The 288,358-nt window shown below is 40.8% G+C and overlaps 4 protein-coding genes across 8 annotated transcripts; 2 read left to right on the forward strand and 2 right to left on the reverse strand.

The window, feature by feature from the left end:
* Positions 1-14,804: 14,804 nt before the first annotated feature.
* On the forward strand, positions 14,805-16,578 carry TMEM252 (transmembrane protein 252; the record flags this gene model as incomplete). Its single annotated transcript, XM_082074563.1, has 2 exons — positions 14,805-15,133; positions 16,218-16,578. The coding sequence occupies exons 1-2, from the start codon at positions 14,838-14,840 to the stop codon at positions 16,576-16,578; spliced, it is 657 nt and encodes a 218-aa protein (XP_081930689.1). The 5' UTR covers positions 14,805-14,837.
* Positions 16,579-22,532: 5,954 nt separating this feature from the next.
* Positions 22,533-94,402, reverse strand: PGM5 (phosphoglucomutase 5). The gene is made up of 11 exons (XM_082074885.1): positions 93,947-94,402; positions 87,161-87,323; positions 84,479-84,625; positions 82,240-82,365; positions 79,189-79,379; positions 78,127-78,281; positions 55,509-55,624; positions 44,381-44,516; positions 43,204-43,387; positions 36,884-37,018; positions 22,533-24,107 (listed from the first exon to the last, which is right to left on the reverse strand). Exons 1-11 carry the CDS (start codon positions 94,205-94,207, stop codon positions 24,018-24,020), a joined length of 1,704 nt encoding a protein of 567 aa, XP_081931011.1. The 5' UTR covers positions 94,208-94,402; the 3' UTR covers positions 22,533-24,017.
* A 13,404-nt stretch (positions 94,403-107,806) lies between these two features.
* On the reverse strand, positions 107,807-132,115 carry LOC309451710 (zinc-regulated GTPase metalloprotein activator 1A-like). Of its 3 annotated transcripts, none has more exons than XR_014186313.1 (15): positions 131,866-132,115; positions 130,659-130,745; positions 129,732-129,828; positions 128,446-128,537; positions 125,103-125,162; positions 123,987-124,024; positions 121,154-121,200; positions 120,255-120,341; positions 119,452-119,496; positions 117,728-117,784; positions 115,119-115,170; positions 111,580-111,648; positions 111,415-111,480; positions 109,434-109,544; positions 107,807-108,326 (listed from the first exon to the last, which is right to left on the reverse strand). XR_014186313.1 is itself a non-coding variant. In XM_082075711.1 (15 exons), exons 1-15 carry the CDS (start codon positions 131,975-131,977, stop codon positions 108,253-108,255), a joined length of 1,113 nt encoding a protein of 370 aa, XP_081931837.1. In that variant the 5' UTR covers positions 131,978-132,107; the 3' UTR covers positions 107,807-108,252. The 3 variants fall into 3 exon arrangements, 2 of the variants coding, with proteins under 2 accessions (XP_081931837.1, XP_081931838.1); XM_082075711.1 differs by having other exon boundaries at positions 109,434-109,563; positions 131,866-132,107; XM_082075712.1 differs by lacking the exon at positions 120,255-120,341 and having other exon boundaries at positions 109,434-109,563; positions 131,866-132,109.
* A 4,149-nt stretch (positions 132,116-136,264) lies between these two features.
* On the forward strand, positions 136,265-234,625 carry DOCK8 (dedicator of cytokinesis 8). 3 transcript variants are annotated; one of them, XM_082075458.1, is made up of 48 exons: positions 136,265-140,849; positions 159,425-159,527; positions 163,775-163,950; positions 167,668-167,739; positions 171,001-171,124; positions 171,260-171,472; positions 171,986-172,071; positions 172,636-172,702; positions 172,953-173,102; positions 173,728-173,808; positions 174,630-174,789; positions 175,386-175,525; positions 175,762-175,855; positions 177,778-177,940; positions 187,639-187,756; positions 189,438-189,508; positions 190,213-190,351; positions 191,376-191,477; positions 192,146-192,241; positions 193,318-193,552; positions 194,472-194,636; positions 195,238-195,413; positions 196,996-197,091; positions 198,421-198,516; positions 199,315-199,461; positions 202,957-203,070; positions 204,105-204,260; positions 207,246-207,385; positions 207,976-208,145; positions 209,733-209,878; positions 210,563-210,745; positions 211,387-211,522; positions 212,101-212,188; positions 214,805-214,901; positions 215,262-215,396; positions 217,195-217,347; positions 218,405-218,563; positions 219,343-219,443; positions 219,893-220,085; positions 224,751-224,894; positions 226,506-226,637; positions 227,383-227,517; positions 228,032-228,121; positions 228,526-228,762; positions 229,369-229,512; positions 230,498-230,604; positions 231,458-231,625; positions 232,269-234,625. In XM_082075458.1, exons 1-48 carry the CDS (start codon positions 140,797-140,799, stop codon positions 232,381-232,383), a joined length of 6,366 nt encoding a protein of 2,121 aa, XP_081931584.1. In that variant the 5' UTR covers positions 136,265-140,796; the 3' UTR covers positions 232,384-234,625. The 3 variants fall into 3 exon arrangements, with proteins under 3 accessions (XP_081931584.1, XP_081931585.1, XP_081931586.1); XM_082075459.1 differs by lacking the exon at positions 204,105-204,260; XM_082075460.1 differs by lacking the exons at positions 136,265-140,849; positions 159,425-159,527 and adding an exon at positions 160,508-160,575.
* The last annotated feature ends 53,733 nt before the right edge of the window (positions 234,626-288,358 follow it).

A 288,358-nucleotide genomic window follows, 5' to 3' on the forward strand; every position in this document is an offset into this window, starting at 1 on the left:
AAAGCAAAAATCTGTGTTAGACCCTACAGTCTCACTAGTACTGACCGTGTCTCCAGCATCACCAACAGCTCTTATTCTACCCAGATTTCCTAGTACCAGCCCCATCATCTGTACTGTTTAAAATCTCCCTAGACTTTATATCTCAAAGAATAAAGGGGGCTTTACTACATTCTTCCACTGTGGCTGTAGATCCCAGCAAGGGATAAACAGTGGGGTGCTGGACCATAAGCACAGTTTCTACCTCCTTTATGAAGCCATCAAGGCCAAACTGATAGCAACTGGAGCTGTTGATGCATTTGAACCTCCCTGCTGCTGCAGATCAGGCTGTGTCTTAGGTATACATAGATCAATCTGTATCATCTCCTTGACCAGAAGTAGTGTTCCCTCTGTTTTTCCACACCTGATGGAAGAGATTAGCCAGTGACTTCAAAAGAGCTCCATACCTTTCTTGTAGACCATTGCTGACCATCCTAACAGATGCCTCTTCTGAGTTGGGAAGTGCCCATTAGTCTTCCCTCAGTGTAAGGCTGCTGATCTACAGAGAAGTCTGAGTCTGCATGTGCATTCTGTGGAGCTGGAGGTGTTCCTGTGTCATATAAGGGAGGGTATCCTCAAATCATGACAACCAATATCAGTACTGTTTGCTGTATCAGCCTGCAAGGAGAACAGAGATCCTTTCCAGAGGTATGAAGTTAGTCAGTTTTTGCGATTGGACTGTCAACATCTACATGCACCTACTGGTGGTGCATTTCAGATTTTGCAGTCCTAACAGACATTTGTCACTGAATCATCAGGAGTACATCAGTCTCCCGTAATCCTTTTTCCCATATAACAGCCATCTAGATGTAGGCCTCCTTGCTTCACGCACTGATGACGAGTGTTATGTAGCTACTGCCTGCCAGTATCAGCAGCTCTGGTTTCTGAACTGAAAATCGAAGAGCACTAGGGCTCTGCTGACACTCTGCTGATGTTGCTAGGTCCACCCACCAAAATGCAGACCTTCATCTTTTATCTCTGCCTGCTAGGACTCTCCGCATTATTCTGGTTTCTTTTCTTTCTTCTGAATATGGTTGACAAATTCTCCCTCAAGCATGTCTGTTCATTTGCACAAAAGTGTGAAAACTTTACATGTTGTAAGCTGTATACATGCTACAGGCTGTAGCTTTTTTGCACATTTCCCCAGTCATGCACTGGATTAACTGTTGCTTATGCCACTGTGCTTATCACAGAATCACAGAATATTAGGGATTGAAAGGGACCTCAAAAGATCATCTATTCCAATTCCCCTGCTGGAGCCGGAGCACCCAGATGAGGTTACACAGGAATATGTCCAGGCGGGCTTTGAATGTCTCCAGAGAAGGAGACTCCACAACCTCCCTGGGCAGCCTGTTCCAGTGTCTGTCACCCTCAAAGTAAAGAAGCTTCTTCTCATATTTAAGTAGAGTCTCCTGTGTTCCAGTTTGTACCCACTACCCCTTGTCCTATCATTGGTTGTCACCGAGAAGAGCCTGGCTCTGTCCTTGTGACACTCACCCTTTATATATTTATAAACATTCATAAGGTCACCACTCAGTCTCCTCCAAGCTCAAGAGCCCCAGCTCCCTCAGCGTTTCCTCATAAGGAAGATGCTCCACTCCCTTCATCATCTTTGTGGCTCTGCGCTGAACTCCCTCCAGCAGTTCCCTGTCTCTCATCTCTTTTTTTGTTTGGTTTTGTATTTTCTCATATTTTCCACCCCCCCTCATTTGCTTTGGCCAATCAGTTAGGCTGCCAGTGCTGAAAAAAAAAATACTTCTTTATAAACCTGACTGCATAAATGATGAACTGTTGAGGCTTCCTCAAGATCTAAATAAAGCATTTGGTTCAAAACTGTGGCAGAATGCAAACCCCCCTCTCTCCCCCTCCCTCCTTCATCATGGAAGGAGTAGGCACATCTCCCTCTCTCTCTGCTGTTTGAGGCCAACAGCTTCTTTTGTTTGGCCCAGAGCCCCTGGCCAGGGCCGTTAGGAGAAGCGAGCGTCGAGGGGCCAGTGAGCCGCTGGGCACCTGCGGCCAGTGTGGGGGATGTTTGGAGGCTTCAGGGGCACCCACAGCCAGTGTGGGGGTGCAGAGAAGCTTCTAGAATGCCTACAGTCAGATCTGATCAGCCAGTATAAAAACGGGACTCTCGTCGAGACTCCGCCCATTGTCGCGGGTCTCTCGGAGCACGAGCGAGATGCTGCTGAAGAAAGCCCCGCCCCCCCCAGGATGGAGACTCCGCTTGCCTTGCCTGCACGGGTGTGAGTAAAACTTCTCTCAGGATTGCAAGTATATTTATACTTTCCGTGCACATTTGCACGTGTAACTTTCCGTGCTCAATATGAGCACGTGTAAAATTAATCCTTGCATAATCGCGGGTGTATTTTCCTTCCGTGCACATTTGCACGCATAACTTTCCGTGCTTAATACAAGCACGTGTACTTTCCGTGCACATTTGCACGTGTAAGTAAATTAACCCTCGCAGGATTGCGAGTGTATTATAAATTTACCCTCGCACAATCACGAGTGTACACTTTCCGTACTCACTACGAGTACGTGTATCTCTTTTAAAATAATCCCACACCGTGTTCAGGCAAGTGTGTACTCCTCCCAGACTCAGGGACGGCTCCGGCATTGTTTCGGTGAAGCCATGTGCATGCACTCTGTGGATCGCCTGTTGTATTAGTTGCTGCCCCTTAATAATTTTCCTCAACTGATATCTGAACCTGTATTTAAGTCACTTTTGGAGTGCTAAAACCCTGTTTCTCACCGGTTTAATAAAAGTTGTTTTGGACCCTGTTGTCCCTTAAACTAACCTCGGGGTGCGTCCGTGACAAAAACCGAGGAGGGTAAACCATTGCAAACAAAAACACATGTTAAAGTATGCACTGTGGTTACAGAAACAAATTCAGATATTAGTCAGTGATGACAGCATAATCACTCTTGAAAATAATTGGTAAAAATTATTTTAAGATGCTGATACCTGGAACCATTTGTGATTTTTTTTCATGTAAGGGATTTTGCATCTTTCCCACTTAAAATTCTGAAAAGTTACACTTGCAACGGTTAAACTATAACTACCTGTTAGTATCTGATACTTGATTGTAAGGCTTAGCCAACCTACTGGAATGATGTCAAATAAGAGGTGTTTCAGGAAGTTCAATCTAATTATGTTATAATATTTAACCATATTTGAAAGTAAATAGGAATTCTTCTTTTAATATTAAACCTTTTGGCACAGCCAAACAGCTAGTTGTAAGCTTTTTGTTCTGTGTTAGAACTATCAGCAGTTCCTTCAAAGTTCACTTTTAATCTGCTTTTGACAAAACTGTTGAAGTCTTACTACCAAGCCTGAAGACCTGCTTTTGTTTCTACTGCCAATGGCAAATAGGCATCAGTGCCTTCCTCAGTATAAAACTAAAGATGAATTAAACAAGTGTGCAGGGTAGTCCTCACCTTTCCTAGATGAGGGCAGCACTGTTCATATGGGCAATGACACGTCATATGTTTGAATGGTTATCTAAGCCTGTCTTGCCTTGATTCCTTGTGCAAAAAACATATTTTACCCTTAAATCTCAACTAAAAAAACAAAGTATCTGAATCTTAGGACAATTGTCTTCTGTGTTAATTAATTATGTAGGGGGAGTGAAAGGGAAAAAAAATATTTTTGACAAACTGAGATGCAAACTTTGAATGAAAAATACTGCTTTCTTTTTTCCTAAGTAAAGTTTTTCCTGGATGTTTTATGGTGTCACTAAACACTATAATCAGCTAATTACACATGATAGCATGGCTTTCTAACTGCTGGTTGTATACCAATTTATGATTAAAAGTCTGCCAAAATCCTATGTGTGTTATGGTGAATTATAACAATTTCTGTAAGATGAACACTTTGTTTGGCACACCATCTACACTTCCAATGCAAAAACAAAAGGGAACTTGTCTCCTATACAGAGGATCCTTATTCAGCAGGGTGAATCCATGTTTGCTAGTAGCAAGTAGCAGTGCTGAAAAATTGCTTCCTACTCAGAAGACACAACTGCCCTTGAGGCACCTCCATGTAAAAAATGACTGGAAAAGAGCAAAATGGAAATGACTGCCCTACATACTCTATCGTTCACATGGTACAGTCAGAGCCGCCCTGTTTTACCTGTGGCTCTGATTCTTATGACTAGGTAAACATACAGCAAAGCCTTTTGTTTGCTGATTTCCTTTTTTCATTTTAAAAGCTTTCTATTCCACTGTACACATGGCAATTTTTAACCCTTAATTCTACAGAAGGAATCTGGTTCAATAGAAATGCACGTGCTCTTCATAGCTTTCGCACGTTCTTGGATGTCATGTAATATGTGATATATTTAAAGATATGAGTATGAGACAAATACAGCATGGCTGTATTTCGACTGGTAGAGCCTTTCTTTATAATTTTTTGCAGGCAGAAGAAGAAGAACATTGTCTACTGAAAACACAGGGAGCTAACTTTCTGGTTTTGACAGAAATAAATTAAAAGGGAAGCAATCATATCTGTTGAGAATCCCTTATGTTCATTTCAATTTAAAAAAAAAAAGGGTTCTGATAGATTGATCAACAGCCTGCTAGGCCAAAGGTAATTCCACTTTCATTAGGGAACTGTTCCATTTTGTTTGTGATTTTTTTCTGACTAGCCAGTTCACATCACTCTAAACTATTAAAATGTTATCACAGTTACTGTATTTCATTCTGTTAGTAAATAAATAAAACAGTAAAAATTTGAAAGTATATCTGAAAAAAATTAATGTGTGAGTTAGGAAAAAGCAAATTTAAATATTTGTTTAAATATTATTTGTTAAAACTCAGGAAGATGTCAGTGATTTTAAAACACAATATCTAAATTCTCCTTATTTTAAGCATTAGTATTTATTGCTTGTTTGTTCTGCTCACTTCCATGGTAGATTATTATGGAATAACTACTGAGGGGGCAAGTTATTGAAATTAATCATCAAATATACACTTATTGAGAATAAAGCTATATCCACAACTTCAGCATAAAAGGCAGCTGCGTAACAGGGAAGAAATCTGTTCTGTGTGGTTTCAACCCCCTCTCCAACATGGCCTGCATTCTTGGATGGCAGTGCATGGGGAAGATCAGTGTATTGCCAGTTAAGAAGATGTGGGTGCGAAGTGGTATGAAGATGCCACAATCAGGCTCTGTATAACATGGCAGGTACAGGAACCAGATGGTATAGCTGCTGCCAATTTTAGAAGATAAGGTATAGCTGCTGTCAATTAAAAATGATAAATGTTCGATTCCGTCCAAAACGCTCATTACTGAGCCAGAAATTTGTTTGATGGATTAACTTTACTCATTATAATCTCATTATAATACCAAAACACAACTCTAGCTCAAAGGGTATACTCCTCCATCACACCTACTATGCCCCTCTGAGCAAGCTCAGTTAAGTTTTTACCTTAAAAATCAAAGCAAGTGTTTTTACACCAATTAGTAACAAAGACACATATGACTAGACTCACTCAAACTCCACCTAAAAGTAGAAAATAGTATAAAATAACTTAACAATAGACAAAAGTTGGAGGAAGACATTATCACTGAGGTGTCAAGGGAAGAGCATAATAAGACTTCTAGGATCAGTTGACAGGCTGAGCCTACCTTCTCCACCCAAAAGAATCGTTTTGGGTAAGATGTGTGCACCTGGTTATACCAAGTTTTCCCTGGGACACTTAGACTTCAAGCTTGTATTTGTAATCACATTAATAGCGCTATATAGTCATATTAGAATGTGTATACATTTGGTACCAATACTTACTTATTGCAACTAACGTTTGTTTTTACAACTAAAGTATATCTTGCAGCTATAGTTTGTTTTTGCAGACAGTGAATTTATCAACAGCATCTACAAGACCTTGCACCTGTTGCTTTAGTGAACCTCATTATTCGTGGATGTTGTCATGAAAATTTCTCATTGAGTGCACTCAGACAGGTAGTATACATTATACTTTTCATGAATCTGTGCAAGCACGTAAATTCAGTGGTGGCAACTGCCCCACACTCTTAGTGAATCTAATTGTGCAAATTCACCACAACACCAGACTGGCGGTTCAGCTCAGTTGGACTTATAGTGCTGACTTGAGGTCATTTGATATAATCGGGCATCACTAAAGAGTTCACCTCAGCCACCCCCAACCCCTAGTGAAAATACTGAGGACAAACTGGAACAAAAGGGAGCTTAACTTCTGCTAAATTAGCCCTCTTAATGCAACAGCTATTCTCAACCATTCAGGAAAATTTCTCAATAAAAATCCTGTAGTATACTCTTTGCAGCCAAATTATCTCATGCCTGCTCCCTGCAAGAATTTGTAGAATAAATTAAACTCAGTTTCCTTCATGAAGTATAATCATTCATTCCCAAATAGCAGGTAGACCTCCTAACACTACAATGTCTTCAAAGACAAAGAGTAGCTCTGACTGTGTTCATGCATCTAGGTTTGCATAGGAATCATCAAACATACAGGTTGAGAACTGATCTGTGGAATATGATTTTGATGTTCATATTGCTTCTACTCTCATCACTTTTAAACTTTCCTATGCTGTCAAGACCACTGTAATTAATTCAGGTCTCATGTGGAGAAGAGACTATACCTGCAAAGCTTAAAATAATTTCCCATGACCTCAAGTGCAAATTTTTAATGATCACTAGAATTTCTATAGAAAGGCCCTCTGGTAAAGCTGCACTGAATTATTGACAACAATGTACAATATACTTTGAGTCATTTATTAGAGAAGAGAAAAACATAACTGGCTTGAATTCTAATTTTTCATTTCATTAAAAATAATAGATTTTAGACTAGAGCAAAACAGATCATCTTGAAATTTCTCATATCATATCACTTTTTAGTAGCAGCAGCAGCACATGTGACCTGTAATATGATATTATCTTGTATCATGAATTGTCATATGGTATGCAGCTGGTACTGCTGCTTCCCATATATCTGCATTAAAATATCTGGGTTTTAATTTTCTGATTTTATAGTTTTCCATTTTATTAGTATTTTTAAAATATGTTTGTGTTTCACAACTTTAATAAAAACTTGCATATTTTCACAGATTTCTTCTTGAGCAGCATAATTGTAGCAAACGGTTTGTGAGAAAACAGCCTTACAGGTTGCAACAGGACACAGGATAAGCAACGACCTTTTCAAGTGAAATGAAAATTGCAAAACAATTGCAGTCGTCAAATCACCAAGTGGAACATCCATTAAGTCCATCTTTAGTCAGATTTCCTCAGAAGTGCTTTTTGTCCATCTGGACTGCTACCTTTTGACCTTGGTCTGCAGCCAGTTCTACTCAGCAACCTTTATACCATGTTAGTTATTCCCTTTTCCCACCTGATACTCATTATAAGTAACTTTTCCTGTTTTGTAAGAGAAATAGGAAATCTGTTCATCCAGCCTGATGCAGTCCAAGATACTCACTGCCAATAACACAATCTAACTGCAAAATTGCAGGGGAGTAGAAAAAGGCCAAGAACAGTATTATATAAAATCTTAAGTGATGGGAAATAAGGAAAATATTGGAACCCTGGAAAATGTATTATGAGGCGATTTCAGCTTCTCGTCTTCTCTTTCTTTTTGATTATTTACCTACTACATGAGCTGCAGTAGTTTGAAGTTGAGTGCAATTTCCATGGGTAAGTACCCATAGCTTGTTGTCATAGACTTAACTGACCTCTTGCAGAAAGCACCAAACTTCTGCAGCTTGCAAAAATAGGAAGATCTGCAAATGTGAAACAGCTGGCACATATGTAGCTTCCCCATAAGAAAGAGCTCCTTTATTGCTTCTTCTCTCACAGCACCAAAAGGTATTAACCCCTCATTCCTTGGTTCCCCTCCATCTGCAGCTTTAGTGCTATGTCAAGCAGCTCCCTGCAGTCGCTTGGCCAGCCTGCTGCCTCCCCAGGCATGCAGGTTCTGCCTTCCCTGTGCTGTGGAGGCGGCAGCTGCCACCAACAGGTCTTGCATGCTTCTTTTGCACTCTTAGAGATGCTAGGGAACTGGCTGTAATAGAAAATCAGTTTATTTTTCTGAGGCTGAATTTATCACGCAAGCCAATTCTTCCCATTATGTGAGCTGTAGCCTATTCATTGGCTCTTGACTCTTCTGAGACTTAAAAAGATCATTTAATCTTTGTAGGTTTTTAAAAAAATATTTTTCAGAATATTTATTTCTCTTCCTAGTATGGAAAGGGAATGTATCTGCATTCTTAAACTTTTTCACATAGCCAGAATATAATTTCCTGTGCAGCTTTTCCCGTAGCAATTAACTTAGCCTGCATCACCACAGATGAGACCGTCATGTTCCATCTATAAAATGAAAATAAGTAGATCAATGAGTACGATCAATAAGTAGAAAACAGGAAGTAAAAGGTCTTTTCATCAACATAATTATTTCAGTAAATACTGTGCGGCAGCAGAAGGGCAAGTAGTACACAAGATGTGAATTACAGTAATTACCTGAACTTTTGATAGCAGTCATGAAAAACTCACTGTTTCTATTTATACGTGTGGGTATAGTCTAGAAGATCTGAAACATCAAAAAAAACAGAAGTAAGAAAAATTGTTTTGTAAAGTATGTTTAACAAATACTGAGAAATTACAAATTATACAGGAAAAATGTGACTGTAAATTGAGCCGGATCTGTTAGTCTATGGGGAAAACAAATTGCTGGAAGAGAATTCATGAGTGTTTGAAACAATTAAGCAAGAAGGAAAGGCGCTCTGGGAGACAGTTGTGCACAAATAGGGAGACGAACTGGTGAAATTCATATTAAGAAAGACAGATGTAAATTACATGCCTATTTAAACTGTTTATTTTAATGTGTTTCTGTCAGATGCCTACACTCGTGAGTTTACTCATCTGGAAGAGCAGCTGTTGCTGGTGAGCTGGCACACAGTGACGCCAGCTCTGCCGTGGCTCCGAGGGGTCCCTTGTGCCCCCTCTGCTCTTTGTGCCCCCGGTCTCCACCCTCCTCTTCCCTGCACAAACTCTCAGCCCCAACACATGGCTTTATCCCTCCTGGTCCCTGCTTTCCTCTGTCACAAATGGGCCACCTCCTTCAGAGACCTGAAATTTGTGAAACCGGTGGCTAAACTAGCAGCTTTCCATTGATTCCTTGGTCCTTGACAAACCTGCACCTCCCTGCATGTTAAATGGCAGCTCATAACAGTGAGAATTTGCTCCATTCTATGTCCCCTCCAGTGAAGCAGCTATTTTAAGGGAAGAGATCTGTTTGTTGTGCTCACCAGCTGGTTTTGCAGGTGAATTTTTGCTGTGTTTTGCAGCCTGAACCTTACTAAGCAATACAGGGAGATGTGAGCTGCAAGTTGTTATACCCATCAGTCCCAGGTTAAGCAGATGGGGAGTAACCTATAAGTGATATTCAAAGCCAAGTATAGCTTTGGGGTAGCCTCATGTCTAGACAAGCTGCACACTGAGACGATGTACGGCCTCCTGTTGCCTCTTCTGGAAAACTCCTGGACGCCCCTCGGGATCGACTTGGCTCTTGGTCCAAGGTTCTTGACTCCTTCATGGGCTGTGCATGGCACACAGCAGCTTGACGCTGGCTTCCTAGGCTGGCTGCCCTGAGGTTATTGATGAAAACACCTAGTGCCTAAACTTGTAAATCCTTTGCTGGATCTAGCCTGATACCTGTCAGACACCGATATTCTTCAGTGCTGCCTTATCTTGACAAGACAGAAGGAAAAGTGATATCCCCTCTCAGAGAGCAGCAGTTATTATGCGTGGTGCCCCAGGGATGGATATTGGGCCCAACACTGTTTAACATCTTCATAAATGATCTGGATGATGGGATCAAGTGTACTCTGATGAAGTTTGCTGATGACACCAAATTGAGAGGGTAAGTAGACGCTTCAGATGGGAGAGTCACCCTGCAGAATGACCTGGCTAACAAGAACCTTATGAAGTTCAACAAGGACAAGTGTAAGGTCTTGAACCTGGAGAAACATAATCCAGGAGTGCAGCATGGACTGGGATCTACCTGGCCAGAGAGTAGCTCTGTGGAAAGGGATCTGGGGTTCCTCCCAGACAGCAAGCTCGATATAAGTGAACACTGCACTGCTGCATCCAATGGGGTGCTGAGCTACACCAGCAAGAGCATCACCAGCAGAGACAAAAAAGTCATCATCCCACTCTGCTCAGTGCTTGACAAGCAACACCTAGAGTATCGTGTTCAGTCTTGGTCACTGCTACACAAAAAAGAAATAGAGGAACAGACTGAGGAGGGTTCCAGAGATAGGCCATGAAGATGATCAAAGAACTGAGAAGCTGTCATATGACTAAAAGCTAAGAGAACTGGGTTTGTTCAGCCTTGAGAAAACAATGCTTAGGGAGACCTCATCACCATGTTCCAGAATTTAAAGGGTGGCTACAAAAGAGAAGGAGAATCCCTTTTTACAAGGAGTCACATGGAAAAAATGAGAGGCAATGGGTACAAGTTAATCGTGGGGAGATTCCAACTTGGCACGAGAGGGAATTTTTTCACTATGAGAACAATCAGCCATTGGAATAATCTACCCAGGCAAGTGGTGGATTATCCAATACTGGACAGTTTTAAGATTCATCTGGACAGGGTGCTGGGCCATCTTATCTAGACTGTGGTTTTGCCAAGAAAGGTTGGACCAGGTGGCCCTTGAGGTTCCTTCCAACCTGGCATTCTGTGATTCTATGATTCTGTGATTATCTATGTATCCCCATTTCCCCCCTGTGTCAATGTATGCATGCATGCATACATACAGATATGGATCTATCATACATACTTCTGTATGTCCATCCTGGCTCACCCTTAAGAGCTGCTGGAACACATCTTCCAGAAAATGTGCAAGCTCTGACAATAGAGGGTTAGTGACTGGCAGATATCCCCATGAAAGCAACCTGCCCGCGTTGGAGGCACGTGGACTGAGAGCACATGGAAGATGAACTTGTCACACTCAGCAAGTTTCAGGACCCTACAGGTATCACATGAAGTCATGGCTTTATTGCAGGATGACAAGAGCGCCACAAAGATAAAAATGTTATAGCTCATTACAAACTAGGCACATCCAAGATTCAGAGAAACATACAGAGGAGCTTTTCCTTGCCATAAGGATCAGAAAATTAACTCAGCACTCACTGAAGGTGCTTTCTTAGTTCAAATTTCACAGTAAGCTTATTAAATCAGTATTCCATAAGAAATAGCATAGAACACAGCAGCACAGAGTGCCAAACTCCTGAGACAACTAAACAAGTGCAACTCCTCTGTGCATCTGCGCTCTGCTACAATGCTGACCAACGCAGCACTCTTACCTGCAACACTGACTCAACACGATGTTTCACCGAGTGGTTCCCCCTCCGTCTCCTCTCTGAAGGGTGCAGTAAAAGCGGTGACACAGAAATAACACCCTGCTGCCTGCGCTCACGACAGACTCATGGGCAGCATTTCAGCCACAGGGGAATGGCCCTGCGCTGTCAGTGCTGCAGTGGTCTGAGCCTCACTGCAAACTGCTTCACAGTGAGGTGGAGGATAATCAGTTTGCCCTTTCCCAAGGAAAAATGGTGGTAGCCCAGGAATGTGTTCAATTTACCTGACGCCAGCCTACGGTGAGTCCTACAGTCTTTCTTCCATGTGGTGACAGGGCCAGATCCAGTCAGGAAGTGCATAACCAAAGTAGGCATCAATCAAACTATTATTTCGGCAATAGGAGAGGATGCAGAGCTCAGGACTCAGTGGCAGGTTTTTTAGCCGTAGCTCTGCACAATGGGGAGTCAGCACAGTGTTTTGTATGGCTTTTTAAGAGCAGAAGAAACCCCTGCTGAGCAGGCCAGCGGTTTTGAAGCAGGAGCAGAGGTCCTGACCAGCACTGTTACACAGTCCTGGGTCTGCCACAGCTGGATGAGCAAAAGCACATTCCTGGAGAAGCAATGGGAGCCTGTTCTGACCTTTCAGGAACATGCAGGTGAGGGGCATGCAGCACTGCGCATTAGGTTGCTACTGCTATCCAAAATGTGCTAGCCACCTCCCCAGCTGAACTGCATGACTGGAAACCTGTAGCAGCAGCACTGAACAAACCACAAGCTCCTGAAGAGAAGCTTTGCTGAGCAATTTTCATTTCTATTCATCCATGAGCAGGAAAGACAATGTATTCCCTAACTCTATAACCCTAGTCCAAACCATACAGATAAGTACATAATTATTACCTGCTTCCCAGCTACATCATATGAAAATATAAGGAAGAGAGATTTGCCACTGTACAGGCTGCCATCAAAGGTTAAAGACATTGAAGTAGAAAGTATGCAACAGTTTTGTGCACTCAGAGTATCTGGAGATTTGGTGCATTTAAATATGTCTGTGAATTGCTGTTGTGTATAACGATGCTGTTGTGCCATAGTGTCACAAGAATACTCACAACCTGATAAGTTACTGGTAAGATTATTTCCTTCTTGTCTCAATTGAGTAGGATAAATATAGTACATGAAACTACATATGAATGTGAGTTTCAAATACCCAGATCAGAGTAAATAAATAAATACACGACTTTTGGTAAAGGAAAAGTTGGTTTACATTAAATATGACCTCAAGGAACTGCAAGAAGGCTTTGGAGAGTGGGAAGCACTCGGCTTATATTAATCCCCTGGTGAGCTGGCATTCACTCCTGCTCTCACCTGCACCTGAAGTGGTGCCATGCTTCCTCGGTGCTGTGTAGGTGTCTGTAGCCCAGGGCTGGGAACAGGACTATTTCAACTTTGACAGTTTTTTGCTCTGAAATGAAGACTACCCCAAATCACTCCTTACCTGAATGCCATCCTTAGGAAGGGCAGCCACGGGTCTTACTGCAGTTTCCTTTTTGCTATGACAGAAGAGTGACCCATTTTAGAAAAAAAATCCAGTCTATTGATTATATTGTTTTATGTGATTTGTTCTTGATGTGGACACCCTGATAGAGCCTGAAAACAAAAGTGATAATGGTTTCATGGATCTTTTGAGAAATAAAGAAGCAGTAAGAGTGGTGGGAGCTTGAAATAATTGTACTTGATTGAAACGTGTGGCAGCTTTGTACCAGCTGCTCTTCCCTTATAAATGTTCTGATTTTTTGTAAAGAAAATCCACCGCATTTGGATAAAGACAGGGCAGAAAAATACAGTGTTGGCTGAACAGACATGAAACTTCACATGAGATATACTGTAAAGCTTCTGTGAGATATAACATGAGATTGTGTGTGGTAGTGCCACTCACGCAGGTACAGCCCAGGACAGCGTGAGACAGGCGACCCAGTTCTTCCAAGATTCCTGGCCAGACAGAAATCAAAAGTGTCTCCTGTAAGTGGAAGACATGAGTCTCAGGTGTCCTACTGAAAGAGCCTGTGAAGAGCTTCCGCCTCCTGAGCTGCAGAGAAAGTCTACAGTAGGAAGAACTGGAGCCTTCCTCATCCCATCAAACTCGACTCCACCTTTCAGGATTTGCATTAATGATTTACAGCATCTAGACCCAAATATTATATTAAAAGTTTTATTACATTGACTACAGAAGTCCTATTGCTCCCCAGACTGTGGTAGCAAGGAGGTAGGTAGCAAGAAAACTTTTCATAGGCCATGGCAGAAAACTCCCATGATCATTTATTGTTACCCATACATAACCCACCTCACTGAATATCACCCAGTAATACCTGCAATAAACTCATACTGCAATGAAGATTTAAACTTGAGCCTATGTTTTGAATGGTCTGCTGTTCTGATTTGCAGATTTCACAACAAACCTAGACAGGGTCTGGTTAATTACTCCATTGCTGAAAATATTCAGAAACATAATTAGTAATGTTTCAAATAAGGTAGCATTAATAGACAAATCAAGTCCTGATTATGAAGTTTGCTGTGCCCTGTCAAAAACTAGTGGGTATGTTCTCTAAGACAAAATCCACAGGCTAATTATAAAGATTTTTTTTTTCATTGGAGGTAGCAATATTTAAGCCTAAAATCTATTTGCAACAAACATCTCTGAATTTCAGATATCTAAGTCTATTTGGAAAATTGAGTGTAGCTGTTTCTGCACAGCTTTGAGCTCTGACCCATTTGAAAATAAGTTAAGAAGAATTGTTGGAAGAGAGAATAACAGTAAAGGAACTGAAGTGCAATTGAATCTGAAGAAAAAGGAGATTTCTTGTATGCTTATACCATTTTTTTGACATTATGCAATCTTAATTCTTGCATTTTATATGCTAAGTCCACCCATTATATCACCTTGCAAACTAGAAATTGACATGTTTTCAAAGGACTGTTGAAAATATCAAGGCAGTTGAATAATGTGTTAAAGGCAAAAGTAGGCCAAAATCCAGTGACAGATGAAAATGCATAATTAAGAGGAAAGTGTATTTTCCTTTCAAATTTTTAACAGGGAGTTAGGAACAGTGTTTTGTTGTTTGTTGGATTTTTTCAAGACAAACAAATACAAGTCTCATTCATAAACTAGCAAAGTGTGTAAACCATTGCAAACTGTAACATGCAACAAATGCAGCACTTCAATATGCACTCCAGAGATGATAGCAGCAAAGAAATAGTGTAGGAAGTTTCTGCTTCCTTCCTTAAAGTCAGTTTAAGTTTACTAATTAATCTCAAAAGAGATTATGAGTATCTTAAAGAGTTAATGAGTATCTTAAAACTGCCTGTTTCTCTTAATTGTCCAAAGGCCACTTGATCCTGGAGTGTATAAAATACCAATGTATGAAGAGGAAAAGCCCAGCTGAGGCAGCCAGCAAACAAACAGCAGACAGTGACCAAATGCTGTGTTTGCCAGGAAAGATGCCAAAAGCTGTTTTCACCTTCATTCGTCTTTTTGTGCTCTTACTCGGTTTCTCAATTATTTGTCTGGGAGCTCTCTGCGTTTCCTCCAGTTCCTCCTGCAGATGTGGAAAAACTGAGCTGATGTTTTATTGCCTGTTAGCTTTGGGGTTATTTCTCGTTGTGGCTGGCATTTTCTGGAGCACTTTTCATGAGGTCTTGAAATGCAGGGTTCTCAGCAGCATCTTCATTCAAAATCCCAGCCATAGGGAGCTACGTATCAGCACCGTAGACAGGTATGTGTTGCAGTACTGCTGACGACAAATTGGGAGGGAGGGATGCTGTTTTGTAAATGTATTGTAAGAAGATAGAAGCAACACAAGGTTTTTGCAAAATAAAAAAAACGTGTAGCCATTTTATTCTGTTTCTATGGAGACAACTGTTGTCTGAAACTTGGTTAGCTAGAGCAAGCAGCAATGTGTAAACAGCAATTTGTGCCAACAATAGATAAGGAAAGGTATTCTACAGGAAACATAGCAGGTTGCACAGAGTGGTCCAAAGCCATGCATGGAAGGGCCAGATGCAGCTATGTCAACTTCCCAGAGCAGGAGCATCATTCGTTCCATCTCAACAGACAATTCCATATGTGCTGCTGTGGGATATGTGCTCGTACTACTCATTAGCAAAGAGGTATGCAGGCAGCTTCACCTCCCTATATGGTCCTTGCTAAAGTTTTCTTGTGTAACTACCCCTGTCATTTCTGAGCAAAGTCTGATGCTTTGAGTTTCTTAAACTGATTGGCACTATGCCTGATGAAAGTCTTTAACAGCTTCACTGGATGTAAATGACTTTTCCCGGACTGTTGTGGAAACCACACCAGAAACACTGGCAATGGGTGCTTCAAAAGCACTATGAAAACAACATCCAGCAAATTTTGGTTAGATAAGAAGAAATATGCAAAATGTACTTTAAAACTGTGGAAAACAATGAGAAGTGTAATAATAAATAATTCACTAATTTTATCTACTTTGGGCAGTGATCTCTTTCTCCTTCCAAATCTAAATTTCTCAGGTACTTTTTGAAATACTCGGAAGAAAGAATGTTTCTGTGCCATGGGTGGGAACTCTCATGTGGAAGACTTGTCTTTTTAGAACGTTTTGTTTTAATAAAACATTTTGCAGAAAGACACAGGTGCCGAGCCCAGCCGAGATAGCTGTTTTATATTCATATATACCACTGATCTAAACCTACCTAGGTTTCCATTTACAGTCTAAGCCTCCTCTAAACTCTGAAAATATAACAGAAAAAGCATCTAAACAAGCTGTCTGAGATAAACCACATTTCACATTTTGTGTTTCCTTTTAATTTGCCTTTTTTCAGGCCTGACTTCTATCCCCCCTCCTATGAAGACAGCACAGATCCTGAAAAACAGTCCTCTGTGCTGCCGGTTGACTCCACAATAAAACAGGAAGAAATCATCAACATCCCTCCACCTCCATATAGTGAAAGCAGCGCAGAGCCCATGAGTGAAACTGATGAGCAGGAACAGCCACCACCTTATGAATTATCTGTGCCGTGGCTACAGCAGCAGCAAACAGCTGACCAACGCTCAAACCTCAGAAGAAGAGAGTCAAATTTTAATCCATCCACACAAGAAAATAGTTACCAACAGGATACAGACTGCCAGGGAATCTCAGAAAGAGCAACACCTGTCAGAACATCTGAGACAGGCAGTGGGTAAAAATCCTGCAACTGTGAAACAGGGAAAATTGTAAGAAGACGTGTGTCAGTGATCCCTGACAGTACATCACTTAGGGTGAAGCTGCCCAGGAGAAGCACTGATCATTTGTGTGTGCGAGTGGAGCTGGAGGGGATATATATATATATATATAGGGGTGCTTGGTGTTTCAAACCAGAATGAATTTCTGTACAGATAGAAATAATCAGGCTGTATCTCATAAAAGTCAGTATCACTGGCAACAGCAGTTTCTTATGCTGCCGGATAAATAAGTGTCATGCTGCTATCAATCTTAAATGTCTTGTGCCTCATAAGGAGTTTTGACTGAAAGTCCTCACTTGTACTTTTGTAACATTAGCTGACTTGGGAAACTTATTAACTCAGCTTTCGTTTGCAATTTGTAAATTATTTGTTGTAACTGATTATTTTTGTATCATATACTTCTGAAGTTACTTGTTTTATTTTGGGGCACAAATAGTCGGTATTTTACTATTGAATTAATGACTATGTTTTGTATTCAAAACAAATGCCATGTACTTGCCCATATGATACACGGTGTCCGTGATTCATGGTAAGTACACAATACAATACTCACAATACAGTTCCAAGTTGCTAAACAGACAGCCCTGGATATACCACAGCTTCTCAAAGGGAACTAGAAATTGCAGGAGGAAAATATCTCTCTGACCCACTCCTTTGAGCTGTCTCTAAAAGCAGTTGCTTCCACTGCAGCCTACCTGAGACTTTGGGAACTAAAAAAGGGGTCCCGTATCCTGTTTCTGACACAAGTGGCCTCACGGTTAGGGAACAAGTGCCAAAAGGAGAACAGACTTGGACTCATCCTTCCTCTGTTACATGTTTCCTTCCTTCAATGGAACAACTGAAGCAAAGTTGCATCCAGGCCACTGTCAACTATAATTCCAGATGACAACAAAAATTTTGCTCAGATTTGGACCTGCAGCCCTGACTATAGTTGGAGTTTTGCTTTTGGCTGCAGAACCAGTGAGACTGAAAAGTTATCACACTTTCCAGATGCCCACATACCCTAAGACAACAACTTCAGCATGTGAAGTGTACAGCATGGCTGCTTGTGCACTACAAGTGCAAGCTATGGCGATCATGGTAACAATGGCCAGCAAAGTGACAATCATGTCAGTTTTTTCTTCTAAAAAATTTCATCCTTTGTGGGAAGGACCTATAAAGCTTCCATTGATGTAAGGAGAAAGGAAAGCAGGATAAAATGGGATGAAGAAACTACAGAGGAAGGAAAATCAAGGCAAGTTGAGGAAGAGAAATATATTAAAACAATCACAGGCCAAAAAAGAGTCTCTGAAAAAGACAGATGCTGGTAGAAGATGGCATCAGCATACAAAGATTTTTCAAAGTGACTGAGAAGTAGCCCAGCACAGAGAACAGTAGAAGTTGGAGGAACACTGCACATTACTTCCAAAACCACTGAAGTGAGGATTTCCTATGTCAAGTGACCTTCTTGTGGTCTTACCTCCTAGCACTACCATACCCAAACCGTGAAATCCCTTCCTCCCTTACTGCAGGGCCCCAGATCCTGAAGGTGTGCACACGGCACAAGTACTGGTGCAGGGGTCAATCACAGCAGATGAGGTTGGTTAACCAGGAGATCTCTTGTGGCAAAATGCTTTTCCCGTGCAAGTTCAACCTTTTATTAAAGCAAGAGCACCAGTGGGAAATGATTGAGAACACAGGTAGCTCTGAGAGCAAGTGCTGCAGGCGTATTGCTGAAGGTTGTTTTTGGACCAGTTTGCTATAGGAAATGACACTGAGATTCTTTCCACAAGGTTTATAGCCAATGAGGAAGAGCTAATCCTCTCTTCCTTTCCCCTAGTCCCAGGGAAGTCCTTCTGTGCCCCTTTTTAGCTCCAGCCTTCTGCAGATGTCATGAGGTCTCAGTGGATCCAGGAATGTGAAACTGAAGATAACTGCATCTTCAACCTGCAATCTGGAAGAAAGTTTTGGGACATAAAGGTTATTGAGATAAGTAGAAAATTAAGGTTAATACCTAATATTTTATTTGATACTTACTTAGTTTGTCTTTTCAGGTAATGAACTATTTGGCTATGAGCTTAATGGAAAAAGCTACAGGCAATTAGCTCCAAAATTTCAACAATCTTAAAGCAATAAAAGCTTTTAAACGGTTTCCTTTTGATCCAACTTACTAGCATGAAGTTAGCTTTGCCAGGAACAGCAGCTGGAAGTTTTAGATTCAAATGAATTTTCTTTGGACTGGAGGATATGAACAGGTCAAACTAAGGCTTCAGAAGACAACAGTGCGTTGTCAACAACGTAATGACATGGGCAACTGAGGAGTCAACAAGAAGGTGTGGGGGTGTCCTGATACTTACACCACCAGAAGAAATGAGTGGGGATGTGAAAGTCTTTGCTGCAGTGATAATGAGATGGTGTTCAGGATCTTGACAGGAGAGACAAGAGCAAAAAGTGGGACCAAAGTTAGCAGAGTAGACTTTAATCTCTTCAGAGGTGTGTGTGGAAGAATCCCATGGGTTATGGCCCTGGAGAGCAGATGAGTCCAGGAGAGCTGTTTGACTTTCAAGAATCACCTCCTGCAAGCTCAGGAATGGTTCGTCCTGACATGCAGAAACCAAGCAAAGACAGTAGGAGGCCTGCAGGAATGGCCAGGGAGCTCCTGACTAAACTCAGACATGGGCAGGAAATGCATGCTAAGCGGAAGCATGAACAGGTGACCCAGAAGGAATACAGAGCCACTGTCTAATCATGCAGGGATAAGATCAGGAAAGCCAAAGCCTACCTGGAATTGAATCTGGTGAGGAATGTGAAGGTCAACAAGAAAAGTTTCTACATGTACATCAGGTGACAGAGGACATGGAAAAGGCTGAGGTGCTCAGTGCTCTCTTTGCTTTCATCTTTACTGGTAAAACCAGCCTTCAGGAATTCCAGGTCCTTGAGACTAGAGAAGTCTGGAGCAAGAAAGCCTTACCCTGGGTGGTGCAGGATCAGGTTAAGGACCACTTAAACAAACTGCACCCACACAAGTCCATGGGATGACTTGGGATTCATGCATGGTGCTGAAGAAGTTGGGCCATGCCATTGCAAGGCCACCCTCCATTATCTTTGAAAAGTTGTGGTGACTGGGAGAGGTTCCTGATGACTCGAAGAGAGCAAATGCCACTCCTGTCTTCAAGAGAAGAAGGGGGATCTGGGGAGATAGAGGCTGGTCAGCCTCACCTCTGTCCTTTGTAAAGTCACGGATCAACTAATCCTGGAAACTCTTGGCAAACCCATGAAGGACAAGAAGGTGACTGGGAGTAGTCGGCATAGATTTATGAAGGGGAAATGATGCTTAAACAACTTGTTGATGTTCTACAATGAGACAACTGGCTTGGTGGATGAGAAGGAACCATGAATGTTCTTTGCCTTGACTTTAGTAAGGCTTTTTGGCACCATCTCCCATAACATCCTCATAGAGAAGGTGACAAAATATGGTTTGGGTAAGTCAACAGTGAGGTGGACTGAAAAGTGGCTGAACAGCTGGGCACACAGGGTTGTGATCACTGCCACAAAGTCCAGGGGGAGGCCAGTCAACAGTAGCGTGCCCAAGAGGTCAGTATTAGAGCCAATACTGCTTAACATCTTTAACAATCTGAATGATGGGACAGAATGCACATTCATTGGTTTTGCAGATAACACTAGAAATAGCAGCTGACATACCAGCAGGTTTGCTGCCAATGGACCTGAATGGGCTGGAGAAATGGGCCAACCAGAGCCCCGTGAAGTTTAGAAAAGGGAAATGCAAAGTCCTACTCTTGGGGAGGACTAAAACCAGGCACCAATACATACTAGGGCCAATGGGCTGGCAAGCGTCTCCACAGAGAAGGACCTGGGGATAAGATGCTAGACAACAGGTTGACCATTTGCCAGCAACTCACCTGCACAGCAAAGATGGCCAGTGGCATCCTGAGCTGCATTAGGAAAAGCATCACCATCAGGTGCAGGGAGGTGATCCTTCTTCCCCTGTGCTCAGCACTGCTGAGATGTACCTAGAGTGCTGGGTCCAGGTTTGGGCTCCCCATTACAAAAGAGACATGGACATGCTGGAGTTCCTCCAGTAAAGGGCCACAAAATTCAAGGGGCTGGAGCATTTGTCATATGACAAGAGGCTGAGAGAGCTGGGAGTGTTTAGCTTGGAGAAGGCTTGGGAGAGATCTTTCTGATGTCTACAACTACCTGACAGGAGAGAAATAAGAGGACGGAGGCGGCCTCTTCTCAGTGGTGCCCAGTGACAGGATAAGAGGCAATGGGCACAAACTGAAATGTATAAAATTCCACCTGAACACTCAAGAAAGTGGTTGGGGTTTTTTTACTATAGGAGTGGTCAAACATTTGAACAGTTTGCCCAGAGAGGTTTTGGAGTTCCAGCCTTGGAGATAATCAAAACCCAACTGGATGTAGTCCTGGATAGCCTCGTCTGTCTGACCCTGCTCTGAGCCACCACTGTGCTCCCCAATGAGACTATGCCAAACATTCTGTCACTTCTAATTGCATTGGCAGTACTCTTGTACCAGTTTTAGTAATCTGGTCTCAGTTACTGTGTTTCTGTAAAATGTTATGTCAGAGTCACCAATTCATACTGCTCTAAATTTACTGTTATTTCCTCCTAGTGTAGACTACTATTTATCTCTGATCCTGAGAGCAGTTACTACAATACATTGTCACTAAACAGGTGAGATTATAGACAGTTTTATTTAATATTGAACATTATTAAGTCATTCTTAGACCATGCTCCTTTCCCACCTTTAATTCGTTTTTCCCTCTTTCCCTAACTCAAACCCACTTTTAGGTTATTAGCGTTATCACACCTCTTTCCAGCTGAATCCAGCGCTTTGTCTTCTCCTGATCCTCCCCACCATCTGCTGCCTCTTTCTCTGTTCCTGGGCCCCACTCAAGCCCTGTCTTGGTCAGCCATCTGCTCATGTACCTTGAAATCATTCTCCCTTTCACTGCTGTCTCTCTGTTCTTCTTTCTCCTTCTCCTCCAGTGTATTAGGAGTGTATCCTTCTATTGCTGGGCACAGAAAAAATTGAGGGTTTGGGAAGTCCAAGTAAATGTTAGTGCAATCACAGCTGAACAACACAGGAATCTTGCAATTTGCAGATGTTATAAAGCTTCTAAACCAACAACAGTCACAGAAAGGTCTGGGTCTCTGTCACAGTACCCAGAGACTGTGACAAGGCACATGGTGTCAGTTTTCCCTGTGTTAGATGCATAGTCTGTTTTTAGAAGCCTTGCATCTTTGTTTAAGTTCATATACATTGCTCTTTTCCAAGCATTTATCTCTCATGTTAGTAAGTGAAAGACCTCAGGAAATGCAGCACACTTTATGAGATTGTTGCTACAGTCCTTCCCCAAACATATCAGATATAAAGATACACACTGTACTTCAGGCTTACAAAGTTTTGTTCACCTTCTTGCAGAGAAAAGCAGTTAACTGGTGAAAAATACCAGTTATTAGATTTTATCAATATCACCAGGTATCATAAAAAAAGGATGGTGAGTGGATCTGGGGTTAGGCTAGTTCATTGTCACAGAACAAATAAGAGATTTTAGAAGTTCTTGGACTGCTGTTTAGAATGTTCTTTCATGCAGCCCAGTAATTTGAACTGTCATAATCCAGAGTATGTCTATGCTTGAGCATGTGTGATCCACTACTTAGAAGCTTACTATCCTGCACCTAGGATGAAGATTAATATTCTCACATTCATAAGTAGATGTTCAAACTGTGTGAGAATGCCATGGTCATCTAAAAAATAAATCTTTATAAAAAGAACTAAAGTCTTAAAACCTCATTTGGTTTACAGAAACACTTAATGGCAAAGTAGAATACTGTGTGAAAACATTTCTACCTCATTTGTTTAGAGTCAATTAAGCAGATAATGTAATTGTATTAAAGGCAGTTTTATTAGGATGCTTGAAAAGGCAGTGTGTCTTGTCAACAATCATGTATTAATACAGAAATACAGCATTACTCTTTATTGTGTACTAAGTGCCATAGCAATTTTGACAGAAGTGTCGAAAGAAATCAAAGCTCTTTCCTTTTGCTGCAATATCATATAAATTGCACTAAAATTTGACAACCATAATTAGTTGAAACACACTGCAAAGAGGCAAGTTGCACAGAGCCACCTTGACACATGATAGAAGTGACCACACTGCTCCCAAAGAAGCAAAGCTTTCACACATGTCACATGCATGAAGTGTTTGTGTTCCTCTTCAGAGCACAGGATTATAGCTGGAACTGCAGAATCATTTCACAAGCAGAAAAATGCTGATCTTCATATCCCCAATATCCTTTTCAGATCAATGCCGGGACATCTCTCTTTGCACGCACCAGATTTTATTCCATGATCCACTGTTACAAAGAACCTAACAGAAACTGCATTCAGCCCGTGAATCAGGAGGAGTATCTCTATTTAATTCATTAACATTTGTTTTTATTTCCTCTTCACTACACACTTCAATTAACCACTTTGTGCTAAGTGGAGCATGAGTATTTCAAAGGCTTGAAAAACTTCCATAATAACTCCTTCGTGAAAAAATTGCTGAATTTGCAGTGATAACCTTTCAAATGCAGTAAGCACCAATATCATCTGCTGACATGAGAAATATTGCAAAAGACAGCCAGATTCCACACCCGACATATTGTTGAAAGGACACAATCAGCTTCTACAGCACAAAAGCCTCCCTTTGGAGGAAAAAAACACAAAGAGTCAAAAACCCAGGAAAATCTAAAGGCACAAGTCAGATGGATATGCTTTAAAAGCAGGGGTAAAATAAAATATGGGATAACCCTTTCTTTGGGAGCATGTGCAAGTGTGTACGCAACACTGCTGCCAGCGTGCACATGTGAGCAATGGGAGAGACTGGAGAGGTGTCAGGTGAGGAAATACACCCTTTGCAAAAGTCGCTTCACAGCCCTGATGCCTCAGACATGCTCTGTATACATCTTCGTAAACCATCAAGAAGGTGACAAAGATCTCAAAACAATATTCACCAAGCATGTCTTTGCTTTGCAACTCCCTCTCTAACTGAAATTTCCCCAGCCTTTATAAGAGCATTCAAAACCAAGGAGTTTTCCTTTTCTGCCACATTGCTGACAACACGTGAAGGTTAAGGCCTCTTTCTTTGGCTATATTGTGATCTGAAATTAAGATATTGCAGGTAAAACAAAGAAGTCAATACACTATTGTATTTGGAGATCAATGCAAATGAATATGCTCAACATTATACTGAATGTTTCTTCCCACCCTACACTTATCCCCAAGACAACTTTTAAAATCATACAAGGCACAAATGGCTAACATGTTTCAGCAAGGTCCTCTCTCTTCCTTGCTGTTCCTCTTTTGGCCCTGGTTTTACAATCTTCTCTGGTTTCAGGTGATGACAGTGGGTCCCTTCCGCCCTGTCCTCTCATGAATCTGAGATATTTTCAGTGCGATTGCTATAAGAGGACTCAGCACAGCCTAAAGAAGAAGAAATAAATTGAATTACATAAAGCAGAAATATCAACAGATTTCACATATAAATCCTTTTAACTGTAGTATTATATAACAATAGTAAAACATTTAATAATAATAAACACTGACACAGCTACACTGTAGCTACAGCTACAGTGTCATACTTGATACAATGAAGTATCATGCTGAGTACATGTTTTGTGCAGTGTTACACCGAGTATACCTAAGGTATGCAGAAAAGAGAAAACAATAAGTATGCTACACTGATAATGTAGAAAACAACCTAGAAATCACAAAAGTAATATTATTTCTTTTCTGCTGAGTGGAAGCCATGTACATGAGATGCACACTTTAACTGTGAAGCTTAGAGTTGGAAGGTACTGTAACAATTACCTTAACAGAAATCACAGAAGTGTGTTTTGAGTAGTACCACCTATAGTTATATTAAATAGGATAAATTCCAGCAGAGGCAGCATGAACTCTCATGTTTCAGGCTACAGTCCTTATTGAATGGCCATATGTATAACACTACCCAGACAGCTGGGTGCAGAAAACAACTACGACGGTACCACATGAAAATCAAGTAAAATATATTTTTTCAAATGGAAACTGAACCTTCACTCAGTTAATTAAATGACATGTAAAGATAAACTGGCAGAGTTGAATTTTGTGTGAAAGTCTTCTTTTTCAGAGAACCATCTATTTGGTTTTCAAATTCGTCAAGATTCCCGCCTGCCACATGTTTCAAATAAATTACATTCTGGCTTCAAACCTGTCAGGTTTAAAAACCAAATCAAACAAAACTGTAATTCAAGTGAGCTTAAATTTAGATATCTTTTTTATGAGATTAATATAGTTAATACCTCAAATCTGTTTCAGCCACTTAACAGTTCTGTCAGTATGAGGTGTTTGCTTTATTTATACAAATGTTCAGACACCTAAAAGAGTGAGCAGACAAACTAATTGTGCAAACAGAGTCATGGAGTAACACACTGAATGCCACTGGTGTCAAATTTAGTTATGCCCAAGTGTGAGCAGTGTGACATGTTATTGCTCAAAAAAGCTCCATATTTGTAGATATCTATCTACTGAATAATCATTGAAGCAGAATACAAGTCCATTAGAGTCAAACATGCTTAGAGGAGATTAACACGTGGAGCACAAACTTGCATCTGTGGGCAAATATTGCAAGAAAAAACAATAAAATGTGCCAATTTATAAGGTCTGGACCATATCATTCCTTCCCTCCAACAAGAAGGATCAAGGAGAACTCTGGCACTCCCCTAAGAAACCTCTTTCCTAGTTAATCGAAAAAGCACAGGAAAATGTAACAAGCAACCCTACCGACCAGCTTTACTTGACCCTGCTTTCTTAAACCACAAATGCACCCCAGAGAAGAAAGGGGGAAAAAAAGCCAAACAAAGCTCTATACAATGCTTTGAACAAAACACAAAATCAAACAAGTTTATGTGACACCCATTTATATAAACAACTTAGCTGCCGCTCTTTTGCCAAGTTGTTCCAATTACTACTAAGTATTCTGCTTGTCATAATCATGCTCTTATTTTAGCTCTGTCCTCTCACACTTTGATTTAAAGTACACTTCCTTCATCCTGCAGGTGAAAAACAAAACAAAACTAACATCAAAACCAAAAAACAACACCAAAAAAGCATTCTCTTTGGAATGGCAAGAACAGAGCAGACCAACAAGGAACTAGAGCTGTATATGCCTTTTTTGAAACTCCTTTATCTCTGCAATGAATGGTTTACGTACCAGTTGCAAAAGATGATTCCTGGCCAGCAATCATTTGCAGTTTATACAATTCTAGAAAGAGTTATATATTTTAAAGAGATCTTGATTTAAAAATATTTTTCAAATGGTTTCTTCTGCTTCAGAAACTGTAAAACTTTACTATTGACATGTCAACTCAAAATGGCAATTACAATCATTCTGTATGTTAATGTTAATATAGAAAACTCTTGCAAACTGTGTGGGAGATATGCCATGTTATCCCACACATATAATTTAAGAATTGAAAATGGACTTAAATCAGAAACAACTTAAATCAGAATTTTGCTTTAGTAATAATATAGATGCTATACTTCTAAAGAACTAACTGGTAGGGAAGATTATTCGTACCAGGAAATACATCAAACAAGCAGACATCTAACATAGCACAAATAAAGATCAAAAGCCCTTTGCTCAGGAATACTCTGCACCAGAGCTGTCAGAGGTGTATCATTTCTCTCTGGCTCATGTAGCATTTTTTCCCTCTGTGAGCTTTCAAGAAAAATCCATACAATTTCAATTCTTTTAGTCAGGTTCTCAGATAAGATTTGTACCATGATGCACCTGCTTTATCAAAGGCTCAGGCAAGGTCGAAATATACCTGCCTGCAGGTTAAAAGCTCAGCACAAGCCTAAGGTTTGGCTTTAGAAATATTTTTCCACAGAACAGGTGGACAATGCCATCTGTATGTCAAGAAACACCTTGTGAAAATGTACTATGTGTCACATTTAAGCTAAAACTTGCCAACTTTCATCAAAAATTCATGCAGTTCTGAGGCAAAATCATCTGTCCAGACTTCGACTGTAAAGCTCGTGAATCTTTTCTTTCAGTCTCTTCCCCAGCCTGCACTGAATTTCAGCCTTGTTAGGAAAACCAAATGTAACTGAGTTCTACACAGTCAGGGCACGGACATTTTCCACAGGTCTCAAATTCACTTTGCCCAGTGTAAGTCTCAAAAATAAGTTTCCCCATCAATCTCATCAGTGAAAAGAATTCTGCAGAATTTATCTGGGAAAAATAAAGAGGGGGAAAAAAAAAAGCTCAGAGAATGGCAATACCATCAAACAGGATTCAAACATTTTAGTGAACAACGGATAACTACAGCTTCCTTTTACAGTTCACAAACATTTGCTCTGTCTTCTTTTACTATACTGATCTGCATTTTTCATTCAGCATCGTGTCCACCAGTGTTATTTGGGGCTCCCTCAGCCTTACATATACCCAGGTGAACATACAGGGTGGAACATTAGGAACACAGGGTCAATTATTTGTACATATGTCAGTAACTGGAAACATTAAACACTAAATCGTTTGCTCCCTGTACTCTGGGATCACAGGGAGAGGTAATGGAAAGCCATCTGAATTAGCCAGTCATCAAAGATCCAGCATCAACTGGCTAAACCTTGTGTGACTGTCACCCAGGCATTTAGACACCCGAATTACTAATGAACAAAATGACACTTCGGATGGTAACTATTTCAGAACAAAAGTTCAAGACCTTGTTACAGATTTTTAAGCAGATCTGGCATAGTACTACATGTTCCAGAAGAGTTCACTTCCCTGGAACAATTATTAATGCCTCAAAATTAAAGAGAGATAAACAAGTGGGTTAGTACAGCATGAAATCATCAAGAAGAGCTGCAGCCTGACTTTTAGAGCTCTGTAGAGATAGAAGATGTGTCAAATGTTTTCCATCTCTGCATCTTCCCTCTCTAAAAATTGCTGTCAAACCCCAAATTCTACTTCCTCAGCTGCTTGTCTATCAGATTTAGTGTCAAAGCACTTTTCCAGTTCTTAAAGTTTGCCTTGAGAAAAACATGCTTGCAGAATGCTTTGAAGTCACCAAAAGTTGTAACTGCTAGGTGGTGGTATTATTATTGTAAAAATTATTATAAGCCTTAAAAGTTTCAGGCATGGGCTAGAAATCCTTTTCTCTTCTAACACGTAAATTCATTCTCAGTTGTTCTATTTTTACTATTTAAATGTTATACAGAAGGCTGCTCTGTAACAGACAGGTAACAGGGTAACAGACAGCTCTAAGTCCTGTAACAAGGACTTCTTCCTGCTCCCAAGTCATTTTTGTGACTGCCTGAAGCTGCTCTTAGCCCTTTGTAACCTGGGCAACAGAATCACTAGAACATGAACTAAGGGAAAGGAAAAGAATGTCAGAAAAGAGGGGCAAGTACCCACAAAACATGCTTTGATAGCCTTACCTATTAGAAGGAGCTTTTCCTTTGGATGTACTTTAAAAGTCAAATCAATACACTTACAAAGCAACACTAAAGTGGTGGAAGAGACATGAAGAACGGACTGAAATAAGTGCGAAGCAAGGTGAGCACTAAGACCACACAGGCTGGCACCACAGCAGTGTTCTCCTGCAGGGCTTCTGCCATAATGGCTCAACACACAGCTCAGCGTGTCTCCTTGGGTCTTGCATTCCATAAAAGAGAAGGCTTTGGAAAGGTTTATGCTATGGCCACCCATTCCAGAAGACCTAAGCAATGTGGATGGCCTAGTTTTCATCGTGGAACAAACGGGCCTGGCTCTGTAACAGCCACAGTGCTGGTGGTGCTCACTTTACACAGAATCACAGAATCGACTGGGTTGGAAAAGACCTCAGAGATCATCAAGTCCAACCCTTGGTCCAACTTCAGTCCATTTACTAGATCATGGCACTAAGTGTCGTGTCCAATCTCAGTTTAAAAACCTCCAGGGATGGTGAGTCCACCACCTCCCTGGGCAGGCCATTCCAATGCCTGATCACTCTCTCCGTAAATAATTTCTTTCTAATATCCAGCCTAAATTTCCCCTGGCAGAGTTTAAGCCCATGCCCCCTTGTCCTATTGCCGACTGCCTGGGAGAAGAGACCAATGCCCACCTGGCTATAACTTCCCTTCAGGTAGTTATAGAGAGTGATGAGGTCACCTCTAAGCCTCCTCTTCTCCAGACTAAACAACCCCAGCTCCCTCAGCCTCTCCCCATAGGTCTTGTGTTCAAGTCCCTTCACCAGCCTTGTTGCTCTTCTCTGGACCCGCTCCAGCACTTCAATGTCTTTCCTGAACTGAGGGGCCCAGAACTGAACACAATACTCCAGGTGTGGCCTCACCAATGCAGAGTACAGGGGAAGGATCACTTCCCTTGTCCTGCTGACCACGCTATTTTTGATACAGGACAGGATACCATTGGCCTTCTTGGCCACCTGGGCACACTGATGGCTCATGTTGAGCTTCCTGTCAATTAGTACCCCCAGGTCCCTTTCTGTCTGACTGCTCTCCAGCCACTCTGCGCCCAGCCTGTAGCGCTGCAGGGGGTTGTTGTGGCCAAAGTGCAGGACCTGGCACTTGGCCTTGTTGAACTTCATCCCATTGGAATCAGCCCATTTTTCCAGACTATCCAGATCCCTCTGCAGAGCCCTCCTGCCTTCCAGCAGGTCGACACTCCCTCCCAACTTGGTGTCATCAGCAAATTTGCTGATGATGGTCTCAATCCCCTCATGTAAAACATCAATAAAGATGTTAAACAGGACTGGACCCAACACTGACCCCTGGGGAACACCACTAGTGACTGGCCGCCAGCTGGATGCGGCCCCATTCACCAGCACTCTCTGGGCCCGGCCCACCAGCCAGTTCTTAACCCAGCAGAGAGTGCACTTGTCCAGGCCATGGACTACCAGCTTTTGCAGGAGTATATTATGGGAGACAGTGTCAAAGGCCTTGCTGAAGTCTAGATAGACCACATCTACAGCTTTCCCCTCATCCACCAGGTGGGTCACCTGATCATAAAAGGAGATCGGGTCGGTCAGACAGGACCTGCCCCTCCTAAACCCATGCTGGCTGGGTCTGATCCCTTGTCCATCCTGAAGGTGCTGTGTGATTGCATTCAGGATGATCTGCTCCATAACCCTGCCAGGCACTGAGGTGAGGCTGACAGGCCTGTAGTTGCCAGGGTCAGCTTTGCAGCCCTTTTTGTGGATTGGGGTAACATACACCAATTTCCAATCGTATGGGACCTCCTCAGTGAGCCAGGACTGTTGGAAGATGATGGAGAGTGGCTTGGTGAGCTCTTCTGCTAGCTCCCTCATCACCCTAGGATGGATCCCGTCTGGTCCCATAGACTTGTGAGAATCCAGATGGCTCAGTAAGTCACCAGCTATTTCCTTCTGGAATACAAGGGGACTATTTGGCTTCCTATCTCTGTCAACCATCTCCAGAGGCCAGTTGTCCTTTGTTACCATGAAGCAGCACGCTTGCCACAGGAAAAAAGAAACTGGCTTCTCTACTCTTGTGCATGGTCTGCCTGCTAACTCAAATAAAATTACAATAAAGGCCAGGAGGCCAGCTGTTCTGACCCTAGCAATAGAGGAGGCCAGACATGATGGGTGAAAAAGAGAGGAGGAAAACATAAACTGAGTGTTGTGCGAAAAATTCTATGTTTGTAACAAATCAGTTCCTTTCTAGTGTGCCCAAAAAGCTTTGAGTGAAGATTAGGTATAATGAACTAATTTCCACGATGCCTGAAAGATTTTATAATTACTGTCACATGAAGTATTTTTCCTATGTAATAGCTGATTTTAAATGTGTTCACTGTACGTCTTCGTGCAGAACTAGAAGCTAAATTACCTGAATGGCACACACACATTGAGTTACCTAAAGAGTGTGATCACACAGATGGAAATCTCCATATCTCACACCCCCTCGAAGAAAATCTAATTGATTTTAATAGTAAAGGCAAAACTTCGCATGATTTCTCTGCACCATACTATATGTTTTAACAGCCAACCAGAGCCATGCTAAAAGACCCAATGCTTCAAAAACAAATGAAGAGGTCATTATTCTCTAGCAAACTGGACTTGTTAAGCACAGTTGTGGGAGTGTCTTGACATAATCACACAGAAACCTTTAATTTTTATCTCTATTAAGTGATATTGGACACAAGGACTCCTGGGTTACTGATTTCAGTTCCCTCCTCTTGGACAAACTCACACCATTAACAATCGCTTTATATAATCACTATATATACAACCATACATAATCATTAGCCTTTCGTATGACAACCAAGGTCCACCTGAAAATTGGCTTTTTTTTCTCCTCTGCTACTTGCCATTCAAGAATTGATTCAGAAATCCAGTTTTTGATGATCTATCCCAATTTTTCTTTTTTATCACTTTTTTTTTTTTTCCTAAATTGGCATGCCTTTTTGGACAAAACCACAAAGAAACAACTACTGCCCTGAAACCTTCACTTGGCTGCTGCTAATCTAATGATTCTGTAGCTAACTAGCACGTAGTTCACTAGACTTTGGCAAAAGTAATTGCAGAATTTGTGATTCACTGTATCCTAAATAAAATAGAGCTAGCTAGTCCATATTCAGAGCAATCCAGATTATTTACTACACTGTTTCCAGGACAGTTATCCTGCAACAGCCACACAACCTTGCTGTTGAACAACACATTGGATTTACAAATAAAACCAATCAAAACAACTCAGCATAACAAGTCATTTCTTTCTTGGTCTTTGCATATGAAACTTCCTGTTTGAATACTATCCAAGTTCAATAATATATTCAGGTGGCTAGAAAAAGGATGAGAAGATATTAACTATGTGTCAGGATCTGGAAATAATGAAATATGAGTTGATCTATAAAATGAGGCTGCAAATGAGCCTAAAGGTCAATAAACTCTTATTTTAGTACTTCATGCTCATTGGACATATCTCTAGTTTTTCCAACTGTGTTAAATTTAGCACAGCTAATAAGTCTATTAACCTTAGGAAAAGATACATGTTAATGCATAAAGGCCCACAGCTTCAGGCAGAAGTCTGTTGTTTGTTATAAAGAACTGAACTTTCTGAAATTGCTACCTGAATGCCTATTTGAGTAGTATAAACCAAAAAAATCATCTTTTTAAGGAAATCTTCCAAGTTAGCTGGAAAGCAACTTTGCGAGGAAAGCAGAGTGATGAGGGGCATCAGCAGTGACAAGGAGAATCAACAGAGTGGGGAACAATACAGTTTTAGAAAAGCCTTGGGCATGGTTTTCAAGACTTTGTTTTAGCCTCCTTATAACTAGAAGGCATAACCCCTATATATTACATAATTTTCAAGTGCTTACATTGGATTGTTTTTAATATACTTTGCACAGAGCATGATGGTCACTTTTCTCTATTGCTCCTGATTTTCATTCATGTTGATACTGGCTTATAGGAAGAACTGAACTACTCACAGAAAAAAAAATTAGTCACTCCTTATCTCCTAGGGGATAATGAGGCTGTTTCTGCCAATTTCCTTCAATGGATTGTTCAATGGCCAGAAGCCACTGCAATTCACATTTATCTATAACCTCAGTCTTCTAATTACTGGTATACTTAACTGCTTTCCCTTGGACTACTATGCTGTCAGTCACGCAGTTGTCTACATTTACTCTGCTCTTATGGAAGCTCTAATGTTTCTGAAGTAAAACATACAGATAATAAGGCCTGAAAGTTAGCTCTTCCTGCAGGCCTCATGCAGAGTTACACACTATTGAGGCACAAGAAAGCATGAGGAGAGCTTCAGTTGAGCAACACTCACTTGAATGGCTCCCTGAGGTCAAAATAAGAGGCAGCATTGAGCAGCTTCAATGGTGCTTCCAAGCTTGTCAGGCTTTCTGCTGGGTATCAGACCAAAGTAGGGCCTACAGCTACCTACAGTGGTTGAACCTGGATGATACTGAGCATTGACACAGATCTTTGTCCAAATTTCATGCTGGATAAGGGTTCACCATAGTACAGCCTAGGTTGGAAGGGATCTTGAAATATCATCTGGCTGAACGTCTTGTGGGAAATAAAGTTACCATCATCCAGAGAAGTACATCACCTCTAATGTGAATGATTAATTCTATCCACCTCAAGTGAACAGTTCTTCTTAAAATAAAGGTACTTGTATATATTGCCCTTAAAATATGTCTCAGTTAACACAACTCAAAAAGCATTATAATGTAATATTGGTGTTTCAGGACAATATGCATGTCTCAGCATGCATATTAGAAGGGGTGGTTTAGTCTTCTGCTTATATGTGGAAGATTCACCATCAGCAGTTAACACTGTCAAAGGGAACACAAGCAAACTAGAAAAAACTCGGAAACTGTGAAAAGTTGGCTGACTAATTTTGGAAAAGGCTTTGTCTGAAAGGGGAAAACAAAGGATGCTGATAGGAGGTAAACTCAACCTAGTTACCATAATGATTTCACAGAACAAGAATCAATTCTTGTGAAAAAGAGCCATAAAGATGTCTCAATATACTTTTGCCTTTCATTTCAAGTATTGACTGGAACTGTCGCCAGGCAAAAACATGGAGCAATGCAAAGCATTCCTCTTCCATTTGTCTATGTAAAAAATGAAAAGAAGGTACTGGAAGGAGGTGGTCCAATAAAGCAGAAGCAACTAAATATTTACTTAAGCAGCCAATCATCAAATAATTTTATGTCTTGGTTTATGATATAAAACGTATGGCAGAGAGTTTTTCCTGATCAGTAGTTGCAGGCAAAGTGCGACACTACAGAAGTTACATGTAGTCATCTACCCAGTTACAAAGACCAGCTACACTTAAAGAAAAATAAGCATTTATCCCAAATGTAACAATTTCCTTAAATACTATATATAGGGTATATATTTTACATACTTCTTTATGTCAGTTCTCTTTGAATAACTGGTCACTTAGGAGTATGTTGATTATGCCCCTACTACTGAAAGTAAATAGGAAACAAAGCACTTAAAACTCCAAATCCATCACAGCTCTTCTAGATGTTCACATCACTATGAATGTCAAAGGAAACTAAAACAAAAAAAGAATTACAATATCAGCAGAACTATGCCACCCCTTCTCAGCAATGCTGTTTTCTGATAAAGGGGTTTGCTATTCACTCTCTTCCACATATTTCACTGACTATCAAATGTTCTCCTGAGAAATTTTTAGTTATTTTTGTACTAAGATGAGGATGCCCTGAAATCAAATTTATTTACTTCCTTGAAATGTATCATGTGCCTACGGTATATAATCTATGACCTTGCAGCTCCTATTGCCCTCATGTTGCTGGCAACGCGTTCAGTCAGAGAAAGGAAAGATAAGAGGTGGGAACTGTGCAATACTGTGAAATAAGAAACCAGAGAAAGAATTTATTGCATTAATTGAGATGAAACTGCTATTTGTCCCAGATTTTGTGCACATGGCAAGAGATGAGGAGGGTCTTTACAGCACTATGTAACTCCTGAGGCAGCCTGGATGTTAAAATGTATGTCTGCACTAAACAAATGCAGGGAAGTTCCTGCAACAAGTTTCAAGGCAACAACATTTCTAGCCCTGCGATTATCTGTTCACTACCGAATACCATGGAGGAACAGCCAAAAGTGTAGCAGTCTGCAGGATCTATGCCCTAGGGGTGCTTCTCTCCAGATTCCTTGGCGCAGCTGCCTGAGGGGACCCCAGACCTGTGCTACAGGTTGCCTCCCTCCCTGAAGGACTCCTTGGATGTACATTGTAGCTTGTCTTTGGTTCTCACTTTTACCCTGTCTTCTGGATGAACCCACACTGTTGCCTTGTCACCAGCCCTGTCTTCTGTCCCATATCCTGCTGCTCCAGATGGACCCTGAACCTGATCCATCGCTTGCCTCGTCTTGCCTTGTTACCAGAGCCTTGATCTTCCTGCTCCACTTGCCTGCTTTGGGACAGTGCCCTGGACAAGGAGGGCATGCCTGTCCTGTAGCTGCTCTGGGTTCCTGGCTCCTACCAACCTGTGCAGCAGCTGCGTTCTTGCTGCTCCTTGGACACAGGCTGTGTTGCTGGGGAGGGAGGTCACTACACCTTGCAGGGGACTTTATGCACCTTTCTCAAGCAAAGCCATGCAGAACAAGGATTAAATGTAACAGTAGAGTAGCATATTCTTCATTTTCTGAGGATAACCTCTGCTCATTCAATCTAGTCTCTTCACAAGTGTAAAATTCAATAAGAACATCTGCTATTTTCCACCCATTTAATAAAACAAGCATTAAATACTGTACATTGATTGTAGGTTACTTTAGGAGACCCACAAGCCTGAACTTTGCCAGCATATCCTTTCTCTCATATTGCATACCTTGTAAAAAGCAGAACAACCCTTTGATGCAAAAATGATTTCATCATAAAAGGCACATGCTCATTTGTAATTAAATAGTCAAAATTAGGCTAGATGAATGCTGCAAGTATATGGTCTGCTGCTTTCTAGTATTTTTTGCTGGGATTCATTAGACAGGAAATATGTTCAGATCATACTTTTGTGCTACATTATCAGAAGGTTACTGTAAGTCCACTGCAAACCTCTAAAATGGACTCTCAGTTTGCCTCTTACCATGACTGATTTTCATTTAATCTATGTCTAGCCAACATAGCACAAAGAACCATATTTAAAATAGTCAGCTTAATTGCAACTGATTTGTGCTGTAACAAAATGGGACAGAGCTGTGGTGAGCTGACTGTGGAGGGTTGATGCTGGTGGCTGCCAGGTGTCCACCAAGCCACTCTGTCACTCTCCCCCCATTCTTCACTGACCTCAGTGTCGGCATAGTTGTTTCTCCCACACATTCTCACTCCTCTCTCCCTGCTGCTGTACTTTTTACCCTTATTAAGTATTTTAAAACAGAGGGGCTACCAACATTGCTGACTGGCTCAGCTTTGGCCAGTGGTGGGTCCATCTAGGAGCCAGTTGGAACTGATTCTGGAACTGGTTCTGTTCAATATGGGGCAGCTTCTGGTGTCTTCTTATAGAAGCCAATCTGCAGTCCTCCAGCTAGCAAAACCTTACCACATAAAACCGATTCAGTAGCAAGTGCAAATGGGGTTGTAGCACTGTTGTTCTTTAGTCAAAAAGTATTTATGACCCTGTTAGCGGGCTAACCCTGGATGCACAGAAAAATACTAAAATCACTAAAGAATAGTTTTGTACTCTGTTGGAGGTTTAACATTATACATATTCTGAGGACTTACTGAGGATGAAAACTGTTACTTAATAAAAAGCAAGTAAAATCAATAGATCATATCTGCATGGATGGAGTCTGCAACATTTCTAGAAAAACTGAAGCACTTATCATGACCGATAGGTAACTGTTTAATAGCATAAAAAGAAACTAGCTAAGTATATGGTGGAAATCTGGTGAAAAAAAAGCAATGTCAAACATTTACCTAGGGTTCAAATGCATTTGACAGCATTTATGTTTTGGGAAATTTGCATTTGTGTTTCAGTTTTGAATACACAACTAGATGGTACTTCAAACTACAGGTTTTTGATTTACTAAAAGCCAAATGCTTATCCTCTCTTCCAGGAAGCATTCTTAGTCTTCTCTTGTTGTATATCACAGCATGAAAGTGTTTTACTGGGAAAAATCTGAGAGTTCAAAATGTGATTTATATTATGAATTGTTTTAGGCGTCTGTTGGACTATACTGCAACTTGTACTCAAACTTCACTCTTCCTAGGAAAGAGTCTGGTTATGATACAAAACAATTCGCAGACAGCCGCAGGTCTTTCCCTTACAAGGAATCCCTATATGGTTTATATTCTGTCATCTATATTTCCTAACTCTGCTCTCATTGTGAGGAATCCCTGGTTGCCATAACTGAGTGATCTTCAGATAACCTCCTTGAAAAATATTTATCTCTTTCTTTAAATATTGTTCAGTAACTCAGACTATGACACAAAAAAATAAGTGAAAAATAAACTAGAATGGCTTCTCTTAGTAGTTATCACCAAGTATCTTAGCCCTTGACATTTCTGTTGTGTTAGACATTATACAAGCATACATTAAAACTCCTTGTCCTGCCTCAAAATGTGTACAGTCACATGATTAGGAAAATCATCCACAAAGAACGTAAACAGGGGTCAAAGTGCTGAGTGCTCCTTCTGATTAAAGATGAAAACCTGCAGCCACTGCTATTATAGAGGAAGTGCATTACTTATCAACTTTGACTATTGCAATGCTATTGCATTACCTGTGGTTCCTTATTGTGTTGGCTGGGATCCTTTTCATAACTCTCTGCATAGATCCGGAGTGTAGCTCTCACATGGCTAGAAGCACTCATCCTGAAGATGAGCCTGGAAGCATCTGAAAAAATAATCCGCAGCCCCTACGGAAGAAGAAGGAACAGCACTTATGTAAGGCGGCAGTAACTTTACAAACCACAGTTCACTACCTTAAAATAAAAAGTGAAAGGAAGAGTCATTAGGATACAATTCCTCTTTCCCTGTAACTTCGGACAAATCATTTATTACTCTTTTTTCTCCTCTAAAGACTAGAAATGATCTTGTGTATTCCTTCTCCGTCCTCATAACAAGGACTCTCTTACTGATGTTCTTATTTTCTTTAGCTGATTCGATCTTGTTCCATGTGGCAGAGCATAAAATCAATGGTCTGAGAAATAGTTATAAGATCAATAAGGATCAGGAACCTAAGAAATAGCTGCAGCCTCCCAGGATCAAAAAAAGTTGTCAGTAGTGAATACAAAAGACAGAATCAGTTGTGAGCCCTCATAGACCATGCACCAATGTCTGATTACAAAGATTTCAACAAGAGTCTGTAGTACGACTTGGGAAATTTAACTTTAAGTGATAACTAATTTCATGTACACTGATTAATGTACATTAACTGTGTGTAGAATAAAAATGATTTCTTATTAACTGTGAATTTTCTCTTTGCTCCCATCTTCACCTCTTCTTTCCTCCTCCTCACCTCCATACTGTATACATGAATACATTCTTCTACAGACCACAGGCTGTATACCTGGATCCACAGTAAACAGACTTTCCTTACAGGAAGGCCATTAAGACGGAAGGACTGAAGTACGGTGTTAAATAGTTGTAGTATATCAATACTCTACCAATTCTCCACTAACACTCAGCACAGTTCCCTTCCTGTAAATGGCACCTTTAGGCTAAGTGCCACCTCTGCTGTGTCACTGGACTTCATTTCCCGTCCTAGTTCTGCTGTTGGCAAATGCCTAACGCATAATCTGAGATCCTTGATACTTTTGTTTAAGGGGCAGTAAACCATTAAAAATGAGAGAAGTAAGAGAGAAGCATTTTATTCTTCCAGGTTTATCAGCAGCTTGAGAAGACACTGATGTTAGCAACACAGTGGTCCAATATTCCTAACTAGAAATCTTTGTCTCCTCAGGTATATGCCAAAACACCTTCAGCACCATGTATTGTATTGTTTGCATTGTTTGGTTGATAATCACAGAATCATACAATGGTTTGGGTTGGACCTTTAAAGGCCTAGTCCAATCCCCCTGCAATGAGCAGGGACATCTTCAACTAGATCAGGTCACTCAGAGCCCCATCCAGCCTGGCCTTGGATGTCTCCAGGGATGGGGCATCTACCACCTCTCTGGGCAACTTGTTTTCACCACCCTCATTGTTTAAAAAGTGTTCCTCCATATTTAATCCGAAACTCCCCTCCTTTAGTTTAAAACCATCACCCCTTGTCTTATCCCAACAGGCCCTGCTATAAAGTCTGTCCCCATCTTTCTTATCAGCCCCGTTTAAGTACTGAAAGGCCACAACAAGGTCTCCCCAGAGCCTTCTCTTCTCCAGGCTGAACAACCCCAACTCTCTCAGCCTGTCCCCATAGGAGAGCTGTTCCAGCCCTCTGATCATCTTGGTGGCCTCTTCTGGACCCTCTCCAACAGGTCCATGTCTTTCCTGTGAAATGTTCATTAACACTAGAAAATATACAAGAGGAAAATATCCCACATGGATTAAAGGTTGGATTGCCTAAGAGATATTTTCCATTTTTAACTCTGGTGATACCATGACACTTTTTTTAGCTGCTGGTATAGCATTATCTATTAATTTAAACATGCATTGGCAATTTATCTAGAAATTTATCTAGTAGTCTCAAAAAGTACAGCCTAAGTGACAAACAGAAATAGTTTATATTTGTGAGACTGAGCTTTAGAGCCTGTTTTTCTGACATTTGCTATTAAGCCAACTTTGTAATGGGATGGTTCACTTGATGCTGATGGGAGTTTTGCCATTGATTTCAATGGAATCAAGATTTCATCTTGGACACTTAGAATTATACAGGCAGTTTGTTGTGATCTGATCCCGTAAGCAAGGGGCTGTCTTTTGCTGATTGTTCACTGACTTAACTTTGTAACAGTGAAAAGAAAGAAGAGAAATTGAAGAGTTTCACAGTTCTGGATATAGTTCGTTTCCAATGGTTGTCAAACCCAGGACCAGCAGCTCAAAATATGGAACATTAATGTCAACCAGCTTTAAGAAAGAAGGAAGGGAGTCTAACATATCTGCACAAAATGAAAGAATGAACATCAGAGTGTATTCCTCTCCAAAGACAGAACAGGCATTTTACATACTCCATGTTTATCTAGCAATAGTGACAATAGCACATTGCTACTCGGTTTATCACATCTGAAGTCTCACCACTCATTAAATTGTGATCTTCAGAAAAAAACTATTTATAAACACCCCCCAGAACTTTTCCCATAACTTTAAGATGCAAAAATGCTCCACCAAACTACAGCATCTGTAGCCAGTTACAGTGCTTGGGATATTTATGCAATGTATACAGACACATGACTAGCAGCTCACTGTACTATTTCTGAGCTTATTATTTTCTTCATTTTACATTTCTCAGGGACACACAACTGACAGTATTACACGTGTGCAGTGACAGCTAATATTTGTTTGTAAGACCAGGATTCCAGCCATACAGTTGAAAATACTCTGTAAAAGGGAATTACAGAGACACAGTGGCTGTACTGCTTAAAACCAATAATCCTTAGTGCCAAGGAGAAATCACCTGCTTGGGAAACAATGGCATTTAGAACTGGACTGTCAAATCAGACTTTAAAGTCAAGATATTTGCACCTGGAGATTTCGTTTAACTCATTTTTCAGAGAGCCCAGCAGCAAAAAAAAAAAAACACACAAACTTTTGACTCTCCCTTGGAAACTGTGATTTAAGCACTAGCAAAGCTTTTCACTCACAAAGGCCACAAAAATAAAATAACAGTGATTAAATTTGTATATTCCTCACTGTTTTCTGGAAATACCTAAAAGCTGTGAGTTACAAACATTTGTTGAAGGCAAAAAAACCCAGCCAAAAACACTGTTAACAAACAAATACGAAAAAGAATTGCCTGGAGAATAACCTGTGACTCTGCATCTTTTGTAAAGACACAACTCAACTGGTTTTCACCACGTGTTACAGAATACCCAGTCTAACATACAAAAGTTTTCCTTTTTGGTGTTTTTGAGTTTTTGGGACCAGCAAGGTCAAAGGAAGCTGGTGAAGTTGCAAGCAGCCTATTAACTGTTTGTCATTATGACATTCTTTTACCTGACATAAAGGTCATTGATTTAAAGCCATGTTTTTGCTCTTTATTATATAGAAGGTGTCAGCTCCATGAAACATAAAATTTAGTATGCAGAACTTGTAAAACGACATACGAGGAAAAGAATAAAGAGTAACACACAGAAAAGCACACAGGACAGAATAACTTCCTGTTTTATGAAAATAGGACACATTATTTGTCACTAGCAAGAATAATGTTTTCTTATGGGAACAGATAATTTTTTCCTGGGAGGAAGCAGATGAAAAGGTTCAGTACAGCTCCCACACTGAACATCTGCTGATATCTATTTTAGGCAAATTGGGCCTGCTTTATGGATTTTAATGAACTGTGTGAAAACTATGAAACAAAGTTATGTTCCATGGTTAAACCCCTGACCTTGAGGCTGATGTGACAGAGATGGAGATTCACAGGGATTTCTCTCTTTTACACTACAAACCAGGTAAACAGCCTACTAATGTATTATTATCTGTGAAGCACTGAGAAAACTGAACCTACTACACATTGTACTACATAGTTTGCTTTCCAGTACTTTGGTTTTTTTTTTTTCAGTTAGCAATTTCATAATTAAATTAATAATAATAAATTAGCATAATATGGTAGCATGAACAAGAGTAAGCAGCAAACTTAGAGCAAAATATCTTAGGATTTTGAAACCATTATGAAAGCATTATGGCAAGGAGTAACACTAGTAGAAAATCTAGTCTAGCAGCAATATATCAGACACAGAGACATATACAAAAATTAGAAGCATATAAAATGGCTATACTCTTACTTCAGAATACTGTGATTACCACAATTTTTACTTGTTCCTCTACTGGACCTTTGAGTGTCTTCTAGGCACAGCAGGCCACACTCACTACTCTGACAGGAAATACTTTATTGCTGATACATGATTGAAATATCATTCTGAACACAGAGGGATTTTTGCCTTATCTCTGGAGAGTTATCTGAAGTAACTTTTCTTCCAGCTTTTCAAATGCCTGTTTCCTGACTCTCGCTCAAACTGAAATGCAAAAATCCCAAGATTACATGCAGACTCCTTTGCAGCTCAAATCTAATGAGACAACAAGAAAACATTAATAAAATTCTAATCTCAAAGCGGCAGCTTTATTCTGTGAATCTCAGAATGTAAAAGCCTTCATTAAAGAGCTCAAAGTTAACCATTATAATGGGCAATGCCTACTTCTCATCCTACTAATTCAAGTTTCACACAAAAATGCAACTGATCCTGTTTCAGGATCCTCAGGAGCAGCACTGTTATGTGCTCATGTGCACAAAAGATAACACAACCGGACTTAAAAAATGAAAACAGTTTTCAGGACCAGCAGAACATTTAATTTAATGTTATGCCTTATTACTGAACAATATTAATGGGTTTAAACAGTCAGAATGGATTGGAAGATAGAGTCAGGGCATACTGTTCGCAGTGCTGTGTTTGTTTTCTGTCTATTAACACTGATCAATTATCTTATGGCCAGCTTCTCATTCATGAAACATAGTGCAGTTACACTGAATAGAAATCTCCCTCTCCTGCCTACTGGGGAACAAAACTTTGAACAGGTTCCCAAAAACATAGCTGGAAAATCTGCATGAAGCTCACGACAGTCAGAAAGAGACATCTGCATTTGCACCAAGAGCAAGCTACCCGAGGAAAATGGCAGCAGTAGACTTGTTTCATTTGCACGGATTAATGTCCTCTCATTTTGTTGTGCTTGGAGAATTCCTTCGAGGCTGCAGGCACATGGACCTAGAAATGTGTCCTTGCCAAAAGATGAACTGGTTGAACTGTGTGCTCAATAAATATATGCTTCTCCCTATGAAAAGATATACTTTCTGGTTTTATGGGCTCACTTTGAGTCCATCTGGAAACAGCCCAAGTCATGTTACTCTGTTTGTGTTACATGGTGATATGATTAGCAATTATATTCCAATTTAGGACAAGGGGTTTGGATTAAAATCAAGGGAAAGAAAAGTGCACTGAAAATTCACAAGCTGTTTTTTAAAAGTACAAGGGCCACAAGTCTGCCATGCCTGTAATTTTCCAGTGGGCTTAGATAAGACAATATCCTCATATCTTGTTTCGGCAGTAATACGCACAAAGAGAGTAGCTCAGTGGCAGGTGGGCTACTCATATTATCTGGGTGCAATGATGAATGGAAACTATAAAGACTCTGAGCAGAATGGCATGACAATAGTTTTAATGGCTTTTAATACCATTTGCTAGGGTCTGGTCAGGTCAAGCAATTTATAAACCAGAGAAACGAGGACAATAAAAACAAACAGCATAAAATCAGAACACATTTTAATATGAGTCAGCTCATATCCAAGATGTTGGAATATATATTTATACCTGGAAAAAGTACATAGTTAGTTTTGAGCACATCATGAACTTCAAAACACTGGAGGCTTGGTTTGAACTGCAGTTCTTGATAGTACAGAGTCTCATCAAGGACAGAGACCAGAAGGAGCACAGAACTGGTCATTTGGGCTAGAGAAGTCAAATGTGCCCAAATATGGTACAATCCACTAAAGTCTTCTGCATGTTATTGTCTATAACATATAATATGCCTTAATTATGCAAAGCCTGTGGGTTACCAAAAACAAACAAAAATTAACTTTTTCTGTAATGTAAAGTAAGTGAAGATTTCAGAACAGAAAATAGAAAAAGGAAAGACTGTCTTTCTACACGACATTCTACATTGTTCAGGAAAGGGAACCGTCCCTGTGTGTGCATTGCTGTCAACAGGGACTAAAACAGAGGTACATTATGTTATCCAGACCCAGCTAATCTTAAGTAGGAAATGTGGTATCTATCAGAGAAAAGAAAACACCATGCTATAAATAAATGGAGGGGCTTGCCAGCGAACATTACAAACATCACTGCTAGAGACAACGTGACGGTTGCAAAACTTTGTTACTCCATCACTACAGCCATACCTGTCTTTTGGTCACAGTGCCATCCACAGGATCTATGTACTCAAAGCTGTCTGTTCTTTCCACACTGTAGATATTGTTACCCACTGCAAACTGCTGATGGCTGAAGGATTTGTCAGTGATCAAAGCTTCCAGGTCTCTCATTATGAAATATGCTGTTCTGGGTTCCAGTGCTTCATAATCAAACCTTGCATATACAGAAAAAAAAAAAAAAAAAGTAGAATGAAGAAGTAAGTCCCCTACAGCTGAGAAAACAGTTCAGCTTTCACAGAACTCAATATACTTTCAATTAGCAATTTACTGCTTAGCTCAAAAATTAGAGGTAGACCACTGAAGTACTGATAGCAAATTAAACCAGCATACCCATGCAAGTCCTGTGCAATCTGACCAGTGTGTGTGTGCACCACAGTTCTGCACTGGCCACCTGACTCTGAGTCAACAGCAATCATACAGAAAATACACAGTTTCTAAAGTAGCATAGTAAACATGATCAATACACAGATAGCTTTCCAAGACTAAGGACACAATCAGTGCAGTGCGTAATAGCTGAATGAAGTAGAGAAAGCTGCCACAAATTGTGGGGAACAGCTGTGTGCGGGAGACTTTATGGATATGTAAAGTCCTCTGGATTAAGTCTATGCTGAGAGAAAGAGAGAGGCAGGAGCTAAGATGTAAAAGACAAGTTAGAAGTCACTCTTTAGAGACCTTAATAAAAATCAGTAAATGTTTGCCTCTTTGGAGTTCTCCTGAATTAAAAGCAGGTGTAGATCCACTTGTCACTAAAACACTGTCAAACAGAAGCACATAGAGAAACAAATGCAGGAGTAAATCTTGCTGAGATTGATTTTTTTTCCAGCACCATGTAACAAGCTATGCCTACAAATTCCACACATAAATAATCCAAATCCTTTGCCATTCGATATAAGAAAATTCAATTACTCATGTACTAGAAATGATATATACACACTGCTCCTTCAGTAAGTAAATAATTTCTGCTGCCACCTACTCATGAGAAAAAAAACTGCCTACAGAACAGTGGCAATCTGTGGCAGATATTCATTCTGTGGACACAGCAAATGCACACCTAAATGCAGCTGAGCACAGCTAAACAAGCCATGGTTGTAGCAGAATTGTCCTATCAACTGCATAAGTTCCTATGCCTTTTCCTCATTTTTCTCACCTGCAGTAGTAGTGTCGCCCAAATTTTGCCCAGTGATCCCTGACAATCTCTTCCACACTCTGCTTTCGAGCTGCTAGGATTGAAAGCCAAACTAGCACAGCCCATAGTCCATCCTTCTCCCGAAGGTGATCAGACCCTAAAGAGACATATATAAAGCACATTATTTGGTATCACTGTAAATCAGAAAACAAGGTAAAGAGGCTGGGCAAATGCCTCATTTAACTTTGTATGTCACATAACAGTAGTTGACAGTACCAACCTCAGCAACTCTGATATCTTTCAGACGGACAATCAGAACTAATGTTTAAAATGTTATTTATTTATATATGACAAAGTCTATACTCCTAAGGTTAAATAAAAAGATTTTAATAGAATACTTGAATAGAAATGGCAGTACTTGAATAGAAATGAGAGTTGCAACAATTTTAGTCATGATTCCTGCTCACCAGCACACAGGGTGTTTTCACACCTCTGGTACTGTTTCCCAGAGCTGGGCTAGATACGCAAAACCCTGGCCATGAACCAGAATGTTCTGAGTTATGTGAGTCAAGTTCAACAGCATCTCCTTATCTCTGCAGATGTTCATCTTTCAAGCTGCAGAGAAACAGTTTCACCATTCCATGAAAAATGAAGGTTTCCAGAATGTTCACGGCCTACCATAAGGACAAAAAACAAGAGCCTGAAAAAGTTATTCTGGAAAACAAAACAAACACAACCAGAAAATAGTACTTTTTCCCCTTTCTGTATTTCTCCATTCCTCTCAGTGGTAAAGACTTTTGGGTGCTCAGATCTAAATACCTTCCTGGGTTTATATTTATGAAGAGAAAAACTGATCCAACAATGGAGACTAAGAACTATTTTGGAATACCCCACAGGATTTAGTACATACTCTCAGATAGAGGAGACACAAGTTCAAGTTTACCATCTGAACTCAAAAGAGCAGACTTGATCTTGTACTTCCAATGTCCTAAGCCAAGATGCCAACTTGGATAACAGCCTGCTCTGCAACAGACCTGTAACACAGCTTAACCAGAAATATTTCTACTGAGCTAAACTCTGCCTGTTAAAACTGAGCCCTACTTTTGGCTGGGATAGAGTTAATTTTCTTCCTGATAGCTGGTACAATGCTGTGGTTTGGATTCCAGAAAAATGTTGATAACATGTCTTAGTTGTGGCTAAGCAGTCAAGGACTTTTCAGCTTGTCACACTGGCCTGCCAGCGAGAAGGTGGGCAGTGCACAAAAGGCTGGGAGGAGACATGGCCAGGACAGTGGACCCCAACTGACCAAAGGGATATTCCATAGCACATGGTATCACGTTTAATTTGTAAAGCTGGGGGAAGAAGAAGGAAGTGGGGGACATTTGGACTGATGTGGTTTATCTTCCCAAGTCACTGTTACGTGTGATGAACCCCTGCTGTCCCGGAGATGGCTGAACATCACCTGCCAGTGAATAAATTCCTTGTTTTGCTTTGATTGTGTGTGTGGCTTTTGCTTTACATATTAAACTGGCTTTATCCCAAGCTGAGACTTTTCTCACTTTTACTCTTTCAATTCTCTCCCCCATCCCACTTGGGGGGAGTGAGTGAATGGCTGCGTGAGGCCTAGTTGCTGGCTGGGTTTGAACCATGACAAACTGGAATATGTCAATCAGCAAAACGTTTCAATAAAATCAGTATTTTCCAGCAAAAGTCTGTTTCATGGGAAAGTTCTTGCTTATCTCAGCAAGTGTTCTCTCCTTTTGGGTAACTTAGAACAAGCTCTTGTGGCAATATGTATCTAACCCAGATTACTAAAAAATCACAAAGAAGCATGCCATAGAGTAAAATCCAAGACACCTGACACTCAGTAGATGCTGATGACAGATACATAAGCTAAGAGACTCAAGAAACTTGAAGAGACATCAAACATGTCACCATTGCCGACAAAACAATACTCGATTTGGTTGAAATTTCTTTTATTTCCTTATTTTCTGTCTAGCCACACATTATTGAAACCCTGAGTACCAAGCAAGTGCAACAAATCATAAGGTTTTTTTCCTGTCAGTCAGGGAGGCAAACACTTTAACTATTTGTGCTCTTAGAAGATAGTTAGCAAAACCCTCCAGAGAGGAAGCTAAAAAGTCTTAGGTTGAAAACCTGTTTTATGAAATATCTTCCTTCTTCCAACACACAAATCCTATGGCAGCAAGAATGCTTTGCAGTGCCATGGTTTTACATAATAGCCTGCGAGGTCTGCACAGTCATCTGTCAGAACAGCCATATTTTGCTACTGACAGAGGACGTGGTTCCCATAATATAAACTGATGCACTGATGCTGTTTATCCTGTGAGAAACTGTCAACAAAATATTAAAGACATATAAGGAAAACAGTAAGATGCACAGAGAGTCACCACGATTCCTGGAGTTCAGTATGGACATCCGTCTTTTAGTCACTGCTGCTGCCTTGGACTTGCAGTCCCTCGTCTTGGGAGAGAGCTACAGTCACAGCAGCATTTGCTACTTGCCTGCATTTGCTAAGAGCCCACTGTGCTGGGCCTGCCGCAGCTCTGTCTGCCACTTATGCTTCTTGTGTTACGTTCAACCCTGGGAGTGTGGACCTCCAGCACTATGAATCTAACATTAAGCAAATTAGCTACCACAGAGTTAACTAAATGCAAGTTACTATTTTGGCACAATATGCCAGTTGTATAGGAATGAACACTGAAGACTTGTGAACAGGAAAAAACCTTACATGAAGATTAAGTTTGTGTCTATGACCTAGGTAATGCAGAAGAAAAGGACATAAAATACTGTAGATGGATTTAAGAGCTGAGAGATAGTAATGTTCCTTTGCATCTGCAAAGTAGCTGTCATTATAGTAAGAATACCTTGTTTCTGACACTTGTCATCTGCCTTGAATTGTAATCTGCGAGCTCTCTGCAACAAGGCCAGTCTCCTACTACAGTTCCTGGGGGTATGGGCTGGTCCTCCAGCAGCAGCTGCAGGAAGAGCAACAGCTCACTCTGTTCCCTGCTTGAGTCCCGGTGCTGTCAAAGCACAGAGTGTCAACTAATCAGAAAATGAAGGGCAGGGTTATTTATGAGCTATCACAGCTTTGCAAATAGCTTCAGATAAAAATGGAAAACAAATGTCCCTCCACAGGAAGTCAGCCCTTCGGACAATCAGGCCTTCACCTTTCCTACTGCCCTGTTGTGATAACACTCCAGAGCAGCTGAAGGATGCCTTCCACAGAAACACCAGCAATAAAGCCTATGAATAAAGTCAGCTTTGCTCGTAGGCCAAGCAGATGGTAGGGTCACAATCACTGCTACCACAGACTAAGCATCTGTTCGCAGATGACAGCGCTGGTGCAGATTTCTGCCACGGCCACCAAATGAGAGCTCTAGAACAGAGCTGTCACTTCCCACCAGCGTCCATCACTCCCCTGGTAGCAGCAGCAGAAGTTGCCAGGTCACAACAGGGGCTGGGGGCTCCCTGGGGACCAGGAGCAGTAGGGGCTCGCGGTGTCCATCCTGGGCCTGTCCCAGAGTATTTTTTACTACTACAGGAGCAGGCAGGTGCGTGAGCACCAGGACCGCCTCAGCCCCCATCCCCCAGCCTCAGGCACCTCCGTGGGGAAGTGGCTGGGCTGGGGCTGGCCAGGAGGTGGGCCTGTGGGTATGCCTGGCTTAGGAGGCCCATGGCAGGGCAGGGCTGTGGGGAGCTGGAGACCAGCCCTGCTGTGGCATCGCTGGAGCAGGATCTGACGGCCCCACGTCGTGAAAATGGAGTCCCGGACCCTGGGCAGGGTGAGGGAGTCCTGGGGTGGGGGTGGGCAGAGCCCTGGAAACAGCAAGATCCCCCCATCATGACTGTTCCTCTCCTTCTTAACCTGTCTGCCTCTCCTTTCAGCCATTTACACTTACCACTGAAAAACTCAGTTTCACCTAAAAAGTGATGCTACCAGCAACTTGAACTGTTGAAGTGTCTCAACAGACACACCAGGGAGAAGCAGACATGGTTTTGAGCTAAGCACTTCAGCAATGTTACAATGTAAACTATCATTTATTATCCTTTTTCTGTAACACTCTGCAGACCGCAAGGCATCAAATTGTACAGTGGAAGGCACAGAACTGAATCAGCAAAATGGTCTGTACTTCATGACAACTGGGCAATTGTCTGAACTGAACACCAAAGGAGAGATGCATTTTGGTTTAACAAACACTTTGAGTATGTTTCTTTGAACCAAAATGGTCCAGTGAAACACGGACAGAAGAATTTTTGGAAGGGCCTCTGTTGTGCTCTGAGCCTTGTTCTGGCATGACTTAAGCTCATATATCTCTATGAAGATGGATGAGTGTATGCACATATCATTCTTTTGATCCGTTTAGCAGCTTTGGCAAGTGCTGTGTCCTTGTGTGCCCTTCACGGGGACAGGCAGATTGTTGCTTCTCTGGAAGGCGAAAGCATTACAAGGAAGTAATCTAGAGGAAAAAGTCTGGATGGAAAAGCTGGAAACAACCCAATTGTTCCAGGATCAAAAATCGCTGATTAAAAATGTGAGTATAGGGACAATTATCCTGTGTGCACAAGAAGTGCCTCAAATCGTTATTCTTAATAGGACAAAAATTAACAACTGAGATTTCTCAGAACCTCTTTATCCCACTTCTTTCATTTCACCAGCATATCCATCAACTGGGCTACCTTATGCACATATATATTGCACTATTTATTGCCTGCCTTTCTTTTAGCAAATTAAAACTCATTACCACAATTCTGCTCATCAGCTCTGGTTTTCACCTCCCGTACCTTTGCTGGTGGCTTTGCTCTCCCTCGCTCATTGCTACTGCCTAGCTCAAACAGCAGAACCTCTCGGGAGGGAGCTCATCCTGCTGCCCCAGTTCCACCACCAGCATTCTCCTTCGCTTTGCAGATGCCGTATCTGCTGCTGCAGGTCTGCAGAAGCAGAGCTGCCCTGTGCTAAAAGGATCCAGTAAAAGCTGCCTTGCAAGTACCTATCGCTGAGATTGTTGTACTAACAGTCTTACAGGCTTGCTGAGGACTCTCAGCAATCTCAGTAAGTTTTAATTGCAACATCCAAGGCATTAATGAATTCCAGCCTCTGTTTAAGGAGCTGAAGCAGAAAGAGGCAAAAGAACAGTGGAGTCAACAAATATTTTTCTGATTATCCCATTATATTTGATTTGCCATCAGTAAGGGAAGTTATAATCATGGCAGCTACTTAATGGCAGCCTATTTTTACCTTAATTTGTCACACATTTCTCTATACAACAGTAGCAAAAGTTATTTTTTACTACTGCAACAGCCAATTGCTATGGCCTGACTCAGAGTAAACAATCTGGGAAAACCTTTCAGAGCATGTTCCCATTCATAAAGGAGTACTCAGCTTAAACAGGTTTAAACCGAAGTCAGCTCTGCCTAGTGTATTGCATTCTGCAAACGTGATTTTAAAACAAAAATCTGACTGCAGTGAGTGTACAAACCCACAGTAAATAATTTTGTTTGAACCATGCTCTTTCAGTCTTACAAATTTATCACCCAGCGATCTGAAACTTGACGATATTTTAGGCAAATGGAGACTTAGGGGCAGCCTGATCTGTTCCTTTATTGAAGTTAATGAAATTATTTTAGATTTGTGTTACTGTAACAGGTACCACCAAATAACTCTTTCAAGGCTTTCATTCATCTCAGCAGCAGCACATCTTTATATTTTCCACTAGTTTTTCTTCCACATAATCTTGCAGGAGAAGACAGCTAAAGTTAATAGCATCTGGAAATCTGGAGATGAAGCATGCAAATTTATGAAAGATGTATCAATTACTGAAGTGTTTTAAACTGCATAAAGATAAATCAGCCACAGAACTCTTCTAATCCTGATTAATAATTTGCTGATGAAATTTAGAAACAAATTGCCGCTGCTGACGCCCTTCTCTGAACTGTGTCCTGGACATTAGTCATAGAATCAGAAAGCTACTAACCTCATCTGACAAGCTCCCCACACTGCTACAAAAATGGAAGAAGTTTTTAAAGCATTGGTTGAGCTCCAAGATCAGCTGCCAGAAAACAAGTTTGGGAAACACAGCCCTATGGGATGTTTTCAAAATCTTTTGTCCTTTTATAGCAGAAAACTTGCTTTTATTTACTTGCCAGAGCAAAATCCCTTACGTTATAAAACCAAGGCTCTGTATTATTTGGAAATTCCAGCTGGGCTGGATTACCTGGGTACACAAGCAGTTGGTCTTCAGTGCTGCTCAGATGGTTTGGTAACAGAATGTGGATCGGTAAAACCCCTTTCTCTTGCACAGAACAGCAAGTTTCCAACTCTGATCAGCTATATGGTAAATTTAAATATTACATGCTGAAAGCTAAAGAAACATCAAGCTGAAATTCCCTAAATAGATACGATTGAGGGGAAAGCTGTAAAGTTGATTCAAATGCCCTATACTGGCAGAAACTTGTGAGGGTCATGCAGCTTGGGACATTACTAAAAGATTTGCAATAAGGTAAATATTTATGGCTAAAAACAGCTCACATCGCTAAAGTATTGGTCATCTACAGAACGGACTGCATTTTACAAATAAGCCTCCTGGCATATAAGATATTTTCAGACAGCTGCATTGAATTGAAAGATGATAAGGAAACTGAGGCAGGCAGAAAAACAAACTTTGAGCATCACAGTCCTTGCGTAACTGCCCTGTAGACACTGTCATGATTCATTTACACAGCAACTACACATGCACTGAGGAATTTAAGCCCAGTGCTCAGGTTGTCTGGATGCCCATAGGATTGAATCTGGAGGGTTCAGCTCAGCCTTTAGATGGTATTGGCTTAAACAGGAGGTCAGGAGGCTTTCCACATTGAAGTGCTGCAGGTCCAACAAAGCTCATCTGACCAGAAGGTACCAGATTAAATATTGCTGCAGAGCAGCTCTCCCTGCTGCCCACCTGTCCTGGTTTTGTTAAAAACAAGTTTCTCTTTTAGGGAATTTGCCTGTCAGCTAAAGCCTTCATATTAACTGCATTTTCCTGGAGAATCAGACACATGTTTTGGTAAACCTAGCGATGGAATGCAAACTTATTGATAAGCATGGATGGGGATGGACATCTCGCAAGAGGGGCAACGAGAAACCGGTGACCAAGAAACTGACCAACCGTGTATAACATTCCATTCACATGAATACTTCATATAAAAGTGGGAGATCACGAGGATCTCGTCCCTTTTCCTTTTCCCTTTTCCTCATGGCTGACATTAGGAGAGGACCTTGCTAGTCGTCCCTGCGAACTGAGGCCTAGTGACAGACGGAATCCAGCTCCGGTTGGCTGCAGAGTCCAATCCAGGACTTTCTGGGGCCGGCTCTGCAGTTGCTGAGACTTTCAAGATTGGTTTTGTATATTTTGTATTATTTTCTCTATTCTTATTAGTAGCATTAGTAAAACATTGTTAATTTTTCCAACTCTCTTCTCTCTGTCTTTCTTTCCCTCCTGATCCCCTTCCCTCCCTCCCTTCCTGTCCTTAGTGGGAAGGGGGGAGAGGGAGGGGCAAAAGGGGGAAGTGAGGGGGAGAGGAGGTTAACAATACATCTGCCAGGGTTTTATTGTCACCCCGCAATCTAAACCCTTGACACCACCAATACGTTGTTCAAGCACCCTTAGGATTCACAAGAGCTGGAATTTAACAGGAATCCAAAGAATTAATGATAGCATAGGAAAAACAGATTCAGACAGTAACACAGAGAGTGGCAGGAATACAGAGACTGGTCTGAGGTCAGGAGGCAGGAGCCGCAAAATCAGGAGAGAGGCTACAGTACAAAATGCAATTGTTTTAGGGCCCTACAGAAGGATACAAGAGAAGGAAAGATGTCATGTGTAAGAACAGAGAGAAGTTAGAGGAATTATTAGGTTGGTGCAAAAGGAACTGTGAGTTTTGCATTGTTGAAATTTGCTCTTTGATATTGGAATATATTCTTAAATAAATGTGGTTACTTTACACATCATTTTAATGCACTTTTCTGGCTTTATGGGGTTCTGCTACTGACTTATAACTTGTTTTTAATTTTCTGTTTATTTTAGATTACAGAAATTATGTTAGACACAAAGCAAATTTGAACAATTTTCTTTGTTAAGTTCAAAATGGGTTATAAGGCAGCAGAGACAACTCTTAACATCAACAACCCATTTGGCCCAGGATCTGTTGATGAATATACAGTGCAGTGGTGGTGCAAAAAGTTTTGCAAAGGAGACAAGAGCCCTGATGATCAGGAGTGGAGTGGCCGGGTACCAGAACCTGACAACGACCAATGGAGACTAATCATTGAAGCTGATCCTCTTACAACTACATGAGAAGTTGCCAAAGAACTCAATATCAAGTATTCTACAGTCAATTGGCATTTGAAGCAAACTGGAAAGGTGAAAATGCTCAATAAGTGGGTGCCTCATGAGCTGAACAAAAATTTTAAAAATTGTCCTTTTGAAATGTCGGCGTCTCTTACTCTACACAACGACAACAAACCACTTCTCGATTGGATTGTGACATGTGACAATAAGTGGATTTTATATGACAACTGGTGATGACCAGCTCAGTGGGTGGACCGAGAAGAACCTCCAAAGCACTTTCCAAAGCCAAACGGGCAGGAAGAAAAGGTCATGGTCACTGTTTGGTGGTCTGCTGCCGCTCTGATCCACTGCAGCTTTCTGAATCCCGGCAAAACCATTCCATCTGAGCATCTGCTCAGCAAACCGATGAGATGGACCAAAAGCTGCAATGCCAGCAGCCAGCACTGGTCAACAGAAAGGGCCACGTTCTTCTCCACAACAATGCCCAAGCACACGTCACACAACCAACACTTCAAAAGTTGAACGAATTGGGCTACAAAGTTTTCCCTCATCCGCCATATTCACCTGACATGTCACCAACCGACTGCCACTTCTTGAAGCACCTTGACAACTTTTTGCAGGGAAAACATCTCCATGACCCGCAGGATGCAGAAAAAGCTTTCCCAGAGTTCGTCAAATCTCAAGGCACAGATTTTTATGCCCCAGGAATTAACAAACTTATTTCTTGTTGGCAAAAATGTGTTGACTGTAATGGTTCCTATTTTCATTAATAAAGATGCGTTTGAGCCTAGTTATAATGATTTAAAATTCACAGTCCAAAACCACAATTACTTTTGCACCAACCTAATATGAAGCAACCAAAGGTTCTTCCCTTCTGCCTGAGGCAGAAAGCATCTGCAAGACTCATACTCAACATCACCAGAGGAAGATGGTTTAGGAGCCTTAATTCACCATCAGAAACAGGCCTGAGGCAGTGGTTTGTCATGGCATATAGCACACAGAGGTCACTCCTGCTTGCTTTACATACCTCTACAGATAAAACTCCATGCACTAGGAGATGTTGCACTCTGTGGGTTAAGGTACCCAGATGTCCTTCAACTTACGGAAACTCACCATCAAACTCCTACAAACTCCTTCCAGTCAAAAACCACACTTCCTTTTCTTCAGCATCATGATGAAGGCAAGAGTTTTTTCCAAATAATTTGAGTGCTAATAAGGTTAAACCAATGTCTCAAGACCTACTCAAGTTTTATGGAAATATATGGGTTTGGATTAGCAGAAGGAACTTCAGTATTTAGAGGGAAGAGGTACAAAACTGGCCTGTGAAAAAAAGCATCATAAAGCAGTGTGTTGAAAACTCCCCAGTCCAAACCTTTCCTGGGCAAATGGAGACACAGTCTAAAACACCACAAAATGACAGTACATTCTGAAAGTTACAAGATCTTCCTACACCTCTTTCAAGTTAGAACTCACTCAGTGACGTTGTAGAAGACTCTTTGAAAAGATCTATTCAAAAGACACAAATCTGTGCCAGTCACAGCAATTAAGCCAGGGCATCCAGATCACTAATCATGAGACATTGCTTCCCATGCACAAGACAAATAAAATAAATATTCATTATTAATTTAAATTCTTTTAATTTTACAAATGCACACCCAAAGAAATCTAACACATTTTTGGTTCTTCCATCATAGTCCACTCAGATAGTTACAGAAAGGTTAATGACAGGCTAACACATAAAGCAGTATGTCTGTGGCTTAAAGGTATCGTCATTTTTTTAAAAAAGCAGCATTCTGTGCTAATTGACCTCAACCAACAAACTTAAAACTAGACTTAATCAAAGCAAAATGAAATTTGTAACCAGGTTTCACTGGATGATAAACTATTGTCTACGAAAAGCTATAGCAAACTAATTATACACCAAAATAAAGAACTCCATGGAATTCACATCAAAATACAGTATAAATTATTCACCAGGCAAATCGTTAAGCTATTCTGATATGTGCTGATTCAAAAGCACTTGTAATATAACCTCAATAATAAACAAAAAGAAAAAAGAATCCAGGAAGGAAAAAAAAAGAAACTCTGCGAAATTTATTCAGTTTTTGTCATAAACCAAAACCACATTGTGCAGATTTGCAGACTACATCTTTTAACAGTTTGTTCTTATGCTTCCTGTCAGTACTGAATTCATGAGGGCTCAAATTTCTGTTTCATTCTGCATTCTACTCATTGACTGGTTCTTGGGATGGATAAGGGAGAAATAGGGAAATCACAGACGCTGACATATAACTGAACTTCTTCTAATGAAGAGTAATTGTGATGTTCCAAAAAGGGACGCCTGCAACAGGTTTGTTTGACATACCATTAGACATATCAGTCCTCATACTTTGTACACTGAATCACATTAGGAAAAACCATGTGGTCTTTCCACACAGGCGAAATCCCTCCAAATGCTCCTGAAGTCTGTGAAAAGACTATTGCAGTGGAACCAGTGAGACCTTTCTGCATCATGTTCAATTCAGAAGAGAGTGTCAGACACCTCCGAAAGCTGTCTGGGAAGTGAGAAACCTGCCTCTGGGTTCTGACTGTCTGTCTTCCACACTTTTCATACCACAAGGTAATGGACACCAGAGTTGCAAGAAGAACCTTAAGATCTGAACGACTGACAGTTCTCTGTTCCAGCACAAGAGTGAGTTAATTTGCTGATTCTTTTGGCTTTGACTTGAGGCACTCAGGAAAATTAAAAGTTGCCATTAAAAGTCTGTGGAAACTTTTTATTATGTATTACTTACCAGTGCCAAAGCTTTCCTCTCCACAAAGTGAGCAACGTCCAGAATCCATGAGATTGGAAAAATATCTCCATCCTGCTGGTGTTTCATACACAGGAACCTTCATTACTTTTGCCACTCTGGAAAAGACACAGTAAAACATTACATGATTGAGACAGTCCTTTTTTTATATACGGTCTGAGATCATCTGAGGAGTATTCTAGGTCTCGCTACATCTCCTGACAGCTGAACAGATCAAGAGCAGTATTCAAAACCAATCCTTGTTTCAGAACCTAGAACCCACTAAATGTGGTATTTTGGAAAATGTAGGACCTCAGCTCAATAGGTTTTACCAGTATCTTTCTCTTGTTACTGATGAAGAAACACACAGCTTTGTCACAGCTTTGTTATATTTTAGTGAAAGTTAAAGCATCAAGTTGAAGTACCTTCCTTTAAAAACCCAAGTGGCCAACACTGATACGCTTGAAAGACACTTTTGCTTCTGTTCATATGTTCAAAGCCAAGACAATTCAGGAATGTTTCCATCATGCAGCGTCTCCCCCAAAAAGCTTTCCCAGTCTCAACCTGAGTCTGAACTTACTTTCCCTGTCTCCTCTGATGCACCTATATGAAATAATCCCAAACAGCTGGCTGATCTGCTAGTATTTTCAAGAACTAAAATAAACCACCATATAAGCTGGATGTGCTTTCTCTTCCCCAGATTGCCCACTGGTAATTTTTCCTATTATAAACTATAAAGAAAAAAATCCTTTCTTGGACCTAAAAATGAGCAAGAAGAAGAAACCAAGAAAGAAAAAAAAAAAAAAAAACAAACAGAAATTCTCGAAGGAAGCCACTACTAAGCTTGGATTTATGCATAATGAATACTACCATTCTTCTGGTTTCTAATTATATTTGTTTGTTTTCATGGTGTGCCTAGGATTTTCAGAGCAAACTGGGTTTTTTTTCAATGTGAAAAATAAGACTTGAAATACAGTTGAGCAATCTGACTAAAAAAGGACCTTCTGATCTCCCTAGAACTGCTGCAACAACAATCACACCTGACAAACACTTCCTAAATTCCACTCCCACAGAAGAATACTTTATATAAGACAATTCACATAATTTTGACATCAGTCATGCCCAGGCAAAGCAGATCAATCAAAGCAGGATTCAACATGCTTAACACAATCTACCCAGTAGGTGTGTAAGGTAGATAGAATGAACTGTCCAAACATGCAAATACTGACCCTGCAATACTTGGTACATAAATATACCTAAATGACAGTTTAACCATTAAGTACTCTCTCTGAAATAATTAAATAGTTAATCAGCAGTGATATTAAGTCCTCAAATCCACTTTTTAAAATGTAGTAAATATCTGTTGCCATCCAAGTCTCCTACTACTCAGCCCAGATGTTCATTTTTGTACTGACATATGGCATCTAAAAAGAATGGTTTTGAATTTATATGGAGTAAGAATTGCTAATTCTTACTTGAAAAGATCTAAAGAGGTACCTGTAGAGAGAAATATTATCAAAATGTTTGATCTTAAACTCAGTTTTCGTGTCTCTAGTTTAGAGGTAGAGGCAAGTGCATGTGTCCTTGTGTTTATACAGCACTAGCTATATTATTAGCCCTTAGAAATGCTGCTGAATAAGGGAGGTTATACAGTGCAGAGCTAAACAGGTTTCTGGCTAGCCCTGCAAAAAGTCAAGAACATAAAAGGATTTAATCTCTGTGTGACAGTAACTGCAGGCTGGGAACAGGACCATACTGTCAAAAGCAGAAAACAATCAACCAGAAAACAATGGCTAACATGCTGGAAGAGCAAACTCAATTCTCTTGAGGGAGCCTAACAATACAGCAGGAATATCTCTGCTTGCAGAAATGTTCCTACATCCTGTACTGGTTTTGGAGAAGGAAATCCTTTCCCTTTCACTTTTCTGTATTCCTCGAGCCTGAGGACAAACAGCCTCGGACAAATCTGTCTTGACCAGCCCCAAAACTTCTATGGGCTTTAATGGTTTTCAAAGATTTCTGTGCACTAGGCATGCACTGAAAATACATATGTTAATTCCAGTGGCATTTGGCTTACTTTATACTAAACCTTTCAAAGAAATAAGCAAATATAATATACATATAAACATATAAATACAAGGTTTATAGTGAAATATGACAGACTGCTCCTTGCAATATTTTTTTGGTTTTGATTCCTAAGACTTCAACAGAGTAAGCAGAAGCACACTGAAAGTAAGGCATACTCTTTCTTTTATTGTCATTTTAGTGAAATAAAGAATCATTACTACAAGTCTCAGTAAGTGCACAATGTGCCTTTATGAGACCTATTGACATTTCTGGAGAATGATCACCCTGGGAAACAGGAGAGGTTTTCCCATGGGAAGATGCAAAAAATTCTCAAAGCTGCAGACTCAGAGAAATCATGTGCTGCATCAGATCAAACAAATAACAATGCAAACTACAGGAAAATACCCTTGGAGGAAGGAAATTAATATTCTGTTAATGGGAAATTACTAGATCTTCAAAGCCAGAGAAAACAGAGATTAAATGTGGAAAGGGGAAGGGTTTTTTAATGCATCTACATCTTTTCAAACAAGAAATATGACTGGTATGATTTCAGTGCAGAGAAAGTGGGAAAAAAAAAAATCTTCATTTACCAAAACTTTTTTTTTTTCACTTTTCATTTGCCAGTCTGCTTTCTTGTAGAGAAAATGACAAAATGAGAGTTTGCAGTCACTGCTACACCAAGTAGTCACGTTGTTTGTTTTTTTTTTCTTTTTTAAAAGTGCCAGCAAAAGGGTACTCAGGTACTCAAAAGAGTACAAAAGGGTATTTGTGGACCAAAATTCGGAAATCAGTTCCTATATACCACTGAAGATTTCCAGCACTACCTAATGCAGCATATGACTTCATGACAAGCTTGAAAGATACTAAGGAAATATTCTAGGTAGAAAATGCTTAGGATCAGGGTTTCTGGAACTTTAATTCTGCAAGAACAATTGCTGGTGAACCATGTTAAAGGTTTTTGGTTTATCTATAACAAATCACAGATCAATTAATTACAAGCTATGATTTTTTTGCCTTCCCAAGACAGCCCAAACAAGTCTGTATATATACAGCTTTTTAACTTGCTCTTCTCTCTATATGTTTACACCAAGTCCCTAAATTTGGAGAGTTAGAAATGGAAAGTCAAGTGGTTTTGTTGTCTCTATAAGATCTCTTGGTCAGACAGGATACAACTTCTCTCAGAAAGTGAGTTTTGGAATCGGTGCTGCAAAGAGTTTATATCTTGCAGAGGTCTCACTCTTCAGAGTAAATTTTATGTCTTCATAAAGATGTATAAGGCGCCATCATCAAGATACTGATGTAGTAGTGCTCCTGTAAGGGCAATACCTCAGTCTCTGAGTTCTCTTGGTGAAGGTATTAACTGTTAAAAGGCCTGACTTGATGGAAGGAATATACTTCCAGAGTAATTCAAATTAAAAACTGGAAAAAAAACTATGCTATATGAATAGGTTCATTTTCTTGTCTGCTTGAAGTAAAGGAATTCTGTTTATGTCTAACCACACAGTTGATATACCTGTGTTTATACGCTCCATGAGTATGAACTATGTAGAATGAACAGAACAAACCATGGACATTCTGGTTCTTATCACCACAGACATTTAATGGGACTGACTTCAAACAGTACTCCTGCTTGCCTTCTCTCAGCGTAAGCGCTCACTACATCAATGAGATTACACAGTGAAGTTTCTTCTGTCTGTGCGTAGAACTAGTCAGCTCTTGCTAGGCTGGGAAACGGGGTATTTACACTTGGACCTAAACTGAAGGGCAATCACCTTAGTTATATGCAATTACACACATTATTTGCAACTATATTTTTTGAATTTTAAAAAAAGCTGGAGCAGCTGTTTTAAATGGGGAGATAATAGACTGCATTAAAATAAGAATATAAATTACTGTAAGGTTATATAGCTAAGTTTACCCTCCTACTGGAAAACTTCAGTCTCATTTTTATCTTGAAGAGCTAGTCCCACACTACATATACTGATCACCCATTTTCTATTACAACACAAGTAGAACACATACAATACAACCAGCATTTTGAGTTAATTCATCAATAGAAAACAGAATTATTGGAGAGTTTAGTATCTACACAGAACTGTGAAACCAATTCTTGAACTCTACAATAAGTCTCACCAAAGCATGAGACAGCCAGTTAATGATAAAGGTAATAATGAAGATCATACTAATCATAATGAAGATCAGGATTTTTGAAAACTTCCTGTCAGAAAAAAATAAATATAACAGCTAATTCTAAAATTGCTTCTGAAAGCCTTAACAGACTGATGTGGAAAACCTTCCTGTTCTCCACCAGGCAAGCAGACTACTTAATGCATAGCTGCACATGTGAGTATCCCAGATCTTCTTCCTTACACTTCATAGCCATATGTATGTCACCTAACTAGGAAAGCAGAAGGTACAGGACTTCTGATAGCTCAGATGATTTTCCCTGTCATTTCAATAAAAATATTACCCTGCTTAAACTGCATAAAAAGATAAGTTTCCATCACAGAGGCGGGGAAAAGCAGGGGGAAAGGTTATTTTATTTAAAAGGGTTAAAGGAATAACTTCGTGATATCTTTCCTTCAATTTTCCACCCAGTGGAGACAAAGACTATATTTCACAGATGGACTAATAAAGCAAAGTGGTCCTTGAGGGTGTCTCCCAGTCACTGTGGTTTTGCACTAGCAAAACACCACTGACATCAGCAGAATTACCCTGACTTAACGTTAGCAGAAGTCAGAGGGAAGTTTGATCCAACCTGTTCTCTACAATGCCACAAAGTTCTGATGAATACACATCATTCAGATACAACACATGGGCAGCAGCAAGCTAACTCTCTTGTGCCCAGTTAAACTTTTATGACTTTTGAGAACAGATCAGTCAATCAAACAAAATTATCCTGCCAACACTGTGTGCCTGTTTAAAATTTAGACATACTATTCGTTGCCTTTTTAGCCAATAAGTCCCTATCCTTTTCTCACTGTATGTTTCCACTTCTCTCTGTGGTCTCTTCTTGATGCTGAAGGGCTCTTTTTTGCTCCATTTCTCAACTTTAGAAGTTTAATTCAGCTCACATTTGGTCAGTTCCCTCTTCATTCTGATTATTTATCAAGATACAGGAGCCATGAACTAAATGGTTTTAACTTTTTTCTTCAGTCTCATCTGTAACTCTTTCCTTTTTAACTACGAAACTCCAACAGCCTGTGAGAAATTCACAGCAGTAGCAATGAGAGCACCAGCACTGGCACCAACTATAATGTGAAATGAATGTTCTGCTTCTGGATGTTTTCACTCTGTCTGCACCACCTTCCCTTAAAAGGCTTCAACTGCATATTGTGCAAGGAGCAGAACTAAAACAGCCGTCACCACCCTTATACGGTCAAGTATTACAGTGTTACTCCTTCCTCATCTTTAATTTATTAAGCAAAAAGCAGTGGAATGCTTAGCCCTCACACACAACACAGATAGCCAGGACATTTATCTAAGATAAGATGTAAATTGGCATGGCTAGCAGAGAGGCTGTCAGGAGCACAGGGCAGGAAAAAAACAGTTACTAGACAACAAGTTCCTTTTCTTTCTGCTTTCTAGTATGCTACATCCGACAGAAAAAAGATCATAGTAACAGAAACCAATACACAAAAAAGCATCTGAAGACACTTTAGCTGCAAAGACTCTAAAAACATTTGGCTTCTTTGGTTTTGTTTCCTCTCCACCGCTGCAAAGTTTTAACTCTAAAATGGTTCTGCAGGCAGACTAAAGGTACACTGAATCAAGGTCTGGTGCTCAGGGGTAGCTGCTGTATGAAAAACTGGTAACTTCAGGTGGACTTTTTGGCTGGCAATAGTTCTGAGGATGGTTATGGAAATCGTCTCCTTGTTAAGTTCTATGCAGGACAATTCAAATTCCCTTTCTATCAATGGAACCTCCTGGCATCCATGCGACAACTGCAGTGCCAACTAACTGTTCCAATATTCTCTCCTGCCTCCTGGTCTCACATTGGCCTTTCCCCATGTTTGACATCTGTCAACAGCAAGAACTAAAAATTACCCCAGCTGAAAGTCGAGTTCCTATAAACACAACATACCTTGCTCATGCCTTGTAACACACGGCAACCATATATTCTAGAAACTTATTTGAGCTACATGGAACACAGACAAGTTCAGCACAATCACCACTATACTCTGAGGACGTGAACTATTGTGCAGAAGGTCAGCCCTTTAGCTTTAAATTCCTAACACAAACTATTTAAGAACTTTGTATCTCCCTTCAGGCCCTTCAAGTTCACTGGATTTCTTCTAACTCCTGTAGGAGCAGACTTGTAAAGGCTCTCGCCATCTCAAGGGCAGTCACAACACTCACTGGGGAACTCTGGCTCTGGAACACAGATACAGTGCTGCCCTGTAATTTACACTCCTCCTTGCCACCTGTAGGCCACGGTGCAAACACACAGCTCCATGTTCCATACAGAGGCATTTACCTGCACACAGGCTTTGCAATGCCTCTGTCAAATGTTACAAGCACCTTGTGCAACATACCTAAAAGGCAGCACTTTTTAAAGTACTTACAGAACGATGGTAGACTAATCTGTGCCCCAGCCCCAACAGGCAACTGATTCAGCAGTCGCAGGGGTAAAAGTAAATTCACGTGTGTATCTCCACAGCCAGCTAGAGAGCCAGGGGAGCAGCGCAGAGCTGACGTGCACTTGTGAGCAGACCAACAGCTGCAGCCCAGCTCTGCTCCAGCTCTCTGAGAAAGGGCTGCAGACGCCTCTGCCTCCTCCCTGCTCTTGAGGGAGTCAGCAGTCAAAGCAAAAATAGCCAGCACGGCTCCTTGCTGAGTCTGCCTTTGCCTTCAAAACTAATGTGATAATCCTGTCCACTACGGGCAGAAGGTGTAAGGACACTTTCCGTGGACACTGCACTTTAGCCTAGTCTAATTCACCATTGAGTGAACTGCACTGATGCAGAATTCACTGGTGAACAAGGACAGTAAATGCACCTTTAACAAATACACAAAGTAGGTAGCATGCAAAGCTGGAATTTTTCACCCCATATTTGCAGGTGCTGCAAGTAGGTTATTGTTGTAGTGATCAAGATACAAAATCACTGCCACTGTTAAAACCACCAATAGCATGCCAGTTACAGATGTATTACCACAGCCATCCCAAATGTGTGTGCACTATGAGGTATTAAAGAATCTTCTTTTGAGAAGTAAAATGACTGTTAAGAAGTTGCACTGGAGGTGACCCCACACACAGGCTTAGGTTCTAAGGCTTTGAGTACAGCTTTAGCTTATAAACTCCGCTCTGAAGTCTGGATGGTAACACAGAGACCTAGCAATGAGGCTCCATGGGAGAAAAAAGTTCTCTGAAGAGCTAAGTGCTTAATTCAATTTAATTGAGCTTTCCTTCTCTTCAATGGAATACAGCCTTAAAGAAATACCAATATGAAAAACTGGACCTTATCAGAAACCTCTCCCTGAGACAGGAAACTGGCCAGTGAGCCCATGACATCTGTTTCTGCTCAGCCAGACTGTCATGGTATGAATGGTGCTGTCAGCATGAAACCACTGGAGCTCAGTCTACAAAACATGCGATTCTTTGCAGTCTCTAGAAAAAAAAAATGAAATCCCCTCTGTCAGCTTTTAAAAAGTCTCAGCAGTTTGACAGATTTCAGCATGGAGCAGATGTTCAGAAAGGAATCAAAAATGGATACAACTGCTAGGTGCTTGACTTTCGCAAAATAGTAACAAAATGGAATTCAATAAATACTGACTCAGTGTTTGCTATGAGTAGAACTACTAAAAAGCACTTTCTGGACATTGCCTTTAACATGGGCATTCTCCTGTAGGAGAAAAAAAAATCTTCCTGCCTTTTTTTAACAGAAAAAAATCATTTAATCATAATGAGAAACCTTTAATTCCAGAAAAAGTATTTGTGCTCTTATTACAGGTAGTGGAATCAAGTATTATGTGCATTCACATCTAACTGCTAAAAATGTTTCTCAGTTACTTTTTACTAGGAATTAGTTGAGTGTAAAATTCTGTTTCCAAACTACTAATAATTTTACCCATTTGAACTCCTCACATGAGCAACACTTTTCTTTCTCTCTCATTAAATGATCTCGTCAGAATGAATCCACTGTATTTAAAACTAACTCACACTGCCAACCTGAATGCCTGTATCTGGACTGAGTTCGCTAAGAGCAAGAGTTTATTCTAAGTACAGTATTTATAGTAGTGTCCTTTCCTGCTGCATGGGAGGGAAAACACAGGCCTGATTGTATAAGAACCAAGAAAGGAGACCATGAACAAGTCTGCAGCATTGCTCAGGTGCAGCTCCACCAAACTCATAGCCCATATTTCTGTGAGAGGAGAGGACTAGAGTGACTTAAGTCCTGCTGGCCACTAACCAACCCCAGGCAGCTCCAAAGGTGCAAGTGATGGTAAAACACGCACCACATTGTGCAACTGAGCAGCATTAGGGGATCTATGACCTCATGGCAAAGAAGCTTTCTGTAGAGCAGGAAGCAGCCCAGTCCCACCGGTATGGCACTGTGCCACCGCTTTTTGGTCTCTTTCACAAGCCGGGTTTGGTGCTTTGCTAGCACAAACTCATGGGCAGTGGGACTCGATGGTACCTGTGTACTGTTCTGTACTGTACCACACAGGCATATGGGTTTATCCTGGCTTCCATGAAAAACACTGCACTGTGCGTAGTACGCATGATCCAGGCTTTGCAGAACTACTGCAGTGTGCTTTCCTTACCTGCAACAGTGTCCAGAATGTTCACCAGCTTTATACAATTTCAAACTGCAGTACTGTCTGGTGACATGCAACCCAGTCTTGTAAGTTGTGTTCCTCCTACCTCTTCCACTTCCATGTCTTATCTCTTTCCTGCCCTGCTCCAGCATGCCGCCCACACTGAGATTTATGAAGAAAAGCAACCTAGGAGGTTCATGCTAGGGAAAGCTGACTCAGTCACAGTACAACTTTAATTTCTCCTTTACAGGACAACAAGTGTTTTATACAAGGGCACAGAGTCAAAAACTAATGAGGGCAGTACATAATAAAATGGGGGGGAAAGATAAAACACTGAAGTAACAGAAAAACTAGTACTTTTGTGCAAAATTTCTTCTTTCTATATTCTACATTCATTATTTTGAAAGAAACTAATACAAAAGGCTTTCAAATTTCTATTCAGATCTCTGGGAGTTCTCATGAGTTCAGAAGTTAAGTGTGCTTAAATGTTTGGCTGAACTGGTGCCAAGAGGTAAAAGTCAGTTATTTTGCTTTACTGAGTATTATGCACCCATTATAAAGCAAGAATGTGCACTGTAATACCTGTTTCCAAGAAATCTAACAAATTCAGTACCCCGCAGACACAAATACTGTTTCTTATGAAGAGAAAAAAACTTGATGCCAAGGTGGATAGGTCTGTGTAAATAAAGATAAGTTGGAAGGTTTATTATTTTAAAGGGAGGGAAGAAGTAATTTCAATGTGCAAAAATGGATGTGTGCATCCTCTTGCTTCTAATTTCTCCTCATTGTGTACATCTATATAGAAAAACAGGATGTTGCAGACACACCCTATAAAGAAGCCAAGTAGTTCTTCAGTGTAACTAAAGCTAGCTGAGATGTTTGTCTGTGCTGAGACTACAAATTGCATGTGTTCCTCCTGCCTAGCCTCTGCAGATGCTCCTTTAACTTTAACCAGAAGTAGTAATATGAAAATTCTGTCCTTTTCATGACTTTATTCAACCTTGTACTCAAGGCCCATCAAACGGATTAGCTTGACCAGCTATCAGTCCTCACTTACAAATGAATTGTAGTTGAGACAGACTCAAAAGCTCATGGGAGGACAGACAGTTATCAGATCCACACAGAGGTTTTCTTAAACCTTCTAAACAAAGCTACTGAATGTTAAGAAGTTCTTTTTCTTCTCTGAGTCTGCCCATATGGATTCAGCTCACTCACGGTGACTTCCCTGCAGCCTCCCCAGTCACAGAGTGATGTTTGAAAGATCCTAAAGACAGCTGGTTAAATAAAGTGTGTAAACAGCTCTCCTTAAATTGAGGTATGAGCAACAGGCACAGGAGGAATTCAGTAGTCTCCTTGCCCATTTTGTCTCAGGTATGGGAATACTCTTATGCATGCTAGAGCATTGCCAAGACTCTCATCCATTCATTATAGTAACAAACTTTTAATGTGTTGAATGATCCATCTGAAGAATTTCCAAAAAGATATTGCCAGGCTTTCCACAAATAATCGATTTATCTGGTACAAATAAAAAAGCACTCTGAAAGCGTATGACATGTAGAGCTTGATTTATCCCGTGTTTGTGGCTGTAAGGATAGAAAAGAGTCTGCTGGGTTACTTTATGCTGCAGGTAGACATTATTACAGTAAACTCAGTAGGATATTCTACCAATACTTTATTCCAGTGAGTTACAAGAACCTAATTTCATTCTCTAATTATGCCGGTTGATACCTACCAGAAAGACAATTTTTGCAAAGGAGCATTTAAACTGGATGGGGAGCACGCAGCTGACAGACTGGTAACTACGTCAGTTAGATCCTAGAATTGGCAAAGGCAAGCATGAATCAGGCCTCTTAAGGGTTCCTAAATTACAGGAGAAAGAGCAAAAGAAACCCTGTTTGTACAGAGTTCTGACGAAAAGAAGCTAAGAGAGCTTTAGGTGTACCTGATGGGGACCTGATTGATTTGAACACGAGGAAGTAATCTTATAGACCTGTGAGCTCACAGTAGGCCTCTTGAGAACATACGGACTCATATGATTTTAGGTAGACCACAATTCCTTGTGTTTCTGAAGAACTAAGCAAGATTCAGGTAACTAGGAGGGGTGTTTAGCTCTTGATTCTAGGAGGCTCAAGAACCAAGAGCTGGTGTGGACCAGTGCATCAGGGCTGACAAAAAATGCTGTCTGGCCCACAAAGGAGCTATCCTTGGATCGCATCACACCCAGTGCTCCCTAGGAAATCTTCACATGTGGAGAAAGATACTGATACTGGATGATCACAGAGGTAAAACAACCCAGCAGACTACCTCAGCACAAAGAGCTACTGAAGAATTTAATTCCCCAATTTACAAACAGATATATGACTAAGCTAATTTCCTAACGCAAGCCAACAGTAAGTGTATGGAGACATTTGCTATATCTACATTATTCCTTTCTGGGATGACAAAAAGATTCTGTAAGGCCTGCAAATTGACGTAAAGTAAGGAATCTCTCTAGCACACTACAGGAGACTTATAGCATGCTGTGACTCTACCTGTCAGAGGAACAATAAGAGTTACTGCAGAAAAACAGATGGGGAGTGGCACCTTTAGCATGCCACCTGGGACCCCAACTACAGACACAGTTCAGTTCTGTCAGTCTTGGGCAGGGGGGAAGAAAATTTTGCCACAGTATTGCAGTGCTTGGTGGTGGGAAATAGCCAAAGCGTGGGGTTGCTCTCTCACTCTCCATAGATGAAAAGTACACGTTAAAAGTTGAAAGGAAATGTGAGAAATTTTAAGAAAATGAAAACAAGGAGCAAATAACAGTCAGGGCACTGAAAATGCCTTCAACAGTAAGAGTTACAGTGATTATGGAAGTTTCTTAACCTGGGCTACCTATAATGATCAGTAATGTTCATGACATTTCAATACAGGACCTACTGGAGTACCAGGAAAATATTGCTGAACTTTGGTAGTTAGAAATGGAACTAAATCCCTCCTAGAGCACATACAGACAGAGCACAGGTTCCAATGGTGCAGTAGTCCTACACATACCACACCTGAGATCCATACTACCAAATGAAACATACAAAAAAGAGAAATCCTTAAAGGAAATCTATAGTCTGTGGCTTAGCCCACACTGTAACATTTTGGCATGATGTTGTTTTAGTGGTAATAAACACTACTTGGACAGCAAAACCCTGAGTTACATCAACAAGAAGTCCACAGTTTTTCTCAGAAACTCAAATGAGTGATATAATTGATATAAGTGATGAAAACATGAAAATTCTCACTGGTCTCCCAGCCAAATCAGATAGGGTAAAAAACTATTCATGCATCACAGTTGCAAGCTGTGTGAAATACATGTGTGAAATACATGTTAAATTACTTTCCTTCTGTTTAATATATATAACACACACATGCCCCATGCATAATATGCAAATGCCACCACCACCTTTGAACTGTACTTTTCAAGGAACCCAAACTTACAAGTTTCAAAACTTCTAACAAAAAGTATTCCAGTAACTGACATTGTTTTCAACTGTTTCTCTTGGTTACAAATGTATTGGAAAGCTCTGCACAAGATATGGTCTGTGTAACCCTTTCTTATTATGGGTTTGTTTTCTCCAGTGTGTGGGATGCTAACAGGTGTACTCATCATAATGTTCCACGCCAAATGCTGTTCTCATGTTGCTTTAGTCATCAGTTTGAGATTCAAATCCAAAATGCATAACTTCGCGCCCTCTTTTGTAAATGTTTCAAGAGTCAGCTCCCAAAGGAAGCATAACCTTTAGGACAGAGTGCCTGTGACTCCCTTCCTTGTGAAAACTTCATGTTCCTTTCACACGAGCTCTAACAGAATTATTAGAAACAGCTGTTCACATACACAGTACCTAGATATGGCAGTGCTAAAAGTAAGGACAAAGTGAGAGACAAAAGCTGCTCTGCTAAAGACAACAAGCAAACACAAGCGTTTCTATGAGTACACAAGGAAAGAGAGATGTGCTTTGGCAGCAACACACCCCAACAGAATGTTGTCTTTCACATAATAAAACCAGCTGGCACGGTGCTCAGAGTCCCTGTGAGGTGAAATTAGAATCACGGAATATTTCAAGTTGGAAGGGACTCATAAGGATCATTGAGTCCAACTCCTTGCTCCTTGCAGGACTACCTAAAACTAAACCATATGACTAACAGCATCATCCAGACACTCCTTGAACTCTGACAGGCTTGGTGCCGTGATCACTTCCCTGGGGAGCCTGCTCCAGTGACAAATTGCACACATATGTACTGTAGATCCACACACTATCTGAGGTCTGATTGCAGAGTTCATAATACTAATGAAGAAAAGTCCAACCATCTGGCAAGCATGTGGCCATGCTCTCCAGATGCACTGCAGTAATCCCTAAGGTTATTCATGCCCTTCCTGGCTGAGACACAAGAATCACTTTTCAATACTATTTCAGCATTCATATGCCTATAGAGTGAGTTAACTCCTCCTTGACAGAAAACTGGATTTCTGATTTCCTTCTTTACGCTAGTTCTGCCTTTTCTCTCTTGCAAACTGGTCTGTGGATTTCAGAGAGTGAGAATTAGTAAGTGTTTTTTGTGGTTGCGATACTTGGCTATGAAGGGAAAGAAAGAAAGCAGTTTCACAGCTTTATGATACTGTTCATAGAAACAAAGAAAATTAAAACAAAGATATAATATGCTACAGAAGCAGACTGCTACTACAGAACCACAGAATGGTTGAGATTGGAAAGATCCTGGGTCTCTTTCATTTCCCCATAAAAGAAAACAGAAGACAATGTTTCTTCTCCTGCAAAATTAATCTGACAATTCACGTTAATATGACTTAAAGTAAGAACTGTTCTAACAGAACTCTCAAATTTCTTCAAATAATATTAAGTATCCTGGCTCTGTCAGAGATCATCTTCAAAGCATCCAGAATGTAAAGAACCGTTTCCTGTCTTCTTAATTTGTAAACAATATAAGTAACGTAGCAGAAGACTGTACTTTAATATACATAAGATGTAGAAATTTAAACACACTGTTTTGAAATTCTATGCCAGAGATGTCTTCTTTGGAATCAGAGGAAGCCTTCTCCATGAAGGTCACCCACTTACAGAAAAATCCTTTGATGGGAGAGGTTGCGCTTGAGCTGACACCAGCTGTGCTGTCCAGCACAAGCAAAACATGTTCAGACACGCAAATCCACATGGGAGCTTTTCTAGGTTGAAGCAAAAAATAAGACTGCATAAGCCTTTGAAAAACAAGGGGCCTTTATTTCAAACTTCCATTGAGTAGTTGCAAAGTCTTCTGCAATTCACTACTGCAAGCTTCCTCACGCTTTTGGACTTTTTTATCAGGACATTTGTAGGAATTCCTGTTGTTTATTCATAGCTGTATACTTCTGAGGTATAAGACAGTGCAGCACTGAGAAAGCTGTGGACTTTCTGTTATCCAGCACCTGTGTATTGCACAGTGCAAGGCTGGCTCAGAATGTTTTGCAAAAAGCTTTTCTCAGGTGTTTTTTTCACACATGGCATTTTAAGCACTGACAAAAGTATGTTTATTTGTGAGAACTGCAAATAAATCTATTTCTTAATAAGTCAATCAAGTTTACAAGATATATTTATGTCCCACCAAGGACTAAATCTCATTTTCTCTAACTTTGGTGGACAAAATGACCTCACTTACAGCCAAAGCTTAAGCTGGAAACAGAGCACTTCATAGTTTTCAACTCATCTTTTCCTTTTAAATCAAGAGAGCTTTCAATGCACCTCTCCGCACTCAGTGCTGAAAGCTTCAAGTTGCACAACTGATGAACCTGCTCATTTTAGGCTAGGCAGCCATAGCTGTCCACTCCTGGCACAGGGCAGCATGCAGCTAACTACAAATAAGAGTTGTACGCTGTGCAAGGCTGCTCTGCAGCCTGCCATTCTTAATAGGGATCAGTTGCCTGCAGACTCACAATGGGACAGTGAATCCCTCTCAGACCCAAAACTGATTTTTTTGTCAAGTAAATGGAGGTAAGCCACAGGACTGCCCAACCTCTCTTGCCATTATTCCATATAGGACCACATAGAGTTTTCTACTGATATTTCACAAGACACCGACGTGTTTTCTGTCCTTTTCTTATGAGCAATGAAATGCGACCCCTGAAGAACATCAGATGCAGTATCAATTCATCCTCTCCTGGAAAGTTTAAAAGCACACAATACATTGAGAGAGGTTTATTCTCATCTTTGGCTGAGAAAGTATCTGACAGTCTGACTACTGCTGTCCTGAAAAGTGTTAAGAATAAACACTGACCCTACATATATGTAAAATTTGGCCTGCCATGCCAACCGTGGGCAGCACATTTTCATCACTGCAGGCTGGGATAATGAAACACTGGATAGCTAAGAATACGGTGGGCTGGCAACAGCCAAATATACCACACTATACTAAAGCATATCAAATCCGCATCAAAGAAAATACCAAGAACACAAAGACAGATCCTTAAAGATATCCTTGAAAATATTTGCAATGATAAATCACCTCCAGTGCTTAAAAAAAACAGCCAGGAATGAAGGGAAAAAAGCTAGATTACAAGCACATTGTAGAAATAAAACTAAGAGGCACAGCTAATGGACATCAATGACTTGTAATGATAGTTGGTTTTTATCCACAAATCTTTTCAAACATATCGTATCTGTGTAAATAAACCATTTAGGGGCATAATGTATTTGAAAGCTGATACGGAGAAACTACCATTCTTTACTAGATATACTAGAGGACATATATTGCTATTTTTAATATTGCAATGTTATTTCAAAAGTTTAAAATCCTGAGAAAGTTTCCCACCACAGTGCTTAACAACTTTGTATTATGTTTCAAACACATTAAATTATATTCATGAAGGCTTTATGCAGTTGTCCTTCTGTAGCATTCCAGAACAGAACTTGTCCTTCTGCTCCATCTAATTTAAAAACTGCTTGTACGTGACATGGATTTAGTTTGACAGAGGTGTCTTAAAAAATTCACAGCAAGCCTATTCCAGATAAGAGAAAGTGAGATTGACTTACCCTACTGAAGGAAGATAAAAAGGGCGAGGTCACAACTGGCGTAACTTGAACAAATCAGAGTCACAGAGTGAATGCAGTATCAACCAGATGAATTTATAACTTGGAGAAGTCTTCCAGCGTAAAGAATCCCTTACAACTCAACAGTAAAGGATGCCTATGTAGAGAAAGAAATGCACAGCGCCTATCCTGCTTCTGGCACAAACTTCTTCATTAAAACAGATGATCAATAATTCAGAAGAAAAGCCAATGGTTGCAAAGAAATAATAAGCTACGGATTCACAAGAAAAGACAGACAAAAAAAATCCATGCGGTATTTGTAAATGAAGAATTCAAGGAAACAATCACAAAAGCGCAAGTGGAACGTGGTGTGCTGTTCTCCCTGGACAGAGGTATATGTTTCTTTAACTGCTACTGCTTAAACAGCAATAAAGGCACTGTCCATTAATTCATCCAAAAGCTTTTTCCAGTGTTTGCAGAGAAAAGACTAAACTTTACAGGAACAAGCAGCAGAAGCACTTACACTGAACAATACACCTCTCAACAAAAGCATATAGGAAGGGTCCAGTGCTTTGAGAAAAGCAGGTCTCCTTGGGTCTGCAGTCCCTGCTTGAGATGCAGGTTTAGACAACTGATGCCCAACAGCACGACCCTTGCTGGTGCCAGACCCTGGGAACCACTTGCAGAGGAACAGTCAGCCCTTCTTTCTTCACCCTTCTATTAATTAGTATAATAATATGTAGTATATACTATAATGATATACAATATGTGTTTTACATATATAGTATATAATTAATATAATCAGAGTATCTAAATGCTGTTGAAATTACCTGGCTGTAGAACCAAGGTCTCAGATAATGCTAGCCACAGCAGTATTCTCTCAGCAACCCTCTTTTCCTGTACCAACTTGACTGCTATTTTCGACACATACCCAGCTTCATAATTCCTACAGAAACAATTTTTACTTGCTCTTGTGATTGTCATTCTGCAGCCCCTTGGCTAACATCACAGTATTTCATTTCCTTTGCTGTTCTGCAAACATCAGATAAATCAGAATACAAGGATATGAAAAAATAATGCTTTGTTGGACAGGGCACACATTCCTTCACATTCCCCATAAGAAAAAGAATACCCACCTAAGGGTACATATCACCAGAGAATTGAAGTCTGGAGACGTACTACCACAGTCCTGTTGATATTGGAGCATATTAAAGCAGATATTTCCTGTCAAGTGTTACACTCTCCCTACAGTACATAGTAGTATATTGCAGCAGTCACTTCAAGCAAACACATAAAAATGTTAAACATCTTGAGTGAATTCTCTTGTAATCCTCTGCTCCATTTGTTAATGCTCTATTCCTAAGCAGCATTTAGAGTCCTCTGGATTATTGTTTCCTTCTGTTTAACAATTCACTGTGAAAAACCATTAAACAACATGTCAACATGCACGTACTCTGTATGATATTTTTATAGCTAAGGAAAAACTCTAGTACAATGACTTAGGCTAAACTATGGCCACACAATAGGGACACACCATAAGAAGAGATGATTTTCACTTGCTCTCTAGTACAGATTTCAGGAGAGAGGCCCACGACCTCAGAAGACAGTAGTCAAGTGAACAGGAATTGATCCAATTCTATCACATGAGAGCTACTCCTATTACTGCAGTCCAGAAGCAGGGGAGTACACTACGATAAGGAGATTAATTTTGTAGACACAAATCAAATTACACCTTGCAGACAACAGCAGAGCTCTGATAACCGAAGAAATGTTATCCCAGAGACATTGTGATGACACCATCAAACACAATGAAATATTTCTTGCACAATCCATCTTTCTGTCATGAAAAAAAATTAAGGGATGTTCACATATGAGATCCTTTTGACCATCGTTATCTCCATTTCCCTACTCTGGTAACATCTGTTAAGAAAAGATTTCCAAGTGTTTTAATTTTTTATGGAGCAGTGACTTATTAAATCCCAGTTAGAAGTACCTGAAGTTCAGATTTCCCAGCTTCTTCAGGAAGACTGACAAGTAGAATGTCTTTATTTTCTTTTACTAGGTACTATTTCTTCTATCTTACTGCAACTAGTATTACAAATGTTGCCATGTCCTTTTCTCTGTTACTTGTGTTAGAACAACAAAATACAGAAAATAAGTAATATCAGCACTCAATAGAATAGCAGAAACCTTTTTTAAAGTACTCTGTTTATTAGTGTGCTTTCCCTGCCTTGCTATCAAGTGTTGTCCTTATTCTTGTCCATACTGTTGCATGATGTAGATAACAGTTGACCTGAAAGACCTTTTCCTTTATTTATTTCTTCTAATTTGCTAACAAAAAAGACTTTTCAAAGTATTTTAAACAACCATTCCCATGGAACAGAATGGTACTGCACATGCATTAAAGGTCAAATTAAGACTAACTCAAGCTGTCATACTTCAAGATTAAATCTAGCAAGGTGAGACATGTCTAAGAAGCCCATGGATGTAGACTGGTATGAATAAGAACAAAACCTACCATTTAATCTTTGTGTATAGGAAGGTTTACTGTGCATCTACCACCCCAAATGGAAAAAATGCTAATTTGAATGCATGACGGTTTAGATAGAGAAGAAATACTGAAGTATTTAAGGGATTTCTTTTAGATATTGCACTGGGTGTTCATGGCATGGTTTGCCAGCTGGGGCTGCAAGGGTGGCCTCTGTGAGGAGAGGCCAGGGCTGTCCCGTGTTGGACACAGCCAGTTCCAGTCAGCTCCAACCTGACTGCATTCCACAATGAGGTGACTGGTTCCCTGAATGAGGTGAGAGCAGCACATATTGTCTACCTTGACTTAGGATTTCAACTTTCCCTCCTGTAACATCCTCATGTCCAAAATAATGAATCATAGAATAGTTGAGCTGACAGTGAGATGGATTGAAAACTGGCTGAATTCCAAGGCTCAAATGGTTGTGATCAGCAGCACAAAATCCAGCTGGAAACCAGACAACAGGGGTGTCCCCCATACATCCATACTGTGGCCAGTACTGTTTTCACATCTTCATTAATGACCTGGATGATAGGACAGAGTGCAACCTCAGTATGTTTACAGATGATACACCACCATCAGTGTGCTGCCATTTAGAGATGCCTCAGCAGGCTAGAGAAATTGGCAAACAGGATCCTCAGGAAGGGGGCACATGGGCACAGGGCAATGCCAAGCCCTGCACATGGGAAGGAATAATCCCTGGCACCCGTACATAACAGGTGCCAGACAAATAGATAACAGTTCTTCAGAAAAGGGCTTGAGGTCCTGGTGGACCACGAGTTGACCATAAGCCAGCAATAAGCCCTTACATCAAAGGCCAACAACATCCTGGGTAGCGTTAGAAGAGCATTGGTAGCAATGAATTGGTAGCAAGGAAATGGAGCCTTCCTGACTGCTCATCACTGATGAGAAAATCTGGGGCCCTGAGTCCAGTTCTGGGCTTCCCAGAAAGATCTGAACCCCATGGAGCAGTTCTGGCAAAGGGCCACAAAGGCGATTGAAGCCCCTGTCATGCTAGGAGAGGCTGAGAGAGATGGGATTGGTAAGCCTTGAAGAGAGAAGGTTCAGGCGGGACATCTCATCAATGTGCATAAACATCAAATGTAGGGGGGGCTGGGGGAAGACTTAAGATAGAGCCAGACTCTTCTAATGGTGCCAAGTGACAGGACAAGATGCAGTGGGCACAAACTGAAATTCAGGACATTTAGTTTCTACTCACAAAAAATGTTTCTACTGTGAGAGGGGTGAAATACTGGAGCAGGTTTCCCAAGAAGACCATGGAGTCTACATCCTTGGAGATACTCAAAACACAAGTGAAATGGCCCTTAGCAATCTGCTCTAGTTGATCCTGCTTTGAACCAGGGTGCTGAACTAGATGATGTCTAGGCATCCCTTCTAGTCATCACCACTCTGCGACTACTTCCTTCTTTTCTGCCAGAATTAACATTCCTAGTACAGTTCTAAATTAATTTTTAACATTTTATTTCCAGTGCATGAGCTTGAAGCATGAGCTTTACAAGTAGATATACAAATAGGTTCGATGATGGTTGTCCCTGGAGCACATCAGACCAGTCCATCAGAAAGGAATAAAAGAGATCAAGAAACAGAAAGGACAATAGATTTAAAGCATACGCTAGTAAGCAGTAACCTCAAACCTACTGCAGAACTTAAGCAAGCAGTGTTATCCATTCCTTTCTGCATTTCCTACTCAGAGCACAAAACATTTTCCCTATTGATTTTACTATACTGGAGCTGAGACATGCAGCAGCAAACACAGAGGGGATGCTGTCCCTTCAAACTAAACAACATGCTGTCTGGTATCAGACATCACATTTTGGAAGAAAAGGGATTTCCCTTCCTATTGCAGAAGTACAGACTGAGAGTTTAGAATTTTAATACTATGCCTTATACTAGAGTGCTAATTCAATAAAGAGTTGCTTAATCTTGATTTTTTTCTTTTTGCTTCATTGCAATGGAAATATTCCTGTCCTTCCAAAAGGCTTTTTTTTTTCTTGCAGGTTCGCTAATTAGTCCATGGGAATGGAATCATAAATGCCTTACACATATTCTTTTACATCCACTGTAAGATCTCACTGACACTAGTCAAACTGTTCCTTATGTTTATAGATACATGAAACTGGAATTCAGTACAACATGAGACCTACACTGAAAATCAACCTCTCTGTTATCCACTCCTTCAGGCAATACACTGGATTTTAGACAATGACATGCTATGATTTCACTGAAAAATACCTCTTATAGACAACCAACTTTCCTTGAAGTTCATCAGTTCCTTATGGTGGGCTTCAATGGGAAACCTGGAAGACATGATGGCTCAGTAATTCATGCAGTGGACTTCTGAGGAAGTGGTTCTTATACTCCTGTGTTCGAGTCCATGTAGCTAGCCAATATATAGGAAAAGCAACTTGCTTAAGATGAACTACTGAATGTGATTTCAAGCCTAAGTTGGGCTCTTCAGTGAGTGAGTTCAGCACTGGCAGTCATAAGTTAGGCAGGTTATAGAATTTTGGCCACCAAAGTATGAGAATTTCTAGTTAAAACTATAGCATTTTTAAAGAAAATTAAAATTCAGGTAGTTTAGATTGTCATGCATACAAGTGAATCAAAAACCAAAATCAAGCAACTTTGAAAACATGCAACTTTTAAATCTTCTGGACAACGGAAAAAAAAAGAAAAAAGAAAAGAAGATCAAGTGTCCTTGAAGCAAACTTCATAATACTAAATACTTGCAAGGATGGATGGGAAAATAATTACATCCTTCCACCATTATAAATTGCTCATTTTTATTTAATAATAAGACATAGCTCCACGGAACTAAATAAGGCAGCAATCACTACAAGACAATCTGTGCTCCAGAAGGTCAAGTAAACATCATTCAAATAGCCACAGTGTTATTGAAGGGAACTTCAGTACATTACTACTTTCTGACATATTTATCCAACTTTAACAAAATAAGACAGACAAACATATTCAAATGTCACTGTCTTCAAGTCTTACAGGAATGCAGACATCCTGGGTCGTATATCCAAAATTAACCCCTATTTATTTTATATTGTGTTTCAATATAAGAGTAGCTTTCATTTAATCTACAAGATTCTGGGATCTCTAAACAGAATAAACAAATTCTGTTTAAACAAATACACAAACAAAAACCAAATAAACAAATAAAACAAATAAACCCTGACCATATCATATTACCTTAAAATAGGCCATCCACCTACAAGTAAGGAATATTTCCCTGAAGACTGACAAGCATTAGAGGAAGCTGCTAACTCTGAATTTAGTAAATTTTAGAAATTTCCTGAAGAGAGAAGCACCCTGAAATCCTTCATTTTCAAAGAATAATCAGTCTTTTCATACAAGCTATATTTCACTTTGAAACTACTGTCTCCTGATTAGACACATATAACAGAGGCAGCAAATCATTCTTGTGGTCGTAAAGCTATGCAACCAGATCAACAGTGAGACACAGTTATCTCAGCAAATACACTTTCCACATAGAATATATAAGGCAATAACATTTAGCTTAGTCCTCTTATGCTGATATTTACCGAACACTAAGGCCTGGCTGAGGCCTGTTGAAAAAGTTCAGCAGCTAACACGGGATGCATGTTCAGCAAATCTTTTAAGAGCAGACTGGACCTGCAGAAATAGCTTAGAATCACATTTAACCTGCGCTGGAACTGGAAATGGATACCACGACTTCTTGAAGTCCCTTCTGGGGAATTTTGTATCATGACAGATTATTTATTTCAACTGATTAAAATAAGAGGGAGTTTTTGTTTGGGTTTTTTAATGCTTGTTTAGTGCTGAATCAGTACTTTCTCTGTTTTAAACTTCCATGACTCTCATAAGAAGGGCTGTTAGATTAGGCTGTAAAGCATTATTTTACCAAGAAAAAGAGTGAAGTTATTTTGAAAAAGAATTACCAGTCAAGTATTTGTAGTCTTGAAAAGATTTAACCTATTCAATTCTACTCCCAGGCTGACCTAAACTATTTTCATTCAAGTAAAGGCTGGTAAAATCAGTCTAGGTAAGAGCAAAATGTCATCGAAACTAGTTGAAACACTGAAACACATAAAGACTGTGATATTAGAAGCTCTTATCAAAAGACTTCACAATTTTGTAATTGCTAAGAAGAAAAAACAGAGAAACAAATAATGTAACGACCAAGGTGATACAAACACGTGTTTAATCTTACTTGTCCAGGGCTGTGCTGGTGGGCATGCTCCTGCCAAATCCTCGGACACCCATCTGACAGAAGTATGGAATGCAAGACAGATTGGCAGCAATTATAGCCAAAGAATCCGACGGATTAACAAAGAAACCATTTTGGCCAAGGATCATATAGCGGTCCTGGGAAGACAAGAAATTCAAGAAAGCATCTTAAATCCTATATTCTGCAGAGTGGTAATTGCTTTTATTAGATCCACTGTAGAAAGGGAAAAAGAAAAAAATAACAGGCTTTGGGTTTACTCACTCACATCCCTCTTTGGGCAGAATAATTTATTTGCATCCTGGCAGGTTTATAATCTCACTGTCACACTATCACACCACCACTCCCCCAGCCTTGGCAAATCAAAGTTCCCGACCACTCTATAGTAGCTTCAACCCCCTCCATGCTACTTCAGTCGGGCTGTTTCTGCCAGGGAATGCTTGTGTAGGTGAATCTTTTTGCGAAGGACAAAAGCTATGCAGGGAGTAGAAGGGTGTTTTGTCTTTACTGACAACAGAAAACAGTCTCTGTTCTTCAGAATCTTTCCATCTTTCTCCCACTCTGTCAGGACAGAAAGTTGTTTCGGAAATACTTCACTGTTTATAATGCCGATAATACGACATTAAAAAATTAAAACTGAGATTATGGCTCAGTGCTTGCATTAGCTAAAAATCCCTCAAATTACAATGTTAATCAAAACGGACTTAACGTCCTTACTACTTACTGTGACAAGCCCATATTATCTCTATAGGCTGTCTTTCCCTACACAGAGAAGCAAAGTGTTGCACCAAGATAAAAGCAGTCTAATATTTAAAGAATACTCATTCTGGATTCAACTCCTGCTAAATTTGCAGTCATCTGCAGAGACAAATTACAACATATGTGTCTGATCTATGGGCTGCAAATGCTATAATTTGTACCTGAAAGTGATATTGCTTGCAACTTCAATGGCTTACTGAAAAGCAAATGAATTAGAATTAAATGTCCCATATCTGACCCCAGACAAAATAACTATGGCGAATCCTCAAGATAGATCAAAACACTTACTCCGTCAGCATCAAAAGCAGCTCCAAATCCATACTCTCCACCTCTCATAGCCTCCAGCAAGGCAGTTGCATACATTAAATTGGGATCAGGAGGCTGCCCACCAAAATCCTCCAGAGGAATACAGTTTATGGCAGAATTTGCAGGAGCTCCCAATTCATCACACAGGATTCTTCTCACATAAGGTCCCATAACTGCGAAAACAGAAATCTGCCATGCAATCACTAAAGCATATGCTTGATATTCACATTTTTCACAGCACTGTGAAGTCTTGATAAAAAACGTACTTCCAGTAATTTTATACATCTGTCCTAGCAACAAAAGACAAGTTATTATTTCACAGCAGAGTATATGATTGTCCTCCCAGTAAATAATCAATTGGCAATCCAGCATTAAAAACAAGTTCCCCACTAGTGGAAGTGAAAAAGTAATCACTGAACTGTGAAAGATGCAATTTTTGTTTATCTATTTTTAAGTAAAGAAATTATCATACACATTGAGGGGTTCTCCTCACTGGAATAAAAATAAGATGCTATTCTATGTGTCCTGGAATGCAAATAAAAGTTTAACACATATTAGCAAGAAAAGTAAACAGCAGGGGAATAAAAATGGGAAATAAACTTACCTCAACCTTCTAATTCATATTAAAATTACAAAAGGTTTGTCCGCCAATAATTTTACCACATTTTAGTTACTACTATGTAGATAATAAATAAAAACTTTCTCAAAACTAACTCCAAAATCATTTTACTTTGTTAAAGATATGGCCAACTAAGACCCCAGCTCATGATACTATACGTTGTAATTATTATATGCAATGCTGTGAGGGGTATCCAAAAACATCACTTGCGTCCGTTTTGGTGCAGCATTTTGTTTCACCTGCATTCTAGATTGACATCTTGGGCCTTTTCTTTCTGTCCTGATAGGAATTTCCTATGCCAATTTTAACCACTGAAGTAAATAATCTTGTATCCTTCAACCGATGAATTTTCATTTTAAATAAGTGTAAGGAATATTTTATAAGAATTAATGGCAAATTTACATCATTTCAGCACAGAAATAAAAGGATCTTGAATACACATATACTCTGAAATGCAGTCATGATCAAACAGTGCAGAACATTGTTCAATCACACAATGAAACCCTTTGCTTCTGTGGAGAAACTGCAACACTGTTTGTGTATGAAATTTACACTTGTGCACTTGGCGGCTGAGCAGACACTAACAACAGACTGACCTCTCTGCATCCCTAAGGCAGATGTGAACAGGTCACTTAGAGGTAAAAAAATACCAAGTGACAGCTCACTCTCTTGTGCTCTCTCTTCTCCTACTTTACTCCCAAATCTTGCTAACGGGAGCAACTGCAACTCAAGGTAAACAGAAGTGAGAAACTTGTATTCAGGTAAAATTATACAATAAACAACGATTCAGGTTGTTATCAATAGTAAACTCCTGACAAATTAACTCTTTTCTATGCCAATGTTAAGCTATCAACATACAGAGGCATAAAAGCATATTCCAGAGTTGCAGAGCTAGAACTCTGGAAGACATTTTATCTGTGTATACACATGGCCCTCTCTAACATTCACATAGTTACAACTATATTGTGGCTGATAACTCACTTTTGCCTAATGCATCTCACCCAGAAAAGCTTTTGCTCTGATGCCACCAAGAAAAGGAAAAACTGCAACTGTCTTTGGTAGATTGTTCCAGTGCTTAATTACAGTCACCCATAAATACATGAGCTACTTTCAGTTTGAATTTATCTGGCCTGAACTCCTCACTATTGATTCTTTTTTGTATTTTTGGGAAGAGATGACTGAGAAATAATTCTTCTGCAGAAAAAAGCTTACTTTGTTGTACAATCATTCTTGTATACACTTACTATAGGCTTACTATGTATATTATGGCTATTCGCCACTAAGATACAAAGTCATAAAATCAATTCTCTGTCACCTTGTAAACAAAGTAAACAAATTCTGTCCTTTAAATTTTTTGTGTTGCATTAGTTTCTCTAACCCTGAGCAAGACTATGCATCTTTTTGACCATGTGTAGAATTTTTCAACACCCAGTTATAGATCTGGACATCAAAGTTCTACACACTATTTGAGTAACATTCCCTCCAGTCCTGTAGTTGACAGAAGGTAGTGCCTTCCTCATTGCTTCCTCACCATTGTTCACGGACACCAGCTGCCCTTTTGCTACAGCCTGGCAAAAGTGAGTGTTCACACTGATTGTGCACCCACTATGATGTTTTGAACGGTAATTATCAAATTGTACTAAATAAAATGCTTTACAAAAGCTTCTTAAGTCTATCCAGCTCCCTTTATTGGTCTGATTTCATAATCCCATTAAAGAATGAAACCTGGTTTATTTGATGGAACTTGTTTTCCGTAAGATAATGTTGAACAGCATCACTTACCTTCCTATTCTTCAAGTCATTATCTATAGAAATCTTTATTTATTTTTTCATTATTTGGCCTAAAATGGATCTCATATTGACTTATGTTTCCCCAAGTGAGACAGCTTATAACTTTTTAATATTGGCACTAAAGTAGTACTCTTGCTGTCTTTTGTGACACTTTCTTTCGTCTTGCCCCCAGTACACTGAAATTTATTAACAGCACTAGTGAGACAGAGGTCTCAGCCAACTCTTTAAGGACTTTTGGGTACAACCTCTTCACACTTAACTGATTTTATACCATTTAGAATTCACCCTTAGTAGAGACTGCACTGTAACCTCCTTGGTTACTACACACTGCAACATACTTCATCACTCTCTCAATGCAAGATTACCTCATCTTGCCTGCTTCCAAATGCAGAAAGATAACATTTCTTGGACAATTCACTTATTCTCTATCAAGAAAGATAAACCTCTTTGCACAATAAGGGACCTAACTCGTTAAGCTTGCCTTTGTTACTAATATAACGTTCAAACTCTTTCTTACTACCCTTAACCTTTCTAAAATGTCTGACCTTTATATGTTCTGTGTTTATTGGGAAACTACTGTAGTGTAGCTACGATTTTGTCCCAATAACAACTTCAGTTCATACCTCCATTCATGGCATCAATCCTTATTTTAATCTGGTTGGGTCCGGTCAGCAAACTTCTGATCGCATTGAAGTCAAAGATGCTTCGAAGGAGACTGAGGTAGATATCCACAGAATCCACAATTTCCACTAGAAAAATTAAGTAGAAAAAGAACACTACGGTTCATACATGGGAAAATATCTCTCCCAGCACACTTCAACTAGCCATGCACACGAAATAAAATCAGAGTATGCAACTTTTACATAATATGGTTTTGCTCTGAAGCCCACGGCGGCAAAGTAAAACATTTCCACTGATCTCACTATGGCTACCATCAAGCTTTAGGCCGTGCGAAGATCAACAGTTCTGCCCCAAAAAGACTGCGGAGAGATAAGGTGACAGCTCCTGTTTCACTGAAAACATTCATGGGAGTACATTATATCAAAGTAAACTCTTTATTTCTCATTCACGACATCACTGAAAAACTTTTCAAGCTTAAGCAGGTTTATTCTCAGAGGAATGAATAAGTCCACGCTGAGAAAAAGACACATGTTCTAATCTTCTGTCTGACACCAGGATCTATCTGCACCACTCCATCAGGAAACATACATCCTATTCTTCTAATTTTTGGCACGTGGAATATCTGTCTCCATTTTTTTGTCGATCTACCACTGTACTTTTGGATTTTATATCCCACTGACTTAGGAAAATTAGGCTCAGATACAACATCTGCTTTTTGCTAAGGTCTTGCTAATTTGAATTCTAAATTCATCAAAGTAGAGGGCTACAATTTTTTGAGTTCTTTTGGATACAAAATATTAAACTAAGATGAATTAATGAAAGTAAGTCTGTCATAATGAAAGAAGTTACCAAACAACTGTCAAAAGCCATGTTTCTCAGTTATCTTGGAACGTATTCTTTTTCTGATTAATTTTAAAAGCCTATGTTACATAAACGTCTTTGTATCTGGTTAAATTAGTATCTTGAAATATTTTAGTCACAAGATAAATTATTACTTAGAATATCAGCCAGTTTTCTTCAGAAACACTGACCTCACCCCAATGCTCTTCTTTAGGATAACATGAAGATGATACAGACATTTTTTGAGCCTGAGAAAAATGCTTAGAATAGATTGGGAAAATACACTTGAATGGAGAAACAAAAACGATTTTCAAGGCTGAAAAACAGCCCATAAAACCTACTTGAAAATTTGTTCATTCCATGGTATATGTTGAAAGCCTCAAGGATTCAGTAAATTACATTACTATATATTTTCTATGCTTTGCTCCTAATACAGCTGAAGTAGGCTCTAAACTTTACACATATGAACAAATGCTTCAACTTCAGTGGAGCTGCTCACACATGTTAAGATAAAATGGATGTTGAATTAAAGTCTAAAAATTATTTTAGCTCCTGCCAAATCCAGCTCTCAGTTGCTTCAACATCTCTGTAGCCTTGATTCACAGGTGTTAGTTCATACAACTGAGTTTTATATACATCAGATAGTATCCTAAAATATGTTTAAAAATCTTTTAATTCTTTCTGCACTTTCAGTCTGCATTCAGACCTGTGTAAACTCTATTTATTCATGCATTTGTAAGCCAATTACATTGCTTCAGTAGAGTTCCTTGGCAGCTCTACTATGCCAGGATGATGCACTCTGGAAAGAGATGATTAGGAAATGAATTTTACTTAGAAAAACATTCAAACAAATTGCAATTATTTTTCCTCTATTTTTATACTACCTGTTGGAGGAGCGTGTCTCATTTTCATTTAGAAAAACACAATATGGAGAGATATAAAAGTTGAAAAAATTGTGGCAATCCTACAATTCCAGAGTGGTAGTAGAGTTGGATTTTCCTTGCTTTTTGTCTAAAACACCAAGTATGTCCTTTGCTCACCAACATGCACTTTGTATCAAAAACTAATTTTTTGGTGGAAAATAAACTGGCTTTAATTCTATGACATCAAGAATGAGGACGAGTTCTTGAGACCACACAAATTTTTACAGTATCTGAAATATTGTCTTGGCAAAGATAGTTGGCTAAATGGTGAGGCCTGATGCATTTAAAGTCCCTAACTTGGCTTCCTTATGGGCAAAACAAATGCAACACTTACTGATACTGCCTGATATTTTGAGAACTTGCAGAAAAAATTTTGGAGAACTGAAGTTGTGTTTAAATAATTACCCATTATCATTCTGCAGCAATTCTAATATTTAGAATCAATGGACATAGCATGCATAAAAGCGAAGATTGACACCTCGGAAAGGTTTGAATTTGTTCTCCAGGTCAAATTCCTGTCTTCCCAGGCGGGATAAATCAACTCTGAGATCGGGACAAATGGCATATTCCTCCAAGGTTTTGCTGATCTGATAGATTTTATCTGAAACCATATCTGGAGCAGGTCCTAGAAGAAAAACAAATGTGGTGGGACATTTTTTTAAACAAAGGTTCCCTACTTGAAAAGTTAGTGCTATTGCAAACATTTTTCTGAATATATTGGCGTTATTAAGGAATAAACCCAAACAAAGAACTATGTGTAGTATCCCTATGTGTAAGACAGGTTTAAAACATATTTTGAAAAAAAAATAACATGGAAATACAGTGCATTACTCACAACATTTTGAGTCACAGAGAGAACTTAAATCAACCATCTTCAAGGGCAGGCAAGATGAGGGAACCGAAAAAAGCCCCAGCCATCTTTGTTTGGCTTTACTGCTCAAAGTCATTTTTTACTCTACACAGAATCTCAACATATATATTAAGGGAAAGCCTGTCCTTCAGCTGCAGTTTCTGGTGTTTCATAGGGTTTTCTGCAAATGCACACCTGTGAAGCTGAGATAGCCAGTGTTTCACATTATTTCAATAGACATAATTATCATTTTCAAAAGTCTTACCAGTTTGCCAGTGTTGTTTTCTTACAGCTTTTCTCCAATGGCTTAATGAAACGTACCTTTGTTAGAATTCAAAATACCTTAATTGCTTAACAAGCCATTATGATTCGGAACAGTTAGGCCATTCAGAAACAGAAATCATATCTTACTTCTGCATTACTTTTATTGCCAAATCCTGAGGATTGGCTCTATTTTTAAAGCTTTACTGTCAATCAAATAGAAGTTGCAGGCTTGATGCAAAAATTACCACATGAGCTACGCCATGTGTAGTGTAAGAGTTGAGTCTGAGTAACAAGTTCTCTCTGGCTTATCTGAACTCTTTGTTGTTCATAATAAAGTCACACCTCCACTCTGAAAAATTACTCCCTTTATTCTCTTTTACCTGTTCTCTCTTCTAATCCAAAGCCTCTGCCTTTCCAGTGCTAATTTCCCACTCCTCTAGCAATGCTCCTCTATCCAGTCGAGCTCTGCCATGTGAATTAGCATGTTCCATCTCAAATGCAGTGTACCAGATGGTCTCAGGCACTGCAACAAGTAACAGTCACTTAACTCTTCATTTAGCTTAGAAAATGACTTCTTACTCATCCAGTCCAAACCCATCCAAGGGGTGAGGACAGGTTTCACCAGCTCCACATCATCCTTGACAGATGGATGTACTGTCTGCTGGTATTTCCAGCAAAGAAGATCCCACGGCACCGCTCTGCATCCTCTCTTACTGCTATAGAAGCAAACCACTTCTGCCCCACATGGATCTGCAAAACAGACTGGGCGAGAATGCACAGCAACAGCAGCCTTCCCTAGGAGCCTGTTGTGCTGCCTAACCATTCTGCTAGCTCTAAATCCTCGCCTAATACTTAACCCACATTTTCTCAGCTCCAACTTAAACCCACTACTTTTCATTATGTCCCTAGAGATCATCACAAATAGTTGAACCTTGTGACCCGTGCTTGAGGAGTGTTTCATATTTAAAGCTTAATAGCCTGTTTGAATTTTCTTTAAAAAGGCAAAGCACACTAAAAAGAATGTCCCACCAACTGTTACCCATTTATCACACAGATTTTAGGTGTATGTGGTGTTCTAAAGTTTACAGAGTGCTAATGGATTTAATGGTTTGTCGCTGGTATGCGTGTGCTGTGACCCTGGATTTCTCACTGTCTGACCTTACACAGTCCCTTTAATCTCTCCGAGATTCAAGACTGTTCTGTTCATAAAATCACATTGCTTTCACCATGCACATTTTTCAGCTAAACAAGGGACAAGGGAGAAGCATCCCCTTCTTAAGCTTTCCCACCTTCAAAAGGTGGAAGGAAACATTATTGCAAAACCACTTTCAGATTATTCATGTGGAAAGCGCTCTACATGTGAGGTATACAAGGTGTCAGCAATGGTCACCATGATGTTTTATGGGTATACACACATCTATAACACGAAACATACATAATGCATAACATACCTACACGTGTTAGCTTGCCGATTTTGGAAAACAAGACATTAGCTATAGATGCAAATTGCATTATTCAGCAGTGGAATTGCAACAGATAAAATGGCACAACCCTCTCCCTGGATAAGAACAGGTATTTACTGGGTAAACATGCGAAGTGCTTTCTTCCATACAAGACAATGAGTTATACTGCTTACAGCACTTCTGAAATTATGCACTCTGAAGTAAATGCCACGACAAGCAACGCAGAAATATGAGCAAAACACAGCTCCCTCATAGGCGTCTTTATAAAAGGATCAGAACTGTGACAATGATCTGGCAGACTACATAAATTGCTATAAAAATGGGATGGCAAACCTTATTTATAGAAATGTTACAGCTACCACAGGTATTCAGTGAACATTTAATGCTTATTGTACAGATCGATGTAAACAAATACTTTCCTATGACTGAAAAAAATACTGATATGCATGTATTTGTCATAGTTTTAACAGAATAAATTAAAAACATAGTAGTTAAAGTTAGCTAGTTATCCTTGTCATAATATTTTCACCATACCAAGATGCAATGTTATAACATGATATTTAAAAAAAAAAAGACAACCTACCTCCATTGGCAACCTCAAATTTGACTCCAAACTCCCCTCCAGGTCCCCCAGGACTGTGGCTAGCTGTCAGAATAATTCCACCAGCTGCTTTGATCTTCCGAATGATACATGAAACAGCTGGTGTGGATAAGATACCATTCTGTCCAATAACCAATCTGCCGATCTAGGTGGAAAAGGAAGTCAAAGTACTCTGAATGGCACTAAATTTTTGAAAATTAAAAAATAAACACACACACACACAATATATAGGTATACATGTATTGGGTAGAAATTTTAAACTCCTAGTATGGAACCCGTTCTTTTGCGGAGAAATATATGTACATGAGTTGCCTGCATGCTAAATCTGGACTGCTGACAAAACATATTGTATCCTGGCAAATTCAACCCCAGCGGCCTGTGTACTGACAGTAAAGCAAGAGCACAGACATGGTAGTGATTTGCAAAGCCCCCAAGAATAGCAATGGTCTATGATTCTGCTATCAAACCTTTCCAGGTGTACCCACAAACAAGTAAATTCTCCTCACATATCTATATAGTTTAGGGCTGCCTGTGTGGATACAGTTTGCAAGGTTTGGGTTTTAACCACCATAAAAGAGAAGAGCAACCAGATTGTCTTTCATGGAGCAGCCTTTCATGGCAGCCATGAACATCACAGGCTGCGGTCTTGGTGAGACGCCCCTCTGTTACCAAGACACCCCTGGATGTCATGCCCTATAGAAACTATAGAGCTCCTCCTTCAGCCATCGGTGACTCCTTGGCCATACCAGATGAAGAGAGTGTGTTTCCCTGGACACAGCTGAGCAGGGGAAGTTCCCACCAATCTCAAAGGAAAAAAAGCTTTCAGGTGGTGTTATTAAACACTGACTCAATGTGTTTGGTATTATGTGCAGTTCCACTGTAAGGTTCCTATTTCAAAACCTTGCCTTCATGCCCTACACAGATACTACAGTTTCAGCTCAACATAAATAATCCAGGCGCCAACCAGAAATGTATTTACAAAGAAATATGGAAGAGTTTCAGCTCATGGGAAACAGCATGTATTTGTAAATCTCTCGATTTATCATAATTTACAGACCTTAGGAACAAAGATAAAGGTATTATATATTTTCTCCATGCCTAGCTCCAAGCCAAGTGAAGCAAGTGATTAAATGTTATTTCATTGATGAGAGAACAAAATGGGTATCTCTCTTACTGATCAAATTTCTTCAGCTTTATGTAATGTTCTTCCCATCTTTTAAAACTCTTTTAAATCTCCAAATGCCACCTTTACACTTTATTTATTGAACTGTTTTGAACACCAAACTACTTGAAAAATACTTTTTATATAACCCTACTTGTCATCACAGAAATGCAATTCCTACATTGTGGAACAAGGACAAGTCTTTTTTAAAGCAGAAGCATTTCTAGTTTTTGTGGGCTGACAACTAACAGACACACTTTTACCTCAGAAAATGTGTAGGGTAAATCTCCACCCATCAGGACAGGCACTGAAATCACTGGGAGCTCTAGCACATGCCTTGACACACTTTAAGGATCAAGCTCAAGAAAGAAAACTCTCCATTAGCCACACAATTTACTGTTTAATTTAAACCAGTGCCATGTAAATAATTTGAAAGAGAAATAGAGATTTTTTTTCAAATTGTTTTGAATTTGAGTGTGTCCTTTTATGGTTTATTTTCAGTCCATGAAGCAGCTTTTGGACAACATGCCATGTCTTGCAAGGCTGTTGTATTAATGCTGTCATTTAATCACTGTTGCCAATTGTACAGAAGCATTAGAAAAAACACAGAACATTGGGAAATAGACTTTAAAAAACTTTCTTCCAGCCTATGCAACAGTCTATCCATGTACCTTTATTATGGAAAGAAAATCATGATGAAAATTAATACTGAAAATGTTTGTTTTGAATATTGTCTCTCCCTTTTTTAAACTATGAAGCATGTAGAAAGCTAGGGCAATGACTCAATCTTCCAAATACAGCTGTCAGAGAAGAGTGCCAGCTCTTAAAACAGTATTGTGTGTGGGTGAGCACAAGGAAGACGACAGGAATTACATTTTGAAAAGTGCTTGAAAATAACACCCAAACTACCTCAAGGAGCTCAGGTATAAATGCATTTATACTTGCACACTGGCTTATAATGAGCACATGTTCTCTTCTTACTGAGGTTTAGATTTTTGCCTTTATGCACACCAAAATTGTTTTTATTTTAAAGTACAATCCTCAGATTATTCAGAATGCACAAATCACCTTGCACTATCTCTTCACCATATCTTCATTTTTTACCGTTCCATAGATGTTGCACAAATCAGTTTTCCCTTTTTTTGGATGCTCAATATTAATAGGAACAGGAGGAATCTGCCTTGCCTTCAACGTTCGTCACAATGCTGTTTATTATATTAATTTATATGATCTAGAAATACTGCAATATTTAGCATTCTAACTTAAGGATGTTGAAAGTGAAATTACCTGAATGCCACATAGGTATTTTATTTACAGTGACTACTGCCAAGAGCTTCACCTTATGTGAAGGTCTTCAGTGCTTTTACAAAAATCCCCAAGGACAACGCAGACCTCAGAAGTGCACACATGCTACCCACCTTCCTCTGTTCTCTTCGTTTCGGTGGGAAGAATACACAACCTCATCCTCTCTTGGGCCAGACACTGTTCATTTTGTTTCTGAATCAAATATTAAACTGACATTTAAATAATTTTATGTAACGAACTCACACATTTACAGATTTCTTGCAATCTGAGCTTAAATACTAACCAAATAATGTCCAAGTGCTGACTCAAAGTCCCAGTAATATCCTTCTGGAAATCTTGGACAGTTTCACAGTGTGAAAAGATTATATTTGGATTTCAAAAACTGGAATTCAAAAACTTGCATGGCTATGAGATCACAGGCATGTAATGTCTCTTCTAATACTGTGTCCCCATGTCATGCTGTGTCACTCGGCTTTTAGTAGTAACAGCAGAAACAGAGACTATGATCCTCAGCAAACTGTTACAGCTGAAAGAATAGTCACCCTAACAAGGGCTTTACAAGAACATTTTTATTCAACACCACTTGCAGCTGTGCATTTTCAGACGATTCAGTTGATTATCATGGAATCACTTAATGCTTTTTATTTATCATTTTTCCCAGTAATCTCTCACATGCCTCAGTCAATTAAACTTGAAAGAGCATGAAGCAAGAGGATTAGATTCTGGACAGCACGGGGCTGTGCCTTCCTATCTTTTACTGCAGTATCCTGAAGATGACTGAGCACCATGCTGAACGTAGAAACAAATATATCAGGCACACAGGTCCACGGAGGGCGGGCAAGATTTGCATGGAAGACCACAGAAAATGAAGACAACATGGTATTATAAAGACGATAACTGGAAAACTCCCTGTCATCTCCCAGTTCTACAGCATTGCTAGCAATACAGCATGATCTGGGGTGTTGCTGTGCCTCTCCATATTCAGAGCATGACCACCAGCTTCCGATCTGTCACTGAGACCCACACATAGCAGCTTTAAACCTATTTAAACTTATCCTAAACTTTGCATCAAAAATGAGAGACCACATCCACTTGATGGGTCTAATGGAATTCTTGCATTTAATTTGTAGTGGAACTGTGTTATAAATGATGGAGCCTTTTACCTCGTTTTTTCCAGACACTAAGGTGCAAGGACACTGCTGCTGACAGGACACAGGTGAAAAGGAAACAGAGCCTCAGATGCTCTCCTACCACCCCACTGTGCTAAACTGCTTGTTGCAATCCAGCACAGGACCTCTGCCTGGTTCCCACACACTACCCCACCTTCCCATGACATGCAGTCTCTTACCCAAATGTGTTAGCTACAGCTGCAGCTGTGTGACCCATGGAGGGGTGAGCCCTGTCAGCCACCTTCAGCTCTGGACAGAAAGATTTGTCAGAGCATGTGCCGATGACATTGCACAGCACGGAGCAGCCTGTAGCTGTTGCCGCCAGCAGAAGCCTGCGCAGGCTGTAGCTGCGGAGTGTGTACCTGCAACCCCCAGCTGGAGGGCGTGAGCCAGAGGGGCTGGAGGTGAGAGGGCGGCAGGGCGAGCACTGGCAGCTGAACGGGCAGGGGCCTCATCTCATTCCTTGTACTGCAGCTTATGCCAACTGTGCAACGCTGTTAACGCAGGGGGAATGCAGGGTGAGTCACCAAATTAGAACAAGGGGAACCTAGTGGCTCTAAAGGGCAATACACTTACTGTTGATAATAGAAAATCCCTTCTATTTTTGTACTCGGAGGGCACAATTAAACATAAGACTTGGTATGTGTCTTCCAGGAAGGAGATTCAAGTTGACTTTAGCAGCACTATGTGGCTACCCCTATCCTGGCACCCTGGGGCAGCTAAAAGTTGTGAATGCAACTTCAAGGCTCGCACACATTTCAACTGAACCTGCCTATGCCAGCTCACTTGTGGCTACGTGCCTTCTAGTGACATTAACCTCATCCACAGAGAGAGATCTTTGTCCTCAAGAGTATTCCCATCCTCTCCCCCAACTCCCATAGCGCAGCACTAAACACCACCTTCGGAGAGGTTTAGATATTTTCCCAGCAGGTGTATTTTAACAGCCAAAGAATAAAACATACAAACAGTATACACTAAGTAAATGTGAGGCTTATGCATTTACAGTGTGCTTGAGAGAAACAGGAGTGATGGTGTGTTGGGTGAGGACGGTAGATAGGGGATGGAGCATTAGCACATGGAAATGGGAAGCCTTTTCAATGTCAGTAGCACTCCACCAGCTGGCCTGCTGAATTTGTGAGGACTGTGTCATCAGTAAGAGTATCATGATTTAATTCATATATTTGTGGGAACTGTGAGCAGAAAAGCTTGGGTTTTTGGCTTCAGAAAACACGAGGGAGAAACTGTGTTTCCAAGAAACTTGCAATAAGTTAAGAAAGGGGAAGCACTGCTACAGCAAGGTGCCAGAAACATGTCTGGAAACCTTCTGAGGTCAAGAAGACCTGATCTTCAGGGGAAATAGAGCAAAACAGTGAACATGACAGAAGCAGCAGGAAGGCAGTAAGCTGACAGGCAAAATTAGTCAGGAAGGAGTCCTGAATAGAGCATAACCCGGCTGACAAGATCCTGGTGTCCTAAAGCCTAAACTTCTTGTCTTCTTTAGCACCTCAGTCCTTGTGGTCACTTAGTGGCTTTAACCCTCTCAGTACCTCCTGCCGGTCTGCAAGAGCAGGCAAGCTTGCCTCAGCAGGCAAGCTCTTGCTTCAGCCACCGCTGTGCTTCATCCTGCGTGGTCAACAGGAGCGATTCCAGCAGCGTGGATTCCTACAGCAAGCTACGTGGGGAAGAGGGAAGGGAGCAGCCGTCCTACCTTGCTCTCAACGCCCCACACACCAGCCTGCTCACGCTGCTCTGTGCTTGCTCCCTGCCCCTGCGGAGGGAACGCCACCGTGACACCCTCACCAGCGTCCCCACCATTGCCACTGTCCCCTAGAAAGCCCCTGCACACCCTGGACCACATGAGCCCTGGCCTCTACCGATCCTCTGCATGAATGGTGAGTTTCCAAAAATACGTAACGCAGCCTGTCTCTGAATTCGCAGGTGTCACTCAGTGTCTCAATAGTATCTGCAAGGTGAGAGCATGCTTTAGAAAAAATTAAAACATTCATTATTTATACCAGGCTGAGTAATCCATCTAGCTTCTATGTGACAGTAAATCAGCATGGAAAATTCAGACACATATTAAAAAACTGGAAGACCTAGTTGTAAAACAGGACTGCATTTAAAGAATGAAGCTTTGGGGAAGGAAAGAAAAAAAAAAAAAAAAAGGTAAATACACTACACTAGAAAAGCCTCTACAAATTTAATCACTTCTTTTGCCAGATCTGGAGAATCAATGTAGCCATCCTAACAAGAAACAGCTGTTTCAGCTCTGATTTGAAGTAGAAACCTCAAGCCTACATTAGCTAGTATCTCCAGCTTTCTGTACCTACACACTAATACATGAATATGTATGTATCTATCAGATGACAGCAGTTTTCTTCCCGAGTTCTTTCCTGTTTTCAAAACTACACAAGAAAAGCTGGAACCCATCTATCACAGAGGTATTTGCAACTGTTGTCTTCCTGCATTTTGTAATTTGTTTGCAAGTGAACAATGGAGAAGAACAACTCTTTTCTTAAGATGCAGCCAAAATGCTGAATTCCTCATGCTGCAATAATACCATTTTCCTTGAATATTTTTAAAAGATGCTGAGCTGCATATACATGTCCAACACCTTAGTTTCCCATATACTTTTTAATTACGCTATATTTTCTCCTGCCGAGTCAACCGTGTTTACCAGCTTCCATTCCTGCCTCCGTCTAAAATAAGGTGTGAAACAGTATGGCATGGTCAGCAGTCTCCTCAGATCATCGCGATCACCTCTGTTACACACCGACAAAACCAGCCTCGCCAAAGCCCGGCGGTGCAGCCTAAAGCGGGCAGGAGCCGGCACCGGGCTGGCCCGGGCACCGGGCGCGCAGGGCGCTCACAGGCAGCGGGACGCCAAGTCCGTCCGACTTTTACTTGCATATTCCGCGCTGCCCGCGTCACGACACAAACCCGTTCTCGCCCGTTCCCTGCGGGGCTGCTCCGGGCTCCCTCAGCGCCGGAGCCGGAGCGGGCAGGGCGCGGACCCCGCTGACAGGAGGCGGACGCCCGGCCGAGGGGCTGGGGGCGGCTGAGGGGGCCCGGCTCCGGCCGCCCCGAGGAGACGGCGTGAGGGCGGCGGGAAGGGTGAGGGGGTCCGCTTACCCCGTTGGCCGCGGCCATCTGCACGACGATCTCGATGGCCGTCTTGCTGAAGTACCTGCCGTCGCTGCCCACCACCATGGTGCAGCCCTGGCGGTCGCGGAGGTCGACGGAGGAGAGGAGGCTCTGCACGAAGTTGGGCAGGTAGTTGCGCTGGCTCTCGAAGAGCGCCGTGGGCCGCCGCAGCCCCCCGCCGCCCGTCGGCCGCTGGTCCTCGTAGGGCGCCGTCTGCACCGTCAGCACCGGGATGGGGGTCCTCTCCATGGCGGCGGCCCGCTGCCGCCCGCCCGGCTGTGGCTCCACTGGGGAGCGGCAGCCCCTCAGGCAGACTGCCCGGCCGGCGGCGCGGAGCGGAGAGGCGTTTCCCTGCCGCGGGGCCGGGCTCCCTCACGGCCGCCCCCCGCGGGGCCAGAGGCGGGCTCGCTCGACCCCCGACGGCCCGCCGGTGGGAGCCCGGCGCCGCGGGGCAGCCGGGGCGGGCGCGGGGTGCGCACCGCCCCTTCCCCCGCCCGGCGGGACCCCCCGGCGCCTGCCGCCCGCGAGGACGCCCGGGGCTTGCCAGTCCGCTGCCATCAGCATGCGGCGGCCCCGGCCAAAAATAACCCTGGAAAGCGAAGCCGAGACTCGCGGTCTCCTGCCAGGGCTGTAACTGGAGGCAGAGGGAGAGGGCGAGCCAGCGCGACACACTTGCGCGGGGGGATCAGCGCTGTCAGAGCCGCAGCCGCCCCGTCGCATCCCCGCCGGCCACCGGCGGAACGGCAGCCGCCGTGCCTGGGCAGCCGCGCACCGCGGGGCGGCACGACGAGCGGCCGTTGCCCCTGCCCGGCGGCAGCAGCGCCCGCGGGAGGCGGGAGCAGCACCCACGGGTGGCAGAGAGTCAGTCACCGGGCTGGAGTGAGCTCGGGAGGTGGTGCTGGCGCTGGCCCGTTCTGCGAGCGAGAAAACGGAAGAACGGGCAATTAAAGAATGAACAAGTTCTTTGACTACTAGTACCGTAAGCGAGGGGAATCGATTGTTTTTTTTATTTTTTTTACTATATTGCTCGAAAGCAAAGTTTTTGTGTAGCAAGTAAGCTTACCGAGGGGGGTCGGTTTTGGTTTTTTCTCACAGCAGGAGCTGAGTTCTGCAGGAAGGCTCTGGTCTGACTGATCGTGCTCGTTTCTGTCCAGTCTTAGTCCCTGTGAGGCTGAGCAACCCTCTGAAGGTGTCTTTCCCTTTCGAAATTCTGTAAGGTATTTCATAGGGATGTGGTGAGACTGAATTCATTGACATACGTATTCATTCTGCTTCAGTTCCTTCTGCAGAGGTTGCAACTGGCAATTGCAAAGATGCCTGACATTTCCCAGTATAAAGGCTGTGTTTACAGATGCCTGTGACTGTCAAACATCAGCTGAAAGTTTCCATCCAAATGCTTGTTTCACACTGGGCACACACAACAATATTTTGCTGGGACTACTGTTGGCTGTAGAGTTGGAAAAAATACTCGTGGAACCTACATGTCATTCTTGTGCCTAAGAAATCCCTGGTGTAGACCTGCACCTGAGCAGACAAAAATAACTTTGTAAGGCATTCTTCAGGTCTCTACAAAGGAGTCTGCTCATAAACTGCTCAAAAGCACAACAGAGTGTCACGGCTCAGCAAGACAATGTGTTTGCTGCATGACGGGAGGTGGCCAGGCAAACATGGAGTAAAAATGCTTTAGTCTGTTCCATAGACTAAGAGCTCATTAAGAGTCAGTGAAAGTCACCTGGTGAACAGTAACCAAAGGAACGCTGTAGTGGTTTTAAGCCCTATCTCTGCAGACTCTGTAGTGGTTCATAGCAGATAGAGAGTACGACTGTTTAAGATACGATTGTCTGCTGTTCATCCGTTTGACAGTGACCGCTGCCTTACACACTACATTAGGCAAGGCCAAACAGTTTAGTTTAAATAAACCAATCCACTTAGCAGGAATTCACTAATCCACTTAGTAGGAATTCTAGCTCCCTGGAAGGAACGCCTGTATACTGGGCCATAGAGCTTCTATTAAGGAAAAATCTTCCGCATCAGCTTGCAAATGTTGCAGCAGAACTGTACAAGCACCATTAAATAAGCAAGTTTTGCTCCTTCAGTTGCACTGCTAAGATCACAATTCAGTGTTAGTACAGTACCTGAGTTTCAGACGGAAACATAGTTTTACAATTGTTTCATACAATATATGTTTGTGATAGAAATGTGGATACTCAAAATTATTTCAGCCATTCCTCATGGTGCAATGTGTTGCAGTTCAAATTCTTGTTCTGCCACTGAACTGCCAGTTATCGTTTGAAGAATGGCGTACAGTAGCGTTATTATAAGAGGATGATTGTTAACCTGAGCTATTGAAAAAAGCATTTTGCAAAATGTTCTAAAAATAAAATGTTGGCTTATCAAACCTACTCAAAGAAAATGGCTAATTTCAGTTGATATATTGTTTTGCTAATAAAAGCAAAAATAGTTTTAAAACCCAGTGCCCCTCAACTGAGGTGTTTCCTACTCGTGAAAATTTTGTTTTCTTTGACTTGTGATGATTTTGTTTCAAAACATGAATTTCTTAGGAGTTAAAAAAAATAAGAGATTTTTTTTTTTCAATATGTTGAATGACTTGTTCTGTCTTCTCTTTCAGTTCACAAATGAAAGCTTTTCTGTGTAAGCCTTATGATAAACTGTTTAGAAAAGGCAGAGAAAGTGTGTTTTATACTTGTATAGGAAAATTAATTCCCTCGTAGCAGAGCTTTATTGAGAAGTAGTATTTATGATCTGGTGGATACTTGAACTCAGTGAGGTTGTTTTCAGGAAATTACACTTAATCACCAGAAAAGGCTGTATTTCACTACAGCTGTAAGTCTGTAATTACTGTGAAACAGGATGATTGCTCTAAGGAACATTTTCACACAAACCTACATGCAAATTGATTAACAAAGCCCAATCACGAAAAAGTCCCCGAAAACATAATTCTCATAATTGCCGATTGATTTACTGTTATGTCAGCAACTCGTGATGTTTTATAAATCAGGTCTGGCTTATAAAATTGCCTGTTACTATCCATCAAATTAGGAGAAACAAGGGAGGAAGGAAGGGACGGAGGAAAGAAGGACGAAAGATCACCAGTCATTAAACTAACAGAGAAAGCAACTTCTGTAAAAAGGATGAACCCACAAATGCCCAAAGACTCATCTGCAGAAAGTTTATTCAAGTAGTTTCGTGCATAGCAGGGAACATAGAGATAAATATGCATTTCAGAATTCTAACAATATGCCCACTCAAATTAGCGCTTTGGATGTCTGAGAATCACGAGCAATTTTTCATTTTCCACTGTTAGTGGCAGACCAGTCCCACCACTCTTGTTTTCAGCAAGCGATTCCATAGCATCAGCAGCACCAGCAGCATCAGCAGCACCAGCAGCAGATCCATTGCATGACGGTTCTTGCCAATGTGAGGAAGAAGCAGCATCTGAACATGGGCACAACCAGCTGTCTCGTCCTCGCTCCAGTCCTGCCAGACTTCAGCAGCTCCATGGCTGGTCTGGGCTCCGCTGCCAGCGCTGGGACCAGCCGGGGAAGCAGCTCACACTTTAGTTCTCCTGCAGCCTTAACAGCAGCTTGGAATGTGATTCACCGGCACAGGAGAGGAAACAAAATATAATTCCTGGAAGTCAAAGTGAGCCCTCTCTCCACTCGTGCATGCAATGCCTCTTGGTGTATGTCACCTCGCTAGTGAGAGCACCATTCTACTTTTTTACACAGCTTTCTTAGGTCCATCACCTGTTACCAACTCCTTGTAGCCTAAGGGAAACAAAACCAGATGTGGTAAAGTCTTACTCCACATGCAAGGTTTGCTAAATGGCTGTGTAGCCAAAACAGGCACTGCTGTGCAACAGCTTTTGCTGGATGTCTGAAATCCAGGATACAGAGGATATGCTTCTACATAAATAACAACTTCTCATTAGGCAGCCTATCTGAATTGACACAGGCATGAACAGGGAGCAGAATAAATGCTGCATTGATAAAAACACTGTAAGTAATATATGATTCAAATTTTTCCCAGTACTGTTCAGTAACCCTTGTTTAGCAGCTGCTAGACTCAATCATTCAAATAAGCTGTAAAATTTGTACAATTCTTTGAGCACACGCTGGCTACCAATATTAGGAGTTAGGACATCTGCAGAGAGCACCTTCTGAGAAGAAACTGTATTTTTCACTTGAGTTCATGTTGGGATTGTTATGTGAGGTTATTCTTTTTTTGTGTGTGGGAATTAAAAATAAATTAATACCAGAAAGTTCAGGATAGAATGATGAACTGTCAACATACACAATGCTTATTGCTGTCATTTACACATTGGGAAAGAACAGGATTCAAGGGTGGAAAGAGTGGTGATGGGACTGTGGAGTGGAAAGGCAAGGGACCGGAAAGAGCTGCACAGTCTGGTGGTTGGCTGACGCTCCCGTGGGAGCAGAACACATTTGGAGAGGATACTCTGCAGTACAATTCTCTCACACTACCCCTAAATATTCTTCAGCACAGTTAATGCCCATAATGAGTGTAGCAGAGATGCAATCTAAAAAAAAGAGCGAAAGATGTCTGACATGGATCCCATGTGACTTCTTCACAAAATCTGGAAATATATTTAACCCATCTAAAATACTAACATTATTGAATATTGACATTTTGTAATTAACTAATTAAATTCCTGCTCAGGAAGTGACAGATTCTCTGAGTCTAACACGAGCTCTGTGTGGAAGTGATGAATGTTGAAGGATGCATTACACCCTTGGTTTTGCCCACTGCCAGGAGATAAGAACTGCTTTTCTAACTGCAAGTAAGTAAGTTAATAATCTTACTATATGTAATATTAAGTGTGCAGTCACCGCAGTCTTGCTAGACTGTGTGATGGAGACAGATATATTCTGTTTAAGAAGCTGTTTGTATTGCCAAGTAAGCACCGTGTCGTCAAGGCCTGATTTAGCAGTAGCTTATTCTGTATGCACTGTGGAAGCCTTATACTTCCATTTATGGGTATTTATCAATTATGTCACAAGTTAAGAGTGGAATCTGCATCCACATGGCTAATATTCTGGCACATGGTATGCAAAGAATAAAACACAACCTACAAACCAGTCCTACTGTCACAGTCCTGCAGATTTCAGGTCTTATTCTCAGAAGCGTGGAAATAGGTACTACCACTGCATAGTGAGAGTGACACGAGACTAGGCTGTCCAGGCTGTAGTGTTCAGGTGACATCCCATTCCGTAACCGTGACAAAATACGCCTTACAGATACTGCCGACTAAATGGCCTCTTCCACATGATCACCCAGCTGTGTACTGCAGAATCCTGGCAGAAAAAATACTTCATGGACTGAAGTCCACTCCTTATAAGTTAACACATTGTCTATGTATGTTTATCCTTTTCAGTGGTGGAATTAGTGAGTAAAATGAAAATCTCAGCTGCGGCACAATGGTTTGGTCCTGGGAGATGGGCAGTTGTAATAAAGAAGTGAAACATACGTTCTCAAATACACGCTGGTTGTCTATCTACCAGCCCCAGGGATGCTACATAGTAAAGGTGGCAGAGAAAACGATGGTGTTCTTGCTGATACTAACAGATTGGTACATGAAGCAGAGACTGAATTTATAGTACAGATCTACTGAACATCCATTTAAGAAGCCTGGGATTTTTGACATTAAGTCAAAGCATATGCAAAGAGTGAAAACACAGAGCAGGAAATGTTCCCCAACACCCCTTCTGATAACAAACATATCTGAAGGAAGATACACACTCGCTATGAGTGTGGTATGGTACAATGATTCCTTGTCTTATATATACCAGCTTCCTCAACTATATATCAAGGTAGGAAAAGCAAACTGTCATCACCCTGACTCTGAGTCACAGTGTTCCTGTCTAGGACTCAAGACTGAAACTGTTCAGGAATACAACAAGCATGGAAGAAGAAACCAGCATGGAAAAACAGCTCCTTGGAATGGCAGTGGGGAGAGAAATTCAATAACAATTTTCTTTCGGAGCTTTTGGGAGAGTCACAATATATTTAAGTCCCTCAGTTCACCAAACAAGTTCACTGGCCTTTTAGAAAGCAGTATGAGACCCAGGCAATAAAAAGCCCTATTTTAAGCAAAGGTTCCAGACAGAATTCCAGCAATTCCCTGATTAGTGTAAGTATCATAATTTTGATCAATTTGCATAGTTGCTTAAAGGTTTCCTTTTTTTCCCCCCCACTCACTGAAATATTCATTGTTAATTTCACCCTTCACCATCTGCTCTTTCTGGCTCTGCGAGTTAGGAAACACTATTTAAGAGTTCCCCTCTCATACCAAGGGCCAAGCAATTTTTCAGCGTGCATACTTTAAATTCTAGCTGACAAATTGATTTTGACAGGAAACTTATTTTGTCTTCTGGCTATAGTTGATGAAGAAAAGAAAAATGACTGCTAAACAACCTCTCCATATTGGAGTGGCTCTGATTGTTTCTTTGGCTGTCGATGAGGTTAGATAGACATAAAAGCAGTACTGTATATGGATAAAAATAATCCAGAAAGAAAATAAGACGAAGTAAGCCAAAGGTGTAATTTCAGGATGCCTCAAGTCCTGTTTGTGGCTGAGAACCTCACCCAACTGCAGGTGCTACCTATGGAAAGTGGTCGAGCAGCGCCTCCTTCTGTGGGCATGGCTGGTCCATATTCAAGTCTCTTTGAAAGTCTGTCCACGGAAAAGTCTGATTTATTTTTCCCTTCTGTAACCTACCATATACTTTGCCTCATCTCTGAGAAGTTTGGTCTCGGTTCTCACGACCTGCAAGCCAGGAGGAGTGTTTAATTAGGGTTATCCATTTGGATGTGTATCTGTCTTTAGACACCTGTAGTCAGACAAAATAGCCTTTCAGTTTTGATGTGTCTTCTCCTCCTGGTCTTGCCTGACCTTTCATCTGGCCTCAGACAAATCTGGAGTAACTTCAGATTTTCTTATTCAGATTATGTGAAAGTGTAAGTGGAACAAAAATGTGATGCACTCTGGAAAATTGTTGTAGCTGTACTTGGCAGATGCAATTGAAAGTTAGATAAAATAAAGTATTAATTGCAGGTGTTAAGTAGGGTATTTCCTTAAGATTGCCAGAGACACTGAGTTAATGTAGCTACATGTGCAGTCCATAACCGGGTTGAGGTCTTTGGAGCCTACTGCTGCAGAACTGAATCTGTCGTGGAACTGGCTTGAACAAGTCCATCTTATTTAGATCACAGTGCTTTAGAGAAGCCACATGATACTTAATTTCTTCACTCTAGAATTACAAGCTCTTTTTCCCAGGAAGCTCCCCTTGCACAGAAGTGGAGGATTGTTTCTACATATCACTTTACCAAGGGTGCTGGTGTGACTTGCTTTTGTTTGCCTTTACCTCTTGGGTTTTACTTTGAATCAGGTTATGTCAATGATGCCACTTCCCTTCCAGCCTCTCCTATGGCCACATTAATCAGCAAACACTCTACCAAAGGAGCCATTTCCTGGGGTTTCTGGACCTTTATTTCCAGCTTTTCTCCAGTGTGGAAGGTATCACTGCCTTAACGCAAAATTATTATTCTGGGGTGATCTCAGCCCAAAGTTTACAAGCTTCTCTTTCAGCCTTCCTAAGATCACATTCAAGTGGAAGGGGCTGGAAGCATGTTTGAAAATGTATGACAGTTTTATAACTATCTATTTTATAACACAGATAGTTAAAAAGAGGTTCACATAAACTTGGAAGTGGACCCCACATCACTTTTCCTTAGTGCTATCTCTTAACCAGTGGTGCACTATGGCACAGCCTCAATTGTCTTCCATCCTGCCCTTTCCCAGCAATGCTGGATGCATCCTTTTCTGCACAACAAACCTTGGGCAGAATGCAGCATCTCAGGTTTAACACTCATGGTTTTCCTGGTATTCTGCTGCTTTATTGGACAGTCCTGTCCAGAGCACGTGTCATCTAACAGCTGTCACTGTAACTACCTTTAAATGATGCAAAGCAAGGGTGCCTTATTTGACAGTTCTTCAAAGATTATAAAGTGATGCAGCTTTATTGATATCTACAGAGCTAAACTGAGCAATAGCAGCTGTAACTCAGCACACCAAGCATGGTATATTGCAGATGCAAGTGACACCTCAAGATTTCATGCATCACTGTCCATCCTGTAGCACCAAGAATACCTGGGGGAAAAAAAAAATAACTATAAAGTTAATACTCTCTCCACTGTGTTTGAAGAACATGATTAAAGTTATCCCTCTTCCTATGGTTGTGTGGGTGGGAAGCTAACACTTGTCTTCTTAGGCATGTTTGATGTCATTATTCAATCTTCAATGATGTCAGCAAAGTTCTTCATTTAAAAAAATGAAGTCAGAATTTTTAGTTTTAGAAGGAAGAGTAAAGCATTTGGCAAAAATAGATCTCACTACGATTTTAGACCTAACCATCAGTAAAAGGATAAAGGTTTTCTATTCTTCATAAATCTCCTTTACTACCTGGAAAAGAGCATAGGACCAGAGTCAAACATGGACGTTCCTACGAGAAAGCGAAACCTGCATTGCTGCAAAGCACAAACGGTTGCTAAAATAAATATTACCACTGGATGGCAGCAAATACTCGTTTTCGGTGACATTTCTGTGAGCAGCTCGATTACTTGGCGGCAAAAAAAAAAAAAAAGTAATCCTGTGTTAGGGGAGGAGCTGGGATAAATCCCCATTTGGAAACAATTTCAGTCTCCCCTGGAGACAACAGCAAAATTCTTCATTGAGTAAAATTCACTTACGGGGCTGTAAATTCTGTTTCAGCCCAAGTAGCATGCTGCTTCATAGTCATAACTTGGAAGAGATGTCCTCTGAGATACTAGCTTTTCTGATTTTCTGGTTTCCAAACCAGAACTCCAGAAGCTGTGTCAGTTTGATTTTTACTCACATTCTTCAGTTCCCGTAAGGCAGAAGCTGAAACCACAAGACATCGTCAGGAACAAGCAGTGAATGAAGGACACCATGAAAAGGATTGCCCTGCTATTGCTGGCTGTAAATCCTGGCTGGGCTCCCTCTGGCAGTGCGGAATGACTGCTGTCCCAAACCGGTCACAGGGGGAAGGGAATCAGGCTCTGTGCACTCACTCCCGACAATTTGAACCACTGAGCTGTTTCCCTTGGAACAGCACAAAAAAAAATACCTTGCAGTTGTATGGGGGAAACACTGGGAGAAGACTTGTGCCATAGCGCAATCTGGGAACACATCCATAGGACATCCGCATTCCCACAAACAAACAAACAAACGAAAAACAAGCTGTGTTTGTAGATGGGATTGAAATCCCGTTTAAGAGAGTCATGTGAAACTAGCAGATATTTCAGACAACCCAAGCAAGGACAGTAAAATCACTGGGACTTTCCACTATGCTCAAAGATTGGAAGCATTTATGTATATTTGAGACCAATATTTACGAGTAAATGCAAGTGGCAAATCTTTTACTCATTTCTTAAAAAGCAATACGTTTCCTAGTCTGCTTGACACTTGATCCATTATGGCTCATTTTTTTTCCCCAAATTTCCATGGATGTCTGTGGATGCAGGACTCAGACTGAGCTGCTCTGGAGCCCTGGTGCCTCTGTGAAGCTGATGCCCCTAACCAGACTCAGACTTCCTATCTGCTCCATTTGCTCGCCACGTGTCCATTGCAGGAAGAACAGAACAATCACATGCAGGGCACTGGGATGGGACCGTAACATGTCACTCTCCAGTGAGGCACTGCCTCTGCCAGCAACAGGCTGTGAGCTTTGCAGCAAGTGTGGAGAGCCTCGGGGCTGAGGTTTGTCACGCCAGCTCAGAACCCTCCTGCAGCTGTGTGTTGTCTGGATTACCTGCAACAGCAGTTTCTCTAACTGACCTGGTGTCTATTGCTGATTTGTTTTACTGTTTTGTCCTTGTATGTTACAACCACAGATTTTTACAACTAGAAGTAACTAACTGCCATTCCTTGAAGAATGAAATATTTATGACTGTAATGCAATGAAGCAGTGTAGGGAAACACATGCCTGATACGTTATCAGTGGCCTTGAGAAGTGGAGACAAGGATGTGGGATAGAGGAGAAGAGGCATGGGGTGTTAAGAGATGGGGCACAGGCCTAGCACTGGAGACCCCATAGTGATTCACTCACAGTCAGTAAAAACAATGCAGGCCTGGACCTGGCTAAAACTGGGTTTAAGAGTAAAATAAAGAGCACAAATGCACAGTATCTCACATGTGTAAACATATATAGTAAACTGGGGTGCAAAGTGGAGCTGCGGAGCAGTGATGGAGATCAAAGCCTGGTAGCAAATACACAAAAATTATGCTCAAAAATGATGCACGCAGGTGCTGCTGCTGTGGGCTCTGCAGGGCAGCTGGACTGACGAGGGCAGTGGAGCAGGAGCGCTCATGGGGACAATGGGCAGCTGGGACCCCAGCCTGACCTGTCCTGTCCCAAATGGCCACATCCTGCCTGTGGGGGACAGGATGGGACACGGATGACCACCCCACTGCCACCACCTGCCCCAGTGGGGCAGGAGGTCGCTGAGGAAGGTTGTTATACTTAAGGATCAGAAAGTAAGAATCCACCAAAAATCTAGCAAATTCAGAACTGTTTTAATTTTAAAGGATGCCATCAATCAGAAAAAGTAAACCTCTGTCTCCCTGGAATTCGTAAATACTGATCATTTCCTGAAAATTAAACATGACAGCTGGTATAAGGGAATGGTGTGATGTTTCATGCAAGGAGAGAGGTGATTTCTGTTGTTCATTTTCAGGCTTAACAGGGCCTATAATAACATGGGGAAAGTAGAACACAGTGGAAAAAAATGCTGGCGTGGAAAGGCAATTTCTGTAGATGTTCAAAGTTGGTGAGGGCATAGAGGGTGATCAAATCATTGAGTTTTGCCTCTAGGGAAGAAACTCCTTTGCCTCTGCTAAGGAAGAAAATGTGTTATTTTTATCAATGCAACTGATGCTGGGCATCTGCCTAGGGCTTAGGACATCTCAGGTGCTGGCAGGGGGAGGAAAGTATTATTATCTCGAGCATCATTTTGGCTCAGAAGTGGGCCCAGACATGGATGGCGGCCCTACAGCCATCCCTTCCTCATGAGAAGCTGCAGCTTGCTTCCCACTCTGCCCCTCTTGCGACATGCCTAGCAAAATGTGCTAATACTTTTCCTTCCCAGACCCCTTCTTGCTCCATTGAGCATCCCTTGGCCACCCCGCTGTCCATGCCAGCACCACCCCGGGACATGACTGAGCAGGGCCTGCGTGCTGCCTCCTGCCCAACCTGACTTCAACCCACTTCAGTTCCTTGGTACTGCATTCAGTTCTGGGACTCTCTCCTGTTGTCAGCCTAAACTAACTTCAGGGTGCCTCCATGACACTTCTAAATGCCTAACGTAACTGATGAACTTCCATCTTTAAAAACATTAATCTCTGAACTGCCTACCTGATTGTTCATTTTCCATTTGAAAAAAAAAAGTTCAGATATTTAATAAGAACTTAAACCATGAGTCATAAAAGAACAAGCTATAGAAGTCTTATGCATTTATTGTCATATTTTAGGTGCTTATTTTTTTATATTTGCTCACCAACTACATACTCCAAAATGTCCATAATTACTGTTGATATATACTGGTTTGGATGGTAGATGTGTGGGTTGTCTGTTTGGTTGTGGGTTTCTTGGCTTTTATGTGTGTGTGTTTCTGTTGGTGGTGGTGGTTTTTGTTTGCTTTGTTTGTTGTTTGTTTTTTGTAATGGGGCATCTCTGCAGCTGGGAATCTGTATGGGTCCTCTTGTTATTGCTCATTCTTTCTCTGTAGGGTGTTCCCTGGGTCTCTTTAGCTTGCAGAAGAGGAGACTGAGGGGTGACCTTATTAATGTTTACAAATATATAAAGGGCAAGTGTCACGAGGATGGAGCCAGGCTCTTCTTGATGACAACCAATGGTGGGACAAGGGGTAATGGGCTCAAACTGGAACACAAGAGGTTCCACTTAAAACTGAGAATAAACTTCTTCTCAGTGAGGGTAACAGACATTGGAACAGGCTGCCCAATGAGGTTGTGGAGTCTCCTTCTCTGGAGACATTCAAATCCCACCTGGACCCATTCCTGTGTAGCCTCATCTAAGTGTTCCTGCTCCGGCAGGGGGACTAGACTGGATGACCTTTTGAGGTCCCTTCCAATCCCTAACATTCTGTGATTCTGTGAACCTGAGGGAATGGCAGGAAGATGTGCCAGGGTAGGTTTCAGGTTGGACATTTAAGAAAAAGTTCTTCATCCAGAGGGTGGTGGAGCACTGGAACAGGCCCACCTTTGTGAGGTGTCACAGCCCCAAGCCTGACAGTGTTCAAGAAGAGACTGGACAATGTCCTCAGACACATGGTGTGAACTGTGGGGTTGTCACATGCAGGGACAGGAGGTGGACTCAATGATCCTTGCGGTTCCCTTCCAACTCAGGACATTCTACGATTCTATGAATCCAAAACATGTATCAGTGTGAGAAGGTGTTAGTTTTCAAAATGAAGAAACAAAAGGGAAACTGTCAAGATGTTGCTCAACAATATACCTATCTCAGTCGAATGCCACCAATGCTTTGCTAGACAGAAAGCAACATTCTAAGTATACGTTCTTTCTTTTAACTCTGCTTTGGTTTATAGAAACATTTAATTTCTGGAAACTTCTTCAAACTATTTAAAACTACTTACAAGGTGAGGAATGAAGCTGTGTCTGGTAATGTATCCACTGGGAGACGGAAGAGCTCTATCTTACTAGACACATGACTTTATGCATTAATCAAATGAGACACCATCTCCTGTAAGTGAAATATTAACAACGTCTTCTTCCTCAGCTCTTGGGAAACAGAGTCCAACTTCATTTATTTTAGTAGAAACAAAAATAATTTTTTTAAGATGGCTGATAAAGGAACGTCCTCCTTACTTTTTTTTTTTTCCACCCCATAATTTGATGCACCTTTTATCCCAAAGCAAATGCTAGGTATGTGACAAGGTAATGCTCCACTAACAGTGAAAAAAAAATTCTACTTAGCCAGACACATCATGAAGCGTTGTAGCTAAGAGTCCATTCTTCAGAATATCTGCTGCATGTCCTAGAATTATGTTTTGAAACATTTTTAATTCCACCTTAACTTTTTGCATTCACTCATTTTGCATTCACTCAGTTGTAATTAACACATCCCTCTAAAGCTAAGAGGTGAACAATGACTACTGGATAAGGTATAGGGCAGGAAATTCAACTCTGAACTGTATAAGTATCAAGCACAGAGATAAAAGCTTCAAAGTTTTCAGGACAGCACCCAAACACAGTTTCAGAGAACTCCATAACAAATCACATAGGGCAGTTTAGACAACACAGTGAAAATGTGCTGTCCCCAGTCCCCTAAATCCTGGACTGGCAGGGTCACGGCCTTGAAGACAGAACAAAGACAGGAAGCTTCGTCGTACTTTAGAAATAGAGATGAACCGTAGAGTGAAGCCTAAACTAACAGCAATAACTGAATTCAAAACCTGCCTGGACACATTCCTGTGCAATCTGCTCTTGGTGAACCTGCTATAGCAGATGGGTTGGACTAGATGATCTCCAGAGGTCCCTACCAACCCCAACCATTCTGTGATTTGTGAGGTCAGCTAGATCTTTCAACACATTGGCTAGGTGACTCAATGATGCATTCATAGTTATTATGCAGATAGTACATATTACATTGATAGCAGAGGCTCAAGACCACATGGATCTTTAGTTTCATTTATACAACAGGTTTAGTGGTACTTGGGATGGATGTATACATTCAAAAATCACAAAATAAGTGGAAAGAGATGGAATACAGTTTAATAGTAAACACTAAATACTTCTCACTGTGATTACATCCCTGGCAATAAACACTGTTGCTTCATTTCCAGTAGTAAAAGACAGTTAGCTGGAGAAATCACTAGGCTTCAAACATGTAATGCTTCGTTTACAGCATAAACAACAGCCTTTTGCCTATCTGCATTTCTGTACAGGTAAATTATGTTACTGACGTAACTTAAGCCCAATCCAAAATGGTAGAATTCCCTGTGGCTGATTCTAGACCACAAAACCTAGTCTTTAAAAAGTAGGTCAGCTGAGATTCTTAGGAGGACTTCAGGGTTTAACTGCTGTGTAAAATGCAAGAGGAAAAATTAACTACTATACTGCATGTCATTCGGCCTTTTCTGTGATAAAAAGTTTGCAGGGTTAAGCACTGACATTTCATCTTTTCTGTACTTTGATGTCAACCATTTCCTTGTTTCTCTCTTACAGTGGCTATGAATACTTCTTTGATGGTCTCCTTGTCCAAGTTCCTGCCTGTAAGAGAAATAAATTAGCTAATTATATTTTACAGTGTATTACAAAAAATGCATACAAGTAGCAACCTGCAAGCCTTCTCTGCAAATAAAATGTTTATTATGCTAATGAGTGAAAGCAGAGGAATATTAAAATTAAGCTGGCAGTAACAAGGTAACTTCAGATTTTACATGCAACAACAGACTTCAAGCTGTAAAAGTAAGGGAAATGAGGAAAACTGGAAGCTTTTGGGTCATAAAAAACACTTTGCAAAGCAGAGAGTAACAAGTAGGAAATAGAAACATACAACCTCAGCATTACAAGCTTTTCAGAAACAAACCAGATTTTACACATTTTAATGGCTATAATCCCGTTCCTTACAGTTACTGAAAATTTGATCAAACACTCAAACTATTCCCATAATCACATTTATAATTATGGATTTTAAAAATAACATTAAATATGCCCATATAATTTATAAATACTTAGTAGTTTACTTTATTGTCCCTAAAAGGGTCTGGAGCATCTTTCTTGTGAGGAGAGACTGAGAGATCTAGGTCTGTTCAGCCTGGAGAAGAGAAGGCTGAGAGAGGAACTTATCAATGCTTATAAATATCTCAAGGGTGGGTGTCAAGAGGATGCAATCAGACTCCTTTCAGTGGTGCCCAACGATAGGATGAGGGGCAATGGGCACAGACTGAAGCACAGGAGGTTCCATCTGAATATGAGGAGAAACTTCTTTACTTTGACGGTACCAGAGCCCTGGAACAGGCTGCCCAGAGAGGCTGTGGAATCTCCTTCTCTGGAGACATTCAAAACCCGCCTGGACACGATCCTGTGTGATCTGCTCTGGTGAACTTGCTTTAGCAGGTGGGTTGGACTAGATGATCTCCAGAGGTCCATTCCATATCTAACCAGTCTGTGATTCTGTGTAGATTCCTCTCAGCTGGAATATAAAACTGCAGGAGGTCCTGATGGATAAACCTTTGACTCAAGGTCATACTGAACATACTCACTGCTATTACTCAGGCCAGCTTAGGTCAGTTGCTTTTCACTGGAAAAGACACAGGACTGCCTGCTGAAAGAGCAGCTTCTTGAAATCAAACAAGGAGGTACAAAATTTCTTACCTATTAGGACCAGCCTGTTTGTTCTCTTTTCATCTTCTTTCCACTCTACTGCAGTCTCTTCCAGGTCATAGAGTTCATGGACACCTTGGACTATCACCTGATGAGATTTGCCTTGAATAGATACCAGTCCCTTATCAGAAAAATAACTGTTAGGATATATAAACAAACCTTTAAAAATGTAACATCTAAGTGAGAGAAAACAAACCAACACCTTTGAAACTAGGCCAAGCAGGGAAAAATATTTCTGGCCACTATGCACCAGTTAGTCAAAATAACCATGCAGTATGATCACTTCCACTCATAAAATCTGTTCTCACATGTGTTTCTTTTGTTAAAGACTAATAATGACACTTTGCCATACTCTGCCTTCTGTTCCTCACTTGCTCAGTATCTAGTGTGTTAAAGTAAAAATAAAATGTCAGCAGCTACTACGCTACTTTGAATATATATAAATACACATCATATATGTATATGCTGTATGACGTGTCTGTCCATGAAAGACTGCTTGTCAGCAAAGATGATGTAAAATAAGCAAAAATGTTTGATTTCAGATTATTCTGATTAAGCTCTCATGCTCAGTATATGCACTATTCTGAAGCAGGGTCTTTGAATATTGGAGACTGAACAAACATTTGTGAAGTAAAATGACTAGCAACAGAATTAGAAGGGATTACTATCAGAGTGAGTCCATTAACCCACATAATAAAAGTTACATTAAAAGAGTTTTCCCCATTTTTTATAAAACTTTGTAAAATATTTCAGTGGAACATGTTCTGTAAAATGTCTTACACTTACACACAGGAAAATAAAATCAAATTTTAAAAAAAGAGTTAAAGACATTTCATGAAAAAGTCTGTATTTGACAGACTAGTTGGAGTTCTATGACTATCACTGCCAAAAGGATTATGACTGCAGGTAAGAGATAAATACAAAAGCAATAAACTTCTGAACCCATTCTATAATTACCTGGGGCTCATTTTCTTTGGTGTATTTGTCCATGACTGAGGGCCAGCACACAGCTTATCACAGGCCTCAGATCCCCTAAAGAATTACTTGATTCCAACACTCAGTACAACAAAAATGTACTTGTGCACAGCAGTACTGTTTTCAGACAGCATAAGATGCATCAGTGGCTACTTTATTCTATTTGTCAGGAAGGTGAAGACAAGAATATTCTTGTTTTGTTGCCAAAGGAGCAAGAACACAACCTTTCTTCCAATGAAATGAAAATAATTATGTCACTATCCACGATGTACAAGTGTTCTTGGAAAACAAACCAGAGCGTATTTTCTTTTATTTCTTTCAGCCTACCAAATGACAGACTTGATTCTCATTTTTTAATGATTTACATGGCTGCTTGGTATAAGGAAAATGAAAATATACCCTAAATTGTCCTCTCAAAACCATGCAACTGAAAAACAAATGAAGTGCGAATGAAAATGAGTAATTATGGGCTGCAGCTTTAAAACTGCAGTCTGACAATACTTTAAAAAGTCTGAAGTATAGACTACAACTAGTATTGTGCTACTGTGTTTTGCCAAATTGAACTTCCACATATTAGGCCAACAATTATATTTGCAGATAGCAATCTAAAGTATCCAATATCTTGATAAGGAGACATTTAATGAGATGGACGGAATCTTCCAAAGCAATGAAGGTCAAAAAAAGAAAGTGATTTAAGTGTGTCCTGATTATTAACTTTGCCACTGATGTCTAGGACTGCACATCTTCCCTCTCAATTCAAAACAAGGAGGACCAATCTTTGCTTCTCTGACAGTTATCTCCTTTAAAGTTGACCACCAGCCAGCAGATAACAAACTCTCTACATGGAACAATAAAAAATCGCTATTCCCTGTTTTGTCTGCTCTCCTCCTATGATCTAGCAGCACCTTTGATAGGTCTGTAACTGACAGCACACTACAGTTTTTTAGGTGTAACAGAAGAAAGCACAAAACAAAGAAGTTGATAATTTCTGACTAACCTTCAGTCTTATGACATCCATGGTGCACCCAGTCTTATCTTTAATGTTCTTCTCCCACAGAAGATTCTATGGAAAGGAAAAGTGTTGTGATAAACAGAATGGCACTGGATAATTTTCTATAGAAAGCCACAATGATTTTTCCATTCACAGTGATGTATTACTTACCTGAATAAAGAGATTTAAGTTTTCTTCTTTTATATTTCCTGGAACTTCAAATGTTACTGTAATAATACCCTGTAAGTGGAAAGACCCATTTATTATTACCAAACTGAACAAACATATCATTACACTAATTTCAAAAAGTGTTCTTTATAACTTGGCCTCATTAAAAAGCAACTTTATACCCTTATCAAATTTTTTAAAAAAACCTATTGTACTCTAATTTGCTATATTATGCTACACTTCTTGGTTCTGTTTGGGTGTTGTGGTGGATGCACTCAACTCCCCTGCAACCAAACCAGCAGCCATTTGGTCTAGGCTCCAGAAGAGGTAAAGGCCTGAGCCACAGCCAGGCCAAGAACTCCTTTTGGGAAACCCACAGGGAAGCAGAAAGGCACACTGAACACTGGTAACTTGTGGGCACAGGGAGTCTTGTGCAGACTTCTCCTACTCCGTGCAATTTGACTAAAAGTCAACCACTTCATTCCATAAATACAACAGCCCAAGTGAGCCCACTTTGAGCTCTCCCTGCTAAATAAGTGGGCTGTATGGTGATGGTTTTATTACTCATAGGTCAGTGGATGAGCCCAATTTAAGTTTAACATTAATCATTTAGCTTAAGTAAATGCACAATAAATACAATGAATCATTTAGAAGTGTAAAGTTGTATGATTTTTAGTATACTCTGCTTCACATTACTTAGTAAGCTGGATTTGATGAAGTCTTAAGCTGTAAATTTACCAAAAGCAACTGTAAACTACCCTGAACACTTGCAAGATAACGTCAATTTTGCACTTTCCTGGTAAGAATGGAATTGACTGGGAAAAAAATAAATTTCAAGGCTAACGCAGAGACATTACAGACATCTGTGAAAGAGGGCCTGTTTTGCACTTTGCTAAAAAGAAAGGGATTTATTCAGACAAACAGTACCTGCAAGGCTATGGACCATAAACAATGTCTACAGTTGAAATCAGCACATATGAAATCAGTGAAAAAGATCCAATGAGAAGCAAGAAGACCCCAAAGTGAAATATTGCTATTGAACTGAATCATGGTATGAATGGTCGGTAAAGATATAAAAGTCTATGGTTTTCTATACTTAGGTTGGATCTCTGGGCAGGTACCCAGCTTGAGCCAGCCCTCCTGCTATTCTACTCCATTAATTCTTTTTTGATTTGGAGAATTTTGTTTCATGAAAGAGCGCTCTGTATACGGTTATCAGGCCTCACGTGGAAGTTTGCCTTCACAGCTCTAAAATACAGACTCCGAAGCAAACAGTTAACAGGGAGAGAAGACACCTGAAAGTTTGCACTGCTAACAGGTATCAGGCTCCTGGAGAAAAGGTCAACAGCATTCAGCTTGGTATATTTCCTCCATGTGGTAAATAATAAAGTGAAACTATCAAACTCTTTTAAATCACACTTTTCTTTGAGAAATCTAAATATTGTTCTGCAGTAAGCAGGACTCTAAACCACTCCCCCACGATAGGTGTGCACTTAAGGACATACACAGTACATTTAGTAGTTTAATGCCATGAACTTCTACTGTGTAATTCTATGCTGTAGTTGATGTTTGTTCTCAAAGAAAGTCTAATAATTTTAATTCTTACAGGTTAGTAAACTCAATCTTTCAAACACGTTTAAGAAGGCTATTTTCTTGGCATACTGATCTTTGTCACAATTTCTGATATTCATCGCAATTCTATCAGACAAAAATTAATCAACATATGTTTCACATATCCATACTCTCATGCTAGGAAAAGCTTTTTAGAAATAAGACTATGTAGGAACAGATTAAAAAAAAAAAAAGCAGCACCTGAGGTAACGTCTTATTCCAAAGTAACCACCAGCTTACTGCTCAGAACCAGTTATCAAACCAGAACATGAAAATAAATGTGTAGTTTAAAAATATTAATTTATTAAAAAATAAAGGAATTTATGTGTCTTACACTTATTTTTGTCACTATAAACTCTCAATGGCATAGAGGAACTTACAATTACTTTTCGTACAATCTAAAATTCTTTGAAATTATTGCTGCTTTCAGATGACTATTTTAACTTAAGAAAAAAAAATAAAAGCAACAGGCAGCAAATCTAAATGTTTACCTAATGACTAAGTAAACTCAGCAAAACAATCAAGAGCTAACACTTCAAGCAGCTTCAAAACAAGACAAACAAAAGCTCACTGTGCTCCACGCAGTGTAGTTTGGCTTATGTTGACCTTCCACATGAAGATAATAAGCAGGCTTTATCACCCCACAAGGACTGGCAGCCTACCGCGACTGAAGTGTTCTGCTCTCATTAATGCCTCATCTGTCTCAACAATCATCTTTAAAAATGTGGGTGCTGAATTAAACAGGGATAGTAACAACTAATTCTCATTGTTTCCTACTGGTCAAACAGCTCCACACTACAAAAACAATCATTTCATGCAAGTGTTTGTGTAATTGTTTTGCATTTTTCAGTACTCAAATCAGTAATTACAAGTTTTTGTTGCCTGGCAATAAATTCAGTAATTCCCTAACTTAAAACTGTTCTGCTTTTGAGATGGGCCTAAGCAGAAAATGATACTGTGATCATAACATTTGGAAAACAAACAAAAGGAGCCTTTCTAGTAAAAGCTGTACATCACGGATAAGAGAGATGCTTAAAAGTTGTGATTAGCATAGAACCATTTATATTCTGTAGGGATGTTGGACCAGACTAATTTCAGAGACAAATTTAGGGAAAAAGATATGCTGATCACAAAAAATATTGTATTTGCTCAGATCGGAGACACAAAGGCAGAAATGCTATTTGCAGCTGCATTATGCATCAGTATGTTGTACACAGGGAGAGAGAAGACTCTACCCTGATACAAACACACACTGATTTGAGTATTGTGTGGGGTGGGTCGAGGAATACTTTTTTCCAGTTTAATTTGACATACTAAAAATAATATCAACAGAATTGTTTCTTTTTTTAGCATACATGTGTTTACAGGATTGATACCTAGTTTATAGTGCTGAATCTATTTCACTGCTAAAACTTAAATTGTTATTATTTCTTGTGAAAACAATGTGAAGCACTCACAGAACGGAAATCTACACCTGCTTAACTACTCAGTGAAGTTTTATTAAAGCTTTAAAGAAAGCAAAGTCATGAATAACATCTCCCTTATTATCTACATATACAGACAACAACTGGACAGAAAATCTACAGGATAAAGACAGGCTACAAAAGGAGAACTTGATTCTGCAAATATGAGAAAGAGTGGTGCTATTTGTCTGTTTCAGTAACACTGTCCATGTGAATCAATGAATGGTGTGATTATCTGGAGCCATGGAAGCTGTTTTTGAAAGTAAGACTTACTACATCCGTTTAGAATCTGTCTATGACAAACCACATTCCTACATGTATTCAATGTAATCTTCCAAATACCATAAAACACTTTACTCCCTAACTGAAACCATCTGAACAGGTAACATCGTTAGCATGCAATGCTTGCAATTACCCTGAACAATCTTGTTCTTACAGAAAGACTGAAGCAGTAGTTTTGGTAATTACCTTATCTAGATGTGCATGTGTTGTCTTCATCTGCTCAAATTTCTTCTGCAAACTGAAAATAAATGAAGTTAAATGTTGCGTTTTAGTAGAATGGACAAAGTGTCATTGTTTCAAAATCTAAATAAACTTCAGTACTGCAGAGCAAAACTAAAATATAAAAAATAAGACTAGATACTCAAAATAAGCCTCAACTGTTAATTCAATTTTAATCTCAAAACAGATATGTTTAATCATTTTAGTTTGATCTAGTTAATGACTTGTGCTAGAATGTTAGTTTTATAAAATATGAACATGATTATGGAAATTATTTGTAGTATCTTTGGGATTTTAAATATTTATACTTCAAGAACAACACGCTTGATAGTCCCTTCAGTAAGAACAAAGGCAAACTGCATCATTAAAGCAAGAAGGGAAAAATCAATCCCTAGAATTTGTTGATTATTAGATTTAAAAAAAAAAAAAAACCACCTTTGGAAGAATTCTTTGAAAAGCAAGAAAAGATGTACAAAGCCATTATTTGTGAGAATAAAATCTGTTAACATTAAGTGAAATACTATATGCACACGTCCCACTCCAACTCTGCTGTACACACGGCGCATTCCTACTGCGCAGTGTATCTGCTAATTCAAAATTGATTCCCTCTACTTCATTAACGAACTTGGCGACTTGATACAGTAAGACCCTGAATCTTAGTTTACAAAACATTTTGTGTGACAATGTAAAATTTTACTGCAGATTTAATACCACACCCACATCTCTTTAACCAAGACAGTGCAAGATTTCTTGAAATACAGTTTCTATACCAGAGAACATTCTGTCTTATGTCCAATATACAGAAAAGGAGTACTACAGCAAAGTCACTATGATCACAACTCTCTGCTACTTCAGAGAAGATTTCCCATCAATATTGCTCCTTCTACTCTGATGACCGTAAATTTGAAGAAGGTTTTAACAGTGGGGGAAAAGGTACTGTCTGCTATTGACATAATATTTCAAACTCCTCCTTGAACCTTCTTTGTTTTGTTGTCTTCTTCTCATACTGTGTTCCACAGAATCCTGAACTCTTGATGTGTTTCCTGTCACTCAGGCATGTATAGACCACAGGTACTAACAGTACAGTCACACCGATCAGATGTTGTGTCCATCTGCTACACTGGCAGAAATCCTTACTATAATATACAGTTTAAAAAGCCATTTTATTAGTGCACTGGTGTGTATTTGTGCTCAAATGGTGTTGGATGCAGATATTTTCTGCTACAGATGACAGGGCAGAAGTCATCACTGTGGGGAGAAAGGGAGGGGGAGGGATGATCAGCTCCTGAAGAACTTTTTCAGATTTGTTAGAGCATAGCACTTCTTAGTAAACCTTGCAGAATGCCACCCAATATTACAGCTAATCAGATCTAACTGTAGATAGCCATTATGAAGAATGATCCTCTTTTGGTTCACATCGTCTTACCACTTTCTCTCTGTTGTGTGGCTCGAAGATGAGACAGTTTAACTAGCTAATACATCATCAGAACTCAGGACATGGGTTTATGATCTGGTTTATAAACCTAATAGTTATCTATTGACCATAAAGGATATATTTGCCTTCCTCCTCCCTTAACTTCCTTTTGAATGCCTATTCTGATACCTCCCTGATGCTGCCTTTGGTACAATTTAATCGGTACATACCAGGAGCTCAAAAGAAACAAACACTATGCTTCGCCGATTAGACAAAAGCCAGTGCCAGCAAAAAGAAAGGGCAGCAGAGACTCAGGAAAAGCAGGTTATCCTTTGGATAGTACTGCACCAGTTCTCCACAAAATCTGATGAGCACATCTCATCTACTAGAGGTCACTAGCTTGCACCTTCTGCAATTTCTCCCTTCTGTGAACAAGAAAATGTTTATGTTCCTTTCTCTGAAGTTAACAGTGTGTGTCCAGGAAGAAAAATGAAGCTGATACTGCCCTCAGCTGCACATTCCTTCCTTTCTTTTATGACTGGTCCAGTACTCCTTACTGTCTTTGCTGAAGAACTTCAGCACCCAAGGTGAACAGAAACTCCTTCTCCCCTCACCTCATTTTAGTTTTCCACCCAACTAGATGCTGAAGCACACATTTGGTATTAGGAAAAAAAAACCAAAACCAAAAACCACACAAACCAACCAACCAAACAAACAAACCACCATGGAACTCAGTAACCGGAATTCACAGTGGCTTCATTTGTGGTGGAACCTCAGTCACTCATCGTTTTCTGTGAAAACTATGGAGGTCTCCAGTTCATCATCAGGTGAAGTGAGAAAAATTTTGAAATCCTTTAAGAGCACCAAAAAAGAGTGAACTTGTATTTTGGGAAAAAAAAAAAAGCACCAGCCAACCATGCACACTCTGGCTTATTTAACTTTACAAGGTCGAAAGGCTTTTGCTGTGAATTTTTCTACTTGAAATTTGTGCAATCTCAGAATACCACTTACAAAGTGAAAATTTTAAACAACTGACTAAACTAGAATTTCCAACAGAAACTCAGATGCAAATCTGAGCCAGGATTTCAGTTTGTCTATTTTGTTCATGTATCTATACAATGGACATTATTTCTAATGAAAGACACCAAAATTATCACCATACCTTATGCCAGATAAGCTGTCAAAAGCATGCAGGTCCAAGACACTGGAGAGATCAACTCTAAACAGAGGGAAGAAAGAAAGCTTCGTACTTCTGCTATATTCAAATGCTGTGTATATTTAAATAATTATTTTTAAAATAGTTCATTGAAGCTTATTTTTTTTTACTGTCTATCATACTAACGTAATCAGTCCTTAGCCTTATTTTTGGAGGTTGGTGGCTGGTATTGTCTTCTACAAGGAAACACAGTGTTTATTTACACAGTAATATGTAAGCACAGAAACACAACTTGAAAAAAATATAGTAAAATACAAGGTACTTCCAAGAATGACTATAAAATACCTCATACTGAATGCCTGAATAATAACTGATTTTCCCTAAATGGGAAAATGAACCCTGAAGTTCTTCCCAGCAACTATTTGGCACCCTTAGTATAAACTCTCAATATACACACACATATCCCCTGGAAGATTATACAAAAAACGTTGTAGCTTACACTGACATAATGTTAGCAAAAGAAACTGAAATACACTACTGGGTAACTGCTACTATGAAGAATTTGGTCTCTAACAACTGAAACAAACAAATGAAAAATGTAATAGAGAACAGACAGCACTGATCATATTTACTTGTAAGAACAACTAGCTACATACTTGCACTAGAAACATTTTTTACAATCAAAGCAATATAGACTACACTTTCCAATTACACTTGACAATAACTTAGAAAAGCCAAGTATAGTTTATTAATATTGTCTACTACTTTCCCTTCAAAAATTGCTTAAAACATAAACCTTTATTATAGGAACACTTGTCATAATATAGTCAAATAATTGATGTAACAGTACACAAATCAGTCCCAGCGGTCTGAAAGATACACTGCTCTCCTAACACCTGGGATTACCATTTTCATTTAGCTGCTTATTAAAGAAGAAATCTGAGTCAGAATTTCAATAAAAAATAGCAAGCACAATGCAATTACTTTTTCTTCCTATAGCCTTCATTACAATGCTCTCAAAGTCATTTTACAGTAACAACTTATTTGCAGCAGTCATCACAAGTGAGAAAAATCTTTAAGCTGACAGAACAAAAAGAAAACATTATAGTGCATGTGAGCAATAATTAGATCAGAGACAACTAGGCCTTGCAATTTACTCTTCAGTTGCAAGATCTGGTCCACAAGTTACAAGAAACTTCACATTTCTACCTGTAACACTCCCTTAAAAATCTGCTACATTTCTGTAATATGCTGAAGTCGATTAAACTACATCTGTATTAGCATTTTTCAGAAATTCTCCAAAGGCTATTACTCCACAAATGGCAACATGACTACAATACAACTTCAGTAATTAAAAGCCGTATTCATATTAAACTTCGAACAAAATGCAGGTTTTGAAAAATATTGCCCAAGCTTTTGTAAAAACCACTAAGCAACAGTTAAATTGCAAAGTTCAGCAAAACCCACCAGTGGTAAGCTCTGTAAACTAAGCTACATCTAAACAGTCATTTTTTAAAAATACTTACACACTAGAGAACAGTAACAAAGAACAGAAAAATGCTTACTTCTTTAAAAAAAACTTTAATCTAAATGTTTATTAGTAAAATAAATCCTGAGTTAAATATTTCTACTTCAAAAGCTTTCCTCTAAGCAAACTAGTCTAACAGCATACTTAAATCTGTCACAAAAGAAGCAGGATGTGAAACCTATTAACAGTGGCCATTTAATACCTTGATCTTTGCGTCTCTAGAATTTTAACAAGTCCATTTATTGACCTAAAAATCAAATAGAAAAAACAGAAGTTAGATGAAAATGCAACTGTAATATATTGCTTGAACAAGTTATCCATGGAAAGCAGCATGAAAAACAGCACCACAATCCCAACTCTGTTGCCAGATTGAACAAACCAATAGACATCCCACCAGACTTCGTTTCTGTGACTTTTCATCTCCTAAGTAAGGGTTGGGGAACTTTACAAGATCCAACAACAAAATACTACCTGCAAGAATTGCATTTTCCTATCCAAGACTACTCAAGACACACTCTGTTGGGTCTAAGTATTTTTACTTTTAGAATTCAAAACACTAATGGAGTTGTAAACTACTTAAAAATTTTCTTGTTTCATTTCGGTTATCATGGTATTGATAGAAAAAGATGGGGCATGTCCTTAATCACTGATTTGATCCAGACCATTGGCTGTCCTACACCCATGACAATTATTTGGGACTTCCTTCATTTATCTTTGCATTTGCTAGTGAACTCACATCTACCAGCAGACTTTTTATTTCCCTGATGCCAATTCTGAAAAATGGGAACAGCTACCCAAAAAATGTAAGAGTACAGACATTTAAGACAAAGGCCTGTCCTTAATGGGCAACATCAAATCTTACCTAGATAAGCAAACTGCAAAGACTGTATTGAAATGCCTTTAGAAGGGGCAGTCTCTTTTCCACTATTAACAGCAAGAAGGAGCTATGTTTAAATTAATACTTTGAATCAGTACAGTGTTGCAGTTATGCCAAAAATTTCATACCTGACAGATGTTCTGACTTTATTCAATTCTTCCTCTGAAACCAAATCTGTTTTATTGATGATTACAAGATCAGCTAATGCAACCTGCCTATGCATTAAGGGGAAGAAAAAAAAAAAAAGACAACATGAAAAAAAATTACTTTTTTTGTAAGGCAGAAACACAATCTTTCCCACAGCACCAAAAAAATAGTATGACCACTGTAAGTACAGAAAGGCAAACATTAGTGATACTCCATGATGTTCTAGTTTCATTAAAGTACTACTGCCTTCTCCTTGAGGTGCTCTCCTGTGCCATAAGGAGTCTACCAAGCTACAAAGGCTTGCCAGTTGTTTTTCTGTTCATTTGGTGGGCCTAGTGGTGATTGGTTGTTTTGTTTGTTTGTTTTGCTTGTTTGTGGGGTTTTGGTTTGATTTCATACGTCACCCAATCCGAAGTGTTTGGTGATTATGAACTTCACAAGCCCATATTTCTCTTGCATGTGGTATTTCTAAAGCCACACTTGAAGTCTCTTTGCTTAACAAAGACTTCTGTTGTTATAATCACTCCTAATCATTGTGGCTTCACATTTAGCAAAAAATACTGCTTTATTTCCAGTTCTACTTTGAGCATCTGATAGATTCTAGCACCCAATTCTTTCTTCCCTCCAGCACAGGTGGCTCCCCTTCACTTACGTAAAATCCCATCCCTCTTAAAATATGTATTAGAAAAGTCAGATATTGGCAAAAAGACCAAATTGAGCATTAAGTCACTTTTCCATTTTTTAACCTCTTTACACCAATCTAACTTGGTTCAAAAGCAAAGCAGGAGAAAAAACACTTACAAAAGAAGCCATTTCTAATGACCTTCTATACAGCGCCGTTCCTAACTGTGATATACAAAATTAATTTATACATACATACCGACAAGCTTCATTGACAAGGCCTTCTGGCTTTTCTTCTGTCAAGTGCTAGACAAAAATTAAAACAATTGAATTAAATATATTTAAATGACATTTAAATTCATTTGCAATTAGAGGAAGTCAAAACCAATTCAGCTGAGGTATGTTTCTCAACATGGTATTGAGGAAGATGGCATCTAGGATTTTTCTGTAAAATGATGGTGAAAAAGTCCATTTACACATTCAACAATATCAGTGTTTGCAGCCTATGCAAGCTGTAACTGGGCAGAAGAGTCAGTCAGCACTGACAAAAGCAGCAGCTTCTGGTCATGCTGCAGTAGTTCAGTATCATCTGCAGCTTTGTGCTGCACCTATCTGCCCAAGCTCATGTCCTCACAGAAGAATTAATGAAAGGGAAACAGAGAGCCTTACTTAATTTAGGCAGAACAACAGACTACACTGAAGCAGCAAAGGCTCAGCTATTAATAATTTTCTGTCCACTCTGCCATGAAGGCAGAAATCTCCAGGGCAGAAGCATTGCAGACACCTGGAGGCAGTAAAACTTCAAACTGATGCTGTAACATTATTATGCCTTACATCTTCGGGTAGAATAGAAAGTCCTGTGGACTCCTTCATCAGGTCTAAATGTACTTTGAAACTTGGTTTTCAAGACAAAGGAATACCAAATGAAAGTGGAATTAAATGTCATGGGAAATATGTATATTAAAAATAAAACTGATTTTTTTTCTTCAAGTGGAAGTATCAGGCATCTAACTTTATTTGACTTCAAAAACAAAAGTAGATTATTGCATACTGTCAGTTTGTCATCTTAAAAAAAGAAAAAAAAAAAAAAAGGAAAAAAGAAAACCCCGAAACTATTTCCTGTTTCTGTACAACATAAACAGCATACAACAGGATGACTGGGAGACAACCTCTCCCACTATTTGTAATGCTCTCTGTATTGATTCTACTGAACTAAACGTTGTCAGATCTGTTGCCCTGAAAAAGACAATGTCACTAGTCCAGATGTCAAGTTCTGAAAGTAGAGAACTGTCACTTCAAATTGTCCAAATGTTTGCCCTTGATTAAAAAAAAAAAAAAAAAAGAAGGTATTTCAGATTGCTGGGTGACAAATCCATTACAGTGATAACCCATTATTTCATTTGTCACTTAAGTTTCACTTGGGCTGACTGGCCGCAGGGTACTATTTGTCAGCTTTTCTTATGATTGGTTGGTTCTTTGAAGCATGACACCCTTAAATTGCTGCCTATTATCTCAATGTCATTATCTGTATTGCTTTCAAAATTCTTTGAATCACAAACAGTTGTTGAGGTCAAGCTCTGCAACAAGAGGAACTGCACAAGTTAACAAGTCCCTTATACGAAGCAAAAGTTGTTTACTTGGCATATAACTGAGAAAGTCTGAAGTTTCTACTATTCTGAGTGGATGTCAGTTTTGTATAAGCTTACTGATTAAATAAGTTTTCAGTGAGCTGCCGAAAATAATGATTGACAGAAAAGCTGAATGTTTCAAAACCTCCTTGTGTTGTTTTTGAAATACTACTTGCAACACAATTATGTCTGACTGAAGCCAATAACCTGCATTGCATTAAGAGAAACAGAACAACATTTTTGCAAGTAATAAAACCCCTCTGAATTAGTTTGAGGGCACTCAGCTGAAAAAGGGGTTGACTTAAGACACGCTGTGGTTTCTTGTGATAGTTGAGCTGATTTAGAAGTTGGTTCCTGCTTAAAACAGAAAAACAGCTCTCAGCCCTTTGTCCTCATTCTTCTACCAACTCCTCCACAAAAGTCCTTGCAAAACATAATGGCCTAACTTGCCAAAGTGGCTTGCTATGGGGTTAGACTAGTTCCATCCCAGTGCAACACAAATTCAGAAGAAGACAGGACTGTCCCATTTCAGTAAATCAGCTATTACATCAGCTCAACTGAAACAAGAAACTTAAATTGTCCAAACCAAACAAAATCTTACAAAGGGGGGGAAACACTTCCTTATTATTTAACCATTAGTCTTCAATTCTCTCAGCTTTTTACAGCCACTATAAAATACAGAGATATTAAAAACACTTCTACAGCATGATGGTATTTTTATACCATGAAGGCATCCTTTCTTATGGTCACTTTTATTATGAATCCTGAAAAATCAATGCCTAATCAAAGCAGTCACTTCCTAATTTACTAAATTGGAAATGATTATTATTATTTTTACGACTAGTCATTACAAAATAAAAATGAACTATTTGACTTAATCACAATTTATGCTGTTATCCAACCTCACTGTTCTACAAGTCTGATCTTACATTACACTTTATATAGATTAACACCTGCTCTTTTTGTCTGCTTCCATGTAACGAAGTAATCTTTCAATCTGAAATGATAGTTGCCATCCCATAAGCACCCTTCTCAATTTGAGCCTTAACTCACTTGTTACCACACTGGTATCAGAGGTTTGTTTTTACTCCTCTCTTTTCAAGTAACATGGACCAATTACACTCTGTAAGACAAACTTCTCCACTGTTTTTACAGTAATCCAAATGCCAATTTGGAATATGACCAAGATTCCTGAGTGAAGTGATGGAACTAGAAGGAATCTAGCGACCTGACAACTCTGAGGAGACATGCTGCTGTGTTAGTAAGAAACTCAGTTCCTATGAGTATCGGTACTTCCTTGTTCCTATGCAAAATATAGCACTAATGACCACAGAAACTGAAATATATTCTCATCCATTGTAAGAGTTAAAACTATTGTAAATATGTAATTCATCCACATGAACATTATTGCTACAGCTGTTCTAATTTGCAGGTTTAAACCATGTAACAAAGCCAGTAACTTACTTGCAGTCCATGCTTTGCATCAACAACAGATACAATACCTAAAAGAGAATATCACAATGGAATAGCAATGTGCTGAAGCAGCTAACAATTTAACAACTTGTAAACTTCTTGTACAACTACTAAAGTAAAAGTATAAACACATTTACAACTGGTTATAGTACTTTCAATGCTTCCAGGGCATCAGAACATTAGACTCATCACCTAACGATTTTCTTATTTGTAAATTTTAACTGTGGTAAAAAAATGTCTACGGACCCAGGTGAGAGAAATTCTCACAAGGAGAATGCCTCTCCTCCTTCTTCTGAAATGTCAAATTGACAGAGGTATACTTTTAAAGGTTATCAAAACAAACTAAGGGGACTGACTGAGGTATGCAGCTATTGTGATTCTAAGTGACCAGCAACCTACAATTCTCTCATAGAGACTCAGGAAGCATTACCTATTCAACTGAATGTTTCCTTGGCTAGATGGGCATCTGACTCACTGACCAAAGTGTCAGTAGGGTACTTTTTAAAGTCAAAACGTAAGGTTTTGCCCTACATTAAAAAAAAAAAAAAAAATCAGCATTCACCACACTCTTTAAGTACATATCGTGATGATTTATATTACAGTAAATTCAGATTTTTATTGGAACACAGCAAATACTAGAGCTAACAATAGTACAAAGGCAATGAAGGCAGAAAACAAAAGGCAATGCAGGAGAGTCCAGATGTTGATAAGTTAAGAGTTCAGAAAAAAAGAAACAATTTAGGGAACACTTCATTAGGAAGAAAAAACAATGAGAGCTGTATCATAACTCCTAAATAACTTTTTACAACACCTAACTAACACGTTTTTTTTTCCCCTCCTTACACCACAATCAAGAGCTCTTCATATCTGATACCCGAATAAAGCATTTCACAACTTTCACTGGATTTAGCAACCTGAAACAGCTCACCAGCATTAGAAAGCATTAGAAAAAGCAAGTGGATCTCTGTGGTCAAATTTGGGGATGTGAGAACCAAGATCATATATTTCAAACACTTTCTGAAACCTTGCCTTATATGATAAGAAAACATCACACTGAATCCAGCTACGGAATGCCAATATGTTGGAAAACAAGCTTGCACTTCTTACCATCAAGATAGATGTCACTTCCCAGCTCCGAGTCAACCCAGAACATGGAGGCCACAGCTCCTAAGACATGCAGTACATTTAGTTGCAAAACTGACATTTTCCAGTAATCAATATTCAGACATGTCATAAGAAAACTGTTTGTAGTGCTGTACTTGAAACTCCTATATTCCAAATTCAGAAAGCATCATAGATGTCAAATACCCAACCACATGTTTGACCTAACCACAGCTACCAGAGTATTATGCTTGTGTGCACAACCACAGTTATGACTACAAAAAGCTTTCAAAATCTCACTATTCCAGATGCATGTAAGTTGTCTAAATTACTTTTAATCAGTAATATCAACTACCTGCCATTACTATACTCTAAGGGTCCCTAATTTCTAAAACATTCTAGACTGCCCCTCTTCGCCTTTCAGACACTGTTTCTAGTTCATGGTACACACAAAAAGGACATTAAAAAAGGAGATAAAACAGTTAAAGAAAAGTGGAACTGCGACATTTGGGAGAAATCAGCTCCCTCCTAGGGACCTTCTCTTCTACACTGGCTTCTATAAACTCTCCTATGCAGTTTCTTCCATCATAAATCAATAGGACAAATAAAGTTAAGAATAACTGCATATAGAAAAGAACGTTTCCTTATTTATCTCAGGTCCACACAGGAAAAAGTCCGGCTTTAGATAATTTTAAGATAGATTAAGAAGTATCTAATGCAGGTTCAATCTGCAAACAGATGTTGCACATGGAAGGCAAGTTTACAAAGGTAAATCACGCCTAATCAATCTGTGAACATTGTACTTTGCCTTATGAGAAAAAATACTTTTATTTGTCGACAAGGAGAAAGCACTTTATGCCGTTTACATCACCTCTAGCAAATTTTTCAACACGGTCTTTGAAGATATTCTAGTAACCAAACTGGGACATTACCAGTCTGAATGGAAAGACAACCATGTAAACCTGGTTGGATAGTTAATCTCTAAAGGTTGAAGTTAACAGGTCATTATCTTACCTGGAAGGCAGCAGTAAGAAGGGTACTGCAGGGGTCTATCCTGAGACCTGTCCTGTTCAGCACCCCTAGCATGAACCCAGAAGGGGTTGGAAGAGTTTGCAGAGAACACCAAATTCAGAAAAGAACACCTGACATATCTACGGGCAAAGCTATCTTCGAGAGGGACTTGGCCAGGCAGGAAGGAATGATCAACAAGAACCCAATGACATTCAGCAAGAAAGAGCATTGAGAAATACACGTGAGAACAAAGACGCCCTGACAATGATATGGACTGGCCAGGGAGCAGGTCTAGAGAGAAGGCCTTGGGGGTCCTGGCAGGCAGCAAGCTGAGCAAGCAGTGTGCCCCGGGATCAGAGAAAGCCAAAAACACTCCTGGATGCTGGAACAGAAGCATGGCTGAGGCAGGCTGCTTTCCTTTATTTAGCACTTTAAGCCCACATGTGGCCAGCACTCCCTCATACAGGAAAGACATCAGTGCAGGATCACAAAGACAGGTGACGCCAGAGCATAGGCCCTACAAGGAGAGGTGGGTGAACTGCATTTGTTCAGCCAGGAGATTGGACAGCTTTTGCAGAATCAAACAGCAACCTCCCTGGCGAGTCGTTGAGAAGACTGAGGCAGGTTGTGGCAGAAGGATGGCAGACAACTGTAATAAGCTGAAGTGACATTCAAACCACATATATCAGAATTCTTTTTTTTTCCACCATGAAAAGGTAGTCACAAAACAGGTTGCTGGAGAGGCTGTGTCATGTTTATGCTCAGACAACAGAAATATATGACTGTGTATGGCAAACAACCTGGTCTTGTCTTATAGCTGCTTGAGGCAGGAGGTTGGACCTCAGGTGTTCTAACATCCCTTCCAAACTGAATCATTCTATGCTTAGGCGATTCTAGTATTTGTTACACGCTAGGCCTCATTATAGACAGAATTTCTATCCAAATAAGGAGTTTCTGGAACAATGAAACGCATAGCACTCTCTCTTTGCATAGTCTTTTCTATTTCTTCAGAATGTAAAACAGTACATACTAAACAGGTGAGTCTTGAGCAAAAAGAATTAGTAAGTATTTGGACAACCGGGACCACATTCTATCAAGAACTCGGAATCTGTAACCCAACACCTGCATACTACACATGGCCTAGGACTACGCTACTCCTATCTTCTGCTAAAATGGCCCTGTAAAACAGCTTCTAGCAACTGCAGGATGTGCTGTGACTTATTTTTAAGAAATCATAATTTGTTATGAAATAAAACCAATTTAACATAAATGAGAGCAACAATATGAAGGACAAGAGGAGCTGACAGCAACAGTACTTTATTTTTTTTAGTTATCAAAACCTTAGTTACTGCAGGCTGTCTAAGACAGGTAACTAAGCTCATTCTAACACCTAAAACTGCCCACCTAAAGCAACAAGATGCAGTCCTCGAAACATCACTTGGTATCAACACCAAATACCTGTCAGTTGTTCACAGTGCTTACTCATGCAAGATATAGCAAGGGCCAAAACAACTAAGTTTTCTGGTAACTATTGATTTTTTTATCAAAAAGCTTCATAGTTTTCCAATTACACTCGAATAGAATTTGTGTGTAACACAGGCCAAATCAATGTCCTTTATTCTGAATTAAACAACTTTACTATGACAACTATTTAGCTTGGAGCTGGAAAGTTTCAGTCTCCTAAATGGGAAACAACTTAATTTCATTCACTCACAATCAACACCGCATTTTTAATTGAGATGGTTCAGAGAAAATTGCTTTAGATAGCTATTACTAACATGAGCTCAAGTTTAAACACCTATTTATAATAAATATCATTAAAGGGCACGAACAGAATTTGTAAGATCTGTCATTGTCCTGTACATACCAGATGAATGTGTTGGTCTGTTTCACAGAGTATTTTATGACTTCACAAAATATAAGGGCTATCACAACAAATATAACAATACATCAGATGCTAATAACTTCAAAGGAGTAATGTAGAACAGCAAAAGGCTACTGAAAACTACTCGTTTTAGAGTGTGCTCCTCTGCTCCAAGCCCAGTGTCTTCTCTTGATACAAATATATTTTAACTGGATTACTGTTAAGCTCTAGAGTCAACTTAGAGCAAGTTGAAACAAAACAAAAAAAAATCACAACACACAATCAAACAACCAAGCCCATAACCTTGCTTTTGCACCTTGTCTAATTCAGTTTTAGTCTACATAGCAATTAAAGCATGTGCCTGACAGGTCACCACTTTGTAACACATTTTGCAGTGAGCTGACTGGTGAGCAAATAAGCACTTCATAAAAACAGAATAATGTCCATGGTTATGAAAACAGTAACGTGAACTACCTGGATCTGCCAAACCAGTTGTTTCTAACAATATATAGTCAAATTTTCCTCTCCTTTCCATCAGGTTCTCAATAGCCTTCACACCACTGTCCCTGTAAGAAGAAACAAACCTGAGAACAGGGAAAACAAGCTAAAACACATAGAAACATGTATCTTCTGACACAGAACACAGTGGCCATATCATCAAAGCAACAGCCTGAGTCAGAACTTAAGAGTCTGCAAAGGAAACTCAGTTATCAAGCTGCTGCTCTAATATTGGGCAAATTGTAGTTTTCTCTTTAATTTTAGTCTGAAAAATAGTATTTGCTTACTCCTCACAGGCATTAAAAAGGTGAGTTAAATGATGATTTGTTCTCAAACACTGAAAACCCTGTCAGTTTGTGTAAATATGTAACTATTCGGTTTGGCAGTTGAGATTACAAAAAGAAAGGGGGGGGGTCGAGGGAGGTGATGGAACTGAACCACGTTCTCCTGCCTTTCCATGTCACCTACAACAAAATCAAGATGTGTCATTTACTCAAACCTCAGCTGATTAAGTCAGCCTGAAGCAGAAATATGGCATCTTATATAGGAAACTGACATAAATAAAACATAGCAGCAGGGGCAGCATTCCTTACATCCCCGTAAAACACCATGCAATAGTCTTCAGTTTTCCATTTACTATCCCAATTAAAGGTACAGAACTAGTTCTTCCAAATTTTCAGGACAAAGAGGCCATCACCTTTATTATAAACCTAGCATAAACTATCCAGCATTCTAACAAACAGGAAGAAGAAACAAATACATTCCTGCTTTTTAACATGACCATCAGCTTACAATTCGGAATATTGTGCTTCATTAAGTCACCAAAAGGTTCCCCCTCCATCCTTTCCGAGGTATACAATATTCAAGTATTAATCAACATACAGAGAAAAAAACCCCACAGAGTAAGTATTCAATGTGGAAATTAGGAAACGTGAGTCCTAGTTCCAGCCTCCTTGAATCTTAGGCTATCTACATAAAAGCATATAATACCAACAGAAGAGGGAGAGCTCCTTACCCTACAATACCCCAGTGGTGTATATGGTGGCACTTAGACCATTTTTCTAAAAGACATTAAGTCCAAATCCAATAAGGCAGCACAAGGAAACAAATTTACATCTCCCAAATTCCATTTCTTGTTATAGCTGGCAAAAAAAGTCATAATCAATACCACTATCAGTTTTAGGAATCAAACCCATGCAGTCTTTTCCTTTCATCAGTTCCCCACAAACCCACTGTAAGAACTTGTACAAGTCTTTTCTTACTTTACTGAACAGCACAGGCAGCCATTCCTGAGCTCCAGCCATTCTTCATAGAGTTCTCCTCCTTGACTGATTGCCAGGGACTTCTCCAAGGCACTTCCTGGAAATATAAGTAGTACTATAATTTTAATCTAAAAATTTATATGACAATGCCTGCAAAAGATATATGAAAGATTCAAGCTGATATGTTCTTCAGAAATTATCTTCTTCCATTTTATGGGAAAGTTAAAAGACAAAGTCAAGTTGGTTCTACAAAGACCAAAACTCAGAGGATGTAAGTACAGCATAAGTTCCATAAACTTTGCTAAAAGAAAAGGAAGCCGGCCTTTACCTCCATATCACATAAAGTCTCTGTCTACACATTTTCTTTTAGGCTCCATGACCAGAAAAATGACAGGCATCTTTGTTGATGAAATCAAACAAAAAGAAATCACCAACAACAAAGTGCAAACTCTAAGTATGCTGATTATGGTACAGATACGAAATTACAGCCATAACAGTTAAAAATCCTGAGAAGAAAAGCAAAGAGTTCAAAGAAAAACAGACAGCAAGCACACATCTCCCCATTTTCTTAGTCTAAGATAATTTTTGATCCGTAAGTGTCTGTGAGGAAATGAAATAAAATATCCAGGAATGTGTTATTTTAATTTCCATTTGCTTGAAACTGAATAGGACGAACAGAAGTGTAGCATTTCTAACATGGTGATATATTCATTTACTTGATTCTGAGGGACTGAATTTATGTACAAAACAGATTAATGCACAGAATTATTTCATGAACAACAGCCAAAGAACGTTTTGCCCTTCTAAAAACTATGATGTATTTCAATAATTTCAGTAATGGATTTAAAATTACAATGTTCTTGATTTCCAGGAGTTTTACACACTTGTCATTTTACAGCTAAAAAATGTTTCTGCAGGTTTACATACCTTCTCCAAACTCATTCAGAATAACTGCTATTCGTTTATTATGCTGTTCTGTCAGTATGTAGTTTAGAAGAGTTGTTTTTCCAGCTCCTAGAACACAGATCATATTTCTATTAAAATGTTTTTAAAAGCTTAAATTTTCAAATAAAAAGCAAATACTACTGTGTACATGCACACTTCAGACAAACCTGTTCTCTTCTGAAATACATGTTTCCATTCTTGTATCCTGTATTCTGTTATAACACTATAAAAATCAATTTGTATAGATATTTGACCCCATGGAACTATCAGAACACTAAATCTCAGCACCCACAGTTTTCCATTAAGTAAGTCTCAGGGCTTGATAAACTTACAACTCCCCTACCAGCTAGGCAGTCCTTTCCTAGAACACTCATTATGCCTCTCTTAACAAAAGCAGTACTTATTCTTCTCCCTCCCACTGCCTTTTCTGACCAGCTCTTCTGTCATCAGTAATCACTGATGTGCCATTAGATGAGGCATCGTTAAGCAAGGTGTTCGGAATTTCTGTAATACCACATTATGGTTTCATCTCATGCACAAGATCACAACTAGGGAAACTTGGAAGAGTAGCATTCCTTCCCTGCCCTTAGGGTTTTTGAGAGAGTATGATGCAGTACAAAGTTAAAACTCCTAGAACAGTGTTAGCCATCCTAAATTTCACTTGATCTTTTCCATATATATTTGAAGCTCCAAACAACTATGTTGGTTTAAGGGAGGGAGGCCAAACCTCACATTTGTAAGACTGCAATTCAGTCTGCATTTAACTGAGGCAAACATTTTATGCTAATCTGACATTTAGCGGCAAAAATCGATTTGTCAAACACGACCACAAAAATCAGGCCCTGAAAACAGGCTGGTAAAAGCAGCAACAAAAGCTTGTACAGCTGTTCAAAATGCTTCTGCAAATCTCACTGGAACCGCACTTTGTGGGAGCGCTGCAAGGACACGGCGCCCGAAACGCGGTGAAGCGCTGAATGTGCAGCGCCAGCGACGCTGGATCCGGCTCACCCACGCAACTCGCGGGCACGGACGCCAGACCTGCCGGGACACGTGTGCGAGCCGTCCTGCGGCCCCTCAGGTCGGCGCTCCCCGACGCCCCCAAGCCGAAGCCCTGAGCCCCACACGACTCCGCCCGGCGCCGGGAAGCGCGGCGTGCCGCGGGCACGGAAGGGCAGCGGGCCGCTCTCACCTAAGTAGCCCGTAATGATGGTCACGGGGATCTTCCCGCCGGGGCTGGACTCAGTCTCCTCAGCGCCGACGGGGTCTATCGGGACCAGGTCGGGGCAGTCTTCGTCCTCCATGGGAGCGCGGGCCCCACCGCTCTGCGCAGCTCAGCCTGCCCCGGCGGGGAAGGGAGACAGACATAGTGCGGGCGATGCGGCGCCGCCCTCCCCTCAGCCGCATTCCCGCGCTGCTGCCCGCTCCCCCCCAGGCCCCCGCGGCCCAGCCCCAGCGGCCGCTCACCTGTGCCCGCGTCGCGTCGCGTCGCGTCACGTCACGTTACGTCACGTCACGGAGCCAGCGGGCGCCCCCGACACACCGCTGGCACGAACCCCGCCCACAGCCCCGCCCCACGGAGCCTGCGCCTTGTCCCTGACGGCGGCCGCGCGCCGCGCTCTGACGCGCAGGCGCAGCAGGAAGGGAGGCGGGGCGCGTGGGCTGGTGGTGGGCTGTCCGTTAGCTGTCAGTCAGTTAGTTGTCAGTCAGTTAGCTGTCAGCCGTCCGTGCTTTCAGTCATTCTGATTACAACAGAATGTAAAAAGTCTGCCTGTAAAAGTCCCATCTAAAATAATTATCAAGTAACTTACATAATCAATTAATTTGGCTTGTCCTTGGAGATACAACTGTACTTATTCCAACAGAAATACCTATAGCTACATGATTGTCCAGATAAAAAGTTCAAAAGCAAATTATTAAAATTTGATTTGTGAGAGAAATGTGGTTTTTTTCCTTTGGTTGTAGTTAAAATAACTTGTGTTGTCCTACACTACAAATCTTCTGCCAGCTCTGTGGAATGTCAGCAGTGGCACTAGTGTGAAACTTTTGAGTTTAGCAACACCATAGGCTTAGGTATCTTTTGCAAATAAGGGTAGCTGACAAGAATCAGTTGTGGAGTTTCCTTAACTGTGGAAGGCACTAAATTCATCCATTACAGAGTATCAGTATATTGTCTGTTGATTTGTAAGGTTTTAGGACTAACACATGGTAAAATGCATCTTTTTGCTTTTTTTTTTTTTGGCTACTCAGGTCATCCCCTTGTATGACATATCCTGTTTTAAAGGAAAAACCTGATGAGTGTTTCAAAGCTTCATCTGTTGAACCCTAACTGATGATACATGTCTTTGCTGGCCTAAGCCTGCTCAACTTTACATAGTTCTGTTATTAAGGGATTGATTAAGAAAATATTTAAGTTTTTCACTGCAAGAAAGCTGTGGAGTAAAGGAATCAAAAATCAGGCCTTGGGAACTAGCAGCTTAGCATCACAGAGCATATAAAAGGCTGTAAGTTGTCTTTCAAAAATGAGACTGTTTCTAATACTGAAATTTCATTTACATGTCAGTGAGACATCTGGTATAAGGGAAGAAAAAGGTGATGAAACCAGTGTCCTGGTTCTTTAAGCTGTTCTGCTTTTCACCAGTTCACATGATACAGCTCATTATTTTTCTTTTGAACAAAAAATACCTAAAAAATACTGTGGTTTCTGGGTTTCCTTTTGGTTTCTTTAAAGTTTATATTCAAACATTAGAATTTTGCTGTAAGTTTTAACTATCTTTGCATTTCTACTGAACTGTGTCATAAAGCCTACTTTTTAAAGATAAATGCAAAACCTGCGTATTTTATTGTGGTGGCAGCTAAAATGAGCATAGTGAACCTGAATCTGGGTGGCACAGTTGTAGTGTTTTATTCTAAGGTATCTGTAGATCAGACATACAACAGAAAGCAGTGGAGTGTTGATGTGTGCCAGGAACTCTTATTTAATTATCACTTTAGGTGGCTGCAATGGAAATAAGCTAGTCCTTTCCCAAATACTGAAGATCTCAGTGCAAGCAAAGGCTTTTGTTTTGGACTAATTTGGATGACAGACAAAAGAGTTTAAGATTCTTTGCGGAGAGCTGGGGAAGAAGACTTTAAGAGCCATAAAAATAAGGAAGAGAATGCACTGAAAAGCATTGCAACTTACTGATTCCTGATACAGTAGTGAGGGGAGCATGATCTGATTGATACACTAAGAAAATAAAATCAATGTCATTTTAAGATTATGCAGAATGTAACAGTCTTAAAGCATCATGGCTGCTGGAGAAGGAAGTTGCTTTGCTACTAGTCTGTATAGTACAATGTAATTCAGCATCACAGAGAAAGGAGCTGCTGCAAATTCATGCAATGATGCCAGATTTTTTGAATGGTAGTTAACCTGCAAAACAGTGTGGAAACAAATGAAGTTCAGTTTTGTGATCAGCTCAGTAGCTTCCGAGCAGGTCCATGAATATCTCAAAATATAAGCTGGTAAGCAGAGACATAACTTCAGTATGACTTGCATATTCCCCTGGGTGCATTTACTTATTTTTTTGTCTGTTATCTGTGTTTACCTATTTCTATATTAAACTCTCTCTATCTCCTGATCTGTACTTGGATTGACAGTTTCTCCTGACAACTGCACTTGATTTTTCTTTGAAGAAGAAGGGTTATTCACATGTCATGTAAGAGAAGGAAGATCCTACCTCAGCCAGCACACCTGCTTTTTAACACTGCTGCTTTTTATGACTTACATGCTCAATATGCTGTTACAATATGAAACTTAGTGAAGCTGAGAACATTAGAATAATGACATGGCGTACAGTCAGGATTTAAATATCAACATACATAATCCAAAAAGTTGTGTAATTCTATGTAGGAAGGTGGTGACAGTAAAGAAAAATTCTATCAGTCAGTGATGCTCATTTCTGTTTACTGTGAAGGTGAGCAAATAAATGTTTCTCTTTGATAAACTCTTGGCTGAGGATCTGGCCAGTAACATTTTATTTCTCCAGAAGAATTTTCACAGACAAATGGAATAAGAAGATATGCTTTCACATAGCCTTTTCTGTGGTTTTTAGAGTCAAGTTTGTTTTGTGAAAAAACAAGGCTGCAATATGATCTAAGTTCCCTTTCTGCTATTTCACCAATACAGAAATGAAACTCAAACCTAGGAGTGACTTTTGTCTTTTTTTAAGGAAGGTTCAGTATTTCATTGCTTATCTATTTAATACATCAGTAAGACTAATGGAAAATTGCACTTATTTTTCTGAGGTTTAGCCTACTAAACTTCATATAATGTGTTTTGTTTAAAGCAATCTTGAATAAATCATTTAGATTTTATTGGATACAGTAGAGATCTATGCCAGTGAGAGCACTGAAGTTGACGGCATGTCAGCTTCCTTTAAGGAGAGAGTATCTAGTTGCACTGGCTATATTGTACTATTCTAGACAGTGATGTTGTAGGAAGGTGAAGTATGAGCAACCATTAACAGCCGTTGTGTGTTGCTGGCAGGTACTGAGATCATCATAGTTTTCCTGTTGGTGTGAACCTCTGGGTATCTTTACAAGGTAATCAGATAAAACTTACTCATTACTGTACATAGGCACTGCTGGCGTATTTTGCCATGGATGCAAATTTACTATTATAAAAGATGTTGAAAAATCTCCCATGGACTTCACTCAGTTGCTGGTCGAGCATCAAAGGTAGATCCTCTACAACTAAGCAGGTGACACTTAAAGATTCAACAAAGTTTTGTCATCCATTACTATCCTAGGATACAAAATTGTGTTTACATGATGGGCGTGATGCCATAATCCTCCATCATGCAATAGTGTTCTTTGCAGGGATACCACTGCTAGTGGAGAAGTGACTGCTAATCTACTCTTCTAAGAAAAAGAATGTTTGGAAATGTGTATCTTAACAGAAAAAAGTGCCCCAGTAGGTGGCATATAGATATGTTGTTGAGGGTTTAGATTACGGGATGACAATAAAACCCTGGCAGATGTATTGTTAACCTCCTCTCCCCCTCACTTCCCCCTTTTTCCCCTCCCTCTCTCCCCTTCCCACTAAGGACAGGCGATCAGGAGGAAAAGAAGGACAGAGAGAAGAGAGTTGGAAAAAGTAAAAATGTTTTACTAATGCTACTAATAAGCAAAGAGAAAATAATACAAAATATACAAAACCAATCTTGAAAGTCTCAGCAACTGCAGAGCCGGCCCCCCAAAGTCCTGGATTGGACTCTGCAGCCAACCAGAGCTGGATTCAGTCTCTCACTAGGCCTCAGTTTGCAGGGACGACTAGCAAGGTCCTCTCCTAATGTCAGCCATAAGCAGAAGGGAAAATGGATGAGATCCTCGTGATCTCCCACTTTTATATGAAGTATTCATGTGAATGGAATGTTATACACAGTTGGTCAGTTTTTTGGTCACCAGTTTCTTGTTGCCCCTCTCGCGAGATGTGAATCTGTCCTTATCAATAACTTCGCATTCCATTGCTAGGTTTACCAAAACATGTGTCTGGTTCTCCAGGAAAATGCAGCTAATATGAAGGCTTTAGCTGACAGGCAAAATTCACTGAAAGAGAAACTTGTTTTTAACAAAACCGGGACACATGTTGATTATTGTCTCTCCCAGCACTTCCCAAACCTCAGCTAACAAACTCCTTCAAAACAACGCACAGCAATTGCCATTCTGCCCATATGCATGTACCCAGCCTGTGCTGTTTCCCACCACTCAGCTGCTCTTTATGTCTGGGCCCACAGCTTCTCAGCCTGCCCAGACAGAGCAATCAACCAGCCACCACCTCCAGGTTAGGATCCAGGAGGAAGACTGAAGTGTGGTGAGAGCATTTGAAGACCAAGTGGAATGAGACGGAAGCGGGGCTTAATGACTGGTTCTGGGCTGAAGTGATGCAGCGATGACTAGGACCACCGTTTGGGATGCATGTATGTGCAACAGGATGATGGGGATGAGGAAATGGGGAATGTAAGTGTGCTTTCTACTGTATCCTATACAAGACCGAGCAGCAGCTGCTACCATACAAGCAAGATAAATTTGGAAAACTATGATCTGTTCTGCATTGCACTGTTTTTTAAAGTTTCAATTTTGTGCTGCCTTCACTGGCACCTGGTTTGATATTTTTTTAATCTCCTGACTGGGAAGATCTTGTTCTTCTTGTTTAAACGTGCGATTAGACTTCATGACCTTGTGTACAGTAGATTTGTTTGTTGCAGGAATTCAAACAACAGTGTTTAACAATAAGCTGGAGCAGTACTATTGACAAAACTTAATTGGATAAGATAGCTTAAAGTAATCAGTTTACCAACATCCAGGCAGTGCTCCAATGAGTTAAAACCATGTCAACTTTCTCGATAAAATTCCTTTCTTTTTCTTTTTTCTTCTTCCCCCCACTCCCCAAAAAAAACAATGAAATTGCTGACATAATAGATGAAAAGGAATATTGGATGAGTTTTGCTGCTCACATGCTGAAGCAGGCTGCTGGTAATTCAGTTCATCCAAAAATATGAGAGCTTACAATGATCCAAGTGTTCAGTCTGTACCTGATGAAAATATTAGCAGTTTTGGAAACCTTACTTTTTTGTGTCTTATCAGGCATTTTTCTGCATGTGACAAAATATTTTTTAGTAATCCTTTTGTCCATGTTTACCCCAAGAATGTATGAAACTGCAAAATAAATAGTTGTATCATTCATAAATGGGTATATTTGTGCAGGTTGGGATGTTAGCTGCATTGCTGCCAGTTCGACTTGTGTAGCCAGATTTGGCAATCAAGGAAGGCCCTACTTCACACCATGTGAGCTGTTAAGATGAAGCCTGAACTCTTTTATAGGTTCAATAAAAAGTGAGGAAGTTGTCTATTCTTGAGTAGTTAGCAGTTCTGGAGATAAAGCTAGAAGAAGAAACAACTTCCTATCTTAAGCAAATAAAGAACAACACCCCAAGCCCAGTTAACCACAGACAATGGACAATTGGACAAATGTCCAATTGGACAAATGTCCAATTCTTTTTGTGGGACCTGCCGTGAACAGAAAGACAGGAGTGAAACCCATCTAATACCAAAACTGTTGTCTTACTGTACAGACAATGTACAAAATGGTTAATAAAGCTACCTGCCTTTTTTTTTCATTGCTTACATTTCTCCTCCTTAGCTGGCAAGCCTGCTAGAAACAGAGACATAGCACTTCATCGAAGTTTATGAAATTAAACAATGAAAAGGATGGTTGTGATTTTCAAAAGCAGTATTTTGAGACAGACAAAATACCTGACTTCCTACGTGGACAAGCAGCTCTCCTAGCAACAGATTATCTATAATGCACGGTGAAGCTACCAGAACGTAATTTTGTGTGATAATAAGGATCTACTGTACAAGTGGAGAACTGCATAGCATTTTTTTCCTCTGATTTCCCTCCTTTTATACAGGGGATAGAATAAGGTGGAGCTGAGAGAGCCCACCTTGGTATGTGCAAAGAGTACATAAAGCTTTCTTGCCTGTCCTGCAGTGGTCTAGACAGCATAGAAAACTGACAAACTGGTGTTTATTTCATGGCTATTTTGTGGCATCTTAAGGAGACCATGGTTTATATTAATCTCTAAGCTAAAATTCTGGAAAGCAAATAGGAGAGAAGAAGCTTCCCTGTCCACTAATTTCCTGTAGGAGCAAAGAGAGCAAAGCATACTAGGAAAGGCCAAGATGTTAAAATAAATATTTCAACTGGATTTTGGATGCTGGCTTTCAACAATGCTGAGGCCCTTAACTCCAAGGAGAGTAAGTAAGAAATGCATACCTTTGATCCAGGGAAAAAAACCAAACATTGGGTGTTTCAAATTAGGTTCTCAAAAATGGATGGGTCCATTTCAAGTGCATGAGTCTATTAAAATTTTTTAAAGGTTACATTTTTCTTGTTTCTTTCTGCTGTTGACACATGTGATCACAGCCACCTGTCAGAAGGCAGGTTGTAGACTTTGAGTTTCTGGCAGAGCAGTAACATCTATTAAAACCACAGCCAGTTTGTGCACTGAAAAGAGTTGCGAAGCCAATGACCATCTTTCACAGACATGTCTAAGTGTAGACAAGAAAGGTGATGTGATGCAGTGTCTTGCCATGGCCAGTATTTCTGACACTCAGTTTTCTTGTCACCAACTCACATGCCAGAGCACAGCTACGTATCAGTGATTTATAACTAAGTGATATTTAAGTGCAAATTACACTTAGGTAAGCGGCCATAGCTTTATCTTGGCAACATAAAGAAAGGAAGGGTGTGGTGGGTAAGTTCCGTGCAATGCACTATCTAATTTGTTCTTCCCAAAGCAAATGTTTGTTAGTTAACACCATTCTATTAATAGTAGATTTTAATATTTTATTTTCAAATTTTTCAAACTTGTATCTGAGATCTTATTCTGCTGTAGATCCTTGTGTTTTTGTTTTTTCCCCAAAAATATATCCATATTTATTTCCATTTTCTACTTTTTTTTATTTACTTCTGGTTTTTGTTAAATCTTTCACCTCTTCAACCTTTTTGCACTTCCCTAAGGGCACATAGCCAGTCCTCTTCAAAAACACAGGGGTTAACATTCATATTTGAGATCACCCATACTTTACAGTAAAGAATGGTGAACAGTCCAGAGTAAAAAACAAACAAACAAACAAACAAACCATTAAAAAGGTTACTGTTAGTAGCAAATTTTAGGTCTTCACTGTTTGACAGTGATCTCATTCCTTGCCTCAAAATTCGCTGTATTCTTCTAGAAACCTTCCAGCTCACTGGGAATGGAGAGATAAGCTATGACTGCCTTTCTACAGGTGAATCCTGATGTTGTTGCCACCAATGCATGGATTTAATAAAAACAGAACAACCTAAAACTGAATTTCCTCTGCTACCACAGAGTTCATTTGTAGAAACCCGTGTTTGGTTCCTTTCCCCTTTTAATGACGTCTGAGTTCTGCCTATTTGCAGAAGCAGTGAAATCTGCACCAAGGCTGAGAGGAAAAGGACCAGTCAGGACACATCACTTTGTAACACAAGATGCTTAATAAAAATGGCCTTTTTGAAAGTAGAGCTGTAAGTGCAGGTGAGGAGAACAGCAGTGGAGCTCACTTTGGGCCAAGCTGAGTTGCTATCTGATGTTGCCACACGTGAGTTTTCCTTATGCACTCGAGTAGTTTAGGATTAAGAGAAAACATATATCCTGGGTGCACACGTATATTGGCTAAATAACACCCCAGGTGAAAGGCTGATATCTATTTATGTCTTACACCTTACTGTCTTTACCTGCCGGAGCAGCTCCATCCGTGTACCAGTGTGGACAAAGAATGGACCCTGACTCTTTCCTCTGCCTGAAGGGCGGTGGGCGCCGGTCTGCTCTGCCCTGCCCAGGCCTGCCCTACCCTATCCTGCCCAGCGGTCGCGCCAGCTCCGCGGAGGGAGGACGGGCTGGATCGGCGGCGCTCGGGGGCGTCGCGGGGTTGCTTTGGCGCCCATCGATGGCCGTGGTGCCCGCTGCCTCCTCGCCTGCCTCCAGAGAGGAGCGCTCGACCCCCGGGCGGGGTTGTCTTAAATTCGCGCCGAAGCTTCCAAAATAAAACGGGTCAGGGGTGCGCAAGGATTTCCGCAGCGGTGTGCGTTCACAGGTACAAAGCACCTTCCCTCCTTATTGCGCTTGCTTAAATGCTTGCCTTGCCCGCTGCTTCTCTCAAAAATATCCACGGACGGTTCTGGTGTCGCTTGTGTTAAACAAGGACGGGAAATTCCAGCCCCTCTCAGTGCCCGGGTGCGCTGCGGCCGCGGCGGGCAGCCCGCGGGAGCCTTCGGGGAGAGGCGCAGCGCGCCCGGGGTGCCGGGGCCGGGCAGGCGGCGGCAGGGGCGGCCAGGAGCCAGCTGTGCAGGGGCAGATCCCTCCCACTGCGGCCGATTTCGGTGAGGAAGGTGAAATGCGGAAGTTGCCACCCAGAACTGTCAGAAGACCGTCGGGTTTTCAGCCCGAGGCATGTAATTAAGAGAAATAAATAAATAAACCAAAGCCGCCCTTCGTGCGTTCAGCCGGCGTCGGTCCTCGTCGGCAGCCGACGCCCTTGTCTGCTCTGCTGCATGGCGACTCTACCCGCCGCAGACAGGAGGGCGTTCGCCCTGAAAATCAACAGGTAAGGGGCTTTCCTCATACCTCGTAACTATTCCTCGCCAGTCGGAGCCTGAGCCCCGTCCGAGGCAGGCGATCGGGCTGCGGGAGCCAGGGGCGGGACGGCTCCTCCCCGGGAGACCCCCGGGCTGTGGAGACATCTGCCAGCGCCGATAGCCGGGCTGGCCCCGCCGCTGCCGGCAGCCTTCGGGCAGACACCCCCACTCCTCGCCCCGCCTGGCTGCTCCGGCCGCCGGGGAGCGGCCACCGCCGGGGCGCCTCGCCTGTCCTCTTCTGGCCCCGGAGCGGTGCGGCTCCAAGTTGCGCTTCTGCAACAGGGTTTGCTCAGACGAAGCGCACGCAGACGACGCCGACTGTGGACTCGTCCTCTGACGGGAAGTAAAGGTCCAGTCTCACCCCAGGAGTTTGTTCCCCATCTGTTCTGCCCCCAGCAAGCGCCGAGCTTCCCGGAGGGGCTGCTTGCTTATAACGGAGCAGAGGGCTGGGGTTCCTCTTTGCACGAAGCAGCAAAACGACCTGATCTAAATTAGCACCCTTGGGAAACAAAGGGTTTATGTAGGACATCAATACTGCTCTGACACACATCCCTGGGATTTTTTTCTTTTTGCCTTTTCATCTATGGAAACTTAAAATTCTCCTGATGACTGAAAAATCTATCTTTTCCCTTCTTTCCCTAAACTAAATAAATTAGAGTTCAGTTGATGGGACACCATAGTCTTGCAACTGAGCTTGCTGTTTGCTAGACCTCAGTGTCTTTTCCCAGTGAAGTGCTGACTCTCAGCTGGTCTGTGCTCTGTGGTGGCAGTAAGAAACCAAAACAATTATTTTCATATTGTTAGGTTAAAGGAAAACACGGGCCTCCTTTTCAAGAGTCTTGTCATCTGAGACAAAAACTGTGTTTCCAGGGTGTTGATTAAGTACAAGGTAACTGAGTTTGCTGACACATAAAAGAACAAATAGCATAATGGTAATATAAACTGAGGATAAGCCTCTGTGCCAGAGAGAAAAGTATGCAGAGAAACTCCACCTCCTCAGCAATTTATTGGAAGACATGGGGTTTGCAGTCGCAGAGGATAAAATTAGCCCTGCTGTGATGTGCCTTTCCCATGGCAGAATGCACATCAGTGTACCTTTCTGTATCTTTTGGGAATTAATTTTAAATTTATGGTGGAATATTCACAAGAGTGAGACATCATATTGAGAAGCTATCAAATGAGCAGTTCTCTACAGGATCCTGCCACGATTCCGGATCGTTTGGAGACTTATTTGAATAAAGAGCATAACTGGCTGATATTTAGAAGGTTTGGGTTATTTTCTTTCTTCCTATTTTTAGGGTCAGCCTTCTGGCAGCTTTTCCCAGCTGTGGTGACGGTCACTGTTCATCTGTATGACTAAACCCTTTCAAAGCAGTGGAATCATAACAATTAATCTGGCTTCATTTCACAAAGGTTCACAAAAGTTTTGCTAGTAAGAATTATTGTTAAATTAAACCATTGTTTTGTTTTGCTTTTATTCAATAGTGAAATATTAAGTCTTTTTTATAGCTAATTAAATTTTCAAATATGCTATTCATCATATTTTGAATATGATTCCAATGGAACAACCTGCATGTTTATTTTGCAAGCAAGAATATTCTCTCATACGCAGTGTGGTAGAACTTACATATATTGGCCAGCAGAACAACGTGTTTCCCTTTCTTCAAAAGGAGCAGGTAATTTATAAATTACTCAAGTGCAGTTTGTTCTACCAACAGCAGAGTGATATATCTTCACAAGATGTGTTTTTCTTGTGGTGTTTTGGGTTTTTTTAATGGAATTTTCAAAATAAGGGGAATCTTAGGTCAGTGTGTTAGCTTTCTCACCTGTGCACAAAAGGCTAATCTACAGCTATAAAATTTTATTCTTCTTTCTTCAGAGCTCCTGAGTTTACTTCTTCAAAATGCAACTCTTCTCATTTATAGGAGTTACTACGTTGCGTGTGTAATTACTCTCTATTCACTACAAATTCACATTCAAGGTCTTGTCTTCCTCACTCTTTCTTCTGCCAGTGACTTGACTAAGCTATAGACCATTTTTATGAGGACCAGCAGAATTTTAGGCTCTGTACTGTTTCCTCAGTATAACAATATCAGCCGCCTCCCTGCTGGCTACATAAGGTGCACCCTGTTGTGTTTGGTGAAGCGTGATAAATCTTTGACCACTTTATGAACTATGCTAAACGCTGCTCTGTAAAAAAATCAGCGATGACGTGATCCAAAATGTTGTGTTCGTGATCTCGTCATGATTTAAAGTTAGTGTGAGTTGTTGATCATGAGCACTGGAGCTGCAAATGCTTTGGGAACAGCTGTTACATAACAAGTACCACATTTGCTTAAAACAAGGTCAAACTCTAAAATCAGGCATTCTGATGCTTTCAGACTTGTAAGCTGTGTATGTAACCTGCCCACATAACCATGCCTTCCTATCACTTTATTCTTCCTTCCACCCATCTGGTGTTCGTTGCCCCAACCTGTTGCTTCCTGCCTTTTTTAATCCTGCGAAGACTTGCACATATGTTTTTAATGCATGTATGTGAGTAGTTCCTTCTGTTTTAATAGGATAACTTTTATGTCTAATGATGTTCATCTCATATGTAGAGGTGAAGGAGCAAGCCTTTAATCTCATATGTAGAGGTGAAGGAGCAAGCCTTTAGTGTTCCTCATGTTAGGCAGCATTATTACTACTTGCCTGTGCCTTATCCTGAGCTAAGTTGCTGAAAGCTGAGCAGGACCTCTTCAAATAACTTTTTTTTTAATTACATGAGGAATTATATTCCTGTCCAGCTTTATGCATTCTTTGAAATGAAGCCTAAGTATCCCTTAAGTGTAAGCTGTAACTGTCTTTCCAAATGGCCTTCCGCATTGGGCAAAGGAAGGTGAAGAAAACCCTCATTAAAGTACAACACTAAGAGACCTTTATGGCACTCTCTGAGAGTGTTATGTGTCCATGGTGGTTGGAAGCCAGCATGGGACATGAAAATCAGATCACCCTTTTTGAGTCAAGTCCTAGATAACAGTTAGGAAGTATCTGGATTGTGTGTTGTAAATGTATCTACTTTCCAATCACAGTATTTTTACCCAGAAACCAAGAAAGTTGAAAGATAATTTTATAAACTGCTGAGAAAAAAGAAAAGGTCATCATTACTACAAGTGTGGGCTCTAACGTGTACCAGCTGAGCAGTGTACATTCAAGAGACCATAAAAGCTGAATGTTAATCAGTTTGCCTCAGCAGAGTGTTTGGATAAACACAGCATTCATGGAATAAATTTTCTATTTTTATCACTTTTATTTAGCAAATGTAGTTTACTATTTTATCTTCCACATTGATCTTGCAGTAGTAATTTGTTTTTACTTCAAGTGAAGAAAATTTTGCATTAGGCACCTACCCGGGGTCCTGGCCACACAAATTACAAAAAAGAAAACTATCAAGAGCAGGAATACAGCTTCCCAATGTATCACTTAACTTTCAGTCACGTGACTCATGCAGTTGAAGACCCTCCCAATAGACATACTCATCAACCATCTTTATAGACAACCAATGTCTTCATTTTACAAGTGTTACAAAAGAAATTTTTAGCATTTACTTCCATCATTTAATTTTCTTGTCCTTGAAACTGTACAGTTGTCAAACAAAATTTTCTTTTCCTGTTCTAGTTTTAAGAAGTGTATTTAAGGATGAGTTTACCTGCATAGATTTATATTAAAAAACCCAAACAACCCACGCTACCAATATAAATGCAAATATTTAGCTAAAGATTTCAAATTTTAAAAGACTATGACACAAGTCAAGTCTGTACTTAATTCTCTAATTGTACCATGGATTCTACTTTACATTAATGACGACCATGCATTTACATTATTTCTGTCTGAAACTAAAAGGTCATCTTAAATCTTATGTTGTACAAAGTCTCAGTTCTGAACGTTCACAAGAAATTGCCATAAATGGCATAAATGGCAAAGGCTGATGCAGAGTGGTCAGGTACAAGGCAAAATGCTTTCAGTGGCAGAACAGGCCATTTCCAATGTACTCTCATAGCAGATTTCTGTTCACTGCAACCCCTTTATGAGGCTGAGGCCAGCATCTTTTAACTGAATTTCAATAAAAGCCTTGTTATATGGCTATAATAAAATGCTAATTACTTAAAATGCTAATTACTTGTCCAGACTTCCTTGTGTAGGCCAAGCTATTCCTTTTAACTAATTTTTCTTTTTAAACTTTGAATATATTAAATAAGCTGCAGAGGGAACTTCAGTACTTTGTACATATATAATGGATTTATGTATTAAGTATAAAGATCTAGTGCATTTTCTAAAAAGATATGGTAAATTCTCATGGTTTCTTACATAAAGTAGTACATTATAAAGACATTAATAAAATTACCATTGTGCTAATAGCAAAGGCATTTTCCATGTGTTTGCTGCATACCTAAAAAACGCCTTCATACTTTATCAACTTTTAAAAGCTGCTTGTAGATATACTCTTCTTATCAAGAGTGACCATTAAGCCATAGCCTTATAATATATAATGTCAGGACAGCGATAGCGTTAAAAATTCTGTGTTCATTTCTACTGTCTCAACCTAATTCAAGAAAGACAGTCACAAAGGAGAGCATGCTTGATGAAAGGGTTGAATCCTGCTTTACTGTAATGCATTGCACCCTGAGAATCTAAGAGAGGATAACTCAAGCTAATAAGCCTTTGCAGGTTAACATTCAAGACAGTTTTTTCAAATCATCAAATAATAACCCATTTGTATTAATCTGGAATCCATACCATAAATATACAGTGCACTATGGCTCTTAAGAGTGGTTAAAAAACTCCAATATGTAATTACTATGGGGAAGGACTATTTCATACATACTACATGTGTGAAATAGTAGTGGCTTTGTATTTGATACAGAGAATATTAAGCACCAATAATAGATTAAATATTAAAAGTAAGGTGTATATGATTCATATGTATAACTATCTGTTAGTAACAGCTTATAGGAAATGTCCAGTTTTCTTAGACTTCCATGAAAATAAATGAGAAGCTGCTTTTTTTTTTAATGCTTTGAGAAAATTACTTGGCGTTGAATGTGCAGGGAGTATAAAGATCAGGTTTGCATCTTGGAACCATAGGAAGGTTTGGGTTGGAAGGGACCTTCAAAGATCTTGTAGTCCAACCCCTCCAACCTGACCTTGAACATTTCCAGGGACAGGGTGTCCACAATTTCTCTGGGCAACCCTGTTTAGTGCCTTGCCACCCTCAACATATAAAATTTCTTCCTTATATCTAGTTTGAGACTACACTCTTTTAGTTTAAAACCATTACACGCTGTCCTGTCACACACAACAGGCCCCGCTAAAATGTCTGTCCCCATCTTTCTTATAGACCCCTTTCAAGTACTGAAAGGCCGCAATAAGGCCACCCTGGAGCCTTCTCTTCTCCAGGCTGAACAACCCAAACTCTCTCAGCCTGTCCTCACAGCAGCTGTTCCAGCCCTCTGATAATTTCTGTGGCTCCTCTGGACCCTCACCAACAGGTCCGTGTCTTTCCTTTTGTGAGGACCCCAGAACTGGACACAGGACTCCAGGTGGGGCCTCAACAGAGCAGAGTAGAGGGACAGAATCACCTCCCTTCACCTGCTGGCCACTCTTATTCTGATGCGGCCCAGGATACAGTTGGCTTTCTGGGCTGCAAGTGCACATTGCTGGCCCATGTCCGATTTTTCATCCACTGATATCCCCAAGTCCTTCCCTGGAGGGCTGTTCTCCATCCCTTCATCCCCCATCAGTACTGATCTTGAGTGTTGCCCTGACCCATGTGAAGAACCTTGCACTTGGCCTTGTTGAACGTCATGAAGTTCACCTGGGCCCCACCCCTCAAGCCTGTCAAGGTCCCTCTGGATGGCATGGCTGCAATGGCACCACTCAATTTGTTGTTGTCTGCAACCCTGTCTTGCTGAGCGTGCACTCAGTCTCACTATGTCATTAATGAAGATATTAAATAGTATTGGTGCCTGTACTTACCCTTGAGGAATACCACTAATATCTCATTTCCATTTGGACACTGAGCTGTTCACTGTAACTCTTCAGATGTGGCCATCCAGCTATTTCCTTATCCAATTAACAGTCCATCCATCAAATCCATGTGTCTCCAACTTAGAGGCAAGAAAGTTGTGGGGGACCATACAGAAGTCCCAGTAGCTGACAAAGGTTTCTCTTTCCTTGTCCACTGATGCAGTCACTCCATTGTAGAAGGCCACTAGATTAGTCAGGCACAATTTGCCCTAGGTGAATCCACGTTGGCTTTCTTTAATCCATGATCTTACTGATTACTGAGGTAATGATGACTAGCTTTGTTCCTGCAAATAGGCTTTGAGAGCCTTTTGATTTGGCTATAGGAATATTGGGGTGATTGTCTTTCAGGAATATCATTATACTTCTTTTTCACAATTCATGAACTTTTATATGCATTTTTCCCCAATTTTTCAACTGAGTTCAACATGTGTTGTTTCCCCAGTTGCGATAGCATGTATCTCCCATTGCTGGTTTAGAGAGTTAGATTATAAACGGAGCAAAGTATCTGCTCATTTCTTTCAGAGAATCACAGAATGGCTGAGGTTGGAAGGGACCTCTGGAGGTCATCTTGTCCAACTCCTCTGCTCAAGCGGGGCCATCTCAAGTTGGCTGCCCAGGACCATGTCCAGATGGCTTTTGAAGACCGCCAAGGAGGCACACTCCACCACCTCTCTGGGCATCTTGTGCCAGGGCTCAGTCACCCTCATTAAAAAAAAGTGTTTCAGGTGGAACATGCTGTGTTTCAGGTTGTGCCCATTGCCTTTGGTCCTGTCACTGGGCACCACTAAAATAGTCTGGCTCTGTTTTCTTTATACTCTCCCTCCAGATATTTGTATACAGTGGTAAAATCCTCTGTGAGCCTTCCCTTCTCCAAACTGAACAGTCCCATCTCTCTCAGCCTTTGCTCACAGGAAAGGTGCTCCAGTCTCTTGATCACCTTTGTGGCCCTGGCTGGTGTCTCTCCAAATGTCCACATCTCTCTTACACTGGGGAGCCCAGACTTGGACACAGAACCCAACCATGTCTCACCATCACTGAGCGGAGGGGAAGGATCATCTCCTTCAACCTGCTGGCAGTACTCTGCTGTGTGTACCCCAGAATAACGTTAGCCTTCTTTGCTGCCAGGGCACATTGCTGGCTCGTCTTCAACTTGGTTGAAGTCATGGCCTCCTAGTATCAGTGTGGATCCTTTTCTGCAAAGCTGCTGTCCAGCTGGGTGGCCTCCAGCATATATTGGTGCATGTGGATGTTCCAGGTGTGGAGCTTTGCACTCCTCTTAATGAGGAACCTGTCAGCCTGCTTCTCCAGCCTGCTGAGGTCCCTCTGAAGGGCAGCATGACCATTTGGTGCATCAGCCACTCCTCCCGGTTCTGTGTCATCAGCAAACTTGCTGAGAGTACAGGCTGTGCCATCATCCAGATAATTAATGAACATGTTAAACAAGATTGGACACAATATTGACCCCCAGGGTATACTGCTAGTTACTGGCCTCCAACTAGACTTCATGCCACTGATCACCACCCTCTGGGCCCTGCTGTTTGGCCAGTTTTCAGTCCAGCTCATTGTCTGCTCATCCAGGTCATATTTAAACAGCTTTAGACTTAAGTTTCCTTTAGACATATGAAGAATCCAATCTTCTAAGTGTTACTTTTCACAGAAAAAATTCACTCCCGTCTTCCTGACTTACTGCAAGCTGATTTCTCCTGTTTTTTTATGGCATCATTGTCTTGATGTCTTCTGGGTTTGTAGTCAGCATAAGGAATAGATTCTACATGGCTCTAAACCACATGCAGAGGAGAGAGAGAAGACAGGGTGCTCTGCTCCTTTGTACAGAACTCATAAAGCCCTGTCCCCACTGTAGCTTCTGCACATGGATGCTTTACCTCCTATCCCACCACTGTTTGAGTTGAAGGCAAGCTGAGTGAGCAGAAAAGATAAGGAGGAGTTGAGACCATTTTTTCATCCCTGTTGTATTGGTTATGACTGCTCACTGCATGTGAACAACTAAACAGCCATTAAATGCGTCAGAGGGCTGTTTCCTTAGGTATATTAACATGTCTGTCTTCATTTGGGACTCCTCTGCTCCAAGGGAGAGATGTAACCTGCAGGAATAATGGCCTTCTAAATCTACCACAAAGTCAAGAATGTTAGAGCAAGCTAGAGATGGATCCTATCTATTGTAAATAGCTCTAAAGATAGTAGAGGGGACTTCCTAATGCCTGTGAGGTTATATTTTCATCAGCCCTAAAGATAATTCCTTTACCTTTGCTAGGTTGTTCCCAGTGAGCAAATTAGACTAAATCTATGTCAGTGCAGCACTTCTAAACATGTTTTACAGCCACACGTGAGCGAATGAGAAATTTAAGCAGTGTACAGTTTGGCTGGTCACTATATACAACTGAAACTAATATCAGATGATTTGCATCTCACTTTCTGGCATTTATAATTTTTGCATTTAAGACTAACTGTATCAAAGCCTTTCTGCATCCACACAGCCTGTTGAATTATACCTGGGAGTAAGCTGTGCTGTAGATCGTATGAGCTAGAATGTGGCTGGAGGCCATAAGTGAGACAACTAGATGAAAGGAGGAATGCAGCTATAATATTTGTTATGGAGTAGGCTTAGATTGTAAGATGTTATGTTTTATACAAGCACAAAATTGATTTTTTTTAAAAACAGCAAACAATGCACAAAGCATGTTTGTCCGTGCAAAACTGTGCGTGTGTCCTTAAGGTGTTTCTAATTCTGATGAGGAACTATGTGAACATTGCTTCCTCCTCTAGCAGAGGTGGACTGTAAATCAGTTGCAGGAGTAAATTGAGGAAGAAAGAAATATTATATATCAAGATTATGCATAGGATATTAATTCACAGTGTTAATATGTATCCCCATAAGTATCCGCTCATTTTTCAAATATAAGATTATTCAGGACACTCTTACTAGATTTGACATCCTGTTGTCTATCACAAAGACTAAATGCACAGACCTTTCCTCTGGTGGACAGTGCGAAAGATTACAACATTTCCTGCCTAAAGTACCTCTAACTTTCAGGAAGTGGGAAATAAAGAGTAAGAAAATGAACTGTTAAACACTTTTCAGAGGATACTAATGCCTTTGGTTATTCACAGTGATTTACTCCTGGTTTGCATTGTTTACCCTGAACTTTATTATTACCTTTTCTGGAGTGGTCTGTCTGCTACACAATCAAGGTGATAGTAGCCACTTAGGTAGGGGGTTAATGACAAACACAGGCCCATTCAGCCAAATCTCAATGAAAAATTACAAGTGCAGGAGAGATGGGGTCCAATAATACAGGTGTACTCTTTACCAGCAAGTAGGCAGCTGTAGAAACAAAGCCTTTAGAGAACTGTCGTGCATGCAGAATACTGTGGTTACTGTTGAGACAGATGTTATTGACAGCTGTTGTTAGCAGGAAGCTAATCTTTTCATCTGACTGCATACTCAAATTGTGTTTAAAATATAGCAATCTATTTTCCATTACAGTTTTTGAAGACTGGTATTATACTGTACTTACATATCTGTGCAAACATCATATTCCCCGCTACGTCATTATTGATCATTTTGCATTGTCTCTGGAACATGACTTGTGAGCAGGAGATGGACTTCAGGCTCTTGAGCAGAAAAGTTGTATTTTAAAATACTTTTTAAAGATCTTGAATCCCTCTTAGATTTCAGACATCTATGTGCATTGTGAAGTCTAGGCTGCAATTTATGATGAGGGTGGTTTGTTTTTTCTTACAGTATAGAAAATCCTAAGCTTACCCAAGAAAAATGTAGTTGCAAATGAGAAACATCTCTATGTCCATCAAGACATGTGTATGAACATTCCTTATATACCTTTCCAGACAGTTTTCATTTTCGGACATGAAGTGAAAATCAGCAAGGAATAAATATTTAATGTTGCATTGTATACACTCTACCACTTTTAGGTTTTGTGGTCATTAAAAATTGCGGTTCGTGAGCATAGTGCAGCATAGTTGTCCTTTTTTTCTATTCTGACTTGACTTTTTTTTAATAGTTGATTTGAAAAACACACACCAGACTATACTGTTGTTTGTAGCAGTAGGAAAAAGGATAGCCTGTGAAATGTGTTTACCTGATAACATAGACTAAATGCTTGCCATCATGAATGCAGTAACAGAAAAATAGGTCCAGGCCTAGATCAGCTTTTGGGCCAAGTTCATATAAAAAATCCACAATATTTTTCCTTGCAACCTTTGTAGAATAATATTTGCACATGATGAATCACAGTTTCCTGAGCTTTAGTAATAATGACCTGGAGACTTTCTATAAAGCAATCATCACACCTGGACTTGATATTAGTATTTTTCCCTAAAGTCAAGCAAACTGGATTAGGTAAGAGTATATTTTATTTCAGTTGTCACATGATCTGAGCTTTACAATCATTATAATAACAAAACCTCACAAATAGAACATTGTTAGATTAAAACTTAGCCTTTCCTCAAGTTTGAAATTTTTCAGATGAATCGCAAAGTGAAATTAAGTTTGTAACTAATTATATAAAATATCTTAGATCATCCAAATGTGTTTGTGGTGTAATATAATTTCTATAAATTTTGTACCTATTGTAATAGCCATCAGATGTAAAAATACATTCCTTTTAACAACATAGTTCTTAACATATGCCAAATTCTGTAGGCATTCCTTTTTAAAAGCGTGAATGGAAAATCCAGCTCTCAAGGGTATCTTAGTTACTGCTCTGGCTCCCACTGACGTTGAATCAAAATTCTCTGTTCTAAAAATGGCAGTATCTCTTCATGTATTTGAAATTGGGCCAATTTTTTTTCAGGTATACTGCCCTAATAAAATATCTTAGTTTTTCTAGTTAAACTTACAGCTCTAAAGAAAAAATGTTATTCTAAGAAGTATCTGGAAAAAACTCAACTCATGGTCTTCCTGTCACAGAAAGGTCACACTGGAAATGCACAAATCTGTGTTCTTAGGCAATGTGGGGCCAACATTAACATAAATTGTTTTTCCAGTTCTGTGCCATTTGCATTAACTCCTCCTCTGTTTTTTGAAGTACTCACAGTTTTAAAGACCCATCTGTGAATACATTGTGAATGTCTTTGAAGTTGCCAGTCATGAAAGAGAAAAAATGCACTTTTTTTCCTTGTTGATAAAAATACCGTGACCTTGATAAAAATTTAAAAAATACCCTGTAGGCATGCAAAGAAAAAACTCCCTAGAATAACTTTTACATGGTCTTTATTATTATTCCTAATGTCTTTTTTTTTTCCACTTTTCACTAATAATTGTTTATTAGGAAGAAAGTGAAAATAAAGCACATAAACTATTAAACTTGGTATGGGTTTAACAAGATTATTAGCATTATGGTAGCCTTTTCTTGGTGAATGGCTTGTAAAGCTCAGATAATACATGTCAGCCGGAAGTTAAATCCTTGCATTTATTTCATAATAACACTGTTGTGAATTGGTAGGATAGTACAGACAAAATAAAAATCTAAAAGCACAAACCAATATAAAATTACATCATTCTGTTACATTTCAAGTCACAGTATAAAAGGAAGGCAGCATGTATGATCACTAATGCTTTTGAAATTGCCCTTGTTGTTGTTCTAGGGGATGTAAGATTCTGGAAGACATTTGAAGAATTTAGCAAGGAATAAGCCAGGAAAAAATATAGGTAGACCATAACTACAACTTTTTCTCTGGAATATAGACCTGTGGAGTCTTCTAGAGACTCCAGGGGCACATTTGTTAGAAAGCTTTTCTTCAGCCGTTTCAGTTGAAATGAACATTTAATGAGGCACTCGTGAGTTTTGGTACTTCAAGCAGTGAGTGCTTGGAGCCAAACACAGAAAATTTTCCTTAGATAAATTGAGGCTAATCCCTTCAGTATGAAAGGTTTGTATATATATTGCTGTATGCTAATAGATTTTAAGCTAATGGGGACAACAAAATAATTCTGTTGTTTTCACACAAATTTATCTTCTGTTAACATAATTAATTAGCATCTTGTGAAATATTCATTAGAAACTTTGTATTGCATATGTGAACTATCATGAACTAGTTTAAGTCTATCGTAGGATGACAGATAAGATTGATTTATACTTTCTGCTTTCCAGGAGGTACCACTAAACTACCATATGAAACATTACACTTAAAACCACTTTCACTGCAAGAGCAAACCAGCCAACAATGCTTGCACAATGTCTTCTCAAATGTTATATCATAGTGTTTCCATATTGTCCATAAAGCACAGTGATTAAAGAGCATATAAAAGCATGATTCATCAGGACCCAGTCCTAAGTCTTCTGTTTCTTTGCGTGACATGACATATGGCTGTCCTTTTCCTCCACTGCCAGGATTAGAAAATGAGTTTTTATGAGTGCTTATGTCTCTTTTTGAGGGAGAAACAATAAAACTGAGTGGCAGTGAAAAATCTTCACTGAACGAACGGCATACATGACCTGGGACAAACATAAAAATTAACTTCTTTCCTATTTACTTTATAATAAGTTGCCAGCATAAGGAAATCGACAATTTCTTCTTGTTGATTTCTTTCTTTTTTCCTGCACAATCTCCTGTGAGAATATTGTGGTTAAATTACAACCCTGTTTAATAGGATCTTTATTGCCTTAGCTGATACAGAGTCTTAATGTGGTAGACCCCAAAGCAGGGGTGTGCCAAGGGATGTATAGCCTGCCTGAGCCATCAGGGAAATAGCAGCTAGTTCACATAGGCCACTGCTGTAAACACTGACTAACAAAGCAGAGTTCTGCTGCCTTAATGACTAATTAGAAACTTAGAAGAAAAACAGGCAGTTCCACTGAAAAGAGCTTCTATGCAAGATTCCCATATTTGCTAGTTAAAGATCTGGATTGTTGCCCAAACTTTGTGTGTGTTTGTATGCGGGAGTGGAGGGCGGGGTGAAGGGGCAGGTAATTGTCAGCTTTTCTCTTCCAGAGTGTTGTGTCGCTTGTTTTCAGTTGTAACTAGAGAAGTTTCGTATTAGATTCAGAAAAAGAACAAAAGCTAGTTGAGAATTTTCTATGTCAGTCTCATATGAAAGGGATTACTCACCAGGGTAGCCAAGACTGAATATTTACCTGTTAAGCAGAAGTTTTCACTATTTTACTTTATGATTCTGCCATCTGTATACATTTAAACATGAATGTTTCTCCATTCGTGGGGATAGTTCTTATAGTCTCTTTTTATTTCATTTTTCCATCTTTTCTGACGGTGTATGCAGCTCTTACAGAAGACAGCTCACTGTTCCTCAGAGTCTGCTGGAAGGGATTGTAAGGGTGTTGAGGATTTTATCTTCTTGCCTCCCTCCAGTAGGTAACTCCTAATAATGGGTAATTTTGGATAGCTTGATTCAGTAGGCATGTGAAGCATACTTGTTAAATCGGGTTTTTTTCTCATGAAATTTCAGCTTTCCAGTTAATCGATGATCTTTAAAGCAGTTCTATTTTTGTTTTATTTTTAAATTGCTATTCTGTGCTGAAGTTTTCATATTATCTACATGCTAACAGCAACTCATTGTGCCTGCTTTTAAACTACATATTTCAAAGAACTGTATTGTTGAGCAGAATTTACAGTGAAACCACAGAACCAGCTTTATGTGTAATTTTAATTGCAGAACCCAACAATCTTCAGCCACAGATCTAACATGTGCTAGAGAGAGAAAATAAATGTTTATTTTATCTTCCTTTCCTGATACCTCATCTAGATCCAACCAATAACCCAAATCTCCAAGTTCCCAATCCTGCAGTGAGTTCTGCCCTGAGAAGCATCTCTTGTTCTACAAGCTAAATATGAGAGCCTCCAGGTGTAGTCTGTTACTTCAGTTACACTGCTGTTTTAATGTATTATGCAAACTGTAGATTTTGCATTGCAGAGTATTTGTGAAATACAGACTATGTCTCAACTCTTTTTTAAGCAAAAACTGCTGGAGGATCACATATACCAGTGCTACAGACACTGTTGAAATCCTGATTAAGCATCATCAGTTTTTGGGTTGGTTTGGTTTTTTGCTACCTTCCAGTCACTTCTTGGTGGACCAAGAAGTCTGGTGAGTTCCAGCTTTTTCCAGATTTACACCAGAGGAGTACAACATCATCATTCAGGTAGAGCCAAGGCAACAAAGAGTGGAGCGATTGACGTTATTTTGGTCCAACATCATGGAGCAGCCAAGGATCTAATAAGTCCAGAACAGCCTGAGGCTGGATCATCTCCCATCTTTCCATAGGTTTACACTATCTTGCAACATGCCATGTGAACCCTGACTAACTGTGAATTCAGCAGTGACTTTTGTGGGAAAAAACGCCCCTAAATCTGTACCTTTTTATTTTCAGCCAGTGTTTCTTATTTACCCTAAAGAAAGGGACATGTACCAACATGAGAGGTCTATAGAGATATTAACACTGCTGAGTCCCATTGCTGGTCTCTGAAAGGCCTGCAGTTGCCCAGATGCTGTTCTCCGGTTCGCTCAGAGACAAGGTCTACGTTACCCATGTGCTCTTGTCACTGTGGCATCACCTGATGGCCACTTCCAGGGTCCTGCTGCTGTGCAGTCAGAATGTTTCTCCTAATAGCTTACTAAATCTTTCTTGCAGATTACTTCTTCTTCTCCTTTTCATGGACATGAATTGCTCTCCATTTTCTTTACAGATTGCTACCTTTTACATAGTTGAGGACAACTGCTGTCTCCCCTCAGTCATCTCTTTTGTAACACATCCATTTTTTTCCATCTTTCCTCATGGTTCATTCTTTTTTTGTGCTCTGGCTACTCTTTTGAAGCCTTTTGAATTTGATTGTGTCTTACTGTGTGGTGTTCTAAGTGTGTACATCAGCCTAAGCACTGTCTCATTGGCTTAAATATACAGAAATAACTTCTCCTTTGCCTTCCTTATGGTACTTAGTGAGTGCCCCTGTACACTCTCGCAGAGCCTCGTCTGTGGCATAACTATTTCTTTAGACTGTTCATTTCCCATCTTGTATTTCTGCATTTGATTTTTTTTTTTTTCATAGGTTTAGGAATATGTGTGGATTTCAGATTGTTTCTAAAATATAAGATCATTTTGAGTGCTGGTCCTGCCTTTCCGAGTGCTTACAACTCCTTCCAGTCTGATGCGATCCACAAAATGTATTACTATGTTACCTATACCATCATCAGTGTTCTAAAATAAAATGAACTGGAACCAGACTGAGAAAAAAATAATTTGCTTCTCACTTAGCATAGTACATTGTTTGAAATCTCTTCACAATCTTCTTTTGAACTATTGATGACTGCACCTTGAATATGGTTTTTTAACCATTTTTGGAACCAGCTGTGATGATTCCACCTCGCTACTATCACTTTGCTTATAGGAATGTCATGAGGGACACTATCAGGAGCCTTACTGAAGCCAATTAAACTATCACAGAAAAGTATTAGATAGGTTTTACGTGACTGCCCTTTGATAAATCCATATTGGTTATTCATCATTATGTAATAATTGCCAGTAATATACCAATAATTGCCAAACATTTTGGACCATAACTTACCACAGTCCACAGTTTCTAGTTGCCCACCATACACTTCATCATCAAACTATTAATAAACAGGCATTACTAAGGTGATGTACCTTTTACTGTTAAGTATTATTCCATGGTCCCCTTGTTTGGGACCTGATGTTCCAGCTACTTCTATGTTGATTCTCCAGTAAGTTGCTCTACTACCATCTTGAATGTCAGAGACCAGCTGACTGGTGCATGGTTATTTGAGTCCTCCTTTCTAAAGATATAATTTCCTTTTTCACTCAGATTTTTCAGTGACTGCTTTGTGTTCATCCTTCATCTCTTGCCTTCTTTCCTTATTGTTTTTTAGCACATAGGTAGTCTGTCCTTGCTGCTAAGGGTGACTGTAAAGCTCTCCTTGGAATCAGGGCAGGGATGGTAAAACTATGGCCATGGCATAGATGGACTGCAGCCTTCATAAAAGCTGGGACACCACATGCAGTAGGTTAACGTGGACCACCATTTTCCTGTGGGTACCTGACACTGTCTGAGGTAGCTCTTTGATCAGAAAACAGGCACCTCACGAACCACAGCCATTCTGGCATTATTGAAGACCCATCTAGAAGGACCTCTGTTTCCCCTTGGGTTCTCAGGTTTTCAAAGCTTTCCATGCTGATTTCTGACTGTAACATCCACCTTTCCTCCATGATGGGATAGCTAATGTGCTTTTGGTTTAGCATCTTTCAGCAGCTCTGTCTTTACCTATTCCTAGTAGATCCTATCAAGCATTTCTGAGTTGGTTTAAACCAGCTTTACTGTATTCTGTTATTCCTACTGTATTTCTTCTACCTTTTTTCCTTCAGGGATATCAAAAACATGAAATCAGTCAACTGAACTACTCTTAAACTTTTTTAAGTTCACCTTTATATATTACAAGAATCTTCTTCCATTGGACTGATTTATTTTGTGGATTCTTTCTTTTAATATTGTGGAGACTCTAGAACTAATGTTGATGCTCTTGAGAAACGTATTTCCTCTCAGTTAGCTGGACTTGCACGGCCTTTTATCAGACACTAAATTCGGCCCTTCATCCACATGCAAGCTTCTGCTTTTGTAGATGAAAAATTCATACTATTTCCCCTTCAAAGGGTATGATGACTCCATATCTGGTGTAATGTGTATTATATCATTGTTTACTGCAGCAACTTCTGCAATACACTATAAAAGAGTTTTTTACATATACTAAGCCAACATCTGCTGCTACATCTATTATTTATATCAGTAACAGATACTTCTGCACAGGGTAGAAACTGACTCAGTTTGAAGGAAAATTTTGAATAATTTGGCTTTTTTGTTATGCCTTGCTGCATACATTCATGATAAGAGAGTATTTGCAGTGGGAAGATGAACAACAATAATCCTGATACACAAGAATCTTTTATTTTTAAAATAGAGCAAAAATAATCTAAGGAAACAAAGACTTCCTCACCCTCCGTACATGGCTTCTTGCTTATATAATAATTGAATAGGCTTTAAAAAAATCCCATTTCATCCTGTCTGATTTTTGGAATACCACTGATGAGCAGAAATTTCTCTTCCAAATGGACCTCTTTTCTTTCTCTGTAACTCTGACTTTGCTATATCTGCAATTGTTACTGCATTCAGATTGGAGCCATGTCCCATTCACACCTGGTGTGGCTTTTGACCTGTGAGCAACTACACTTACTTATGCATATTTTATTTTAGAAATCAGATCTAATATCTCAGATAACCTTTAACACCTTCTGTGAGATACCTGTCTCTTAACACAAGTAGAACTGCATGAAGCAGAGTTTAGGTTTTTGTCATGAATGCTAAGTAAAGCAGTAATAAGGGATTAAGGGTCATAGAATAGGTATAGTAGTCATAGAAATCAAAAGGCCACAGAGGAGAGAAGGTGCCGACCAAACAGGCAAACTGTCCTGTGCCATCTGATAATTCTAAGGTGCCTCTTAATGCTTGCTGGAATTGGAAGAGAGTCTCACACAGAAGAGAAAGTCTTCCTGCCTCTGTGTTTTCCTGTCTCCCAGTTAGCTGCCCTGGTGGGCTGCAGGTTTGTTTTTTTCTTAACTTGAAATCTGCATAAATTCATCTTGTTATTTTAAAAATCTTGTCATGAATGTTCACAGCAAAATATATTGTAGATGTTTTGTTACCATTTCTGATACCATTACCTTTTTGTTACCATGGCTCATTATTCTTAAATCACATTAAATATTAATTATTTTCTATGAAAAATGATCAAGCTACTCTGATTACTGAATTTCCAGACTGGGTACATGCAACCGTACTATCACTCTGGGATTTCTGAAGAATTCAGTACTGGCCTCTTTCTGCTCCCATTGAAATCAATTAATTAGTATTTAGGAAGTTTTTTCCTCAAATGTTTGGCTGATAAAGTATACGCTGATTTTTAAATTCTTGCTTTTAGTTTGTCTTCTGCTTTTTACAGCAGACTGCATTATTGGTATAATTCTGGGTTTACACTGTTCAATGAGTGATCATGTCTTGCTTTTATCCCTTAGTCAGTTACTAGTTCATTAGAATATTTGCCTCCATTACGCACATTTTTCTTTCTCTGTTCTATTATGTTGTATCTTTGCTTTGCAGAAATGAATCTGTGAATATTGCTGTACAGGTTGCAATCACACTTTACTTAAGGATAAGGTTATTCTTTCTTACATTGCCTTTCCCAGCTGTAAGGACTGCAATATAATGTTAGAAATCTGTTGGAAGAGTGTCAGAACTTAGTCACATGGGACTGCAAAAGCTTTTGAGGCTTGCACCAACTACAAAACAAGGAGTCTAGAACACCATCAAAATACACTTCTGAACACTGGGGCAAGAGAATAAATTGGCTAAGTTTGGCATTTGGAATTTGTGTGGGGATAATTGTAATTACAAGAAAATTTTCTCTGCTTAATTAAAGGCACTCCTCTGCAGAAATACGAAAGCAATTTACTCTCCAACCAGGCTTTGCCCAATTCTGTCAACGAAGCTTAAGTACCCCTGGCTTTTCTACTCTTCATCTGGTAAGTTCTGGGTTTATTTTCTTTACACAGGTTTGGCATCTACATTGCTTAGTGTTTTAGGGCAAATGCAGTGATCTTGTCTTGCTTTCCACTGGCTTCTGCCTGAAGCTGTTGAAAAGTACTTGCTGGGAAGCTGAACAAATTACCTGTTTGTAAAAGCTGAGTATGGTCCTTTGAGCCTGAAATAGACAGTCTTCCTGCATATTACTATAAATCAAAGTTAATTAGTAGGTGTTGGAGTATATTACATCCTTTTCTTGCTGTAAACATTCAACTACATCAAGTAAATGCATTGTGTAGTGATCACAGATGATTTGCAAAAGGAGGTCAGTGAATAAAGAGAAAAATAAAGAAAGGTAGAGGCTCAGCTAGTTGGGCTTAGATCAATGTTCAGATCTAGCAGCAGAGACAGCACACTGACATGTTTTTCAGTGCTGTAGAGTAAGCTTATGCAGCGAGAAACTCGGAAGTATGCCCTGTTTAGCATAGGTATAATTGAGTCAACAGTTATGTGTCTCCAGATCATCTTCAGCCTTTCACGTGTAATCCCCCTCTAAAGAAGTCAGACCGTATGACACTGCCCCCATGACAAAGGGAAAAAACGCCAGATCTTCTAAATTGCCTTTCAGGAGGATGGGTATTTTGTGAACATACTAGGCCATAAATAAAACTGACTGAGATCTTTATACTCTCCATCTTCCTACCCTTTTAATTTTTCTTATTTTTGTGAGACGTAATAAGTAGAAGCAGGAAGAGTCTTTGTGCACCAGTGATTGTGAAAAATGTAAAACACTAGATGAAGCAGCTACTTCCTGTGTGTCAGGGCCTCCCGCCACACTCACTTCCTTAATCTGAAACGCTGTGGTGTTTTAACTTGTTCCTTGCGGTTATTCAGCCCGAGGAGGCTAGGCCCCTTCTCTTACATGCAGACGACTGCTTTTTGCTCTTGAGAAACCTGATAACATTTCAGTTGCCGAGCGTTACGGCGTAGCTGCCATTTTGTGTGCTGTCACAATCTACATGCCTCTAGCCCATCACCCTTAAAAAGGTATGTTAGCACTAATGATTTGTGGCATTTTCTGTAAAATAATTGTTTTGCACACTTTTATGATGTGTGAAAAGGAGTCCTGGCTTCTCAGTTGAAACTGTAGATGTTTCCTTTGATAATTTGCACCAATTTTGAGGGAGATCATTAACCTCCATCTGCATTTACCTTTTTCACCATCTTTTAAAATTTGTATCTGATTTATGATAGTCAAAAGCACACATTTGTGGCAATTAACGATTATTATTATATTAACACTTCAACTAGAAAAAGTTAGAAGGCTTAGTGAAATGTGATTGATTTGAATTGTCAGAATGGGAAAGTGTGATTTCTGAAAGGAAGTGCAATGCTTAATAAAAAATTAGATTGTATTTTGCATGCAAAACGTTACCTCTTCAGCAACTGACAAGACGTAGTATGCTTTTGTATACTGTTAGCTGTGTTTTCATTTAATATTTTGTGATACTTTTTTTTAGATGATCTTCATATATAGAGATAGGTAGGTAGGTAGGTAGGTAGGTAGGTAGGTAGGTAGATAGATAGATAGATAGATAGATAGATAGATAGATAGATAGATAGATAGATATACTAACGTAATGTTTTACCGACTTGGAATTCAGTAAGTGAACTTCAAAGATATTATGCTGGCAATTAATAAAAAATCAATAGCTGATAAAGATCACTGTTTACTCCTGACTGTTGATGCAGTACGCTCAGCACTACGCTAGGTACAAACCAGAAATAGTGCTCAACCTAAGAATTTATTAACAGCACAGTGTATTTCTTCAGCTGGCTGCCTCATGATTTGGTGGACTTACTGTCAGTTTCAAATTTTTCCTTTGTATAAAAAGAGCAAAGAGAGAGATTTTCCCACAGGTGTTTTCAGATAATTCAGTCGATCTCTTAAATGTACAGGCAGAGAGGTGAACTCAGAGACTTTATTAAGGCAGAGACCTATACAGTTTTCCTATAAAAGGGGAACATGGGGCAGGGGGTGGTGTTTGACGGTATGCAAAGGTCTCTACTACATCATTTACAGGAGTGTTTACCACATCTTTTTTTTTCAAAAGTTTAAATTTATTTGCTTCTCTTATATTTTTTAGCACAGTTCTGTTAAATATGCTTCACTTTCAGCAAGATGTTTCTGGATTTTTATTAGCTGAATAACTTCTTCACATTTATTTCCAGAATGCTAGAAAGGCTCCAAAACTTGTATTTACCACTGATAAGTTTTGACTCATATTCCTATTTAGAGTGACTAATGTGGCATATTATGTGTGAGCCATTTTAGTTCAGAGTTACTCAGAGCTTTGCCACTGTTGGGCACCTTTGCATGTTTCATAAATGGTGAAATTCCTCATTGAGTTACAATTTCTGATGTGGATGTAACACCATTATGTGCAGGGGTAACTTCATGCTCAGGAGAAAATCCTGTCAACATCCATGAGAGCCTTGCACAAGTAGGACTCAGTAATAATGAGTAAAGACTTAATGATTTTGGCCCTCAGATTTTATTTGTGGAGAAGGACACTAGAGTATAAGGAGGATATCTCCAGAACGCATGTTGGATGAGACAGTAGCCACAGTAACATTGAATATAAAGAAGTGATGGTATCAGGGCCATTGGGTGCCTTATTTTCCACACACCCCATCAACAGCACCATAGATGTAGGTTATCTGATCTATGTTCAGACATGTTGCTGGCAGTTTCAGAAGGCAGCTATGTGAAAGGTATTTGGGCTAATCAGTGCAATGCAATCCTAGCTCTTTACAGACAAGCATGATTTGATAGCTACTTTTTGCTAGAATTCTTCCTCCTAGTAAATAAATTATTCCAGAGCTGCTTCTCTAATGGTCTAACTATTTTTCTGTGCTCTTACTGTGCTGAGCTGTCCTTAGCCTTTCTGGAGCTCACAGAACATAAACTATAAGTTTTGTAAATCTATAGCTTTTAGATCTATTTTTTACTTGTCGAGAAAGTTAACAACATGAGATGTTGGTCTCTGTATGCAAATTGACAGATGTTTTATTTTCTAAGCATATACAGGCTATTTTTGTTGGCCTTATAGCAAGTAATTTTTTCTGTTTTATCTAGACATAAAATAACATATGCTTTTAACATATGGAGTCACATTAATGTGTATGTGGAACATTTCTATATAACATATCAAACAAGATTTTCTGCCTCTGTTTTTGAGACTAAGCAGATAAAAAAGATCCAGACAACTTCATAGTGAGTACGAGTGGCAGAGTTTGCTCTTGTTTAAGTTTTTTCTGATCAGGTGTTCTGTGTATGAATGGCTGATTAAATGTAATCAGATATAACAAGGTGCAATGCCACGTGCTGTAGAAATTACAGATTTTCAAGGCTTGCAATGATTTCAGTAGTTCCACGTAACCTTCTGCATAGTTACTGTATAAACCCTAGAAAAATCCAGTAAAATTAGACCTCAAAATGCAAACCAGTAGCATTCAGAGGTGGAATATAAGAATTTATTCTGATTTTGGGTAGCTCTTGTGTTTAATGTTAGAGGTGAAAGTACAGAGCATTTCTAACAGTCAGTATCTTTCAGGCACAACACCTCAAATGAATGCCATCTTCATGATAGCAGCCATGATGCTTATGTTTGGTCTGTAGCTCAGGACAACTTCCGAGACTTACTGTCTTGGCCTCATTATTTCTAGTGCCTTTTGTCACATGTACTGTAGAGTCCATTGGCAGCTGCCTGACACTGTCATTTTGGTCACCTGCCCTTTTCCTGTGTTGTTCCTACTCACTGCTGCCTTTTTGATTACTCTGATTAATACCATGAATTGAACTAGGGGGACTGAGTGCACTTCGTGAGAATCCAGCAGAACGTGCCTGAGGGCATCCAGGATGTACCTCAGCCCTCCTACCAGCATCTAGGAAAGCCCAACAGAGAAAATAGGTGCAAATTTTGGTTTAGGTGTAGGATCTTCCTTACTTCTTTGTGATTTAAAACTTTCCTCTCATTGTTTCCTTTATTTTTTCAACTGAATGTTTTGTAAGCAACATCTCCCAGTATTAAATGCAGTGGCACTGTATGCAACATTAGAACTCTGTTTGCAATATTTAATAAGTAATGGAGCAGTGACATGAATTAAATAAATAAGCCTAAATTACACTATTAATAAAAACCTTCTGTTGCTAAAACAAACACCTCTTGATTTCTTCCATTAGCCTTCCTTTTATGACGCAGTAGACCCAGTAGATTTTGAAGGCTTCCTCATGACACGGCTGAATAACTTGGACTCGGAACTAGCACAAGAACTTGGTGATTTTCCTGAAGATGACTTGGACGTTGTCTTTACACCCAAAGAGTGCAGGACTTTGCAACCCTCTATGCCAGAAGATGGGTAAGAAGACTTTCTCTCCCTCTGAAATGCTGATTTAAAAACAGTGTGAGCCTGGTTGCTGGTTTAAATATAGTTTTGAAGATGTTGATCTAGACACCTCTGCCATCTATCCAGCCATCGTGCAATTGCTGAACTTTAAACATTCGAACTTTGCCATTGATTCTGTTGGGCCTGTTTGCACACTTAAAATCATGCAGTGTTTATACGACTTCTTGAGCTGGGTGGTAGCAGCAGAAGTGAGGTAGACACAGACCAGGAAGAAGAGTAAAGAAGGGCAGGATGGTAGTATGGTGTCGAGGGTTTAGATTGCAGGGTGACAATAAAACCCTGGCAGATGTATTGTTAACGTCCTCTCCCCGCCCACTTCCCCCTTTTGCCCCTCCCTCTCCCCGCTTCCCACTAAGGACAGGCAATCAGGAGGAAAAGAAGGACAGAGAGAAGAGAGTTGGAAAAAGTAAAAATGTTTTACTAATGCTACTAATAAACATAGAGAAAATATACAAAATATACAAAACCAATCTTGAAAGTCTCAGCAACTGCAGAGCCGGCACCCAAAGTCCTGGATTGGACTCTGCAACCAGCCAGAGCTGGATTCAGTCTCTCACTAGGCCTCAGTTTGCAGGGACGACTAGCAAGGTCCTCTCCTAATGTCGGCCATAAGCAAAAGGGAAAAAAGAAGGGATGAGATCCTTGTGATCTCCGACTTTTATATGAAGTATTCACGTGAATGGAATGTTATACACAGTTGGTCAGTTGCTTGGTCACCTATTTCTTGTTGCCCCTCTCATGAGATGTCCATCCATGCTTATCAATAACTTCGCATTCCATTGCTATGTTTACCAACACATGTATCTGGTTCCCCAGGAAAATGCAGGTAATATGAAGGCTTTAGCTGACAGGCAAATTCACTAAAAGAGAAACTTCTTTTTTAAGAAAACTAGGCCATATGGAAAATAAGTTTGTAGCTGTGATCGCAGAGGTCGAAGTTGATTCTAATCATGTAGTAAACACAGGACTGAGCTTTTTTGCCCCTTCCTATTCCCCTTCCCCTCCCCTCCCCTCCCCTCCCCTCCCCTCCCCTCCCCTCCCCTCCCCTCCCCTCCCCTCACCTCCCCTCCCCTCCCCTCCCCTCCCCTCCCCTCCCCTCCCTCCCTGCCCTTCCCTTCCCCTTCCCCTCCTCGTCCCCTACCCTTCCCTCCCCTCCCTTCCTCTCCTTTCCCTTTCCCTTTCTCTTTCCCTTTCCCTTTCCCTTTCCCACGTGGCATTGATCACATCATTAAGCATCTCTTTCTGGCTTTAATGGTGGGAAGTAGTTTCTACTGCACACAGTTTGGGGGGAAAAAGCATTCATTTCTAGTGTAGGAGTCACTTTTGTTTTCAGGCTGATATTAATGAAATAATTAGGAAGCTTTCCACTGTTTTCAACAGCTTTTAAATTAAAATAGGTAGCAACTGTTGATACTGGGGGTCAGCCATCTTGGAAGTATTTGAGCTGATTTGACAGACAGGGAAACTATGGGCAACAGAATTTTTCAGAATGCGAAAAAGGGGTACATTTGAGAGTTTTCTGATGTGGTTTAGGAGATTCCTATGCGTTGTATACAAAATACTCTTCAAGGACTGCTTTACTGTAAATGGTACCTTCAAAGGGAACCACAAAGGCCCATTCAGTTTTGCAAGCAGTAACAGTCAGATGAACATGAAGTTGGCACCGGTTTAGCCCCAAACTGCCATGTCTGCAAAGGCAGCTAACTATGCAGCGTATTTTGGTTGGGGGGCTGGCTCCTTCTAGTATAATTGGGAAGGGAACAGCAGAGTCTATATTCTCTGCTGTGCTTAGCCAAAACACTGAAGGAACAAAGAGGTTGGTGTCCTGGCTCACAGGGCAGACTGGCACCCCCCTCTGCTCCTGCAGAAGTTCTTACAGCCTGCTCTAATCTATACCAGCCAGCTGTATAAATTAGAACCCTGTACAACAACGGTATTTGTGCAGTGTTTTCTGCCCAACGTACCAAATGCAATCAGGCTAAGCAGGAACCACAGTTCATATGCATTTTGCCAGCTGCAGACTAGCTGAATCTTGGAATCATGTAGCTCCTGGGGGATTTTGTAACGTTTGTACAAAAGGTGATTTTCAATTCAAGTTATGTGTAGAAAATGTTCCAGTCTTTATCACGAATTCTTGTTTTCTCGTGGACTGTGGGAGACAGTGAATATTTTAGTGCTTGAAGTTCCCATTTATTTAAATAATGGAGAAAAATAGTAAAAAAAATGCAACTTTGAAATGAGACTTAAAAGATAAAATGACCATTTCTCCCCTGTTTCTGAGATTACCTCCCAGGATGCCTGCTGCTTAAAAAAACAGTTTTCTAGTTGTTGGTTTTGTTTTTGTTTGTTTGTTTGTTTGTTTTTTCCCTAGTAGGACAATGTGTAGACTTATCCTGTACAGACAGTTTTAGGCCTGATTTCCACCACAGTGACATTAAGGGTTCTGTAAGGAGTCTGTGGCAAAACTCAAGTAGTCAATACCAAAAAAATACACTTTCACAGGATTTTATTACACAGCAGCTTCCCGTTTAGCCATTCGTGCCACTGTTATCAATATTAGTGCTTTCACAGAAAGTCCTGGTCAAGGATGCCAGGGTGTGTTAGAGGAGCTGAGAGCACAGGAGGGGCGCACACCAAAGATTTGCCTGCAGGCGATATGGTCTGTGGTGTCTTCCTGCACCAGGAGCAGGAAACAGATACCACCGACCAGACTGGGTTAACGTGCTGCCTGCTCGCAAACACACGTCCCACGTGAACTAGATGCAGGTGGTGACCAAGTGGTGTGTCAGTCCCCGGATGGCAGGGCCACAAGGCTCCAAATTAGTTATTACTTGCTCTTGGCAATCAGTTGCAAATCTGTTAAAGAGTTCTAGGTGGAAAGTGCTGAGAAGTATCATGCCTTTCACCCATTCCTGCATTGCGTGGCTATCCTGCTCTTTTACTCACTCAGAGAACATAAGAAGTGATTTTGGCACAGAGCACTAAAATTTTTCAGAATAGGGGTAGGGAAATTATGCTACAACATCATGACAGCAAATTCACAGACACTGTCTTTAGCTGATAATATTTATGTTCCAATCAGTATCTGGTCTATCAAACAGCTCTGACAACTCCCTGTATTAAGTGAGACTTATCAGAATATAGTAAAATTGAGTCGTAACATATTCTTAGATGTTAAAGTTTTATTAGGCTATCTGATTAAAACCTTAGGGTCCCGTTTTAGAATTTTCTTCACTTCTATGAGAGAGAGAAAATTGCACCAAAAGCATACAAGAGATTATGTATTTGCAAGACTCCAGGAACTGAGGCCTCTGGAAAAATATCTCTGTATGTTGAGACTTGTTATCACATCTTGAAAATCACAAAGATGGGTGCCTGGTATAATTTCTTTTATTTTGCTGTCTTTTATAGCAACATCAGTCTTATATTCATGAAATGCACAGTGTAGCAAGTGGTTACCTCTGTGAAATGTATGTTTATCAATTTATAAACTCTGTATCAAAAACCTGCATGTAGTGCACAGAATTCTTTAAACGTCAAATAATAATTTAGCAGTAAAAAACAGGAGAGGACTAATACAGAGGCCTTTAGCATGTTTGGATAAATTTCTTTGTCCTAAAGGTATGACCGAGGTGCTAAAATATTTACAATACGTTGCTTTTTCCCCAGGGCTGAACTGGACTCACATGTCAGAGATTGTGTTCAGACGTATGTCCGGGAGTGGCTGATTGTGAATCGAAAGTAAGCTACATACAAGTAAATAAAATAGAAAATAACTTGCATCTTATTTGCCGGAGAGGAGATGCACGCTGTTATAAGTAATTCTAAAGAATAATTATTTGAATCACTGGCTGAAGACAAGAACTGACTTTTCAGTAGTATATATAACTTTCTTGTTTTGTTTGAGCTGGTGGGCTATAGCTAAATATTGTTGCATCTGCTTCTTAATTATCAGGCACTCTAGGAATTAATTGAGAAGAAAGCCACATCAACTGCAATGATGATTTATCGAAATCAGGAATACTGCTTCTATTTGATCCCACTAAAAGGAAGGATAACAGGGATAGATTACATTTGTATGCATTTCATTTTCCCCTTCATACCCTGAAAATTCAACATGATCTAATTCTAATGGTGTCTGAAAATGGAACAGAGTGCTACTAGTGAAAAAAATATAATTATGGGCTTTCCCAGCAGTGATTGATTATATTGATGGGATTATTAGTGTAATATCCAACTTTACCATTTTACATCAGTAAGTGTTTTCTGCATTTGAGGGTCAATGTGGTTCAACACATTGAATTGGACCTCTAGTCATTACAAGTGACTTAATTTCCAATTTTATTTTATTTTTTTATTTGCTTTCATTTCTAAAATGTGACAGGAACTCTCAGTCAGTGCTTTCTGTGCAGGGTTGTCTGTTCCCAGACTCTAAGGGAGTTCTCACCTCCTTCCCCATCACTCTCTCCTTTTCTTCAGTAAGGTTTTTGGAGCTGTTTTTCTGTGCTGCTTCCTGTGCATCCCCTCCTGCACTCATGCCCTGTTCTTGAGAAGCAGCAGTAGCATCAATGGTAGAGCGCTGGTGCATTTGCTGCCATTTTATTGTGCCACTTCACCTGCCCTTGCTGCTCTGTTTCTCTGACCTGATGTACATCAGCAGTCAGTGAGTTACACTGCTGATTGTAAGAGAATTTTATTGTTCAACGGTGCAGCTTGTGCGGGGACAGTGCAGCCACTGAGGGTTATTAAGACACTTCCTCTGGGTGTGCAGATGAAGTTGATTGAGTTCTCAGAACTGTTTCGCAGTGAGTCACTAAAAATAAGCTGGCGGGTTTTGCAGGCTCTCCAGCTGCACTGCTCAGAGCACGGACGCTGGCTGTTTACACACTGTTGTTCTGACTGTGCTGCAAAGAGACAGTGAGCAGCTTTGTCTGTGCAAACGAGTAGGGAGCAAGCAGTAAAGTAGGTGAGGTGAAAAACAGAATGTAGCTATTTTTGCACTTACATGTGCTTGTAGAAACGTGAATGGAGCAGTAGAAATACATGTGTGAAAAGATATGTCGTGTTTCACTATTTCATTCGTTCAGGCAAGGCAAATTTACATTCAAAACCTTTATTGAGCAATTGAGTGGTTAACATGGTGAATGGCCCTGCTAGACGCCCGAGCTTTGATGGCTGTGGCTAACAAAGCAAGCATGTTATTAAAAATTGCAATGGGCTAGACCGTCTGAAAGGTGCTGCAGTGTCACGTAAAACAGCGCTAGATTGTTACTGTCTCATGTTATGTTTGGACAGTATTCTCGAAACAGATATGAGAAGAAGCAAAAACACCAAGAGAGAAGTGAGAAAAAGTAGTTGTAGAAAGACTGAAAAAACTGTAGTTGCGTACTTGAGAAACAAAGATACATACGACAGATTGCTGAACATGTGGTCTGGTGAGCTATGGATGAGTGTGTTAGTGACATTCATCCATTCCTGGATGTGGACATTCAGAACAGGAGACTGAAGAGTCTTCAGTGGGTGGCATGAGCTGAAGTGGTCCTCATGGCCCAGGGTAGAGAAATACGTGACAGAGGGCATGGAGACAGCTGAGCGGTCCATGTGTTGTCACCTGAGGCTGAATGGAAGGCTGGTTCCTGTGCCTGTCAGTTTCCCCTTTCAGTTGTCCTTTCTTGCTTTTCCTCAGTGAGTGACCATTAAATTGACATGTGCACTGAAAGCAGTGTTTGCCTCTGGTGAGTTTCAATTGCTGCCATGCTTTTCAATAAATAAGATAAAAATTTTTTCCAGGAATACTTTAAAGGGAAAGCATCTCTATTGTAGCTTGTACACCACATGGAAAGTGTGATCTCAGGTACATAAACCTCTCCATTAATCTTTTGTTTGCCAGCAGCAGTAGTGAAAAAATAATCAACAAAACCTCTTTTGGATGCTGAAATGTCTTAAAGTAAACTCCTGCAGAATTTCTGTCTTTCACTCTGGATGATTAGGCAGTTCCAAAACAAGGTCACATCCAAGGATAGCTGGGATCATCTCTTTTATGATTTCAGTTTTCACTTGCAGTGAACTGGCAAACAATTAAAATGTGAACAATTAAAATTAAAACACATCAGAGCATATAATTCAGTTACTCCCAAATGTGATAAAAAGGTGTCTCCCTGATCAATAATTGGTTATCGTGGCATCTTTATGAAAGCACCCAGATATTTACACATTGCTTTGGAAGTGTTATGGAAAGGAAAATGAATGAAGCAGGATACTGTAACTACGGAGGCTGATTGCAAAAAGGCCATAATGGGATTTAGCAAATTGCATACTAAAGTAGAAGAAATAGAGTTCTGGATGTGTCTGGTATCTTTTTTCAGGGCACCTGCTGTTTTTTTCCATCTGGTACAAAAATGTAGCTTGAAATTTGTACCTTGCTGCAAAATTTTGGGAAGCTGCCAGCAGAGAGGGTTACATTGCGCCATGGCAATAGCCTTCTTCAGAAACAGGCACTGTTTGAGAGGTGTGGATTGTTGTATATGATTAACTTGGGAGATCAGCTAAGTCCAGGACAAGAGCAGTAAGCTCCTTGATGTATAATTGCAGGAGCAAAGAGCCAGCCAAGAGATAAGCAATCTCGATCTATGTTCTTGAGGTCACTGAAATAATCACTGTATCTGATCAGGAGCTCAGAGCTGAATTTGTACCTAGGGCAGGATTTGCTGCTGTCTCAGGCTCACAGTCTACACGAAAGTTATATGAATGAATTTTCTTCCTTTTAATACCATTCTTAATATACATAAATGACTTGCAGTGGTGTGATAAAACAATTAAATATTGTGAAATCACAAATTTTGGCATGAAAGCTGTGCTACACTGCTCTTTTGCACTTTTGTGTTTCCAGTTGTTTAATTTTTTGTTTGGTTGGTCGGTTGGGGTTTTTTGGGGTTTTATTGTTTTATTTTCCCTTAACTCGTCCCTGTGCTGTCCTGACTTGCTTGGGCTTCTCTGTGAAAGGAACCAAGGGAATTCAGATACTTGCAGTCTGAAAAACAAAGGATCCCGGAAAGATTTTCACAAGACGCTTCAAAAACAAACATTTGAATCGGAAACATTGGATTCCGGCGATGCAAACTTTCAGGTACATTTTATTCATTTTGGGGAAAACGATCAAATATAAAAGCTTCCCTCAAAGGAAGCACCCTAGGATCTCTGTAACGGTGTCAAGCGGAGAGCTGTGCAAACCACAGCTTGTCATTTTGTCATCTTCCGACAGGCGGGACCCCGACACATCCCGGCTCTCCCCGAGGAGGCTTCGAGGACGACCCTCACTTCTTCCGACTTCGACCTGCGCAGCCTGCAGCCGGACCCCCGTCTGGAAAACCTGCTGCGGCACCTCAGCCCCGAGGAGTTCGAGAGGCAGAATGAGGAGGCACGGCGCACCAACAGGCACGCCGAGCTCCTCGCCCTCTACCCCGCCGTGGACGAGGTGAGCTAGGACACCGACTGGCCCGCAAGCCTTCCCCAGCTGGCCGTCCCGGCATGTTCAAGGCTAAAGCTGCACTGAGGTCAAAAAACAGGGTTTGTGGCCTGGATACATGTCTGGGTAGTGCCATGGGGAGGGCACATCGCTGTGGGCTCCTGTCAGGTATCCTGAACGTGCATTCAGGGCTTCACAAGGTTTTGTCACATCCCTTCAGTTCAGGTCGGGCCACGATGAAGGTGATACAGCTGTGTCAAGGTGTTACCCTTGACTGAATGCTTGCTTGGGGGCCAGAAGTGTAAATATTCAGTGTAAATGCCAGACAGGGGTCAGAAGTGTAAATATTCAGGAATGTAAATCAGTTTTCTTTCATCTCTGAAGAGGTGAAATTCCTGCTGAGTAGGGAAAGGTGCTAGTCTGTAGTAGCGGCCCAGTTAACATCGCATAAAGGTTTTATGTAAGTATGTAAATTTACAGTTGTCTTAATAGAGTGTGACTAGCATAACTATTTAATGATAGGAAGATGCAGTGGAGATACGGCCGGTACCAGATCGCCCAAAGGAACATCTGGGCAACCGGATTTTGGTGAAGCTGCAGACTCTGAAGTAAGTATCCTCCGCAGGCTTCACGCACCAATTCTCAGTTCATGCCGGTGTACTCCTGCCAACTCTGCTATACCACTGCAGGTGTCCCGTTCGGCAGGTTTTTACATGCTTGCTTGTTCTTTCTTAGTGTAGCAGAGGACTATTCCTATCCACCATTACAGAAGCCTTTAACCTGTCAGGGTGGAAAGGAGTTGGAAGAGAGCCCAAATTGTATATTTCCAACAAATAGATTGGTCTCTCTACATACTACTGGGCTTGATAAACAGAAAAAAAAATCAAGAAAGGTGTGATTGTTTTTAACCGATATCTAAGACCACCTTTCTGACAAATTTAGAAAATCACTGCGTGAAGTTTACTTCCCTTTTTTTCCTCTTGAAATCATCTAATAAAATTCACTAATAAAAAAATCCTCTGGACATTGAGAAAGCTGAGGTCTGGAACTATGTATTTATCCTTATTTTCTAATGGAAGTGCCAGTCAAAATATAGCCCTTTCATTTTTTTTATTATACAGAGTCATGAGAATGCAGTATTAATCAGTGTCCTATGTGTCTTTCCTTAACAGGTTTGATATAGAGATTGAACCTTTGTTTGCATGCATAGCTCTCTATGATATAAAAGAAAGAAAAAAGGTAAGTGTGCATACAGTATTTTTGTTCAGTTGGCTTGGATTTTTATTTCTGGAGCAGTAACTTAGGAAAACTTACAAAAACCATGCAACTCTTTCACACTTCGAGTCTGACCCACGATTCTTTTTATTCAAAGTCACATGCTTGCAATTGTTTATTTTATATTCCTAGTTACTACATTTGATTTCTTTTAAAATAAAGTTTGATGCATTTTTGCTTTGCAATACATTTTAATTTTTTTTTTTTTTTCAAGATCTCAGAAAATTTTCATTGTGACCTCAACCCTGATTCATTAAGAGGATTCTTGCGTTCTCATACACCTTCCATTGACTTGTCTACTCAGGCAAGATCAGCAGTATTTTCTGTCACTTATCCCTCATCAGATATATACCTAGTACTAAAGGTATGTTACAGTGCTACATCAACACCATTCTTCCTCTTCCTGGCTGTACCTGTTATCTGAGTTCATGGAGCTGACAAACATGAATTTCCTGTAGCTGAGACGAATTCTGATAGTTTTTAATAGTACATGTACAAGTGTCCGCTGATGTATCTCACTCCCAAGCTACGAATTTATGTCCATAGCCTGTGTTCTAGTTCTACTAAGTATTTAATATTTCTTATCTCTGCCTAAGTGAAATTTAAAGTGGAATAAGCCATTTTAAAAATTTTTAATTACATTCTGTGGAGGTTTTTTTGGCTTTAGTTTAGTGCATTTTGCATCATTTTGCTTATTTAATTCTGAAACTGATCTAGCCTGAACCACTTGCTTTGAATATGTTAATTTTCCTTATTTCAGTGAAAATGCAGTAGTACCCGATTGACGATGTTGTCACACATGTATTTTCTGATTTTTAACAAGCCAGATGGAAAACTAGGAGAAGTTTTAGTATTGGTTACTCCATAAAGACAGCTTTAAGAATTCTATATTGCGAATCTAGGCAGGTTCATTTGTACTGCTAGAGAAGCAACATGTTGCTATTTGGGTAATATTTTTTCTTTCTGTCTTATTTTGCTGCTTTATGTAGATAGAAAAAGTGCTTCAGCAAGGAGAAATTGGAGACTGTGCAGAACCCTACATGGTTCTTAAAGAAAGTGAGACTGGCAAGGTAAGAAAACAGCTATAAAGAGTGCCTAAATCAAAAAATGCATACACAAGGAAAAACAAACAAAAAACAGAGAAAGAGCAGATCCTTTGTAATAGGGTAGAATCCCAAGAACATTGAGGAGAAAGCCAGTTGCTGCATCCGTGGTGCAAGCGGTAGGGTGTCAACAGGAAGAAGTCATGAGAAGGCAAGGTGCATTTTCATTACTGACACCCTCGGAAATCAATCCTGACAAAGTCTTGAGAGATGAAACAGATAGGGGTGAATGAAGAAGATGACAGTGCAATGTGGAGCTATCAAAAATCTTTGTACCTCAGAGACATATTATTGATTTGGATGGACAAACAACTTGTTGTATTGCGTATGTGGCCAGTTCAGTGCTGTCATCGACAGATAACATGAGCTCTCTTCAAGGAATTCATGGTCATTTACCTCCCTGGAACAGAATAACAATGTTTGCTGGACTTCCACATGTCTTGTCACCTTCAGAATATTGCTTTCAGCAGAATAACGTTTCTGTATCTGACAAAGAAAGGAGAACCCACTGATGTTTCATGGTGCTTGTTCATGCTGGGCTTGAGGGTCACTGAAATAAGATCTGCTTTCTCCTTTTCTGTAATGAAAATAAACTCATTGAAAATAAATGAGAAGTGAATGTACAGATCAAACTAGTTATGATCCTGACAGTGCTGTAGCAAGGAAACACAAGAGATAAGAGTGTAAATTACTTACAGAACTATAAATATGTCAGTTCTGTTTTTTATCTATAATAGCATTAAATTAACGGATTACTTTTTAAACAGTCGTTATTTTCTTTCTCTTAGACAAAAGAAAAGATTGAAAAACTGAAAGCCCAAGCTGAATCCTTTTGTCAGCGCCTGGGGAAATACAGAATGCCATTTGCCTGGATTCCTGTGGCCCTAACCAATTTCTTCAACCTTTCAACGCTTGAACGAGAAATACCTGAGGCCGAAGGTTTAAATGGTAGTTGTCTAACTTTTCTAACTAATGCCAAGTGACTCTTCGGCTTAGGAAACAATGTCATTCATTCTGACATCAAGAGTGAACAACAGATTCAAAGTCACATCTTGTCAGCCTTCCTTTTCAGTGCTGCAAAAACAGCTTAATATGCTCACTGTTTCATCTCTGCATACTTATTTTTATGTATGCTGAATATTCTTCCATGTTTTAGGCCCAGTTTTGGTTGAACACTGGCTTTGTAGAAGTAAAACTCCATTTGTTACATGGAGTTCATTTGCCATACAGGGCAATTAAAATACTTATGATCTTTGTTTCAGAGTACATGGGGCCACTGGTGAGCAACATTGACCAATATGCTTTGTAACCCATGAACTACAAATTTGAATAAGCTTGTGTTCTGCAGCAGAAATAATGTCACTCCACTGTGTCCTGGCTTTCCACTATTTCACATAGTCTAACATAACAGTAGTGGAATGCTTTAAGTACTCCCTCTGTCCTCTGATGTTGCTGGGAAGTTGCGGATTTCTAGTGTATTCTGATAGTCTTTATACTGAAGCAACATAAAGCAAGTTGATGTTCCATTTAATTTCCCTTGGAAGGGAAAGGATCCACTAGTGACAAGAGGGCAACACTGCTACAGACGAGAAGGTTTTCTGAGAGAAGCCTCAGCTCAGAGGACAGCTATCCAGTATCCAACTTCAAAACCACCTCTCTAACCCTCAACACCTTCTTTAAACAGGTACTGGATGCTCTTCATTTCTGATTGCCTAAGATGTTTTTCAACCGTGTAATGTGAACTGTGTTGGGAAAAGTTGACAATGATGTTTATGTGGGGAAAGAGCATAAATGCTGTCAAGTAGGCAGTAACCTACTAGCTGAAGGGCATGGTTCACACAGAAGCTTCTATCGGTGTTATGGAGTATTGTTATAAACATACTGATATTGTTATACTGATTTGTGTCTTTCTCTTGCTAGGAAGGAGACAGGCTCAGTGATGAAGATCTGTTTAAATTTTTAGCTGATTTCAAAAGATCATCTTCCTTGCAGAGAAGAATTAAGACTTTACCAGGTACATTATTCATTTTGGATGGAAAGGGATATATGTACTTTTCTCCTCTAAGTTGTTCTGTAAATTCCAACCTCAAAATATCATTACTTGGGTTTTAAGTCTGTAGTATGTGCTATTGTGGAACTTCCTGAGTTCCCACTGTCCACCTAAGCACAGGTGGTTTTTAATTTTTTTATGTATGAGTTAGTATGAAGATTTATATTTAGCTTGATATTCTAAAATAATTTGCTTTCCTTCCTAATTTACAGTGTATCTACTGGATGTCTTTTCTTATTTCTCAAACTGTTTCAAGGCAGTGCTTTAAAGCAAATTTCTAAGATCCTTGCTATTGCCCTGCAATGTTTTTGGGTGGGTCATATTTTACAGAGAGAGATTAAAATGTGTGCATGTTTCATCTCATTTGGGTCAGTGTTATTTAACAAAGCAGAGAAGCAAAGATAGTGTTTGGCTGCTGTCAAAAACATGGCCACCTTATGTTTTTACATAAACTGCAGCTCATGCTTTCCTGGGTTGTAGAGGCACATTAAAAAATATTGAGTACAAAGCTGTTTTGCCTTTTTAGTTGATTGCCAGAAATGACAACTCTGATTTCCCCAAACTGTTTTCACTTATCACAACAAAGAATTTAAATTGAAAGTCTAGTTATGCTTGGGTAAATGTTATCAGTATTAACTGTTTGACTGCTCACCACAGCAAGCCTGGCTTTCCTGGTGGGTGATGTCTACTTCGGCAGAAATTAATCAGAGTGGAATCTGAGTGGGGGGAGAGGGAATCATAGAATGGTTGGGGTTGGAAGGAGCCTTAAAGATCATCTAGTTTTAGCACCCTGTCATGGGCAGGGACACTTTCTGCTAGACCACGTTGCTCAAAGCCCCATTCAAGCTGGCCTTCAAGACTTCCAGGAACGGGGCATCCACATCTTCTCTGGGCAGCCTGTTCCAGTGCCCCATCACCCTCGTGGTGAAGAATTTCTTCCTTCTGTTTGATCTAAATCTACCCTCTTTCAGGCCCTGCTAAAAAATCTGTCCCTGTCTTTCTTATAGGCCCCTCTTAAGTACTGAAAGGCCAGAATAAGGTCTCCTCAGAGCCTTCTCTTCTCCAGGCTGAGCAACCCCAACTCTCTCAGCCTGTGTTCGTGGGAGATGTGTTCCAGCCCTCTGGTCATCTTCGTAGCCCTCCTCTGGACTTGCTTCAGCAGGTCTATGTCATTCTTGTGTTGGGGACCCCAGACCTGAATGGAGTACTCCAGGAGGGTTCTCGTCAGAGCAGAGTAAAGGGGCAGAATCATCTTCCTCGACCTGCTGGCCACTCTTTTTTTGATGCAGCCCAGGATACAGATGGCCTTCTTGGCTGCAAGTGCATATTACCAGGTCATGTCCAGTTTTTCATCCACCAGTACCCCCAAGTCCTTCTCCCCAGGGCTGCTCTCAATCCATTCTCTGTCCAGCCTGTATTTGGGCTTGAGATTGCCCCAACCCTTGTGCAGGACCTTACATTTGGCATTGTTTAACTTCACAAGATTCACATGGGCCCACCTCTCAAGCCTGTCAATGTCCCTCTGATGGCATCACTTCCCTCCAGTGTGTCAACCATACTACACAGCTTGGTGTCATCAGCAAACCATATTAGGCAGTAGCCCTTTTATCCTTTATTTGTCTACCAAAAAAATTTTATATCATTTGTGTGTGGAATTGCACAGGGTAAACATACAGAGCTATTTATGTGCTCGATGTATAAAGATGCGTATAAGTTAGTTACTGAGTATCTTTCTGCACTTATGCTTTCATTTTCATGCAGCCTTCAAGCCAAAGATCCTTGTTTCTGCACTGTTGCTATGTAACTTCACGTATAGTTTTAATTTTTGTTTTATTATACATTGATTATTTTTTATAGCTTTGCTGAGATTCTGTGATTTTTTGAAGGAACACTTAAACTGGAGATTTCTGCAGCTCCGGAAAGCCTTGGTTATTGCTTGACACCAGAATTACTACCAGTGAAGCCGTTTCCAGAAAACCGTAATCGTCCCCACAAAGAGATTTTGGAATTCCCAATTAGAGAAGTGTATGTTCCCCATACCATTTATAGGTAAGAAATAACATATTTTTAAAATTCTTAAGATAATTTTTTTTTTCAGAAATAGAAGCAAAACTTTTTTTTTTTTTTAATGCTAAAGACTATGCATTGGACTGATGATTTAGTCTTTCTACTCATTACAAGATAAAAAACGTGCAGGACGTTCTATAATGTATTTACTAATCTAATTATGTTGCCATTTGAAAATCTTTCTAAAATGTCAAAAAAAATCCTGAATAGCTCTCACTGACTTTTCACATACATATATATCTCTTCCCTGTTCTGTTGTTTTTCTCCCAGTAGTTCTTATTATCATCTTTTAACTATTTTGGTAAATGTTTGTGCTGGGTGGTTTCTACTGTTGAGTCATCTGAGCATCTGGGGAAGTAATGTGTGGCTCTGTGTACTTTTTTACCATGAACAAGGACTCTCATCTATGTCATTTATTTTCTTAAATCTGGCCTGTTCTGGTTGTTTGAAGGAGATGAGAGTGTTCAGTAGCACTCAACTGAGCAATTCCTGTAATTTCTTAGTGGTCTGGCACATCTGAGTCTCCAAGAAGAAGTGACTGTAAAAAGAATGCGCTTCAACATGTTTGTGCAGCACAGTGGTGCCAGTGGGCAGTGACATTGGTAATAGCTAGCTAACAATAATTCAGAATGGGTGTGCCATAGTATTAAAGATACAGAAATACTAGCTTTCCCATGACAATTGAGCTAGTGAAGGCATGGAAGTAAAGTAGAATGCTTCTTACAACAATAGTTGATGCTATTCTAAGGGACTTTTCTGATCCCCAAAACAGAAGCTAGGTACTCGGTTGCTTTAGTAGCAAAAGTGTGACTATCAGTAAGGAATCAAAAAATGAAGAAGCTGAACAAAGGGATGTAAAGCTTATTCACTTCTTGCAGCAGAGCTTAGCAAAGAGCCAGCTCTCCCACCCACTCACCTGATGCCACCCAGGAGGGGAGAAGGGAAGGGCAAGACTTGTGGTTCAGCACAACTGCAAGGCTGCAGACAAATTTATCCTGGCAAGATGCTCCACACCTTCAAGGGAAACTGGAGATCCAGTGGGGCTGTGGGTCACACCTGGGTTTGGGTCTCAGCTCTTAAGGAAAGCAAAAAAAGGAAGTGGCATCTTATCTTACAATAACAATTTGCAATGTGGTGTCAGGTGGGAAATAAGCCAATTTGGACAGAGTCTCATTAGAAGTTTTGGAGCAGTTATTCCTGGGCTGTGCCATGAATTTGTGGTATTCAAACTCCTGAGGGCAGTTTCTTTGTGCTCTTGGCACAGTGCAGTTTGTTGTGGTACTTGTATCAAAGATAGAAGATAATATTGTTCCTATTTTTTTTTCCCTCTATTTTTTAGGGAGTTTATGCAGACATTTCTATAGGGGGAGTAGTTTTTATGCAATTGAAAGTGTAAATGAACTTGAGTAGTGATGCCCTTTTTTTTTTTTAATTAAAAAGAACAATCAAGACAGAATTTTAACTTTCCTGTTAATTGTCTGGCCCCAATAAAGAGTAGCATGTGTCAACTTCAGTTTGCAGCCTGGTAGTGTCTAAAGGTCTAGTTTAGAAAATGAAAAGCAACAGCTGTGTTCCCAACCTAGAAGTGGAGTTGAGTCTGTACAGAATATTTTCTCTTCAGTTCTCACCAAGATAAAATTCTGCAGCCAGACATCATGAATATCAAAGCCACAATGCTGAAAATTAATTTGCACATCTCCTGAAGCAAGTTTGGGTGTCTCCACACGATCCTATAGTTGATAGGGTGTCTGCATTGAATACATACACCCACATTAGAAGAAATGCTTGCTATAGCTCTGTAGTTACCCTCTTTGTGCAAGAGTTCACACCCAGCATGTTTAATCTCTTCAGGCTTTTGGAGATCTGTTTTGATTTTCACCTAAAATAAAAGTGGTGACAAAGCAAAGTAGGATCTGTCCAGCATAACTTGTAATAATTAAGAGAATATCAATAAAGAAAATTCACCTTCATTCGTCTTTACCTTAATTATTTATGCAAACCTTTATTTTCTTTTACCAGTGCTATGGATTTAGATATTAAAACAATGAAAAATTGATAAAATAATTACCTGTTTTCTGTTAATGCTACCATGAATGTAGGAGATGGATACATACAGAAACGTACTTGTGAATAACAAATTAATGAAAACTTATAAAAATACAAGCTGGTAAGCTCTTACTGGCATAATATTACCTCTACGAATGTCCAGACAAATATTGATGAAACATCTAGCTTCAGTTTTTCTCCTGCATGTTTAAAAGAAGTGCAAGGATTCTGTTTACGTGGTGATTTTGGTTTGGTTGGGATTTTTTGTTTGCCTTGTTTTGTTGTTTGTGTTTTGTTTTGGTTTTTTTTCCAATGTAAGATATTTCAGGGGAAAAAAAAAGTCTTCTTTTTAAAAAAATACTAGCTTCTTCTTTTGTGATAGGAGAAGCACAGTCTTCTATTACAGCCTTTGAACTTAGTTCTTGCTAGTTTTCTTACTGGTATAATGTCATTATTTTAAATGATGCTATTTCTGATTTATGCCAGAGAGATCAGCCAACCCACTTTCTTTGTGCACTGTGAAACTGAGCACTTCTTTTTGTTGTGTACCTACATTTATTTTAAAAAGCAGTTCCCTTAAGATGTCAAAACATTCAAAGATTTATTTCTTTCAATACCCTTCTATTCTTAATAGGAAAAATAATATAATTTAAAGTTTGTTTATAATTTTATTTTCTCATGAAATATAAATTAAAATGATGCTGCTTATGCCACTATGAAATGTTGGTGTTGAGGGGAAGGGATTTGTCCCATCACTTCAGCAGTAACTCAGCTTAACGAGGCACAAGAAGTCCTGTCTTTGATGGGGAAAGTACCTAATGCTTGGGGGATTTTTGGAGGGGGTGGCAGGAAAACCCTTTATTTTGCTGTTTTGTTTCGTTTCATTGCAAACCATTTGGCACTGTGCTCAGACTCGCTGTAGTCTGCAGTGTGAGCTGGAGGCCTGCTGCTTTGGTGGCAATCATTCTACCCCATCCTTGATTAGGATTGACCAAGGAAGGGCTATTGGTGTACAATGGTCTGTTATTCCCATTACTGCCAACAGAGCATTACCTGCTCCTTTCTGCCTCTCTTCCGTGGAGTCTGGAGGGAGCACGGTAGCCCCGTGCATCTTCTATGGGGCCATTGCTCTAGTTTTCTGCTAGTTGGGGGTGCTAGCACTTCTAACTTCTTTTTCAGATTAAATAAATTGGAGATCATTATTGCAGTGTTGTGCACAGGTGAAGGAAACAGCTTAAGACAGCTGCTACAGTTTCAGACAGCAGTAAGTTTTCATGGAAAGTTTTCTTTGCTTCTTACTCAGATAAAAAATGACTTTGTCAAATACTGCATAACAGAGCAGAAAGGATGAAAACAAAGGCTTCACAAACAGGATTCTGGGAGTGCATACCCCTCTCCCATAGACAGCCTGTTTGTCACAGAGCTTTCGGATAACGTATCACACCTAACTCCCCATAACAAACTTTATTGATTATGTAATACAGGCAGAGAGGAAAACATGCCACCATGGCATGGTGATCTCTGTGTACTCACTGAGTAGAGACTCTGAATGAAATATGGATTTGTCTAAACTTCCAGATGAAAGCAAAGCCTTTAAAGAGATGTGTTCCTTTAAAAAAGGTGGGTTAATTAGAGGCCTTTTCTTGGTTCTTCAAAACATTTTGGTTAATTGTAATTTGACGTCATAAGTTAGATTCGTGAAAACTCTGTTTTCAGCAGACTTTAAAGGAACTATAATTCAAAATGCTACAGCATTTTTAAAAAATCTTGAAAATTTGATGTCTTGAATAGCTGCTAGCTCTCTTTATGAAAAACATTAGTATGATATTTGCTTTCATATTCTGCTGAGGGCTTTTATACTATTTAAAATCTATCATATACTGATAAATATTGTAGTTTGCCTTCCAAGCAAATCTGATGTATTTTTGATGCCATTGTTCTTCAGCTTCAGTGTTATTTTGTTCTTCAGTCTACTACTGTGTGGAAACGAAAGAACACTAAAATAAAATCTTGTTAAGGAAAGCTTTTAAAACAACAGAAAGCAAATGCAAATAATTTCTGTATGCCAAGTGAGCTAGTGATCTTTTATTTCACAAGAAGCTAAACTGAGTGTTCCAAAGACCTATAGAAATTAACGATCAGATTTAACATGTAGATAATCTCAGTTCAAGCAACTTCCTAAAGTATAAGGAATGTGGGCAGTTCTTAAATCCAGTTCCAGTTCTGCCACTGACTTTCTGGAAAGCCGTAGCTTATTGATTGTATCTCATATTCTCCAACTGCACATTCACATCCACAGCAAGATACCATGCAGGAATATTAGAAAGTTTAGACTAATATTTATACACTATGTTTAGTGAATGCTGGGTATTTTTTGTGGTTCAGTTCCACAAACTTGAGGCCATTTTTTAATCTTCTTTTTCCCTGTCTTGTAAAGGGTATCACTATTGCTTCTGCTCCAGGGTGTAGACATAAAAGCACTTCATTATCTAGCACAATAGCTTCCCAGAAAAACTGGACTGTTCATTAATCGTTATCATTACCAATCAGTGCAATGCTGAATGCTCACCTTCCTCTCCAGAAAGAAGCTATAACTGAAAACACAAAAGACATTAGTAGTGTGAACGGCACACCTTTCCAAATGGTTTTGAATGAAAGCATCTTCTTCACTCATCTGGTTTTGCTGCAGCTCCACCTCAGCTTATGCTTTGGTCTTACATTAATGTCTTAAGAAAAATGAAGCTACTCTGATCACTGACACTGCCCCTTGTTAGGCAGCAGGATTCTTTTCTAAAGAGCTCCCAACCAGGACTTTTGGAATCAAAACATTAGTTTCCAAGATTGCAAATCTTTTTGCTAACCTCCGGACACTGTTCTTTCTCCTTCAAACCATTTGTCCTCTTTTCACTGGAACGAAAATGCTCTGATTACTTCCCTTTTGGTAAAACATGTGACTTCTTTAGGTGTGACCTGCAGGGCACTTAGAGAGAGAGGACTTCTGTTTTCTAAATGGATTTTTTTTTTCCTCTTGCTTGATAAATAGTTACTCTGAGGTGTACAGTTGGAGAAGAGGCATCACTCTAGAACAGTGGAGTTTGTCAGTATAGCTTCCACCCTCCCAGGTCAGGATGGTCGACCGTGTAAATGCATCAATGAGATAATTAAAACAAATCCAAGTTCCACCTGTTGCCTTCCAGCTGCATAGGTCTTGCATGCTGCTGAATTCTGTGTCATTCACTAAGGATTTAAGTATTTTCAACTGAAATTTTTGAAGTGCATAGTGTCCATCACAACAAGAATATGTTGGTAAATAGGAAAAGTAGCCTCACATTATCTAACACATGAAACTTCATGTTAGCAGTATCTTGGAAGATACTGTGTGCTATTGTAATTACTAACACTCCTTCACTGTGCCATTAATTAAATATATCAGGAAAAAATTACCTCACTGCAATTCTCAGCAGTATCACCGTATTTCAAATAGGTTCACTATTATGGGTAAAAATCTGATATGTCATAAATTTCATTCTTTGATTACTGGGGTTCAATGAGAATTTGGGGATAAAGCGTTAGTTCTGTTTACACAGCTGGAGGAATCACAGGTCCTGGAATGGAGAACGAGTGTATAAAATACAGTTCTATGGTATAGTTACTATCTTCCTTTTTCAGCTTTTCATACTTCATTCAGGCCACTGGGCAACGCCTTATGTCTGAGCTACCATCTTGTTATTATGGTGTCTTAATGTTGCAATAGTTGATACCTGGTGGATATCTACTCATTTTATCCATTTGAATAACACTGCCACTCAGAATTTAATAATCCTGGAACGAGCAGGGGAAGTGAGGGTATTATCAATGGAACAGTGGGTTTAGTTTGGTAGGCGACTGCAATGCATTGAGGACAGAGACATCAGAAGGTGGTATAATCCCTTTCATTTTCATATTTGAAAAGTTTAAAACCATTTTCAGAGTAACTTCTGAAAAAAACAAGTGATGTAAAGTAGGAAATTGTAAGTCAAAAGTTCCTTATATTTGCACACCAGAAAATCAGTGTGATAGGTAAGAAATTAGTTTATTGGTGATTTTTGTGATTCACAAAATCTCAGTTATTTTCCTTTGGTCTTGGTTTTCAAACACATCATGCCACTGATTACCTGTTTGCAATATTTGACATTTGAAGTAATGGTAGGTCAGTTTGATGATATATAATGAATAACTATGAGTCCTAGAGAGAAAGCTAGTAAAATTCTAGTCTGAGTTGACTCCAAGCTCTACATTACATTTAAATTCAGAAATATCATTTTTCTTGTCATAATTTTGTGATTTGAATATGCAGAAATCTGATGTTTTGAGTCAACATTCCACTCTTCTCCTCTGGAAACATTTTTGTTTTTGTTGTTGACTAAATCTTTAATAGAAAATGTATTAAGATTTTCACATCAATGCTAATGCATAGAATAATGTGACAATCACTCTCAGCCTAAATTTAAGGAGAATCTGACCACTGACTCTGTAGATTATTCCTAATTTTAGCAACACAAGAAAAGTCATTCAAACTATCATCCAAATTATCCATACTGAGATATAGAATATATAACACATATACATCCTCTTGAACATGACATGTTGAAGTTCTGTCATTGTGCCATTTGTTCTAGTCAGTGGCTGACTAGAACAGGTTTCCATCTTTGGTAAAGTCTTTGTGATTTGCATTATAGTTTTCAACCATTTTTTTGAAGATTCCCTGCCAACCTCAACGAAAGTGTAGAGGTATCAACAAAGATTGAAAATTATAACTAATGGGTGGGTCAGTTTTTGTTTCTGGTACCATAAGTATTAAATGGCAATGTTAACCCATCATCACTGTTCATGTATACAACATTTATGTTTTGTATCAGTAGTGACTGTTTGCAGATGTATTGGCATTTACTGTATATGGTGTTCTTGCTGTAGTCATCAATGAACATGCTTAATACTCATTAGAATTTGTCAGCAATTGCTGACACCTGACACGTTTAGTAATTTAACAAGAAGAATGATTTTATTATGTCTCTTGTATGCACAACCGATAATTACAAATGGGAGTATTCAATGAGAAAGGTCACAGACTTGAAGCTCTGCATAGATTTTATTTTGGCAGAAATAGGTCTGAATTGCTTTGGCCATGGCAAGTGGTCAAATCACCACTACCACGTCCCATGAAGCTGTAAGGAAGTCAGCAGATTTGAATGAGAATTGCTGCATGGTGTCCTGTGTCAGGCTAGGTGGACCCTCAGCTTTCTCAGCAAGTAATTGAAATATCCTCTTATCTTACTGCCCCTCTGCTGTGTCAGTCTCTGGATCCATGCCTTGCCCAGGACCCTGCTGTCCCGTGGCACTCAAGTCTCAGTGAAGCTGAGTGCTCTGCCATGGCTTTTGTAGACCCATACTGACTCCTGAATAGCTCTTTTGCTTTTTATAAGTACTTCTGACTCTATCTGGAGGTAGATCCCTGCACTTTCTGTAGGGGGAGTGAGAGGAGAAACTTGGTTGCACTGACAGAAAGTAATTTCTGTGGAATGTTGTTTGAATATTTCTGCTCAGTGGAGCCTCCTGGAGCTCACCACGTCCTTTTTGGTATGCCAGCTGTCTTATTATTTAAAAGAAGACAGGGAGTCCTGCCCTGATACCTCTGCTAACTGCCATGTATAAAAGCTCATTGTCATTCCATCCTCTCAGGCTTTTGAAGGGTGCAGATGCTAGCAGACAGTAGCACTTCCACAGTGGTCAGCAATGGGTCTACAATGCATGCCTGTGTGAAGGAACCTCTTTTGACCATTTCTCCACCTTCCTGCTTTAAAAAAATCAGTCATCACTTCTGTCTCTGCAGGATATCCAGAATCAGTATTTGCCTCTGTTCTTCCTCAGTGCTGATGGGTTTAATACACATGTAAGCAAGATCCCCAAAACTGCTTGAGCATAAATGGCACAAGCTTTAGCTCTTCAGTACTGTACTTGATAGAATAATGCTTCCTTTGATTGTGCAGTCAGCAGAGAGCTCTCTGTTTGTGATTTTACATATCTTTCATCTCAAGTCACATCTAAATGTAAAATCCAGTGCTCAGTGGCATTATGTGGATTTGTGACATCTTCTGCTGGGCTGCAGATTAATGAAGCAATGACTGGATTATGCAGCCTCCCCTACATGTATTTCTTCACCTCTGGCAGATGTAATATTGATAATATCCTTCATTTAATATGTCAGTCCCCCAAGCATAATTCAGTGGAGGTTACCAATATATTTCTCTCTTTCACTTAGCTTTTCCTAATATCATCTTGGAGAGAATTTGGCAGAGCAGAAATTGCATTTCAGGCAAGGAAGAAAGTGCATTAGTGTGGTAGGCAGGAGTACAACTCTGAACAAAGAGAAAGGCAAGTTACAAGCTAGTTTCCTTGCTAAGGCATGCCATGTCCCAGGCAGTGTGTGTTGGTTAGCAAAGTAGCTTGGACTGTGTAATTGAAGAGTATTGTCACATTGTGACACATGGCAACAAGGAGAATCAGCCGCAGTTTTCCAGGCCTTGGGATGCAACAAATGGAAGATTTAATGACTTAATGGCAACATGCTCCAAAGCTGCCCTACATTTTCAGCTGACAATGGTACTAAGGAGTTATATGTGGTAAGAACAGGGTGATTTTGTGTGTACCTTCTGACAAAAAGAGAGAATGAAAGCCCATTAGTAGTTCTCATTGTTTCTCATTGGAAGACAGCATACTTCCACCAACATCAGTCTTATTCCTTACACTCACAAAAGAGTGAGAATCCTATACCAGACTGGGAAATGAGATATTAAGTAGACAATCATGATGCATATAATCCAGGTCTAGCTGAAATCTCAGACTTGCCATAGACTTCGCTGGAGAAAAAGCTTTCTATTAGCGTCTTGACTCTTCTACCAGAATTGTTAGGTTTTGAACTTGGAAGACCATCTATGCTGCCAAATTCACCACAGAAATTAAAAGTTTTTAAGTTTAGTGATCTGTCCGTGTACAGAAGCTAGTAAACAGCAAAGTATGCTATATTAATTATAAAAATGTCAGTTTCTAGAATTAAAGTTCAAAATTTCTTGTTTTTATTTGCTCAGTTTCATTGATACCACTTTTTGATTTGCATTATCTAGAAATATATGTCATTTTGTTGCTATAATCTAAGAATGTATGAACTTCAGCTGCTGGTTTTATTTGCTGGTTTACTTTTTTATCACCTATGCGTGATTCCTTACTTCTTCCAAAATCTGATTCTTCACAGCTGAGAAGGGAGTTGCTTTCTTGAGAGATTCTTGCTTTTCATTACATCAAGCAAAGATACTCATTAATTTGTGACTGGGAATTACATATTAAAAAAAATAATATCGCCTTTTCAAAGACATAGCCCACTGTATGAGAAGCCTTAAACATAGGATGTTCCATGTGTCACAGCAAGAACTTACCTTTTCCTTGTGAATTTTTCAAATGGAGTTCTGGCCAAACTTTGATTATCTAGGTGGAATTGAAGGACAGGGAGAGGAGTCAGCAAAATGCTGGTTTGTGTACTTAATTTTGAAATTAAGATCCTTGTCATTTACCCATTTTATTCTTCCTTTTCTCTCTTCCAGAAATCTCCTCTATGTTTACCCTCAGAGGCTGAATTTTGCTAACCGACCAGGTTCTGCAAGAAACATTACCATCAAGATCCAGTTTATGTGTGGCGAAGATCCATCCTGTGCAATGCCGGTAATAAGTGCTGAGGTTTCTTAGGAGGCTTTTGCTTATATGTATTTCTGCAGAACCTCTGAAGAAATAACTCATGGTTTACTTCCCATCACCACAGTTACTGGTGAGGCCTTTGGAAGTCTGACTTCAGAGAGCTTGTGAAGCTTGTCATTCTCATCAGAAAGCAAGGCTCTAGTCCCTACCCAAAGCAGGGAAGACTTGTCACTCAAGTGGAACAGAGGCGTATTACTCCCTCTTATCTAACTCTTCCTACCTTATTTTCAGAAGAGGAACATTGCATTAAATCAATGCTGCATTGGAAACTAATGATAATATTCACAGACCTTCAGAGGCCTTTTAAGAATGATGTAGTGTATCTTCCAGTGTAACTCCTCCACATTCACTGTGTGAACACAAATAGTCAGGTATTTACTCAGGTAACACTGGAAGTTAGAAGTTGGGGTCTTAATTGGCTGAATCTGAACATGATGCACAATCATCCAATGGAGGAAGAGTTTCCCATGTTTGGAACTCACAGTGTATTAGGGCACGTGTGTGCACTACTAGCAGAGCAGGCATCACAGAAGGTTATTAAACTTTCTTCATTGCAAGATCCTGTCTCCAGTTTTACCAGGCTTCAGATGTTTAGTTTTAAATGTTCTTTCCCAGACACCTGCTTCAGCCTGAATTTTTTGGCATGTTTTCAGACAGTGTTAATTGGCTATTTTAGAATTATATTGCAATATTTTTTTTTTGTAATTTTGCGTGCTAGAGGGGCACAAAAAGAGTAGAAATATTAATTTGAGGAACTTTAATCCAACAAAATGTTGGAGCAAGGACTGGCACCTGACCAGCCTTCATCAGTATGCTGACACTGCACAGTGCAAACTTTGTGGCCATATTCCACATGAGCTTTGAAATTGAAATCAGAGTACCAGCACAGTGTTTTCCCAGGCCACGTTCTTTCCAGAGCTGGAGCTGTACCATGCACATGCAACACTGTCTTTTACAGAATACTGCATTGTTGGTTTCCTTAAACTCTGCCCATATTACAGTTAGGTTTTGACAAATGCTTAGGACAGAAACAGTTCATCTGGCATCTCTCTCCACTGTGAGAGAGCTTCGTCTCAATGCATATGGACTTGTGCTGTGCAGGTATCCTTGTCTAAGGGTCACTCTTTAAAGTTACTGGATGCCGGGACCTTATGAGGCTGTCTGAAATGAGGGAAGCAAATCAAGCACCAGAAATGCCTATTTCTCTCTGTTGATTGTAAAGGAACTTTGGACCTCTAACATAAAAATGAGATGCATCTCACCCTAAATTTGCAAGCTACAACTGAAAAAACAAGCTTCTAAAAAAGATATTAACATTTTTGCATTTAATTAAAGGCAACGTGACAATGTGTAAGAGGCTTACCATAACTTTATTCCTGCAATCCCTAACTTTTTAGTACATGACTGGAGAATGTGATGTGAGGTAATCAGTGGTTCTGGAAATGACCTCTGCTCTTTTTTCCTGGTGATTTTCCCTGAATGATGTGTGGGGAATATGCCTGGTAATAAGTCATTTGTTTCAACATGCTCAAATAAAATTGAAGAGCCATTTTCAGCCTTTCACATACTGTCTTAGAATTTATACAAGATTATGACAATTAAGTGCTTTAGACCTGACTGCTGTTACTTTCTTTTCCTCTTAATATAGGTAATTTTTGGGAAATCTTCAGGTCCAGAATTTGTGCAAGAAATATACACAGCTATCACATATCATAATAAGTGAGTATTGTTACTATTTGTATGACTTAAGAAGTATTAATCATGACCTCTTTACATAGTTCTTAGCCTGCATAGTTCTTCAAGGAATGCTGGTAATTATCCATTTTAAACATTTACATTTTATGTGGTTTTATCATATCTAATATGCATTGCTACCTGCATTTGCATAAGTGACCATTGTATGTGTTTTTGTAGTTTGAAGCTTTGCAGAGGTTAGTTGAGAATATTCCTAATCTGAAGATTAAGTAGCAGGAACAGGAAGCAGCAGCACAATTTTGTAACATCACTGGCTTCTATGAATTAACAGATCCAAAAGAGCTGAATAGACATTCTCATTCTCATGAATGTGAACTTGGAATTTAGGATTTCCACAATAAATATGCTGAAACGTGAAATTAAGATTGGACAGTTTTGAAAGTATAGAGATGGGTGAAAGCTGAAAGATTCCAGCTGATACCATCTATGCCCTTCCTGATTCAAAGCTGTAGATAGTTTAAATATATATAAATAAATATAAATAAAAATTTAAAATATAATAAATAAATAAAATGTATATAGCTGTATATATATTTATTTCATTTAACTTGGCTCTGAGGATTTAAACAGTTCTTATAACCATAGCATCTAAGAGCCCACCAACAAATTTGCTTTCTGCTCAGTCTCATACTTACACTGGAAATGTGCTTGGCATTTTTTTATAACAGGTCCCCTGACTTTTATGAAGAAGTGAAAATCAAGCTGCCAGCAAAACTCACAGAGAAACACCATCTGTTGTTCACATTCTATCACATCAGCTGCCAGCCAAAGCAAGGAGCATCTGTGGAAACCCTCCTTGGGTATACAGTAAGTTCCATGTGATAGATGAGTATGTCTATGTGTATATATGTGCATCTACATCCCATGCAAGTAGACTCTTGTCAAGAATTTTGCCTTATGTTCTCTTTCTGGTTATGGTAATACACCAAAAACAGTAGAAGGTCTATTAAGAAACCAGATGCAACTTGTGCTATGTTACATCCTTGTCCTATAATTTTACATTGTTAAGTGTCTTTGAAGTTAATTAATTCACCTGAAGCAACTGACACTAAGTGTGAACCTAAATATTTGCAAGATCAATGCTTTATAGCATATCACCTAATTCTGTTAGATTCTATCTATTGCAAAAATAACCTGAGACACATGCAATTACAATTATTTACTGTTATCTAAAATGTTCTTACATGAGGTAACAAGTCATATAATATTTTCAGTTAGGTTCTATATAGAATATCTTTTATGTTCCCAAGACTTGACATAGACGAGGACTTAATTTTCAGGCTTCTTTTCACCTAAATGCAAAATTATTCTGCCCTGTAATACTCAAATACACAGCCTCTTTCAGATTTCAATAGCAGAAAAAATAAGTGTGTTCCAAATATCAATAGAGAGTTATGATGAGTCATTCTGGCCTTAATCTTCATGGTGACCACAACCAAGATGTTCGACTTGTCCTTAGCAGAACTTTAACTCTGTTGATTTGCTTCAAAGCTGAGGATCAGATACGCAAGATACGTGCTTTTTTAAGCAAAAATATGGAGTCTACTAATGCTTCTGGTAGGATTCATAAGAAAACCATATGTCATGCATTGAAAGCTCTGTGTTTGTTTTCTTCAGAAAGAGTGGTTTGTAAAGCAGTCTTGTACATTTTTCTACAGTAGCTATCAGTGAATTTAAAATGCTAAGAAATTACTGTTGAATAGGTTGGAGCAGAGGTGCTTGGCTCAAAATCTCATTTGTTATTTTGTTGGCTGTATGTAACAAATAAGATAAATAGCCCTACTCATATGTAGTCGTGAATATTGCTGTGTTTTCTCTTCATTTGTTTCAGTGGCTGCCGATTCTATTAAATGATCGTCTTCAAACTGGACATTATTGCCTTCCCGTTGCATTGGATAAGCTGCCTTTCCACTATTCAATTCACTCTCCTGAGGTAACAAATAAAATTATGGAAATATAACATGTTCCTAATGTAGCTTGTAGGCAGTGCCTCCTTTTTGTACTTTAAAAGGTAAAGGCTCTTATTATTGTCACTGGTGTTATTATTTCATATTGTTATATTGTGTTTTATAAAGTTAGTTATCCAAGCAAATCCTTGTAAATTGTCTAACCAGTGATAATGTTTGTTTAAAGAGTATCAAGTCAATAATTTACTTTCTTCCATAGGATGATTTGCTATTTTTTTTGTGGCTGTGTGGGAGGGGAAGGAGAAATCAAGTCCTGCTGCTGGAGCAGCAGACTGTGCCCTCTGGGTAAATATGGCAAGTGGGAAACTGTCCAAAGGGTTAAAACTGCACCACATCACCATGGAGTGCCTTTGGCAGTGCTTTAACTGGGAGCTTCTAGCCTTTAAAATGTCCCATCAGAAGATGTGTATTTGCACTGTTTGTGCTCCACATCTCTCTGTTCAATGCACCACTTCTCTGAATCTAGTCTATGAGAACAAGAAGATGCCTGGCTGTAATCATCTGTGTGGCACTGAAATCAGATATCTAAAATGAAGTGAATAGCATGAATACCCTACAGACCTCTGTGTAAACAGACTTTCTGTTTGATCATTAAAAGGAAGGTGATGATTCCTATATTTCTTTTTCACCACAGAAAGTTCCATCTCAGACACCACCTGTTAAGTGGGTTGAAGGACACAAGGGTGTTTTTAATGTTGAAGTGCAAGCTGTTTCATCTGTGCACACTCAGGTAATGCATCAGAAGCAAAACACAGCTGTAGTTTCATTTCAAAGAGAATTCAGATGTCCAGTCCAACTTAGGAGGTTTATGAAATGGAGATGCCCAAGCCCACACGGGTTTAGAAGCAAGTAACAGCTACGGAAATAACCTGATAACCTCAGTGAATGAAATCCTTCGGTGAAATGAAATCCGTTGGTACAAGCGAGCAAATGAGCACTCTCAGCAGCAAGTCATAGCAAGCAATAGGGAGCTTGGTGTCTTCTTAGCTCAGCAAGGGTCTGCTTAGGTTGTGTTTGAGGGACACTGACAGGGTGCAGTGCCAGTTTATGCAGGCTGCATCTACTATTCTACCAGGCTAGTTCAGACAACATGTCCACATCTGAAGAGACATAGCACCCCCTCGCCTGCAGGGACAGGTTATACTGCCAAAATGCTTTAGGCAGCTCAGCCATCAATGTCATGTGTGGGGACACAAACCTAGTGCTGAATGAGAAATCTACTATTCTGGTTGTTTAAATGTGTTAGGAAATTGGAGCTTTGCTCATCTTACTGGGAATCTGCTTTGAGGCAAAGCAGCTCTATTTTGTTTCTAGTGCTTTACCGTGTCTCATACTTATCATCCCATTCTAGTTAATACTAGTAGCTATGTCCTAACAACTGGAGGCCCTGTGTCTGAACCATGCTTTGCAGCACACTTTTTAAATACAAGTAGGGCATGCTCATAAGTTGTATGTAGATGGAATTTAGGTGTGCGTGTCAGTGGAATAATAGACCTATGATGTGACAGAATTCAAGACAGGTAACGATGTTTTCATGAAATGAAGCGATCACTTTAGCAAGGTCTTTACCTTTTCTGATTTTAATCTGATCTAACTAGAGTCTGAATTTGAGTCAGATGAAAAGGAGCAAATAAGAGGCTGTGACATCTGCTTTACAAATCAATCTCTAGGGCTTGCCACCACTGCAAGCCAGAAAGGTGAAAATATTTTCTCTCATCCCAACAAGTGGGACAATCAGGCTTTGCTTAGCTAGCAGCAGCCTGAACTATATCAACTTTGTTAACTGTGAGTGCACTGTATTTGCAGGACAATCACCTAGAGAAGTTCTTCACTCTGTGCCATTGTCTGGAAAGTCAGGTGACATTCCCTATTCGCCTAATGGACCAGAAGATTACAGAAGCTGCATTGGAACATGAATTGAAACTCAGCATTATCTGTTTGAATTCTTCACGCCTTGAACCTCTTGTCTTGTTTTTACATTTGGTACTAGATAAACTTTTCCAGCTGGCTGTACAACCCATGGTCATAGCTGGCCAGACAGGTATTTACTGGTGCATGTCCTTGGCGGTGCACTGCAAGCGAGCTAAAGATCTGGGGGGAAACAATTGCCAAATATCCAGGCTCAGATTTAGTATTTGGGGTAGTCTACTTCAAAAAGAGTTGTACTTCTCAAGACATAGTTTCACTGCACAATTTAATCATGTTTAACCAAGTTCCTGCCTTCTCTCCTTTTGCCCCTACATATAAGACTCTCAAACTCCAGTTAGTAAGTACATTATAGTAGTTTACATACCTGGAAATACAGTTCAGGAAGTGGGCTTTTAACTTTGGAATTCAGTGGTTTTGCCAGGAAAACACCAACAAAATCATTGCTGCCTACATCAGATCCTCTACCCAAATATCTTTAGACAAAAATGGGTGAGCACAAAACCAGAGAAGGCATAGTAATGCACACAGATTTTCCTGTTACTGTGGCTGCCAGTTGCCCATCACATATGTTAACTCTGGAGGGAAGGCATACTTGGAGACGGTGTAGTTTATTTCCTATTTCATTTTGGTAATCAGTATTGTCATCCACTATAATATTGATAGAAAAGTCTGCTGGCTTGTGTTTGTCTGTCAGCTGGATGATAATGAGTTTTAGTGTTCTTCAAGTGTCTAGTTTACAGGAAATGCAAAAAAGGCTGCTAGAAATGGTAATTAACAGTTACGGTCTGCTTTTATGTAGCACCAAGTGATGGAGTAGCAGTGACTGGGTCTACTGAAGGGTGGTTATTGGCCTATGTAGACCTTGGCCTGTGTAGGTCTGGCCACATATAGCAATTGCTGTCTAGAGCTCTGAATTTGTTAAGGACTGAATTAAAGCGTGTAGGATTAGTTGTTGTTGGTACAAAGAGTGTCCTCACCTAATTATACTACACCTTTCAGTGCTGAGACTAATTCTTGCCTTTGTTTCACAGCCAACTTCTCACAGTTTGCCTTTGAATCTGTGGTTGCAATAGTGAATAGTCTCCACAACAGCAAAGACCTGAGCAAAGACCTGCATGGGAGGAACTGCCTTCTGGCATCTTATGTCTACTATGTATTTCGTCTGCCAGACCCTCAAAGAGAAGTAGTCAAACCAGGTAAAGTCAGTGTAAGGGTTTCAAAAGGTTGTTGTTGTTGTTGCTGTTGTTTTTTCTGGATACATGTTGTTCAACATGGTACCTCTAGGAGGAGGGCTTAGGGAACAGGCCTATGAAATGATAAACACAACTTCTCTGTCCATGGGGAAGCTGAAAACTAGGTAGTCATTTAGTGAAATTTCTGCTGGCTGTGCTCCCTCCTTCCTTGCATACTTTGAAAGTTAAGGTAAAGGTTATGTGTTGAAGGTGGTATTATATTTTGTGTTTAGGCCTGTGAATCTTGTCTTAAGCTAATTAAAAAGAGCTGATGGAAGAAAGAAAGAGCTATTGTAATAGTGCAGCTGCTCAGGTAGCCCTGTTAATCTTTTGTTACTGCTTGTGCAATCACCTTGTGAGCTGTTGACTTGGAAAACATCTGCACCTTGTCGTCCAACGCCCATGTAATTTGTTAATGAAGCAGTTGATGGTGAGATTTTCAGGAGCTTTATGCTATTCAAAATGCTGATGCTATAACAGCACTGAGCAAAGCTGGCTTGACTCTCATGTTTGTCTCATATATATATATCCGTTAGTCTTCATTCAAACATCTCCCTATGGGCAGGTGCAGCCAGCAGTGCCATTTCGACAGAGTCTCGTTATTACACATTTGGACGCACTTCTGCAGTGTCTGTTGGGAGTAAACTCCTGCAGAGCCGAGTGATAAGCTGCAGCAATCCTGACATCACTGTTACACAAACTGCTACTGATGAGGAGGTCAAAAACATCATGTCATCCAAGGTGAGAAAACAAAGTAAAATATCTGGAGAATTGTATAGCTCAAAACCTAATAATACAGATTTATTCTTTGAGGGTTGGATTTGCTTCTTGTAAATGCACTTTGCTTCTTGTAAAGTGTCACCAGAAGCATTTGCTGCTTATCTGGTTTGACAGAGGTACGTTAAATCCCATTGCTTAATTCTGATGTCTCTTGTCAGTGAAGAGAGCAAGAAGTAAGAACTTTGTCTCTTGTTTGAGACTTAGACATTCCACAGGGCGCATTGCTTTTTTTGGGGTGCCTCACTCTCCTCTTCTTCCTGATGTTTACATTCTGTTCACATGTGGTTACATGGGCTGGTCCAGGTTGCACAGAGTCACTGTTGGAAAGACTGCTATTGATTACACTGGAAAAAGTTTCACTTTTTGAAAAGGGTGAGAAAGTCCTGACAGTAGCCCCCTGATTTTGTACGAGCTACAGTACAGATGCCATTGCATATTTTGGAACTGGGTCTTTCCAAATAGTTAATTCAACCACAGAGTAAAACACTAAACTTCCTCTGTCTTTCTCATCCACAACTACATATGTCACCAACTTGCAGGGTAGAAAGGATGATGAGCTTTATAAGAATGGCTGTGTTTAGCTCTCTGGGGAACCCAAAATCTAGAGTTCTCCATCCAGCAGGAAGCTGGGCCTCTGACAAAAGTAGGATTTTTCCCCTGTGCAAGGAGCCTGCTCCCAGCTGCAGCCCTGCCCGAGCCCCGCAGCAGCATCTCTGCTGAGCTCTGAACCATATCCTGCCTCCCTTTTCTTTGAGACTTGTATATGTAAAATACTGCTTCTCAAGCAGGTGATTTTCAGAAACATTTTTAAGCCTTTTCTGCATTGGATAACCATGTACCTCTCCAGTTAAAGTCAACGGGTGCTTATTTTCAGCAAATTGCATGGGAACTAGTAAAACCGACAGGCTTTGCCAATCTGTTTGATTTGTTTATATAGGCATATGTGTTCATCCATACCAGTTTTTAATAATGTAGATTTGAACTTAATAGCTTTATTAATTTTACTCTAATGTACTGTGTCCTTAAAAAACAGAGCTCAAGGCTTTTTTTTCCCCAAATTATTACAAAATTAAAATATTTGATATTACAACTTCATTACATTGATGAAGGTATCAGTTTACAATTGGCTACTGCAATTTCCCTGCCCTTTAAATTGTCATTACTTTTAATGGAAGTCGGACTCCCAGATGTCAGTTAACTTCAGATGTAGGGCCGGCAGATAAACTTAAAAGGACGGTTGCCCTCAGAACGGCGAAATGTAGCGCTTCCGAAATACAGCTGCAGTGCTGAAATTTGGCGTATGATGGCAGTGTTGTCATTTGCGCGCTGGTGCAGCTGCTCTACCTGACTTTGTTCAGGTGGTCATTGACCTCCGTTGGGAAGGGGGATGCGGAGAAGGAAAGAGAAGAGCTGTTCAGATGAACATCTGTGAATATCTTCCAAAAAAAAACCAAAACCCACCACTGCTGATTTCTACTTTATTAATCATCTCTAGTTATGTATTAACCTACTTTTATTTCATTCTTCTGTCTACACCCTCCAGCCTATGGATCACAGCTCCAGTCGGATGTCTTTCTACGTTGAAGGAACAAATGACATGCCAAGCATTTGTGCAAACTCAAGACCTTCTAATAAAAAGGTAGCCTACCGATAAGCCTGAGGGCACATGTTAACAGAGCCTGGAGCCTCCTGAGGCAGTGGTGGTAATTAGCGCTTCTAAATAAGGAGAGAGGAGAGGGAGAGGTAGGGAGAGGCGAGGAGAGGGAGAGGGGAGGTTTTATTGAATGACCAGTTTGTGATGGAATTTTGAATGAGTGGGTAAATATTACCCAAACTTTTCTGCTTTTTCTACAGAGTCCTCAGATTCTTTTTCCAGGACATATTTAGACAAGTACCAGCCTGCCTGGATCCTCCCTTTGCTCTGTTTTTCAAGGTGTTAAGGCTTCTCTCTTTTTCTGCTACTGTCTGCTCTTGAATACCTGCCTTTACATGTTACAGTAAACTGCATTCAGAAATGTTTGCCATCTCATTCTTCTGTAAAGAATATTTTTCTTCTCCCAGTTTGATAGCTTTTAGAACCAAGGAATTTCTTCCTATGTTGAGTATGTATTCCCAAATAGCTTTTTAACAAGACAGAAGATACATCACATAAATACTTCTTCCAGAGCTGTATCTTCTGTTTAGCATTGATCAGCAGCAGTGGTTTTGGATAAAAAAGCTGGGGAAAAACTCTGCAATGACCAGTTCGGAGTCTGAGTTACAGTCAAGAAACTCTCCTTTGTTACTCCTGTTTATAGGTTTGATTTCTGCCAGAAAGCATAGAGTTTTATACCCGGTCTAAATATTGGATGGATTAATGTGTCCTATTCAATGTAAATATGTGTAGGAATCTCATTAGCTTTATTGTTTGTATCAGGAATAGAAAATAGACATTGCAATAAATTTTTAGTCCAGATTCGAGGTTCCTAAAAATTTAGATCATTGGGCTTGGGTGTCTTATGGTCAGATCTTACTGCAAAGAGTATTGTCTCAAATTACAAACCTCTGTACAAACTTCTGTGGCTATTACTGTCCTTCTCCCCCACCACAGAGACACTCTTCTACCTTCTCTGAAAAAACATGGATGTGCTAAATGGAAATGCATAACGGGGAGTAGGGAATGTGACTGCTCCCTATCATGCATATAGCCAGTGGCCTGGGGATGGAACAAATGCATTTCCCAGTTTAGTTATCCCAGGTTCTGGATCCACAGAAAAATGGGTCCCAATGTCTGTTTCCCACCAACATTCTTTGTATGTCTTTTTTGGTCAAATCTGCCTTTTCATCCTGCAGGGATGTCCATACATCCCCACCCAGCTGCTGATTCTCAATTATGGCAGAGTTTCCCACATGGAAGAAGGGGGATGTTGAAAATGGAAGATGAGTTTATTGAAAAGCCATTTCCCAACACTCTCTGTTTATTATCTAGCACTTCCATGAGGAGCTGGCACTGCAGATGGTGGTCAGCACGGGTATGGTGAGAGAAACTGTCTTCAAGTATGCCTGGTTCTTCTTTGAGCTCCTGGTAAGATTTGACAGTGGAGTTTTATAAGAAGTTAATGGTGAAATGTAGCAGGTACTCCAGACACAGATTTAGCTAGGTGATGATTTCTTCAGTTATTTCAGTGAGAAAAGGAGATGTCCAAAATAGTGGAAGTACAACTAAAGAATTCTCCATATTCAACCCCATTCCCCACTGACAGCCTGTGATGGCAAAGTCCTGCATGAACTACATTGCACAGTGGTCCACAGCTCGCAGAAGGCTGAAATACACACTGAGTCCTTTCCTTTTCTGTGAATACCTGTTACTCTCTTTTCCACTTTGTTAACAGCGTGGGATCACTGACAAGACTCCCCAACCTCACAGTTTCACAGAGCCTTGCAGTGATGGATGTTGGTGGAAAAAAATGTACTGATTTCCACTGGCAGCATATAAGCAACCCAACAGCAGGTCAAGAAATAAGAATTAATTCCAGAAGTGTCGCTCCCTGTCTGTCATCGTGAAGGGCAAAAGTTGCAAACAGCAGCATTTCAGAGCTGCAGATGCAAGGGACTGGGGAGGCCGATTCTGATTTCAGGTGCTGAGAGTAGCCAACTATGTGAACATGAGTAGGAATCAGTGTCTGTCTGTGTTTGAGTCTTTGGCTCTTTGTTGTCGTTGCCAGTACATTTAGGATTTGTTACAGACAGCAACTCTGAAAAGATGAGAGTGATTACATTCCAGGAAAAAACTGTAGGGAATCTTACTCACATACACTAACTTAAAGCAGTAGTTTTGCCTCCAGTTTGAACATTTTTTTAATATTTTTTTTATGCTTTGCAGATAAAGAGTATGGCTCAGTATGTTCACAATATAGAGAAGCAAGACAACCCACGAAGAAGTCGGTTCTCTGATCGTTTCAAAGATGATATTACCACTATAGTTAGTGTGGTTACTTCAGAGATTGCTGCACTTTTAGTCAAACAGAAGGTAAATGCATTAAATAATCAGTGTGGATCCTTGCTATTCACCCTGTGTTGCACTCAGCTGCATCTAATCCCATTTCACCTTCATCAGTGGCCAAAACTGAGGCAGTATGCTCACATGGACCTAAAGCAAGAGATGTCACTGGCCAAGGGGCACCCTTGTGCTCTCCTGGCAGACAGTTTTTATTCAGCTCAGCTCCCCTGCCTGCTTCTCATTGTGGCTGCAGGGCGCAGGGAGGGAATCCCCTTTTCCATCTATAGGAAATGTTGAACACCCATTTTCAGTGATAGTGCTGCCAGGTTAGCCAGGGCATCAAGCTGCAGCCCAGGCAGGGCTTATTCCTTTTATCCCCCTTTCCTGTTACCCCCATTTCTACTGCATAGTGTTTTGAATTCTCTGACAGCAGTTGGCTATGCAATATGAAGGCAATATTCCTCCCAAGGGTTGCAAAATCCAGCCACAAGTGATTTAATCCCAGATCTCTTTAAAGAGGGACTGGCCACATGAAAATTAAAGGCAAGTATCCCTAAATCCCACAAAATTCTTTCTCCTGATATATTTTATCAAGTTACACTGATATAACAGATTATAAAGTTTAAAGTATCACAAAATGTAATTTGTGTTCTAACATCTGTATTGTCAGCTTACATCACTGCTGTCACTTTGCACTTACCAATAGACAAAATTAAGGCACTGGGTGATTGTTATTTGTTCTGTTGTTGCAACCAACTTGGTTTTATGACCCAGAGCTGCCAAATACACTCTGCTGGCCCAGCAGTGTGCTCTACTACGGGGCAGACCAACCCGGAGAGCTGGCCTGCCAGGTCACTTTTCAACCCGCTCCGTTTCCTGATCCACTTTTCCATGTGTGCCCAGCTCTGCTGTTGAGGAGCAGAAACTGGGAAAGGCACAAGATCAAACAGCTGAGAGCAGAGACTGGTAGAGTGATTGCCACTGTCTATAAAGAAGTTGTTCCTGAAGATTTACTCTTTGCTCAATCCTTTGGTGTCCTTCTGTGATAGCCATGTACAGAGAAATTTTTTCTACATAAATGTTTACTTAATATGTCAGAGACTTTTTTAAAATGCATTCTGTAATAAAAAATTGTTATGTTAAAAATGTTTTAACAGAACTGTAGGTTTTGCCAAGAGATTAGTATTTTATGGCTTCCTCAAGAGAAATACACAGGTTTTTATGGGCTGTTAATTCAATTCAATTTTGATTGAGTAAGTGTATAGAAGCTGATTATGTGTGAAAATCCCACTCCAGTGTTTGCAGAATTAGGGCCATTGGTTAGTTGTACAGAGCAGCAGTAGGTAATGTGTGTCTGATTTTTAAATCCAAGCAGTAATAATGTATGCTCTAATACATGGTTGAGCATGTCAGATTGTGCTGAGATTCTACTGTGATATGTCTGGCATATTTTAGCCTACCCAGAAAGGTAGTAGAAAAGTAATTTTTTCTTCACAGTAGAAAAATGTTTTACTGTGCTAATTTCAGATCATAGGAAATATATATATATATATATGTATATATATATATATGTATTCCTGAACAATGACAAAAAAAGGTTGAAAAATGAAAATTGAAATTGTAACCACCCTGAGGCACTGCACACCTGTTCTCGCTAGTCAGAGACATGAGTAGGGGCAACATTTTTCTCAGTCATCTCATCAGTATTGAGTGAACCCACCTGAGGACTCTGAGCATTAAATGTGTGCAGATCCTCAGGCAACTCCACAAATTCCTTTTGGTGAATTACATATGCTACTAAGATTTTATTATTTGAATTGGTATGTTTGAAGTATCTGTAGCCTTATTTTAGAGGGCACATGAAGTTCTTTGTGGTTTTTACCTGGGAACTGTGTATATGGATTCGATGGGTTAAATGTTTGGTGGGTGAGGAATTGGCTGGATGGTCACATCCAGAGGGTAGTGGTCAATGGCTCAATGTCTGGATGGACACCAGTGACAAGTGATGTCCCTCAGCGGGCTGTATTGGGACCAGTACTATTTAATATCTTCATCAATGACATAGATAGTGGGATCGAGTGCACCCTCATCGGATTGGAAGATGACACCGAGCTGAGTGGTGCAGTTGACACACCTGAGGGACAGGATACCATCCAGAGGAACCTGGATAAGCCTGAAAAGTAGGCACAAGTGAACCTCATGAGGTTCAACACGGCCAAGTGCAAGGTCATGCACATGGCTTGGGGCGACTTCTGGCATCCATACAGGCTGGGGGATGACGGGTTTGAGAGCAGCCTTGTGGAAAAGGACTTGAGGAGTTGGTGGATGAAAGACTGGACATGAACCAGCAAAGTGCACTCACTTCCCAGAAAGCAAATTGTATCCTGGGCTGCATCAAAAGGAGCCCAGCCAGCAGGTGGAGGGAGGTGATTCTGCCCCTCTACTCAGCCCCGATGAGACCCCACCTGGAGTCCTGTGTCCAGCTGGAGTCCTCAGCACAGGAAAGACATGGACCTGTTGGAGAGGGGCCAGAGGAGGCCACAAAAATGATCAAGAGGGCTGGAACAGCTCTGCTGTGAGGACAGGCTGAGAGAGCTGGGGTTGTTCAGCCTGGAGAAGAGAAGGCTCCAGGGAGACCTTATTGTGGCCTTTCAGTACATAAAAGGGGCCTATAATTAAGACAGGGACAGACTTTTTAGCAGTGCTTATTATGATAGGACAAGGAGTAATGATTTTAAACTAAAAGAGGGGAGATTCAGGCCAGACATGAGGAAAAGATTTTTTACAACAAGGGTGGTAAAATACTGGCCCAGGTTGCCCAGAGGGGCGGTAGAGGCTCCATCCCTGGAGACATCCCAGACCAGGCTGGATGGGGCTCTGAGCAACCTGATCTAGTTGAAGATGTCCATGCTGATTGTAAGGGAGTTGGACTAGATGACCTTTGGAGGTCCCTTCCAAACCAAACTATTCAGTGATTCTGTCACTGGTAATCAGACCAATTCTAAGCATGCAAGAGCTTATCTGCTGTGGTAAAACCCACAGATTTATCTTACCAGTAATTTTTTACTATCAGTTTTACCCTTAAAATTTCTAAACAAAATACTTGGCATTCCATCAGCAGAGTCAGTGCAGATTTTTAAAATATATTTTGTTTTTTAAGTGCCTAAACCAGTGTTCTCTAATATTAAACATTCAATATTTTTAAAATAGCATATACAGGATTGCAGCCCATTGGGAATTCAGAACTGGTCTCAAATTGCTTTTCATTGTTGTCAGCCCAAAGATTTGCATAGATAAACTTATTCATTCATCCCATGATCTTCCCCTGTGAAACCTACAACAATTGAAATAATTTGCTGGAGTGAATCCGTGTAATTTTAACAAGATCACATAAATTGGAGAACTGAAACAATCTTATCCAATATGTTGCGTGAGATGGCTCTTTAAAGGTTCCAAAAAAGTCTTACGTCTCCATAATGTTTTATACATCTAACTGCAATTCATTTTTCCCCCTTTTTTTTAAAGGAAAGTGAGCAAGCAGAAAAAATTAATATCAGCCTCGCATTTTTCTTATATGATCTTCTTTCTTTAATGGACCGAGGATTTGTGTTTAATCTCATCAAACATTACTGTAATCAGGTAGGCACCATGCGTGATTGGGATTGCATTTGGCTTATGGCCAGTCTCGTGTTCTGTTCTGTTTGATTCATTTATCCATCGAGATCATTTGAGTTCTGTTAAAGGGGCAGGTAAATTTTCTATTTCCTACTGCATATGCAGAGACTTTAAACCTCTTTTGATTTGTAGTCTGCAAAAAAAAAAAAAAATTGAATGGAGGTTAAGACTTTCAGAAATGTCATACCTTGCACTGCTGCAGACCATCCATGGAACCACTTTTATTCCCTTGCTTTTTTACATCCCTTAGCACCTGGGTCTGCAGACCATAAAGAGCAGCTTTTGGTCTCTGACTATTCCAGTGCACTCCTGTGATGGACAGTATTTAGATTTGGGGGGTTTCAATCAAAATGATCCATTTCTGTCTTCTTGCTTTACAAGCCTTCCAAAATTAAAAATAAATTACGATGCAGGATGTTGTTGTGAAATTATTTGTTATATTTGAAGAGGAAAGTTTTCCTTGTGTTTTGTGACCTGATATACCTGCTGTGTTTTTTCTGCCAAAGGTAGGCCCTCTGACAGTTGATGGTAGGTAGAACACGTGTTGGCTACCACCCTGTTTTCCTGTACTGTGTGCAGTACTTCACTGTTGTCATTGTTGATACGAAGGAAAATGACAAGACCATTGATGTTCTGTGTTGCTTAGCATGATTTTTTATGAGTTTGACGCAGACTCAGCAGAGTCTGTTTGGTTTTAATCTTTGTGGTATGCAAAAGAGAAAAAATGTTATATGTTTTTCCTTTGGGAGGGGAAAAAAAAAAAACACAATTGATTGTCTCTTGGGAAGTTGGTAGGTCAGCGGGGAGAGAGACACCACCAGTGCCAAACAAACAGCAGCTTTTGCATGGAAACTATCTAGGTACAGGGAACCAGTGAACATTTTAATGCATGCTGGGCTATTTGTCTATTTCTGTATAGGGAAGCAGGATATTTCACTACACAGTAATTTAAACAGTGCACACCCATCACATGACACTTTTTTGGTTTGCTTTTCTAGCTCTCAAACAAGCTGAATTCACTCTCCACCCTGATTTCCATGAGACTGGAGTTCCTGAGAATTCTCTGCAGCCATGAGCATTACCTCAATCTGAACCTCTTTTTCATGACCTCTGCATCTGCTCCAGCATCCCCCTCCCCCTCCTTATCCTCCCAGGTAGGCAAGATGATATTGCATGAACGTCGCAAGAAGCACACATGTAGAGCAAGAGTTATGTTGCTCTGTATTCAGATACTTGTGTTCGAATTAGCCATTGCTGGATCAAGGAGAAAGACTTCCCTCCTGAAAGAAAATGGGAAGAGGAATAAAGACTAAGGGAATACTACTGCAAAACTGCATCTACGCAAGTTAATGGGAGTTGCTACCCCCAAGTACCAAGTGATAGGACGAGAGGAAATGGAGTCAAGTTGCACCAGGGAAGGTTCAGATTGGATATTAGGAAAAATGTCTTTACAGAAAGTGTTGTGAAGCACTGGAACAGGCCCAGGGAAGTGGTTGAGTCACCATCCCTGGAGGTGTTTAAAAACATATAGATGACGTCCTTAAGGACATGGTTTAGTGCCAGAGTTAGGTTATGGTTGGACTCTATGATCCTGAGGGTCTCTTCCAACCAGAATGATTCTATGATTCTAAAACTTAATATGACACAGATATGTGCCACTCCAGAAACGTGAAAACAGAAAATTACTGTTAAGGTAGGCATAGAAGGTCTAAAAGGAACATGGTGCATGTCTATCCCGTACATACACAACCAAAATGACAGATTTCAGTATCTGTTTTGAAGAATTACAGCATGCAGCTGTGCACAGCAAACTTTCTATGCCTTCTAGCTGAACTTCTTGTTCTCCAACTGGATGCAGATGCTATTGCTATGTAGGTTAGTGATTACAACACTGCAATTTTCAGTATCCTGAAATCATGGATTTCTGTTGAGCCTTAGTTTTGTTCAGCGCAAGATTTTCATGCTTCCCTTTCCAAATAGCAGTATTCTTTGTTCCGGGTTCCTCCCCACCCCAGTGGTACAGAGGATGCTACGACTTTGCCAATGATTACTCTTGTGTTTTCTGGATAGTTTTTTTCCCTTTTATTTGAACTTTTTGATTTTTCTGTGTGGAAACACTCAGGTATCCTGAGTACCTCTCCACACAATTTTTGTGAATGCCCCTCCTCATCCCTTCTCATTTCTCCCACGATGTCATTCCCAGTACATCTACATTTTTCCAGACTTGTCCTGATACTGACACAGCTCTAGACTTCCTGAATATCAAAACCTCCCATCTATCATGGAGTTCGCAAACACATTCAACAAAGAAATTGTTGTCTGGCATACCACACAATATTTTGCCAGTGTGTTCTTCTCCTCTACATTCTACTTAGTATCTTGCTTTTACCCTGGGGCAAACTCCCTAAAAAAGGGTGCGAGCCTGCTTGTTTTCTACCTCAGTGGTCTTGCAGAGGTCAGGATTGGAATGAAGCATTTCGGTGCAGTGTCCCGTAATTGCCACAGCCCTTGGATACAGGGGAATGGAACTGAAGCTAAGAATGGTGGAAGGTACAAAAATACTCTGAGTAGTGGAGCAGTTCAAATTCATGGTTTCTTTTCAAGTGTTATTGCTAAAGAATTGGTGGGATGCTAAGATGTGCTACATCTCCTACCTTAAGGGTTCTGACAGGTCAATAACAGTAAATAATCTTTTCTTGAACTTTTGCCTCATCTTAAAAGCAAAGTATGAAGCTCTTATAGTCAGATTTTCCAATAGTTGTGCTTAATGCTAATCCTGGATGCCAAAGAACTAGAAATGGGCTCTTCCGCTTAAGGGAAAAAAAAAAAAAAAGAAGTCAGCATAGCTCTTACAACTCGTTCTACCAAGTCAGAGCTGGACAGATACTAGTTTAATCATATTTTCCTTCAAACAACATCATAGTCTCTTTTTCTCTCTTAGGAGTAACCTATGCAGTGCAACCTGCACAAATCAATAAGGTTTTCGTGGCCCTTGGATGATTTAATGCAGTAGCTGACTACCCTTGCAGTAATTTTGATCTGTCTGCAGAAGTGCTGCCCAGCTAGAGTTAGCTTTTCAGTAAGAAATGTGGTCTTGTGAATAAATCTTCTGGAATTCTTGGAGAGAGACCAAATTCGCTTAACTGGCCACGCTACACTTGAACGTTATTCCACACAAACATAACCTAGGCCTGTCTGCTTGAGGTTAAAATGGTAGTGGTCTTAAGTACGTGGATCCAAAATATGGGGCTGCTCAGAGACATTAATTTCATTTGACCCAATATGCCGGAAGACAGCTGCCACAGTGTGGTATCCTGCTACTTCATGTGTTTGCTTTCTGGGACTATTCCCAGGTGACTGACAGAAATATTGGGAGAGAATATTGAAGAATATAAATAAAACCCAAAATTCAGACTCATAACCCCCCATAGCTGTACTGTGGAGTAGATTCTAAGACTTACGCTCACCTGATCAGGGGACAAAAAGATTCCAGGTGACCTGTGGCACAGTCCTATGATTGGAGAAGCTAAGTTCACAACACTTACATAGCAGCAACTTTCCATTCATGGGCTGGCTGTATATCACTCATAGCCGTAAGTTACAGTGGTCTGAAGGCTGCTTTAAATTATACCAGCTGCCAGCAAGCTCAGCCAAGGATTTCCAGGGTGAAAGGAAACACTGTTCATTTGTCTCCCTTGACCTTACTTCCATGTTAGACATAATGGATGCTGAAGAAAACACAATGCAGAGCTTCTGACACCAAGATCTCTCTTAATGTAGGGCCAGCCTCTTGCTGTACAATGTAAGAGGAAGAGCAACGTAAAGAGTTGTAAATATGGAGAAAATTCTGATTTTGTGTCCTGTCCCAACTAATGAAAATAGGGTAGGAATTTTACATCTCAGAAAATGTCAGATGAGTTACTCTCACAGAATGCATCCTAGCAAACAACTAATTTGAAACTAGATGCTTTTTGTTTCATGCTCAGATGTTCTCCTCTAAAATGTCCAACCTTCTTTCAAAGTCTGTGCTTCTCCTCTAGTAGAGATTCTGTGTTATCTACGTGGATTGTGACTACAACCTCTTTAAGAAGCTTTCATTTCAGTGATCCTTCTTTAACACTTCTAATATACTTCTGCAGAACTCTAGTTCCTGCTCTAGTTTCCAGGACCAGAAAATCGCTGGTATGTTTGACCTCTCAGCCGAATACCGTCAGCAGCACTTTCTGACTGGCTTACTCTTCACTGAACTGGCAGCAGCACTGGACGCAGATGGTGAGGGGTGAGTATCCCTATTTGCAAATTGTAGAATGGGATTGAGTCACATTATTACTCTTGCCAAGGTCATAGTTTGATTCGAGGGCAGTCCTGTTTCCTCCACTCTGTCAGTGGGTCACTGTAACATAGCAATAACTCAGTCATTGTTTTATCTACAGTATGTTGTTCCAAGTGAATAAAAATGTACTATTTGTTGTGGTAGTGTTGGCTAAATACATAAATGGAGAACATAGCTTAAAATTTCAGTTACTTTTCTCTCTAAAACACCTCTGCCTTTGAGCTTAAGAGTTTAGCTAAACTTTGACCAGATTCTGATGCTTTTCTGTAAGCACTTCTCTTCACCATATTGAATTTTTATGGGAAGTTTGAAAGACTTGGGTACTCTTTGATTGTGGTGAAGTGGCTTGTAGATGTAAAATATCTATCTTTTGCAGGGAACATGACTCTCTGCTTGGAATGGAAGAGATTATCTAATTAATACTGGTGTATTAATTTCTTTCTTTTACCTCTACTCTGTTTCTTAAACATTTGATTTATAAATAATTTGTGCATGACCCATTAGTGAAGCTCATGGATGGTTTTTGTGTTCAACAGGATTAGCAAGGTGCAAAGAAAAGCTGTCAGTGCTATCCTCAGCCTGCTGAGTTCCCATGACCTAGATCCACGTTGCTCAAAAAAAGAGGTGAAGATTAAAATTGCAGCTCTCTACCTCCCTTTGGTTGGTATTATTTTGGATTCATTGCCACAACTCCATGATTTTACAAGTAAGATCTTTTTCCCTTTGTATTGTCCAGCTTTTTAGAGTCACTTGTCTAAACAATTTATCAAACATAAAAGAGATCACACTAAGTGCAGAAATTACCCACAGTCTAATAAGGTTGGATATTTCTTTACTTAGAAGTGAATGAGATTTTTAAAGACAGGAAAAATTTCAGTGTCATGAGCAAATGATAGACCAGAGATATATCTGTAGCTAGTCCTGCCTGTCTTAGTGTAAATACTATGATCCTCCAAGATCTGCCAGAAATATGGAGAAAAAGACAGTTTTAACAGACAGTAGGGAAGAAAACAAGAGTAACACTGACATTGTGTTACATCACAATTAAAGTAATTGGATTGTATTATTTATTTTTCTGTTGCTCATTAGTGTTATTAACATGATATAAAAATTAATCTTGGGCAAATGTGATCATCACACAGGAAATACAATTTTATCACCTGTTATAACTATAAACCTTGCTCTATGTTAGCTTAGATGATGGTTTTTTAAAAGGCTTGATGTTTCCTTGCATTTTGCCACGTGTTCATATGATATTGCTGAAAGTACCTATTTCAGTTTTTTGTTAGATAGTAGATCTGTGCTACTTGGAAAACTACATTTGAATTCCATAAATAAAATAAAGGCTATAAAGAAAAGAGTTAGAATTGTTGAAGAATATACTTCTGTCACTGGTTCTGATAATACTTTATGTGTAGGTGTCTGGACAAAAAAACTTAATACTATGGAAGTATTATTTAGCACTTTCAGTGTAATAAGATAAAAGCATTTATTATACATTGGCTAATCAGTTCTCACCCCCTTCTTCCAATCTAAGTGTTGTCCTTATAGCACAGATGAAAAGAAGACATTATGAGGAAGCCCAGGTGAACCAGTATAGCTAGGTTTTTAGAGTGTCTTTCTTTTTGAGTATCTGTCACAAGAGGCTGTTGACCTTATTCTGAACATACTGGGACTGGCTGGTCACTGAGCTTCTCTGAGAAACAGGACTTAGAAAGCAGAAAATGGACACTCAGAATCAGAAGAGATTCTTACAAAACTTAGGTGTATATAACTTCATTTTCTGAAGGTGATGTCAAGAACTAGGAGGGAATAGAAGCAGATAGATACTTGAAATTAAACTTGTTCTTTAGCAGGAAGAAACACTGGCTCTATCAGGAGTTAGCAGACTTATATGTGTTGTTGAATATCACCAAACCCATGTATGGCTTTTGGGTTGATCCTCTTTCCTGAAACGGACTGCAACTGGATGGTTCTAAGCATTATGAAGCACTTCAGAGACAGCCTCATGTTTGCCACTACCTTTTTCTTTAGCTTCTCTGAACATCTGGAGCTTATTGGACACATATCCTTTCCCTATGTTTATTTGAACAATTTTGCAGCCTTTGCAGATTGCTGCAATGTCTTGCTAGTGCTGCATCTCTTTCGCTGCTTAGTACATCAGCCAGACCAACAGTCTCAGGGATGGAGGTGCCAATTGTTTGGTTAGGTTACAGTCCAGCATAAGACCGTGACACGTGAGTGGCAACAACTGGATTTCTCCTGAAGTTCCAATAGTATATTTCAAATCTAGTTGCAGATGCCCGCAGCGGAAAGGGACGCACAGGAAACCCAGAAGAAGAACAGGAGTCTCCAGGAGCAATCAATCAAAATGTGGCCCTTGCCATTGCGGGGAATCAGTTCAACCTCAGGAGTTCTGGAATATCTCTGGTGTCCATGGTATATTCAGTGCTCTGTCCATCTCCTTTCTTTTATCTGTTTTTGTTTTCTCCCTGTATCCTTTCTTGTGACTAATAACTACAGCCATGAAGAACTGTGTTCTTACTTCCTTCAGCCCCAAAGAATGCCTTGTATTCCTCCTGTCATCTTCTCCTCTTCACTTCTAGTCATTTAATTAGCCCTTTGCCATAAGTAGTTCCACTTTTTTTTCCCACATGCCTATTTCCATTCCACACCCAACCTAATCTCATTTCCAGATCAGCAAATGCCACTGACTCCCTCACTGGCCCCCAGTCCCACTACAATCCATGGATCTAGGACTCAAGATCTTTCTTTTTCTCTCTCTGTCTCTTTCTTCAAGGTTATTTTGGCTTCATGGCAAGAGGGGCCTAAAGAGTCATAGAATCATTTTCTACATTATTCTAAGGAAATTAAAATAAAAACATCTGGCAAACAATGCTCTTGTGCTTTCTTCTGTCTTTAACATGCATACTACTGGTTCTGTCATTAATCTCACAAGCATACATTCAAAAAATACTATCAGTATAACCTAGAAGCTGTTAAACTTACTGAAGTCCAGTCCTAAGATTTTATTTCACTGAAATGTAAATAACATTACTTCACCTGAATGACGTCCATCTTCCTTTTCGTATTTCAACTGACATTTACTTTATCTGCTCCTAGCCCTACAGACAGAGTGCCACATTAGGTCCTGATACTACTCGCAACCTTTTGATCTGTTTCCTCTGGATTATGAAAAATGCTGATCAGAATCTAATACAGAAGTGGATTGCAGACCTTCCATCCATGCAGTTAAACAGGATTTTAGACCTCCTCTTCATTTGTGTCTCATGCTTTGAGTACAAGGTATGTGGAACATGGCCTGATTTTGTTGTCCTGTTTCTGTTTAATTTTTTTTCCTTACCTTCCTGCTGTCCAGGGCAATTTTGTTACTGACAATTGTTAAATTAGCTCCTGTCTAATCTATGATACAAATGGACAAATTAATACAGATAATATAACTGACAGTAGTCTTCAAGCTCAGTGCAGGCAAAACTTGAAAGGAAGTCTTATGAAGTTGACATAAATTGTTTTATTATTTTCCTTTTCATGGGGATTTGACGGCTATTTTTGGTGGGGAATATATTGAAACTTACGTAAATAATGGACAGGACACTAGAGGTTATCCTTTAATTAAGAGCTGGGACTGGACATCAGGACTCCGTCTCTGACAGGGTCTGTCTGAAATAGATCAAATAATCTTCCCTCTGAACTTCAATTTCTCTCCCTATGGCATGGAGCTATATGTTTGTTCTTATTAGCTGTAGATATACCATCTCTTTCCTGATCCGCAACATTTAATTAGCCTGTATGTATTAGTCAATCATATTCATTGCTTGCTGCCCCCTCTATAGGTCTCTCCTGTTGTGTCTGATTCTGGAGATATAATTTGGGCTGATGTCCAAAGATGCAGGCATTAATGTTGATTACTTTCACTTTACTTTCAGGGCAAACAAAGCTCAGATAAAGTTAGCACCCAAGCACTCCAGAAGTCACGAGACGTGAAGGCCCGATTAGAAGAGGCATTACTGAGAGGTGAAGGAGCCAGAGGAGAAATGATGAAGCGCTGCAGAATACCAGCTGGTACTTCATACCCCTGTCCCTCCACATCTTTTGAGAGGATCTCAAGAGGTTGTAGGCATAAATGAGTTTGTTGGGCTTCATGCACAATCCCCACTTTCATCCTTAGATTTTTCACCCTTGCAGACCTTTCTTGGTTTTGCTGTGGATAAAAATATCATTAGCTTTCAACTATCCAAGGTGTAGCTAAGACTGATCTCTTCTCAGGTGAAGAATATGAGGCCAACAAATAAGTTTTAAGACATTCTGGGAAATTGTATTACTGTCTAATCAAGAGGAAATAAATTGTGTCAAAACTATCAGTAAGAGCAAGTTTTTCCTAGCAAAAAGGGCTGTTTCATTTAATAAATGGAATCATTTGTGTTTTAGTCTTTGAAGACATTAAGGAAGCTAATGTTCTAAAAATCCTAGATTAAAAATGTATAAGCTCCTGTCCTTTTAGTAGAGTCCTGAGGCTGTAAAGTTGAATGTTTTTAGTTCTGACAATCTGCTACAGACATGTACTTCCATCTTTCAGTGAGCTATCAGACTTCAGGTGTCCCCTTTTGCTTTAATCTCACTGATACATGTTGCACTTTTAGGGAATGACAGATCAGTGGGACTAAATGAAAACCTGCGCTGGAGAAAGGAGCAGACTCACTGGCGGCAGGCAAATGAGAGACAAGATAAGTAAGTCATTTAATAGATATCTATTGCTTTTATTAGAACCAAGCTGTTTGTTTTGGTTTGGTTTGTTTTTATGGTTTGTGCTTTCTCCTAGGATGTTTTATTACAAAATCAGCAGTTTCAGTCCTTTTCCTCTTCTGACAAAGAGAAAGAAATATAAAATATTTATGTAGCAGAAGTATCCAGCTGTTGCTATAACACAACAAAGAGATCGCAAATACTCTAATGAAAAGTTTAAATAGTTATCTACACATTTTTCCTTCTGATTAGCAGTGTGATAAATACTAGTTATTGAAACAAGTTGTGTCAAATACTCCACAGAGGCTTGCTACAACATTTGTTCTGGTGTTGCTATGGCTCCTCACTGCATAGAGTAGCATGGTATAAGGTTCACCACATTAAATCAGTTGAGCTGGGTTTGCCAAGCTATGTTAAACATGAGTTACTAGTAAAAGTAGGAAAAGATTATTCTGTAGTGAATATTTTTCTTTTTGCAGGTTTTAAGTTATGATGCCTCAGTACATTTCACCTTATCAGCACTCTATTTTAGTAGACAAGTCAGTGTCTAGGTTTATGGAATACTATTTTCAGGAATTATTTGTTTTGCTAACAGCATTTTCATATGGTGTGTGCCAAGTTTCTGCAAGCATGGAACTTGTTGCTTTTCCCTAATGTAGACATGTCATTTGTCCATAGATACTTGCTTAAATTTTGACTATTTAAATGTGCCACTGTGTGTCAGAGACAGTGGTCTCTCACCAGTACAGCGGCAGCAAGCTCCTGTGATGTCATTCAACATGTATGAATTTGAACTGAGAATACCGGTTTGTGCTATACGGCAGCTACCTTGTTGTAGCCTAGCACTCATCTATGATTATTGCAAACATTTTTGAACACGAGATTGTTAATTTGTAATTTATCCAAACTTTAAAAAAAAATAGTCCTTCCACCTTCTGTGCTAGGTTGGGACAGGTGCAGATCCTGTATGGATATTCATGTTTTGCCCTGAAAGCAGCTTGCTTTCTCCCAGCCAGTTTCATTGAAATCAGAATAAGACAGTCTTCCAGCAGCTTCTCTGCAATACCTCTTCACAGTAGTTCAGTTATATCACTTAAAATAAAACTTATGGTTACATAAATAAAACTCTGCATGCTGTCCTGGCCTTTCTGGTTTACCTGATGTTCATCACTTTGGTATGCGAGCTCTTTGCTCTCATCACTTTTGGGCTACTTTTACTGTATATGACCCATATGTTAGGTGTTCACAAGTAGTCCATGGCACAGCAGGTTTTCACGGGTCACCACTCAACCTGCTTCTCCCTGAATCCTGCATGCTTTGGGTTGTAGTTGCAGTTATCAGCTAAGTGTGTGGCAGAGAGCATTCAGTCAGCATGGTTAATGTGCAAGGCTGCATGGTTGCTGGAAATGGTTCAAACAGCTATGCTGTTTGCTTAATTTGTTCAGCTCTTACTCATATTTAGTGATCCCTGGCTTGATAATAGCACCAGCCTTTTGGCAGGCCCTTCTGTTCTTCATTACTTTGAATCATTGTAATTAATAGCCATATGGTTGCTATGAATTCCTTTCCTAGCCCTCCCCAGAATTACCTGGTTGTGCCCAAAAGTATGACTCTTTACTTTTCTGGTTTTCTTTTTGGGTAAGACTTCACTGGGCAGAAAAGGTAAGAGAATGTAGCAGAAAAGCCACAGATTTTGAAGTCACTCAGAAGTGTGGTTGTAAGGTTGTTTCTCCAACCACAGAAAAGCACCTTAGGAACTTCGGCCCAAGTCAGAGCAGCTCTAATCCCAGGCTCTAGAGAGCAGCTTCTAGCCGTGCAACAGCCATTTTTTGAGCAGTTTAGGAAAAAGAACAAAGTCTCCTCTTTGTGTTTCTGGCATAGAAGGGATGTCTGAAAGTACACTTTTGTTAGGAGCTGCACCTATACTTAGAGCATTCAGCAGCAGAGGAGCTGTGTTCCATACCTCATCTCTAAGTATCAACTAAGACGGTCTCATGCATTGCTTTACCACAGCCTTATGTCTTTTATAAATGTCTCAGTCCACTGTTAAGGGCCTGGGGCAGTGATGTATTGACTCTGCAGCTGTGGGGCCTGCTGTCTTATGTCCTCAACAGTCTCAAGAATCAACATTTTAAATTGCCTACATTAAACACTGCTGCTATGGCATCGAAGCAATTTCTCCTTTGCCCAACTCTGCTATTTTTACTTTTTTTCTGAAAGTGTTAGATCAGTCACCTAATTTTGGGGTTTGGTGTCCTGCTACAGGCAATGAATTCAGAAATTGCTGCATAGCTTATTGAACATGATCCTGAGGGCAGAGTAGCCATTACACAGATTGCTATTAAAGAAGTAGAAGCATCTCTTTGAACTACCCAGACACCTAGTTTTCAGGTGTCCCCTTTGGGACTTCTGTTCTACAATATCAGCTCTCCTCATTTGACTTTGTAGTTCTTAAGAAACACCTCTGAACACTATTTTCATTGTTTGTTCTTGCAGGATCATTCAGAGTGGAATCATTTGTATTTAGGTTTTGTTTAAACAGCAGGCCATGTAACTCTTGTGATACTCTCTGTATGCTTTAATTAGAACTCCTTTTTGCAGGTCAAAAGCTGAGCTAGATCAAGAAGCTCTGGTCAGTGGAAACCTGGCAACTGAAGCTAACCTCATCATTCTCGATATGCAAGAAAACATAATCCAGGTGGGAAATGGCAGAGCTGGCTTGGTACTAACCAATGCTTCCTCAGAAGCCAGTGGAAGCAAGATTCATTTCTCCTTTTGTTTCTTAGGCAGTGCAAAATGTTTTAATTAAATATCTTCTGTAAACCTGTATAGTCTTGAATGAAAAAAAAAAAAAAAGATGAGGAAGAATGAATCCAAAAACGAAATGGCTGCTGGCCTTACAATGTTGCCACAAGCCTCTCCTACTGTAGGGCATCACACTACTGTGAATTAAAGGGAAATCTACCACCTTGTCTTCAGTAGATGTTGTTGAAAGCCATTTCCACAGTCCTACTATGATCCTCATGCAGTTATTGTTGTTTTCTTCCTCCATGTGTAGGCAAGCTTTGCGGCAGAGTGCAGAGACAATCTTTTGGGAGGAGTTTTGAAGGTCCTGGTAAATTCTCTTGGCTGCGATCAGAGCACCACTTACCTGACTCATTGCTTTGCTACACTCAGAGCTCTCATTGCTAAGGTATGCTCTTGACAATACTTCTGTTTTCATGTTTCCAACCAAGTAATTACAGCAACATTTCTAGAGCAGAGCTGTGTATGTTTACTTACCATTTTTACTCTGGCATTCGTTAAATATCTTTGCATATGTAAATACGAATGCCTATCTATAGGGATGTTAAAGGACTTCTACAGCTCTTGTAAGGTGGTTTTGTTGACCATACAATACGGAATAACTGAATCTGAATAATCCTGTGGTTTTAGCAGTCTAGTCTTTAATATAGATTTACTAATAAAAAGGTAAACAATTCCACCCATTTTATTTCAAATACATTCTGATTTTAATTAGGAATCCTAATACCAAGGGGTGTACAGATTCCATAGAGCAAAATTTAAATTATTATATCATCAGAACTAGTTTCTAACCAGTTGGGCAGCAGTGAAATCAAAGCTAATTCATCACAGATGATTCTACATTTCTGCTTCTAAGATAGGCTCCAAAATTTTAAGTAGATTCTAAGATGTTGACAAATTTCATCTTTATTCTGCCTGAGAACTAAACCAAATCCTAATCTGTCTTTCATTTCTGTATCACCAATTTAAAAAAAAAAAAAAAAAAAGTATACAAGGACAGAATTTGACCCAGCATTTTTATAATATGGGTCATCTGTTTAAGATTCATTCTCCTCCAAAGAAAAGCAATTTCAAAAAGAAAAAAGCCATGAAATGTTTTGTTTTGTTTTTTCCCCTAAACTACTCTAAAATGCAAATAATGAACAGGTTACTCCTGTCCAATTAATGCCTGTCTGCTCTTAAATGCAGATTAGCTGACAAAGGCTAATTACAGGGTAGATATCTGGATAGTTATGAAATGCATAATTATGTTTTCATTGTACTTTATCTTTGAAAGCTAACTTCCAATTATAATAATGAATTTTGTGAAGCAATTTTTATTCTCATTGAAATAGATCTTCTAGTGAAGCTGACGCAGTTCTGTATTTTATGAGGCAACCATTCCAAGTATTTCTATTACTCTGTAGGTATATAGATGTTATTTTACAAATAAAAATGATAGAACTCTGTGCCAGCAGGCTTGCAATATAAATCAGACATGAAACACTGAGATAATGAAGTGAAGAAAAGTTGAGACCTGAGAAATAGACTTGCAAATGCGAAATAATATTTTTCACACACCTTTATCAGTCTTATGTATGTACAAACAGCACTGGAGCATCTGTGCTGCCTACAGTGAGAGTTTCTTAGGACAGACATCCTGCCCCCTGGGTTTATTGTCTGCTAGGTGCGTTGTGGAGACTCCATAAAGGAGGGTCTGGCATGAAAACTGGGTAATGGAAGTTTTGTGGCACACCATAAGAGGAAGAACATGTTGGAGGGCTGGGGAAGGGTAGGGCGTTGATGCAAAAAGCTAGTAATTGCTCCTTATGCTTAAGGATGTATTTGCATGTTTCATTAACCATTATATATTCTGAAAATAGCAACTCTTCATGCTTAGAATTTTGCAATATTTGATGCTTTCAAAAGCCATGGGACTCTGAGAAATTTTTGTATTATCTTTCTGCTGCCCTTTTTCAAAATACAAATATGATTTTCAAACCTTTCTTTTCTATAACAAAATCTTGAAAATGGAACCTATAGTTTCACATGAATCAGAAGTACAATTTAAAAAAAAAAAAGTATAAAATATAGTTTTTGCAAACTTAATTAGTTGTTTGAATCCTATTATTTTTGTGCACTAAGCCAATGGTGTTTTAATAGCCAGAAATTACAGTAATGGGTGTTTTCTTCTCTATCTCCCATAGTTTGGAGATTTCCTGTTTGAAGAGGAGGTTGAGCAATGTGCTGACCTGTGCCAAAGAGTTCTCCATCACTGTAGCAGCAGCATAGATACTACACGGACTCAAGCCTGTGCCACTCTTTATTTCCTCATGAGATACAGCTTCAGCTCTACCAGTGTAAGCTTTTGAGAAAAGCAGTATGTTTTGTGCCACCTTTTTCTGGGATCAATTGAAACAGAAACTGAAATTGTGATAGAAAATGCAGATATATACTCATATGTCATGCTGTTTCACGCATTTGAGCCAGAATTAGTGCTAGAGATGTAGGTAGGGAAGTAGTTTTAAGTATTGTTCATTATTTTGTTTACGAAAGCATGACTTTTTCTGCAACATAGGTAAATGCATCTTCAAATAGGCCCTGACAGCAAGGATTATACAATGCATAAGCAATATTTTACATTTTATCACGTTTGGGTTTTTCAGCCGCATGTCAGAACTACTTAAACTTAGACTAGTTCTACTCTAATGCCATTACAACCTCAGTAGAACTACTGTATGCTTGTATTAATGGGAATTCTTTGCCACTTGGTCTCAGGCCTATGCTCTGATTCTTACCACACATATGGAGCAAAGTACACATGTTGTGCATGTAGGTTAACAGTGTCTTAGGAGGAAAAATACATGCATTAGCATTTTGGATATCATCTTATCTTGCACAACATTTTCTTCCCTAGTTGTTACTTTGAAAGACTTGGACATGTAAGAAGTGTTGGCTTTGCAGGAGAAAAATGTGCCTCTGAGACACCATGATCAGCAAAGTGTGGTGTATCATCACGTGAGGCGCTCAGAGGCTTTTTGCTTCCCATACTTGTTTCCAGAATGTTTTCCAGTCCTGTTTCCTCTTTTTCTCTGTGAGTGTCCTGATCTACACACCCCCTGGCCTGTGCAGAGAAAGAAAGAGGTGCTTCTGACTTGTCTCAAGCAAGCATATGTACTACAAGGTACATTCCTGCCCCAAAGTACAGACTTGTCAGAATTAGGAAACTTTTGCTTAATCAGGAAAAACAAGACTGGCTTTGATTCACCAGAGACCAGTTGTGTGAGCAGTGAGTTTAACACATTGTGGGCAGGAGGAAGTGGGTTTGGTTTACGGAGTAGACAAAGATACGTGAACCAATATGCATGGTGCAGTGCAGCCGTCATTCTCTCATGTTTTTGTTTTTTCTTCTGAAAGAATTTTGCAAGAGTGAAGATGCAGGTGACGATGTCACTAGCCTCTCTGGTTGGCAAATCACCCGAGTTTAATGAGGAATTCCTTCGACGATCCTTACGAACCATCCTAGCCTATGCAGAGGAAGATGCAGATATGCAGGCAACTCCATTTCCCATTCAGGTCAAATCTTTTATGATATCTGTGGCTTTTATTGGGAGCTTTCACATAGGAATGTGCTTGGAGCAAGTCCTAGATCTTGATCTTCTAAAGCAATGAAAAATAAGGATGCAGGGCTTATTCCATTAGTTTATTTCTAACATAACAATAAGTTATAAGGAAGTAGAGGACATAATTCCCTAGAATAAACACTTAAGAAGTTCCACTGAAATCACATTACAAGAGAATCTTCTCTTAGCATTGTGTACAACTTTCTTCCAGTAGGAACTCTACCCTGTAAGAGTTTCTGAAGACAGAATTTAATTTATAATGTTTTCAAACAAGTAGCATCATGAAAACTTCTCTCCCTTTTTCAATTCATAAAGTGGCAGCAGCAATAATGAAAAACATTTCAGATAACAGTCAGATGCTTTCCTAAAATCTTAGAGTAACTCAGCTTGTGCTGAATACTTACAAAAACATCTGCTTTTCTATCAGATCATAGATCAACTAAAGCTGAACTCCATTAGCAGATAGGTTTCATTTTTTTTTAATCCAGAAATAAACAGATCAAAGGATTCCAGCTTATTTTGAGTAATTTAAATGTGTGTATAAGATCTTCTATGTCAGCAGTCTTTGCTGTGTTGAGTAGAGTTGGAAAAATGTGTCTTGTAGCAGTTCAACATCCTGACATTTCCTTGGGTAAGGGGGACAGTAACATCATCTGGTGCAGATGCTGTTGTTTTTCCACAAGGGGAAAACAAACATCTGAGAAATGCATGTTGGTCTTTGTATTACTGCAGGTAGAGGAGCTGCTGTGTAATCTGAACAGCATCCTGTCAGATACGGTGAAAATGAGGGAATTTCAGGAAGATCCAGAGATGCTCATGGATCTCATGTACAGGTGACTGTGTTTAGAATTACTACTGAGGAAATTCTGCAATGAGGTGAGCACAAGAACTGTGCGTTTTATGGGCAAGCTGTGGACAAACCTTCTAGCTGTTCTGTTTGTGTACATTTGTGCTTTAGCACAGCTGATCTGTCACAGGGGGCGCAGGCTGTGGGACTGAGTGTGTTGCAGTGGAGCCGCTGGGAGGTGGGCATAGACTTGGGCGAGCATGGGAGTCAGGGACTGATGAACACTGAAGAGTCTGGGGTTCAGCAGTTTTACTCTCCTCATAGCCCCTGCCTACCCCTGCCTAACTATTTATTTTGCCCTGTGGTCAGTGAATCATAGAGAATAAAGACAGAGATGTCTCCTTCCATTCAACCAAGGTGGAGAATTATAAAGGTCCTTTCTGTTATCTGAGAAGAAGTGATTGTTCACACCTACTTTCTGCCGTATGTTGTTAGAATTGCCAAAGGATACCAGACATCGCCTGACTTGAGGCTGACTTGGCTGCAGAACATGGCAGAGAAGCACACCAAGAGGAAGTGCTACACGGAAGCAGCCATGTGTCTGGTCCACGCTGCAGCGCTGGTGGCAGAGTACCTTAGCATGCTTGAAGATAGAAACTATCTCCCAGTGGGCAGTGTCAGTTTTCAGGTAAGAAAAGGCTCCCAAGATCTGACAGCATGAGGCCTGTTCTGGTGTGTGTATTCCTTCTTGTGTTAAGCAAAGTAGAAGTGCGTATATGGAGAGGAAATGTTACAATGGCAGAGTATCCATCACCTCTCTTGGTAGGTTGTTCTGAAGATTTGTGTTTACTGATGAAAACTGCTACTGTAGGATCTGGCTGTCTCTATCATCTATTTCTAGCAGCTGCATACTATAATCTCTTGTTTGCTAAGCAGACCCCCTCTATTATCACATGAATTTTCCTACAGCTGTTACTTACCAACTGTGATGCATCTTTCAAACTTCTTTCTCATACTCTAGGTAATTGGAGCTACTCAGTTCTTTTGGGTATGTTCTCCAACCCTTTGACTGTCTCCAGTTACCAACCAACACCTTTTTGATTGACGAATGACACAATCACCATAGTATATATGCAGTCACATCAAAGTCAAGTAAAAATGTCCCATCGGTTCTTTAAGCCTTGGAAGTATCTCTCAGTTTATCTCTCCAAGTACTCCACTGGTTCTTTTGGCATTGTTGAGCTCTTTACTTGGTGATAAACTGATCTTTTCCAGAGAGTTTTCTTGGGTTTTGTTTTTCGCTTTTCTTTTCTACATCAAATAGGTGAAAGCATAACTCTCTCTTGTTAGACATTTTGAAATGCAGATATTTATACATAGTTTATCAGATTATGTAGTTTTAGTTACCCTTACCTGAATGTGCAAATTCAGTGATTTTATTATTTTTTTTCACATATTATTAAAAATAGAAATGGCTGAACCCTTATTATATTGCCATATATTGATGATTCCTCCTTCATCATTACTCTCTAAGACCAGTGAAGACCATTGTTCATTTACAGAGCGTTTGCTTCAATTATTATGAATCATTCCGACTAATTAGTAGAAATGTTTTGCAGAATCAACTCAAATGTTGTATAGACATCTCCTGTTTGGGCATTATTGCCTTTGTAAGATGGTAGTATCTTCAAAAGCATCAGGTTTCTATAGTCTGGTTTTGATTTAGATTAATCACAATATCTTTAATTTTTTCTTTAGTAAAATTTTGTATTATTATTTCCACCACTTTGTCCTAGATGCAGACTGATAAACCTACCACTATCTGCTCATCTTGTTTACTTCTTGAAAAATGTGGTCCCCAAAGCATATTTGCTCCTCTGGAACTTCCCTAGTTTTCTAAAACATATGGCAACTCAGTATTCACTACCTGAATACTCTTTTTCTTAACTCTTCTAAACTGCTGAGGAGCACATTTTGTGGTCCAGACAATTTTGAAGTGGCTAACACTAGTAGTTGGTACATTCGTCATCCCTTGATATAAACATCCGACCTGCATTTTTTTTCCCTTCAGAAATGAAAATAACCATACCACCTGTTTCATTTTCCCTTCAGAAATGTGAATAACCATACTACCTGGGGATTTTTCCCTTCAGGGTAGTAAATGTGAACATCATTGAACCACTTGGCATTTTGCATTGAATGTAGTTTGCTGGGCATTAGTACTTGCAATTCCACCTTAGCAATCAGGTGATGGACTAGCATTATTCTTAAATTCCTTTACTCTTAAGATAGATAGCTGTATATACTCTTTTTACTGGCTGAACTTTTGGCCATGCATTTATAAATTCGCCATTTGTCACCCCTTACCAGGTTTGTGTGCTTCCTAACTTCTAACTTCCATTCATTACTTCTGTGTTTTTATTTTCTCCCTTCTTGTTACATACTATCATCATTTAGGTATGGGTGAAATCTGCATTCCCTTCCCAATGTCATTCTGTTCCCAGGCTGCCTTGAATGCTTGTAATCTTGCACACTTGACCATAATGCAGTTCCTCCTTCCATTGCTCCCACGTTATGCCCATTGACATGAATGGGTATGTTTCCAGTTAGAGAACTGAAGTCTATTTTACAAGGCACTGGGCAAGCAAAAACTTTGAAGTTTACAAGCAACAAATCAGTCTCTCTCATCAAAAGGCTTGCGTAGATATGTTTGCCAGAGGAACAGTTGCTCCATAGGAGAAAGGTAATGAAATACTTTAATGACCAGAAATCCAATTATACAGTCTTTATCTGACAGCATAATTTTGAATTTCAGTTTGCTCCATAACAATAATTAACTATAATAACACTTTGCATTTTTACAAAGCCTTTCACGAGAAGAGTTCCCTTTCCTTACAAACAGAAACAGGTTTGTGTTTTGTAGCGCCTGTGAAGGTCTTATTCAGATGACATTCTCAAAACAGAGAAACACTACTCAGCCCTACTTGGAGTTCCAGATCTCACTCATTGACTCTTTCTGTGTCCATTTCTTCATTTAGCTCAGATATGAAATTAACTAATATTGATGATACACATTTAATTGCAGAATTGACCATTATAACATTATGTATTAAAAATAATCTGGATGAGCAGAAGTGTTCTCTCCTTTTTACAGATTATTGAAATGAGGCAGGAAAGGATTAAATCAGTTGACCTAAGTCTTCTGCAGTGACTCTGTCAGCATCCAGAAAACCAACTGTCAATAAAGTAACACTTAAACCGTGCCAGACAAAACTGTATATACTCTCCTCTGTGCAATCAAAATCATCTCTTGAAAGTATAATGGGATCATTTTCCGTGAAATTCCCTTTCAGCTTAATTAATGTTTACACTAAATCCCCTTTGCAGGTGAATAGTTGGACTTAGAGTATGAATGGCATATGGACTGACTTTAAAGCCACTTTATATTACCACAGACAAGGACTTTGTTTTGGGGATATAGGTTGCAGGCTACCCTACTGTATCTAACACAGTGATAAAGGCTGAGGATCACAGAAAGCCCTGTGAGTTTACACCAGTGTTTCTTTTCCTTAAAGAAAACTAGGCTTGTGAGGTCTAAAATAATTGCTGATCATATACTTGGTAACTTGTGTGTTGCCTTTATTATATAAGGGACATATAAAATTCCTCAATGTGAAAGGTAGATCGAGTTGAAAGGTGGGTGAGGCATGTTCACTTTGCAAAAGATCATGCAAGCACCAGGAATACATAATAAATACTCTTTCCTGCTAGACTTTGTGGACTGTAAAACATAGAAATACATTCCTGACATTAGTTATCACAGGGTTAAAGGCAAAGAAGAGATAATCAGACAAATAGTGTCTGTGACTTTCTTGGTTACTTTCATAAAGAAATCACTCTGCTGGGCTCCTTTCCTCTTGCTAGACAAAAAAAAAAAAAAAAAGCCACCAAGGACCACATGCCGTCATGCCTTTCTGTGGAAACAGTCCTTCCTGGCTATGCATGGGTTGTATGACTTGCCCTAGGTATGTACCAGGGAGGCTAACTCTGGTTCAAGTCACTATCTTCAATGAGACTGGTAGGTAAAAAATAGCATTGGTGTGCAAAAACCTGCTGCAGTCTTCCCTCCGCCTGCAGTTCAGTCCTGTTCTTAACTCCCACGAGTGTTGTCCTGAGCTTTGTGCTCACCCTTCCAGTGGAGCTGACATGATGTGCAAAGCAGGCCCTGTGATGGCAGCATGGCTGGAGTAAATTTCACCTGTGGGAAAATAAATACATCGACAAAACCCAAGGGGGAAAGTCCATGTTGCTAGTGATGTGTGGTGCCAATTCTTCATCTGAAATCTGATCAATAGTAACATCCCGCAGTGTCTCTGCCATTTTTTAAAGATTTTTTTAAGGACCCAACTAGCTAGCCAGCTGGCATCTGTCCTGCACTCAGACAGATTGTCGTTGACAGTTTCTGCTGAAGTGAGACACTATGACACTAATTTAACTCCTTTTAATTACTAGCAAATCAAAGCTTAGCTTTTCTGCTGCTGTTGAAAGTTACATATGCTACTTCCACATTGTATGTACACTTATTTTACTGATCATTTACATGTATTTCTATGTATTACCAAATTTTTAATGTTGACTCTACTCAGTGCCATCTATTCAAAGGCATGCTGAAGAACTGTAGACATCTTATTTCATGGTCTAGAATCTCGAAGAGTGACTGACACGGTGTACTTTGTCTATTTTTATTTAAACACACAATAAGATCACTAACTTCAACAAGAAACCAAGTAGATTCTGCAGGATCAAGATGTAATATGTCAGAGGCTGAAATGAGAAGCAGCATCCAATTATCACCATTTTTAGAGCAATATTGTCTATGTCCTACTTCTCCTCTGTTTGCAAAAGTCAGATCAACAACTGGAAACTGCAGCTTCTTCAAGCAGGTGGCAGGAGGTCCAGGGTGCAGCTGGGAATTTCCCACCCCCAGGCGCCAGCAGTAGAAGAGCACATTGGCTGTGACCCCTGTGGCACAGGAGATAAAGCTCATTGCAGCTTCATTGAAATCCAGCTACCAGAGGGAGGCCAGCTTACAGACTGTAGGAGTCTACCTTTGAAACCTGAGGCAAGAAAGAAAGTGTAGGATTCTTGCAGCAAGATGCCTGATCTGCCATCTGCTGAAATTTATGGTGTTACATTCGTGTCTATATGGAATTTAACTGTGTGTCTCCTGGCTGCATTTGTATAATCTCATTCTTCTTCCCATCATGTTAATAAGTTGAAATGGTTTCTGCCTCAATCTTTATGATAGACTATTTACCTAAGCTTCTCATTTATCTGCTCTGCTCTATTTTAGAACATTTCGTCCAATGTGCTAGAAGAATCTGCTGTTTCAGATGATGTTTTGTCTCCAGATGAAGACGGTATATGTTCTGGGAGGTATTTCTCAGAAAGTGGCCTGGTAGGGCTGCTGGAACAAGCAGCAGAGCTCTTCAGCACAGTGAGTGAGGGCCGAAATCACTGGGGCATGGAGCGGGGCTTTCTGGGCCATATCTACAGCTTATTTTCCTGCTTATGAGGAAACAAATTCTTACTGCCAAACCAGGCTCCACAGATCTGCCCCACTGCGAAAAAACAAGAGGCAGAGACACATCTTATTGCTGACCCGGTCCTGTCTCAGCCAGGTGGCTAACCCAGGCTTTCCAGGTAGCCTAGCTCAGTTATATCCACCTCTGCTGTGAAGACTACAGGCAGCATCAGCAGAAAGTGATTGTTCCAGGCGTGACCAAAGGCTTTTGTTTGGTATTTTCATGTGGTAGTACATTAAGAAAAAAATCTTGCTTAAACTACAGATTTCATGATAGAAAGCATGTAAGAGTTGCTGCTATGCTTTTTGCAGCCTTCAACCACCAGCCTCATAATCTACATTTACCATGTAAAGAGTCACGTTAATACTCAAGGAGCTCATCCTATTGCTGTAGTGCTGGTCTAGCATCTCTGGAGACATCATTTGGGTTCCTTTTGACCAGATGCAGCTCTGATTGCCATGAACTGTACATGCTAAACAAATCCATTTCCCTTCTGCTCAGCTGCATTTCTAACTTTTCTAGCCCCTAAGCAGAAACCATGTTATTTACACAGGAAATTGGGCTTCAGGGCCCAACATATCAGAGATCCAAATTTGATCCAGGTTGTCATTTGCAGTTTAGAACTATGCATTTACTATTGCTAGTTTTTAGAAAGCTAAAAGAAGCAACATAGCAGATTAAAAGATGAGTCCCATAAATCCCATTTTCAGTCAGGCTGTTAATGGTGATCTAGTTTCTTTTCAGAGTGCATGAGAACTAACTTCTTTTTTCTTTTTCTTTTCTTTTTCTTTTTCTTTTTCTTTTTCTTTTTCTTTTTCTTTTTCTTTTTCTTTTTCTTTTTCTTTTTCTTTTTCTTTTTCTTTTTCTTTTTCTTTTTCTTTTTCTTTTTCTTTTTCTTTTTCTTTTTCTTTTTCTTTTTCTTTTTCTTTTTCTTTTTCTTTCTCTTTCTCTTTTTCTTTTTCTTTTTCTTTTTCTTTTTCTTTTTCTTTTTCTTTTTCTTTTTCTTTTTCTTTTTTCTCTTTTTCTTTTTCTCTTTATTTTTCTTTTCTCTTTTCTTTTTTTCTCTTCCTTCCCTTTCCTTTCCTTTCCTTTCCTTTCCTTTCCTTTCCTTTCCTTTCCTTTCCTTTCCTTTCCTTTCCTTTCCTTTCCTTTCCTTTCCTTTCCTTTCCTTTCCTTTCCTTTCCTTTCCTTTCCTTTCCTTTCCTTTCCTTTCCTTTCCTTTCCTTTCCTTTCCTTTCCTTTCCTTTCTTTCCTTCCCTTCTCTCCTCTCCTCTCCTCTCCTCTCCTCTCCTCTCCTCTCCTCTCCTCTCCTCTCCTCTCCTCTCCTCTCCTCTCCTCTCCTCTCCTCTCCTCTCCTCTCCTCTCCTCTCCTCTCCTCTCCTCTCCTCTCCTCTCCTCTCCTCTCCTCTCCTCTCCTCTCCTCTCCTTTTCCTTTTCCTTTTCCTCTCCTTTTTATTTTTCTTCTTTTTTTCTCTTTTTTCCCTTTTTGTCTCTTTTTGTCTCTCTTTTTTTTTTTTCCCAAGGGGGGATTGTATGAAACTGTGAACGAGGTCTACAAAATTGTCATCCCCATACTGGAAGCACATCGAGATTTCAGGAAGCTTACCTTGACACACAGCAAGCTACAGAAGGCCTTTGACAGCGTTATTAATAAGGTACTGGTGAGGAAAGGCACTGCTAGCAAAACACATTACTGCGTTGCAGTTGTTTAAGACTGGTGATAATAAAACTGTTCACGTGAAATAGATCCATTTCCTTTTTCTAGCAAAAGCTTCCATCTGCTTTAGCCTGCCTATCAAAAGGTAGTCTACAGTGAAAAGAGGCTCTATCCTCTCTGTAGGAAAAAGTGAAGATTAATATAAAACTGGTTTAGAGGTACAGAAAAATAGCTGAACAGGCCAAACTTAGAATAAGACATGCATGATTCCACCTGGCCATATCTGTTTAATAAAAATATTTAATAAAAATAACTTTATTGTCAATTAAGTACTGTTTTCAGTTATAAACCAGAAGAAATTCAAAAACCTGGCTAAATTCTCAGCACTCACACTGCTCCTGAACATGCACTTTCTCCAGAAGAATGTTATTGCTGATCCTAGTAAAATTCTTGTCAATTTTTGTTGCAAAACTTTAAAGTTAACACTTATACAGTGGAATTAAAAAATAACGTTATTTTTTTTTTGCAAAAGTTATTTAATTATTAGCCTAAATTTTAAGTCAGATTTCAATCAAATGTCGCATTAATTTGCTTGTTTTCCTTCATGAATACATGCTTCTAAGCCATCACCGCTGATGATACATAGAACTGTCTCTGAAATACGGGGAAACTTAGGATTAGTGCATTTTCTTGTACATCAGTTGTAAATAACTGTACATTTTCTCTTTCTTTTTATCAATTAGGGTCAAAAGCGAATGTTTGGAACTTACTTCCGTGTTGGTTTCTATGGATCAAAATTTGGGGACTTGGATGAACAGGAATTTGTTTATAAGGAGCCTGCAATTACCAAACTTCCTGAGATTTCTCACAGATTAGAGGTAAATAAAAAAAATTGTGTTAATATCGTATCCACTGTTACATTATACTTTCTAGTGAATCCACAGAGTTCTAACAGTATTATTGCTATAAAAAATCAGTAGCAAACTGATTTCTACTGTAGGTTATTTCCTTTGTATATATTCTTTCCATTGTGGCCATTTTTGCAGCATGATGATGAAAGTGATCCCTTCTCTTGAGGCAGGACTGTAATATATTGAATTATTTGATTTGAGCATGCCAGATATTTGCTTCGGTATATTTTCAGCTTTTTCATGGAACTGCAATGTTCTCTTCTGATAACTTCACCTTGAGTTCTGCTTTTTTTATGAGCAACTCACAGTGATCTTTGTCAGAAGGTACCTTACCCTGGCCAGCTGTGGTTCATGAAACAGTATATTGACTGTACAGAGCCCAGAAATTGCCATTGTTCCTCCTTTCTTCTAGAGGCATACAGATCATTAGCATTGTATTAAGGATTAAGGACACTCAAGGATAATTCTGTTTCCTTTCCAGGGATTTTATGGCCAGTGTTTTGGAGAGGATGCTGTGGAAGTGATTAAGGACTCCGCTCCTGTAGACAAAAGAAAGTTGGATCCCAACAAGGTAGGGAAAGTACTACTGAGTGTTGGGTGTCACAGAAGAGAAAGGAAGAGAGTGGGATCCCCTTGCAACTTTCATGTTCAAACATTAAGGCACCATAAATCCTCAATTTAGATGTATCTCTGTGTCCAGGGGTGTCCTTAAAGCCTCTGGCTTGACACTGTGGAAATTAGAAGTTCTGATCTCTGGTCCAGTCTCTGGCTCTGATCCCCAGGGTTAAGCTGTGCCCTTCCCACAGGCAGGTTTTGTCAGCTCTGAAGAAGAGAAGAAACCCTGAACGATTTGCAGCTCTGTGCTCTTCCAGACCATGCTTAGCCAGTGTGAATTATGGGATATTTAACATATGCCATTCCTTTTACACTTCTTGGGTTGTAAAATACTGTGATGGTACTTGCCTCTTTTTTCAGGCATACATACAAATTACTTTTGTGGAGCCGTATTTTGATGAGTATGAGATGAAAGACAGGGTAACCTATTTTGAGAAGAACTTCAACCTCTGTCGGTTCATGTATACTACTCCTTTCACCATGGATGGGCGCCCCAGGGGAGACCTTAGTGAGCAATACAAGAGGAACACCATCCTGACCACAATGCATGCTTTCCCCTACATCAAAACTAGAATCAATGTCATCCAAAAAGAAGAGGTAATTGTTTTTGAAGATAAATGTTAATTTCTTAGGGGCTGAAGGTGCCTTTGGGTGGGAAGATTTTTTAATTCTATGCTTGGCAGAAAAAAAAAAAAGGCTGAATTTCTCAGATGTGTTACTCTCACAAATGGGAATGGCAGAGAATGGGTAGACAAATCCAAGATGGGTATTTGAAGAAGAGGGGATAGTGACTGTATATTCCCCTTTTGGCCTCCTGGTTATAATGCTGTAGAGCATGGAGCTCCATTTATGGCAGTACTTCTAGCTGATGAAGTACAGTCAAACAACTAAACTGGGCTCACAGCTGGTTTAGAGATAGGGAAGCTTTATAAATGTAGAAAGCACAAAACCATTTCAGACATTCATTAGAGTAATAAAGAATTTGTGGAAACAAGGAGTCAGATCCACATCCTGTTCTTATAAATTATAAGATGTCAAAGAGCTTTGGATCAAATGTGGCATCTACCAAGACTGAACAGTCTTCCTGTGTTTTACAACTACTGCTTTTGGCACACAAGAATGAAGTGGTATTGACACATTCAGAACAGGTGAACTGCTTGCATGATTCCAGTAATGAAGCATCTTTTCTTTCACTTTCATTAGTTTATTTTAACCCCAATTGAAGTTGCTATTGAAGATATGCAAAAAAAGACACAGGAACTAACTGCAGCCATCAACCAAGAACCACCAGATGCCAAAATGCTGCAGATGGTTTTGCAGGGCTCAGTTGGAGCCACTGTAAATCAGGTAAGGGATGCAAATAAGCCAGATGAAGAGTTTCTGCATAGTTTCCTCATTGTGCTTTCTTTTTTGTTCTTATCCCTTGCACTGGGAGTACATCTGGTCAGACAGATTTAGTCACAATGTGCATTTAAACTTCATCCCTTGATGTTTAGTTACTGTGTAGTATTCATTTGGTATGCTTTTGGTGAAAGTGCTCGTGGAAGTGCTGTCTTGGTTGTAGGTGCAGAAAGACACAAAAGCTTTGTGAATGCATCCAAGGATTTTCCATTTCTAGCACACTGGACTTCTCAGCCATTTTGTTCATTCCAGGGGTATCTTTGGGAATGGGAAGAATCACAATTCTGCTGTGGGACAACTACAAGCTCACAGTTTCACAGAAAATACAAGACCTGAGTGCCTCAAAAGAAAGCTGAGATGCAATAATTACATGTGCCTACTGAAAAAAAAAAAAAAAAGACATAACTGAAAGAAAACTTGGTATTATCCACTGATATCCAGAGCTTGGTTCCTTTGCTGAAAGCCTAAATACTCCCATTTTCTCCAGATTCTTCATCAATCAAAGCCTCTAGTCTGAAGTTACACACTGTTGTAAGGTTTGGAAAGAGCTCTTCTGAGCTTATTTAACTCCCTTTGGGTGTTGTATTGCCACACATAGGCGCTGAGTTGCTCTCCTGTAATCAAGTTCGGCAGTGGTACTATCCCAGCTCTTTTCTGCTGAGTAGAATTAATCTGTTCCCTTTTTTGTGGGGCTGGAGGAGAAATAAAAGCAGTAGAGGGTAAAATATGATGTGCACATGCAAAAACTCTGCTTGCCGAAGGAAAAATCAGGGGTGAGAGGAAGGAGGAAAAAAACATCCTGTTATAGTGACTATGTGTAGTTTTCTCGTATAATTCCACTCATGAAATGATGAGCAGCTTAACCAAATTTGTGATCTGTTTTCAGTGTTAAGCAGGTGGTTTTGACATTTTTCTGTGTTATTCCTATAAGGGACCGCTAGAGGTAGCGCAAGTGTTCCTGTCTGAAATTCCAGCAGACCCCAAACTTTACCGACATCACAACAAGCTGAGGTTGTGCTTCAAAGAGTTTATAATGAGGTCAGTAAAACAAAATTGAAATGCTGAATTGAATAAATAAAGCAAATAGTAGCAATAATGCAATGATGATATGACTGTGTAATTAATTATGCAAGTTAGCATCGTGAATCCTGGCGTCTCACAGTTTAGACACTTAGTCCGGACTTGTTATCTGTGCTTCATGGTCAGTGCTTTGGTAAGCTTTGCATCCTGAATGGGAGCAAATTTTAACACTTCAAACTAGTTATGTAGAAATTAAGATCATCCACTTGTTTTATATTTTTGATATTTTACTAAAATCAAGCATTTCAGACTAATGCCTTGATTTTATTATTAATAAAATGACATATTTATGTAGGAAGCTGTTCATAAGGAAACATTTCACCCTGTGTCAAGTAGACACATTGGTAGTGGTAAACACATACAGCCTCTTCTTCAGATAGGCTTGTAAATCTTAACAAGCATACTCATATAGCAAGATATTAATCTCCTTAGTCCAAATGAAGCATAATTGCTGAAGGATAAGTTTGAGTTAAATAAAAATTACCTTATGCAGAGTTACAGCCTCTACTCTCTGTTATTGTCACTGCATCTGTTTACAGTAAGTAGGCAGGTAGCTGAGTATTCTGCAGTCATAAAATCTGTTTTTTTATTAGCTCCCTCATGCATTTCTAATGTCTTAAAAATATCAACGTAATTTGTGTACTTGGAAAAGACAGAGGTTTCTTGTTAGTTCAGTATCATTTTGGACTTGGCAAGTTATCAGAGGAATGCCTAGCCCAGACTTGGCACATCCAGATTACAACACAAAGTTAATGAGTTTAACAGAAGTAGGTGATACATCTCATACCTTTTTTTCTTTCCATTTGCCTAGGTGTGGTGAAGCAGTGGAGAAAAACAAGCGCCTTATTACAGCTGACCAGCGGGAATATCAGCAAGAGCTCAGAAAGAACTATGGGAAGCTGAAGGAGAACCTTAGGCCCATGATTGAGAGGAAGATCCCAGAGCTGTACAAACCTGTAGTGAAAGTCCATAGCACAAGGTACCGTTAGGGCAGGGCTGGCTGTTGTAGGTATACAAAAAGATGCCATTTTTGCAAGGAAGAAAGGCAGTTTTACTGGCAGCTAAAACCAGGCCATAACATACACTGCCAACTTTATACCTTATTAAAGAAGTCCACTGACTTCCACTGGAGCTGAATGTATTATCAATTGTGTTTCTCAAGCTGCTCATACCTGGGGTGTAGCATTTATGTCATTCCAATGCATCATTAGAAAAGACTTTCTGCTTGCTGTAATGAAAATATATTAGAAACATCTTGTCATTTCTTCAACATTTGAATCAGGAAGAAGATAGAACAGGTTTGTTTAGACTATATGGCACCATGTGGTGCTGTCCAACAGGAAGTAAGAGTGATCCTTGCACTCCCAGATAACATAATCCAGTTTAATCTCATGACTGCGACAGAAGAGTCTTAATTTATGTTCTTAACTTATGAATATACGCTTCTTCACAAGGCCACCGTGTCCAGTGTGGGGTGGGAGCAGAAGAAAGAATATGGCTCTGATCTGTCAACACATGACATGTTTAGCTGATGATTTGTCAGCTGCTCCTTTTCACAAGGCAGGTGTTTCTTCAATCCTTTTCCATTTGCCAGTTTTATTTATGGATGCATTTTGTTGCAGGGAATCTTTTCGTAACCACAGTTTTAGGAAATATGATGCCCAGACCTCTTCACAAAGCACCTCAGGACTAGCTGCTTTGGCCAAGGAAGAGCTTCATGCTGCAAGCCAGAAGTGATGGAGTATTCAACATCCGTGACATCAGAAATCTGTCACAAGACAGCATATGCACTTTCTGGACAGCATGCAGAAAAGCATTGACACAAGATCACTGAATGAAAACCAGGAGATGACTGCTAATCAACCACATCTCAGGAGGGCTTGGGAAGGAAGGCGGTGCTTTTTTTAGATATTTTTGCATATATTGTAAAAAAAATCACATGGACCGTAGAGTGGCCGGTGGCATGAGGTCAGTCACCACTAGCTACTGGACACAGAAATCTGTGCAGTTTGATTGAGGTGTTACGTGAATCCAAATAACGTGTTCAAGGGATGCTGATGAATTATGTCTATTTATGGTCCTTTTCCAAGACAGCACTTATCCATGTGCTTTTTACAATGGAGCACATTCTGCAAGTTAATCACGTACTTAAATGCTGTCTTAATGATGATGGACATGGTCCCCTGCTCAGTGTTTGCTGAGCTGGAGCTCTAGGAAGAATAATTTTCTCAGTCATTTTATGTTACCAGTTTCTATCATGGTCCTAAACTGCAGGCAGAGTTCTGCACACATTTTCTCAATCAAATCTTGGAAAGCAAGAAGTAGCAGTAAATAGTTCTTATAGATCTAATTCTTTTTGTAAGTATAGGGACTACTGCTTGGCATGCAGTTGGATTTCTGAATAATCAGTGTCATGTTTAGCAGAGCTAACAAGGAATAGTTTAAAAAGAAGATGCCAAGCTGTGAGTTATTCTTTTACTGTACAGCGCTAGAATGTGGATATCCAAAATTAACTACAGGAGTGCACAGTGGGGATTTCGTACAAAGCAGTTCACTCAGGCTTTACTGCAGCTTAAGAGAAATTAGCACATAATTTATAATATGCAATGCTTAGTATTTTGTGGACCTTAAGCAAATATTTTACTAAATAATCTTTACAGCACTTCTCTGAAGCAAGGAAACATTATTACCATTTTGCAGATGAGGATTTTGATAGAGAGAGAGGGAGAGGTATGGACTTAGGGACCCATTAGTGAGGCACTGACAGAGCCACAATTTGTATTTGGACTATGCTTACCATGTAATATTTCTATTTTGATACAAAGATCCATGAAAGCATCCCTCTGTTTTACCGCCTTCCCTCCACCTTCTCAGGGTTTTGGAAATTACAAGTTAATGCTGATTAAAGTAACAAATGCCATTTGCCAAAACACAGAATTTTATGTTAAAGTTGAATGAAATTGTGAAATTAATCTTTTCCTTTGTACTTCATTTTATTAATAGAAAATTACAGTGAACTTTCTCAGAGCTGATGACTTGTGTTTCTAAATGCGAAGCTTCTTTGATCCAAAAGTATAAGGGAAATTGAAGCTGCTGCTTTTAGTGTAAACATTTTGACTTTTTATGGTCATTTGCAGCCTTTCCATTTGATGACAGGAATTTTCCCAGCACTTCATTGACATCCACGTGAGTCAGATTTTGAATGTGCTGTGCAGGAGATTCATGGGGATGATCAAACATGATGACATGTGGAAACAGGTGAAATAAACCCTGTACTTACACAGACCTTGGAATGTATGAAAGCATTTCCCTCCTCATTCATAGTACTGTTAAATGCTATCATCAGGAATAAGTACTCTGTGATTTTGAAATGAATGCATCCAAAGTACATGAGCAAATGGTATGAAAAGCTCAAAGCAAGAGATGCTTACATGGAGTAGCTTGTCTGTATTCCAGATACTTTAAAAAAGTTCTAAGGTTAAAACATGATTAATTTCCCAAAGCTTTGAAGCTATGAGGTCGCTGCCTATCAGCACCTAGACCCTTATCTCTTATTTTGAACAGCCTGTTTGGGAGGAAGGTCAGAATACTGTCATCTATTATACCAACCCTGTAATCCACCCTCATTGTTTACAAGATGCTTATCCTTTACAGCCTAAATAACAGAAACCTCAGGTAAACCAAAAACCCCTGCAGGTGTACGATATACTCAGCAAATGTAATAAAGTGTTTCATGTTGTGTGGTCCTTTAACTGAAACATTGCTCTGGATAATATGAATACTAAAGGACTCTTCACATATTTTACAAGCTGAGCAACCCTCAAACAGTTGGCCAGTCTTGCCCTCAGTTTGTAGTTCCTGTTGTCCCTTCTACAAATGAAACATGGTTTGTACATTTCTTTCAAGAGTTGAACTATGTGAAATGTAAATTTTCTATCTTATGACATTCATTTTACAATAAAGTGACTGTTTCACAGGATGCTCAGAAGTGCCTCTATCTTGCACTTTATAGCTCAATAGAATACATCTGTAAAGAAAATTTCAGTAGGAACAAACTTTCCTTGTAGAAGCATCGTTCAGGAGAAAAGACAAAAATTTGGGCATGGGAGGTGTCAGCCTGTCTTTAGGATAAATTGTGTCTGCTGCAGGCGTAACAGGCAACAACTTGCAGCTTCTTTTTTTCTTCCACTGTCCATGAAAAATGGTAGTTCAAAGCTCAGTGACACTAGTGCCCTCCTTTCTCCCTCCGGTGTGCAGGTGCAGAGCAGAAACATGCCTGATTCTTGAATGACACACCATCTGGGTGACTCAAGACTAGAGAGACTTGCATATGTCCACACTAGTCAGGTCCAGGGCTGAACTACTGAGGCTTTCACAGGGGAACCAGCAAGTGAGGCACAGAACTACACTTATCCTGGTCCAGATTCCCATGGGTGTCTCGGCTGGGAGCTCAACATCACTCACTCACTGCTGAGCTCATGCTGGTTTTCACAGAATCACAGGATGTCAGGGATTGGAAGGGACCTCAAAAGATCATCCAGTCCAATCCCCCTGCTGGAGCAGGAACGCCCAGATGAGGTTACACAGGAACATGTCCAGGTGGGTTTTGAATGTCTGCAGAGAAGGAGACTCCACAACTCCCCTGGGCAGCCTGTTCCAGGCTCTGTCACCCTCGCTGAGAAGTTTCTTCTTTTGTGTCTGGAATCCTTTAGCTCAGCAGGCACATCTCTGTTCAGCACGCAGCCGTGCCCCGTCCCGCTGCACCACTCAGCCTCGAGCTGCCACCAGGAGTGTCAGGTCTGTACAAAGCTCCATTGCACAGCAGGAGCCGTCTGATCCAAACCAGGTGTGAGCCATACACTCGCACATCTGCCAGCAAGCAGACAGCGCTTAAAACAAGGGGCCTATAAGAAAGATGCAACAGGCTTTTTAGCAGGATCTGTAGCGATAGGACAAGGGGTAATGGTTTTAAACTAAAAGAGGAGAGATTCAGGCTAGATGTTAAAAACAAATTTTTTATAGTGAGGGTGGCCCAGGTTGCCCAGAGAGGTGGTAGATGCCCCATCCCTGGAGACAATCAAGGCCAGGCTGGTTGGGGCTCTGATCAACCCAATCTGGTTGAAGACATTCCTGCTCATTGCAGGGGGTGTTGGACTAGATGACCTTGAAAGTCCCTTCAAACCCAAACCATTCTACGGTTCTATGAACACACATGCATAAGGAATCCATTCCGGCCGTAAGAAGACCAACAATAATGCCCAGAAGTACAAATTAACCTGTCAGCATGTTTTGAGCACATTTAAACAGTTTAGATGAGTGCTTTTGGTCAGCACTACTGATCCTACATGGGCAGCCCTAAGGCTCGATTTCCTGGTTTGCAGAACAGCGGCCGTGAAGGAGCACGTCCTTCATACTGCACAAAAAATACCACACAGTCATTGCTTCAGCAGGTGGATTGAAGGTGACTGTGAGTAGCTGCAGCAGCGTTTGTGCCAGGTGAGGAGGAGTGCAGTGTTGTCACGTACAGCTGGCAGGTCTGGGTTACACGACCTTTCTCTGGAAGCTGAAAGCTTCCTCGTGAGGTTTCCCACCAATGTAAGGGACTTGGAAAACTGAAATCAAACATTTTAATTCCTTTTTTGTTTTGTTTTTCCTTTTTCTCTGTTTGAAGTACCATCATCTCAAATATTTCAGAAAGGGGAACTAAAGCTTAGCAAGCAGCCTGACACAAGCCAGCTAGGACTCTTTAAGGTGTTATAATCTCTCAAAGCAATGCTCGTTATGAAAGTGAAGCACATGATAACAGTGGTTTACTGTCTTTTGCTGCACTACAGCGTTGCTGCCTTCTGGTAGACAAGAACACGTACAAGGTGCATTCATACGGTGTTGCCATTAGTGATGAATTTGAGAGTGGGGCAATTTGGGGAGTAGCTCAGCTGACTATGGTTTAACCATCTTTTAAACCAGCTAAATGGAGGGATTAAAAAAATAATCAGCAGGTCTTGATAAGTCATCTCAGGTTGTGTAATACTCTGGTCTAATCACTGCACTGAAAGGAACAGGGGCCCCTGTGGAAAATGTCCTTTCTGAGTACATGAATAAAGGCAAAGTACATTCACAGTAGAGCTCAATCAGTGTTCAGGAAGATAACAGTAAAATCTGGCACTGATTGAGTGCTTGACGTAGTTAATTGAATATGTTTCTGTGACTCCTTATATTGTCAGAGAGGGATTTGTTTAAATGAAGCATTTTAATCCAAAACCTGTTTTCCAGGCTAACCTTGATGAAGCTTTTTGCAAACAATATAGTCACTCAGTATCGCTCAGTAAAAAATCCTGAAAATATCAAACTAAATGTTTAGCTGATCAAAACAAACAAAAAACCCGAAGACTCTCAATAGCAATTTTTCAATAGCAATTTTTCTAGGATTGGTTTAGAAAGCCTTGGAAGTTGTAAGATTTTTTTTTTCTGCTTCTCTGTTCTAATTATTTCCCTTAATTAATTTACACAACACATGCTGTCGTGTTGAGAGTTAGGCACGTGTTTAGTCCTGATAACTACACAGATGCAATTTTATAAGCTATATACCTTCTGAATGGAAATAGTTGTGAGAGGAAAAAATGGTATGGACTTGCTGAAATGCCACAGTACAGAAATCAAAGATACCCAAATGCAAATGTAAATGCTCTAAATTATTACACATTTTTTTCTCCATGCTATAAAATTGATTTTGTATTTCTGTCTATCTGTGGACCTAATACTTCTTTTAGAACTACTTATTTTTACAGGAATAAGGTTTTCCCTGTCTGCCTCTGTTAATGGAACATTTCAAAACATGTATTGTATGCCTGCAAGGACTGGGGAAATCCAAATTACAGAAAAAGTTAAGCTCTAATAACCAAAGGGATGGGCAATTTGAGCTAGATGGCAGGAGAACTGTTTTGCACTATTTAACAAACACCTGTAAAATGACTAGAAGGGAATATTTCCTACCACACCACTTTCCCAAATGTGAACACTTGTATAAATTTTGTTCCTCAAGGAGAGCTCTGTGGGGCTCCAAAAAAAACAAACAAAAAAATCACAACTACAACAAAAAACAAACACAAAAACAACAACCAAAATAAACCACCACACACAACAGAAAAAGCAAGCTTAGCATGGCTGATACATCTAGAACTTGAACGTGCCAGAAAACTATCTTAAAACCTCAAGCAAACGAGTGTTCTGGACTTAATAAGCAGTGAAGAAAGGAAATAGGCACAAGCCCATATCCTTTCCTTTGTTTGCAGGTCAACTTCAAGAGAAATGAACAATCCCTTCTCAGGTATCAAAGACAGGTTGGAAGTGTTCCCAAAGGACTGTTTCTCTTCAGTGAAGGCACAAAATCCTGGGCTCAGACCTAAACCCCGGAGGTGGAATTTTTCCCAGTGGGAAAGGGCAAAGGAACAGGGAAAGGGAAGTATGGGAACAGCGGTTCCAGCTAAGGGGCCTTGGACAGGTTATACAGAAGTATGTTTTTCATGAGTGTGAGGAGTGATAGCCCAGGCCAGTGGGAATGGTATCTTGGGTCAAAAAAACACCCCCATACGTATGATGTGTGAATGTTGGGCCTGGGCATGTGAATGAGCGGGTCGGAACGCCGCCCACAAGACACGCATGGGAACGTGACTGAAAAGTCACAACATGAGTGTGGTGTGTTTAGAATAACATTTTTTGGAACAACCGTCTAACCTCTTGGCCCAGCCCTGTATCTGTAAACATATAAACTGAGAACTGTTAATAAAGGGGAGCTCAGCTCTGCCTGGCTCTGCTCTCGCTGCTAACAAGAGCTCTGTGCCTGTGCGACTCTGCCTGCGTCCCGGTGTGCGTTGTTTCCAGTCGCCGCAGGGAAAGGGAAAGGGAATGGAAAAGGGAAAGAAGGGAAAGAAGGGAAAGAAGGGAAAGGGAGAGGGAGAGGGGAAGGGAAAGGGAATGGGAGAGGGAGAGGGGAAGGGAAAGGGAATGGGAGAGGGAAAGGGAAAGGGAGAGGGGAAGGGAAAGGGAAAAGGAAAGGGAAAGGGAGAGGGAGAGGGAGAGGGAGAGGGAGAGGGAGAGGGAGAGGGAGAGGGAGAGGGAGAGGGAGAGGGAGAGGGAGAGGGAGAGGGAGAGGGAGAGGGAGAGGGAGAGGGAGAGGGAGAGGGAGAGGGAGAGGGAGAGGGAAAGGCCTGCCAAGATTTCAGAGAGGCTGGCTTGTGTAACTGACTTCAACCATTTATTAAATCAGGGAGAACAAACCTCTTGTAATCTGTGGCAGTTTAAAGAGAATAAAACCAGTTTCCCGTGCCTGCATAGAAAGGATTGCTCAGCTCAGGTTGTAGAGAAGCCCAGTTGCCCCAAGGCCTGCTGCAACCTAGGACAAAGGCTGCAGCTGAGTGAAAGAAATCCATCCATAAAGAAATAAATAACAAATCAGAGACCAAAGACTGAAAACCCAGCACACTGTGGGGAAAACAGGAGTAGTGCCATGAAATGGAACTAAGGGCAGGTTAAAGTGCTGAATGCTTCTCACTTTCTAGACCATGTGGGGCACTCAGCACTGAGGGCTGCTGTGCTTTAATGGAAGCCGTCAGGCAAAAAGTACTCCCGAAGGACTAAAAAAGATCAAATACTAACAATAATAAAATAGGGGAAAATCTATTTTGCTAATAAAAATACTCATAGGTTTGGGGGGGATTTTGTGGATTTTTGGAGTAGGGTGTTTCTGTTGTTTTTTAATGCTGGCTACCTGTATTTTGCTAGTTTCTGTCAAGAATGGCGAGCTGCAAAAGCAACAAACAATAGGCACACTGTGCTTTCCCATCGCCCCACTGGAGGAGTCAGACCAAGTGTCAGGTTGTTGCTCCCAGTGCGGGATCCAGGCTGGCCGGGGGCAGCAGCACAGCCCCACACACCTGCTGTGGTCAGGGGTACCAGGAGTGACCGCAGTTTCCATGGTCTGTGCAGAAAGGGATGCTGCAGACAGAAATTACTCTGCTTGGAAACAGAGCCGTAAATAGGTATAGTTTGAGAAAACAAAGGGCAAAGGCAAAATGTCCTGATATTTCTGCTAGTTTTGGTTCACTGCTAATCTTTTCTATTATTAACCAATGGAGGATGCACCCAAATGCACCCACCAGCGGTTTCAGAGTTACTGGGATCCTGCTCACAAGCCAAGCACCATCAACAGGGCATTGACCCTGAGGTCCCAGCTGCTGTCACAGAATCACAGAATGTCAGGGATTGGAAGGGACCTCGAAAGCTCATCCAGTCCAATCCCCCTGCTGGAGCAGGAACACCCAGATGAGGTTACACAGGAACGTGTCCAGGCGGGTTTGAATGTCTGCAGAGTAGGAGACTCCACAACTCCCCTGGGCAGCCTGTTCCAGTGTCTGGCACCCTCACTGTGAAGATGTTTCTTCTCATATTTAAGTGGAACCTCCTGTGTTGCAGTTTGTACCCATTGTCCCTTGTCCTATCATTGGTTGTCACCGAGAAGAGCCTGGCTCCATCCTCGTGACACTCATCCTTTACATATTTATAAACATTAATGAGGTCAGCCCTCAATCTCCTCCAAGCTAAAGAGACCCAGCTCCCTCAGCCTTTCCTCATACAGGAGATGCTCCACTCCTTTCATCATCTTCATGGCTCTGCACTGGACTCTCTCCAGCAGTTCCCTGTCCTTCTTGAACTGAGGGGCCCAGAACTGGACACAATATTCCAGATGTGGCTCAGAGTGTTCCACTGGCGAAGGCAATCTTCCTAGAAAGGCCAGTTAAGCCTTCCTTCACTTCTGACCATTCCCACAGCCTGGTAAGGAAAAGTATTTAACACACGGCATTTGTGGTTGTAAACTAGTGCTTGTTTAATCCTCTGTTTAACTTCAGCAGCTTGCTTTTAAACAGTTCCCATCTCTGCTATGTACAACGCTGCTGTAACGCACCCCTGCCCCAGACCCCTGCCCTCAGCTGCTGTGAACCTGCATGTGGGCTGAGCAGGACAGTCCGGCGTGGGAAGGAGCAGCTGTGAGGGTGTTGTTGTGGCTCACAGCTCTGCAGGCACGGCTGCAGGACAGCACTGCGGGCACGGCTGCAGGACAACACTGCGGACATGGCTGCAGGACAGCACTGCAGGTACGGCTGCAGGACAACACTGCGGGCACGGCTGCAGGACAGCACTGCGGGCACGGCTGCAGCACGGCACTGCAGACACGGCTGCAGCACAGCACAGCGGGCACGGCTGCAGCACAGCACTGCGGGCACGGCTGCAGCACAGCACTGCGGGCACGGCTGCAGGACGGCACTGCAGGGACCATGCACAAGAGCTGGGACATGCCAGCACGTGCCACCAATGGGCCTGCTCAATGCCACTCCTGGAGGGAGGGTGGAAAACTGCCCAAACCCAATAAATGCTTTGGGGATTAATGCACTTTTTTTGAATCCTCAGCATTGCTCTGCATCAGTAAAAACAGTGAAGTGCACTGACTGCATCCAGAGAGGGGAACTGCACACCGTGCACTAGAAACAGAGACGCTTCATGTGGTCCAGGCTGGTCTGAAACAGTGAGAGTGTACCTGTGTCTATACAATAACTGCTAGATCCCAGATGAAGCCTTTGGCTGGCAAAAATAAAGCAATAGGTCAGCTTATTTTATGGAGGAATCTGTACTCACTGTCTGTGCCAGTTTGTGTTGTCAGGAGGTACATTTGAAGGCTGAAGACTTCCACCGGTAGTCATGAGTTTGTTGAAACATAAATATACTGTTATTAGACCTGGCATGAAGCTCAGCTTGTCCAGTTTTCTACTCATGCAGCAGCCAGTACCAGATGCTTCAAGATGAAGAATCTCTGTAAGTTATGAAAGAGGATCCACACCCACCTCCATTGCTATAAATCACAGATTAATCAGCAAGGCATGTGTTTCAGGAACAGCTAAAACTTTCCCTAGTCTCTGCCAAAGCAGCTTCACACTGATGTCTGCGAAACAGGAATGAAGAACCTGTTCTCTTTTCCAGCTTGATCACTAGTGAAGGTGAGACCTTCAGCATTCAGATTTGTCACTAATAACCATTAGATGGGCCCTTATTTCTTGTCAGTCAGCAAGTGAGAAAAACAAGATAGCTTGACCACTTTCTCAGCAAAATGACAAAGAACATTAAGATTTTTTGCTTGCACTTTACAGTCAAGGCCCTCCATATCCTAATCACGTTTTTTTTTAAATAAGTACCATGCCTCTAAGTTAAAATCCCTTTGTGAATTTGAGACTAGGATGAAGGTTGAGAAATGCTCTTCTAAGAGGACTACTGACTGATGAATTTGATGAAATCAAATCATCATCACAGAAAACAAATAATCATTTAAACACAGTGAATAAATCTGTCTGTGCATAGGAGTGGTCCATGCTAGACCAAATCTGGCACAGAGTATGTTTTAATGTGAGAATTTGCAGTGTACAAAGAAAGAAAATGCCATATGTGTCATATGTAAAACGCAGGGGACCTTCAAAGTGTCCCTCCGGTCCTATCTACCTCCTGCTGCGGAGTCAAAATCCACGATGGGTATCGGCCTTCACTCCAAGGAAGGGAGGAACTCCTCCAGAAAGGTGCCATTAGGGAAACCAATACTGGGGTCATTAATTTTCAGATCCTGCCATTTCCTGGAGCAAACATGCACAAATTCAGGATTGCACTGGGTCTAACTTCAGGAGTTTCTTTAACAAATTCCATGCTCCAGCAGCAATTGTTGAAGTTTTTTCTCTCTTGCATTCTTCTGATAATTTTTACTTTTGTCTTTCACTATGACTCTCAAGGTTGCTGTTGGGGTGCTGTGAAATGTTTTCTGCCTGCCCCAACATGTGAGGCAGGTATCCTGTGAACTCATCCAAGCCAACTCTCCTGCTTGTGAGCTGGCCTTTGGACTTGCTCATCTCCGCCACCACAGGTGTCTGAATAGACCTCTGCTGACAATTTTAGGATTTAGCATGATTCCACAATGTAGTTCCATACCCCAGTTGCTGTATGCACATACCTATTAAGAAAATTATTATATTAATCTCTCAGACAACTCAACAGAGATATCAGGTCCAAGTAAAGCTTTCTGTGGAGGGGAAGTTTGATAATACAACCGCATGATGCTGTTGATTCGACTTAAACTGCAGCGGACTCCTCACCTAGCCCAGAGATGAAAGAAAGGCATGGGAGTTCTGGACGATCAAGCGTTCTTTGAAATATTTCAGTGACAAAAGGTAGATAAAATCTAGAAGAAAAAGTTACGGCAAGTGTTTCTTGGTCAGATCTTGGGGAGTATAGTCTTTTGAGACTGCTCCTTTAAAGATAAGGGGAAAGGCAAGTGCTATGTTTCATCTAGTAAATGATTTCTGGAGTTGCATTCCTGTGCATTCATGCACAAATCAAGCACACTGTTGTGCCTCAAATATCCATAGGCCTAATGGTGAGACCCAAGATGATGAGTGGCAAACAGCAACACATGCCCTCCAGCACTGAAAACTCAAATGATAGAAAGTCAGTCGCATGCTGCACCATTTCACTTTACTTTGGACGGACAGGCAAGCACGCAGTACTATTTCCAGGCTGCCACTGATGTGAGTCCTGAACCAGGGCAGAAAAAAAAGCTCTTGCCTTCTTTTGTGTTTGTGTGGCATCCCTCCTTTGCAGACAGTGCTCAGAAACAAGCCATGCGGTGTGATTTGCTAGCCGTGTGCTTTGCTGAGGAAAGAGTGACAGTCTGCACACCTACTGAAACCATCGCCTCCCAAAAAGCCACTCAGAGCAGGAGAAGCACAGAAGGAAGAAGCTGGGCTTTCAAAGGCTTGCTAGCAGAGAGGGCTAATCTGGCTCTCAGCTGCCATGCCCACTGTGTGGGGTCATTCACAGCAGCACGACGTGCTACCCTTACTTTTCACAATGGTTTGCAGAATATTCAGGGCAGCAAGGGTCCAGTGTTTTTAAAATTGAGTTTCACCTAATTCCTTAGGTTGCCACTCAGCTTTGGCAACAGCAGCTGCTCTGCAGTGATCAGCACTTCAAGTGTCCTTCACACACTGAAGTTCACCCCAGGCCCAGGGAGATGGTCCCAGCAGCACAGCCCTGCCGCCGCCAGCCCTCTGTGTGGGACCCCACAAAGGCAGGGGGGAGCTGGGGGGGTCCGGAGGGTCACAGTGCTCTGGTCAGGCTTGGGCAGGTGCTGTGAACACCATTTTCTACAAGCAAAAGGTTCTTTTTGGTAAAAAGGGTGGGGTTTTTTTCAGGTAAGTTATATCTCTAGAGCTGATGAAATAAGGCACAGGAAAGCATTGAAATTTCCTATGGAAAGAACATTTTGAATTTTTCATTTTGGTAAAACCAGAATTATTCTGTTTATAAAATTTTAAGAGGATTGTTTTGTTTACAAGGCAGGGCTGTTTGCACTAACCCAACAAATCAGGTGAAGTTTGCTTTGGCCTCAGGGGCTTCCCTGGTGCTGTGAGCTTTGTGGGACTGAAAGCATTTCAGATTTTGGGGGCGCTGGGGGAAGGCAGGAGAGTAGGGGCATTGTGCAAAAAGTGAGTTAGCCTCAGCCTTTTCCATCCACTGTCCTGCTGAGGGGCTGCTTACTGTGGAGCCATAGATGCCCATCCCAGTAAGAGGAAGACCTAAAGCAACCTGTCTAAGCATTCCATGGTCTCTTCTGCTCCTTTATGGCTGCAGCTAAGTGAAGAATTGCTGCCAAATAAAGCAGTAGAGTGAACATCTGATCCCCTTCCTTTCCTCACTTCCAAACAGGGTATGGGCCACAGTTGAGAGCAGGGTTGGTGCAACCTGCCTCTATATGTAGCCACCAGACGACCTGCACTCAGGTGCCCTTCCCGCCTCTGAGACTGCTGACGTGACCCTTGTGCTGTAAGCTGTGCGGGATGTTAAACACTAAACAGGTTTTCGGGCATGGTGAAAGTTAAAACCCAGAGGGATGGAGCATGAGAGTCCACAGGAACTCATTCTGCCTAAGCCCCTGCTCAATGCATGAAGAATTACTTTGGGCAAGATGATTTCTCCCAAGTCCTTCTCATTCTCAACACACACATAGGCTTTATCTATGTTGTGTGCAACCCAAAATCTGCCAAACCATACACAATATTTATCTACCAAAGCATGCAAAAATACAACATGTTCTCTCTCTTCAAGTATTATCTTCGTTTCTGGATGTGCCACTTACAATTACTTACTGTTGTACTCACAGACATGGGGCACCTGGCTTTTTGAAGGAAATAGGTGGGTTCGTATTTTTGGGGGGAGGCGGGGTATTTTTTTGCTAGATGTTAAGGGTGTATCCAGCCTTCCTACCTGCCAGAGCAAGTCCCAAATGAAAAACACCCCAGGGAGCTGGAAAAGCCCTGCAAAAGCACCTATTCCCTGCTCTGCGCCTCTCGCTGGTGCTTGGTCTAACCACAGCCCTGTGTGGACGGTGGGGGCTGCGCGGTTTTCTCTGGGGGGGCACAGACAGTGGCCGTGCCCAGCCGGCGAGCAGCACCCCGTTCACCGCTGCGCCCACCTGCGGAGGGGTAGGAACACACTGACGGCCTCATCCCCGTCTCTCCTCCAGGCTGTGCCCACGTTAGTTTAGCCTGAAGCCAGTTTATCCCTTTGGTGCTTTACAGGGAGTCTACGGAGGGTCTACGTCCCTTCTCCCAACCTCCCGTTGTGTGCATGTGCTGGGGAAGCCTGGGCAGATAGAGCAGTGTGGCAGATGCTTTACTGGCCCTCCTCACTTTCTGCTCCCTTATATCCTCCCTCTGCCCCATTTGGCAGACGCTCAGGCTCCCGGTTAGTGCCATTTCCAAGCTCTCTGCAGTAACAGACAAGCCCCAAGGAGCTGAAGGGTGAACCAGGACCTGGTGGCTTTAATTGCACCATCAAAGGAAAAAAAACATCTACTGTATGACTGTGCTGGAGGTTCTTTCCTATCACTCTTACGCAGGTAACGCAACAATTGACTCCTTTATTTAATTTCACTTGTTTAAACTGTCAAGAGCTGGCAGCCCCTGAAAGAAAGGATTAAGTGAGAGAAGTGGAAGGAGCCCTATCTGCTTGCTCTGTTCATTGCCATAGTCTGGAGTGCTTTCTTTCTGTGTTTGTACAGTTTCTGGTACAACATGGTCCTGACCCAACTATTCAGATGAATAATCTGATGCTAAGGAGTTGTTTGCTGGCCTGAGTATACTTTCTTTTTGGTTGTTAATATAAACAATGGTAAGTGGTGCTCACTGTTGTCTCAACTATTTCTTTCATCAGGCCTCCATTTTCGCTAGGGTTGGTAACTCAGCCATAAAAAAAATAGCCTCTGAATGGAAAGTTAGCACAGTCAGGATTAATAATAATTAGCATCTTAAAGAGCTGCAGGGTCTGGTCACAGATTTGGACTGTAAATATTTCTAAAAAAAAACATGCTCTTAATTTAAAATGTATAAAAGCATCTTTAAAAAAATCTTCATGATTTGAGAGATGTTTTATACCAATCTCATAGCAGCTTTACTTACAGAAGTACTTGATGTGATTTAATCTCTAAAATGTTTTAATGGCTAGCAAGATTTCAGAAGAAGTACCGGTAATTATTTAGATGGAAGTATCATGAAGCCTTTTAGCTTTTTATAGAACAAGAAAACCCTGCCATTTGTTGTCTACCATTACTTGAGTGTGGTCCACTGGGAAGAACAGAGATTTTCAAATTTCCTTAATATCCTCCTTGGTCTATTCTGGGATCAATATTAATTGAGACAATATCTGCTGTTCTCCATTCGCGAGCTTCAGGTATTGTGTCTGCAAAAAAAAAAAAATCTGGAAATAAGCAGAGTTTCAGGAGTATTACCTAGATGAAGGCAGAAGAAAACCAGAGGAATGATGCAGAAAGAAGGAAATGAGGAGGGAGGGTCAGCAGGTGCCAGCATTTGACAGCACACTACATAGAAAACCAAAAAAAATCAAGGAGAGATGCGCCGCAGATATATCCTTCTATGCTGTGAAGTAACTCACAATAGTCACCTCGCAGGGTCCCACATCCAGATCTGCGAAGACCAAGCATTGTCACACTCCTGATGTTACTTGCTCCTGGCCTGAGGATTCACCTGCTGGTCTCTGTGTGTTTGGTAGGGACTGTCCAACTCCAACCTGCGAAACCCTTCATGGCATCACCACAAAGCCTCTAAAGATCTGGGAGCCCTGGAGCAGCGAAGATAACACCTGAGATAAGAATGGGAAGAGCGAAAGAAACCATGCCTGGATCCATAGTGAATATTCAAACTGTTAAGCAGAAAGCTCAGGGCTCACAGAACAGGGACTGCTGTATACTTTCACAGCTGCAAAGGCTTTAGAGACAGCCTGTTCTAGCCAGTAAAGATCAAGGCACAAGTTTATAAACACTGCTACTAAGCTGAGATTCACAAAGCCATGCGGTGGGAGCTGATGCACATTTTGCTCTCCTTTGAAAGCCTTGGCCGAGGACCCCGTCCAGCCCCACGCGACAGAGTAGCTGGCAGTGGGTGGGCACATTCTGCTGAGGCTCTGAAACCCAAAAAAGTGTTTCACATGACACCCCCAGCCCCTCAGCACCCAGAAGCACTGGTCCTGACCAAGTATGGGATCTGACCCAAGCCCTGCCCAGGCCAATGCTCCTTTCCTGGGTTTCAAAACGGCCTCTCCAGCCCAAACACAGGGAAGAGACTTCAACTACTTCAACTAGGTTAGCCCCAGCCAGGTTTTCACAAGGATGCTGTATTTTATTCGGAGCCCCGATGGCGGCCTTGCTCTCCCTGGCAGGGAACTCACGCATCCCAGGGACTCGCTAACCCGGGCTGTTAGACGGAGGCAAACTCCCTTGTGCACCCGGGAGCTGCGTGGGGAAGACGCGCCGCGCCACCAACCCAGCCCAAAACCATCACCCCTCCGTAGCGCGGCAGAGGGTTGCACCGGGGAACGCACTGAGGTGGGGAGGGGCTGTATTGTTGGGGGTTGCACTGCTTGGGGTGCGGGAGGGTTTGCACTGTCCGAGGGGCCATGGTCGGGCGTCTGCGGAGTTCTCACTGTCGGGGGGGGGGGTGGAGGATTTGCGGGGGGGGATGAGAACTGCGCTGCTGGGAGTGGGGGTGTGGAGGGATGGCCCTGGGCAGAGGGACGGCCCTGCTAGGGGTGAGAGGACGGGAGGGCCGGGGGTGCCGGCGGGGGGCTGGAAGCGCGCCTTGTTGATTTTGGGCAGCGCGCAGCCGCAGTGCGGACCGCCGGCGGGTACAAAGCGGCTGCGAGAGGAGTTTGCGGGCTCCCGGCGGTGCGGGCTGGCGGGGGGGCTGGAGTTTTGCGGGGCTCCCGAGCGCCCCATCACCACCACCACCCCCTCCCACCCCCCCGCCGGCGGCCGCGGCGGAGCCCGGAGGTGAGCGGCGGGGGATGGGGTGGGCGGGGGGCGTTCGGGGGGGCGGTGCTGCCGCTGCCCCTCTGCCTGAAAGGAGCAGCCCGCCCCGGGGGCAGCCACGGGTCCCTCCGGTGAGGGGAGTGGGCAGCTTGGCGCGGCCGTGTCCCGCTGGCAGGGGGGCGGCAGTCCCGGCGCACCGGTGTGCGAGCGCGTCGCGGAGAGTTGTTGGTACCGGTAGGCGCTGCCCGGTTTCAGTGAAAATGCGTGGTTTTGCCTAGGAAAGCACGGCCGGGCGCCTTTTGTGCATCGCTGCATCTCGTCCCTACTTCGGAGCAGCCGAGGTGCATCCCAGCCCTTCTCAGCGTGCTCGTCTGACCGGTGAGCTCCTCGGAGCAGCCGCGGAGCGCCCAGCGCGGGCATCGGCGGCTGCCCCGGCCCTGAGCGCCGGCTGCCGCCCTCCTGCGCGCCCGGGGATGGAGGTGCGGGCGGGGAGCGCCTGCTCAGGGGAGAGGAGCGGGACCGGGTACCTGCGTGTGGGGAACGGGTCACACCCACAGCAGGAGCTCTGTGCATCGCTGATTCCTTTAAATGGGCTGGCTTGGATAGAGTCTAACTTGGGAGCCGGCACTTATAAATAGACAGTAGAGAATTTTATTGGGGGGGGGAGGGAGGTGGGAATAGGGGAGAGGTCTCTGGCTTTGATCAGTTTATGAGTATGCTTTAACTTTGGCTGCTCTTAATGGATCTCAAAAATCTCTTAAAGACATCCTGAAGTGTTTGAAAACTGTCTTATTCTTTCTGAAACAACATTGTGAGGCCTTGTAGCTTGATACACAGTTTTGTGTAAGAACTCTTTCAAGCATAATTACATGCCTCAGTAATGACAGCAACTTTTTTGTGACTTCTTTGGCCCTGGGTTTCTCATAAGACCAGTCTTAGTTTAACTTTCTTGTACTGATGTTAAGTTCAGGTGTAGTGGGCTTATTGTTAAATCAAAGCTCTCAAACATTTCATTAACAGCAGAGCCCATCTGTTAGTTCCCTGACTTGTTGTCAACCTTGCATCTCTGCTAGCCAAGAGAGGTGACCATGACAATTTGCTGATTAAAAATATTGGATATATCTTAATCTTTTATTTCACCCCTTCTGGCAGGGCAACTGGATCTGATTAAAGGTTGCGTGGGTGCATGTTTTGAAGGAAAAGATGAGATAAGTGGGAGGAGGCTAATCAGGTTAGTGCGAGTTTTGAAAAGGCTGAGTTAATTTAATAAGTGCCCAAAGTGTGCAAATTTTTGGAGTTTTTGTTTAGGTGGGGTTTCAAACCCTAGGGAGTGCTGCTTGGGTCTTCAGGTCTGGAGTTGGATTTCCAAAGGGAGCAAGTGCCAGTGTGGCACAGTGGGGCTGAATGGCAGCAGTGGGGCTGCCCCCCATCTATGTTGCAAGTGGCATCTCTGAAATCCTGTCTGTTTTCTGGCTGGGAACACCTCCCTTGTATTAGTGACTACGTAAAGTGGGATCTTCCCTCAAAACTGCCTGTTGGAGAGAAGAGGAGGTGTCCTGGGACAGGGAGACCCAGGTCCTTCTTCTATTTTGAGCAGAAGAGGTTTCAGCTCTGGTGTATGAGGCACAGGAGGGCTTGGGTGTGGGAGGTCCCATGCAGTGCTGGGTGTGGAGAAACGTGGTCACACCAGCGCTGGGGGCAGCACCCCCCAGCAGCACAAATACAACTCCAGCTGCCACAGAGTGGCTTGGGCAGAAGCGTAGGTGGTTATAGGCTCTTGTATGCCCCAGAATCTTTGGCTTTGCCGACCATGTACTTGGTGGGATTTAATGTTATGCTAAACTCTCTTTGTTCCCTTTGGCTGACATCACAGTGAGATTTTTCCATTTTTATTGCTGGAACACTAACTAGATGGAAATTCATGAACTGGGGTGGATGGTTCTCTAGTGACAAACATGATCTTGCCATTAAATAAATTACTGATGACCACTCTGGGTAATTTGGTGACACCTTCTGCAATACTCCAAACTATATGTATTAGTTTTTAAATTTGTACATACCTGCTTTCTTTGGAGATTTGGGCTTTACTTTAAAATTGCACTGGAGAAAATGAGAATAAAAGTGGGTCCTTAGGTTGAAAACTAGTATGGATTGGGTTTATGTGGTGGTTTAGTGGCTATCTAAACAAATCCTGCCTCCTTGGGAGAACTGGCAATACATGCATTTCTCATACCACAAATTACTTTTGTATGAGTTGAGTCTGTTTAGTTGCTCTCCCTCAGTATCTGTTTGTCTTTTCCCGCACTGGCAGTTCTCTTGGCTTGTAAGCCTCTGGTACAGCTTGCCGTCTCAGTTTCTGCAGTGCCCTGTATGTCTAAATAATAGATGCTGTAAGTGAAATGGAAATGTCTAAATGAAGAATCTCTTTTGCAAATGATGCAGAGCCACCACGAAGAGCTGTCAGAAACAGGCAGCTGATCGTGCTTTTACTTACTAAAGCATTAGTTGTTAATTGAGGACAGTTGCAAATTTTCTTGTGTCAGCACCTATTGTAGTGGCAGGTCACAGAGAAGGAGGGTTTTTTCCCTAGTCATTTAGCTAATGGAATTGACTAATGGACCAAAGTGAAAGTTTCAGGCATCGCTGCTTGGATTGTCCGATCCATCTCCATTTGGCTATCTGCTTTAGAAAGGTAAGAAACAGAACTTGCAAAGTGGCTGGGGAGCTTGTGTGTATACGCATGCATGGGTATGAATTTTACCTAGCTTTTCGTCGGTTGTGGCAAGATGACAAATGTTAAGCTGATAAGTAGGTTATTGTGTCATAATGATGAGGAGAAATTCATATGGAATTACAACATGAAGTAGCGATGAACAACTTGCCGAAAGTTTTGATTCCACTTAACTTCTTAAAGATGCAGTAAATGTGGTTTACAGATGGCTTGACACGCCAGCTGTATTTTTTTTTCCAGGATTTACCTGAAAAGTTTTTTTGTTTGAGCTATATAAAAACATAAAAAGTCACAATATCTTTTTATAAATCTTATGTAAGCTCTAAAATAAGTTTGTCTTGACTGGAGATCCAGTTTTATGGTCAAACTTATAAAGTCTTCTGTTCTAGTGGGAAATGATTCATTTTGAAGTATCTTAATAGCACCTGTTTGTGTGGTTGAATAATTGGTGGGGCTGTAAAAAGGCATTTAGGCATCTCATGGAGAAATCTGGGAAACCACTTAGGCTTGTCAACTCTGACACTCCACAGTTAGTTCTTGCAGCCGTTATAGGTACTGCATATTGAGGGGAAATAGTATGCAAATTATATGGCTGTTACCAGCTGTCAAAAGACTGGGACCCGAAGGGGAGTAATAATACACATCAAGAAGGAAAAAACAGCATAATTGATTATTTTTTAGCAGTTTATACATTTTATGCAGATTACTTCTAGCAGTGTTATACTGTGAATCATACTCCAACATCTAGCTCATTCTCTAACTATGAATGCTGCCTGTGTATTTTACTTTGGGAAACTGTGTCTGCTGTCGTAGCAGCAGTGTTGAGACTTGTAGTTAAATCTGAATACTACTTTGGGGCATATTTATATTTTTACTCTGCCAAAGGTTCCCTGGCAAACTCTGCAAAATAGCAGAAAGGTGTATATGATGGTAGTCACTTCTTCAGCATTAGAGATTTACTTGTCTGTGATGAGGAAAACGGCGCTGTTGTGAATGCTGAAAAAGCTTTCTGAGCTTTGCTAGTAATGAAAATGTTTCTGTCATACAGAATGAATGGCAAGAGCATTTGATCTCACTTCCAGGCTGTCGCAGGCCCTGGGTTCTTACCCCTGTATTAAGCCCAATGACTAGTTTGGCTAAAGCACAACTTAGAAAAAGGCATCCTGTTAGGATGCCACAGGCTTCCCTTGCAGTTCATACCAATTTTTTGTCTCTTTCTGTGCTCAAAAATGTTTCTGATTTCTAATTAGAGCTGTACTGGGGAAGGACAGCTGACAATTAAACATGAGTCATGAATGCGTGTTTTGAATGTCCCTTTAATTCTTTGGAGATGTGAGTAGACTGGAGACGGAGGAGTTGGACAAGAATGGTTGGAGCTTAATTGTGGGTAAGCAAATCTGTCAAATTGAGTCTGGCTTTTTTAAAAACCAAACTGCTGTTCATGTACTTGTAGGATGTACAGGCTCCCTATTGCAACAGGAGCCAGAACTAGACCCGATATCTGCTCTGGGTTGAAGGTTGTAACTGCATTTCCCTGAAATGAGGTGTCTCCAGAAAAGTGTCTTGTGAAGGTGATGGTGGTGGGGCTGTCCCAGCCTGTTTCTGGGTGCAGGAATGGTGCCTCCCACCTGTTCCTCACACAGAGGGAAGTGTCTGTGCCGTCCTGAAGCACTGCGGTGTTGCTGCATGGCACACAGACCCCAGGAGGAAGAAGTGACAGTGACAGAAGAGTCTCTTCCGTGCGAAATATGGGCTGTTTCTCCCTCCATCTTCTCTGCAGCTGTTCATTCCATGAGCTATAGGCATCCCTGACTTCGTGGTGCTTGGTGGTGGTTGATGTCCAGGAGGGCAGTGGGCATACCTCCTTGGGTCTCTTGGGCAAATGTTCCTAGCACCATGCTTCCCAGGATGGGTCACTGGTCTGCTCTGGCTTGATGGTCTTTCAAATCTGCTTCTTGTGCGCCAGTGCTCTGAAGTAAAGGATCCCCTTCCTGGCGGTGTGTGCCATGAGCTGCTGGTGGGGGATGCTGCGGAAATACAAAACGGTTTCAGTGCAGCAGCTTTTGCAGAGCTCAAGTGCAGGCGTTGTTAGCGAGTCCTTCACTGCACAAACATGCTCATGCCTTTTCCCAAGGACCTTGGGGAATCTACTATCTTCTCTGCCTAAAGGGTGATGATCAGTGCAGTTATATGAAGCAGTAGTGCTCTGGCAGGGGTGGATTGTGCTGGTGCTGTGTTTTCTGAGGAGGCAAAGACAGTCAAAATGTTGGTTATTGGATGAAACGCAAGCCCTGGTAAGGCTGCTTTGTACTGAGGGGCTTTGTACCAGGGACTTCGAGCAATGTGCAGTATCCATACACCTAAGACTGATGAGGCCTAATCTGTCCTTTACCTTATGTCTTGTATGGGTTGGTAATTAGTGGACATTGACTTTTAAGCCCTAAGTCACTGGACTTAATTTTTTTTTTCCTTCCTGAAGCCTTTAATTAGTATTCCTAAGTGTAGCACCAGATAGGGCTCCTACCCATACAAGTGTCCAGTCCTTCTCTTGGTCCCATTGAGCTGGTAGGATTCATGGTTGCTGTGCAGTGATAATGATGTCTGTAGTGTGAGTGTGTGCACATTTCAGCCTCCCAACTACATAGCTTGACCATTCCTCGTTCTTGAAATAAGAAACACTGATTTAGCTTTTATGTGCCTTTTCCTATTTTACATAATTCTCCAGTCCCTTTCAGACAATGTTTGCATGGTTTGTTAAAAACTGAAGTGTTTTTTCAAAGCCTTTTTCATAATTTCTACATATTTCTGATCCCTTCCCAGTTCTGCAGTGTTGTTCATTGGGGGGGGTGGGGGCAGTGTGTTGCCCAGATTGACCCAGATGATTTTGCACTGTAAATTCCTAAAGTGGCATCAGAATTGTTTCCCTTTTATTTGGCATCCATACGAACTCCTGCACGTCCTGGCTCTTTCCCGTTGATTAATCTGCCTGTGGTACAGGGGCTGCAGGTAGGCAGTAAATCAGCGCCTAGCTGAAAGCAGCCAGCTCTCCTCTTGTACTTTTGCTGCCAGCTCCTTTGTGATGGTGCTAATATTTATGTGGCTGTGGGACGAAACAGATTGGAGCACTGATCTGGCTGGAAATGAACCTGCTAAAATACACCCCCCCAGGCTATTCTTTGTGTGCACAGCGTCCCACGCACTGTGCCAGCGTAGCTGGAGAGGGTGGGAGACCTCTCAGCGGCAACATAGGCTTGTGTCAGAAATTAATAGGCATGAAATCATGGTACTATGATTCCGTCTCGAGCCCATGAAGTGCTGGAAACCAAAGTGACTTGTTCTAAATTTTGGTCCATTAATGACCATCTTGGCAGATGGTGATCAGAAGCATCCTGGTCTGTGGGTGGGATTGGGAAAGCTCCTTGCCGGGCACTTCATATTCATGCATACCACCAGCCTGCAGCTTGTGCGTCTCAAAGGTGGAAGAGCATAGTTTAAAACAATGATTTCCCCTGAGTTATTCTGACTTCCCCCCCCCCTTTTTTTTTTTTTAACTGTAAGTGTTTTGCCAGTTTAGCGGCTGGGAGTCTCCCCTGGAGTGAGACAATGTCAGAGGTTGAATGTGTTTGTTTAGGTGCATAAACATGGCTGTGCATGGTGGGGCTTCTGTCACAGTGTTTTCATTCACTTCATGAGCTGTTAAATGAGAAAAGGATGGGCCTCATTCCTGAGCTATTTTGGAACAGCTTTGTCAAAAAACCCCCAAGGACCTCACACAATAGTGAACGCTCTGCAAATGTTGCTCTTTTCATCCCTGTCTCAGCATATGGGGATGCAGAGGATCTCTAAAAGTTGCTCCAGACTAATCTGGTTTCGACAGAGAAAGATACATGAGTGTTTTATGTGGCCTTTCAGTATTTCTCCAAAGAGAATTTGCCAAGAAGTGGCTTTTCAGTGTTTTAAAATTTGAGTATAACAAGTGACAAAGGGCAGTCAAGATGCTGAGTATGAGACAAAAGAATGGGGACATGACCCATGCATGATTTTAAAATGAAACAATATTGCAGAGTTTGTCTCTGATTTCCAGACTTCTGACATAAGAGAAATTAGAACAAAAGGGTTGTGTGTTTTGCAGCTTGGCAAAGGCAATTTAAGCCTTTGGGTTTTTTTCTCCCCAATGTTTTGTTATTAACCCAACTGCCAGTAGGCAGGTTGTACTGTTTGAACTTCTCTTTAGTATCCTTGCAATGTCAGTAGATAGATATATTAAGATACAATCCACTTCCCACTGCAATCCAGCTTTTGGAAGGCTGCACTAGAGCTGAGCTTTGCTTTTTTTTCCTGGCTGGATGTACCTCAATAGACACAGCAAAATATATGCTGAGAGAAGATGTTGAATTTAGCAAAATCTTTCTTCAGAGTAGGAACTGATGCTGGGGTCAATCCTACTGTGGTTTGGTTTCGGTTTGGAATTTGACTTTTCACTCCAGTTACCTACTGATAGACCAAAATGTACCTGCAATTCTGCAATAAATAACTTCAGTGTTCATTGTTTACCAATGTGCATGGTTTAACAAATTCATTGTGCATTTCAGATACCAAACCAGGGTGAAAATCAGGCTGTCCATTCATTGCGACCTGTCATGTAGCTAAGTGTGAGTGCACATCCCTCAGGCTCCTTTAGCATGAGTTAACTTTGTAATTGGGTTTCTGGGGCAGATGGGGACAGGAAGCAGAAGTAATTGGGCACGCTAGGCCTAGCTTTTTTGTTTGGTGCGGTGGCAGCGCACAGGAGAGCAGAAGTAAAAGATGGGTGCAGAATGGCTGAAGAAATCCTAACGAAGTGGAGGACAGTTGTGAAAACTGCATATGGACATTATGGAATATCATGCAGCTATACCAAGGTGGGACTTTACAGCTATATCCAAGTAGAATTTCTATAGGTCCTGTGCTTTTCAGAGCCCTTCTCTTGCTCTCTTAAACCTGCTCTGTGTTCTCCAGCTTTCTGCCCATCTGGCAGTAACACCTTGTCTTGTAGAGACTGGCAACCAAAAATGGGCTTGCTGAGTGAAGAGCAGTTGTCAGTTCTGAAACCACTTCTCAATTAAGATGTTAATAGAAATGTAAGCTTCAAAGTTGATCTAAACTCCATTCCTAATCTCCAGTTTTCCACAAACAAACCGAAAAGCATGAAATTTCCATTTTTACTATAATTTCTCACAGTTTTAGCCCTTGGACAGTTTTGCAGAAAAGCCAGTTCCAGCATTAAAACAAAACAAACACTGACAAACTAACTGTAAAATGTGATGGTTCTTGAGCAGGGGAATTATTTTTTTGGTTTCCTTTTTAAAGGCAATAAAGGTCATCTGGCTCTTTTCAGGTGCTCCTTTTGGATTTACATGAGTGGGATTAGAATTAAGCTGCTTCGTGGAATTTTTTTTAAAACCACACTTCATTTTTTCAGTAAACAGCTTTGCTTTTAAAACAACTGTCTTTATCCCAAGCCTAATCTTAAGACTTACGAAAAGCAATACAAGGAAATATTTTTTTTTTAAGTTCCATTCCTTCCTGACATGTGGTGTTGAACTTGTTCTTAAACTTTTTAATTGCCTTTCTTTTTCAACTGCTTTTTCTTTTTTTTTCTTTTTAATGTTAAGCTCTTAAGGAGTTTTCTTTCCTCAGATGAATCTTAGTCTAATTCTGGCAATTGCTGACTGTTTTCTCCACATGTTCTTTACTAGCAGTCTGCTTGGACTCTGTTCTGTGAATGGCAAGTCAGTAACTTAGACAGATGAGATAAAATCACCTGCAGGAAGACCCTGGATTGAATCTGCCTGAACCCAGGAGGTGCTGAAAATGATGTAGGCATGATTAGCTGCAGTTGATGCGTCTTGTCAGCGTCATTTAACCGGGCTGACAAACTTCGTGCGTGCTTTTTACATTGCCCTTGCAATGTTGCGGGCAGTTTTACTCTTTACCAAGTAGATAAGGGCTGTGTCTGGAGTGGGAGGCACATTAGTCTCAATCCTGATCCCTTCTGTGATTTATCACTCGGTCTTTATCTACCTTTTGTGTTTTTCTTGTAGTTTCTCACCCCATCCCTGCTGCTGCTTGTGACATCATCTTTTTAAGCAATGTGCGAGATCAGTCACATCAACGAGAATACTAGTGGCTGCTGGGAGCCTTCTCAGCTGGAGAAATTTAAGGAAAACAAACCCTTCTTTGTGTCCATGCACACATCATGATTGTCACGAGTTGCGCGGTAGGCGTGCTAAGGAGATGCTGTCGGTGCTTACTCCGGCGAGACCCAGCACTGGGAGGTGCCCGTTGGCCACCAGCGTGACCCCCTCTGCAGCACCAGACAGACAGTGCTGGTTCACTGACCCTCTGGCTGGACCGAGACATGTGGACTAAGAAAATATGGTAGAAATAAAATGGAGTTGTTCAAGAACCTTAAAAATAGCAGGTGACTGAATATGTTCTTCACACTGTAAGGAATTGTTGGTTTTGGCCAAAGTAGAGTTGGGAGGGTTTCAGGTCTGTTTTATCTGTAGCAATTCCATCTTTTGTTAGCCTGGGGGGGAAAAGGCTTGTTGTTGTACAGCTTAAAATCAGATCTCTAGCTCAGGAAGTGTTAAGTGCATGTGTTCAGTACTCTTAATGTTGGTATATTTTTCATGTCAGCAACTAGCCAAAAGGGGACCTGCAGTTTGTTTCAGCTGGTAGAAATTAATGACAGACAAGTTTACTGCGAAGTTGCATGTAAAGTTTTGTTTCTACAAGCATGGGCTGAGTGGGACAAGACGGAACCCTTCGCTGGTTTGCAGCCTGCAGTTGAGCCTTGCGACCCTGCCACAGACCCCCCTTAAGGGGAATCCTGCAGCTCTACAGGAACCCCAGCTGCCTCTTGGTCTTGCGTTGTTACTCTTGCAACCTCTCCCATCCCTCCCTACTGGGCAGCGAACCCCCCAGCCCCAGGTCGGCATTGCTGACATTCCTGAGCACTGCGTGTGCCGGCGTGCCTCTGCCTGGCTGCTCCTCTGCCCCTGCTCCGAAACCACCGTCAGCTCCACCAGCAGCCTGCCTGCTCCTGTCCTCCCTCAATATCCATCAGAGCCCCCCTTCTGGCATAGCTCACATTCCTCAGCCACATTTCATTCGGGAGGATGTTTTGCTTTGGAGCCTGTTACTGCTTGGTGAAGGAGTTTCCTCGTAGCTATATCTTGATGGAAGAGCAGTGATTTGTATCCCCCAGATTTAAGCACAGTTTAACACTGTTGGTGCCATTTCCAGGTGCTTCCAGGTCTTTTTGGTGACTACAGCTGAGTAAGGAGAGTGTGCAAGCAGGGGGCCAGAGGTTTGGCTGTGCAGGATCTGAAGGAGAGCCATGGAGTCCTGGAGGAGGTTCAGTGGGTGCTGGTGTCTCTGTGACTATTGTGTGGGGTGGAAGTTTCATTTTAATTTCGGTTAGAAGACCTTTTTTCCCCTCCTTCTCCAAGCAACTTTCTAATTTCCATCACAGAAGTGAGACAAGGTTCTCTCTACTTAGTAAGTTGCAGAAAATAAGATATTTTCAACTGTTTGAGTAAAAATAAGATAATTTATGAGTTGCTTTATGCTTACTGGTGCATTCAGGTACGGCTGTTAATTGAACCGGTTAATTCTGTATTACTGCAACATCCAGTTACAGCCATTCTTGTATCAGTGCTGAGAGTCCCATTACAAGGAGGTGGACTGGCCTGCGATACTGGTGTTGCCCTGTAGAAGAACTAGCTGGGTATGTAAAGCCTTTTTCCCAGCACATCCAGTCTTCAGAGACACAGGGCTGATGTTCCGCATTGTGCTAATAACGCTCTGTCCGACATTCTTTGAGCAAATCAAAAATAGCAATAAAATAATGTACTTATGCACAGCTAGGAGCGCGATAGTGCTGGCACTTTGCATTTTCTGTCATCCAGTAGCTACTTTGTATATATATTAAAACTTAATCAAAATGACTTTCACAGAGCTGGAGCATTTCATCACCTTGATTTCAACACAGAAATTGTAAAGCTACAAAGCTGCCCTGTATTACTGCCTGAAGTTTTTATAAATAGGTGTGTAAACACCTATAGGTCCTTGAAAATGTGACTAGTGTATCAGTGCTGTAAGTTAGAAGTGTATCAGTGCTGTAAGTTAGAAGTGTATCAGTGCTGTAAGTTAGAAGCAGTAGATATCCTTTATGTGCCTTTTCTCTCTTATTTGTATAAATCTTTGTATGTTTGTCTAAAACACAGAGTAGTACCAAGGCTACAGAAGGGGCCAGAGTAAAGGATGGAAGTCTGTATTCAGTATCACCTCAAGATTTATGTGTCTGTGCTATGTTGCAAAATTGTGATGTTAATGCTGTTGCTCTGAACAAAAGCCATTTGTGACTTGTTAAACTTTGGAAGAGTGTTAGGCTCAAAGAGGAACATTTTCTTTTCCTTGCTTCCCCAAGTAAAATATTCACTTGGACTATTGCTTGAATACTTAGGTTGTCTTTGCCCATCAAAATCCAGTGAGGTTTTCTTTGCCAAAACTGAGGTAAGCTGCAGATAAAACTTCACACATGATGAGTTATCTTTCTAATTCGTTTAAGATTTGTGTTCTCTCACCATGAATTACATAAAAGCACTTGCTAAACCGTGTCTAGACTGCAAAGACCTGGATTTGCCTGAATCTAATTAAAGCAATGGTCACTTGCAGGTGAGGATTCAACTGTGGCATATTATCCTAGCTTTTGCTAGAAAGAGATTGGCCTTAGCTGAGATGGTTTTGACTTACATGCAGAGCTAAATTAAAGTAAGATAGCTGAAATGCTGCTTCGCCCCAGCTGCTTAGCCTGCCACGCAGGGAGAGGCATCTGCCCACAGCAGAATGGCTGAACAGCTCATCGAGTTGTGGGTTAGCATAGTGTCCTGAGAAAAATGGAAATCTACTTCCTGCTGGTTCTGAGAATTAGGAGAATAATTCTGGAGAGTTATCAGGAAGCTTCTGACTGTACTCTGCAGATCTGAGGCTTCTTTAAAATATCTCTGCTGGAAATATTGGTTTTGATGCTGGAGGTTAAACATGCTCAAGGTTCAGCTCTAACTGGTGCATGCTGGCCGACCACCTTCCTGACTAAGCTTGTGAGTTCATCATCCCATCTGTGCCCATCGCCTCATCTTGACCACTTAAGCCAGGTTGATTATCAGCTGCCTATTGATTAAGAGGGATTAGGGGTAGCCTGGATGAAACACAGCTGGTTTCTCCCAGCTCTGAACAAGTCCCTGGAATGGAAGTTGTGGCCTTGCCTGTGGGTCCCTCTTGGGAGACGTTCAGAATAGTTTTTATTGCTGTCTGAAGAAGCATGATGTAATTTCTGGCTTCTGGTAGTTTTACCTTGTGGCCTTGAACATTTTCCCAGATGTGTCTGTGAAGGATCTCGCATCTTGGCCGTTCTCATGCTTTTGCTATTCCTCTGTCTCGGTTCTCTGGACTTCTTTTATTTCCTGTAACTTCTCTTTCTAGCACACTCTTTGTTTGCTGCCTTTCAAGTTGTGCCTTCTCCTCCTCTTTTGCCCTGCTTCTGAATGCTCACTCTGTTTATTCAAAGTCTCTAAGACAAGACAGAAAAGGGAGGTAACAAGAAAATGGGAGAAATAAAAAGGAGAAGTGAAAAAGCTGTCCCTGGCAGAATTCAGGCTCCTCTAATCTGACAAGTAAAACTTTGTCTTGGGAAACTGCCCTTTCCTTCATGTTTTCAGCCTGTCGTAAGTTCTCTGCTAATTTTGAACTTTGTCTCAAGGGGCTGTTGCAGGAGAAGAAGTGATGAGCCAGCCGTGCAATTCCTTTTCTCTTCTTTGCAAGTGGCGGGGGGGGAACCCCAAAACATCACTGCCTCACTGTAACACAGCAGCAGTGGGAAACTACCATGACTTTTCAGGCTGCTGCAGTCTTACAAGATGTGCTACTCTGGAAATGGAAAAAGAAGACATACTGGGCTATTCTTGGTACTAAGTTCAAGCCTCAGCATTGCAAAGAAAATTTTTGTGTATCTAATAAAAGATGCACATGCTACTTCATGGCAGTTTGCAGAGAGGAAACTTTTCCAGGCAAGGAGCATTGACCCAAATTTTGTCTTGTCTGTGTGTGTGTCTGAGAACTTGCATTTTTCCCACCTTCTCAGAAGTAGAGCAGAATCTACATGGTGGCCACGGGTCACAACATACAAATGTTTTGAGGTGCCACGGGTGTTTTTGTGAGTGCGGTCTGGTCCTGGGTGTTTGCGGCTGGGTAGTGTGGGCTGCGGACTGGTCCCATCGCTGTCCTTTCCTCTCGCCACAGGCTCTGACCAGCTGAGCATGCAGCACAAAGCATGTACTTGCTCTGCCAGCTGCTCTGTTAAGCTCTTCCTGCTTTCTGCAGGAATCTGGTGTTTTCTTAGCTGTGAATGCTCTTCTAGCCTGATTTATGAATTGTTTTTTTCAAGTGACCTTCTGATTTCCTTTCACTGTTAACCTGTTAATTGAGAGCTGGTTGTTACAAGGCTGCTTACATTCTGGGTGAGGAATAGCCACAATTTGTGTTGTACATTCCTGACTGAATCATGTTTTGTTCCTGTGGAAAAAAGGAAGTTGTGCTCTATGACTGGCTTATAATTATCTTGGATGGCCTGACTGAGACTGAAGTCAGGTGAGGGGAATGCTGGTCATGGTACTCTCAGCACTGATGTTGAAGCTGAAAATGGAGTTACAGGCAAAGAAGGCTCCTAGTTATTTTTCTTTTCATGAAAAAAGATAATATTTATCTTGCTAGACTGAGATGCTGAGCTTCTCTCTGATCTAGGAAATCTCCACTAGCTCCATGCATTTCATCAACTGTTTCTTGAAAACTTCAGTTTAAGTCACAGCTTAATTTCTGCCTGAGGGGAGGGAACGCTTCTTACTTTTGCCTTGCTGGAGTGACAGAGATTGTGTCAGAGGCTGAACACGTTTTTTGCAGGTGAGTTTCTCTTCTGTGTGACTCTGGCATTCATCAGTCCCGTTCATGATGGAAGCTGCAGGTCATTGAGATATTTTAACTCCTGACCTAATACCATGTGAGCATTTCCTCTGCTCTTGCCTGGTTTGCTCAATTCCCTGTTTGGTCAGCTGCTGGGAGCTTGGCTGGAGATGGGCTGGCCTTGGCTCCCAGTTGCACGTAGAGCTGGCTCGTTGATGGTTTATTAGCCTTGTCTGGCTGCTGATGTCGCTGGCAGGCTGAGCAGGAGGCTGCAGAGTTAAAATGCTGTCGGTGCCTTCAGCCCACGGACAGGGCTGGATGGCAAAGTCCGTCAGGCTTATGGGGGAGAAGGGTGACGTGGGTGCACGCCTGGCACCCGTGAAGCAAAGCAGGGTGAGCCACAGAGCCTGCAGTCCTTGTACCCCTGTTGCCATATGTTTGCTGAATCGTAAACAGATTTTTCCTATTTTTTTCTGTGTACATCTTTTTGGGTGTTCATTTTAACCCTGATTTTCCCTTCAAAGTTGCTGGTGTATTTATAATTCCTAATTCCAGTTTAACGACCTTTTTGTATGTGGGGATTGTACGTTATTTGCATCACAACAGAGCCCCATGAGAGACTTGGAGTAATGACAGCTCTGGATCTGGCATTAGGCAGTTCAAAGCACCAGGCAGGAATTTTATCGAGTTTATCCCTTTGTGCTGCTAAGTTTGAAGATGCTGATCCAGTTGGACCTAGGCAGGTGGCAGGTCAAGCGGCACATCTGAGAGTTGCCTAGCTACCAAAACTTGTTTTAAGGAGAAAAAAGAGAAGAGTAACAATTGTGTCACCAGGAGGAGTTTTGGCAGTTTAGTTTTATGCAACCTGCAGTAAAAATAAGTTAATAAACATCAAGAGCATCTCTAAGGTTAGTGAGTCACTAGTGAGTCACTTTTTTTTTTGGCCATGTGTATTATGGCCAGTTCTATTCGAAAAGATTGTAGAATTGGTTTCTCAAAGTCTGGTGATAAAATATGTCAGTTAAAATGAGGATGGAGACTGGAAGAAACTAGTTAGTTCTATGGACTGTTTCTTTCAACACCTTGAATTAAAAACTTTTTTTAATTAAGAGTTTGTCATACCAGAACTATGTTGCAAGCTAGGCTTCTAATCTGCTTCCCATCAAGCTGCAATTCTTTTTAACTGCCAAGTGCTCTATTTGCTATAAGAAACACAGGAAAATATGAATAGATCAGTACTGAGAGTATATCTGAGGGAGGATGTTGAAAGCAGTCTGCTAGTGTCATTTTGGTGTTGTCGTTTGTTTTTTGTTTGGTTGGTTGGTTTGGGTGTTTGTTTGTTTGGTTTGGTTTTTTGCTTCATTTTTGTTTTGTTTTTAGGATTGTGAGTATGTGTGAATGCTTCATGTTAAATGGGACAAAAGGAGATGGCTATTAAACCTCAGCTCTGCCTTCACTTTTCCCAGCTGCTGTGTCAGATCTTTAAGCTCGCTTCTTGCTTCTCTCACTCAGCTCAGGCCCAAAGGTCACAAAGGGGTCATTGCATGTGGACATCTGCGGAGAGCAAAGCAAAGCAAAAACATCTCTCTCTCCCACCGCCCCAAGTTGTAGTGCATTTGGCAGGTTTTGCTGAGGTATACAGCGCTGCGATGTCTCCCACAGCTCCTTTCCTGTTTGTGAGTTTTGGTGGATCCCTGTTCTGTCAGCTTGCACCAGATAGGTAGTGAGAGAAGGATTTGCTTCTCCAGAAGAAACTTTTCACACACTGTGAATGTGAATGGACCATTTGCTCCACTCCCACCACCTAAATCTTTCCTCTCTGACTGTGGGGGATTTAGAGCCAGCTCACAAGGGCGACAGCTGGTTGGTGTCCAAAGTCCTTTGTGTTGTTTCAACTTGAATCAGGAAATGATTTGTCAGAGGATCAAAGCACTCCTGGGTGAATTAACTTCTTTTTTGCCAAACCATGCAGACGTAGATATTGTCTGATACTTGTATGGACTACCAGTGCTCCTGACACTGGAGTGATGTGTGTCTTTCGCTCAGATCATAGTGGAGTTGTCATGACTAACTTCACAGAGCAGCCTGCATGGACTGTTAAAGCTCATGTTTAGAAATACGGCCAGATGTGCCAGCAGTTGCATGCAGATGGACAGGAGGAGGTGTTTCAGCTTGTCTCCTGATGTAACTCCTAAACTAGCTAAGAAGCTTCCAGTGTTGGCAGTGGCTTGTGTCTTTGCCTCCTCTTCTGCCTCTGTTCCATGTCACTTGGCACTGCCTCAGCCTTTCGAGGCTACAGAGATGTGACTTCACCCCTGCACTGCCCTTGGGGCTCATGCCAGCGGCCGGGCCTGGGAGCACTCACTGCTCAATGCAAACATGCAGTAGGGTCAGACCACGGGACAGGACTTTGCAGTGTGCACAGCCTCTGTGTGTATGACTGTTCTATTGGAAATACCACACTGTGGAAGAGGAGTGAGAAGAGTGCGATCCTGTGCTTGGGATTCCCTCTTTGCAGTGTCAGGCAGGGCATTGCTGTAGGGGCAGGTGTGTGCGTGCCTGTGTGGGCAGCAGGGCCATGGGAGAAGTGTGAGCTGGAGGTACAGATGGAGATGCTCCTCTGTTACAGACCGTGTGTTGGGAGCAAACAAGGCTGGCTGAGGTCTGGGGTTCAGCTGCCTTTGAGGCTCTGGTTGGTTGGTGCCTGCAGGGAAGATGTGGGAGGTCAGGGTTGGAAGGCAGTGAGGTGCCAGCTGGGTAACATCACATTCAGCTACTGTTAGAGCAAAGCTTGCTGGGGCCGCTGCCTTTAGTCTGATCGAGGACATGACTTTGCATGACTATTCAAGACAGCAGTCCCAGTCTTAATGAAGGACTGACACCTTGTCTTCAATATGTAGGAAAAGTGTTATGTTTTTCTTAATCACTTTTAAAATGAAACACCCCCAAACCTCAAGTACCCTTTTTTTTCCCCTGGTCTCTGCTTTGAAGCACCATGTTTGCCAGTCACGCTACAGTAACTCCTCTCCCTGTACACACGCTTACCTCTTTTTTGGGCAGGAGGGCCAGGCCCTGCCCTCCAGGAGCTACTGGGGAACATACTGCATGGTGGTCCAGCCATCTACTATGCAGCTGCTGGTACAGAATCTTTCTTTGGCAGGACACCTCTGTTTGACTCACAGCTTAGTCTTTTCACACATGGAGATTTGGGATGGCAGCAAGACCACAGCCTAGCTCTGGTGCCTGCAGCAGGGATGTGAAAGGCATGTGCTACAGGTGGGGTTTGTGCTCTGGAGAGTGGGGAGGAGGCTTGCTGGTACACGGGGAACTCTTGAGCTATGGGGTTAGTATTTGTCTGACACAAAGTTGTAAGGATGCCTGACTGATATGAGCAAAGTTGAGTTGAGGCACACAGAAAAGACTTGACCTGAGCTGTTAATCAGTAACAAACTGAGTCATCCCACAGCAGCTTGTGATGCCAAGTAGAGATGTACGCAGTATAAAAGGAAGGAATGTGCACAAGTGTGTTTATTCTAAGTAGGGAAGGACTCACCCTCATTTTTACACTCAGAAAAATGACTTCTTATTGCTTTTGAGAAGGAGCAACAAGGTCTAGTAGGAAATGTGTCCCTACACATTTTGTTCTCTGTCAAGTTCTTCAGATCTGATAGTGTTGGTGTGAAATGCTTAGTAATCGCCCAGAGGATAGCTGCATAATTCCTGATTACCCAGGCTGGGTTCTGGCCACTGGCATTCCTGATCAAGCCTGTCTGTATCTTCATGGTTCTCTGGCCAGCCTCTTTCAGGTTACCTGTCCAAAGAAGGGCTCAAAGCCAGTCACTTCATCAGAGAGGGAAGTGTACACAGCAACTGATTATCCTACAATGCTGTGTCCTATAATGCACGATTTATGCTTTAAAAATTAAAAATAAAACAGTGCTCCCCTTGTTTCCCCAGAGGAAAATCTGGTATGTTTAAGAAAGTGTCTGGTCCTTGACATTTCAGTTCTTTTGCTGTTGGCTCTGAATTGCACACCTGAGATTGAACTGCAGGTGTCTTCAGTTTCAAACAAAGTAAAACATTCTTGCTTCTCAGATTTCAATTAAGTTTGTGTGCTGTGGTAAGGCCAGAAACTATAATCCTTTTTTTCAGGGGAAAAAATGTAGCTGAGGTTGCTGGGTGAGTAGAAAGAAAAGCAATTTCAGGGTGGGGACAAAGGGACAAAAAAATTGAAGTGAGAATACACAGCTGGCTAGGCTGCACATCTGCTGGGTGCACCCTGGGTGCCCAGGAGCGGATAACAGCAAAAAAGTCCTTTTCATTGCCCGTGCTTACCCAGTTGGCCTGTTGCCCACTTAGACCCAGGCAGTGTGAAGAAGTGGCCTTGGTGCTCCCCCTTTGCCCTGGGTCAAGCAGGTAGTGAAGAGAAATAGTGCTGGGAGCATTTAAACATAACTGGAAAAGGATGATGTTATTAGAGCTGCTTTGGGTGTTGCACAAGTTTATAGGTTGTCCTGCCTCATCATAAAACAAACAAAACCAAAAAAACCACAACCAAAAACACAACAAAAACCTAAACCAAAACCAAACAAAAAAGACAAAGCAAAACCTCCATGCTGTGTGTCCTAGCTAAAATGAGGGATATCAAAGTCATAGAGTGAGAAGGATGAAAGTTGCTTGGATTGTTGAGTCTGTGCTTGCAGGTGAGTTTGTTCTTCGAAGTTTTAATGATTGTGATGTCCCTCTGGCACTCCAAAAGGCTACAGATGAGCTGCAGGTGTTTCAGATGATACTTGATTATGGCAGTATCTGCCTACTGACAGCCAGGACTTTTAATTCTTGCTGTCAAGTCTTCTCCTGTTTGCATTGTGGTAGTACTAACAGAGCAGCCTTGCTAGGCAGACTGTTGTTGGTCACAGAAAGTTGAGATCTTCAGTGTTAAATTGTGCTAAAATCTCTCTCTGTGGGATCCATTAGTGTTTTTCCATTGTTCCTTCTGTCTAACTCATCTCTTGTCTTAGTCGCGTTTCCAAAGAGCTTTTTATAGCCTTTTATCCAGGGTAACTGAGAATCTAAGACAACGGAGTCCTGCTTCTTTAAAGTGTTTACCTGCCCTTGTCTTAAAATGGTGTGTCACCTGCAATCGGCATTCTAGTCCTGCCTTTACAGGAAGACATTTCTACCCTGTGGCAGCTTATTCAGAGATCATTTATTTCAGAGAAACTTGTTCACCTAAGAGTTGATGCAAGGACTCTTCCCCATGTAAAGTCATCACTTTGAAAGCATGTTTGCCTGTGGCATGCCAACCTCTCATAAAAATCACTGTGCAGTGTAAGTTGGTCCTCTGAAAATTTAAGCAGGCTTAAAATAACATAGGCAAGAATGATGCTGCTTTTCTTTCGTGTTTTCTTGCTGTTGATAGGGAAGATGTTACAGACTGATCTCGTGAGATGATTGTGTCTCTTAATGGCAGTTTCAGAACAAATCAAGCCTCTTTTTTTCAACTGCTATCAAGTCCCTGTTCCTAGATAAGCAGGTACTTTGCAGCCAGAAGCTTTGCAGTGCCTGGGTGATGGGGGAATTAATTAGCAGCCTTCTTTCGAGCTGGTGTCCTCTTTCACTCTTCTCAGATTGCAAAGGGTAAGAATGAGGAGAAAAAACAGATCTGATGATCTCTTTTCTCAGCTTGATGCTAGCCACCCTGAGGCTATTTATACCAATCACGCTGAGTAGGATTAGGTGCCAATTTTCACCGGCTGTTCTGATGGATCCCAGGGCCTTCGCAGAGCCGGGTGGTTGCCTCCTCACCTGTCCCCTTGCTCCCTTCCCCTGGAGCAGTCCCTGTCCGTCACTCTGATGAGAGGTGCTAGGGTGGGATGGCACGGCCACCTTGGTACCAAGGGCAAGAACCACCACTGTCGCTGCAGGTTTGCTTGTGCTCCTCAGGCTTCACCAAGGATTTATGGTGATGTGACTGCAAAGTTAAAAAAAGCCCAACACTTTTCCCCCCTGCCTAGCACTTCACTGTCAGAGCAAGAAGTTGCCTTTCTCTCATCTTCATTTTGTTCATTAACCATTAATCTAAGAATGCTGTCTTTTATTTGTTACTCTTTTGACAGGCTGTGAGTATTTGTTGAGAATAAAACATAGAAGTAAATCTGTGAACTTTTTTTCCAGCTGCATAGCAAAAGATGAAATTTCTAAAACTACCCTTGGAAGCAGAACTTTTCACTTATGCTTCTGTAGAAGATGTACTGTGGCAGTCTTAGAGTGTATATACACTCCCCCCTTCTACCCTTCTCCCCCTGAAACTTGTTGGTCCTATTGTTACAGAAGGCTTTTGTTGATAGAACAGATATATTAGCATTGTAGCATGACACATACAAGCTGCTACTCTTGACCCCCGAGGTTTCTGTGGAAGGTCGCCATGGAGAGGCTTGAATTCCTGCGTTAATCACTCTGAAGCAGAGTATCCATGCTGGTTTTCCCAAAAGATTAAGAGAATGATACCGCATTGCTTTGAAATGTGATCTCAGAGCATCTATCTCTTGAGGACAGTTTCTTTCATGTTTAACATTTGCATGGATTTTGTGTATTTTTAAACTACTTAATGAGTACTCATTGGAGTAAAAGGTGAATGATAGTTTATCGCACTGGTTGTCTGCTACTGCCTTTGTCTCACCAGAAGCTTTCAGTGCTCTCCTGTGGAGCAGCAATGAAGAGGAAGACTTTGTTTCCCTGTTTTTGTGAAGGGAATGTTTTGAGGTAATTAAGCTACACCTATTATGCAGTTGCTGAAATGTACAGTTTCTTTACAGGTTCAAAAACTAAATACCTAAAAAATTTCCCAGTGGTTAGGCTTGATAGCTTAAATTCCGCAGGCATCTTTGCAGCCTAAGCCGAAGGTGCTGATGTTGATGTTTTAGGACGCTGGGGGAAATGTCCCAGAGAGGACTGTGAGCCTTTCCCTCTTTACAGCTTGGCTCACACAGCAAGCAGCTACTTGGCTCCAGTCCAGCTATGCTGCGAAATGTGGTATCTAAGTATCTGCTGTATTGTGAGCAACTGGTTTATTAACCATGGACCCTGTCACTGTCAACACAGCTGGGAGGTTCTGTAGATGCCCACATTTTGTACGGTGTCTGTGGTTTTCTATATGCTATCAGCCTGCGGTGGTGTCAGGGCACATCAGAATAAGTTGACATTGTCTTCAGTTCTGGATGCTCAAAGCACTTCCAAACTGGACTGTACCTCCAGAGAAAAGCTGAACAGACTTGATTCTCACTGCTCTTTCCTTCCCAGAACAACCTAGTCTCTGTGGACACAGTCTAATATTATTAATGATACAAGGCACTTTTTCAGTGCTTAACTTCTGAAGAGGAAGGAGGAGGATTGGAAAACTTGTTTATGTGCTTGAATTTCCTCTCCTCGTTTTCCCCCCAAACCATCATTTATGTATAGACAAGCTATAGATTACCATATTTTTTGGATGGAAGCCCTCTATAAGATTATTTTTTCAGTCACTGTTGATGAAAGTGTCATGAAGACACTCACTGTAGGGCAGAGGGGGAGGCGTTCACATTTTTAGTGGGTAGTCCAGGTGCTTATGTAATATGCCCAAGCTTGCAGTGGAATACAAAATATTTGTGAGAGGCCCCCAGGTCTATCCATGGATAAGCTATTTTGTCTAGGTTTTCTGAACAAAGCAGAAGGAGCTTAACTGACAAGCCCTAATTAGCACTGTGCTCTAACAACACTTTCCCAAGAAAATGACTTGGGGAAGGCTGTTATCAAACCACCTCTACATTGGAATCTTAAAACTATAGTGTTGACTTTCCCCTTCTCATATTTACTGGAAAATCAAATACTGAAAAAGACTTGAGAAATTCCTGCTCTTACATAGTGGCAATTAAATTATTCCAACCAGGGTTTTATACAAACTCAGATCCTTGCTCTGCAGCAGTTTCCGTGCTGAAATGCACATAGGTTTTCCTTTCTTTTTGCCACAAACCACTTTTGTTTGACTTAAAGCATTTTCATCACATAGCTCAGACATTTTGAATAGATGTTTTGGGTAAGGTTTAAGAGAATTGCTGTGTTTTTTAATTGATCTTTAAGTTACATGGATGAGGGAAAGAAACTTTAAACAAAGCTGCCTGCAGTTTTGAGAAGTGTGTAAGAAAGTATGGAGGATTTAACCTCTGAATAAATCCCTACTTGCAAAAGCAGGTTTCTAGCTAAGAAAAAAAAACCCTCCAGTAAGTTCTGCTTATATTGTCTTGTAACTTGACACTGACCAATTTTTGTATCTTGAGATTTCATATAAATGTGTATTTCTACATGGTCATTGTGGCAACTCATGTTCCCTGACATACAGGATTATCCTGCATGAAGGGGAAACATAGATCTTGGAAACTGCAAAGTGTGACTTGGATATATTGAGAAGTACTTTATTATATGTACTGCTACAATTTGCAAAGATTTTTGGAGTTTGTAAAGAAGGGGAAGACACAGAGGGAGCTGAGCTGCTAGAAGTACAAACCAGAATAATTATTCCAGAATAATTCATGTCTTTCTGCTCTAACAGTGTTCCAGATGCATGCATTGCCCCTAGTGTATGGGGAATTAGCTGAAATAAACACTGTGTATTCCGTATCTATTTGTGGCAAGCACCAGGAATGAAATGGGTTGATCAAGAACACTGGAGGTGTTTTGTTGTGTAAAGCGCATGGGCAAGTTAGTTGCTCAGAACAGAAACATGTGGATGTTGGTATCCAAATAAATTGAGGGGCAACTGGGATTACAGTAACTACAGATGTTGCTGCATCTCACTTGGCCAGGAGTGTGGCTAGGTCTTGAGTCTGAGAACTAGAAGAACTTAATCTAACAGAACAAGACTGTAGTTGGACATTTGTGCACAGTTCTTCTGTCTTTGGGAACCACATTTTCTCCCAATTAAGAAAAAAATGTATTTTGTGTTGTCTTCCAGCCTTGAAAGTTCTGAAAGTGTTGTGTATTTTGTTAGGCTCTGTCTGTGAATATTGGCTTGTGGTATTTCATTGTCTTCTGGTTCTGCCATGCAGAACTCAAGAGGTGAATGTGGCTTTCCTTGAAGGGAAGAGAAGGCCACATACAGAGGGTTGTCTGCATACTTGTTCTGGGGGGGATATTGCCATAGGCATAAGCTGCTGTTGCTGGTGCAGGTAGGAGCAAGCGTGGTGACTTCTCTTCATTCATCTGTACCATTTGTTGTCTCAGTATAGTGTTTTCATCCCAACAAGCCCTATGGACAGGCTTCTTCTGCTAAAGGTCCCTTGGTCTGACAGAGGCACATGGTTGTGCTGAGAAGGAGGCAAGCGCCGCACAGGTGTGTAAGAGGTGTCACTGTGCAGAAGGGGGTGGATGATGAGTGATGAGGGATGCGGCTGGTGCCCTGGCTGGGCTGCATGAGTGAGCATAATGGGTGTGTGGGGCTGGAGGAGAACAAAGTGACTGGATAAGTTGTTGCAGGGGGGCAGGCCATGAAAGCTGAAAATCCCTGATTGTCGCCCACTGTTGTCTGGGCTGTGAGCTGGCCATGCTGTCATTGTGTCTTTGCAACATATGCACAGCTTAAGTCTGAAGAAAATTTATCCTGCCTTAAAAAAAAGTTGCTCTCTCAGGGCCTCTTGAAAAATCTTCTTAATTGATGGTTTGGACATAATCTAAGCCTGGAGTGTCAGTGTGACTTTTCCATTCATATTTGTTCACGGATGAAAGAATGTGTGGCAAAGACCCAGAGTAATTATGCATGTTTCTAATGTTTCAGCTTGTATAATACCGCCCACCTTCCCAGAGAGGTCAAGTTACTTTTTCAGGCATTGCAGTTCAATGATGTACGGAGTGCTAGAGAGACACGATGGACTAACAGACCTGTAAGTTTAGTTTTGGCTTTTGTTTTCTTTTTCATGAAATAGTGAAATCTGATCTGGTTTGTGTCACGGAGTAGGTTTCCATGTTGCAATCTAATGGACTGTTTAAAATATATCTAAATGGGATGGTACTTGTGGCTGGAAGTGGTGATTTGTTTTTGAATGGTAGGGCTTAATGTGGAGGAAGTAGAATAGAGCATGTGTGTGAGTGTGAAACCCCTCTGTCGGTATCTCTTTGGGCTGGACAAACCGTTTGCAAACTGCTCCAACAGCCCGGGTAGTCCCACAGAAGCCAGAGTACGCTCGGCAGAAGCCGTGGCAGGATGGCGATCAGGTTGGTGCATTTTCCATCGCAGTGACCCCGAGTTACCCGCCAGCGCGCTGCGCCCTCGCACTGGCGCGGTGAGGCAGCGCGGCAAAGCTTGCGCTGGATTTTTCGTCTGCTTTGACTCTGCCCTCTGCCTTCCCTGTCTTCTGGCGGCGCTTACATGTGAGAGTCTGCAGCTTCTCAGGCGGAATTGTTTGAGGTCACTTTGCTCTGTGACCTTCATGTTTTATGGACTGTGTGGGTAGAGGGGATTTTTGCAATTTTAAATTATTCTTTTGGCTGTTTGCAGGAAACAATATGTTGAAGATCACACAGTTCACATGTGTGTTTCCCCCCAGTCTAGTCTGAGAGATTACGTTGTTAGGTTACAACCTTAACATCCGTGAGCTGGAGACTAAAAATCCAGTGTTTGGTGTATTATTCAAACCCAGTGTTTGGTGTATTTTTATTTTCCTGTATGATGTGTGTATATATAGAGTACTATTATTGTAATGACAGTCTCTCCACTTATTTTTTGGCAGAAGGGACAGGAATACTGCCATGTGCGTATGCCCTCTTTTGTGGAGTTTCTAATCTGTGCCATTGCTGAATATACTAGCTGTGATAACAATTTCAAGAGAGAAGAACATTCTGACTGGCACCACACGTCTCATGGTTGTCCTCCTTTTGCTAGCCTTTCTTACTTATGCTGCGACCACCTGCTGTCCTGCTTTGTTTCTAAGGGACACAGAGAAATGACTTACACAGTGATAGGGGTTGAAATGCAATTGAGGAAAGCTGGTCTCTTAAGAGCTAGTGCTGGAACACTGCAGAATAATCTGTCCTTTTCGTTGGAGGCCACATGCTTGTTTACTTAATTCTCCTGGTCACTGAATCGCTGGAAATGCTCATTTTTTTGTGTACCACTCCTTTGTCCAAAATGGATCGCGAAGTCTCTAAGATGGTGCTTCTGAAGGTATAAGGACATATGGTGCTTATTCTAGATTAGTCTACTTCACAGGAGGTAAATTCAGGATGACTTTTTTTTTCTTTACATTTTATTGTTCAAGTAATTGATTTATATTTTGATGAGACGGCTGTTGTACTTTTTTTTTTCCTTTTGCACAAGGGAAACAGCATTGTCATGACAGTACCCCTCAGTGATATGTGACTGTTTACACTTCTGAGCATCCCTCTTGTTGTGGTCAGCTGTAGTGAGGAGCATAACACCCAATAGTTCATTGCATCTTGGGGTTCACCTCTTAATTGCATTTGCAAAGCTTTAGGCTGAAAATATGACAGAGGCTTATTCCCATCTCGGTTCAGTACTGGAAATTTTTCAGAGCTGTTACAGGAGTGTGTGGTAGGCGTTGAAGGTCATTCCCAAACAGTGCTGGATTTTGGAGGCTGATCTACTATAGGTCTTCCAGAAATTCTGTCTCTAGGATCATAAGCTCTGGGGTATCACAGTATGTTTGGGATTGGAAGGGACCTCAAAAGATCATCCAGTCCAATCCCCCTGCTGGAGCAGGAACACCTAGGTGAGGTCGCACAGGAACATGTCCAGGCGGGTTTTGAATGTCTCCAGAGAAGGAGACTCCACAACTTCCCTGGGCAGCCTGTTCCCGTGTCTGTCACCCTCACTGTGAAGAAGGGTGTGCTGGTAGGATCCATTTGAAAATCCCAAAGGCAGCTGGGCAACCCACATATGGAAAAAACTGATCTGCAAAGCCAAGTGACCTGGTCCAAGGTTTGGCTTGGTGCCAGAGGAGAACGTGAGCCCTGATGTCTTTTTTCCTGCCAACTTGAAGTCTCAGGATGTGGCCTGTCCCAAAGAAAGGGGAGTTTCAGTGTCCAGGCCTAGATACAGAGGTGGGTATGTGACGGATATGGATTCCCTAAGATGCAGGTTCTTAGTGTGGTTCTAGATGAGATCAGCTGCCTATTCATTGTTGTAAGCTATAGCTGTGTTACACCCATGAAGATACATAGTGATGCTTGACAGCTGGGGAATGTTTTCATTTTTTATGAGGATGGGGAAATAGCATGAAGAGCAAGAAGAGTTTTTTATGGAGGTTTGCTTTTGCCATTTGAGATCTAGCAATTACGGATTTTGGGTGTCTATCAAGGTTACTAGTGTTTCTGAGCTGCTGTTTCTGAAGATAACAGCAATCAGCTCTGTAACTTTAATTTTTTTTGTCTTCTGCCTTTTAAAGACTGGCAGGCCCCTTTCCCTCCCTTCCTCTGCTTGCCCAGGTTGGATGAGACCGGAGGACTAAGCAGGTGGCTTTCATCAGGAGCAGCCTGTGACCTGGTGCCCACGTACCACAGGCAGGTGAGAGGCCATCTGAAGTGTGAGCCAGGCAGGCAAGATAGTGTTTTATGGTCCCTTTCAGTTTCATTCTCCACCTTCCCAGTTTCATTCTCCACCTTCCCAGTTTCATTCTCCACCTTCCCAGTTTCATTCTCCACCTTCCCAGTTTCATTCTCCACCTTCCCAGTTTCATTCTCCACCTTCCCAGTTCCTTTTCATTGTGAGACAAAAGGATGACCTGTGTGCCCTTTCCTAATCTCTGCTCTCCTTAGGGAAGCAAGCACAGATTTATCATGTGTGGTGCTGCTTGTCAGAAGTGTTTCATGATAGGGTAATGTGAACAAGCAAAGTATATAACTGGATAAGGGATGTAGGACAGGATATAACTAGTGTACTGAGAAAGGTTAAACGATTATGATGATCTGTAGCTAAGGGTCTTCCTAGTTTTCCTTCTTTCTTGAACCACTTTTAGGTAACTTCACACCAGTACTTCGGTTGTGACACCCACTTCTCCCTCCATTTCTTGCCTAACATCAAATATATCAACTCAAGTATCCTTGTAAAGCACATCCTTCTTTAGAGCCCTAGGAAATATATCAAGGTTTTAAACTGGGCTGAGTCTTGGTAGCTTAGTTTTGCAGACACAGAACAAAATTAGATCTGCTTGCAGAATGAGATGTGAAAAAGAAGGGAAAAAATCCCCACAAACAAAACTTGGATGTGCTAATGACTTTACCTGCCCTTACTGTCTGGACCTATATATGGGTGATGAAGGCCCTGAGCAGTGATTTCCCTGCAGATGGGATAAAAGAAAGGACTGTCAGTGAAGCTTTATCTTTGACAGCAGCCTCAGTTCTTAGAGTGGATATTTGTGCCATTTCTTTTCAGAAGATTGCCCGTTTCTGTTAAAGGTCAGATTGCTGTCTGCCAGTTGAAGATCCCCGTTGCAGTGGTGGTTGTGTCATGAGACTTCCTCCTCCTAAGCAAAGATCCCCATTCAGAAAGCCCATGGTGATCTCCACAGTTTGTATAAGGAAGGTGCTACAGGAGGGAGTGGGACATGTATCTGGCCTCTGAAGGTGCAGTGAATGGGTCAGCCAGTCTCACCTGACTTAACAGCTAAAGGTGTTAAGGTTCAGAACACCTGTGTGTGTGGCTTGCTGTGTTTTACTGTTTTGTCACAATCTTGAGCAGTTTTTGTTGGTTGGAGACTGAAGGGTTTATCTAGACGGTCACTTTTACTGTGTACAATTCACATTTGGCCTTTGGGTCAAGAAAATAATAGCAAGTGTTTTGAAGGAGACAGCCTTTTATTAGTCTGAAACTTGCATGTGCACCAGATGCCTGTGAGAAAGTATTTCTGGTTTTGAAAGTGACTGGATGGCAAATATGTCTTTTATGACACTTTTCCATTTTCATGAGATGATGTACTTCGGGTCTAAGTGTGAGAACTGCTACTTTAACATCTACATATCAAATGCAATTTAATTTATCATAAAATAATGATTATGTTTTTGCAGTGCTGTAGGATTTGTATTAATCCATGCTGGACCTGGCAGACTTATTTGAGTACTTGTCCACTGTGAGAGGACAAAAGGCTCAAGGAGGACTTTAATGCTGTTTATTTTATGTGGTTTCTCCCAGTCTCAACACAGCACACATTATACTTAGACTAACAGTTGTCCCTGTGCTTTTTCCACAATAAACAGCCTACGTGTTGAAACCAGTCACTGGTTTCTGACCGCTTTCGTGCAAACCCTGGACCAAGGTGAAGTGCCCTTTCTCGAGCTGCGACCTCTGCCTGTGCAAACTCACTGAAATGTGAGAAGCCAGCCTTGCCTGCCAGGTTTTAGCTGAGCTGGTGTATCCCATTTACCAGCAATGTGAGTCTCCTCGCTAGAGTAACTCATGCATAAATTCATGGGGCTGTGCTTTGCAGAAGGTCTGCATATCTTGAGAGAAGCCATATGAACAGGATTGTCTTGGAAATAACCTCATTTTTAGTTGTGGATTGATGGGGAGGAGGAAGAGGTGACTGGAAGGGGCTGTTCAGACTCTGCAATTGTCTGTTCTGCTTGGTGGTAAAACACTTTTCCCTGATTTTGGCTTGTTTGAGTCACAGTGAATGACCCTTCCATCTGGCATTGTTGGGCAGGCTATGAGGCTGTGTTCTTCTGCAGATTGTATTCTATGTCAGATGTTCCCTGTCCTGCTTGCTCTCTGGCTGCTAAAAACCCAGGTCCCATTGGGACACGCACTTTAGGCTACTGCTGAGTACATTATTCCTTATAGCACATGTTTTAACAAGTCACAAGAAGCTCAAAGTCCATTTGCCGTACGTGAAGAAGTGGTCTCTGTACCAAGGGGTAGCATCAGGTACAGCAGATAAGGTGTTCTGGCTTTAGCCCAAGACTTTTTTTATCACCAGAATATTGAAAGGAAAGTTACTTTGGCAACAGTTTAATTTGTGTGTGTGTGTGTGCGCTAACAACCACACCATTATCTGCTATTTAGAACCTACTAACTAGCGAACATTTACACTAACGCTACTGGGTCTGTCCTTGCTCTGAGACTTGCCAAGAAATTAAAATGCTTTGAGGTGAATTGCTGCAGGTGATTGGCAGACAATCACCATTATCATTACACTTCCAGACCTTCTCTGCTGGGGCCAGGGAGACTGTCCATAGGTACACCCTCATGCTCCTCCTCTTAGCAGCTTAGGATCCTCAGTGACACCAGTCAATTATTTTACTGTTTGTTAAGAATTAGTGCGATGTCCAACTTGGTATTGTCTGCTGTAGGCCACAGACTTAAATAAAAAAGAGCTCTAGGACAGGTTCTGAGAGGAAGCATCTCTCCATGGGGTCTTCGTCTTTGCTGTAAGAGTCTTTCACGTGAAAGAGGCCGCCTGGGGGGTTGTGCGAGTTATCGAATGGCACCAAGTATCGGCATGGGGAGATTCCCGAGGCAGCAGGGTAGTCATGTTACTGTGGCGCCCTGCCCAGATTAATTAGTCTCTCTGCAGGGTTAATTAGCATGGTGCTTTGTGCCGTGCAGACATATCCTTATTTATTTCCTTTAGCAATTATAAGAACTTATCTCAGTGAGATATACTGAGATTGCATATTGCTTTTGACTACTTAAAGGCTTTCTGTCCAAAGATTTAGAATGTATTCACCAGGAAACAGTGTCTTTACCATTAGAAATATTACCTTCAAATTTATATTTAAAATAATGTCCCCTTCCCAGCAAGACTGTAACTACACTTCTGGTGCTATGCAGTGCATCTTTAACTGACTTTGAAGTGTTTGAAGCAACATCTGAGGCATATCTCAATAAGTTATCCAGGCATGTCCTTGCAGTTGAGGGAGCTGGTGTTTTTTCAGACCAGAATAAATTCCTCTTTAGATAAGTGAATCTGGCTGCTGGCTGGTGGAGGGATGTGCGTGTGTTGGAGGAATGTGTGGGAGGAGGTGTTGAACAATATTAAAATGGAAAATGGGAAAAGATGGAATATGTGTGTTACCCACCTGTGGAAAACTTGTCAAGCTAGAGTATGCTGTGAAGTACATAGATTTTACATGAAAAGTTGGTGAAACCATGTCTCTGGGAATTTAAGAAATATCTGTTGCACAGCTTTGTTTAAATATAAAATGTTATCAAGGTTAAAGCTTCCTGTGAAAACGACAACTTTACCAGCAAATGTGTTCCCTTTGTATATGTAATATCTCTGCTTAACTCTCTTACTATGTTTATTTTCATTTCTGCTTTTCCTTGCTTCTGTGTAGCCCTTCATGCTAATCACTGAGTTTTCTGCCTGGGAATGAATTCAGATTGCCATTTGTGAGGCAGTTTAGACAAACAATTACTTTTTTATATGAGATACATATATCTGTTTCATATAGAATCAAATTTTGCTTACAGTATTACATATTGGGCCCCTCAGTTCCAGAAGGACAGGGAACTGCTGGAGAGAGTCCAGTGCAGGGCAACAAAGATGATGAAGGGAGTGGAGCATCTCCCTTATGAAGAAAGGCTGAGGGAGCTGGGGCTCTTTAGCTTGGAGAAGAGGAGACTGAGGGGTGACCTTATTAATGTTTATAAATATGGAAAGGGTGAGTGTCATGAGGATGGAGCCAGGCTCTTCTCGGTGACAAACAATGATAGGACAAGGGGCAATGGGTATAAACGAACACAGGAGGTTTCATTTAAATTTGAGAAGAAACTTCTTCTCAGTGAGGGTGACAGACACTGGAACAGGCTGCCCAGGAAGGTTGTGGAGTCTCCTCCTCTGGAGACATTCAAAACCCACCTGGACACCTTCCTGTGTAACCTCATCTGGGTGTTCCTGCTCCAGCAGGGGGATTGGACTGGATGATCTTTTGAGGTCCCTTCCAATCCCTGACATTCTGTGATTCTGTGATATATTTTTTTAAACTTCCATGTTTTCTGATGTTTGGTGTTTTTGTTAATACCTGTTATGTATGGTTTGTTCTCTCCTTAAAAAAGTGGGGGTGTGGTGTAATGTTTTTTTGCTTTGGTTGGGCTTGGATGTGTAGGAGATGGCTGTCAGATGGTGGTGTATGCATATATGCTGTGATTTGTTTGGAGTAAAAAGCAAAATTGAAGCATTCTTTCAATCTGGTGTGGAAACTGTTAAGGTATGTGATAAATCTTGGCTCCTGGAGGATTTCTGACTTTTGTTCAGTCCTCTTTGAGAAAGAAGAGCAACTTCCACAGAGCTGTCATAGTTTATCTTGGAGCTTAAGACACATCCTACTCCTGGCCCTTGGTGTTGCAGAGTTACTGTGCTTCCAAACTGATCTGGATCAGGTGTGAGCATAAACACTGCCTTCAGCTGAATTCCAAGTACCTGGTATAGAGTTCATGCAAGCCATGGGACAACATGCAAAGGTGAAATCTCATGGAGCAAAATTAACCCATGAGAAATAGCTGAATGATCTTGACACCATGTCATGTGGCTGTAGCACGCTGGGCATGGTAGTAGGTGTTTGAGAGTCAGTTTTGTTGTGTCCTGGAACAGTGGTCCAAGATATGTAATTATTGACTGAATATCTGGAAGGTAAAGGCTGAAGTCTTGGATTATTCAGGACGTTTTCAGGAAACTATGTAATGCTTTATGCAGAAGTGTAGTACAGGGGGAGGTACACAGAAATATAATGACCATGGTACTTCTGTTATCTGTGAATATATAGCTCCAAGGACATAAGTTGTGTTCTGTCCTCTCAAGTTTCCTAATGCATTACAGTTTGTATTATGTAAATTGATATACTCGTGATCATGTCTGAATGCACTCCCACTGAAATGTAAGAAAAGCATTTTTAGGGTATTGTGAGTTAATAGCTAACAGGAAGTGTAAACAAGTTCATTCTTTACACAGAGGGGGAAGAAATTGACTACCATTTCCTTGGGGTAATTTAAGAGCACTGAATACTATTTTAAAACCCACCTCAGTTTGGGGCTTTTGCATTTCTGTTTTTGTAACAGATGTTATGTTTATGGTTTTTCTTTCTGGAGTGTAAGGTCTCCCACTTAATCCCCTTTCCCCTCTTCCCACAGACACACACTTGTAGTTTCCCTTCAAATGCTACTTGTTTTAGTTTATGAATACAATTAACCCTTAGGATGCTGGTTTAGGGATTTGTAAACAGTGTAGGATTAGAACAATATATATACGTAGGGATATTGATCTGCAATGTGCTTTCAGTGCCAGTTTATTTTCTTTACAATAAAAACTCTTTAATTCTTACCTGATATGATTTCCTTTTACTCCATTAAGTCCACACCTCTGTAGTTTTACAGACTGAGACAACGATCACTGTGTGTTTTCATGCCAAAGCTTTAGGGAAGTACTTAATTAAAACCTGAATGACAAGAAGTGTCTTTTCCCTGAAAATAATTTTCAAAACTCTCTGGAGAGTAACCGTGCTAGATATAAGTTGTTCTGCCATCCTCTCCCTCCATAGCCATCAGATGTCCCAGCAGCATCCTTTACAACTCTTCATCATGAGCACAGCCTCAGGATGCAGCTGACTTGGACTGTACGTGTCAGTGCCTGTGAGGCGGGATGGTGAGGTGCAAGGAGGTGTCTGTATGTGTGCACCTGTGGTTTTGGGAGGTTTGCTCATTTTGGGGGTTAAACATGCCAGGTGAGTTGGAACTGAAAAAAAAAAAGTGGCTAAACCTTGGTGACAGAACATCTTTAGCTGAATCACTGTGGAGGAAAAGAGCTGTTCCATGTGCCATAGTGGTCTAGGCAGGAACTTCGCTGCAGCTGGAGTGTCTTCATTCAGTAAGGGTTGAGAGTATGTGCAAGTCCTTGCAAGATGATAAATTTTTAAAAAGCCTATTGAAGGAAATGAGACAAACCTGTCTGTAGACATTTCTCTTTTAACTGCAGTCTATGAAATATTTCCATGTGTCTCTCATGTATACCAGCATCCCAGTTTATATAGTCCTACTGCTTAGATCACGCAGGCTTCTGCTGCATTTCCCAGTTCAAACTAGAACCAGGTTACCTTTCCTTAAGCACTCGCTGTTGTGTTTTTGTAACTGGCATGGCTGGTGTATCCTGACATGTCCGAAGCTTGGTTTCTGTGCATGCACATGGACTGTTTGAACGAAGAGGATTTAAGTTGGGAAGGCAGTGCAGGGTGCCATACGTATTGCAAGATGTCTGCTTTCTTTCCAAGGTGCTGTTACCAAAGTATTGCTTGTGCATTTAACCTTGGAAGCAAAAAATTACTTAGCCTTTCATATGTGTGATTGTTGCTAATTTAATTATTCTTTAGCAGCATAGGTTTACCAGGCATAAGCAATTTTAAACATGTGATCTGTTGCCCAACGTGTACAATGACTAATTGGTGCTTTTAATTTCTCTTCTTGTAGGATGACTCTTGGGTTCCTTAATGTGTTGTCAAATGCTGAAGCATTGAACTAGCTGAATCCTCTGAATTATTTCTGACATTTAAAAAGGCCTAAAGGAAAGTAGAGGACTGGCACCTTGGTTACAACATTTTAAGGTAAGATATGACTTCTTTTGCTGGGGACACAGGGAGTAGGATAGACATGGTCCCACAGACTGTCCCAGCCCCAGTTCTTGCTCTGTAATAAACCACACCAACGTGAAGTCTTAGACTGGAGCCAACCGTCAGTATTTGTTGGTCATGACTAAATTCACTGACTTCAGTAAGGTAAAAATTGATGCAGCAGAGAAACAGTGTGGTTTCTTTTCCTAAATCACCAATTCTAGACTCTTAAACACTGATACATGTTTCCATTAGAACGCCTTAATCCTTCATCTATGTATTAATAATGTCTTAGTAGTAAAACAACTTAGTCTTCAGTCCCTAACAGATGTCAGACAAATTCTTCACCAGGAAAAATATGGGTTAAGAAAAACTGAGGAGGGTAGCTGGAAAAGTGGCCATTCTGCTTTGACTAGAGCTGCTGCTGCCATTGTTTTCATTAATTAATTATGCATATTTTGTAGTTATCTTTTGGATTCATAGCTGAATTGTCTGCTGCTCTATAGTCCTTATTCTATGATTCTATGCTTCTCAGCAGCCCAGTAAACCAGCCACAGACAAGACCAAGGGTATGTTTGTGCAATGCCCAGTGCCCAGCATGGTCTCCTCTTGCAGAGTCATTTTGGTGACCAGAGACTGAGTGTAAGCACCCCAGTGGGACAGGGATATCTAGAAATGTTGCTGTGCAAAGATACAAATTGAGTTAAGAGCAAAAGCAAAGGGAAGGCCTGAATTAAAACTGTAATAAAAGAAATCTGATGGGCAGTACCCATATAAGGGCTCTCTTTGCTATTCCCTCAGCTGCTGCTTGAAGTGGCAGCAGAATCCTATTTTTATTTACTATTTGACTGCCACTGCCCACCTTGTTTTGTGCATGGCAATGTGCTGCAGGTTCAGATGAGATATAAGACACACCAAAAACCAAACTCATCTCTTAAAGAGCAAAGATTTGGTCTCTTGGCTGTTCTGATTATTTAGGATAGCTCACTGCAGATTTATTCTTGTCTTGTGCTGCTTTCACTGCTTTAATCAGAGTGAAACCAAGCAGTGGGGGACAACTTGTTTGGCTTTTGAATGTGGAGTAAATCTTGTGCTTACAGATGTGGGCTTGAATTGCTGAGAGCTGTTGGGACAGGTGAAGGGCTGTTGAATCTAGTGGTCCCAAAGATGCAGGGGTACCAGCTGTTTTTCCCAAACTGCGAAACTCAGTGTGGAAGAACAGATCTCCTGCCTTTCTTCATTACTTTCTGAACTTGCCATTTAGAAGGGCTGTGTGCCTGTGTGTACGTGTGTGTACCCAGACTCCACTGGCTCTCCCTTTGGCTCTCTTGCGTAAAACTCAGTTCAGAGAGGGGGCAGAGGGTGCTGCCGTGCACCTGTGGCAAGCTGCTGTGAGCAGCACGGTTCCAGTCAGCCCTGGGCTCTTGCTTGTAGAGTGGTGCATGTCCTTCCTTGCAGGATGCTGTTCTTCGCTTGGCTGTGCCAAGGCTTTCATTCTTCTGGAGCTCCTTCTTTTCATCAGGAAAAGCATTTGTAGGTGAATTTTGTCTTTTCTGGTTGCAAAGAAGTGCTTTGAACAGGAGGTGGGGGAAAGCAGCCGTGACTGTTCCTGGGCCCTCAGGCAAGTCTGTATCAGACAGGGAGGAGAAACGCTTAGAAAACGCTAAATAAGGAAACTTATTAGCACTGTGACCAGGTTCGTCCCAGTTGCTGCATGGCTGTGTGCCACAGCCATGTCCTGGCTGTGAAGGTGTGCAGCCTCAGACAAGCATGGTCTTCGAAGTGAAGGGAACGTGGATATGTGCATAGAGATACTCTGAGGTTGCCCCTGCAGGTCCCCAGCCCTGGCATCCTGGTGCACTACAGCAGGTGCCACTGCACTAGCACAGTGACAGCCCGGGTGGCCAGCAGGCCGTGCGGGTGGCCATGCAAGGTACGGGCTGGGAGAAGAGGGGATGAGGCTGTAAGGAAACACATGCAGACAGAGAGGAAGAGAATGGTTGCAGAAAGGCCGCAAAACCCAGAGCAGACTGTATCTGCTGTTAAAGAGCCAAAGTAGCAGTGATTGCTGACTGCCTGGCGGCTCCTCAGAAAGCATAGGAGCACCATGTACAGTTGTGAAGAAATGGACAGTAAAGGCAGCTGCCATGTCAGCCCTCCTCACATGGTTGTAGCTATGGAGAGGAGCAGGGTGAAGAGACGGGCTTCTCAGGTGTTCTGGATTTGAGTATCCCTCATGTTATATACACATCTTCTTTGCATATCCTTACACCAAGTGGCATAGCACACTGTCCTGCAGTACACTTGAGTAGTGCTGGGCTGTAACTCGGTGTTACAGAGGAGACCATAGTACAGGCATTAATGGCAATAGCCGTCACTGTAGGGAGGCACTACAAGTTAAACATCAGTACACTATGGCTACTAATTTAGCAAGTCTTCAGAGAAGTGGGCTCAGTTTCTCATCCTAAAATACACTGTTTGAAGATTGTCTGCCCATGATTGCGTGTAACACAATAACACGTTGTTCTGCATTGGTGCAGGTAACTGTGACTTTGAAATACTAGTGTGACCACTGCAGTGCTTTTTGCCTGCTCCACCATCCCACTGGATCAACATCCTCCATGGAGGGGGCCTGAGAGCATTTTGTGTGTCTCTGAACTTCACCAAATGTGATGCCTGTGCAGGTCATTAGCACAGTGCGCTTCTAATTGGATCACAGACAATGTAAGATGAGCAACCGACTTACGAAAATTAATTTCCACTTACAAAGCTGAGGTTACTTCAGTGCGGGTTGTCTGGGGTTTCTCAAGGCTGTGTCCTGTAGCCTTGATTTAGCCAAGGGTTTTACTGCAGTCTCATCAGACTTCAAAACAGCAGTTTCACTTTTCACAGCAGAAACTCAAACTAATAAATGAAAAAAAAACTCCAGCGAGGCCTCTGAAGAAACCTTGTATTTCTGACAGGTTAAAATACAAATAGCCAGGAGTTGCTTTCCTTAGCTAAGTCTTCAGCTGTAGATTTTTAGACCTATGCTTATCTTAAAAATATTTTTAAATATTTTATAAAATACATTACTATATCTCAGTATAACTTCATCTGGAATAGTTTCTGCCTTTAGGACAGAGCGGGCAGATTCTGCTTTTACAGCAGTGAAGCATTTTCACCACAGGCTGGAGCTTGGTTGCCCTGGGACAGGAATGTAAGTGAGAAGATTTAACCAAGTCTGACTCTTCACCTTCTTAATTTTCTGAACTTAAATTAGAGTATTACACTAGCTGGCTTCAGGGGTTCATGAGCTACTTGCATCTGCAAAGGGGATCTGACTTCTGAGAAAGCACACCTGTTGCAGGTGAAGTTAAATTATGCTGTACAGTAGCATACACCCTAACTAGAAAATTAAAGGTGTGTACAAATCCAAATACCACTGGTCAGAGTTGATTTTTATTTTTCCTTTCCACATCTGCACAATGCAGTCGTTTTTATTTGTCTGAATATTTCCACTTGACCAAATTAGGACAGATGTGGCTTAAGTCCTGTTTAAAGTTTAAGTCCTGTTTAAGTCCTTCTTTATTTTAGTTGTGGTTGTACTTAAGTCCTCCACAAAGCCATCAAGCTGCCCAGCCATGCTGTGTTACATCCTCCACGTTGTACTTAGGTAGATTTTTCCAGGTACGGATGTCATCGTGTCATGCCAATAACCAGAGAGACCCAGAAGGTCCTGCCTGGAGTGGTGCTCTGGTTGTAAAAGGCTGTCACAGAGCTTACACTTGCCAATATTGTTTAGAGGGAAGCTGAGCAGTGCAACCATAGAAGACACAACCCACCTCCTGGTGGTGCTGCCATCCACCTTGTGGCTGGTTACCCCTGACTCCACACCTGGAACTGCTGGATGCACAGACCTGGAGTCTGCACCTTTTTGCTGCTCCAAGTTCTTGATGCTTTCCTGTGTTTCAGGCATTTAAGTGCTGGGACTGTTGCGGTAGGAAGAGGTGGGACTGTCCAAAAACAACTGACTCGTGCCATACCATCTTGTGGTTAATTTGGCCTGTGGAAGGGACCCCACCTCTCACTTGTTTACTGGTGCCGTAAATGTTGCTGAGGAGATTTCCGTGCGATAACTAGTTCTTTATCTTCATGAAAGACTTTCTTGTGCTCTTCTGATTTATACGGCTTGTGAAGGATTAAAAAATAAGTGTATTAATCTTTGGAGCTACTCAAATGTAAACAAAACCTGTCAAAACAATCTTTGGGTTTTAGCTCTTTTGTTGTCAGAACCTGACCCGTTCAGCACCTTTCAGGTTTTTCAAAGACTGACAGTCAGTTTCTAGTATAGAAAATAAATTTTCTTGCTTCATGTTTTAATCTTAATAAATTCAGGAATTTGAGTTGTTGCATGTATATATTTTTATCCTTTTTGCCATTTCTCTACATGTAAGGCAAAAGAATAACTCATCTCTCCTTCTGCTAAATGTACTTTTACTTTTTCAAAGGAGCTGCTTTGTCCACTAGGAACTGTGGCTCAGCATGCTAATAAAACTCACTTTATGCCTTTAAAATGTTTATTCAAAGTGGCCTGGCTGGCTTACAGTAGCTGTGTGGGTGGACTGTCCTTGAGTTTTGTAGACTTAATTTAGTACTACACAATACCCAGTGATGGAAAACAGCTATAAATTGTCTGTGCGCAGCCATGCATTATTGATAAAGGGTAGAATAAGCTCCACAATTTCTTTATTTGATGTTGTTAGTGCAACAGCTGGCTGATTTGTTAAGACTTTTTTCCCCTATTGGCAGTAAAATATCTCTTCATCTTGAACTCTGAATTTCCTCCTGAATTTTGATTTGTGTGGGGGTGAAAGCTTGCTTTTTCTCCATTGCTACTAAAGCTAGTGAAAATGTTTCCACAGAACAGAAACAAGCTTCATTTCTGGGACAGCTAAACAAACAGTAAGTTTAACTGTATGCAAAAGATAGAACTTTTTTAATCATCACAAATATTTAGAAATGGAATATGAAGCGTAAAGTGTCATAGTAGATTTAGGGGAAAATTCCCATAATATACGTGATTTGGCACATGCTTAGAGAAAATGCTTTACAGTGAGTTAGGTGTGCTTTGTAATTTCAGTGTTCCCTCAAAGTTTATGAAAAATCTAGAGAGTCTTAAATTTGTCATGCTTTTTTTTTTCCTGTTGACACATAGATGAGTAGGGAGTCTACTGAATATAATTTGCATATAAAACTGTGCTGTAAACTAAACAGTTCTTTCCCTGTATTTGAACAAAGGTACAATGAGCTGCTCAACACACTGGAAATTAATAAATAGATAAGTAAAAAATAAAACTTGCCAGAAGAACTATCAAAGGCTTAGTCTTCCCAACAAATATCCGACACTGAAGCTTATTTTAAAACTATAATTTCTGGGCTGGTAACTTCCTACAGGTTGTTATTCTAATACAGTAGATGAAATACACAATTTGTGGCAAGCAAGTATTGTATTTGAGTATGGAATTGTTTATTTCCCTCTTATGTGTGTCAATACATATCCTTTGGTAGAAGTTATGCAAACCTCTACAGTGTTAGGGTAGTGAAAAGTATAAATACAGTTAATCTTCATGAGCCATACTGATGTTTATAATGGTTTCCTCTATTCCATGGAGAATTGCTGTGTATTAGTTCAGTTTTCCCTATATTTATAGCCTTTTAAGTTATGAAGTGAGGTGATTAAACTTGTTGTGTAGTTTCAGTCAGGAGGCAGAAAAAAATGAATAAGGAAAGAACTAACATGATTGACAGAGGCTTGCTGGAGATTTACATGAAGAATAACTTGTTCTTGAAAACTTTTTCATTTTCTGATGGAAATTGTGGAGTAAATCAAATACAATGGCTATGAATGATTAAAATGCGAAAGTTATTAATTCGTACTGATTTTGTAAATCTCTAACTCCTTCACTACTAATATAAAACCACTTATCTTAGAGGGGTCTTGAGGCTGTGAGGATTTAAATGAAAACTTCAACATCTCGAAGATGACTATTGTGATATTCAAGATCATGAATTTTGTGGCTTGCTTGATGCATAAAAAGCTGTGGTGGAAGGGTAACAGGAGGTTTTCCATAGGTCATCTGATAGTCTGTGATAATTCACTGGATTGACTCAAGTGGCAAGTTTTCCTTTAGTCCAAATATTTATGCAATTCTGACCTAATACAGGTGACTAAAAATTCTCCCCTGTTTGAAGAGGATACCTTTGATTTGATCTTACAGAAGATACAAACAAATGGACATTGACATGACTGATTCTGGTTTTGGAGCAAGTGTGCAGCTGTTTGTGTTTTTGTACAGAAGTTCAGCCATGTTACTACAGTTCTGGCTTTGTTACAGCCTTCTGTTCAGATGGTTTGGGAGTGTGAGAGTGTGTGTGTAGTTTGTTGGGTTTTGTTTCTGAAACAAGTATGAAATATAATTCTGAAAATTCCTTGTTCCTGCTCTTTGTCCAAAAGAGCCTCTTTCACTGGCATTGTTAGTGGCTACTGTAATGAGAAACTGTAGGATAAGGAAACATGACAAAATACAAAGGGGATGGACTCTCTGCACCTGGGAACTCTGCAGGCAGAGCATGGATGAAGTTACTCTGACCTCTTCATTTACTCCCCTGGAAGTCAATCAGAAGTAGTCCAACAAACACAAAAAAAAAAAACTTTAAAGAAACTGGGCATTTCTTAATTTTCTCAAACTAACAAAATATGCCTTAGTCCAGAAAGGTTAAATGACTTTCAGAAAGTTATCTAGACTAGAAATCTACTATGCAAGTGACTTGAATATTGCTTGCTACCATCCCAAATTCTTTACCCTTGGGAAAGCAATTGTGGAGGAGGCCCTGAGAGTGGGATGGATGAGATGGTAAGAGATCAGCTTCACATGACTGATCTCTGCAGGCCATGTTCAAAATACAGAGATAGCTGCAGCAAAATCTTCCTCCTATCCTCT

The sequence above is a fragment of the Streptopelia decaocto genome, assembly GCF_964273445.1.
Source record: "Streptopelia decaocto genome assembly, chromosome: Z".
Classification (NCBI taxonomy): domain Eukaryota; kingdom Metazoa; phylum Chordata; class Aves; order Columbiformes; family Columbidae; genus Streptopelia; species Streptopelia decaocto.

Bases quoted from the DNA above. Each gene is read 5' to 3' on its own strand.
- LOC309451710 (XM_082075711.1), bottom strand. From the start codon at position 131,977: ATGGAGGACGAAGACTGCCCCGACCTGGTCCCGATAGACCCCGTCGGC. The intron at 129,829-130,658 runs GTATGTAAACCT...TTATATTTCCAG, and splicing joins TCTGAATGAGTTTGGAGAAG to GAAGTGCCTTGGAGAAGTCC. The intron at 120,342-121,153 runs GTATGTATGTAT...CTTAATGCATAG, and splicing joins CTTGTCAATGAAGCTTGTCG to GCAGGTTGCATTAGCTGATC.
- DOCK8 (XM_082075458.1), top strand. From the start codon at position 140,797: ATGGCGACTCTACCCGCCGCAGACAGGAGGGCGTTCGCCCTGAAAATC. The intron at 159,528-163,774 runs GTAAGTTCTGGG...TTCTTCCATTAG, and splicing joins GCTTTTCTACTCTTCATCTG to CCTTCCTTTTATGACGCAGT. The intron at 163,951-167,667 runs GTAAGAAGACTT...CTTTTTCCCCAG, and splicing joins CCCTCTATGCCAGAAGATGG to GGCTGAACTGGACTCACATG.
- PGM5 (XM_082074885.1), bottom strand. From the start codon at position 94,207: ATGGAGAGGACCCCCATCCCGGTGCTGACGGTGCAGACGGCGCCCTAC. The intron at 84,626-87,160 runs GTAGGTTGTCTT...TTTTTCTTCTAG, and splicing joins ATTTGAGGTTGCCAATGGAG to GACCTGCTCCAGATATGGTT. The intron at 55,625-78,126 runs GTAAGATTAAAC...TGTCTTTTCCAG, and splicing joins ACCAGCACAGCCCTGGACAA to AGTGGCAAAAGTAATGAAGG.